A 244,252-nucleotide genomic window follows, 5' to 3' on the forward strand; every position below is an offset into this window, starting at 1 on the left:
CGAAGCAATGATGAATAAAGCGGATTAAAACTTCTGCAATCAGCTGATGCGAAATGCATTGCAGTGGGTCTATGTGAATGGCTCGGTTTCATCAACTGAGTTGATAATTTAAATTTGCCATCGTAAGAGCTTCTAAAGCTACAGACTAGAAGCTTTAGAAAATCTTAACGGTGACTAATTTACTTTGTCAACTCAGTTAATAAGACCAAATCATCTTGTAATACCCCTCTCCCCCCGTAAAATGTTCCGGGAGGGCATTGGAAACTTGTCGATCAAGTCGCGGAACACACTTTCAAGCTCCAAGGTAATCTTAGAGAGATGGAAAGCACTGTAAACTAGAGGAGAGAGTGTTGTAGGAGCGGTATTTTTTTAATAAAGGAAACGCCATGTTTTTGAGTGTAGCGTGTTTCGTATGGAAAGACAAAAGCAGAAACAACACAAGAGGGACATTTTGTAAGAATTTTCCTCTAGTTCAGTAATGTGAATAGCCTTTTACATCGAGTACGAGTATATTTAACAGAATCATATTTAGCTGTAAAATGAAGTTTACATAACAATAATTTGATAATTTCTACCACTCTCTTTTTCAATAATTATTAACCAATGCTTGGGGACATCTATATTCCTACAGAGTACAGAGTTTGCAACATTTCCTGCGCGTCTTCAACCACTTCCTTGATCCTAGACAAATTACGGATCAGGCCGTTTACTCTCATGTAAATAGTTATATTAATTTTCATTCCAGTTGATAAATATCTGTTGATAACTCAAGTGTTTCGTCTCATATCGCTCGCACAATTATTTTCACCAAAGAAGTTCACATCGTTCCAACTGTGGAGAACGTTCTTGCGAATTCACGCATGGAATCAATTAAGAGTTCATCTCCAGTCCCTCCTCTGACGAGTTTGGCATGATCACTGCCCTGAGTTAACGGTATGAAGAACTGGTAAAATCTTCCACTAGTTCATTGTATTGACCACGAATCAGCCGGCGTTATCTTGCGGAACTTCCAAGAAGAAACCTAAGAAAAACACACAACAGAAAACTCATTAAACCTCTACACCTTAACACTAGTATACATATTCTCCCTTCTGTTCCCTATACATTTCTTTACGTGATCGTAAATTCCTCTTTCAATTTCAACGCCCTGCCAAGCAAACGGGTATTGAGAATTTTGATCCAAACTTCTCAGGAGAAGTTAAACAAGACGATTTTAAGAGGCACACTTCTCAGATGAATTAAAACACAAAGAACATCTCTCAAGCATAATAATTATACTGATGATCAATAAACATTTTGCTTTCCAATTATGTCGTTACCATTCATTTCTGCATTTTACGGCTTCCTTCCGGACCAATCTCTTCTTATCATCGACTGAATCAGCAAGCGCTTTACATACTTTGGTTTTGTACGGGTAGACCTGCCAGAAGAGAACGGATTATTAATCAAAATTGTTAAAACATGACTTATGGAAAGCACAACATAGAAGGCTGAATGATAAGTAAAAATACAAAAATGTAAATGCAAGATTACCACGTGGTGAGGTAAAGTTGTCAAAACTCCAAGACACTTGAGAGCTTCCATTCTAACTTTCTGTTAACAAAAAAAAACAAAGCAATACATTTCGTTTCAGTTTTTTCCAACATAAGAAAACCATCGTCAAAAGCTCAAATCAATAAAACGATGCTACGCTCCTTCACATAAAATAGTTGTCGCAGAGATCATCAAAATTTTCGACAATTGTTTTCCTCTGTTATGAGTGTCTCCAAAAAGTGAGGTTGCTATATCCTGAGAAACCATTCCTATTAAATCGGCCGAAAATACTTTCCTCTCGTAACAACATAATTACTAGTGGATGCGAAATACAAAAACTGGCAACAAGCTTATTTTGGGGGCGGGAACAAAGTGGGCATCTTTCTCACTTGGGTAGCCTATCAGATGACAGGATTCACTTCATCCTGCCCGCACGAGAAGTCAGCCACAAAACCTTTTTCAACAACACATTAAAAGACAAAAGATGCCGTATCGCCGAGTATCACTGCCACAGTGACCTCCCATCTTTCTTGCCATCGAACCAAAAATGCTACAAACGAGAGAAGAACATCGCAATTACCATTGAGAGTTGAAACTTTGTCAAACCCAGAAGCATGGGAACCAGTGAAGTCACTTGACGACTGATAATTTCTGGCGCATCCAAAACTAGTGAGTACATAGTCTGCAAAGTGGACAGCTTTAAACTCTGTTCATCGCAAGACAAGGACTGAACCAATAGCGGCATCAACTGCAGCGAGCAAAAAAAAAAGAAAAAGTAACGTAAACCATAGTAATTCTCAAGTACAACACCACAGAAAAGCTACTTTTTTAAAGTGCTCGGTTGAGTGTCTTAAGACCAAAACCAAAGTAATCACAACAGCCAATCAGAACAAAGGAAAATATCAAACGGAGCCAATAAGAAATCAAAGTAAAAACACGGAAATTCCCTAAAGTGCGGGAAAACGCGGGCAATCAGGAGTGGTGATTACGAGTGGTTTTAGTTTTGAATCTTATTGGTCTAGAAAGTGGCGCGAGTTTTATGGGCCAATCACAGAGAGGAGTAAAACAAAACCAAAGCAATGTCGGATTACTTTCGACATTCGATTGAAAATGACTCCAAATGTAAAGCTCAACAAATAAGACTTGTTACTCACGTTCGGCACCTCACTGAGCAAAACCTGTTTTGGTATCCACTGTAACAGATGAGACAAGGCACAGAGGTAATGGTGCTTGAATTCTACACAAATAAAACAAAAACAAGGAGAGAAGGAAAAGTGCATCTTGAAATATGTTATGGAAAGAACAAATTTAACTTTCTTTTCCTTTTCAATCTTTAATTCCAAATCACCGACCCTAACCGACAGGACTTACAACTCCTCTCACTCCTTTAAGCCTTTGCTGCCTTAATCTTATATCGATGGCGAAATGATGCTAAACCCAAAGAAAAAGCCGAACGAAAGTCGAAATGAATCGGAGAGTGATGAAAGACGTCGCTGAACAACAGTGCTATTTTAGATAAGAGAAATTTGATCAGCACTTACATGTTAAAAAATATTAGTTTACATGCATTGACATCTTCATTAATCACTCTTTTAGAAGTCTCCTCAGCGTCCACATTCAGTTGAGTACTTCTTAAGATTTATATCTCCAATCTCACCTGGCTTTGCAGAGTGAAATCCTCCTATCAACTTGGGAGACGTCTCCATAAAAAGCCGTTGACGATACATCATCTGTTGACCGCGAAAACAAACAGGTTGATCATTAGGCATAGGAAATCCCAAAATTCTCCCAATGAATTTTCATAGACAGAGCTACTTCTTATTCCGAGGTCAAGAATATCCTCCTATTACCTTGCACTATTTTCCTTTCGTCGTGTAATCTCTACACAGAGGCCAATAAAATTATAAGGTGGACTTTCTTTTTCACCAAGGTGATCTCACTACTCTTGAAAAATGTACAAAGGAGGCAAGGGCCAAGCCCTCCAATGTGATTGGCTGTGGTATAATACATTTCCGAAATATTTGGAGCATCCAAGTTTGCACGGTCGATAATGTGGTTGCGGAAATATTGTTGTGCATTGTTAGACATTTGTGTACCTTGAAGTTTAGGGGAATTTCACACAAAATAAATAACACACTAAACTGATTACTCAATTTCTCTTGGAATTGAGTGAAATAAAAGTTCATGCCTAACCTAAAGAGTATTTTGTTTGACCATACATAAGTCAGATGCTTACCCTGTAATTCACGTGCATTTTAATGTTCATAACCTCTTCATAGTCCGCCATGATGATGTAAAAACCATCTCCTGCTGCACGTCCGACATTTTTATCGACCAATAGGCTCAAAATCTGCCGAAAAACAAAGGTATGAATGGGAAATTAAACAAGTTTAGTCATGAAAGCTAGCCTCTGACTCTTAAACAAAGGCGAAAAGATTTCTTTCGAGATAACATGAAAAAAGGCAACATATAGTGGTAAATTAAAACGAGATGCAAAGACGTTTTTAATATCAAAAATACTCAACTAACCTTATCAATAAATAAAGGCGCCAATGGATGCGACCGAATGACTAAGGCTTTTGTCAACTGCAAAGAAGAATCTCCATTAACAAAAACAGAATCAGATGGCACCATATAGTTATTTTACAAGCTCGGTTTCAGTAGTCATGAGTTTGGCTAAACTGACTGTGTTTATGGGCTTAAGTAATATCACAAAATAGGCTCAAATAAACTTTAGGAAAAAAATAACAGGACAAACATATATAAATTGAAATTTAGCAGTGCCACATCCATTACATAGCTCTTTGATTACTGTTTTCTTGGGTTGAATTGGAATTTGGAGCGCTGGTTTCATTCTTCAGGATTGATCATAATTTAATTCTCTCATCAATCTTTAAACACCATCGGCAAACAGGTCATGCTAATGACAAGCAAGAAAATAGTACCCTAAGGGACATTGTTTGACTGTATCAAGAATCTCTCAGCAGTAACCAACAAAGAGACATATAGACATCCGCGGAAAGACTGAAGTTAGAATAAAGATCTTACGAGCGAAGAATTGAAACCTATTTGATGACCAAAAAAATAAGATGGTTTGTTTTTCCTCTTGTGAGACCTCCAGCTACCTTGACCGTTAAAATCTGGAAATTTGTCTCTAACTCTCCTTAATGACAGGGAAATCTGTAATTTGCATCCCTCCAATAACTTTCTGCAGTAATTTTGACATATGAATACCCAATCCGTATTTATGTTTAATCACTTATTTAAGTTGTATTTACATAAAACATTATCACATCATACCCAGAGCCAAGTTATGGTGGCTCGTTTCAGTGAACCCTCTTTTTCACTGACTTGCCATATCTTGCTCACCAATCCATTTACTACCGAGGTTAATTCATCACCTGAAGTTCGTTAACAAAAGTAGATAACTACAATGAGTAGGGACTGGGGGTGGTGCAGTTACAGGGAAGGGTGGGCGGAAAGGGGGAGTTCATTGAACAAAAGCACCTCCCGCAGAGGTATTTTGTTGAAATTGCGGTTTATTGTTTGAATCAGATACCTCCTGCATTTAGTTACAATTGGATTAATGGCTAATTCAGTATAATAACTCATTACCCAGCTACTAGAATCCACAATGAAAGGGAAAAGAGAGAGAATTAAATTGTGGTAGAGGGGCTAACGAAGGACTGACGAAGGGCTGACGAAGGGCTGACGAAGGGCTGACGAAGGGCTGACGAAGGGCTGACGAAGGGCTGACGAAGGGCTGACGAAGGGATGACGAAGGGATGACGAAGGTATGACGAAGGGCTGACGAAGGGATGACGAAGGGAAGACGAAGGGATGATGAAGGTATGACGAAGGGCTGACGAAGGGCTGACGAAGGGATGACGAAGGGATGACGAAGGGATGACGAAGGTATGACGAAGGGATGACGAAGGGATGACGAAGGGAAGACGAAGGGCTAACGCTCGAGACGTCAGCTTAAAAACTCTATACGGTGGCCAATTTATATCATCAACCCAGTTAATAAAACAAATTAACATAGGATAGATAATGAATAGTAAACAATAAATGTCGTGTATCCCAGAGCTCACTATATCATTGGTGGAGAATCAAGCAATTGCAATTTTGCGTATTAGTCGCCTAAAAAGAGTAAGACCTGGCTGTAAAAAGTACACTCCACTGATTCTATCCTTCATTCGCTTGTTTGGGCGTTCATGTTTAGTTCAATCATCCTATCATTCCTTTTTTCGCCTCCTTTTCTTCTTCCGTTGTTTAATTTTATAATTTTCCTTTGTTTCTTTCCTGTGTACAATCTGTTAGTCACACGTTTGTTTGATCTCTAGCTAGTTCGCTCATCCACAAAAGGCAGCAATAAGGAATCTTTTGAGAAGGCTTAATCGGCCTCCAAACAATAACGAACATGAAACAGATTGATTGTTCATCACCGTGGTAAGTATTCATAACATAACCAAACTCACTGTACCTTCAGGCAACTTGTTAATAATCCCGGCAAGGCACTGAGCCCCACTCTCTGCACTTCTGCTATAATCACAATGGCATGCTATTTGCTGAAGCCTGGGAATGAGTTCTGAATGTCGTGGGACGGTAACCTGATAATATAAACAAAAACTTTTGTGCTACCATCAATACACTTACGAGAGCTGATTCAAAACTAGTGCACGGTTAAGTAAAGAGCTCGGGTTGGTTGTTATGGCATTAACCAGCATTCTAGCTCTTTAAAATTTCCGTAAGACTAAATCCAAAATAATCATAAAAGCCAATCAAAATGAAGGGAAGAATCCAAGGAGCCAATGAAAACGCAAAAGCCAACGCCCGTAAACAGCCCTAAGTAACAAGGACATGATTGGTTTTAATAATACTAATGACAATACCTCCTTAATAATAACAAATAATAATAGTTAATAATAACAATAAGAAAAAAATAGCAAAAATAACATTAGTAGTAGCGATAATCAACAACTACTCACCAAAGTGGAGGTGAATAGTGGTGTATATTTACCGAGCTGCAAAGCGGCTGTTTTAGTATATACCACACAGATACCAAAAATTTAGTTTATTTATCTCAATATACCGGAAAGTGGTGTCGGAAGTTTAGGTCTTAACGCGCGGTTTTGTCTCTTTGGCTGCTCGGAGGTGAACAGTACTTGCTATTCACTTCCGAACTGGCCAATCGGCGCGCACGAAAAGTACTTTTCACTTGTTTGGTATATAATAATTACAATTAAAGTAATAAAGATAATAATAATCGGAAACACTTAAGAGAGACTAAACACTTCAGTTATTGAACTGTTATCATTGTGGACCGTGTTAGCTAGGAGGATGGGGTGAATAATGCTGGCCCAGATTACATACAACACTGAATTGAAATTGAATGAATTGAAATTTGCGTTGCACAAGACTGCGATAGAGTGATGTAAAGCTAACCAACCTCCCGTCTTGCAGAGCATAAGGTGGCTGTTAGCAGTGATACAAGTTGAGTTTGTTCCCATGGTGATGTGGACTGAAAATAAATAAATAAAAAAATTAAATTATATATATATATATATATAACTTATATATATAAATGTAGCCTACGCAGATTGCTTTCCACATAATTAATGTACAAATCTCATGTTTACATATTGATAACATGAACGAAATGTTTACCTCAAATTGCAAACATTTTTTATCAACTGTTTCTTGGAGAAAGGAGGAGTTTCCATCCAGATATATTCCAACAAAATCTTCGAGAAGATTACGTGCCGCTCTGTGAAAAATAAACAAATTAAGAAGACTAAAACGCAGAACAAGATGATGTCAATAACAACATCAACAACAATAACAAATGATAGAGGCAAAATTGAAAATACTAGACAATCTAAATCAGCTCTATTGAGCCCTTCTGTGTGAGGGAAAAGTTTGTATAAATAAATTACTTTTTTCATGCACATCGCATCAATGGAGGAGTTTTTAATTCAAATTTTAAAGCGCAATACTTCACAACTCTTGATAACTGGAGAGCAAAAAAATTCATTCAGTTTCTTTGATTTGGGTTCATACATCATTACTTCTATTTCAAATGATGCGCACCAAAAACCGCAGTTACCAAATCATTTTAATGTAGGTGTGCAAGACTTTGGAACAATTCTCATCTCAAGCATGCGGACTGTAAAATTACAACTATGTAAAACTGAACAAGTTAGGAGTAGTATCTACTCAAAAGGAAGAAAATATAGGAGGCGAGATTTAAATAAAAACCTACTCGATGTCCAAGTTACTGGTCACAGTCCTTAAAATGGCAGCAATGGTGTCTAAAACATCCTTTGAAATGGCTCTCTCCTTAGAATCTGCAAGCCAAACAACAGATAAATGTTAGAGAGTACCATGTAAAACACACACTATTGAAAATTACTGATGTCAACCAGCTGAATCACAGAAAATGTAAGTGTGATTAACTTAAGGCTTTCTATTCCCAACTGCAACAAAAAAAGTGTGGAAATTTAAGGATGAGAAACAGGCTTAAGCAACAGTATTTCATTAACCCAATTTTTATAAAATTGGGCATGAAGTGTCTCAGTCCTGTGTAAAAAATCTGAGGGAAATTAAAAAGGTTTCCAAAGGCAAAGAATTCCAGGAAATATAATTCGTAATGGTTTACATGTTTTCAAACCCATGAGTAGGATAGGTCTATGCGCTCTTATAATCCCAGCTAGAGGAGGATTTGTTTAGAATTGAAAATCAGCATCAACAATTACCACTCAAAGCTGATTTGAGAACAATCTTCATGATATCAGGAACAAGAGATTGTTTGAAGTATGCAGCTGAAGTGATTCCCTTCTGAATTGATCCTGATAAATTAAACAATAATTATTATCAAACAGACTACATACAAACATCTTCAAAATACCAAACCAATCATATCCATTTACGGTCAGATGGAGTTGAAAATATTTGTTAATGCAACAGATCAAATAAAATAATTTTTTTTGCAACGACCACAACATCCTTATACCTTTAACTCCCGGATCAAATTTGCCATTCTCCTTACTGTCAACCATACAATTCTTATAATGTTATAGTTTAGAGAATTTAGTATTGGACCAAGCAATTATCCCCAAAGTGATATTTTTCTTTATTCTCATAACTCACCTAGTTGATATTATATTGATATGGGAAGGAGAAATTCTGACTTGATCACTCATGGGAGTTAAAGGGTTAATTGGTAGTTCAAAAGCAATCCATGATAATACAGCCCTCAGATACTCCATGATTGATCAAAGAGACTTACACCTCTTTTTCAGCCAATCAGATGCAAAACTAAAACCAAAAGCAGCTCACATTCTCTCACTTATGGTCACTCACATTATCTCACTTAACCCTTTACACCCTAACATCAGTATGCATATTCTCTATACTATTCTCTATACATATCCTAAGGTGCTGACAAGGAGAATTTGTTTAACAATCAGGAGTCTCTTTAGTTGGTGACCATTTCCTTAATTCTCAAGACCTTAACGTGCAATTCAGGGGTGATATTGTGAGAAGAAATTAGATTCTAGTCTCTCTTAGGGGTTAGAGGGTTAAAGCATTTTGGTTTTTTTTATCTTTTTTGATCTCTCATGCTCCTTGTGAACTGGTTGGCTGTGATGTTCCTTTGGTTTTACAACAAAAAAATGAAATATGTCCTTGTTCTACATGTGCTAGCCTTGACGCTCCCACAGAGACATTTTACATTTTTTTGGAAGATCTTCCATGTTTCTATATTGATATCATGAAATAATTTTCTTTAATTTCTATGTGTACTCAGGGAGACAATCAAAGATTAAAGGAAAAGACAATAAATATCAGGCAAAAAGTAGGAAATGGGTAAGATGGCAGCCCCTGAAAGTGGACGACTAGTTTTGAGCTCTCGTTTTGTGCCACTTTTGAGTCCTGTACAAATAACTAAACAAAACCATAACAAAGTAAAAAAATACATACCTTCTACCATATTCAAAATACACTGAAAGACTGCACAAACTTGGGACTGAAAGTCTTTGTGAGAATTCATTTCTGAAGAAAGTTTAAAGTTCTCTTAAAATAAGCTTATAAAACATAAATCCATACACAGAAACAATAGCAAGAGTGACACTGATGGCACTGATTCACAAAATATAATACTATTGAAGCTTGAAGTTTTTGATTCAAGCTTCAAACAATGCTCTTAGGAAAGACTACCTGTGACTACAATGTCATCTCCTTTAGGAGGAGTTAAGAGAAGATACACAAGGAAATTTGTGGGATTGAAGAGAACATTTTAAGGTGACTGACACCATGAAATAATCGTATGTAAGGAAAAACTACCACCAAAAAGGAATAAATTCACCAAAAATCTACAACCTCAACAATAGTTGAGGTAGGTGAGGGTAGACACAGATTCTCAATTACACACTCGAAAAATGTAGGCCACATTTTGAAAATGAGTAAATTGTGACACAGATTTTAAAAAAAGGTAGTGTAGGATGGTTCAAGAACACCTGCCCCTTAAGCTAAAAAGTTGTTCAGTCACAAATAAGGTGGGAAGTAGATTGTGACAGATGAGAAACAGACAGTATCAAGTGACAAGCCCTGATTAGGCAGTGAAGATGATTCCACAAAAATGGACCTCAGAGAGAGCTTGTTTTGTAACAGATAAAGTCTCAATCAATTCAAAGCTTCGACATCCTCACCCAGGTGACCCTGGGCATTTGACCATTGTCTATTCCTTGGGTGTGGGAAATTTGACACAAAAGGCCTTCCCAGAGCTGAGGAATTTGAACTGGAAGTATTAATTTCTTCAAGTGGAATAGAAGTGCTGTTTTCTTCAATATGGAAGAATAAATTTAATACATTTGTTCTTTGGAAGGGGTATCTCACCATTTAATTCAGCAATTGGGTACAGCATTTGAATGCAATTTAGGCCAAGAGGGACAGGAATTTGAATGAACCAATCTTCAAAAGCTCAAATGCCTGATGGGTTTGTGAAGGAAGAGGGGGGGGGAGATGTTCAAGCAAAAAATTGATTGATGCATTAGGCCAAAGCAAGGGCACCAAGTCTGATTTAATCAATGTGGCATGCAGGTAAAATATCTTTTTCCAGACACTCACCATTACACAAGCACTGCACATGTTCAATAAGCTGTGGGATTACTTCATGAATGATTGACTCATTCATGCACAAAGCACCCAGAGTATTAAGGACACACTGGTGACTGACAGGGGTGGTCAGGGGTTGATTGTTGTCAATATCCATAGCTGACCCTTCCTCTAACAAAGAATAATAAGCATTTGTTTGAAAGGATGCATGAAAAATGTGGTAACTGACATCTGATAGACTTCTAGATCCTCCAAATTCCAAATTACTTGACTTCCCACATGAAACAGGGGATAGTAGTTGTGGTAACCAAAGCCTCTGATAAACTGATAAACGCACTTCTTCATTTGACTAAAAATTCCACCCCTAAAAAGCAGTAAATCTGTGCTTTTCACAGTCTCTCTTAAAATCCTAAGGTAGCTATAGGTGATAAGTTTTCTCTGTTATGTAACAGTAGCTGTCATTAAGGTAATTACTCCACCCTTCCTTTTGCAGACATGTCCACAATAACTTTGGGATTAATTGCAGTTTCTGTCAATAACAAAATTTAGTTTTGGAACATTACCTGTTTTAAGATGCTTCTCTAGCAGGGGTAGCACAGTGGAAATGATGATGGCAGGATAATTCCTGGATAACTGTGACAATGCAGCAGAGCTAATATGGCTGAAAACAATAGAGAAAGATATTTCTACAGTTCATAAAACCAAATGAATAATTGGAAGGCAGGAGGTAAGGCATTTTTAAATGCTCTTCATAATCACAGCCCATACTTGGTGGCTTTGCTTAACCCAAAGTAAAAATGAACCTTGGAACTCAGTGGTTGAGGATTGTAGTGATGCTCTTAGGTTCAATTCCTTTAGGGGACTCAATTTTTCTTTCTTTGTCTTATGCTCATGAAAAAAATGAATAACACTTTTTTTATAAAATGAATTTACAATCAACCGAAAAATTTTTAGGGCTACATAACTCATTGCCTCAATTTCATATACTTCTTTCGTAAAGGTGGGTATGCTTATTGATATTTTTATGGGCACATTGATAATTATTGGATGTCAATTTTGCACATTTCATGAGGGCCAGGAAAGGCTATTTTCATGCATGTAAAAGAATAACAATAAAGCCCTCCAATTGTAAAAGAGGAAATGCTGCAAATCACTGGATTATCATATATTTTGGAGAAAAAAAAAATACCTCAGAGAAGCTTCCTTGCTCCCAAGTACTATGGATGTAACATGCTCAACAAGCAACTGCACCTGTCAGATGTAAAGAAATTATTCACAGATTAAACCTTAAAGGCTGAGACTATCAGGGTCTCTCCATTTTAAAATTGCTGTTTGCAATCCATTCACAATATTCTCCACCATCCCAAGTCATTTCTCTCATATTCTTCCCTTTTGGTGTTTCATTCTCCATGGCAACAATTCTTTCAAGGTTCTATTTTAATTAAGTGGATACTGTCAGTCTTGTGGACAATACATTATTGGTGAATTGGGCAAGAATCACAATAAATGGCTCAGGTCTAAAATGCTGAGTAAATGCATTTAGTGAAAGAGGCATGGTTTGAACAAGCAATTTATCATCCATCATATTATGAATATGTTTTTTTGTGAGAAGTATGCATAAAGCATTTTCTGTTTAACTCAACTCTTTTATATGTAATAAACATTATATATGAGGAAGTAGGAAAGAACCATTGATTAGTTTGATGGTTGTATCCTCTAGTGTTTTGTCCTGAACTTGCCTCTTTTTCTGTCAAAAGTCCTGCTAATTCAACAAGAACCATGAAACACTCCACTGTTACACTACATAAGGTGGAGCTCCAGTTTGCCAGGAAAGAAAATAATGTAGTAGACACTGCCTCCTTGTATTTGATCAATGGGCTGTCTGGAAATTAAAAAAATGAATCAGATATCGTCTCTCAATGTTCATGGATTTTAAACAGTTCCAAAACATTACTGCCATACTTTTGCCAATTCAAAAATATCAATTCCCCTCACTAGTCGTTTCTTTTGCAGGAGTTACACAAGATATTCCTTTGGGGAGCATTTGTGATAATGACTGCACATATGACTATTTCACAAGCTAAAAAAGATTCCTTAAAAGCATGATTTAATAAATTTCCATTTGTCAAAACAGCTGTACATAGTATATGAAAACTTAAGAGAAAAACTAGATGTTAAATATTATACCAGAGACAAATTTATCACATGAGTTCTTTAAATTACCTCTCTCACATCATTCAAAGACACCACATCATTGTTGTGGTTCAGATTATAATAATGAACTACTGTAGACTGTTATAATCTGAGTTGTCTTTATCGTATCACAATAGCCAATGCCAGACAAAGGGAATTGCATATTAAACAATTAGTTTTAAAAAGTTTTAAAACAAGAAAATAAATGGATGACAACCTAATTTTAATCAATGTGATGACCTTGCTAGAACAAAATCCCATCAAATGCAACAAAATTATTACCATCATTTTTAACAGTCTCCTATTCATATCTCACACTTACCAGCAGGATGTCTGTGAAAGGTTTTGGCAGCTCTAAGAAGATTTGTAATTATGTGAATAATATTCTTTTTATGAGATACCTAAAATTAGAAAATAAAAACAGTAAAAAAGAACATTTAGTATTCACATTTGGGAAGAACAATAAGCAACACTAATAATAACAAAAAACATATTATAGTAATTTGAAATGTAATTTAGGCCCCCACAAAAGGAAGTTGAACTAATTTTGTGCATTCTCTCCATTTATCTTGGTAATTCACCAAATTATTCATACAAGGGAAGATCCAAATCATTCAAATTTGAAATGACTTTTAAATCAAATCTTTTTAAACTACAACAAACACATTCTCAAAGACTGGACCTGTAAAAAACCCCAAATACCTAGCCTTGGAAAATTTATACATTTGACCATACTATTAATATTTAGTTAACTGTGAACAGCCCTTTTAATGCAGTTTCATGACCCCATTTTCAGGACACCTAACAAAGATGCCTCAGGCCAAGTCAAGCTTAATCATTCACTGCTAAAGACAGAATACATAAACATGGACTACTGTAAATTCCACTTCACTTACCTCAATGTCCTGTGCGAGTTGTTCCAGCAACAGAGGAAAGGTCCAGTCAATAATTCTGTGGCAAGCAGGCTCTGAAAAAGAATATAAAATGAATATGTCAAATTTACTTCTGGTCAAAGCAGTTTTAGTGTAACACTTCTAAATTCTCCCTACAATTTGAGAGAAAAATTTTCTTTGATCCCAATTGATCCAGATTTTATTTCTGGCAAAAAATGCAAACTTTTTTTGACCCAAATTCAACTTTCTGCCATTACCAGAGTATGTTCTTGTCAGGTTGCATAGGATTGATAGAGGAGGTGACAACAAGGACTTGCCATTTTTATTGTTCAAAGTTTGGACCAAGCTATACCTTATTGTGCAGAATAGCAATGTACCTCAACACATATCAGAATATTGTGTTCTTGTTCATAATTATTGTATTTTCAGCAACAATTTTTCCATTTACATTGTGCCTTCAATTTGTGAAGAGCTAAAAAAATTAACACACACCTAATGTTAAATAACATGAGTCCTCATTGGTGCAAATTGATTAACAAGGCTTATTCAGTCACGTGTGTAGCAGTCTAAATCCAAGTTGATTTTATCATATAAATCTGAGTTAAGACCAAGATATCTATGACTGTACACTGTACAATGTCTGTAACATCCTAAACTCATTAGAGATTCTATTGGAAGTTTTTTCCTTCCTTCTTAAGTCAACCCTTTCATTCCAAAATCAGATTGACAATTCACCTCTCTAGCTACTACACATTTCCTTGTAAATTGGTTGTGAGAATTTGGTGTTTGTTCAGTCAAGGTAGTAACTTGATGAGTTTGAGTATTCTCACTACCAGTTTGCTGCATGACGTAGGAATACTGTAGGGAGAAGTTACATGGTAATCAATTCTGGTAGTTAAAGGGTTAAATACCTGTTGCTAGAGCCACAGCCTGTAAAATTCTTCCACACTGTCTCATCAGCTTAACGTCACTACCAGTCAGATGACCACAATCTGAGATGAAAATTGTAATTCAATTCACGATTTCTTTCTTTCTTAAAGAAGCTCTCTTGAAAGCCCCTTTCAACAACATTGTCACCTCTTTCAGTGTCTTGATACCCCTCATTTTGATTTGTTAAATTTCAATTGTGCTTTAATTCCCCGAAGTGTATACCATAAAGGTTTGATTTCATGGCAGTCAGTGGTAAGTTATCTAATTTCCTCAACCTTATATTCTAGGGCTAAAAATTTAAGTTCCTTTTAACCCTCAGGCACTTTATAAATACCATATGAAACTTTTAAAAACGTTTTGCAGGTTTGTATTAACTGAACTGAAAAAAAAAAAAAAAAGTTTACAAGTAACACCTGGGAATTCCAAACAAGAGCATCCTCAAGTTCTTCTTATTCACAAGAAGGCCAGATATGAATTTTTTTTTGCAAGAAAATACTAACCACAAACAAGCATTGTGAAGCAAGATTTTCACTAGATTTATTTCCAACAATATGTTTTCAATTTTTTTTCACACTTATTTTTTTGATGTTTGTAATTTTCTAACACCTCTTTTTGTACATTTGAAATTCTTTTATACATCATTTTTAAGTAATACAGTCTGTCAACTTAAGTGCTATACATTAAAACAATCATCGACCTTTGAGATTAACAAATGTCAACTATCATAACTGCCCTATAGTTTATCATTTATGACACTCTGAGTATCTTACTGTTAAGTTACTGTAATATTTTTCTTTGGGAGACTTACCCTTGTGAATAATTTCTAGAAACTCATCATATTTCTCCTTAGTATTTTCCTGCAGAAAAGCCTTGAATTAATAATCAAAGTAACAAACCAAGACAATATGCAATAAAAGTGATGCACTGTAAGTGATTTTATCATACAGTTCCAAATTTCAATTTGTTGTAATTTCTACAAGTAATGAAGAAAGAATTCAAAAGATTAAAATGTCTTTTAGGAAAAAAAAATGACTTACATCCATAGATCCACAGAGGTTTTTAACAATGCTTGTCACTGCAGCCAGAGCAGCATCCTACAATGTTATTGAGATACCAAAAACATTACTAAAGGAGTGAATAATGTAACTGACAGAGTGCATAATGTAAATGGTGCAAGATTATAAAGAAGTTGAAGAAGTTATCATAATGGTCAGTCCTTCTCAATTTTCATGTCACTGTGTCAGTCTCTGGTTCCAACAGTGAAAGTCCTTAAATAATACTTACTGCTTGATTTTACACCAAGGCCCTCATTTGGTCAAAAAACAAGCTGAATATGTGCAAGCAGATTATATGAAAGATGTAAAGAGTCATAAACCCTTTGACCCCTAAGAGACACTAGCATCTAATTTCTCCATACAATATCACCCCTGAATTGTACATGAAGGTCATTAGAATAGAGGATATGATCAGCAACTAAATAAGCTCTTGATTGTTGAACAAATTCTCCTTATCAGCTCCTTAGGAGATGTATAGAGAACAGTATGGGGAATATGCATACTGATGCTAGGGTGTAAAGGGTTAACACATTACAACAAAACTGATAAACAATATTTTCATCCCAGGTCTGTACAGTAATAACATCAATACATACATGGTATGTTTAAACTTACCTCTAACACAGGATTTCCCACATGGAAAACCTGGTTAGCAAAAAAAGAAGACATTAAATTTTAACTAATTGTCCAAAATGTATCCATTGAAAAGACATATCTAAAAAACTTACTGCACTTTTAATACTTGTCCAAAGAGGCTCCAAGTGCTCAACCAAATAATTGCTATGATACTCTTCCAAGCAAGATGACTATGAGATTGAAAAAAAATAATGAGTTAATGGTTTAGACATTCATTGAACCCTTTAACCCCTAAGAGTGACTCCACATCTAATTTCTCCCTATAGTGTAACTCCCAGATCAAACATTAAGGTCATGAGAATAAAGAAAACGATCAACAACTAAAAAAGCTCTTAATTGTTAGTCAAACTCTCTTATCAGTTCCTTGGGAAATGTATACAGAACACTATGGAGAATATACATTCGGATGTTAGGCTGTTCAGGGTTAAAAAACATAACCGATTTACACCACAAAATACAAATCAAAATGAGTACAGTGAGATTATTTCAGGTTGTGTGACAGAATGAGAGACTTACCAGGGTCAATAGGGAGTCAATCTTAGCATCAGTGATATCAGATGATAGCTTCTCCATAAGAAGTGGAAAGCAGAACTATTGCACAATTGAGATATAAATTATTTCACCTTTTGTACTTCTTACTACTGTCAGTACACCAGACAAGTTGTAATAAACTTGATACAGGTTTAGAAGACGTGAAACATCAATTGCAGCATTTAAGTAGTTCTGCAGTAGTTTGTATATATCAAATGTTGCCTTAATTGACCTAAATCATATCAGAGTCCGAGGCTACTCTCCATTTGTTAGAACTGAGAGGCTGAACCATCCAACTTCTGTCCAATCTGACCCTGTCGATGTGTAGAGCCTACCAGTTCAATTCTTTGAACAAGTTTGGATATCAAAAATGATTTTATAGCACACGTAACCCTAAGTCATTTGACGAGACACTATTCCATCATACCCTGTTGGCCACTTGTTTCCAGATGAGCACATCATTACCTGCTGAATTCACTGTCAAATTATTATATACAACTAACTGAAATGTTCAAATAACATTAACTCACCGGGGCAAACTGATTTGTAGCAGCAAGACACTTACGCAAACTCATCACCAAATCATCTTTTTTGATTCCATATGGATCATCTGAAGGCTGAGAAGATTATATGTAAAGTGTTATTTGCTGTCCTCTTTACCCACTACAGCCAAAATTGGTGCTTAATTAATACTTCTTGTGAATAAAAGAGTGACTTTTACAATAACAAGAAAGTTTATCATTGACTGGTTTGAGAAACTCTGAACAAAATTTTTTTACAACCTCAGTATGAGCTGTACCTTAACTAAAAACATATGAATTGAATTTTCAATACATTATACAACTTTTTGCTTTGGACAATAGTTTAGCTTTCTTTTGAGCTTTGAAACATATTAGTTATAATGAAAACTTGATGCCATATCCATTGATTTCATCCAGTTTACCACAAGAAATCTCCAAACAATTGAATCCAAACAGCCAAAGAACCAAAACTGTAATGTACAGTACAGCATGCATTTAGTTTGAAAAAGATGGGAATGTATGGTGATGATCTTTTTTACCTCAAGTTCTCTTCATCTTATAGTTTGCCAACAGTTAAAGTTAAGTATGTGTGCTGTGTGTCAGAGTATGCTGTCTTGTCCAAAGCAAAAAAGGCACAGGTTTACCATGTTTATGTCCAGGAAATTTGGATCAAGATCAAATAGATGTACTTACTGGAGTGAAATCAATTGGGAAATAACAAGATGTCACTTCAAACAGATCCTCAGCAAATAAATCTGAAATTATTCACACAATATCAGAACACCATGTTGAATCTGCAATTACGGTATATCATTTCAGTTATGTTATTATGTATAAAAATTATGAAATAAGAAGATTGCATATCATAAAGTTGCAACTTATTATTAGCCACTGAAAATATATTTCAAAGTTGGCCACTGATTGGTTGAGATGAGTACTATTCTTCATCTGCCATCTATCATTACTGTGAAATTAAGGGCTGGACCCAATTAAGGGCTGGCAAAAGCAAATTCTGCACTCAAGCCTAGTGGCCCACCCATCCAGAGCTTATACCAGCATCCGAGTAGCATGAAGTGACTAGGAGTATCACTACTCCCCTCTCCCCCCTGGATGGGATGCTGATCTATCCCAAGGGTACCCCCACAGCATTTTACCAGACTTCCCAGACAGTTTGCCAATTACAGCTGGACATTCCAAGAATTCCTAAAAAGGACTTATCCCCAGAAGTTTTTACACAATCTAGACAAGTCTTCAGTGATCTAAACACAACATATCAGACCATTTTCAGAAGTTCAAGAAGGTTCTTATAAAGTTAGAAAGAAAGGGACACAGATAAATCATTTCGAAATAAATTTAGCCACTTTTTTTCAGGCAAGCATCACAGGAAAAGGGAGGTTTCCAACACAACCAGCTCAGCCAAATTTGTATGACAAGGGTAATAAACCAATCACTAAGAACCATACAGTGATATTTACCTATTGAAAAGTTGCTGATGATGACTCTGACCAGCTCAAAGACCAGGAGTAAATTTTTTGGGTCCTGTGACGAATTGAAATAAATTTCATATTGTACAAGAAATTTGATGAGTTTAATACTACAAGTGATATAATTATAAATGTTACAGCTTATAGCTAAGTCTTCTTGCTTCCCTGTTTTTTCAATTTATATAATTTGTAAAATATACTGAAAATAAACTTATCCTAGAAAGCTTACCAATAAATTGAAAAACAGAAAAAAAAAAAGGAATTTACCTTGGAAAGTAACCACATCATTGTAAATATAAATGAAACCAAAACTTGTTTAAAGTAAATTCCAAAGTAAATTATTTTGATCAATCCACCTTGAAACATCTTGTCTTGTTGCTTATCAGAAAGTTTTCCAACATTTCACTCAAAGTGGTTCTTCATGTTATGTGCCCTATTACTTAAAGTAACTTCAATGATAACTTAAAATCTATTATGAGGCATATTCAAATGAACCATTTTCTTTCAACGTCTTCCTTCTAAACTCTGCAGAGAAGATAAGGGACTTGGCTTTACCTAAAGATAAGAACCTGTGAAGTTTTCCTTAGATTTTTCCCTATTATTTTTGCTGGCTTTATCACTCATATGACTTCTTCAATTTCTTTGTTCTAAGGTAGTCATGAATGCAACAGGTTCTTAACCCTTTAACTCCCAGACCAAATTTGTAATTCTTCTGACAGTCAATCATACAATTCTTATAATGTTGGTTCAGAGAATTGAGTATTGGATCAACTAATTATCGCCAAATTGATATTTTTCTTTATTCTCATCACTTATCTGTTTGATATTCGATTGATATTGTAAGGAGAAATTCTGTCTTGGTCACTCATGGGAGTTAAAGGGTTAAGCCCAACTAACACAGAATGAAAACTTCTCTACTGACCTTTTCTCCATCCATAGCTTGGATGAAACCAAACACAAAATCATTTCCAATACTTTTTAGAGCTGTGATTAGGGAAACAGTGAACAATGTGAGTTTAATGCAAGTTGGATCAAAAAAACAACAACATCAACTTCATCAGCCAAACTGTTAACTCCAAATACAGTAAAGTATCACTGTAAGAAAGTTTATGTCCATAATTCATCACACATTGTGTAAAATATGGAACAGTGGGAATCCATGTTATGGAAAAGTCAGTTTTGATTAGTTGTCTTTTATCATTTACTTAATACTGGTTGTTTGTAATAAAAAAGGGAGTTGTTGGAATAACAATTCTGAACACTACATTACTAGTTACATTCTATTGGAGCAGGGACTTAAACTTCAGGATACAAAGCTTACCTTGAAGATGTTTATTTAACACAACTGCGAACAGATTGAATGCAGTCAGTCTTCCTTCCTTTAGAAGAGACTGGAAATTAAAGCAGATTTTGGTTCAATTTCTCACAGAAAATGCCCATGAAAAATGGTATTAAGCCACAAACATGCAGGGTTACCATTATGAAAATGGTAAGTGCAAAACCTGCAGACCACCAGACCATTCTGCATTGGCTAATTTCTGAATTGTGATCAAAGACAGAAAATACAAATTTCTGAACTGATTCTTACATCAGTGGCTTGAAAAAAAAGTCCTTCATTTATGTCCAAGAATGCTAGAAATCAAAACTCAGGGAGTTTCAAATTCCAAGTTTTTTTGGGGGAAGTCTGGGGTAAGCTATACAAGTGCGTGTTGGGAAGCAATATGCCATGCTTGGTTCACAAGTATAATTCAATTCAGCTGCCTACTCAGTACAGGTCATACAACCCTGAACATGTAAGCCCTAAAGGGCTGCATACCTAGTGATGCATATGAAATATGTCACAATAATATTAAATGGCTTCAAGTGATAAATTTAGTGAGATTTCCTAGACTAAGAGGTACAGGTATTTTGACAATTTTTGTCACAGGGGTATCTTCAGAAGCATTGTTCATTTCAAATTCAATCAATCTTGCCCCTCTTTAGATGAGGAACACAAACTGACATGAAATAAATTGTCATCTAAATTGATGCCAGAAAAAGATTCTAAAATCTTCCAGTATAGCTTCCTTAAATTTTTTAATGGACATCAAAAGGGCAGCAAGTGACAATGAACCTAACTACCATGTTATCAATCCATGCCTTAAATGTATTCAAAACCTCACCTGGACATGGACTTCTTTGAACAATGTCTGAATAAGTTTTAAACACTCTGCATCAGTAACATCTTGATTAGTGATCTAAATCAAGAAAATGAAGCAATTGCTATTAGGCACATTTCATAAATAACTATCTAAAGATGGTCCATCCATAGAGTGAAGAATTCACAGCCAATAATATTGCTACCAAAGTGCTGATTGAAAAAAGAAAGTGGGAGGGGAGGGGGGGAGGCAAAAAAACTTTGCCACTCTAAAAGCACTGAAAACTCTGAGAGCCTGCTAGCTAGGTTACAAAGACACTGAGTAGACAACAAAAATGGAACTTCTCTGCATAAAAGTGAGACTTTTCAAGCAGAAAGTAATAAAAAAAAAGTTAATTGCCTGAAAACAACGAGAGCTAAAATCATATAAAATGTATGGCATGCAGTAAAAAAATTCATATCCAGATCTCATGAGGGAAAGAGTTTATGTAATTATACCACATCAACAGGCCAAGCCCGGCAAAATCATAGAGAATTTCTGATCAGTTTGTTGGGAAAGGTATATGAACTTATTGGGTTGTGAGATTTACGAGGAACATATTTCATCAACAGAGTCCACATACCAGAGCAAGAATACCAAACAGGGCATGAGGGATGATGGTATAGTGATCCTTGAGTCGATCACACAGAAATTCACAAAACAATGTCACTGAAAAAATAGACAAAGAAGGAAATTTCATTAACTCATGAGACTCATTGTCAGATAGTATTGCTGAATGTAATGCAGGTGGCAATGCTGGCCTGTGGCAAGATGGTCCCTGAATTCTCTCATGCCTCAAGAATTAAGTTTTTACAGTGCTCTATTTAATGTCAGTTCTTATCACTAGTGTTCCCCCCCCCCCCAACCTTTTACCAAGGTGTGATTCCTCCTCCCTTTGGCTAAATATTTTTGATTTTCAAACTGAGATCCTTCATGCAACAGTGTCTGATGGGAGGATGGTAGTGCTCTCAGTGAACATGGCCACATGCTATTCCCATAGACTGTATAGGCACCTCTGTCACTCTCATCTATTTTCCTTGAATTTTTATGACAGGTGGAGCAAGAAAATCTGATCTGAGTTTAGATTGTAAACCATTTCTATATTCAAGCTTAATTTCAATTCATAATTTCTATATTTGCTGTCAGAGGACTTACCTCTGATTGCAATCCCTTCTCATCCCAAACAGAAAGAGTAAGCTCTACTTCTAAACCACCCAGCTCTCCCTTGAAAGCACATATAGCTTAATGAATACAAAGTTCACTTTTCTCTTGGGTACAGTTAATGAGAGAACTTTACATTGTTCGGAAAAGTCTGGCCAGACCAGGGCCCAGTTGAATAAAGGGTGGATAACACTATCCAATGGATGAATCGCTAACCAGCAGATAAGTGATAGCAGAACATATAGCATCATCCACTGGATACAGATTAATCTGACGGACAGCATTAACCAACCTTCAAACAACCCCAACCAGAACATCAATCATTATATACATACAGTATCACTACAACTACTGTATATTAATAGAGCAAAATCAACACTAGTAAAAGGCAACTTTATGCAAAGAGCCAACAAAAAGCTCATATGTTAAAGACTAAATTGTAACAACCTTCTTTTTCTTTAAACCGAAACCCAACAAGGCGATGCAAGACTTCAGACAACAACCGCACACCATGACATCTCTTATCCACCTCAGTACTGGTCAACTGTGGCCTGTACATATATAGACAAATACATGTAAATTAAAACTGTTACAAAATTATTAGTTGTGTTTGGTTATCAGCAGCCTGGTTTGAGCAATAATTGGAGTGTGTATGCATCATGCTTGTGATTGGACAGTGTAAAATCTTGTTTTCATTCAAGTGTAGGCCTCTTGCATGTTGTGTAACTAAACAGTACACATCATTTTCACATGCTGTGACACAGACTTTTGGGTTCATCATGTGTTTATGCAAAACTTAACTGTTAAAAGTCACCAGTTATGTTTTATGATTACATTACACAAATGCCTATTTCCGATATTAAATGAAGTCATTCTTTTGATTCATTGAAGACAGGACTTTATGTCGCCCAATTTTGTATGTGATCGAATGCGATCACCACCTCGCGCGCAGTTGCCTGGTCATGTATGATTGCACTCAACCCAGTTCTGTAACCATTATGAATAATACTGGTAAGTGGTTGAGTGCCTTGAAATTAAATTGACTCTACCAGGCCATATTAATATTGAAAATAACACATGTCAATCCTCGAATACTTTCGAATTCTGCGCGCCTTAAAAAATCGAATTTTCCTCGGGCACACTTGCGCAAGATGACGGCATCGTGATAAGCGTTCTTTAAAAACTGAGAAACAAGGGATCCTTCACATTCTGAGTTTTTTATTTCAAAAATTCACGATCTGGCAAAAGTTGCTGTATCTTGGTATGGCAGATTACATAACCTCGAAAAATAATTAAGGTTAACAGCTTACTAACCCTAGTTTTTCCACAAAAGTAACAAGATCGAGGTTTCCGGAGCGTACATCTGCAAGAAATATATTTAGATTATCAAAAATAATGGAAAGCAAGACATGCGCACTAAAATTTCCTTACCTTTCACGATCCTTGAGAGTTGTTGTTCAACATTTGCTTCCAACATGTTTTCACTACCTGCGTCCGCCATGTTGGAAAATCGCCATGTGACAAAATGCGAAACGACTGGGTCGATTACAGGTATGCAACACATCCAGACATGTGAGTCCGCGAAAGGGGCTAGGAAAGTTAGGTATGGAAGTAATCTATACTAGCAGGAACAATATTAGTTTCATACGCCATCAGGTATCACCTTTGTCATATGGAAAAGGTTTATTTTAAAAATTCAGTGGGTTATAGTCCACAAATGGTTTACCGAAGCGCAAAATAATTTGAAAGACGTCTCTAAGATTCATTGACCACCTGAGATCTTTCAAGGCCACAGAATAATTCAAGGCATGGATAGCTGGCTTACATATTTGAGATTTAACTATGCTACTAGTGCGCATTTATTACATTTTACCTCTTCCTAAAGGCTCTCCATCCCATTTAATATGAAAAAAAACCTTTTCAACTCCTTATGGCAAAGATTTTAAATAGCCCCCACCTCAACTATAAGTAAGAACACAGTAAAATTAAAGTGTTTGTATCAAATCCCTTTATTTTGAAGTATACAACTACTAAATTTACAAAATTATCTCTGTGCGTATAAGCTCTAAAGAGCAAACCACTTCATCTGTAAAATCATAGTTCAAGTCAATTGAGGAAATCGTCGGAAGACGTATTGGCCGTATTGAGCTTGGATGGCATTGAAACACAGGTTGGCATGAGGAGTAGTTGCTCCACATGTGTTTACCAGCCAACCAGTAAAAGCTGCATAATTCTGTTGCAGTAGATGGTATTGTACAAACAACTGATTTGCGTTGTAGATCCCTACGTTATTTAAACGCTGTTCATAAGCGAAACTAATTCCTGGGATGTTTCCTACGGGCATTCCGCCCGCAAAGTATTGACTCGCGATCATCATCATTTTTCTGAAAAAAAGACAAGCGGGAAATAAGTATCTTATTCTACAAAAGGATCACTAATTTCCATTACATACATCTTTTCAATATTCGTGAAATTTGGCGTGTGCTTTATCCGCAATTGTTAACGAAAATGAAGATACAGAATGAAAATGAACAATGTTCAACCACGCCACCTCACACAGCGCGTGAGCTGCTTTTAAAAAATGATTACAATTTTGTCGTTGAATGATTTTCTAATTTAACGCGCTTTTGTATCAATTAGTTCTTTAAGATCGATGCTCACCAAGAATCCTAACAAACTCGTCAAAACTCTGACCAAGGGCTAACGTTGGAAACATCAGCTTCATAAACTTTTTACGGTGGCCAATTTACATTATCAACTCAGTTGATGAAACAAAGTTATCGTACCGAAGCAGAACCACAGTTATTTTTAAGAAACTTACCGTTCTTCTATTTTTGAGTTTTTAAAGTTTCTTCTGTGCCTCGCTATTCAGTTTCTCTCTTCGTCTGTGCCTTTATTTCTGTGAATAAAAAAAAAATAAAAAAGTCTTCTGAATTGACCCAAGGCGCAAATATCTATCTACTACCGGACACGTTATCTAAATAGCTGGCTTCCAAATTCCGGGTTGCGATAATTTTCATGGCATGCAAAAACATGTCTATCGTTTAGCTCGCCGCGAAAATAATGAACTTGTTTAATGTCAGATATGAATATCATTCCTGCAGGCTATGAAAAGTACCTTCGAAGCCAGGGTTCAAGTGCATAGGAATATTAATCGACTTAAAAACGGTTCTTAAACGTCACTATTTATTGCGCAAAAATTTGTCGACGGTCATTGGTGCCACAGTGTAAATTATCCATCTTCAAGTTGATAAAATAAACGTTACGAGGAAAACTCCCAGAGGATACCGTCCTAATAATGCAGACTCAGAATTAAGCGCTCACTTAAACGATATGTTTTTGTTCTTTGTTACTTCGCAGTAAACAAGGCAGATAATAGTACACCGTTAAATGATTTTCGGCGACAAATCGATCAATATTCCATTGCTTAAATATTTTCATGATATTTGTGCAAATAGATATTAGATCTTCCTATAGATCTCAAATTAGAATCAGTCATACGCGTGTATAGTTTCTCTTTTCATATAAAAGTGTGTAAATGAGCACTTTAAAAGCGATTTCAGTGAACAACAGAACATACATACCTTAAAAAGACCCAAAGAATTCCAGCTGAGATTGTCGAGGTTCGTCGAGCAAACTAGCTCTCAGACTGTTCTGTCTGTTTCTTATCTCCCTTAGTTGCAGAAAAATGAAAAGAAATGAATGATTTAAACTGACTTACCCTCATTTTCTTTCTTACGAACGTTCTTAGATATCGACGCGACAATGACGGACCTAAAGATGTTAGCCACTTTATACAAGAAATGAGTCTCTTCCCATCCTTGGGAAACCAGAGCTAAACTGGCATGACTTCTGATTCCACGAGTTTAGCTTTGCAGACGATCGCTAATTACATCGGTCTGTTTCCGTTTTGATTTTTGAGTTGTATAGGGAATAATAGTTTTCTGATTCCTAAAAATTCCAAAAGTGGATGGGCTGATAAGATAACTGATTCTGCTGACTGCATTATCTGCACGAAAAGATGTGCGGAATAACTTTTGATTCATTCTGAAAGCAAGACTAGGAATGTAGAAGTGTCTTCCAAACTTGATTCCTCGTCTCCATCGCAGAAAAATGCAGAAAAAGGCAGATTTAATCAGATGTAATTGGCGAATAATTTGGCGCCATGATAGCAGTCTTTTCTAAGGGAAAGAAATATGTTCCCACCTGGAAAAGTAGTCACGACGGTAAGTTTTTTCCTTTCTTTTTCTCGTAAATATCACAATATCCACCCTGAGGGATCAAATTAGTAAAGCTCAAACTGACATAAAATTTAGTGTTTTCTCTAGATCGTTCCCGATAATCTCTCAAAGTTTACTCTCAGACTCGAATTTGCTTCTTGGATCCCGTCATGATAAACATGCTCTGACGCAAAACACGTCATCGTAATTTCCGGGAAATTTCCCATACCAGAATCTTGTTCCCATGCACAGTGTGCCACTGAACTTTCTAGTTGTGAGTGAAAAAGAATATCTAGCTACCAACGAACACGTCATCTAAATGGCTAGCTTCCAATTTCGGGTTGCGGTAATTTTCATGGCATGCAAAAACCTTGTCTAGCGTTCAACTCGCAGCGAAATTATTGAGCTTGTTTAATGTCAGATATCAATATCATTCCTGCAGGCTATGCAAAGTACCTGGGAAGCCACGATTCGAGTGCATAAGAATATTAATCGACTTAAAAACGGTTGAACGACCTTAAACGTCACTATCTATTGCGCGAAAATTTTTCAACGGTCATTAGTAAGCCATAGTGAAAATCATCCATCTTCAAGTTGATAAAATAAACGTTACGAGGGAAACTCTCAGAGGATACCGTCCTAATAAGTCAGACTCAGAATTAAGCGCTTACCTAAACGATATTTTTTTGTTCGTCGTTACTTTGCAGTAAACAAGGCAGATAATAGTTAGGTATACAGGCGCTCTCTCAATAATCTGAATTATTCAACGCTGGTGATTCAATTTATACGTTTCTTGAGTCAAAACCCACTAACTTCCCGAGGAACAAAAACTTGCACTTTGGACTCGCACGTGATCAGGTAATGCGAGTTGAAACCACGGCAAATCGGGTCAAGAAAACATTTTTTGTGCAAAAACTGAAGAAGAAAATCAGCAACTTTTGCCCCTGAATCAAAAACTCGAAATCTACTGTCTAGGCAAGCGATAACACCATGAAAACGTAGAGGGACTTTTGCAAAGATCATAGTTTGAACGAAACGTTAGTCCAAGTTGTAAGGTGACACCTGCATATAATTTGGTCTATTTCTGACTTGAAAACACCCGGCCCCAGGTGAAAGAATGAGTTTTGTTTCCACTCCATCACGAATTTTCCCTTCAGCGTGAGGGTCTCAGGGAAACAACACTCATTCGTCCTCTGCTGGAATACTCGCTCTCCCACAACAATAACCGTGCGCGTGATTCACTGTAGACCTTGTTATACTTCTTAATAATTCGAGCCACTTCTAAAGAAAAGGTCCTCATTAAACTCCTCTGGTTAGCTTATTAACCTCGGAGACCAAGTAACAGAGGTAAAAATGAATGATATGGAAATTCCAGTGCTTTTACATTTGAATATTACCTTTGATGGAAAAAGAGGTGCTTATGGCCCTCTAACATATGTACTCGACATTTCCATCCATAAACGAGCCACAAAGCAGCTATACACTCGCTTTTGCGAGAGATAAGACGATAACTCTGACTCCATCCATCCAGTTGCTTTTCTATCACCTATTAATTTCATGTTGATTAAATAAAATCCTGTGCGCGAAATAATAAACAATTACCTTAGTCTGGTTCTAAATAGGAACGTGTTCCGTTTCTCCTGTGCACAACTCGGTGCTTTCAAAAATAATCTCACCGACGAAGCTGGCTCGTCCAAAATGTTTGAAATTTTCCGCAGGCTGTGACTGAGGATTACTTTACTCTAAAATCAACTGATTCTGACGTACTGAATTTGAAAATAACACAACATTTAGCGAGTGTTAAATGCTGAATTTAGCCGAAGAAAAAATTTAGGTGCGGGCATCTGGATCAAAGTTGAGTTCGTATGGAGGTCCGTCTGTTCTTGAACAATCACTGAACTATAGACTCAACTCGTTGCCATTACCATCGTAAATAACACTAGCTATAGTCTGTGTCAGTCTTATATGTACTGGCCACTAGCAGTTTCGAAAATAAAAGGCGCTTTGCACGGATCACGTATCTGTTATTAAACAAGTAAAATTCTTTTCAGCATACATAACGTACGCATTCTTGGGAGGAAGACAGGTACCTTTTTAGGCAGACTCAGCTGAGGAGATTTGCAATAGACTCCCTGCTTGATCATTAAAGGATGAGTCACTTATTCAGGGATGTTTACATCACTAGTTTTATTCTCAAGGTAGAGCTAACACCGTCGACATTACGAACTCAATGTAAATAGTATGAAGGCGTTGCAATTACAGATCTACAGATTATTCTAATTGTCAGGCCAAGTGATTTTGGTACCATTCGATCAAGGCGTTGAAACACGCTTGGCAATGGCCCCCATTCGCTCCGAAGCGTTTCAGCCAGGAGGTGAACGCTGCGAGATCTTTATCGAGGTAAAGAAACATGCCAAGAATGTGATATGCTCGGGTAATTCCTGCGCCCTTCAGGTTTGTTTCAATAACAGGACCTATTCCCGGGAGCTTGGAAGGCGGTTTTTGTCCTATGGGTTGTTTGACAAAGTCAAGGTGCACCTTTGAAGGAGTGCTCATTGTTCCTAGAGAAAAGAAAAACAATGATGTTAAATGATTTTCCACTACAAATCGATTAAAATCTCCATTGCTTAAATATTTTCATGATACTTGTGCAAATAGATATTAGATCTTCCTAGAGATCTCAAGCTAGAATCAGTCAAATGCGTGTATAATTTCTCTTTGCTTATGGACGTGTGTAAATGGGCACTTTAAAAGCGATTTCAGTGAACAACAGAACATACATACCTTAAAAAGACCCAAAGAATTCCAGCTGAGATTGTCAAGGTTCGTCAAGCAAACTAGCTCTCAGGCTGTTCTGTCTGTTTCTTATCTCCCTTATTTGCGGAAAAATGAAAAGAAATGAATGATTTAAACTGACGTACGCCCATTTTCTTTCTTACGAACGTAAATTTCTCGTATATTTCGATATTGACGCGACAATGGCAGACTTAAAGATGTTAGCCACTTTATTCAAGAAGTGCGTCTCTTCCCGTCTTTGAGAAACCAGAGCTAAACATGCTAAACAAAAAAGGATTTAGCTAAATCCACGCGTAAGTACTAAAACAAGGAACGACCTAAAACCACCTAAAACCACCTACAACCATCTACAACCACCTCAAAAATTTCAAAAACCACCTACAACCACCTCGAATTTTTTGTAACTTGTTAGTTCATTTTGTAAATTTCTTTGAGTCTTTTGCTGAGGGAATATAAAATAATTAGCATAGCAATTACTAGCGAGTTAAACTAATGTGCGAGCATGCGAGCCGGAGCCGTTTTTTGCGAGCCTCGAGCCTCTTCTTGCGAGCCACAGTTTTTTTCAATATCTTTCCATTTTCTCTCCTGTCTTTATTAAGACAGTCTTTGGCTCCTCTCTAGAAAGCATTTGAAGATGAAAATCTGAAAGAATTTTAAATAAAGAAACTGTAGCATGGAAAGTGCTTTGTACCCCATTCACGCATTGATGCGCTCATTTACAACCTGAGAGGATTTATTGCGGCCGGAGCTTCAGCGTAGGCTGCAGCAATTTTTTTCAGCACCTGAGAATTTTCGGTACACTGGATCGATGATTCGGTTGAAGCAACGGCCTTCTAGAAATATCCATATTGCGACCCAGTCATCGGACTGCTCCTGGGAAAACCAGGAATTCAACCACTTCGCGACCTCCTTCTATCAATATCCAATCAGCATTTGTCTCAAAATAGACGAAACTCACATTCGGCCCGCTGTGTTGTTTCTGGAAAGAGATCTTAACAGGTACGTTTAGCAGCCTTTTCGATGTCTTTGGTCGTTTTTACCGATCTGTCATGATTACCTGTAGTCGAGGAAGCAATTTATGAAGGTCATGAAGCCTTCAGCGAGCATTTAGGAGCCCCACAGTGCGCATTTAGGTCAATTTCATTTTCGCTTTTCAGTCGATTGTATTCGGTCCAAACAAATACAACAAATATCGATGACACTCTCAGGGAGATCGCACGCATTTACAAGTTCTAACCTATTACCGAGCCTAACGAGTTTCCAAAGGTGGCATCTTTGCATTTTTGGTGATGCAATTTTGGGTAGTCCAAACTAAACTGTTAGAATTAATAAGTACTAAAAAGCGTTTGACAAAACCGTTAATTGCTGTGTTGCGGAGAATAAATAAAGTTGTGACTGTTTCTAATTGTCATTTCAACGGTCACACATGGAAATAACGGTAGCACTTCGCTTCTCAATGAAAACTCACCGTAACATGGCCAAAAGATCACTCATTGACTTAAGAATGTTTTCTTGCGGGATCAAAACAAGTAATCCAAAGTGGGCAAGATAGCCCCATACTGCCAGCCAGGTAGTCAATCAGAAAACACGATTTCAGGTTTCGCTACCTCTTACCTGCTCAAGGAGTGAGCAGTGCGTTATAACAAAAACCGTGAACTGTCCATCCTTTACAGCGACAGTAAAGAACTGGATTAGCACAGAAAGAAAAGCCATCTCCACCCAAAGAACCAGCCTAACTTGAACTTTATTTACTTAAGTGTAACATGTAGCTGCATACAGTTAACCTAACCTGAACGTTGTATTATAATATGAAACTTCAAATACAACTAAAACTGTGAACTCAATTGTTTAAACTGTGTTAAACCTAGACGTGAAGGAATAATTGGACACACCTCTCGCTGTGCACAAATTCCTGAATTCACTGTCATTCACCCTTGGTCTGTAATAACTAAACAAAACGCACAATAGAGTCAAAAATGATTGCTCGCAAACTACTCAGGCAAGATGATTTTATATCTTATTTTGAATCCCCAATTTGGGCGAGTGAATGTTGTGAAACAGACGCTTCGCAAGTCAGAATTTTTATGCTTTGTAGCACATGTGGGCCGGTCCTTAGTCGAGGCTTTTATCAAAAACGTCTAGGCAGCTGGCGGAAACTAATAAATACTTATTTTAACGAAAATGGTCCCCTTTTTATCGTGCAATAGCTGTGTAATACATTCATGTCACATATCTTCATCGCCGAGAGGTTCGTTGACAACTTAAACTTGGACGATACGAGTTAAAACATGTCGCTCAACAAAAACAACTGTTTCGTTCTACTTTCAGAATTCAGTGTGAGGTTGCATTGACTCAATTGTTAGCACCATAGAGAATGCTCTTTCAATGTTTTCATGAGTCGCTCCTCGACCGGCAAGTGCGTTTCTGGCTGGTTTTAAGTTTGAAAACCTTGGCACTTCGGAGAAGCACGGAGCGTCGACACAGAATCTATACGATCGCTGAACACAAAGTTCCTTGTTGCGTGGAACGTAAAGAGCATCAACCGCCAACAGAGTATCACCAGTATCAAAGGACACTTTCTTACACCCTGCACACTGTGGTTTGGGGCCGGCGGATCGATTCAACCGCTCCAGACGCCACACTTGTGGGTGATTACTCCGCGGGTCATTCCTAATCACAGAAAAAGGAAACAACCTCATTGAATGCTTTCAAACTAACATTAATTAGCATAAAATATCATCTAAATTTGAACTGTGAATTAAGTGATACCCAAATAATACAAAGTAATAAGGCAAAAATTAACTTAAGAGGTTCCTTGTTATATGGGCAACATCTCCATAAAAAATTGGTTGGAAGATAACAAATCTGAGATGTGTTACACATATCTAGTGAACATGCACCACCAGTATTTTCAAGAGTAAACAATTCAGAAGTGAAATGCCCAAATTTACTAATCCCTCTTGAAGTCTACAGCGCAACCATTGGAACTATAGTTCTTTGTTTGAAGTGAAGCCGGAAACTGTCATTTTATATCATTCCACCCATTCTCGAGCATAATTTGTTTGTTTTGTGAATTTTCAGCATGTAACAAGTAGAACCACATCTAAAAAACATACAAAACATGTAAGATAATGTACAGGTCGATATATATTCAACTATCGTTTTAAAATTAAAAGATTTTATTTGATTTAGTTCGGACGCACACTGCGTCATATCTGTCATCGGCTGATAATTTAGGTCGTTGCGTTCTAACATTCCATTGAAGATTATTTTCTCTGTCGCTCAAAAATCATGTTTGATCATAATATATGTTGCTTTTCATTCACAAATATACATTTACAGGTTTGTCTCAAGGCAAAAAACAAGGATTCGTACGCGAAAAGTAAAAGTAAATGTTTCAACATCACACAACACCAAGAATGTTTACAGATTACTTACCTCGATTCTTCGCTAGGATTTTCCAGTTTTCAATCTAATTCGGATTCCTCACCACTAGAGATACCACCATGCTCACTTCCATCGTCAAAAATCACCTCTAAAGCCTTAGCTACGCTGTATCTCTAGCGTTTCGCATCGGACGCCATTATCGCAGACTGAAATCGTACGCAAATAATTTTCGGATCGGGCTCCCGAGGTCACGTTTGATAGTTCGGAGCTAAAACTCGCCATGTGATTGGCTTAGAATGTTTACATGCTACAGCCGAAATTTCAGAGCGATCGGATGTAATCCGAGCATTTGCACGATCGGCCCAGGGCCTGACCACTAAGACTTGATAAAGCTCAAACTGGTATACAATTTAATGTTTTTTCTAGATCGTTCCCGATAATCTCTCACAGTTTACTATCAGATATCTAGAGTCGACAACAAACTAGAGGAAACTATAGCTCCATCCTACTGCTCCCAGAATGAATGCAATAAACACGATGCCTCATATGAAATGTGTGTGCATTGAAACTTTGGATGCCTGTTGTTTGAGGCACAAATATCAAGAGAAGCTTCTTTGAGATTTAGTTTGGTACGAGGATAGTCTATGCTCTTAGTGAATTTTCAACAGAGCAAGTCCGCCAACGAGATTTGAAAGACTAGTACATGTACTTGTCGAACGAATCGTGTTAGTCCTGGGAGAAAAAGTATGTGCGTCGTATGTCGCCACTGAGACTTGGATTTCGGCTTCACTCGAATTCACAAGTCGTATTCAGGAACAAGCATTACTTGCATGGTCAAAATACAGCAAGATGAATAGAAAACGTTCTTCTCCAGATCCATAATATAACAATACGTGAACAGATACGAGAGAACACGACGCCAAAACACAAAATAAGGGGATAACCTTACCTGTGTTCCTTGTGAATTGTACACATACCAAGAACAATAGATAGTGAAACGAGAATGAAAAGCACGGAATTAAATTCTGACCCATACAACGCCTAGCAACTGTCAAATCGTAACACCTCCAACATATCATGTTCGAGTTTCTTAGGCACTGCTTACACGGACGCGGTTTCATTTGTAACCGCATCGGTTTTGATGCGGTTGCGCTTTTCGTTTAAACGGCGCCGGTCATGTTCGTTATCAGAACCAGGTCGTTCTGAAAACGCTTTCAAAAGTGGAACGTTTTCAAAACGATACGGTTTCATTGGTCGTGTAAACGGCGATTTAGAATTTGCGCGGCTCGAATTGAATCATTTGTCCTTACCTTAATTAAGACAGCAGAAAACACATTTCGCTGATAATTTCCCTATCAGTTTCCAAAGCTACTCACCTGCAATTTGATTCTCTAAAGGATTTTAAGGAGTTGATAGTTTAGGGCCGCCTATGGTCAGTCTAGTTGTGAGGTTTCTGCCAGTCTCACCGATGTAGGAGGCGTGGCAGTCGGAGCAACTGATCTTATATACTGCTCCTTGTCTGTTCCTCGGTTCGCCTTTGTCTTTGATGTTAGTCAGTAACTGACGTAGTGTGGTAATAGGTTTGTGAGCGACGCGGATATTTAATGGTTGTAGGATGCGCGAGATCTTTTCAGATATGCCCTTTATGTATGGTATAGTTGCTGTGGTCGTAGGAGTTGCGTTGTCGTTAGCTTCAGTAGTAGTAGTAGGTCTGTGAGAGTTATGTTGGATGAAGTCTTCGTTGTAGTTCTTTAAAAAAACACGGTTAAGTTACTTGTTCTCGTCGGATAAACTGTCTGTCGTATTGCATACTAGTTGCGCTCGTCGGGTAAGAGTCTTGATAGTAGTGGCTTTGTGTGATGTCGGGTTGTAGGATGAGTCGTCCAGTAATCTGTCGGTATGTGTCGGTTTCCTGTAAACTGTTGTCCGTAGTGAGTTGTCGTCACGGCTTACCGGGCAGTCTAGGAAAGGTAGTTTACCATTTTCTTCGACCTCTCTAGTAAACTGTACGTCAGTGTTTTGTTCGTTAAGGTGGTGGTGGAATGCGTCGATTTCGTCGTCTCGCACGGCGGTGAAAGTATCATCAACGTAGCGTAACCAAAGTGGTATCGTCTGTCGGCAAGTCGAAAGGGCGCTTTCCTCGATGTTCTGCATCACAATTTCTGCTATTAGCACCACACCGAAAAATTTGGTTTCGTATTTTCAAAAAAACTGAAAATTTTGTAACAACGAATTTTTTGTTTTCGTAATAGCGTTCGCACTTAAGACGCGCCAATTATTTGTGTAACCACAAATGTCAGTCAATCGAAATAGTTACCGAGATTTCGTGACAGTGCTTTTCCTTTTAAGTCGTTTCCGGTCAAAGACTGATCGCAAAGCAAAATACCCCCGCGATATGTTTTAATGGCCCTTCTTTGCTGTTTGCTTGCCATACAAAACCTGATTGTGGTCAGTCAACAATTAATTCTGGTTTTGTTGGGAAGGATTCGGCTTTTACGGATTTTGGAGACGTTAACTCAGCTGCTCAACAGACGTCGACGCCGCCGTCGTTTTCACCCGTATTGGACATTTCCTCGACCTGTAGAATCCTGGTTTGAAATCCGCATGCACCAGCATAACTTCCCTGAAGCCTTTTTCCGTAGGTATTTGAAAACGGGGAGAGTCATTGGACAACTTACTAACACTCTTAAGAGGCTACGTTCAGAGAGAAAACACTCGTACATAATACCATTTAGCCTGGTATGAATAACGAAATATGGTGACCAGTTGAAGGGTATCTGTTAAGGAACAATAGATTTTCTCGCCCGACAAAAAATTGTAGGCCTCTAAAGCTAGTTGACGGTATCTCTGAAGTTTGGTGGCACTTGCGAAAATTTTGGTGGGTCAAACAAATCGTTCGCATTGAAAACGGTTTCGCGTTGACAGATTTTTTTTGTAAAACAAACAAAATTTCGCGTAGTGCGAACTGGCGCTAACATAACATTTAGCGAGTGTTAAATGCTGAATTTTACCGAAGAGGAGAAATTTTAGCGCAGGCATCTGGATCGAAGTTAAGTTCGTATCGAGGTCCTTCTGTTCTGAACACTCACTGAATTATAGACTCAACTTGCTGCTATTACCATTGTAAATAACACTAGCTATAGTCTGTGTCAGTCCAATATCTACTGGCCACTTGCAGTTTTCGAAAATAAAAGGCGCTTTGCTCGGATTACGTATCTGATTTTAAACAAGTAAAATGCTTTCAGCATACATAACGTTCGCTTTCTTGGGAGGAAGACAGGTACCTTTTAGGCGGACTCAGCTTAATGGATTTGTCGTAGACTCCTTGCTAGACTATCAAAGGATGAATCGTGAATTTAGAGGTGTTTACATCACTAGTTTTATTCTCAAGAGAGAGCGAACACCGTTTACAGTACAAACTCAATGTAAATAGTACAAAGGCGTTGTAACTACAGATCTAGTAAAGAATAGTTCTAATCGTCAGTCCAAGTGGTTTTTGCTCCAATCGTCCAAGGCGTCGAAACATGCTTTGCATTGGCCATCATTCGCTCCGAAGCCTCCCAGCCACTTGTAGAACTTTTCGCGATCTTTATTTAAGACAAGAAACTGGCCAAAAACCTGATATACTCGGGTAATTCCAGCATCATTCAGCTTTTTCCCAGTAACAGAACCTATTCCCGGTAGCTCGGTAACCAGTTTTTGTCCAATGGCGCTCTTGACAAAATCGGTATGCTGCTTTGAAGGACTGCTCATTATTCCTAGAGTAAAGAAAAACAGCAGAATGATGTTAAATGATTTTCGGCAACAAATCTATTAATATTTCCATTGCTTAAATCTTTTCATGATATTTGTGCAACTTCTCGTGCGCTCAGTGGTTGATAATGATAGGAAATTTGTCAAAACGAAACGAAAAACTTCCTGATTAGTCTCGAGCCCTACGAAATTTCAGTGAAATATTACATGAGGCGTAACCGAGTGTGTTACTGGTGTTCTTACCACGTTTTTACGTCTTCTGTAATCTATAACTGAACAGAAAACAACAACATGAATTTTTAAATGGTGACGTTATCTAAACCTCAGTCTTCCCGTAGATCAAGTAAGAATCAGTCAAATGCGTGTATAATTTCTGTTTATATATGGAAGTGTTTTTTTAAAAAGCGATTTCAGTGAACAACAGAACATACATACCTTAAAAAGACCTAAGAAATTCCAGTTGAGATTGTTGGGTTCGTCAAGCAAACTAGCTCTCAGGCTGTGCTGTCTGTTTCTTATCTCCCTTATTTGCTGAAAAATGAAACGAAATGAATGATTTAAACGGACGTACCTTCCTTTTCTTTCTTAAGAATATCTAGATATTGACGCGACAACGGCAGACCTAAAGATGTTAGCCACTTTATACAAGAAATGAGTCTCTTCCCGTCCTTGGGAAACCAGAGCTAAACATGCTAAACAAAGAAAGATTCAATTCAAATCACGTCTTTACTGGCATGACTTCTGATTCCACGAGTTTAGCTTTGCAGACGATTTCTAATTTGCATTGGTCTGTTTCAGTTTTCGGATTTTTGAGTTTGTAAAACAGGATTAGAGATTTGAAAGGCTAGTACTCGTACTCGTCGAACGAATCGTGCTGGTCCTTTAAACTTTGAATGCTGTTGTTTGAGGTAAAAATATTAATAGAAACTTGTTTGAGATTTACTTTGGTTTTGAAAGTTTATGCTCTCAGTGAATTTTCAATAGAGCAAGTCAGCCAACGAGACTTAAAAGACTATTACTTGTCGAACGAATCGTCTTAGTCCTTTGTACGTAAAAGTATGTACGTAGTTAGATGCCACTGAACTAGGATTTCGGCTTCACTCTTATTCACAAGTCGTATTCAGGAAGGAGCATTACTTGCATGGTCAAAATACAGCGAGATGAATAAAAAACGTACTTCTCCAGATCCATAATATAACAATGCGTGATCAGATATGAGAGAACACAACGCCAAAACGCAAAATAAGAAGCTGAACTTACAGGTGTTCCTTATTAACGGTACACGTACCAAGAACAAGAGAAAGTTAAACGAGCACGAAGTTAAGTTCAAATGACCCATACAACACCTAGTAACCGTCAAATTGTAACACCCCCAACATGTCATGTCCGAGTATCTTAGAATTTTCTCGGCTTGAATTATTGAATCATTTGTCCGTACCTAATTTAAGACAGCAGTAAACACATTTCGCTGATAATTCCCTATCAGTTTCCAAAGTTACTCACCTGCAATTTGATTCCCTAAAGGCTTTTTAGGAGTTGATAATTTCGATTAATCATTTCACAAACCGAATTTCTCAGAAATACGGGAAGTTCACGACACAATCTAACGGCAGAAGAGACTTCATTAAGTCATGAATAGACTCCTATTGTTGTCTATTGTTTCAAAAGTTGATGACTTTCAGAAGATGATAAAAAAAAAATGAAAAGAAATGAATTATTTAAACGGACGTACCCTCATTTTCTTTCTTAAGAACGTAAATTTCTCGTATATTTAGATATTGCCGCGACAATGGCAGACCTAAAGATGTTAGCTACTTTATACAAAAAAGCAGTCTCTTCCCGTCCTTGAGAAACCAGAGCTAAACATGCTAAACAAAGAAAGCTTCAGCTCAAATCACGCCCTTACTGGCATGACTTCTTATTCCTCGAGTTTAGCTTTGCAGACGATTTCTAATTTTCATTGGTCTGTTTCGGTGTTCGGATTTTTGAGTTTGTAAAACAGGAAATAGTTGTATAGGGAATGATTGTTTTCTGATTCCTAGAAACTCCAAAAGTAAATGGGGCAATAAGGTAGTCGATTCTTCTGACTGCATTATCTGTACGAAAATACGTGCCGTAATAACGTTATATTTATTCTGAAAGCAGGACTAGGAATGTGTAAGTGCCTTCCAAACTTGATTCCTTGTCTCCATCGCTTAAGAATGTAGAAAAAGGCGGATTTAATCAGGTATAATTGGCGAATAATTTGGCGCCATGATAGCAGTCTATTCTAAGCGAAAGAAATATGTTCTTACCTTGAAAAGGGTCACGACGGTAAGTTTTTTCCTTTCTTTTTCTCGTAAATATCACAGTATCCACTCGGAGGGTTAAAATTAATTAAGCTCCAACTAATATACAATTTATAATTTTCTTTAGGTCGTTTCCGATAATCTCTCAAAGTTAAATACACTATATTTTGAGTCGACAACAAACGAGAGGAAATTATGGTTTAATCGTAATGCTCTCAGAACGAATGAAATAAACACAATGCCTCGTATGAAAAGTGTGTGCATTGAAACTTTGAATGCCTGTTGTTTGAGGCACAAATATTAAGAGACGCTTGTTCGAGATTCATTTTGGTGTGAGGAAAGTTTATGCTCTTAGTGAATTTTTAAAAGAGCAAGTCAGCCAACGCCGGATTTGAAAGACTAGTACATGTACTTCTGGAACGAATCGTGCTGGTCCTTTACATTTTGAATGCTGTTGTTTGAGGCACAAATATTGAGAGAACAGCTTGTTTGAGATTTACTTTGGTACGAGGAAAGTTTATGCTTTTTGTGAATTTTTAACAGAGCAAGTCAGCCAACGAGATTTGAAAGACTATTACTTGTCGAACGAATCGTCTTAGTCCTTTGCGCGTAAAAGTATGTACGTAGTTAGACGCCACTGAGACTAGGATTTCGGCTTCGCTCTTATTCACAAGTCGTATTCAGGAAGGAGCATTACTTGCATGGTCAAAATACAGCGAGATGAAAAGAAAAGGTACTTCTCCAGATCCATAATATAACAATACGTGATCAGATGTGAGAGAACACAACGCTAAAACGCCAAATAAGAAACTGAACTTACCTGTGTTCCTTGTTAACGGTACACGTACCAAGAACAAGAAAAAGTTGAACGAGCGCGGAATTAAGTTCTAATGACCCATACAACGCCTAGCAACCGCCAAATTGTAACACCCCCCAATATGTCATGTTCGAGTATCTTAGAATCTGCGCGGCTTGAATTATTGCATAATTTGTCCATACTTTAATTCAGACAGCAGAAAACACATTTCGCTGATAATTCCCTATCAGTTTCCTAAGCTGCTCACCTGCAATTTGATTCTCTAAAGGCTTTTTAGGAGTTGATAGTTTTGATTAATCATTTCACAAACCGATTTTCTCAGAAACACGGGAAGTTCACGACACAATCTAACGGCAGAAGAGACTTTGCGTGCCCATTAAGTCATTAATAGACTCCTGTTGTTTTCTTTTGTTTTAGAAGTCGATGGCTTTCAGAAGATGATGAAAAATGAAAAGAAATGAATGATTTAAACGGACGTACCCTCATTTTCTTTCTTAAGAACGTAAATTTCTCGTATATTTAGATATTGACGCGACAATGGCAGACCTAAAGATGTTATCCACTCCATACAAAAAAGCACTCTCTTCCCGTCCTTGAGAAACCAGAGCTAAACACGCTAAACAAAGAAAGATTCAGCTCGAATCACGTCTTTACTGGCATGACTTCTGTTTCCACGAGTTTAGCTTTGCAGACGATTTCTTAATTTGCATAGTCTGTTTCAGTGTTCGGATTTTTGAGTTTGTAAAACAGGAAATAGTTGTATAGGGAACAATTGTGTTCTGATTCCTAAAAATTCTAAAAGTAGATGGGCCAATAAGGTAGTCGATTCTTCTGACTGCATTATCTCTACGAAAATACGTGCCGTATTCAGTAACGTTTGATTCACTCTGAAAGCAGGACTAGGAATGTGTAAGTGCCTTCCAAACTTGATTCCTTGTCTCCATCGCTTAAGAATGTAGAAAAAGGCGGATTTAATCAGGTATAATTGGCGAATAATTTGGCGCCATGATAGCAGCCTATTCTAAGCAAAAGAAATATGTCCTTACCTTGAAAAGGGTCACGACGGTATGTTTTTTCCTTTCTTTTTCTCGTAAATATCACAGTATCCACCCGGAGGGTTAAAATTAATTAAGCTCCAACTAATATACAATTTAGAATTTTCTTTAGGTCGTTCCCGATAATCTCTCAAGTTTAATACACGATATCTTGAGTCGACAACAAACAAGAGGAAATTATAGTTTGATCGTAATGCTCCCAGAACGAATGAAATAAACACAATGCCTCATATGAAAAGTGTGTGCATTTACACTTTGAATGCCTGTTGTTTGAGGCACAAATATTGAGAGAAGCTTGTTTGAGATTTACTTTGGTGCGAGGAAAGCTTATGCACTTATTGAATTTTTTACCGAGCAAGTCAGCCAACGAGATTTGGAAAGACTAATACTTGTCGAACGAATCGCGCTAGTCCTTTAAACTTTCGATGCTGTTGTTTTAGGCCCAAATATTAATAAAAGCTTGTTTGAAATTTACTTTGGTACGAGGAAAGTTTATGCTCTCAGTGAATTTTCAAAAGAGCAAGTCAGCCAACGAGATTTGAAATACTAGTACTTGTCGGACGAATCGTGTTAGTCCTTTAAACTTTCGATGCTGCTGTTTGAGATTTACTTTGGAACGAGGAAAGTTTATGCTTTTAGTGAATTTTCGGCAGAGCAAATCAGCCAACGAGATTTGAAAGACTAGTACTTGTCGAACGAATCGTGCCAGTCTTTTAAACTTTCGATGCTATTGTTTGAGGCACAAATATTGAGAGAACGGCTTGTTCCAGATTTACTTTGGTACGAGGAAAGATTATGCTCTTAGTAAATTTTTTAAATAGCAAGTCAGCAAACAAGATTTGACGACTAGTTCTTCTCGAACGAATCGTGTTAGTCCTTTGGGTGTAAAAGTATGTGCGTCGTATGACGCCACCGAGACTAGGATTTCGGCTTCGTTCTTATTTACAAGTCGTATTCAGGAAGGAGCATTACTTGCAGGGTCAAAATACAGCGAGATGAAAAGAAAACGTACTTATACAGATCCATAGTATAACAATACGCCAAAACACAAAATGAGAAGCTTAACTTACCTGTGTTCCTAGTTAACTGTACCAAGAACAAGAGAAAGTTGATCTAGCACGGAATTAAGTTCTAATGACCGTTACAACGCCTAGCAACCGTCAAATTGTAACACCCCCCAACATGTCATGTTCAAGTATCTTAGAATTTACGCGGCTTGAATTATTAAATCATTTGTCCGTACCTTAATTAAGACAGTAGAAAACACATTTCGCTGATAATTCCTTATCAGTTTCCAAAGCTATTCACCTACAATTTGATTCTCTAACGGCCTTTTAGGAGTTGATAGTTGTGATTGATCATTTCACAAACCGAATTTCTCAGAAATACAGGACTAAGTTTACAACATAATCTAACGGTAGAAGAGACTTTGCGTGCTCATTAAATCACTTATAGACTGCTATTGTTTTCTATTGTTTCAGAAGTTGAAGGCTTTCAGAAGATGCATGATTTGTTTTAGCTAATTAAGAGTGGGAGACGCATCCTTTAGTTATGTTACACATCACACGATGAAGTTTTTTTCTCTGGTTATGATTAAATTATTTTTTTCTAATGTAACCGTATCTGTAAACAGAAAAAATCGGAAATCACATCCAGGATCCCGTTACGATAATCAAGCACTGATGCAAAACACGCCATCTAAATTTCCGGTAAATGTTTCCATACCAGATTCCAAGAATCTTGTTCCCATAAACAGTATGCCATAGAACTTTCTAGTCGGATGGAAAAGAAATATTTGTCCACTAACAAACGAGTTATTAGCATGGCTTGCTTCCAGTTTCCGTTTGTGATGATTTTCAAGGCATGCAAGAGGTGTCTATCGTGTAGAATTGGTAGAACTATACTTTGACAATATTTTAAAACCAGCCATTATTTATTGCAGGGGGGGGGGGGGGAAGAGAGGGGGTGGTCGGGGGTCGGCGGATTTTGAGGGGTAAGATGGTCTTTCATGGGAAACGGAGCGGGATCAGTCGTTACCAACGGAATAGAAGAGCACTATTGAAAATTAACTGCCAGTTAACTGCCAATGAGGGAGGTCAAAAGAATATTACAGAGCCTTGTGGGTTACTGGGTAAATTTTAATCGTGACACAACCAAAAACCTCTGACAGCCCTTCCCCCTCCCTCTCTGTAACTAATAATGACAGGCCCCCAACATTCCAATATCCGTATAGCAAACTTGTCAAACATCAGATATCGTTATCCTTTTTACCGCTATGCAGACTACTTGGTTGGTGAGTCAGACCAAGTTAGGGAGGTGCATAGGAATGTTAATCGAATTAGAAACAATCAAATAACCCTAAACGCCAACATGCATTGCTCAGATGTTATGTCCTCTTTCTTTATGCTCTTACACCAACAGGGTGGAGTTACCAAATACGAGGGGACTGGGCTAGAACAGGTACGGAACGCCTTCAAGTACAGTATGGGTCTTCGGTTTTTCTTTCGATATTTATCAGGAAAAAATTTGGAAACATTGAGAAGCAAGGAATCCATAATAATCTGTCTATTTGCTTATTTTTGTCGAAAAAGAATGATTAGCGTCGTTATTGTAAGGCAAAATGTTTCTAAACTTAGCCCAAAAAATTGCATAACCTTGAGACACAGAGTAAACTCATGGGAAAAGCTTTCTGACCCTAGTACTAAGTTACCGGAGCGCACATCTGTAAGAATTATACTTGGACCATTCAAAGGAAAGGAAGAAAGAAAGAAGCGTCAAAACTTTCTCACCTTTGACGGATCTAGAAATGTGCTGCTCCACATTTGCCTCTGAAAAATGTCTCATCGTGTACGTCCGCCATTTCGGAAAATCGCCTTGTGACAAAGAAAGAGGGATTGGGCCGATTACAGGTCCGTAACGCGTCCAGAAAAATGTAGACCTTCAAAGGGGCAAGCGTAATCTCTACATGTGATAAGGATTTGTTCGAGTGCCTCGCCGGGTTTAGTCCATACTATTGGGATGATAATGGATTATGGTACTCACACGGACTAACATTTTTATTGGGTACAATTTCTTGCTCAAATTTGAGTAGCGCAGAACGCTTTCTCTGTTGTAACTAAGGTTTTCAAAAACCTCCCTGCTCGACACGAATGAGTACGTGGTAAATTGCATCAGACGTTTTATTTTCAAGACTACAACCAGCTACATTTATACCTCCATATAAATGCAATTAGATTTGACACACTCTCAGGTCAGATCTAGTGAAGTGAAATATGCATGTGCAAAGTTTATAAACGTTATCCAATTTAGGAATGCTTTGCTCCATTCTGACATGGCGCTGTAACAATCATTACGCTGTTTGCTGTTGGCTGAAAATTGAAAATGTCATTTTGGAAAAACTTCACGGTCTGTAAGGCTAGTTATATAAATAAATAATCATTCCAAATGCAATTTCAGTGAGCAAAAGGAATATACACACCTTAAGTGAATACCAACGAGGCGGGACGAAATTTCCAGCTGAGTTTGTCAGGGTTAGAAAACCCTGTTCCGTTTGTCTCATACGGCGTCTCCCTACTAACGAAGAACAGAAATTAATAAATGATTTACTACAGTGATTAGGTCTTATTCGGTTCGATTGTAGAACGGCAGTTCGTACCTCGTACGGAGAGCTTCGCTTTCTGAATGTACCTTGTAAAGAAAACTTTGCCTATCGACCATCTTCGCGGATAACATTTCAACAGACGCATAAACGCATAATGCGATGAATCAACGCGTCGCACGATGAATCATCGCGTCGCACTGCAATCGTACGGTTAATCAACCTGTAATTACAGTCAAATTTAGCTTCCCTACTCCCTTAGATGAATAAAAGCAATTGATTTTGCAATTTGGTGCCATAGATGCTTCCTATCCTATTCCTATCTAATGCCAGGTCATTTTAACCACTTTGAAAACAAGAACAATAAAAGGACATTCTAAATAACCAGAGCAAATTATGTACAGTAGAGTCTTTTTCCTTTGGGAGGCCATTTGTGCCAAAAATATGAATCACTAGGGATAAAACTGAATCGTTGGAGCTGGATATGAATCACTAGCTAAGAAACTCAGTAGTTGGTAATAGATATCAATCACCAGTGATAAAACTCAATCATTAACGCTAGCAGCAAATGAAAGTTTGAAATTAATTCAGTCTGTACTACCATTAAAATATGATTCGAAAGTTTCAACAGAGTGGGAGTTTTTCATGATCAAAATATATCCGATGGAATGTTATTGATCATGCTGGAACACAGCAATGAATCAATATTCTTCTCAGTAATGCTACAAACAAATGTCTGTGGGACCACCGCCTAAATAATTCAAAATATTAGAAGTTAAACTTACCTAAATAAGATGCCTCTGTTCCTTTTTTTTGACGCTATGAGTGAGAGGAAGTAGATGGTTGTAAGTTGTAAGATGATCCTCTACAATGCCAGACAACCAACTGCTACTAATCAGTATTACATCCATCTAGGTCAAGAGGTCGAAGATTCTCGGAAATCCGCGGAGTGGCAAAGCCGAACACCCTAAGCAGTAGATCCCATGACTCTTGAGAAACAAACAGGAACAACATGGCGGAAATTTAAAGCGCGAACCTGTGCTCGATAGTAATCCTTGAGAAATTGTCACACTCATCTGACGTTGTCATATTTACCTTTCAAAAGAGGCCGATCGCGAAGATTTCGTATTCAAGGAAAGAAGATTTTTTGTTCAAGACACTCGAAGTTTTTTTTTAAAGTTTAAAAAAATGCAAGAAATTTTATTTTTTCCAAAGCACAAGATCGTTCTCCTCATGTGCATGCGAATATTCTCTTGACATATATAAACAGAACGAAGCCAGTTTAAAAAAGAATCAGATATTCAGTATGACTGTCTAAATCATCATCAAGACGATCCAGGAGCACGTTGTGACCTCATTTTTCTGGTCTGTACTGTAAGTTATGGAACCTCCCTGTACATTGGTTTGGCCATAAATGTGGGTGGAAAAGTATTGGTCAGTAACTAAGAGTACAGACCTCAAACTTGGTTAGTAAGAGATATTCAATACTTGGAAGGAGATGAAATAAGTTCACAGGCACCATGCTCTTTGCTTTTATGATCTGCAAAGCTGACACTAAGGCTGAGATAATTGATGTTAATTTTTGCCGTTGTTTGACTGTTTTTAGGATGCTGAGAAAGCCATGAGGGAAATGTAAGGTATTTTTGTGATCTTGAATCACTCTTGAAATGTTTTTCTCTTAGTTTTTTCTCTATGAAAGGAATGTACAAAACTGGAGATGCAAAGTTCTCTTCTGCTGTTATAAATAATATCCAGAATTGATTTTTTAATGATTAATTCATAAACACACGATGAATCTGTGCTTTGTGATGACTTTATTTCTGTCAAAATTTCCCTGCAGAGATTAGGAAAACCTGTGTGGTTTAATTTAGATCAGCAGTCAAAAGGCAGAAACATACGAACTAACTGGGTGCCAGGAAAGCAATGGTACCAGGTGAGGGTATGGACTTGTTTATTAGTTTGTCTGTTGGACATGATCCCCAACTAAAGGAGCTGTTAATTTTTAAGCAAATTCTTTTTGTCAGCGCTTTAGGAAATGTTTATAGAACAGTAGAGAATATGCATTAGGGTGAACAGGGGTAAACTGAAAACTCAGTGTTTGAAAACTAAGCCAGAAATTTTTTCCAATCATTTAGATCAGTTCCCCCTTTAAGATTGACTAATTTAGACCAGATGCTAAAGTTCTCTGCCTGTTTTACCTCTAGTACTGATAAACATGTAACTTATCTTCATCGTACCATACTACACTGAAGGGGATGGGAATGGGAATGGGTTAGAACTGTAACCTGTCAACCAGAGGATGTGTTATTAATACAACACAAATTCTCCAATCTAATTAATAACAAAATTTATATCAGCTACACGGGACAATTAGACGCATTTTGATGTGCGCTTTTCTTGAATACAAAATCTTCGTGATCGGCCTTCTTTTAAGGTAAATGTGACAACTTCAGATGAGTGTGACAATTTCTTAAGGTTTCCTAACGAGCGAAGGTTTGCGCTTTCAAATTACCGCCATGTTGTTTCTGTTTGTTCCTCAGGAGTCATGGGATTTACTGCTTCGGGTGTTCGGCTTCGCCATCTCGCGGATTTCCGAGAATCTTCGACCTCTCGAGCTAGGTGGATCCAATACAGATTAGTAGCAGTTAGGTGTCGGGCATTGTAGAGGATAATCTGATTGAAAGAGCGTGCTCTTACAGCTTACAACCATCTACTTACTCATAACGCCGAAAAAAAAAGGAACAAAGGCATCCTGTTTAAGTAAGTTCAACTTCTCATATTTTGGATTATTTAGGCGGCGGTCTCACAGATATTTGCTCATAACATTACTGAGAAGAATATTGATTCATTGATGTGTTCCACCATGATCGATAACATTCCATCGGATGTATTTGATCTTGGAAAAGGAATATAACGTAACGCAATCCAGGGTAGCACTGACGATTGACCATTTTAGAACGGCAACTAAATTGAATTCAAACAGTTCGATTTGCTGCTAGCGCCAACGATTGCTTTTCATCGCTGCCGATTGATATCTATCACCAACTAATGAGTTCTATAGCTAGCGATTCATATCCAGCTCCAACGATTCAATTTATCACTAGTGATTCATATTTTTGGCACAAATGGCTTCCCAAAGGAAAAAGACTTAATTGTAGATCATTTACTCTGTTTATTTGGAATGTCCTTTATCGTAGTGGTTAAAATGACCTAGTGAAGTCATATTGCGCTCGAAAGGAACAAATTGGGTACACATTTCGACAGAAAAAAAATTGTTGTTTAGCTAGAAAGCATCTATGGCTCCAAATTGCAAAATCAGTTGTTTTAATTCATTAAAGGGAACAGGGAAGTTAAATCTGACTGTAAATACAGTTTGATTAACCGCACCATTGCAGTGCGACGCGACCTTGTTGATTCAATGATTCTTCATATCGTATTACGCGTCACGCATCTGTTGAAACCTTGTCCGCGACGATGGTCGATAGGCAAAGCTTTCTTTACAAGGCACGTTCAGAAAGCGAAGCTCTCCGTAATAGGTACGAAATACTGTGCTACAATCGAACCTAATTGGAACTTAGTATTACGACCACTGAACAAGACCTAATCACTGCAATAAATCATTTTAATAATCTTCGTTCTTCGTCAGAAGGGAGACGCTCTAAGAGACAAACGGAACAGGGAGCTCCTTTCTAACCTTGAAAAAGTCAGCTGGGAATTTCTTTCCGCCTTCTTGGTATTCATTTGAGGTGTATATATATTGTAAATCCTTATGCCCTGAAATTGTATTTGAAATGATTATTTATTTACATAGCTAACCTTACAGATCGTGAAGTTTTTCCAAAATGACATGAAAATGAGTTAAATTGTCAATCCGTACTTCAATGATTATTCTGGAAAGATTGTAGCACAGCACACCCAGATTAGTTATGTGGTTCGACATAATTTGCGCTCAGTTTACCAGCTTCAACTCTTAGCCTGTCAGTGGGCTTTCATTAACTGCCGCACGATCAGCGAAGCTGGTGTGATTCCGAGCGTCAAGCAAAGCTTCCGTGTGAGAGGTCTGTGAGGGGTCTGGCACTAAAAAGAAAAGGAAGAACGTGCAGGAACGCTATTGTTTTGTGAATAAGGCGCGGTCACCCACAAACACAGCATTATGATGGTGGAAAATGACAGGCTGATAGAAATGGAGAATGATGATCGATTCATTGAACATGTAACCAGAATCGTCCATTTATTTCTTTTGTTTTGTGTTTTGCGTCAATGCTTGATTATCGTAACGGGTTGCTAGGCGTTGTAGGGGTCTTTAGACATTACTTGAAGAGCATGCTTGTCCAACTGACTGCCATTTGCTTTGTCTTGTTCATGGTACAAGTAAAGAAATGGAAAATGGTAATCGATTTATTGCATATGTAAGGAGAATCGTCTGTTTATATTTTTGTTTTCCAAGAACCATGAGCTCGACCTCAAAGAAGCACGTTAACTTTGTGAGTGAACCTATGAAAAAAGTACGAAGATCCCCAGAATAGACAGCGTAATTAGTGGCAATATGAAAAGGGAAGGAATTGCTTACGCATATGAAGTGTTTGGGAAGTTCTTGGTTTTGAGTGAGTGGCTTAAACAATTTACAGCCAACAGTAAACATCGTAATGATTGTTAAAACGCCATGTAAGAATGGAACAAAAAATATTTTGAATAATGTTTATAAACTTCGCACAGATTTAATTTCATTAGATCTGACCTGAAAGCGTGTCAAAACTCACTACATTTACATGAAGGTATAAATGTAGCTGGTTGTAGTCTTGAAAATAAAACGTCTGATGGTTTTCACTAAGTACTAATTCGTGTCGAGCAGGGAGGTTTTTGGAAACCTCAGTTACAGCAGAGAAAGCGCTCTGTTCTACTCAAGTTTGATTAAGAACTTGTGTCCAATAAAATTTAGTCCGTTTGAGTACCAGAAACCATTATTACTTCCAATGGTATGGACTAAAGCCAGTGAGGCAGTCGAATAAATTCCTATCACATGTAGAGATATCACTTGCCCCTTTGGCGGTCTGCACTTTTCTGAACGCGTTACAGACCTGTAACGCGACCAGAAAAATGGAAATATTGATTGATTTGTCGTCGTAAATCGTTTAACATCATTCGGCTGGTTTTTTTTCTCTAGGAATAATGAGCGGTTCTTCAAGGCAGCACATTGATTTTGTCAACAGCCCCATGAAACAAAAACGGGTTTCCCAGCTCCCGGGAATAGGTTTTGTTCTTGGGGGAAAGCTGATTGACGCAGGAATTACCAGAGCATATCACGTTTTTGGCAAGTTTCTTGTCTTAGATAAAGATCGCATAGCGTTTTACGAGTGGCTGAGAGGCTTTGGAGCGGATGATGGCCAATGCACAGCATGTTTCAATGCCTTGGACGAATGGTGCAAAAGATACTTGGACTGACGATTAGAATTATTTGTAGATCTCCAGTGGTTGCAACGCCTTTATACTATTTACATTGAGTTTGTAATGTCAACAGTGTCAACGGTGTTAGCTCTATCTTTAGAATAACACTTGTAATGTAAACACCTCTGAATTAACGATTCATCCTTTGATAGTCGAGCAGGGAGTCTACGACAAATCCATTCAGTTGAGTCTGTTGAAAAGGTACTTGTCTTATTGCAGGACAGAAAGTCCCTTCCAAGAATGCGAACATTATGTATGCTGAAAAGCATTTACTTGTTTAATATCAGATATGTAATCCGTGCAAGGTGCCTTTTATTTTCGAAAACTGCGAGTGGCCAGTACATATTGGACTGACACAGACTATAGCTAGTGTCATTTACAATGGTAATAGCAGCAAATTGAGTCTATAATTCAGTGGGTGTTCAGAACAGAAAGACCTCGATACGAACTTAACTTCGATATAGATGATTGCGCTTAAGGTTCTTCTCTTCAGTAAAATTCAGCATTTAACACTCACTAAATGTTGTGTTATTTTCAAATTCAGCACGTTACAATCAGTTGATTTTAAAGCAACGCAATCCTCAGTCGCAGCCTACGGAAAATTTCAAACATTTTGGACGTGCCAGCTCTGTCGGTGAGATTATTTTTGAATGCGCCGAATTGTGCACAGGAGAAACAAAACACGTTCGTATTTAGAACCAGACTAAGTTTACTGATTATCATTATTTCGCGCACAGGATTTCATTTAATTCATGGAACATTAATAGGTGATAGAAAGCAACTGCCTGGATGGTGCAGAAAGGAATTCTCTTAAAGGGTTTATATTTTGTCAGAGTGACCGTCTCATCTCTTGCAAAAGTGAATGTATACCTGCTTTGTGACTCGTTTATGGATGAAAATATTGAGTACCTATGTTAGAGGGCCATAAACTTCTCTTTTTCCAACAAAGATAATACTCAAATGTAAAAGCACTGGAATTTCCGTATTATTTTTACCTCTGTTACTTGGTCTCCGAAGTTAGTAAGCTGACTAGAGGAGTTTAATGAGAACCTTTTCTTAAGAAGTGGCTCGGATTATGACGAATACGTCTTCCGAAAATTTCCGGAATTGACTTGAACTAAGATTTTACAGCTGAAGCGGCATGCGCTCTAAAGCTTCCACGCACAGAGATTATATTTTTCATTTTAACTTTATCTATTACTTCTTTTATATTTTACATCGTATCTGGATCAGTCAATGTATCAAGACAGCTTGTGGATTGAAAACGAAATAATCCAGCTTCAGGTTTGTGAACGCCAGGACTTAAAGTTGTGAAACATGAAATGCATTGGTATCCATTTTGTAGAGGCTTTGGTTCAGGCTTAGAGAGATTAAGTACCACAATAACGTCATGTAATGAGCGATTATGAACTTTCTACTCGTTGAACGCTCTTCGATCGGTAATAACAGCATTTCAGAACCATTTACACTGAGATGATCATGTAAATGCAGTGGTAGTATCCTTCAAAATAAGAGGTTTTACACAAACACTTTCAATCTACTGTGTTCTCGCTTATACTTGAGATGGGGCTATTTAGAATGTTTGCTATGAGGAGGTGGAAAAGTCTTTTTTAGTTCAAATGGGATGGAGAGTCTTTTGGAAGAGTTCAAACATGATAAATGCAGACTAGCTCTTAAGTAAAATCTCAATTATGTTAGCCAGCTGTCCATTCACTGAATTGCCCCGTGGTTTGAAAGATCTCAGGTGGGCATTAAAACTTAGAGACGTCCTCCAAATTATGTTTCTCACCGGTAAACCATTTGTAGACTGTGAACCACTGAGTTTTCAAAATAAACCTTTTCCACACGACAAAGGTGATACTTGATAGCCTACGAAACTAATATTGCTTCCGCTGGCATAGATTACTCTCTAACTCTCTTGCCCCTTCGCGGACTAGAAGACAATGTTCTGCGAGACATTTTTCAGGTGTAACAAAGAAATATGTTGCTTTGAACTCGACACACTGTAACATGTGACCTGTATCGCATATAAGGATACGTTTTGAGGATCGCTAGACTTGGGCATTTAGAATGTAACTAAGTGCTCATCAAGTTCCATCTACTAGACATTTCAATTGGGAGCTTAGCCGGGCTAGAAAAGTACTTTGATTCAGCCAAAAACTTTGCACTTTGCAAAGTTTGCATTTGTCATATTTATATGAGAGTTCCACAATAACAACCTCCTCACTTTCCGCACACCTGTGAAGGAACTGTTGGATGTCATTTGTACATTCACATGCGCACTACTTTGCAAAACGTCTCTTTTATTTCTTCTTTTCCTGGTCGCTGGAGGCGGCAGCGCATATATCCCTACATTCATACTTCGTCATTTTCCCCCAGAGCTTTCTGTTCTTTTCACATGACTACAAATACTAAACTGTTACACTACAAAAAGCACGACCAGCGAGAGAGAGAGATCCACATTCGACAAATGTACACAACTTTGTGACATGGAACACAGTTACTGCTATTTACGCAGCTAAGCCCAGCCCTGAACACCTTTTGTATGTTGAAAAAGTTCATTTTCAAATATTGCGGGGTTAAATTCTACAAAGAGCCACCAAATCGTAAGTGATATCGCTTTCATGGCATGAAAAAATATTGTTTATACGTTTAAAAAGGCGTCAGAGGTAGAATCCAAATCCAACAAAGGGAACGCAATAAATACAAAATATACTTTTTAAACTGTACAAAGTATACATGTATGGTTATCAGCTTTATAGTTAAAATGCTCTACGCACTACTGCCCTACTTTTTCAACACAAAAGGGTTCAATGCTACACAAGGATTCGCTTTTTTTATAGCCTGGATATTTTTTTTGGTTTTGTTTTCATCTGATGCGAGACGAGAGAATTTTGTGTTCAAAAACTTCGTTGCATATTTTTCTCTCAATAAATTGTTCCTCTTTCGTCTAGAGGATTCGTCTATTGTCAACTCTGTCGACGGTTTCTAAGTTAAATGATTTCTTTGCTCTTATACAGTGGTTTCTTGTAGTATCACTACTGTGTTGGGTAGCCTGCAGCCTGCTGCATGACGTAAGAAGTTGGATTGGCAGGGGAGGGAGCTCCTTGGTGATGAGGCCCAATCATACCCATCATCTGCTGATTCTGAGTGGGAGGCTGTTGACCAGCTGAAGACGCTGGCGACATTTGAGCTGAAGAAGAGCAAAGGAGGAAAGTGACTAAAGGGAAAGCGGTTGAATTTGATCAAAAGACCTTAAATGGTCGTGTTAGCGCCTAAAATGAGATGAGCTTGGAAATCAAGTCTGCTGGCTACGATCATGATCAATCCTATGCAAATATTAATTAACCCTGGTCTAAGATTAGCGATAGACTACAAGCATTCCCATTTCCTACATAATACATCACGCAAGTCAACAGAAGTCTTCCAAAAATATTCCGGCCCACTGTGAACTCTGGGAAGCCCGCACTCCTCGCTTGTATGGGTTCAGGTGGCGCCGGGATAAAACATTTTGTTTTTGGCCGATTTCCATTGATTTGCGCCAAGGCTTACTTCGGCAAATAGGGAATACTTAGAGACAAGTCATTTAGTCAGTAAAATGTGACGCCAGTGGAAACGGCGACCAACTGCATAACAGAGAGGAACACAAGGGGGAGGAGAGGTGTTACTCTGATTGCAAAACCGGAAACAACCTGAAAGCCTGAATTTGGGTGGGCTTAAGCTAGGAATATCCCTTTTCACCACGTAACCACAATTTGTGACGACAATAGGTGGCGAAGATAAATCGAAGTTCGCATTTGATCACGAGTCAGATGGGTGCGAGGAAGAAACCTTATAGCGTACGCATATTTAGACGAGTGCCTAACAACTTTTCTTAACAAGTGCACAATAAATAAGGTTATAGAAAACTCGTGTTTAAACAAACCAAATTCTTAGTTGGACAACCTAAAAACTCCACAGTAGCCACAGACATGATTTTCGAAAGGCTCATCTTTTCACAACTGACAATATCTCACCAGGATACCCCGGCATTGCTGCTTGCACAACTTGCATTGGTTGGTTTCTGTGAAAAGAGAAACAGAACATCACTAATTCGTCGCAATAGAAAATTAAAACCAACGAGGCAAGTTCTCTAATATGTAGAGATAAAATTGCAAGCCATCTAAATAGTATTTTGAAAGCGACTGACAACCGACAACCAGAGTATATAAACAAGCATGTTAGGTTCAATAAATACAGTAGTAATATCTTTCGAGAATATATTCAAAGCCCAAACATCAAGAGGCGACTGGACAGTGATACTTCTGGACTTACCCAAAGGGCTGCTGTGGATAGTAAACATACTGAGCTGCCGCTGCTGCTGCTGGGTACTGAACATACCCAGCCTGAGCCGGAGACTGCTGCTGCATGGGTTGTTGATTGTAAACTTGCTGATAATATTGTTGATAATACTGATGAGAAGAAAGATTACACATATCATCAGGCCAACCTGACTTAGTACATGGATCAAATGAGATACATAACTTTACCATGTAAACCATACACATGGGCGGAATTTAAAAAGTAATTCTGTGCAACAGCAGGGCATCAAAGCATGCAGTTAGTCCTTTCACTACCCAGATAATTTATTCTCCTGTATTTTAAAGAAGTGTTGAACTGCAAAGATGAAAATCCGTCTGAAATCATTCAGGCCCGACGTAATGACGAAAAAAGACAAAGATCTTCACACCTATAGATGGCTTCCAAGTTAGGGATAAAGGGAACTGCTAAGGTCGAGCGTTTTAATTCCCTAACTAACGAACGTAAACTTATCATAATACCTGCTGCCATTGCTGCATTGCTGATTGAGCGTTGTTCATATCTGTCTGTTCCTTTCCCCAAGAACACTGTGAAGAATAATTATACGTACAACTCAACCACAATACTTAACTGATGTCATTATTTCGCTTATCGAGTACAACTGAGTTTTCGTCAGTTCAAGAATGACCATAATCAAAAAGAATACGTCAACAAAAACGTTGCCTTGATGGAACATGTAACTCTCATAAGCAGTATTTAAATAAATGAGGGATAATCATTTGGGAGAATTGACTGTCAGGCCACCTTCATACATGTAAAAGTAATTTGCTCCTGAACATAATATGGGAAATTTAAATTTCGAAAAAGGTTATCAGGGAAATCTTGAGATAGGTGCCAAATATGTGTTCATTTTACCTAGAATTAAAGTAATCTTAGTGGTAAACTTACTTTCAATAAATTATCTCCTAGCACAGTTCTCTGTGATTTGTAAATGGCATCTAATGCTTGGTCATGTGTGTAAAATCTGTCGAATGAAGTTGGAAAGTAAAGTTAGCAGGTGGAATTAGGTGCATATTTACGATGAAACCTTCGCCAACAGTCAGAGTATTTGTACCAATTAACTTAGTCCCCTTTCCACATGGCGACGCCCTCTAAAGTGCGTCTCAACCGCAAAAATAACATCTTAACAATGACCCTCTAATAACTGGCTGACGAACGGTAATTAACAAGATTCCTTTGCTTTTATTTTTGTTTTGAGCTAAAAAACTGCACGGTTAGTGTACATGTATGTGCATGGTTCAATACTCAAGTCCAACTCACTTGATAAATCCATAAAATTTCTCTGGAAATATTTTGATGTCATAGATCTGTCCAAAGTGTGAGAAGTTCTGACGAAGTGTATCATCTGAAAAAAAGGCAAATAAGTTACAGTCTACTTCATCTCAGAAAGAATTAATTCTGTAATCTTCATCTGAACACATTTTACTTTATATCAAAATCACATTGTTGTTTGAAAATATTTTTTTGAATAACAGTCAGGGCTGGTTTCAACTTTTTCCAAACAGCACCATAAACAGATTTTAGGAAGAAAAAAACAGTCAAACAAAACAACACAATGTAAGACACAACAACACAACATTCAAGCAAGAAAGAATTGTTTGCCTTTTGGGGTGGGGAGGGGGAGGCCTTCAAAAGCTCCCTCTGACTTGTACACTCAGGCTTACTCAACAAAAATATAAATGTGGTTTTCTGAGTTAAACTTATATGCAGGGATAACAAAAGTCCCATCTATTGTCCAAGGTAATAAATCTCCCCCACCACCCCCCTTCCCCTCCTGGGCAAAACACTCAACAACTTTATTTGATTAGTGGGTAAAACCCAAGAAAAGGAATACTTTAATCCTAACCCAGAGTACCAGTTAAAAGTCTATCCTAGTTTGACTATAGATGCTGAAAGCTAGTCAGGGAAACAATAGAGTACTTGAAAGAAAAATTTGTCGCATATGCACATGACAGTACAGAGTCAATATTGCAATACCACAATAGAGAAATAAATGTAGTTACCAGTGCAACCCGGTGGAAGATTACCAACGTACACGGTGGAGTTATATGGAGAGGCCTGACGTGATATTTCTTCCAATGACAGTTGCTTTGTTGCTGAAAAGAAACAATACAAGCAAATAAATATTCAAGCATGTGCACCTGAAGTTGAACAGTACTGAGAGAATAAATATTGAAAAGAAGCATTTGACATCTTTACCCATTACTCAAAATATTTTTTCTATTTCTCCAGATTTTTTCCCCAATTCTCCCATGCAGCTGATATAAATTTTGTTATTAATTATATTAATTACAATGGAGTTGTATCAATAACACATCTTCTGATTGATAAGTTACAGTTGCATATTCCCATTCCCTTCAGTGTAGTGTGGTATGATAAAGGAAAGTTATATGTTTACCAGGAGTAAACCAGGAAGGGAACTTTTGCATCTGGTATACATTGGTCAATCTTGAAAGGGGGAACTGATCTAAATGATTTGGAAAAAAGCATTTCAACACTGATCATCACAAATCTCTGGTTTAGTTTTCAAACACTGAGTTTTCAGTTTACCCCTGTTCACCCTAATGCATATTCTCTACTGTTCTATAAACATTTCCTAAAGCGCTGACAAAAAGAATTTGCTTAAAAATTAACAGCTCCTTTAGTTGGTGATCATGTCCAACAGACAAACAAATAAACAAGTCCATACCCTCACCTGGTACCATTGCTTTCCTAGCAGCCCAGTTAGTTCGTATGTTTCTGCCTTTTAACTGCTGACCTAAATTAAACCACACAGGTTTTCCTAATCTCAGCAGGGAAATTTTGACAGAAATAAAGTCATCACAAAGTACAGATTCATTGTGTGTTTATGAATTAATCATTAAAAAATCAATTCTGGACATTACTTATAACAGCAGAAGAGGACTTTGTATCTCCAGTTTTGTACATTCCTTTCACAGAGAAAAAAACTAAGAGAAAAACATTGCAAAAGTGATTCAAGATCACAAAAATACCTTTCATTTCCCTCATGGCTTTTTCAGCATCCTAAAAATTGTCAAACAACAGCAAAAATTAACATCAACTATCTCAGCTTTGCAGACCATAAAAGCAAAGAGCATGGTGCCTATGAACTTATTTCATCTCCTTCCAAGTGTTGAATACCTCTTGCTAACCAAGTTTGAGGTCTGTACTCTAAGTTACTGACCAATACTTTTCCACCCACATTTATGGCCAAAGCAATGTACACAGGCCAAAAAGCAAATGGAAAAGGGAGGTTCCATAACTTACAGTACAGACCAGATGTTTATTTCATCTCTACATTCAGATAGAGGGGGAAGATTCACTTCAAATAAACTTTTGAATTTAGCTGGCCATACAGTGAAATATGACTTACTAAACTGACCAATCATAGCACACATACTAATTGAGAAATATAACAAAAATATAGAGACAGAGCATGAAATTAACTTTTCACTTCTGGCCTGTGGGTTGACAGCAAGTCAGATTTATATAGCTTAAGTTATTTTTCATGATAAAAAATGTCAGCTTTAAGTTATCATGATACTGACAAGTCATTCCCAAGAACTCACAGCAGAAACTTAAAACTGGAAGAGACTACAAAAAGAAGCATGTCACTTAGAGCAGCAATCCTTGTTCTTAATTTTCTTTTTCTATTCAATTTGTACTTTCCTATGCTATTTAAAAAAGAACAGATCACGATGAACTAAAGTTAAGTAGTATTTTTCATTTGGCTCAAGAGCACACATGAGATCACACATGGTGTTCATACATGTTAACAATTTTTAACCCTTCTGCTCCCAACATATGATTGTTGATTCTCCCCTTTGGCTGTTTTGCATTTCCTTGTAACTTGATTACCAGAATTTGGTTTTAGATCAAGAGAACAACTTCTGCCTAATAACTTTGAGTATTCTCATTACATGTTAATCAATTCTGAGAATTAAAGGGTTAAGTGAGGGGAGAAGTAGGTGACCAAGTTGCAATTCATTTTAATTCTGATTAAGTATTGTGAATTTTCTAATCCATGACTACTATTGCTAAAAACAAATGGAGTGCATTGCCTCTAACAGTTTCTTACATACCTCCTTTTTGACAAATGATACAAAACCATATCCCTTGGACTTTCCAGAAGTAGTATCTTTTACAACACGACAATCCCTGAATGAAAGTAATACAGCAGTTTTTATACTAACTCAGCATTTTCAAGGATTACTTTTTCTTACAAAAACTGGATACAAAAGAAGCAAACAATCTTCAGAATTACATTTCCCTAAATGATAATGATTAAAGAAAATAATTATGCTAACAGCATGACCTAAAAAGAGTGAGGATTATCTTATGTTAAATGTAAAACTTTCTGTTGCAACAACCTTGGTTATAACCATAGCACAGGCAACCCTTAATTCAAGGCAAACATTAAAATCATAATTGAAAGCTTTGCCTTCAGAGCAATTTCCAAAACAGTCCTCTTACAATCTACAACAAATATGTAACTGTACGTAGCGAGAAACTATTTTGTCTCCTTGGTTAACTCTGACTAATCTACTGATTAAGATGATAAAAAGAAGAAAAAACAAGCAAGGAAATGGCATACATCGCCTGGGCGGGATGCAATTAGTGCACATTCATCTGTATTCAAGCAAATAAGGAAGGAAGTGTTACAACAAGTACTACACTAAGCATGGTATATAATATCACAAATATGAAACATGTTCAATGCATCACAAATTGGACTATTGGTAAACTGAAGGGTAATATTCAGCTTATAAAATCAGCTTAACAAATAGATTCCATGTTGCTGTGCATCTGCCTAGAAAGGATCACAGATGATTCCAAAATGTGTTCAGAACAAAAAAATGTCTAACAAGGTGCAGCAAAGTGTGTTGCCGATGTTTTCACCACATTTTGGCTTCTTTTGTGCACTATTGCTAACCACACCCACAGTAACATGGAATCTATCTGTTAAATATAATAGAGAAGAAAAAAATTGCCAAAGTAATGTCATCTTTGTGTCTGTCCTCCAATAGATCATGAGTATAAACCAATCAAAATGTGTGCAATGATACAAAAACTTTGCAGTGATCTGCAGTCTATGGACCATGATTTTTAACACCATGATGGTTTGCCCACCATAATTCAGCCACTTTCAAGTACCCGGGGAGATTTAAAACACTAGTGACATCTAACTATGTGCTACATGTAACACTCCATGAGTAGGCCTTCACATAGGTATGTAAACACAGATTTATCAAGTCGAACACACAACAGAGTCAAGTTAAGGGGGGCAAATCATACTTTATAAGCCCAAATCCATAGCCTTCATTTAAATCAGCTGCACGATACATTTAAAAAATGCAACTTGGAAGGAATTTTGCAGAATACTATACAATCAGTTTAAGATAATTTTATAGCACAATCTGTAATAAAAAGCGAATGGTAAATAAAAGCAATCCAGATGGAAACACCTCTCACTAACTGAGTTTGAAGTCTGCACCAAAAGTTATGGACCAATTTTTTCTGATTGGGATTATGGCCCAAGCACAAAGTGTGCCAGCCATGAATCCAAGCAGAAAATAAGAAGGTTCATAACTTACAGTACAGACCAAAAAAAAAAGGTTTGTAAGATATCTGTTACTTCTCTGGGTTCAATTAGAGGGGGGAGAATAAAATGCAAACAAAAATTCTTGAATTTAGCAGGCTGTACATTGTAATATGACCCACTAAATTGACCATTAATAGCACATGTACTAATTGAGAGATCTCTTTTCCCACTGAACTGTACAGAACTACTTAATGGAAGGATCATAACTCACCACCTCCAATCTTCAGTGACATGCACAACTGAACACATTGAATTTGAATACTTGGATTGCATGAGGTAGGTAATAATTCAGTGAGACTTTCAAAGCCAATTTCTTTATTTTCCACCCTTGTTCTTAGTGGCCAATTTTTTTAGGTGTGTGTGCCTACTTCCTGTTTTCCAGTTATAGTGTAAAGGAACTGAATTGGCTTTTTTTTCCAGAAAACTTTCTCTTTCATATTAATTCCAAAATGTTTATTCTCAGGAGAGTTTTGTACTTGAAATAGTTAGATAGCCAAAACTTATCATAATTATAGTATTAAAAAAAAATTGAAAAGATAAAAAAAGCAACCTAACTTCAACCACTCCCATTCTCAGCTTTGCATTGGTAATCACTGCAAACCAAAGACTTTGTCATTTCTGAGCTTGAAGTGTAATTGAAGAATTTGGTGTAAATGATTGCAGTGGCAATGCATGCAAAATACAGAACATGCAAAAGCCACTTGGAGTTTATGTTCTCTTCATATGAATAAATGTTTCACCACTCAGTGTACTCTCCCAAGTGGATAAGCCACTGGTCCATTACACTTAACCTAATAATAAACCCTTTAACCCCTAAGAGTGATTGGCAGTATCACTTTTGAATCAAACACTAAGGTCATGAGAATGAAGGAAATGATAACCAATTTAGGAAGCTCCTGATTTTCAGGCAAATTCTCATTGTTGGTGCCATAGAAAATGTAGAGGAGTGCAGATAATATCAATACCAATGTTAGGGGGTAAAGGGTTGAGTGACACACAATACTCCTAGTTTGTTACCTGGCAAAAAGAAAAGTTTAACAGCCATTCTTTTTAGCAATAATATTAAGGACAGCAATGCACCCTTCTGTATACATTATCTAAAAAGTTTTTTTTTTTACTTGAAATACTTTAGTAAAGCAGACTGAAGAAAAATCATAGAGTAAAAGAGTTTCTTAGTTGCTAGTTTGTTTGTTTCCTCTTGTTGAACTTTTAGGAAGGTAAACTATTTGATCTCTGTTTTGACCAAAGATGGTGTAATTATTAATGTTATGGAACAGCTCTAATCTTCAGCATCCATATGGTTTAGTCCTTGAGGAATAGGTATTAAAACCAAAAACCAAGTACATTTTTCAGACTTTTCTTCTTGTGACACTTTGCATATAGAAGTGGACAAGTATGGACAATTCAAAATTGATGGTTACTGAGTAGATCAGTGACTGAGAAAAAAAAACTAATGGGGTTTTGTGCTATCAATTTTGTTTGGTTCATCATTCTCCATGTATACAATGCAGTATAAGCAAACAGGTGTGAAGTACGCTTGATGCATCTCTCCTCAACATTGACTGGATTATTTCTTTGAAGATGGCATAAAATCAGAGGTATCAAAATGTATTAGCCAACCAGATCTAATTGGTTCATGTAAATTTTCACACAGTCAACATTTCAAAATATAGAGGATGCTGAAGATTAACACTGATGTTTCACCAATTGCATACAGTTCAATTGTAACACTTATGTGATATATGTAGGAAATAATAATTAAAAAGAACCCAGATACTTACGATACTTGTCCAAAAGCAGAGAAAGCCTTATAAAGACCCTCATTCTCAATCTCTGGGTCAAGGTCACCCACAAATATGTGATAATGATCTGAAATGATAACACAAAACCAAACAATGATTAATAATTCTAGCTGAGACACAACAGATTTATTGAAAAAAAGCCTGTCAAATGGTTATCTGGTTTCCACTGTCATGGTGGCTGGCATGGTAGCTGAGCTCCTTTATAAAAGTTGAAAACTAAATGGCTTTGGAAAAGTGTAATATTCTAGTTTTTAATGATTCTGCACTTTAATTAGTTTATAGTCTGAGGTATTTGTCTATCCAGAAAGCTTCCAGCTTCTATAAACACTCAATATACATCAGAATTCTGAATAAAAAGAAATCTATGAGTTCTGAGATTTAGCAACAAATTTCTTGCTCAATAAAGGCGAAGGTAATGTACAATGGAGGCGATAAACTCTTAGGGACAAAAATTGGCAGTTAAGACCGCATATGGCTACTGATATAGCACAACTTTTAGAGCATTGAAAAGAACCAGAGGTTGTATGATAATGCTATAAGGTAGCATTTTCTAATTCCATTGCGATTCCATCATTCCATTGAATGGTGTCACCCTATTGAACTGAACATATCATATTTCAGACCTTGCTCACTTTGCAAATTTAGCAGCTCTTGTGAGCATTTGTTGCTGGTTGAAATGGTAAAATCATCTCTATTCAAATAAATAACATTTTTCTTCAGAGTTTCCACAATGTGTAGACCAAACCTATTTAGATATTTCTGCAAGGAAATTTTTTTTTCAATAACATGCTGGAGAAGCCATTGCAAAATTATTGTCACGGTTAGAACTGAAAAAAATATATCTTTACATCTACTGGGAACAATTTGTTGTTTCAAATGGTAAAATGCTCTCTCTTTTAAGAAAAAAATTATTCTATAAATTTTCATGATGCCCCAATCACTCCTTTTAAGACATTTTTGCAAAGTAAACCTTTCTCTTTTCACACACCCTTCTGAAATGATTGTGAGATGTTTATTTTCTTCTATAGTACACTAAGAGATGAACAATAAGATCAGATTCAAAGAAATTGTCACTAAGCATTGAACAACCAAAGATGTTCCAAAACAAACCAAAGCCAAGAGTGAGGGATAAAAAGTGAGGGATAAAAAACTCTGCAGAACTCATTGTGGACAAAGAAGTAATTGGTATTTTTTTGCTACCCTCACTCACTCCACAGGACAACAATATGGCTTTGCCTCCATAGGAGGCAGGAGCCATAAAAAGATAACAACCATTTTTTTTTGTTCTAGAAAGGTCAGAGAGATACATGTATATTTAGGTTGTTTAAGCACAGAGCTGTCATTCAGTTGTGACAGCATTCCCTCCCTGTCAAACTTGACTGGCTTTGAAAGAAAAAAATTGCTCAATCAAGTGGAGGTTGAATTCATGTTGTCAGAACCAATCTGTCAAACACATTGATGATTTGACAAAGATTGCTTGTGGATTAATTGGGAAAATGGGTTAACACCATACTAATAATATAATTGAAAATACCCTTACATAATAGACCAGGAACAAGAGCTGGCTCTCCACAAAAATCTAGGCAATTTTGCAGGAGAAAATATCCAAGAAAACTTCAAGTGGAAGTGGTTAATATTAATGAGGTCACCAATAAATTACTTCAAACCAATGATTCTGGAAGTCCTTAAATCAACCATGAATCCAAGCCTCTTAATATTACAGTAAACATGAGCAGTTCTCATAGGAAATCTGCAAAATCACGTTTAGGCATTTCAATGCTTGACCCCTATAGTTCTTGAATACCAAGCTTATAATCCAAAGCAGAACTTTTCAAAACACAGAGAGAGTGTGAGTGTATACGAGATAAAAATAGCAAAGGAGGAGTCTGATTTCTTTGTTGTAAATCAATGAAATAAGCCATACAAATCTCATCACAAATAAAAGGAGATGAGTCTGCAAATTAAGTGTTCAATGATGAAGAAAAATTATGTACTCACTACTTGTGTCTTTCCTCATGCCTCCAGTGTTATTAGTCGCCCAGTTCACCTTAATATTCTGGGCAGGACATGCAAGGGAAGAAGAAAGAAACAATGAACATCATCCATTATTAATCACTAATTGATCTTCTTATTATAGCACTCCTCTGGCTACTGGTGTTCACTCCATTATGCAGGTGGCCAACAGTGAAGCTTGCACAAGAATCCTAAAAGAGTCTCTGACCACAACGCAGTTACAATTTAATCATCCCAGTGTACTTGACTTACAGCAAATTAGTGGTATACTGATTCTACTATGTGATCACCTTAAATACTAATTTTACAAGCATAAAACCAACATCCAGTTTTCAAACACAGGTGATTTATCTGCTTCATCTACAGATGTTTTCCATTGCAGGGAATGCAGTATTTATTAATTCTACTCCTTAGACATGACAGATCTGCCATTTGGAGGGAACCCATTGGTCCAAAGTGAAAATAATTATATTCAAACCTGTCAGGCTTAAAACCACTGGAATATAAATAAGTCTCTGAAATTAAAACCCCATGGGTCTCTTCTGTAACATCTCTTTAAGTCCACAAACAACTCCCACTATTCAGAGCTCACCTGTCCTCTTTATGCAAACAATAGACCTGTACTAAGCTCACTACAACTTTCAAACAAGAAATGGGAACTAGAAAACTAATAAAAGTATCTCGCTTCTACACAACTCTTGATATGTTTTGAATTAAACCAAACTAATTTTTAAACACATCTGGGTGTAAACATGCCCATTGTACTAAAAATACTTTCACAACTTGGGAAAAAACATCTCCAGCTACAGATCAAAACTTGGATTGGTTTCACCAATAACATTAACAATTGGATTCAAGAAAGTTAATTTGCTTAATCCATACAACTACCTTTTTTCCAAAACAAGACTGAATCAATCTAGTTAACATGTTTTGCTTTATTTTTTTCATTTAAATAATCCATTCATGGCTTGCCCCTTCGTTAACAAAGCTTGTTTAAGCCAGCAGGTGTAGTGAAACCTCTCTGAGCATCAATATCCAAAAAGGTAGGAATCTATTCATTAAATTCAAGATATTTTCAGCCAGAGTGACTACAATAGAATAATTGGCAGTCAAGGAACAATAAAAATTCAAGAATACAGGATCTGATGATGAGGATAGAGAACAAACTGTTTCTCAGTCAAACAACTACCAGTACCTGGTAACCCCCTTGGTTAGGACTTTAGGTGGTAATTTGCATGTGGCTACTTTTCTTTCTATATGACACCAAAAAAACCCTTACAGAATAACCTGATGTTGCTTATGAATCTCAATTTTTTGTTTAATTTAAAAAAATCAGTTTGATACCTGTGACTGACTCAACTAGGAACTGAATATCATCTTTGAATAGTTCACAAATTTTCCGGAATAAAACCATCACAGTGAAAACACTACCTTAAATGTGACAATCACTGTCACATTAGTGACAGAAGTACATTTGGATGAGAAGGTTAAGGAAAAATTGTTCTTATACAATTTTGTTTCCCTAAGAACTCCCTAAAAAGTAAACCTTCAGCCACTTGAAGGTGAAAAAGATAGGTGTAAAAAAAAGGTTTTGAAAATTTGTCATCAGAGTTATTTCAATTTAATTTGCTACATCACAAAAATGAATTCAACTAGAACACAAGTTAGTATTCTCAGTCACAGCAATAACGGTAGTTCACTAAGTAGATCTTAGAAAAAAATGAACCTGCTTGTCAAATCCCAATGGCATTATTTAACAAGGAATTTCCCCTTGAGTGCTGAGCCTAAAAAAATTTTTAAAATTCCAAAAAAAAGCACATGTATCTATACTGACAACAGCATCAATTCTGGAAACCTTCCCTAGGAAGCAAGTTTCCATCCTTGAAAATAACACTGATCATCCCACCTAGAAAATGATTTTGCTACCACAAAACAAAAAGAAAATAACTCTAAAACCAAGCATGAAATTCTGTATGTAGACAATTACATTATCAACACAATTCCTTTCTAGACAACTAGGTATCACATGCAAAGAACTATGTGAATGCATTTAATCACTGTGAAAGTTCCCAATTTCACATACATGTAGTAAACCTCATCTATGATGCAATGTAGATATACTACTTTGTTTTGACTAGAAAGTAACTTGGATCACAAGGTGCTATTGATCTAGGGCTAATCAAAATAAACTATAGTGCATTCTAGAAGAAAAAAAGTTCAAGGTCATTTGGAAAAAAACCATGGTTACTGTTTTTATGCATAACAATCCTACAATCATTCTAATTTGGAACAACTTAATTGGAGGAATGCACAGAATAGCATTGACAATCATTTCAACATATCCTCTTTAGAAAAAAAAGTTCCAATTTAGTCTTTATGAAATTAGGAATGTTTTTCTAAAAGTAAATGAAGCATCAACATCTAAAAATCAAAATAAACTATAGTACATTTTAGAAGAAAAAAAGTTCAGTCATTTGGAAAAAAATCCATGGTTACTGTTTTTATGCATAACCCTCCTATGGTTGTTCTAATCAAGAACAACTTAATTGGAGGAATGCACAGAATATCATTGACAATCATTTCAACATATCCTCTTTGAAAAAAAAAAAGGTTTCAATTTAATCTTTATGAAATTAGGAATGTTTTTCTTCAAGTAAATGAAGCATCAACATCTAAAAACATTGATCAAATCACACAGCCTAGATAATTAACTTGCCAACCACTGATTTGTCAGAAACAAAACAAATGCTTCAACCCCATAAATCTGTGTAAGCTACTGCATCTCATTTGTATTGATAAAAATGAATGATTGCTAGTATTTCATTAGATCCAGGATACCTGCCAGCTTAGTATGTGTAGTCAATGCCCTGACCTCTAGATAAAAAGGTCCCAATTAAATCCTAGCCCTGCTATTGTGTTTTGTTTTTTGACAAGACACCTTGTATCTATAGTGCCTCTCTCCACCCAAAAGTACAAATAGGTATTAAAAAAAAAACTCTCAAAGCCATTTGGAAAATACTCGCAGGTTACTAGACAATGGACTGGCATCTCAACCAAAGGTAGAAGCAAAACTCCTTGTCATTTCAAGAGAATGTACCCCCAGATTAGCATTGGCAGTAAGGGGGTGGTCTAGTGGACAATAATTAACCTAACCAGTATTTCATTATTTCTGAGCACAGTTAGAGAGAGACAGAATCTGCATCAGTTTGAGGATGTAGGATCAAAGAAATATTCAGAGCTTATTTGCAGGTTAAAACGCTTCTCATTTGATACTGAAATCTGTTATAGATCTTTGCATTGAGTTTAGTTTTAGAGCTGGTAGGTTAATCAGATTACAAGCCACAAGGCTTGTCCACATGTTCTTCATCCCAGTCTCAAGTACATGAAGGAACTTGAGTGCTCTGACTCCCCTTCCCCCCCTCCTACTCTCCTGCCCCCCCTCCCATTAGGATTCCAGTCTGTCACAGGGTTACCTCAACATTTCCTCTAGATTTTCTAACAATTTTCTGTTACCAAGAGGAGAGAAGTACTGTAAGAGTTGAGTGTCTTGCCCAAGAATACAACACAATGACCCAGCCAAGGCTCATACCAGGATATCTCAATGCAGAGCCCCTTGCACTGATAACTGCAAGAAGATGATTAGTACTTATTTCATGTGCATGCACATGTATGTCTACTATTTGGATGGTGTACCACTTACCTTGTCATAAACAGTCCTATTATTCATGGCACAAAGGGCATATTCTGCATCTTTCCTTTTTTCAAATTCCACAAAACAGTATGGGTCTGTTGATGAGCTCTAAAGTATAACAAAGGTGAGACTGGTTAGATTCTCTTTTGAAATGATTTGTTCCTGAGACTTAAGAGAAAATAGCTATTAAGATTAGTCACTACTGATGAACTGATGACAGTTATTGGCTTGCCAGAAGGAAGAAAAAAGAGTGTTGTCATTATGTGAAGTTTGATCATGCAAAAAAAGCTACTTTCTTTTAGATGAAAAATACAAATTTGTGAATGCAAGAGATATATTAGGAAGCTCCAATCACCATCTGCTGATTTCACAGGATAAAAAAAAGCTTGCTATTTGAAAAAGGGGCTACTTTAGATGGCTATAAGAAGTTGAACAAAGCTAGGAACTTAAATGCAAATATTTTAGCTTGTTTTTTATCCATGTGTGACAAAAAAAATCTCAGAGTAGATGAATACTCTTTAGGAGCAATCAACTGGCTTAGTAAAGAAACTACTTAATAACAGCAATAAAAGCCACAAAAGGTAACCAGCAATAGAGAAGCAGAGAAATTAGAGATTGTATTAAAGAGAATGCAATGTCCTCACAGAGCCAATAAAGCACTGTCTATTCTTCTCATTAATTTTCTAAACATATTGACTTGATTGTTATATTGATCCTTGTGAAATATTTAGCATCTTTACTTGTTCTCCTTCCCAAGCCTTTGAACCTTTAAGATGAAGTACAGCAGGCAGAGAGAAATTTGAAAGATGGCCCTTTGTATAGCTGCTATTCATAAGTTTAGTTTAACACCTACATGTAGCTCAAATTCAATGGATTTGAAACTCAAAGTGGGAGATTATCTTTTAATTTACAAATAGTCTTTTATCCTTTGACCCTTAGGAGTGACTAGCATGTAACTTCTCCTTACAATATCATCCCTGAATCACATATTAAGTTCATGAGAACAAACAAAATAATCACCAACTAAAGAAGCACTTAAAGCTTTGTGCTTCAAACTCAAGAGATACATGTGGTCTTATCAACCTGAATCTTTTATTTCTACAGTGTAAATATCACTGTAAATCAAGGAATATTTTATGATGTTACTGGTGATGTACAGTAGTGTGTACATAACATCACAAAGTTTCAAGTCAAAATTTTCTTGTTGTACTAGTGCTAGAAACATGAGACTAGAATTTTTTTCTGACAAAACATTTAAGTTAATCATTAAATCTTAATCATAAAATCTAGAAAAGAAAGGGTGGGAATAGAAAAGGAAAATTAAACAAATCTCATAACGACAGTGAAAAGATTTAGATTCAATCCTGAAATGAAAAAAGAGAGAGATCAAACTTCAGACTCCACTGTCATATTGTAGAATAACCCAATAACAAGTCACAGTAAATAACAAAAATTTACTCAGATATCTACATTGTCCTTAAAAATACAGAACTCATCAAATCATCTTTGAAGTTGTCCAGAAGGAAGGAACTTAAAACTATTTTAAAAACAGCTTGAGAATATCCATAAAGCAAGCCTTTTAGCAAAGGATTCAAAGGTTCTTGGAATTTTGATGACTGGACAAATGAGTGAGAAAGTTTGCTTTCACAGTGGGAGAATCTCTTAGCATCTAACCACACAATGACTTTGTCACGGCACTGTAGTTTTCCTAACTTTGCTAACCTGTATGATGTTACGTAATACCCAAGTTAAGATATCTCATCATTTTAAATCATTTGACAAATACAAACCTGGTATTAAGTCTATTAAAAATCAAGCTAAAGCACCAGGCATTTTGCAGATGAGAAAAAATAAAGCGAATTATAGTTGACTTGAATCCCAGAAAATGGCTTTTCCATTAACTGGTAATCGTTTCACATTCTAAAGATGCCAACTAGAGTTACTTCCTCATAAGTTCTAGAGTGTTCATCAGAACTATATGCATATCTGAGCTAAAAAGTAAAATGAAACCTCCCAGAGTATGTAGTTCCATAGTACTGTACTCAATCTTTCTAAAAAAGTTGTACTTGGAGCAAGTTCTAAAGTTCTTTTCTTGGTCCAGTTCTGGGTGTAAAGTCCTAGAATTATGTTTTGGTGTCACAAGACCACAACACATCTTTTTCCATCATACATTTTGGCATTTGCAGTTTCCTTTGGAGTGAATAGTTACATCTTTGAAATAGGATAATTTTTCAAATCGGCACGAAAACACAGTAACTTCGTAAAAAGTTCTTTTCTGAATGAAATTTTCCCGCTGACAGAAAAATTTAACACCGGAAGTATGGAGGAAGAGACCTACATGCATTTCGGTGTAATGAAGACCTCGTCGAATAAAAAAAGAATTAATTCGTCTCCGTCTCAGAAAATGGTCATCAATTAAAATAAGAAAGCTCTTATTAACTAATTTTGTCAAAAGGCAATTCATCAAGGTTTTCATACCACCAATTAAGACATCTACATGGCAAAGAAAATTAACGTTCACGGAAACTAGCGCGTAGGTGTGCTTACAATTTCAACAACTACTGACAACGTCACGATATGATTCAAAGTGAAAGAAAAGGGAGAAACATCTCCAAACTAGTCAAATACGTCTAATGGTGATGTAGACAAGTACAGGCACCCTTCTACAAACGAACAAGTGGTAAATTTGCAAATAAAATAGGCTTTAATCGTATACGATCGACAAAGCCGGCCGGCACTTCTTACAAGTAAAACATAATTGAAAGAACATACAACAAATAATACCCACCGCGTTAATCATCTTGCATCTAACGACCTTTCCACATTTAGAGAAAATATCTTTAACAAACTGTTCGGTGCAGCGACGATCCAAGTTCCCCACGTAGCTAGAGTGATTAACGAAAAATGTGTTAGCGTACGACAGGGTGCAACTTCCTGAACTAGGAAACCAAAGATCTACGATACTATGTCAGCTTTTTCACTTACAGGCTGGTTTTCTTGTCGTCGATGTCGTCCTTGAAACAGAAAATTCATTCGTTAGTGGGAAGAATAGGGAAAAATCGCGCGAACTTTCTTTTTTTCACTTACCATTGTGGCTATATCAAAAGATGGAGTATATACGAAGAAAGTTCAAGGGAAGCCACTATTGCGCGCGCATTAATTTATGTGACGTCATAAAGTTGTCGCACGGAGCTCTGGGAAATTCGAGGTCTTGGAGTGGAGGGCATGGGGAGAGATACTGCCAGTACAAGGCCAAGACTGAACTTTTTTTTCCCTGCCTTTCAGCTGTTTGAACGGGAAGATGAAAATATCGACATCTGCTGTGAACATGATGTGTTGATGGTTTTGATGTACTCAACGAATCAAAGAATAGAAAACGATAGTGGAAATAGCTTAAACTGTTGGCGCTTGCCATAACATTCCAGAACAAGAGAGGGCCCATCCTCTCTTGTTCTAGTATGTTAACTACCATCCAACCAAGAGATGTAATTGCATGCAGCCTTTAACCCTTTACACCCTAATATCAGTATCTATATTCTCCATGTTTTTTTTATACATTTTCCTAAGGTGTTGCAAGTAAGAATTTCTTAAACAATCAACAACTTAGTTAGTTGCTGATCATTCCATTCTCCATGACAAATTCACTCGCAAAGGCTCTCTACATGAATACAGATCAATAACCTCCGTGGAGAAAAAGAAAGAAAAGAGTCCAACGTTAAAACCATTCAATGATTGCCCAGAAATGCTCCTAATTTATCTTTGTGCCTCATTTGTTCTTTCCCTTACATAAAGAATCTGATACAGTTTTGAAAATGTCCTGAATGACCAAAACTGACTAAAACTAAAACTTCGTGAGTCTTAGCGAAGTCGACCGTGCGCATTTACCCCTTCGTTATACCCATGTCCATCTCTCTGGTAAATTCTTTTTGAAGGAAGACGGAGTGTACACGGCTTATAATTTGATGAATTGAACCAGAAATAAATAATTCCATTCCTGGGGACATGTTTCTTGTGTATCATGACTTATTTTACATATTGACTGTTATTATGTTAAAAGTTGATGCAGAGTCAGTTTTGATTAATCCAGAGGAGACAGGCGACACGAAAACCTCCATTCCACCTTGGACTAGATCACTCTATCTGCCATACCCATACGGTTCTTTGATTGTCTCCGCTGTACAAATCCATAAACTGCCACACCGTTGTTTTAATTCAGAGATGAGAAAAAGATCCTTTGCGAATTAATGGGACTTTGCCGAATTATCTAAATGAACACTTAATTTTAAATAATAAGCGGCACTCCCGCAACACTAGATATTCAAGCACTAATGCTGTTTGTCCTAAATATAAAAGAGAAACAGAAGGAGGACGCTCTTTCGCTGTTTCGGCAACAAGACTGTGGAACAGTACACCAATTGAAATTAGGAAACTAAATTCTGTAGCATGTTTTAAAAAGAACATGTTTGCCAAGATTTTTAAGGAACAACAATTTTTGCATCATTTCATAATTTAATAATTTATTTTTATCTTATAATCGAATCCTGTCATATTTTATATTTTAACTGTATTTATATATATTTTAGCTTACAGTATTTTAGATTGTAAATAGTTGTGAGGGCCACAAGTTTATTAGCCTTTGGCTATTAAGTGCCACCCTCTTTAAATAAAGGCTTTATTATTATTATTATTTATTATCCTTTTTTGAGCCACTGGGTTGAGGTCCACCAGAGATCCCAATCCAAAGTTTCTCTGACCGTTTCCACAATAATACAGTAATGGCAACTGTCTGATACCAATAGCAGTTGATTCCTTTAAGATTCCCATCTCCATTCCAATGAAAGTTTGTTTGTCAAGTCCTGATTAGTGTTGGAACAGAGGATCATATTTCTATCATCATGGTTCAAATTCTTTCATATTTTTGGCAATTGTAGAGAGTTGAATATTTGCGGTTCCCTCATAAATAGTGCCTGCAGAGAAAACAGAAATAGTTAGAGATTGTACCTGTAATTATTTCAAGTTAAGAGGAAAATAGAGAGCACAAAGAGAGCCTTTTCGTAGCTTGTGAAGAAGCTCTCTCGCGGAGAAAGCCCCAGTCTCCTAAGAGACTACAGAACTGTAAACCAGTAAACATCAGAAGCCGCAAATAAACTTGTGACTTTTTCTTGAAATACAACCTATCTGTGAATTTATCAAATAAAAAAAAAACGTATCGCCGCTAACAGCATAAAAAAAAAAACTCGACAATATGATATGAAACGAAATTTCACGCTGAGCACGCGCGAGCGAGGAGTCATTTGTAGGTCTCACTCGCGTCCTCGCAAAACATCTCAACCCTGAACACGCAAAAGAATCCCATTCTTAAGAATCATAAAGCATAACCGATAACAAACCACGTCAGTTATCACCGGCATTTTCAGTCAAACTCAATTATCATATAAAACCGAGTAGATTCCAAGATTGCATAAGGTTGCAATATTTCATTGCTCCCGATCGGATTTCATTCTGAGTGGCCGGATTGCAGAACTTTGATTCTAGCATTTCTGATGATTACGAGACTCGCCTAAAACAAGTGCTGCTAAAATAAACCAATAAAATAAACTTTGATTTCATTTCTCACAATGTGAGAAATGAAATCAAAGCGAACGAGAAAAATATTAAAAAAATGACAGATGTCTGTAAAGAGTTCAGCACAAACACGTATTTGTTTCCAACCTGTTACACATACGAGCATGACGGGGTCAAATTCCTTGATCGAAACGATTCCTCATTGGTCCTGACGCCGGGAAAGGTTAGTACAACAAACTGCAAATTCACTCATAAGAGATTTTAATAATGATCTAGACTTCACTGTCTCGTGTTAGATTACGAGAAAGAGCACACCTCTACACTTCATCGTTTCTGAAAGGGAATACAACATGGATATCAAAACCTTGCTCCATAATCTTCGTGAAGGAGTTTCTTGTTCAATTTGTTCCAACATATTCACCGATCCAAAACAGCTACCATGTTTGCACAGTTTCTGCCTAAATTGCTTGAAACAGTGGCAAAGAACAAGCCATGGCCAAGACACAATCAGATGCCCAAACTGTCAAGCTCTTAGCAGAGTCCCTGAAACTGATGATCTGAAAGATCTTCCAACCAGTTTCTACCTCAACGGTATGATCGATATGTTGGCCATCAAGGAATGCAAAACCAACCAAGTTCGATGCGGAAACTGCGACGAGAGAAGATCCGAGACCTCTTATTGTTTTCAATGTTACGCGTTTTGGTGCAATGAGTGCATACTCGCGCACGACATCATCCGAGGAAATAGAGATCACCGTGTTCTGGCGCTGGAAGACTTTCAAGACGAGGACTATCAAGAGGTATTGCAACGACCTGAATGGTGCCCTAAACAAGGACATAAAGGAGAAGAACTAAAATACTTTTGCAAAAACTGTGAAACAGCAGTTTGCCAAGCTTGTGTTATAGTAGACCACGCAGGTCACTCCATGACACTGATTGAAGAAGAAGCAGAAAAACAGAGGACTCAGATGAGAGCTTTGATTGAAACTCAGACACAAAAGTTGCAAGCTAAAATGAACGAGGTTCAAATTCTTGATGACGAATTCGCCCAACTTAAACAACGAAGTGAAGAGGCTAAGAGAGAAGTTCAAGTATTCGTGGATAACTTAATTGCTGTCATCGAAGCCAAAAAACGTAACCTATTTAAAGAGTTGGAAATCCAAACAAACAGGTCAAAAGAAAACTTAACGAAGCGTAAGGCTTCCATTGAAAAGCAAATGACGATCATACGATCATCTCTTGTCAAAGCTGATAAACTGTTAACACGAAGTTCAAACAGCGAAGTCGTTCAACTGAAGAGATCATTAGCAACGATCTGTGAGAATATTGATCGAGCCGAGCCAATTGTCTGTGACCACGAAAATACACCACTTCGTTTAGTATTCGAGAACAACCAAAAGATGTTGGACACAATCAACAACGAAGAAATTGGTTTTCTGGAAGAACCGAACCGAACAAAACCAAGTCGATGTGTCGTTGAAGGAAGAGGACTTAAGTTAGGTATAGCTGGACGCCAGGCTCACTTTCTACTGACCACAAACAACTCGAGAGGAGAGCGGTGCTATAATGCGCGTGACCATGTAACTGTAGAGATTAAGGATAAACAAGGACGAGAATGCGCGTCGGAAGTACACCTTGATCCTGATCAAGATGGAACATACAAGATTGGTTATTTTCCCCAAGTTCCGGGCAGATATGAAGTGACAATAATGGCAAACGGGGAACATGTTCATGGTAGCCCTTTTGCTGTACAGGTACAACCATTTAAGGTTCAACCTGTTTTATCTTTTGGAAAACACGGCTCGTCCGCTGGAATGTTTGTTCTTCCATGGGGTGTGGCAGTGAATACCAAGGACGAGATAGCAGTCACAGATTTTGATTGCAACAGAGTCCAAATATTTAACAGTGATGGAACTTATTTGCGATCCTTTGGCCGGTTTGGCACAAACAAGGGAGAATTTCTTAGACCAACGGGTATAGCTTTCAGCAAAAATGGATGCATCTTCGTAGCAGACAACAACAACAATAGAATACAAACTTTTACTGAAATGGGCGAGTTTGTGGGAAGCTTTGGTGGAAAAGGAAGCATGGACAATCAGCTCTCTGATCCTTGCGGTTTGTCTGTAGACAGTGATGGCAACATCATTGTTGCTGATACGGGTAACAAATTGATTAAGATCTTTGCTCCTGATGGCACGTTCCTAAGGAAATTTGGAGAACAAGGCTCTCTTTCCTATCCTATCCACTGCGTTGAGTGCGATAACAATTTCGTAGTTTCAGACATGAATGATAATTGCCTCAAAGTTTTCGACAGGAAAGGAAACTTTAAGTACAAGTTTGGACAGCTTTTCCAACCTAGATGTTTGTCCTTGACAACGGCAGGCCACCTAGTAGTTTGCGACACAGGTAATCATATGGTAATATTAATCATATTGATTAAGATCTTTGCTCCTGATGGCACGTTCCTAAGGAAATTTGGAGAACAAGGCTCTCTTTCCTATCCTATCCACTGCGTTGAGTGCGATAACAATTTCGTAGTTTCAGACATGAATGATAATTGCCTCAAAGTTTTCGACAGGAAAGGAAACTTTAAGTACAAGTTTGGACAGCTTTTCCAACCTAGATGTTTGTCCTTGACAACGGCAGGCCACCTAGTAGTTTGCGACACAGGTAATCATATGGTAAAAGTATTTGAGCTAAATGGAACATTTGTCGGGGATTTTGGCACAAAAGGCAACAATTTAGGAGAATTTGATGTTCCATGGTCCGCAGCAGTTTTAAACAATGGCCGAATTGTAGTGTTGGACCGAGGTAATTCAAACATTCAGATATTTAAGTGACAACAAAACTCCAAGAGTTAACTAATGACATTTCACTGAGAAACTACATTTGGAACAAGATTTCATTAAATATAGAGCTGCAAAGGCAAACAATCTTTTCATTACCCACAACGTGTAAAAATGAATGTATAAAACAGGTAAATTCACCTGAATGCAATAACGTTGTCATAGACTAAAGTTGAAACGAAAAAACGAAAAAGGAAAAAACCAAAAAGGAATTATTTAGCATAAAAAACTACCCGCCGGTTATATGCCCGCTAGCCGAATTATTTTCATAGAATTCCCACGGAAAAAAATAATTCAAACGTCTTGACAGTATTACATGTTGTTTTAAGCTATCAGCTATTTCAAGCTATCTCAAAAATTAAAAAAAAACAAACAAAAATAAAATATTTGCTAATGCTGTATGCTTACGCGTTATGCTAATAAGTTTGAAGTTGGCTTTTTCATGTTTTCCTTTTTGTTTTTTTCTATGACAACGCCTACTTACCGCAGTGAGGTAAACCTCAAGAAAACCTGGGACAAGAAAACCTGGGAACATCTATTTTAGAATCGTGTAAACACTAAGCTTGACCGAAAAAATTTCTCCAACTTATGATCAAAACAAAAGAAACCAGTTCAGTTATCCTTTTAATACTTGTACTTTGCCTTAAATTGGTTTTAGTATTACCAGTACTTGTTTTGGTACAAAAAAATTCAATTTCCAAGAAACTTGACAAGACACAAAGTTAATAATGCACTCCCAAGACTGTAAGTAGAGGATGATCATTTACAGGAGACTAAATCAAACCAAATAGGTGTTTAACTAGCCAATAGCACTGTGTTCCATAGAATGCTTAGGAAAATATGAAATATTTTAAAATTCATAAACTATGCATCACATGGACAACAGACAAAGTGGTTGGGGGCTAGGAACTTTACTTCATGTTAAATTTTGGAAAAAAAAGTTTAACACTATCACTCCCAAGAATGATCAAGACAGAATTTCTTCTTACAATATCAATACAGTATCAAGCAGATAAGTGATGAGAATAAGAAAGAATATTAATTAGGGGATTATTATATGAGAATATTGATAGAAGAATAATAGTTGATCCAATACTAAATTCTCCAAACCAATTTCATAAGAATTGTATGGCAGAGAGAAAGGAGAATTACCAATGAGATCTTGAGATTGAAAAGGTAAAAAACTAGATATGCATATAAAAATTTATTTTACTCAAAATTTATTGAAGGCTCATCAGTAAGCTAAAAGCCGTGAGAACTCTCATGTAAATATTTTCAGTGAAATTGCAGTACAATGTGCTGTATGAGTCATCAAGGATTGAAAATTGCATGCAAGGAAATTCTATAGTGCAAGTTTTTTTACAGTGAAGATTAATTTTGCTTGTGCTTCTGGGCACAAGAGTTTAGTTTCTGACTCATTGTATTCACCTGCCATGCATGTTTTGTGCTGTGTATTAGCACATAGCTTATTAAAGTTTATAGTCTAGCAGAAGAATGTTTTCCTTGTGTCGCAACAGTTAAAACAACATTGGAGAGTGTTTGTGTACAAAAAGTGTTCATTTCTTTGAAGCATCTCAGTGGGCTGGAATCTTACATCCTTGAATCTGGTTGGCTAATTACCGACTCATAACCTGTCCAACTTTTTAAAAAAATATATGGTCCAGATTTTCTTTTCCGTGCCCTTCACAACAAAGTGAAAAAAGCAAACCAGCGGGAGAAATGTAGACTAAGTTGTTTATTAGTCTTGGGTGGTCCATACAGGGAAAAAAATGTGCTCCTCAGGTCTTTAGTATGGCTCTTGGCCTTTGATTTCAATCTCCATGCAAGTTATTCACACATTTCACTCAGACTCAATTATAGTCCTTAACCCCTTAACTCCCATGAGTGACCAAGACCAAATTTCCCCTTACTATATCAATACATTATCCAGCAGACAAGTGATGAGAATAAAGAAAAACATTAATTAGGGGATTATAAGTTGATCCAATACCAAATTCTCCAAACTAACATTACAAGAACTATATGGCAGACACTTAAAGGAGAATTACTAATGAGATCTTGGGAGTTAAAAGGTATTATTAAACGAGTTGGATCGTGGGCCAAAAGGAAAAGATAGTTGTCCTGGGTCTGTTTCTCTTTGAACTGAACAGACCTGGACACTACGATCTTGGGAAGACAGGTGAATAAAAACATGTAACAACTTGACTCATGATCAACATGTTCCTTAGGTTCAAGCTTCAAGGAAACGCCATGAATTGTACAAAAGTAGAGGGTTGAGGTTTGCTAAGAGTGCATAGAGCTCTAGGCCAAAATATTAATGAAGACAAGAGTTTGCCCTCTCTCCTGTCTTTGTCCAGCCCCCTTTGCTCCAAGCTGTAGTCATAAGCATAAAAGTTTAAATAACAAATTCTCTGCTAGTTTTGGCAAGTACTCTGCTTTCTGTTGAGGTGTGCCATATTTCCAAAACAGTGTGACAATTAAAGTATTTTGCACATCACACATAACACTGACTGCAGGATCAATCTTGGCCAGTTCTTCAACCACAAGACTGCTACCTGGATACAAAGGAGGATGAGTTTGTTTCTCCATAATCAGCATCCACTTCTATCCCCATTAACTAGAAAGCAAATGAAGATAGCAACAAGAGAGAGGAGGAAATCATGAATCTGAACTTGATGAACCAGATTATGTAAGATCTATCTAGATCAATTGTGTCAAGAATGTCTGGCTTATTACTGATGGGCTGTTTGAATGCTAGTTAACTAAACAATTAGCTTGTTGACTTTGCCTTAGGTAGAAGAAAAAGTAGCATAGCTTTCATATAAAAAAAATCTGTTTAACCTGTTGTAGAGTTGAAATGACTGACTTTCTCTCTGTCTGTCAGCCATGTCTGGCTGACTGACTGACTAATTAATTGGCTAGCTGGATGATTGATTGAGCAAATCAATTGCTCTGACAAAGGGCTAATGCTTGAAACATCAGCTTTGAAACTCTTTACGGAGGCCAATTTACATTATTAACTCGGTTGATAAACCAAATTATCTTGACTAACTGAAGACTGACCAATCATTTGCCTGACCAGCTGATATAATCAGATAGCCATGCACAGTCGGGTTAAAACTACAGCTAACACATTAAATAATTAATTTTAAAATTTGAACCCTTCCATTTAACAATACTACATTTCAACTCACTTCTTGTTCAAACATGCCCCTGATGACTGATTGATCCATTTCTGAATTAACTCTGATACTAGTGGGCGTATCTTTTCCATAGCAAACCTAGCAACTGGAAAAGCAAAAGCACAGTTTTACTGACAAGAGAAAGAAATGCAAGAAAAATGACTTTCACCAAATTCAAAGATTGGGAAAATTTCAGTATCTCAGACCCATTAAAACATTGCCTTGTAATGGAAGAATGTACATTCGATCACTGTTAATTCATTTGCTTGTGCAATTTTTTCTTGAGTGTAGAGAATCATCCACAAGTGGTTTGGTATTGTTTTTGTTTGATATTCAGTCAATCAGTTAAATTCAGTGCCTCCTCTTCAATGAATAGAATGTAAAATGAGGCTCATCACAATTTAATTATTCAAGGTTTTTTTAACCCACTTGAAACTAACCACATACATTTAGTTTGAATTCTGATTGGTTCCATGTGACACTAAATTTTGTTCTGATTAGTGTTGCAATTATCTCATGGTTTTTTTTTCATACTCATAATCACGGGAGCTTTAGCTTGGGATGAATAAAACATTACCTGTTTCTTTCAACATTTCCTCCTCTTTGGAGAGCATTGTAAAAGGTCCAGTTACAAATGACTTGGGAGATGTTTTCGTCCAAATGAGGTGCTGTTGTCCTTGAACATCGGCCAAACATACTTTTACATGGTAAGTGCATTCTGCTAACAGCAGAAATACCAACCTCTGGAGATCAAGATCTGGAGATCAAATCTGGAGACCTTTTTTTTGGACCAGCACCCCCTTCCCCCGACCGAATTCGCCAATGCAACCTCCCCCTACCAAATTAATTGATGATGATTGATGCCTTGTACTGGCTGTAAAACTCAAGCTACGTTGATTAGTCGCGATTAGTTATTTTCGATCCGTCAGGCAGCAACTTACTTCTGATAAGTCAACTTACTTCTGATAAGTCAACTTACAAAAAAATCAGGGTAATTTAGTAATATCACCATAGTTGACATTACTTAATTACCCTGTAATACTCTCCCAACGATGCAGCACCAGTTTCTTCAGAAACCTACCCCTGTTACCAAAAACCATCCTGTAAGTATTCAGGTAGAAATGCTTCGAGCGATTAAACTACGTCTGGGCATCCATAGGCCCTCATGATTATAAGCGCTGCAGAACGTGCATTTCTCAACCCGCGGGAAGATTTGATGCAAGTCTAGGAGAGGCTTGCCAGGGTTAGTATCGACCTCTTCCAGACCTCTCGTCGGCTCGCGTTGCTAAAAGGTTTATACCTTTTCGCGGGCGAAGAAACGCTTGTGCTGAAACACTTTTAAAAAGTGCCTGCTTGCCACCACATTCGTATTTGTTAAGTGGGGAAAGATCTATTTGCAGTAACACTGAGTTCATCTAGGAAAAAAACGGACACTATTCCATTGAGTCAATAAGATTTGGTTCCATCAAACTCCTGACGTGTTTCCAGTTCTGTCTTCTTACGTCGGGCAGCCAACAATGACGGTTTGGCAGGGCCAGGTTTCATTCCTTCTAACCTTCTCCCTCTGGCCCGTCTCCGAAATATTCCCAAAAAACGTTGTAACTGGCGAAAAAAGGATTTTGTACGAGATTTCGTGATCCGGCTCCAAAAAGTGTTGAACTCTCTATCTCACTCAAGAAAAAAGAATGTGGAAGTTCTGGGAATATTTTCGTTTCTCCGGCTCTTTTATGTCGACTAGGAATGAATCAGGTCAAATCTTATATCAACACTCCCCTTAAGTCTCTCGGATTCTTTGACATCAAAGGCTTGTCTAAAACTTTTTTCCGTGAAAGTTTGAGTATTTAAAGAATTTCTGTGTTCTTTTAGTCGATGTTTGCTGGAAAACACAGAAACGTGCATAAATTATGGGATCAAACCGAATGATTGAGAAGATTTTAAGTGCTTTCCCAAAATCCCAAAGTAGTTAGAGCGTGGTCGCTTAACCTAGAAGACATCCTAAGAGACGACTAGAGCCGAGCTAGTGATTTTACAACAACGAATTGGGAGAGGGGAAAATAGTGAAAATTGCGATAAAAAATTAGATCATATATACAGTTTACCCCTTTGAAAGAAAATAGAATGAGAAACCTGCGTATTTCCCTTTCTGCTTAACATGTTTCATTCTCCAAAAAAAAAATGGCTCCTAAGGTCTCTCTACTTAAATATACATCGATAATCTCCCAGGAGTATATAAAAAAGAAAGACAGGAGTCCAGCATTAAAACTGTTCTATGATTACCCAAAAATGCTCTTAATTCATCTTTGTGCCTCATTCGTTCTTTTCCTTGCATAAAGAATCTTATACAGTTTTGAAAATTTCTTGAAGAACCAGATAAAACTAAAATTCGACTGTTAATATGTTAACAGTTGATGCAGAGTCAGCTTTGACTAATCCAGAGGAGACAGGCGACACGAAAACCTCCATCCCGCCTTGGACTAGATCACTCTATCTGCCATACCCATACAGTTCTTTGATTGTCTCCGCTGTACAAATCCATAACCTGCCACACCGTTGTTTTAATTTAGAGATGAGAAAAAGATCCTTTTTTGAGCCACTGGGTTGAGGACCACCAGAGATCCCAATCCAAAGTTTCTCTGACCGTTTCCACAATAATACAGTAATGACAACTGTCTGATAACAATAGCAGTTGATTCCTTTAAGATTCCCATCTCCATTCCACTGAAAGCTTTTTTGTCAAGTCCTGGTTATTGCTGGAACAGAGGATCATATTTCTATCATCATGGTTCAAATTCTTTCATATTTTTGGCAATTGTAGAGAGTTGAATATTTGCGGTTCCCTCATAAATAGTGCCTGCAGAGAAAACAGAAATAGTTAGAGATTGTACCTGTAATTATTTCAAGTTAAGACGAAAATAGAGAGCACAAAGAGAGCCTTTTCGTAGCAAATAAACTTGGGACTTTTTCTTCAAAGACAACCTATAAGTGAATTTATCAAAGCAAAAGAAAACGTAATCGCCGCTAACAGCAAAAAAAAAAAAAAAAAAAAAAAACTTAACAAGGTGACATGAAACGAAATTTCACGCTGAGCACGCGCGAGCGAGTCATTTGTAGGTCTCACTCGCGTCCTCGCAAAACATCTCAACCCTGAACACGCAAAAGAATCCCATTCTTAAGAATCATAAAGCATAACCGATAACAAACCACAACAGTTATCAACGAAATTTCCAGTTAAACACAATTATCATATAAAACCGAGCAGATTCCAAGATTGTATCAGGTCACAAGATTCCATTGCTCCCGGTTGGGTTTCATTTGGAGTGGTCGGATTGCAGACTCGGCTTTGATTCTAACATTTCTGATGATTGCGAAGCTCGCCCAAAGCAAGTGCTGCTAAAATAAGTCACAGCAATGTGAGAAGTGAAATCAAAAGCGAACGAGAAAAAAAATTTAAAAAATGACCGATGTCTGTAAAGAGTTCAGCACAAACACATATTTGTTTCCGACCTGATAAACATCCGAGCATGCCGGGGTCAAATTCTTCAATCGGAACGATTCCTCATTGGTCCTGACGCCGGGAAAGGTTAGTTCAACAAACTGCTAGTTCATAAGAAATTTTCTAGATGATCTAGACTTCACTGTCTCGTGTTAGATTACGAGAAAGAGTACACCTGTACACTTCATCGTTTCTGAACGGGAATACAACATGGATATCAAAACCTTGCTCCATAATCTCCGTGAAGAAGTTTCTTGTTCAGTTTGTTCCAACATATTCACCGATCCAAAACAGCTACCATGTTTGCACAGTTTCTGCCTAAATTGCTTGAAACAGTGGCACAGAACAAGCCATGGCCGAGACACAATCATATGCCCAAACTGTCAAGCACTCAGCAGAATCCCTGAAACTGGTGATCTGAAAGATCTTCCAACCAGTTTCTACCTTAACGGTATGATCGATGTGTTGGCCATCAAGGAATGCAGAACCAACCAAGTGCGATGCGGAAACTGCGACAAGAAAAGCTCCGAGACCTCTTATTGTTTTCAATGTTACGCGTTTTGGTGCAATGAGTGCATACTCGCGCATAAAATCATCCGAAAAAATAGAGGTCATCGTGTTCTAGCGCTCAAAGACTTTCAAGACGAGGACTATGAAGCGGTATTGAAACGACCTTCATGGTGCCCTAAACAAGGACATAAAGGTGAAGAACTAAAATACTTCTGCAAAAACTGTGAAACGGCAGTTTGCAAAGCTTGTGTCGTAGTAAACCATGGAGGTCACTCAATGAAACTGATTGAAGAAGAAGCAGAAAAACAGAGGACTCAGATGAGAGCTTTGATTGAAACTCAGACACAAAAGTTGCAAGCTAAAATGAACGAGGTTCAAATTCTTGATGACGAATTCGCCCAACTTAAACAACGAAGTGAACAAGCTAAGAAAGAAGTTCAAGCATTCGTGGATAACTTGATTGCTGTCATCGAAGCCAAAAAACGTAACCTATTTGAAGAGTTGAAAATCCAAACAAACAGGTCAAAAGAAAACTTAGCGCAGCGTAAGGCTGCCATTGAAAAGCAAATGACGATCATACGATTATCTCTTGTCAAAGCTGATAAACTGTTAACACGAAGTTCAAACAGCGAAGTCGTTCAACTAAAGAGATCATTAGCAACGATCTGCGAGGATATTGATCGAGCCGAGCTAATTGTCTGTAACCACGAAAATACACCACTTCGTTTAGTATTCGAGAAGAATCAAAAGATGTTGGACACAATCAACAACGAAGAAATTGGTTTTCTGGAAGAACCGAACCGAACAAAACCAAGTCGATGTGTCGTCGAAGGCAGAGGACTTGAGTCAGGAATAGCCGGACGTGAGGCGCACTTTCTACTGACCACAAACAACTCGAGAGGAGAGCGGTGCTATAATGCGCATGACCATGTAACGGTGGAGATTAAGGATAAACAAGGACGAGAATGCGCGTCGGAAGTACACCTTGATCCTGATCAAGATGGAACATACAAGATTGGTTATTTTCCCCAAGTTCCGGGCAGATATGAAGTGACAATAATGGCAAACGGGGAACATGTTCATGGTAGCCCTTTTGCTGTACAGGTACAACCATTTAAGGTTCAACCTGTTTTATCTTTTGGAAAACACGGCTCGTCCGCTGGAATGTTTGTACTTCCTTGGGGTGTGGCAGTTAATACTAAGGACGAGATAGCAGTCACAGATTTTGATTGCAATAGAGTCCAAATATTTAACAGTGATGGAACTTATTTGCGATCCTTTGGCCGGTTTGGCACAAACAAGGGAGAATTTAAGAAACCAACGGGCATAGCTTTCAGCGAAAATGGATGCATTTTCGTAGCAGACAACAACAACAGTAGAATACAAACTTTTACTGAAATGGGCGAGTTTGTGGGAAGCTTTGGTGAAAAAGGAAGCATGGACAATCAGTTCTCTGATCCTTGTGGTTTGTCTGTAGACAGTGATGGCAACATCATTGTTGCTGATGCAGGTAACAAACTGATTAAGATCTTTACTCCTGATGGCACGTTCCTGATGAAAATTGGAGAACAAGGCTCTTTTTCCTATCCTATCCACTGCGTTGAGTGCGATAACAATTTCGTAGTTTCGGACATGAATGATAATTGCCTCAAAGTTTTCGACAGGAAAGGAAACTTCAAGTATCAGTTTGGACAGCTTCGCACACCTAGATGCTTGTCATTAACAACGTCAGGCCACCTAATAGTTTGCGACTCAGATAATCATATTATAAAAGTATTTGAGCTAAATGGGACATTTGTCGGGGATTTTGGTTCAAAAGGCAACAATTTAGGAGAATTTGAAGTTCCATGGTCCGCAGCAGTTTTAAACAATGGCCGAATTGTAGTGTTTGACCGAGGTAATTCAAACATTCAGATATTTGATTGACAACAAAACTCTCCAGGAGTTAACTAATGACATTTTCACTGAGAAACAAAATTTGGAATAAGATTTTATTAAATATAGAGCTACAGAGGCAAACAATCTTTTCATTATCCACAACGTGTAAAAATGTATGTACAAAACAGATTAATACTCCTGAGTTCAATAACGTTATCATAGACTAAAACTGAAACGAAAAAACGAAAAAGGAAAAAAACCAAATGGGAATTATTTAGCATATGAAACTACCCGCCGGCTGTATGCCCGTTAGCCGAATTATTTTCATAGAATTTCTACTGATAAAATTAATTTAATCTTCTTGAGAGTATTACTTGTTCTTTTTAAATTTCAAGTTATTCCAAAAATTAATAAATAAAAACAACGATAAAATATATGCTAACGCTGTATGCTTATGCTTCATGTTAACTTCGAAGTTGGCTTTTCCATGGTTTTCTTTTTTTATGACAACGTTTACTTAACGCAATGAGGTAAACAGTCAAGAGAACCTGGGAACACTTAGATTGATCAAAACAAAAGAAACCAGTTCAGTCATCCTTTTAATACTTGTACTTTGCCCTAAATTGGTTTAAGTATTACTTGATTTGGGAGAAAATAAAATTCAATTTCCCTGCAGATGAACAAAAATCGAAACTGATCCAAGAACTTAACCTGGCACAAAGCCAATGATGCGCTCACAAGACTGTTAATAGAGGATGATCATTTGCAGGAGACTGAATCAAACCAAATAAATGTTTTACTAGCCGCTAGCAGTGTGTTCTGTAGATTGCTTGGGAAAATATAAAATATTTTAAAATTCATAGACTGCACATCTCATAGACAACAGAAAAAGTAGTCAAGGGCTAGGAATTTTACTTCACATTAAATTGGAAAAAAAAACAAATTGAACCCTATCACTTCCATGAGTGACCAAGAAAGAGTTTCTCCTTACAATATCAATACAATATCAAGCAGACAAGTGATGAGAATAAAGAAAAATACTAATTAGTTAATCCAATACCAAATTCTCCAAACTAACATCACAAGAACTATATGGCAGACAGTAAGGAGAATTACTAATAAGATTTTGGGAGTTAAAGGGTTAAAAAAGATATTAGTAAATGAGTTGGATCATAGGCCAAAAGGAAAAGACCATTGCCCTGGGTCTGAACTGAACAGACCTGGACACTATGATCATGGAAGGAAGACAGGTGAATAAAAACATGCAACAACTTGACTTATAATCCACGTGATCTGCGCATGTTCTGAAGTTTCAAGCTTCAAGGAAACACCATGAATTGTACAGAAATAGAGGATTAAGGTTGCCAAGAATGCATAGAGCTCCAGGCCAACTGAAAACAAGAGTTTGCCCTCTCTCCTGTCTTTGTCCAGCCCCCTTTGCCCCAAGCTTTGAATTCAGACATAAAAACTGCACCAACCTATTTTACAATCACGGTAGAATTTCTCCACAGGATACTGTTTGGAATAACCCACTCCTCCCATCAGTTCAATACACTTTGAAGTTGTCAAGGTGGCCACCTGATTATAAACAAATAATGCATATTCTTTCTCTTTTCTATCTTGCTGACTGTAAAGTAAACACACACAGGAGGGTGCAGATACAATTTAGATGAATATTAATCTCATTAGTATTTTCAATGTAGATAACAATTTTGAGAGGTGTAGACTAAGTACAAGCAGTTTAAATATTAGTCCTTTCTTAGATTGTGCAATTTGATCAGCATGCAAGTCATAAGACTTCCATAGAGCCAATGGCTAAGCCCCATGCTGATGAGCTTTAATTGCCAAATTACTAATAATACTGCTTTGTTTTCTCATGACCTTGAACTGACCACAACTGCCTCCTCTATATGTACAAAAGGGTAGAATCAGTACAGTCAGTCTCATTCAACAAAATCCTTGTCATCCTCAATCCTTTGCATCCTGACTGTTCAGAGCAAATTTTTATTACCTGTCCAACTGTCTTCTTTACTCTTAAATCTTTGTGAAGCTTTGAGACAAAGAAAATAAAGTTTTGAGAATAAACAGTACCTCTCCTGCAAAGTACTTTGACATGGCAGCTTCTCGAAGGAAGGGAAGCCCTGCCTCCTTTCTCCGTGCTGCATTATACACCAACAACCGAGCAGCCTCAATCTGTGTAAGCATGTGTGCAGCCTGGTGATTGACAGCCTAAAGAAGCAATCAAAACAAGAATCAAATTTGTTTAGGTCAAGGCTAACCTTAACACTAACCACAGTACAAGTAGAACTACAAGTAGCACTAATATTAATAGTGATACTGTATGAGTAGAAAAATTGATGATGAGAAGTTTAACCTGAAATGCTTTAACAATTATACAAATAAGAGAGAGTAGTATCTGAAAACACCCTTACTATATCATCAAAAAGTGTTAATCTGAAGGTTCACCTCCTCTTTAATTTCTGTTTTCTTTCTCCCTGACTGAAAAACATACCCTCTACCTTCTGAGTTATTGCAGCTCTCATTGATTTTCTATGCATCTTCAAAAGTACATTCATAAAAAAATGAATCAAGCTTGAGAAGAAGCATTACATGCTTCTGGCTAGAACCAGTGTCAACATTGGGTTATGTCAACACCTTTCGTGAATTCTGCTCTCTATGCAAAGGAGTTAGCCTAATGGGGTTACTGTAATTTTGTAGCTGTGTCTCCAATGTGTGGCTGACTGGTTAACAGTTCCTCTTACCTGGAAGTCCCAGATCTTCTGGCCAAATTGTTTTCTTTCGTGTAAGTAAGGAACTGTACAATTTAGACAGCCCTGAGCAAGTCCAACCATCTGAGAATACAGGGGTGCAATGATTATTAGTTTACTCTACTTATATCTTGAGGCGAATTCATTCTTAGGCAACTCAGGAGATGAGGTGAGTTGTAGTGGATTATGGCAAATAAAATGAGAATTTTATTTGAAAGCACACCTCTTGTATCTTGCACATTACTCTGATCAATTTCTATAATTTGCGAAGGTGCCAATCACTCACCTGAGCTCCTATCCCTATGCGTCCTTCATTTAGACACTCAATTGCATACTTATAGCCGTGACCAACCTGACCAAGGACTGCACTAGCAGGGACCTACACAAAAATCGACAAAAAGAGTCAATGGATAGATAAACCACCAGTTAAAATAGTGTGCTGAGAGGGGTGGTAACCTAATACATTGACTGCATGTGCAAAGATAAACATGTAACACTTTTATCACAAAATTAAGCCAACAAAAAAATTCTCACCTTCACATTGTCAAAGTGCACAGGACATGTTGATGATGCCCTAATTCCAAGCTATGGTTGAAAAAAAAGAAAAACTCAAAAAAGTTTGTAAAAATTTTCCAAGGTATCATATGACTGTTTGACTTGTTATTTCACCCCCGATTCATGCACCTAGGAAAATTTTCTGATATCACTGTCCATTAAAATAATTTGACAATTCACAAGTAGTACTTCAAACTATCAACCAACAGACTAAGCTAACAAACTTTACCATCTCATACCTTATCTTCCTTTTTCCCAAGTGAAAGACCATCTGTTTCTTTTGGGACTACAAATGTTGTTATTCCTTTGTATCCCTGATTAACAACAAAACAGAAGATGCATAGAAACACTGGGTGAGAACAAGTTTTTAAATAAAGTCCTGGTTGTTCAAAGGGCAGATAATACTTTCTGACTGATAACTTTATAAGAGTTGTATAGCAGGCAGTAAGGAAGATTGCTAAAGAGATTGCTGAAGTGAAATTCTTAAATTCGTAAATTTTTCAAAGACAAAAAAATTGCACAAGCCCCTAGGACAAGTGCGATTTGTAGTCTTTGAAAACTTCAAAAGTGCTTATTCACACCAAATTGCATGAGAAATTGTGTTGTTACTTTTTAATAATCTGCATGAAAAAAGCATCACAGAAAGTAAAGACCAAAAAAAATTGGCAGTGTGCTATTTTTAATTTGCTCTTGTGCTACAACTTTTCACTCTTGTTACATGAAAAATTTACTAACTTTCAGCCCACCAGACATGTGAAATTTTTTTCATGTATATTTTTAACAAAGAAACTCTGACACTGACTACACTGGGGGCAACAACAGAGTCACACGAGTTTTATCATTGTTTACCTTTTCTGGTGCAACATTAGCAAAGACAAGAAATACTCCAGCATGTTCAGCATTTGTGATCCACATTTTAGAGCCATTTATCACATAGAAGTCTCCTTGCTTTTCAGCTTTTGTATCAAGAGCAAATGCATCACTTCCTGAGCCAACTTCAGAGAGACAAAAACTTCCAACCTTAGAAAAATAAATATGTTCATGTGTTACTTCAACAAGTCCTTCTATACTTTTTTAACTGACATACTGGATTTCTACCTTGAATTTTAATATCTCTAATTTGTAGCCATCCTCCTTACTACTAGCTCACAAAAACCTTGATAGAAGTTAATGACAAATACAACTTTTAATTCAATCTTTGTAATAATTACATTTGTATTTCAAGGAAACACTACTACATCCCCATTACACATAACAGCCTTTCCAGAAGTTGATCAATTTTCATAATAATTTTCAACAATACATGGAAAAAGAAAATCATATTAAGTTTCCCAAGCTTCCAATTTTCTGGAATCTGAAATCAGATCTTGATTGACGCTGAATCATGTTCCCAACCCCAAATTCCCTCTCCTTTCCCTCTTCCCCATTCCCCTCCCCCCATACCCCACCTCCATACCAACAAAAAAAATCCCTAATCAGCCATTTCATCCCAGTCCCCCTTTAAAAAAATAAAAGTAACAAAATTATTTAAATGATGTGCACATGAATCAAAAATAAGAAAAAATAATACAAAGACAACCATCCTTGAAAAGAAATTGTCATTATTGCAATACACTTATAAAAAAAGAAGCATCAGCTTAAATACCATATTCTCTGCCAGTTTTGGCAAGTACTCTGCTCTCTGTTGAGGTGTGCCATATTTCCTAAACAGTGTGACAATTAAAGTATTTTGCACATCACACATAACACTGACTGCAGGATCAATCTTGGCCAGTTCTTCAACCACAAGACAGGATACAAAGAAGGATGAGTTTGTTCCTCCATAATCAGCATCCACTTCTATCCCCATTAACTAGAAAGCAAATGAAGATAGCAACAAGAGAGGAGGATATCATGAATCTGAACTTGATGAACCAGATTATGTAAGATCTATCTAGATCAATTGTGTCAAGAATGTCTAGCTTAATACTGATGGGCTGTTTGAATGTTAATTAACTAAACAACTAGCTTGTTGACTTTGTCTTAAGTAGAAGGAAAAGTAGCATAGCTATCATATAAAAAAAATCTGTTTAACCTGTTGTAGAGTTGAAATGACTGACTTTCTCTCTGTCTGTCAACCATGTCTGGCTGACTGACTAATTAATTGGCTAGCTGGTTGATTAATTGAGCAAATCTAATGCTTGAAACATCAGCTTTGAAACTCTTTATGATGGCCAATTTACATCGCCAACTCAGTTGATAAACCAAATTATCTTGACTAACTGAAGACTGACCAATTATTTGCTTGACCAGCTGACAGACCAGAAGAATGGAAAAAGATACACAGATAGCCATGCACACTGCTTAAAAACTATAACTAATGCAAATAATATATTTTAAAACTTGACAACCCTTCCATTGAATAACACTACATTTCAACTTACTCCTTGTTCAAACATGCCCGAGACAACTGATGGATCCATTTCTGAATTCTGATCCATTTCTAATACCAGTGGCTGTATCTTCTCCATAGCAAACCTAGCAACTGGAAAACCAAAAGCATAGTTTTACTGACCGACAGAAAGAAATCCAAGCCTTGGTATTGAAGAGTATACATTTGATCACTGCTAATTCATTTGCTTGTGCAATTATTTCTTGAGTGTAAAAAATCATCCACAAGTGGTTTAGTACTGTTTTTCTGAGATATTCAGTCAATCACTGAAATATGGCTCCTCTTCTTCAATGAATAAAATGTAAGATGAGAACATATCACAATTTAATCATTCAAGTTTTTTTAAAGCCACTCGAAACCAGCCACATACATTTAGTTTGAGTTCTGACTGGTTCCATGTGACACTGAATTTTGTTCAGACTGGTGTTGCAATTATCTCAGGTTTTTTTTTTTCAAACTTTTAATCAACAGGAGTTTTAGCTTAGAATGAATAAAAAATATTACCTGTTTCTTTCATCATTTCCTCCTCTTCAGAGAGCATTGTCAAAGGTCCAGTTACAAATGACTTGGAGATATTTTCTTCCAAATGAGGTGCTGCTGTGCTTGAACATCGGCCAAACATACTTGTGGATGGTAAGTGCATTCTGTTAACAGCACTCTGTAGAAACTGCTTCATAACTGATGGTAACATCTATCATTGATCCATTTAATAACATAAAATTTTTAATAGTTTCTATATCATATATGTATGCAATAGTTAACTTTGTTGCCAACGTGATAGATAGCGAAAATTGAGTAGGCATTCATCAAGATAATAGAAATTCTCGTCATTAACACAAACAGACATGCAAATTAGAAAGAAAAAAATCTTAATGTGATTACTATAGTATTTTATTAAGTAGTTTTTTGTGGCACATTGTTGGTTGTGTCAGAGGAAAACAAGACAATCAAACAATCTTCAATTCCCGATGAGATTTACTTCACACTTACAGAAAGTGAACCATCGTCCATTCTGATTTTTACCTTTTGTTACAAGGATTATGGTTTCACGTAATGCTAGACTAGTAGCTTATTATGATCAATTTCAAAGCAGAGTGACCATCATGATACACTTTCTTGCAATGGCATCGTTCTAGAAAAACATTCACCGCTCCCCCACCCGCCTCCAACACTCCCTCAGATGCTAGCTATTGCATAAGCCAATCAGACCTCGAAGTGAACTGAAAGTTCACCAGTAAAAATACGTCAGCAATAACATGCAAAAATGTCAACATAATGATCGAAACCGTACAAAATCTTCGGAATTGGAGTTTTAAGAAGCGAACTCATCCCGGCCCAAGAACTTAGCGGTGTATTTGATCACTTCGAACAACTGTCAAACGGGAGCGATTCCAGAATCGCTCTACTCACAGAAACCAAGGATATTAAGTCTATACCATCCATTGATTCCTTCATTGAATGAGACATTCATTTTTCTTTCCTATCAGATTTAACCCCCACACTGTCTATGAAAGTAGCGTCACTACCACAATAAAGAGTGAAAAAAGAAAAGAACTAACAAACCTTGCCCAGCGCCATGTTGTTGCGTAAGGAACAAAGTAGGACCGAGGTTGTGCGTAAGGAACAGAGGAAGACTATCACTGGAGCAAAGACAGAAATTAAGTTTCATGTAAGCTTTAATGAATTGTCTCGCTCGCGTAGGATCCTTCAGTTTTACCGCGTAACACAAAAATTTTACTTAGTTTTTACGCCGTGTTACCTTTTTACAGACTTTTTATTTCGAACACGACAGAATTGAGGACACATCTATGGTATAAAATTGTGTTTTGAGAAAATACATGTACCAGCGAACGAGAGATTTTCGTAACGCGGCGCTCCTGAGACACTCATGATTCCGATATCCCGGATGACAAGCTTTCCAATAAGTCTTGCGTTTTAAAGATTCATTCTCATACAAATTTTACAATTTTTGTTCTTCTAAATTCTTCCAACATCTCGCTCGTATTACTAAACCGGTAAGAGGATAGAACTGCTGTATATTGTCAAGAGAAAATAATAGGACTGTTCTACTCTCGCCGCCATTTCACCAATGTTTAGTAATATACACTGTGCGAACATCATATCGAGGTTAACCTATTGCGGACTTCGCAGAAACAAACATATTTCAGTTCCTTGAGAGACTGGACGTGTCTATAAATAAATTGGGTGAAATTGACACCCTAAGAGCTAAACAAGAAGCCCTTATTTTCTTGTGATATTTTGTACAAAATCTAAAATAAAAAGTATCTGCGTTCAAAATGTCGGAAAAAAGCAGTTGGATATGTTGATTCACAGGCCTTGAGTATCTCGTAATCTTCGACACTTTTAAATAACTATACCTCGGCCTTACCGTCCGCCCATCACTTACACCGGAATGGGTCAAAAAGAAAGTGTGCCAGCCGAAAAAGATTAAGTTTTTGTCTCGATTAATTTACTATTGAAACAGGTAACAGTGCATTGGGTCCTTAAAAGACTGCGCAGCTAGTTTAAAATAAGAGATTGAGGCAAATTTGAATTTCAGTTAAAATTAATTCACGTTACTCTCTTCTATTATTTACTCTGCCAAGAGTCTGGTAAATGATACAATGTTTGTACAAATTCAATAAAACCTGGTGTGCTCGTGAAATGTGTTATTATTTAACAGATTTTTGATATTTGAAAAACAAAACATAAACTTGCTTATTCTAATTCCAAAATGGCAGTTCTATTTTAGGACACTCGCCTTACAAAATAAAACTCTTTCCGCGAATATTTTTTGAGCGTAAATTCGACGGTAACCATTTTGGTAGAAGACTGTTGTTCGCTGCTAGATCTCTGTCGGACTCTGTGGTGAAATGACGCAGAGATTTTACACCAGATTGATGAAAACTAGTCATACTTCTTCTCAGCAACGGGCGGTCTGAATGAGTATTTGAAGCAAAAGCGCATTCTACAAAACGAGCGTTCAATGACTTGCTCCGAATACGAGGGAGTTCTTCATTGCTTTGAAATCCAAACTGGTCTGAATTTCCCTTTACTGCACGAGTAACTACAAACGCAGAACCTTCCGGTTGTGATGTTGACCTACAATTTTCAGCGAATACGTCAATGCTCTCTAAACTTCTGACTTCGGAACTTGTTTCCACTGTTGCAGCTCTCTGTCGAAACTTTCGAGCACTCTGACTTTGCCATTTGTGCTCAAAATTGCTGTCTTTTACTTCAGACAAGCTGTTCGAGTGGTAGCTATGTTTTGTTTGCTTTTTAAGGGCTTCCCATCTCCTTAGCACGGTGTCCTGTTCTTTTTCTTTCCTTGACAACCACACTTTTCTTTACCGCTCAAGGTCTTTGACCTGTTTAATATAACTTTGCCCCAAATTTAAATTCGAGGCGTATAAGTTTCCGATGGTCCATGTCGATCGAAGAATGAAGGCTTCATGATGTGCATCCAGACACGGAGAGCGAAATCTCTGACAGTCGCTTTCAAGGCGGTATTTGCTTGAATCCACCTGTTTTTCTGCGTCTTCGGACATTCTCCAGAAGAAATGTCTGTCGTAAATTCGTCCAGCTTTTTCTTTGTTTAGTTTTTGTATTCCAGTGTTTATCCTCCTAAGAAAAAAATTCGTGTTTTGCCGACCAAGTTTGTATCAGTTTTTGTCATAAAAATAAATATTATGTGTGGGATCTACATACACCACCTCAGCCAGCAGTGAAATTAATTTTAAATTCACCACTAACACCAACGATATCTTCAACTTGCCAACGCTGGAGAGAAATCACTTATAATTTCTAGCACCGTTTCAGTGCTAATGAAATTTTCAGCACCTTTCCTATGGTTTTCCCCGCAAAGTTCTTTTGCATGTCTTTTTTTTTTTATCAAGTCGAAAATATATGTTTACATATTACAGCCGGCGAAATCCTTTGTAAGGGACCTACTTAAGCGACACTCTTATTAGCAGAAGATTGTATTCAATGTTCAGACTGGTTTCCTATTAACGTCTATTGAGTTTACCATTGCTTGACAACAAATTGACAGAATATTTAATTCAAAGTGAGTTCTGCTTCCCGAGTACCATACGTAGCTTAAATTTTGTTTTCATGATTAAAAAAAAGGGCCGCTTTAAATGAGATTTTAACACACTAGCGTTAATACACTTGCTTTTAATTCGATATTAACGCCCTTTTTAGCTTTTCAGTCGCCAGAGGAAAACGAATTAGTTTAAATCTTTGTATCAAAGACAAAGACATGTTTTCAGGATGTACCATAAAAGCACACGCCGATTTAGTATTTGGAAGTGTTTCAACTGAGAAACGTTTGAGCGTGTCCTTTAGTAGCATGTCGTAATGATGTGGGATATTGATCAAATGAAGCCTTTAAGTGCTACTGTGGTTCTTTCTTTATTCACTCCGAGCTTTCGCCGTTCTACGGCATCATCAGGGAGGTGATGATGCCGTAGAACGGCGAAAGCTCGGAGTGAATAAAGAAAGAACCACAGTTGCACTTAAAGGCTTCATTTGATCAATATCCCACATCAACTGAGAAAGTTCGATAAATTTATTCTTCCGCCGTTTTACAGTTTGGCTTAACCAACTAATGTACGTAGATTGTTGAGGATGTGTTAGCAATTTGTTTGAACAAATCAAAAATGGGTTGAAAGGGTTGAGTTATTAATCTAAAACTTAAAATGTCTCGTGTTTTCCTTATTATTAAAGATAAAGCTCAGCTATATTAGGTCATTCCCAAAAAGAAAAGCGAAGGATGCGTAGATACGCTGAGTTTTTTTAAATCAACCCTTGTCAGTTGTTTTACAAGTCTCTTTGACTTTGGTTTACACTGACAAAATGCAAATGAGGAAGAGCGCGTGACAGCGCGGATATTCCAACTAATTAGAATCGGAAAGCTGCGCGGGAAAAAAACACACACGTTGCTGAGGTCAGTCAGATTATGATTGGTTGATGAGGAGAGTAAATTCGCGGCATTTTTTTGCATGGGTATGGTAAAACCTCTAATGCAAAATTTAAGGCACTAACCTTCCTTTTCAGATTGGTTAGAGAAACAAAATACACTTCAGTAGCGAGAGTCGTACCGAGAGAGTAAATTGACAAAAAATTCAACGAGAACTTTGAAATTCGTGAGATAGAGTGGTGCTAACCTTTTGAAGCAAGAATATAAATAAATAAACCTCTCTGTAAAGAGGAAGTATCGTAGCCTCACTTTTCTTCATTTAACATTCAAAGTAGAGAGTAGCAAAGTTTGAGTCAAGTTTTGCCCACTCAATCTCTACCTATTGAGCAGGAAAACATGAATTAGGGGTTTCAAAAACCTTTTCCAGAAGCGGTGAAAGGCGAAACCGAAACACGAGGGCCAACGCGTAAGCTAATCAGTCAGCGGTAGGAAGTCTTACAGGTGGCGCTAGACTGACGGAAAGCGGCTTTTAATGAAAACCCTGATTATGAAGCAATTTCACATCTAAATCGAGTGCTGAAAGCGATTCGCCAAGATTGCATTTCTTTGGTAATGCTTCTCTTCGATTGGTCTAGAACACTCGTGTCATTCTGTAAACCAATCAGATGCGAAACCAAACCCAGTTACGACTCAGTGGCTCAGGATTTTCCGTTTTTGTGGCGATGTCGTGTAATCATTTCAAGTTCTTGTTACTTTTTTGTGATAGTTTCCTTGATTTTGATTGGCCGATGCGATCAGTTCAGTTTTATTTCACGACGCTGCATCGAACAGTGCTACAAAACATCCAGAAAAGTTACAGTGGTGTAACACGAATTGAAAATATTTCATACAAAATTCTTCTAACTGAAATAGTTCATAGTTCACAAACCTAAATCTAAAATCAAATTCATAACTATCTGTTCACCGTTAAATTGTCCTTATTTTCAACTTCGGCTTCCTTTTCCTCGCAATTTTCACAATGGCTCGACAATTCATCAATCGAAGTGCTTTTTGAGGTAAATCTAGACAGGCACTTGTCAAGTCGCTTTAAAAACGTGTCTACTTCCGCTTTTGTCATCCCAATCGCCGCGGCTGCGGTAAGATATGCACAGCGGTAGTTTTTGGCGTGCGCACCCCATCCAGTGAAAACGTACCCGTTGATCTCTTTAGTGCTTCCGGGAGGAACCACCCTGGAGGGTGAAAAAACAACCAAAAAAAACATGAAAATAAATAAATAAATAAAAATTTCATTGAGTGCTTTCAAAAGTTTCGGTGTAATATATTTTCTCTCAATGAGGACTTATTTCCCGTCTGCATTTTGGAGAAGGGCTTGCAAGTGTGGTTAGCAAGACATCCTCAGGATGGGCACTTCTACCATGTATAAAGGGGTTACATTTCTAAAAAACCTGTGGTGATGCGTCGGTGCGGAGTATTACAAGATCACTTGGCTTTATCAACTGAGTTGATGATGATAATTGGCCACCGCAAAGAGATTCTAAAGCTGGCGTTTTAAGCGTTAGCACATCTTGATAAGAACAAAATGAATATCCTACCTTGCTCCAGATACGCATCTTGTAAAAAGCATGGAGCCAAGTTGAGTAACTCCGGCTGCGTTCAATTCCAGAGCCTTCGTAACTCTTTCCAGGGAAATGGCTTGAATAGCGGAAAGAGAATAGCAGTAGGTAATTGCGTTCACGAAAGAAAAAGCGGAAGTTAAGTTTTGTTTCGACATCTATGGCGTGGGGGACAGGGTGAGCGAGTGTTAAAAGGAGTTTAACATTTATCCTTACCAAGAGATATGGGGTTGCCTTTGGTGACAAGAAGTCGTTCTCCATGTGATTCCGCTACCTTTGATAAGCCTTCAGATAAGTAATTGTACACTTCCTGAAAAATCATAACGAATTCGACATTGAGTTACAAATTAAGTAACCAGGTCACAGTAGTTTGAAGGGTGGATAGCGCTAGCCACTGGACAAATCTCTATCCGGTGGATTGCGAAGTATGCTTTGTTAACACTTATCTGTTGGACAGCCTCATTGGCTCTTTGAACAACTTGGCCCTAGACTGCAGAGTTTACACTAGTCTTCGCTCTGTTATTGACCAAAAAACTCTTTCCACACCCTCAACCAATTTTAAAACAATGCACATCTGAAAACAGGTCTTAAATTGGTTGTCCACGTTTGACCGTGCTTCAGGCAGCTTGCTTGATTTTAATTTGTGACAAGGTGCACTATGTTCACTTTTTCCGTACAGTCATCAAAGTGTCAAGTTGATAGATGACGAGATTATGAAAATTGCTCACTGATTGATGTTGACTAGATCTTAGCCAGAATCACTCGGCCAAAATGCCAGGAAGTATATGAAAATTTGGCATCAACGTCAGTATCTGAGCAACTGCGCACCTACCCCTCCCCTAACCGAATATTAACCCTGACTTGTTGTCAATTGACTGTTGTTGGGTTAGGGGAGGGGTAAGCGCGTAGTTGTTCAGATACTGACGTCGATCGAAAAGTTTCTTTTGAGAATGACAACTTGAACTGTAGCTCTTGGGAGTAAAAGTGTTAAGCTATCAAATCACTTGTCTGATTTGCAGTCATAAGAGACAAAAGCATACACACCTTTCTTTGTCGAAGTAACTGCTGATATCCAACCGACCCAAGAGACAGCAGAGTAATAAATAGGTCTATAGACGGAGTAGCTGATGCCCGCCCTGAAATAAAAGAGCAAAAATTAACCATTTAACCCCTGATTGGATAACGTGGAAGGCGTGCTCTCACTGGCTACACAAACTCCAAACATCCTCGACTATTCACCTCCCACCTACTCACGCGGGAATTGCGTATTAAGGAAATGATTGTAAATTTGAAAAGCTCTTGATTTTGATCTAAATTCTCCATGTCAGTGCCATAGACTAACATCTGTTAATATACACTAAAACAGTGGATAGCGTTGAAGGCGTGTTCTCATTGGCTACTTAAATTCCGAATATCCTTCGCTGTTCACCTCCGCGCAACTCGCATGGGATTTGCGCATTAACCCTTTACACCCTAACATGAGTATCCATATTCTCTATACCCTTCTCTATACAATTCCCTCGGTGCTGACAAGGAGAATTCGTTTAACAATCAAGAAATTACATGCTGGTCACTTGTAGGGATTAAAGGGCTAAGGAAATGATTGCAAACTTGAAAAGATCTTGATTTTGATCTAAATTCTCCTTGTCACTGCCATACGAATATATAAACAACAGTATGGAGAATATGTATGTTGATTCTAGGGTGTAAAGGAGTAAGGCCAGGTTTGATGATCATCTTAGAAACAACCTTACCAGGGTATGTTTTACTGACTGCATCAATGAAGTTCTCATCAAATCCTGCCACAATGGCTCCACCAACAGGAACTAGAAAGTTCTTATCTGTACTTTGAATAAAGGCATCAACTCGGCCAATCCTTGCTGCCTGTAAGAGGAGCAAAAACAAAACTTCACTGAAACTGTTTGCCTTCCTCATATATCAGTTGTTGGATAAATACAGAGTGAAAACTGTTTCTAAAAAACAGTCATTCCTACTGCCCTTGAAAACAGACTTCACCTCTCTGTAAACAGCCCAAGGTGCCACTAAGTTGTTATATTATCAGTGATGATGACCATATTGGAGGGAGAATCAAAATTAAATTAATTTTCAAGTTTTAGAGTTACTAACATCTTGATCTCTTTAACTGCCAAGATCTTATTGTCAGTCTCCCCTATAGCTGCTACACATTTCCTTGTAAATCAGTGACAAGAATTTGGTGTTGGATCAAAACAACAACTTCTACTTGATAAGTTTGAGTATTCTCATTACCTGTTTGCTGGATAAGTTAAGAATATCATAAGGAGAAGATAAAAGTTAATCAATTCTAGGAGTTAGAGGATTAATTGAAGCTGCTAAAACAAAGAGACCAAGGAAGCAAATGTGCCAAAAAATCATCTTCTTAACTGTTAGCTACCCTTATTCCCACTGTGAGCTAAGAGATGGTTGCTATGCCCCTGCTTAAAACTTATCAAAAACCTTCTACCCCTCTATTACCCCTCTACAAGCTGTTGAAGAGGAATTTACCTGCTGAATAAGATGCATGCACTTTGACGACTGCACTCCATATGCATTATTCACAATGTGAGGCACATTCTGTTCCTTGCACAGCTTTGCAACTTCTTCCAATCTGCAAAAAGTCATTTTCAGCTAATTAAATGGTTGAAACAAAGAAAGACCTACTCAGAGTTTTAAAACTTCATCAACTGCATTGGGTAGGTGCTGTAAAGTTACCACAGCTAGAGAGGTGGGCAGTCACTTTGGCAACCAAGCCACAGCCTACCCACAAGCACCTGAAAACACAATATTGACAAACTGATACGTGGACTGAATATCATTTTGTAACCCAGAGAGATGGGAGAGTAAGGAGCAAACAAAGCAAACAAAGCATGCAAAGTGGAGCAAAAGGACACGGTAATACTCCTGTGCCCAGCATATTGCATATTGCATAGATTAAACAGTGCCCATATCTTAGTTGTACTCTGACACTTCAACTGCCCATTGAGAATTATTGGAATTTTGTGTAGCCCTATGTACATTTTTATTGAAAGACATTGGACAAATATCCATGTATAAGGACCAAATGCAAAAGCATAAACAGGGCCAGGAAAAAGCTCTTTAGCCTTAAGAGGTGCTAGTCAAAGAAGAAAGGAAGATAAAGAAAGGAGTAATGGTCATGTGATATAAATTAAATCTGTTTTGACTGAGTTTTTCTTGGAATGGATGGGAAACATTTGGCTCTCTGTCATAACACTGACCTTGCTACACTCTAACTGTATGTCAGCACTTTGAACCAAATATTTTCCTACCTAGCCCTCCCACTCAGTTAATAAGAAACTTATAATATGTCTTGCTTTGAAGTAATTTGCAGTTAGTATGATTTTAAACTGGTTTGATTTACATCTCCTTTGTTGAAGGACTATCACTAGCAATGTATCTGGAAAAAGAAACATCAATTCAAACAAGTTTACAATCACTTAAAATTGAAACTCATTCAAACTTAATTGAAGGATAAATGTCAGTATATAAGTGACTGTGCACTAACCCCTCCCCAACTCAACAACATTCAACTGATAACAAGTTAAGGTTAATGTTGGTTTTAGGGAGGGGTAGGGCTGCAGTTGCTCAGATACTGACATTGATCCTCTTTAACATTTGTCCAAAGGTTGATGTCACCTAAAACATCATGATTTTACATCATGTTACCATTCTTGATGTCACACAAACCTGTCTGGGATCCTTGGAGCAAAACAGCTAGTTGTGGTGAAAACACAGAGCACATTTTCTGTTCCTAGATCTTTAATTTGCTTTTCCACTGCTGCAAGATCTGTTCGCAGTTCATCTCCTTCCAAAACATTCTCCACAATAACTGGTTCAAACCCTAACATAAGACATGAAAATCTAATTGTTACCTTCCCTACCACATTTTTATATTTCAATGAAAATGATCCAGCAGTTTAGTCTTAAGGTAGAAATCTGCATACCAGACTGACTCAAATATCTCCTTGAATGTACCCCAATCTCAGTTTTACTATTCCACCATTACACCATCTTACCATTATTATGGCTTCAAATCACACAAAATATGCCATGCTATTACACTGTAGAACAAGACAAAAATGCAGATGGAAAGTGGAGCAAGGAAAAGGCAGCAATGAACGATCCTAACACAGTTTTGTTCCACCTTTCATGCTTGACTTTTAAAGCAACACACTTTTTTGTGGATCAGATTTTTCTTGTGAGTCCTATAAAAACACTTAAATGGCTTCACTTGCGTTGTTTTTCATCTTCTGCACACAGTTTATATGATTGATATGATGCTAAGATAAGGTCACAGAATGTATTTTGAAAACTAGAAGCCAAAATACTCAACAATGAAATAATAGTGGAATGAGAAATACCTTGTTCAATGGTTTAACATATAATACAAACAGACATTTGCTCATTGCCATATAAAATATTTAATTCAAGACCACATGAGCTGATAAGAGGAACACCAAAGTTACCTGCAGTAAGGATGCACTTAAAACAAGACTTCTGGTCAATTCGTGGCCAAATTACAAACTTGGCACCAGGTCGCTGTTGTTTCAATGTTAGCAATGTCATTACCATGCTCATCCCTGTTGCCACTGGTAACACCAGACAAGCTTTTGCTGACCTAACACCTTTAAAAGACAGTACAGTAAGATATCAATTCTGCTTTTTAACAAGAGCAAGTAACATAAAAAAATTACCAACGGATCAAAATTGAAGACTGATGAAATCTGTTTTCCTTGTTGTTTACTTGTATCATAACTATTGAGTAAAGAAATAAATTATTGATGTCATCATCAGTCAGCCAGAAGTTTTTAAAAAATAATATATAAAAAAAGGAACTATTCAAAATATGCTGAGTCCTTTGACCCTTATGGTTGACTAGGATCTAATTTCTCCTTACAATATCATCCCTGAATCACTCATTATGATCACAAAAATAGAGGAAATAGTCACCAACTAAAGAAGCTTTTGATTCTTAAACAAATTCTTCTTGTCAACACTATAGGAAATGTGTAACAAAACAGTATGGAGAACTTGCATACCCATGTTAGTACATAAAGGGTTAATAACCTTTGAGGTTGAATGCAGCTCCCCCCCTTCCTTTTCAAGAAAAGGAGGAAAATTGTAAGTGATAATAAAACAAACTGTAATGCCCAGAGATGTTAACATTAGACCTCCTCTTCACCTGGAAAAACCTTTCTAAACATTTGTTAACAAATAAATGCCATTGGGAATATTTGGCCAAGTTCAGCTTCAAGCCTTAGTGAAATTCAAGTTACACTGTTTACATTGTCACTTAAATTCACAGGACTATTGAAATTAATTGGATTTCAAAAGTGCTTACATATTGAACCTGAATGAAGTAATTGTCATTCAGACACTAACCTGCTAGTTTGATAACATCCAGAGCCATGCAGTTGGTGAGTTTCATTAGAAGAGAAGAACCAGCAGCCTTGGGCTGGACAGCTGCTATGTCACCTGACCTGCCAATACCATGGCTTAGCCTGGGAATCAAAATAACAAAATAGAAGTTTAACCCTTTAACTCCTAGGAGTGACCAAGAGAGAATTTCTCCTTTACAATAACAACACAACATCAAGCAGATGAGAATAACGATCATAAATATCAACTGGGGGATTATTACTGATGTAACATAAAAAGAATTGTTTGGCAGATAGCAATGAGGATTTTTAAGGAGATCTTATGAGTGCAAGAGTTGGAGAAATTGCATTCTATCCAAGTGGAGTAACAATACTTCTAATCATATCTTACTAGAGGTAATGGTAACAGCTCTTAGTAGTAGCTATACAAGTCAATCTGGTATGCAGACTTTAACAATTTCACCATTATGTCTTAAAGTTTAGGTTTTGGTGATTTCCAATCAATGACAAATATTGTAAATGTGGTATAAGCTAGCCTGCCCCAACTCAGTGATTCCAGAAAAGTTTTCAGTTTGAACTGCTTTCTAAAAAGCCATTTCACAACAATTTAGACAACCTACATTTACCCTTTAACCCCTATGAGTGACTAACATCTAATTTCTCCTTACAACATCACCCCTGAATCAAACATAAAGGTCATGAGAATAAAGGAAATGATCATCAACCAAAGAAGCTCTTGATTTTTGAACAAATTCTCCTTGTCAGAACCCTTGGAAATGTCTGGGGAGTGTGGAGAATATACATACTGATGTTAGGAAGTAAAGGGTTAAGATATTAGTTACCTAAAATGTCTTCTTGACACTAAGGATGAAATTACTCTTCCTTCCCTCTCTCCTGCACCAACATTTCCTGAAAAAAAGCAAACTGATTAATACTGAAGATAATACCACAATTTTTTAAAAGAATAAATCTAATTTTTCTTTTGGATGAAAATCAAGCAAAGAAATGATCATTGTGGGTGGACTGCAATTTAATCCTTCAACTCTAGTAATTTTAACAATTCATATGATGTTAGTTTGGAGAATTTGGAATTGAATCAACCAATAATTCCCTAATTAATATTTTTCTTTATTCTCAATACTTGTCTGCTTGATATCGTACTTATGTGTAAGGAGAAATTCTGTCTCGGTCACTAGTGGGACTTAAGGTTAAGCAATTGCAGAAAAGAAGCCTGAAAAATTTCAAGTTTTGATGGGATTTGAACCCAGGCCTCCCAGATACTAGTTGGGTTTTATTACCATCCAAGCAGCAAAGCCGCAGGGAGCAAGGCAAATTTTAGAGGTTTCGTCTATCCCTTAAATCTTTAACTCCCAGAAGTGATTAAAAGAAAACTTCTCCCTCTAATATTCTTACAATATCCACCAAACAGGTAATGAGAGTACTCAAACTTATCTGGTTGAAATTTTTAATACCAAATTCTCATTACTAATTTACCAGGAAATGTCTAGCAGCTAGAGGGGAGAGTTAACAAATAGATCTTGGAAGTTAAAGGAATCTGATGGGTGTCACTACCAACTGAGCTATGAAGCTGAAGATAAGAATAAAAGATTTGTGTCCTCTTGAACCAATTGTGGCCAACACTTGAAGGGCTTGACAGCCATGAAGAAACCAGAAAAAAAAAAGACAAGTTGCCTGTCCCAGATTGAAATTGTTGCCTGGTGAACTGTTATCAGATAAAAATTTTACCTGGGAAGTTGTTACTGTCCATAATTGATAGTTCCTGCAACAGAAGTTCAATGCTAGTGTCATCCCAGCCCTCTGATGGCCATTTTCTCTGAATGAAAAAATAATAGAAATAAAATTTAAAAAAAAAGCTTCAATAAGAGAATTTAACACTTGTGTGAGGGAAGTAAACTTTATTTTACAGGGTGATCCAGTCAGCCACTAAGCTGGTATCCATAGGGGCCTTGGATAAATGTATTTCTGATTTCTGTTCATGGGGATACACTTGGATTTAGATTCTAAATGTAAACCCTTTTAACACCCTTGACTGACCAAAAGAGAACTTTTTATGACATCAATACAATATCAAGTACACAAGTGATGAGAATAAGGAAAAATACTAATCATAGGATTTTTAGTTGATCCAATACTAAATTCTTCCAACTAATATCATAAGATTGTATAGCAGACAGCAGGATGAATTACAAATTAGATCTTGGTATTGAAAGGGTTAAAATGACCTAACCCCTCTGAGCTTAACATATAGAATTTCCTCATTTTTTAATAAACGGGATGGCCACCAGTAACCTGTTGACATAGAGATGCACATACATGTATTTACATGCAACTGACAAGTGCTCCTGGTGACCTGTACACTTGACTGGTAAAATGTGTACTGCATTTTGTTAACCACATAACTTCAGTCTGTTATGCTGTGGTCTGTGTGATTGGTTATGATAATGAAAAAAAATAGCCTAAAAAGGGAGGTTGGTAAGAGAGTAAGAAAGAGGTCGGTAGTTATTGAATTATATAACTTGGCAAGCTTGATCAGATCATCTCGCACTTCCTTAAGATGGAATAACAGTTCTTGAAACAGTGTCATCCATATACCCAACACTTAACAGATACATTCTATGTTACTGAGTGTCTGTGTAGTAATAGATCACAGATGATGTCAAAATGTGATAAGATCATCACAAAAAAGTGGTATGGAAGCAAATTTGTTGCCAAAATGGTGACGTCATCTATGGCGTCTGTCTACCTATCGATCATAAGTAAGAACCAATCAAGATGTGTGTATGGTTCAGCTTATCATATGAAAAGTATGGATCATGAACAAATGTTTCCAAACCGGAAGCTTTTTCCTATTGATCCGCCTGAATCCTCCCCCTCTCCTCGCCAACCTTGACAAATTTTTTGGAAAGATAATCATGAAACACTATGTTTTCACTTCCTTCAGTAAGCCAGCAGCTTCGGAAGGCATTGTCTTGCAACATTTTATTACAGTCAATACCATGATCTATTGAACAAATTCTGTCTTGCAATAGCAACGACTATTTACGGGTCACTAAATGGCAGCCAGCAGTCGAATAAACAATTGCCTAGTCTGGCAGTTTCATTTTAAGAAAGACATCACACCCTTTTACACTACTTACGTGCTCCAGGAAAATTCTGATTTGATTTTCCCGACTTTTTCTTGCATTCTGAGCTTGCTGTACGTACGAAACTGGGATAATATTGCCACACGCTTCAAAACTACCCGAAAACATGGTTCTTTCGCTTAAACCTCTCTAACAAGGTTGAGAAATTATTGAGAGTTACTAGTTTGAACATAGCAAGCGCGTCTAAATATTAATATTTTCTTATGTTTGTTACATTTTTTCTGACTCAAACACTAGAAAATCAACGATAAATCTTAAAAAATGAACTTATGTGGCAAAAACTATAACAATTATGATAAAATGTTTCATTTTTGTTGTAAATATTGACTTGATGGGAGTCATTTTCTCCTTACCTTTACTTGGAGAAGAATTAGTTATGATGCGAGGGAAATGGATCAGTGAAATATCAACAGAAATTATATAAAAAATGTCTTGTTTACAAGCGGGATCGGTTCTCTCTGCAACGGTAGAACAAGCCTTAGAGAACTGTCTTCTTGTCAGTGTTAAACACAGATCAAAAGTATTCAGAGGAGTGCTTTTTGACGAAAAGAACGCCGTTGTCTGGAGGTGGGTTCACCTTGATTTCCTCAGTGATGATAAATGATAAATTGTGAAAAATTATTTCTTTGAGATCCTTTATGCAATGATCCTCCCAGTTGAAAAGTTAAATGAATTACCGATTCACTGGCTTTAATTTTTTCTGAAGTTTGTGTTTTTTCTGCTCACTATTAATAAAGAACGTCCCTCGAAGAACAAGCTACAAATGTTGAACCAGAGAAGAAAACTTTAGGAAGTAGTAGTGCTATCGGTGATGGTGCCTCGAGATGGTCAACACGACAAGCCAGCCTGTTTTACAAGCGACACAACAACAGATCTTTTTCCAGCAGAAGGATTCCCAGTTTATTTAGCGAGGTGAAAGTCCTTACAGATGCAGATTTGATCAAGGAAAGTCGAGAGAGTTCTAAAAACATGGTGGACAAGATGGAAAGTTCAACTAAAAGACCATCTGCCTCTGGTTATCAGAAAAGCAAGCAAGGACAGATCACGAAAGCGAAGGAAAATTCAAGAAGAAAAACTAATCTTTCGAGCCAGATAAATGTTAGGAATTCTAAATGTGAAGCTAACTTGAAACGGAAGTCTTCAAATCAAGACAGCTGTAGCAGATCAAGGAAAAGGAGACCAGACAGTGTGAAGGTTGTAGGGAAGGGTGTCCAGAAACAAACCCAAACAAAGAAACCCAAGGCTGATTTCAAAGATCCACTAAAAACTGAAGTAAAAATGGAAAGCAAGTGGTCTCTTGGATCAAAGAATTTAGCAGCAAAGGGTGTTTCCTCAACACAGTTTAAATTACTCTTGACTAACTCATGTTCTGTTCCTGTTGTACCAGTTGAAGTTATGTCAAGCAGTGGACAGCGACAACTTGGGGCTGTTCTGTCATTTAATAAACTTGATCCACCTTTATGTACAGTGACAAAAAGAATGACTTCCAGCAATGACAAAGAATTGTTGACTTCTTTGACTGATGATCAGAATGTTCATGACAATGTTGACAAAACAGATCAAAATCAATCAAAACAGTCAGATGCAGAGGTGAATCCAACAAGCAGAAGAATTGAAAACAGCAATGAAATTGCAACTAGATCTGAGGGGACTGTTGAAGGAGAAGAAACATGTGTCTCTAACATTTTGCATGATCAGTATGTGAGGTTGTCGCCTTCACAGGAACAAGACATAGAAAGACAGGACAGTAATAAGATTACCCAGACTGAGGAAGTTGTAGAGGCTTTGGATGATTTTGATGGGGAAAGAAACAACAATGAGAGTGTGGCAAGTGAAGAACAACAGAATATTGGGACACAAGAGGCACAGCTTGTAAATGTTCCTCTTAAAAGATCAGCAAGAATAAGTGAACGCAGGGAATATATTTTGCACTCTCAACCAAAGAGTGCAAAACTTGGACACAAAAAATCATCTGTGGAATCTAATGTTTTGGAAGAAGTCGAATCAGTTTTTGGTCAAGATAATGCTGTTTTGAAATCATCAGGCTCCCTTATTTCAAACCAACCCACTGAAGGATCAACTCCCACAAATCAAAACTCTCATAAGCAAAAGAATAGTGCTTCATCCACTAAATACACTCAGAGAATGACCTGGAAACTTCAGCCCCAAATGACACCGGCAGATAACATAAACCCTGTGTCTGTTGGCGACATCGTGTGGGGTAAGGTCCATGGTCATCCATGGTGGCCTGGAAGGGTGTTGGCAATCAGTGGAATTCGGAATGAAGAAAGCAACAACCCTTGGGACAGGGATGCACATGTATCATGGTTTGGGTCCAATACCAGCTCTATTATGCACATTCACAGTCTTCAGTTATTCCTGCCCAACTTTGCCAAACGACACAAAAAGCAGAAGAAAGGGTATTACAGAGTAGCTGTTCGACAGGCACAGGAAGCCTTGATGGCTCTAAATGGCACTGATTGATACCAGCTGCAAATATCCTGGATATCAGAAATACAAACAATGAAAACAGCATAGCACTCTCTAACCCTTCATACCCTAACATCAGTATCTATGTTTTTCTCTTTTCGTTTCCTTTGGTACTGACAAGAGGAATTTGTTTACCAATCATAGCTCCTTAGATTGGGGATCATTTCCTTTATTCTCATGATCTCAATGAATGATTTAGCAGTATTGAAATAAGGAGAAATTTGATGCTGGTTACTTTTTGGGTCTAAGGGGTTGGATGTACTTTAATAAACAGTAAGTTACAGCACTGAAGGAAATTATTGGTTAACCCAACTACAAGAAGGCTGTACAATCATGTGATTGGCCTTGACTTTTTGCCACTCTGGAACATACCAAGGCAGAATTGGTTCAAGGCTATTTTTGCTTTATTGTTCTTCAGGAAGGGGTAAGTGAAAGAACTGCATGCATAAATATCATGTCATGCTAAATATTTCAAATTTAATCTCCTTATAGGCTTAAGTTATTTAATTTTTTTGGCATGTGACCTAAATTCTGTTAAAAAAACATCTTGAAAACAAGATAAAAATTAAGTCCTACCCTTGTTTAATTTTAAAAAGCTGACATTTCAAACTTTATGACAGCATTAGATGAGTGAGCTGAATTAAAACCTTGCCTATTGTTCCACAAGAGCAGTTCAACATATGTTTTTAAATACATGATAGGACTCTCAAAGAAGTAAAACAGTTGCACTATATAATAAAACACACAATGTGAAGTTTTCTGAATAATAGCATGGTTATATGTTGCCTAAAAGTAAATCAGTTCATGTCAAGGCACCAAAGTAATCTTTGTTGAGAGAAATTAGTCAAATTTGGTATTCATGTGACACCACTGTGAGTTAGCACAACTGCTAGATGAATGATTTTACCATAAAACAACTATATAAGGAATACCGTGAGGTGAGGTAAACTTCCACTGTAGTACTGTGTCAGTGAGGGATATTACATGATAATTTGGTTCCATCAACTGAGTTGATAAATAAATGCTCCATTGGGAGCCCATTAGCCGGAGCTTCCGTCTTCCATACTTACCCTCTGAGTCAACCCTGTTCCATATCTTTTTATTTTTAGAAGCATCTCCCACAGGGTTTTTTGAGGGTGTTTACTTAATAGCCAATCATAAGAGAGCTGTGGTCCTCTATTGTTTTCATCACATGCAGGCTGCATGAAAGCATTTCAATTATGTGCACGTCAGCGTGTTTTTGCAGGAAATTAAAGAACTCCCCACATATCTCAGTTCTAAAAATAAAAAGATAGGGGACAGGGTTGACTCAAGGGTACAATTGGTATGGAGGCTCCAGGTAATGGGCTCCTGCCTCAATAAAGAGTTTCTAAAGCTGGCATTCAGCTTTGAAGAAGGGCTGACACTTGAAATATCAGCTTTTGAAACTCTTTATTGGGGCCAATTTACATTGACAATTCAGTTAGTAAAGCCACATTTTCTTGAAGGAATATTCATACAAGTTGTTTGACCTCTACTGAGGGCAATGCTAGGAAATTAGAGTAATGTGGTGCTTTATAAAAAGAAATACTGTTAGTATTTTTTGGAAAAAAAAATTCTTCACATCCTAAGAGTTTGCCAATTGTAGAGGGAACACAGCAACTAATTACAATCAAATTCCATTTCCACGAAGTTGGTGATTTAAGCTGAGAAAGTGAGAAATCTTGACTTTTTTCAAAGGTTTCTGTGAGAAAGAAGTGATTGATAAGTAATAGTGGTGAATCATTTATGATGAACATCAAAATTGTGCAGACACAAACTGACCAACCAAGAAATTATCTGTAAAAGGTAAAGAATTTAATGTAACTATGGGATGACTTATGAGGAGCCAGAATTTACATTTAATTGTTAACTAAGTGGTTGGATAACAGTGAGTCTGGGTAAATTGTAATATTTAGATGAAGTCTCTCCTTTAGAGTTTAACGGGAAAATTAAGTTATTTGTTAAACATTTGTATTATTGCATAATTTGCAAAAATTTGTGTCAGAAAGCAATAAGTTAAATTATGTTATTTAAAGAATAATTTTCGTTAAAATTGTTAGTTATTGTTTATGCTAGCACATATTAGAGAGTTTTTTGGGCTAGTTAGATGGCCATGTTAGGAAGCCTAAGGCTTTTGAATAATATTAAATAACTTGAGGTTTCTAAATTAAGAGAAAAATGTAACTGTTTTGTAGGATGTATATTTTGTAGATAACAAAGAATCCTTGAAAGAGAAATAAATATAAATATCATAACTCTTTGAGTTTTGGTTTATTGTTCTCAGAAAGTTATCTTATTTGTGCAAGACAGCAACTGTGCAAACTGGGTGAGAACATGAAATGTTTTGAAGCTCAATATCTGTAGTTGAAGGGAGCTTTGAGCAAGTTTTGCCAGAGTACTTATCTGTAGATTTCCAATGAATTTGAATGTTGATGCAAATTATCATCGATATATTGAGTGAAGTCTCAGTTTACCCTTTACACCTCAACCTCAGCATACATATTCTCCATAATGTTCTATATACATTTCCTAAGGTGCCGACAAGGAGAATTTGTTTAACAATCAAGAGTTTCTTCAGTTGGTGATCATTTCTTCCATTCTCCTGACCTTAACATGTGAGTTAGGCTGATATTGTAAAGAGATATTAGATGCTAGTCACTCTTGGGGCTCAAAGGGTTGAAAGTTTCAAAATGCTTTTGACCAAATAACTGATTTCACCAGTACAGTGACTTTTTTCAAACACATTTCTGTTTTGCATACTATCAAACTTTGGAGCAAACAGTTGTTTTTAAAAGTTCCAATGTTAGACTACCAATTAAAACCTGATACATGTATGTATCATGTAAAATGACAACAATGACAGAAGACTAGTGAAGTCTTCATTAGGATGTCAAGTCAATTGTGGATGATTGCTGGTTATTTTATTGCAATTTTCTTGCTGTCTTGAGTTTGCCTTTTTTTTTAGTTTAGTTTGATTGCCCTGCATTTTTGTATATGATCTACAAATTAATTGCAGCACACCTATCTGAAATTTTTAACAAAAATGTATGCATTGGTTCTTAATGTGTTGGGCAGAATCAAAGATATTTTTATCAATTTTCACCAGACCACAAAATCAAGAAAAAAAAAGCAAAAAAAAATCAAAATTTAAAGAAATGAAAATAATAAAAAAAAACACCAATGTCAAAAGGAGTTTTTGTGACCAAAATTGAACATCAAAATGGATGTTATACAAAATCTTGGGCCTACAGAGAAGAATAATTTCTGATGATTTGCTCAGTAGCAGCAAAACTGTCCACAAAATGATCTTCAGTCATTCCATACTTTAAATACTGATGAACATAAGCTCGAGAAGTAAACATGTTCCAGGCTTTCTGGACAACAGAGTTTAAGGGTACTACAGGAGTTTGACTGTTTGTAAGTAATGTCGCAGATTTTTCATAATGGTTGAAAGGCCTATGGTGGCACCACACTGTATTGGCCCAAGTCTGTGGTACCCAGCTTGCATGAAGCCTTGTATCATTAAAAGAAGACAGATCTGCCTTGTGAACATCCACTCCTCGCAAAACCAAAAGGTTGGCAATAGATTTGTTCAATCTATTCCTCAATCTTGGCAGTTGTCCAGGTCTTTGGTGAAAATCTGCACCATCTGGGTTTGACGGCACAGGCAACTTGACTTCCCAGTCAATGCCTGCAGGGGAGATTTATAAAGTGCGATATTTAAAGAAAATGCCGGGAACATTAACAGTGGTGTCTCCCCTGACCTTTTTTTCTCTAACTTTTTGTTTAACCTTCATTTAAAGGTATTCATCATCATGGATCTAAGGAGGGAAATGTTTACCCTAGTGACTGAAGTGATAGATGACATATTTTAGCAGGTGACACCAGCTTACTCAACTCTACAAAAAAAATTCCAAGTGTAACTATCAGGAGTTAAACTTCTGATTTCCAAGTTCTTGAAATAGTCATCAGAAGGTTATAGATTTTCAACTAATTTTAGTTGTGATACGGTAGCGCTAAGAATACCTTTTTCTTCTAAGTAAGCTTATTTCATCCACGGAAAAACATTGTCTTCCCAATTTCATCTTTTGCATTAAAATAATTATGTACATATATCTTCAGCTCACTGAGACACACTGCCATCAAAAATGCATGTTGAGAAAGATGTTTTCTCTGTCTTGTTGTGGGCTTTGAACAAAGAAAATAGAAAAAAAAAATCTTCTCCTTTGTCAGTGCTGAGCTCAAAATTTACTCTCTAGCTCACTTTAGATCATCTGTAGCTCAGAAGTAGAGCATTAGAACATGGCAGAAAGTCTGGGGTTTGATTTCTCTTGGGGACTCAGAATATTTTCATAGTCCTATGCTCATAAAAAGACCTAAAAAACATCTTCATCAACTTTACCAAGCTCACAATTTAATATATTTCTCATTTGATATACACGTTGTAGGTTAAAATGATTTCAGTCTACATGTAAATTCATTCCCATCATAATTTGTTTGAGAATCAAGACAACTTATTTAAAGACTAGTAAAAAATAATTTTGACCAAAAGTCATTTCAAACTACAACATACATGTCAAGTGTTTGTTTGTTTGTTTGTTTTTACAACTACAGAACAACAAATATAACACAGATTTAATTCCATACCTTCCTCCATGCTAGCATCAGCTATCAGCATCTGTCGTAGGTGCTTTAGGAGTCCAGGCCACGTGTAAGTGCTGTAAGCTAAAGAGTTTTCAGCCATTTGTGGAATGTTCTTCAAAGTCATCAACTTATATTCTGGATGTGGACAAACTTGCTCAATCAGATCACCAAGTAGATTTCTGACTGAGACAGCTCTTTTGTAAAAAACAGGTTCTTGGTTGGGAGAAAACAGTTTTACTGGCTGAAGGACACTGGCAAGTTTATGAGAAATCACTCTGTTGATATCCTTGAAAGATATATGTTTTAAATTCATCAACCTGGAGCATATACTCTGTAATTTATCATTTTCCAGGATAATTATTCCATCCGAGCACTTATACAAGTGAGATAAAGTTAAGATAGCATTGTAGTTTTGAACAATCACCTCACCCGTACCATAAGGCCAAACAACTTGATTCAATATGAACGAATGGGGATACTCTTCACGAAGACAACCTGTAACATATGCCCCTACACCTGAGCCTGTTCCACCGGCCAAGCTGAGAAAAATAAAAAATCCACCGAATCTGTCGCACTTTTCCACCTCTTTCTGCACCATTTCAAGCACAGTGTCTGAGGACTTTGGTCCATGCTCCAGGAATCCATGGGCCCAGTTGTTCCCAGATCCACGTTTTTGACAAAATTGCTGTCCCAAAGGATATGTCCACTTTCCCGAGTTCTTAGCCTCTAGAAGGGTTTGAGATATCGCTTTCGATTCCATATCGATCATAACAGCCCGTGCATTGGCTGCTCCTGTTCTGTCTCGTGAAAAGAATCTTTCCAGTACTTCTTCCTCGTATTCGTGGTTGACTTTATGATCGACAATTTTCGAAATAAACTGGGGATTTAGTTTTGATGCATCATCTATTAACGTGTTAAATAGTTCTCCGCCTATCTGATTGCCACATTGCCCTAGCTGCAGCGAAACAACGGACATTTTGAACGTTCACCAAGTTGTCGGATACTTATCCACCATGTTGGATCTTTGAGTTGCGGGAGCCTGGGTACCTCTAAGAGATGGCCTCTCGGACGCATACATTATGTAATCATGACAAACGACAAAGGTGTAATGACAGAGCCCAGATTGCGCGCGCACATCTTCACTTCAAATGAGGAAACGCTAACAAATTTGCGTCATCTGCTCAGGACTATTACGTCACAATTGATAAAACCATCTTTTACTTCCAGATTATCGCGATAGTGTCGAACAGATTTACTGTAACTGATTGTTCATTACGAGCAAGAAAACCAGGAAAGTGTCTGAATAAGGAGACTTGTTTCACTTGCATCTCAGGCAAGCGTGGGCAACACAATTTCTTCCATTACTTCATTCCAGGAGTTAAAGTGCAAGACAAAGTCCGTTGATGTTCATGCTTCATCAAAATCAACGTTAAATCTGTTTATAGAAGGGTATGGAGTGCCCGCACTGTTGTTCAGTAAGAATAGTTACTTGTCAGTGTTTTGGGGTCTTAGCCACATATCAGTGGCTTGCCAACGAGTGATCTTTCTTCACTTCCTCTGATTGGTGTGGTGAGCTGCAGGCAAAGTGTGGACCGATGGTATGTAAATAACGACGTCGACCCGATTGGTTACCTGCATATTCTAGTCAGCCTCGCTATCAGGGCCATTTCCGCCCTGACATTAGAGAGGGAATGTACTGTTGGTACAAAGACGAACGAATTTAATTAACTTAGACAGAAAAAAAGTGTTCTTCACGACCACGGCATTCCCGAAAAGGTAACTCGGTGCGATCTAATCACTAAAGTAAGGAAAAAAAGAAAGAAAGAAAGAAAGAAAGAAAGAAAGAAAAACGGTTTTTTGTGGTTTCACATTACTCAGTCACCTTTGAGGAGAGAGGGTCATCAGAACTTAAAATTTGTGTCTGCCTATTTATTCCATAGTTGCACTTTAAATCATTTGCTTATTTATACTAAAAATAAAAGTTAAGTTGGGGAAATTTTGCTGATGTAAACCCATCAAGTCCTAAGGGGCTAGTGTCTATTAGAGAGAAAGCCTCATTATAGCAGGGATGTGGATAAACACAATAATGGAGTTTTTGTTTACGGGAAGTGCTTCTTTTTCAAAGGGGAAGGGGGTGTTTCAAAGAGGCTTTGGGCTCAAGACGGGGACATGACAAGGAGGGGAATTTCAGAGAGATATTGGCAGGTGGTTTATTAGAGTGAGGTGTTCGCCAGCAAAGACCTCCTGGTACAGCTCAGCCGATGTGGGCTTTGATGCAGACAGCATGCGTAACGAATCAAAGTTCTTAATAACAAAACAAGAGAAGCAGAATAATGAGTTTACTGCAGCAAAAACTATATACATTTGGTAATTTATAAAGCAACCTAACTGAAAATATTTTTGTACACTCGTTTTCTTGAAATTCTTGCATATTCAAATGTAGAAATTCCAATGGTTCATTTAAAGCTTGATTTGAATGTAGCCTAAATACAGTATGCATTAATCTTGGAGACTGGACCATGTTAAAAACAGCAAAACGTAATTTTGAACATAGACCCATCTGAATAATCATTATTAGAGTAAATACTATGTTCAAATATGGAAAATAAACTAAACCTTTGGCTGAAATGTCCTTATTATTGAATTGCGGCTTGCAAATTAGTCCTATTTGAAGTCATATTGATTTGGGATAGATATGGGTTACGAGCTTGTCTGAAACTGAAGACCATTTGGTAAGAGTCATACCTTTTCCATATTCCCAAAACTTACAACTCAAATTTCAAAGGTGTTGTTACTTAGTATGAATTGAAACTAATTATTAAACATGCTTCCCACATTAGCATACTGTAATGGTATCAAATGGTTGCCTAGGATTATTAGCAGGAAAAAAGGACAAAAATATTTTGTGAACATTTAGTGTGCCATACAAGATAACACTTCTTAACACAGCCAAAGCAGAAGCACTTCATTTCAGTAATCGAAGAGACACTCTGATATCAAACAGATTTTAAGATAATGGCTGGTGCCTCTGTCACTTGAATTTGTCATAAGATGACTGCAGTAAAATTAAGTATATAAACAATATATGTGCAACTAGCATCTTACATGATCATTAGCCAATTTATTTCATTTCACATTTATAAAATGTGATAAAGCTACATTCAAAATGTGGAAACCATTTAGTCTATAACACTTGCTGTGATTATACACAAGAATTCCCAAAAGGTATGTGGTCACAGTGAAAAGAATATCTGCAAGTTATCAAGTGCAAACTGTTACATGAAGTTCCCCTCACAATTAAAAAAAAAAAATTCAACACTCACATAGAACCAAAGCCAACTCTTTTGTACTATCTCTGTTTTCCTTAGTTTTCTGAAGTATCATAATAGTTAATTTTGAAAATCAATACAGAGGACAAAAAGGCTGTGAACTGGACCTCTTCATAAGAAGGGTGTATGGCTGAGCTTCATGGTCAGAATCTGAGAAGCAAGGTTTCAGTACAAACAGCTGAGTTTGATGATTTGAAAACTGCAAATTCCAGAATATAGGTCTATCATTTCATACTGCTTCACTTGCGTTTGCCACAATTTTTCCTCTGTAAAGGAGAGACTAGACAAGTCTTAACATCTCAATGACTTTGCTAACTGCTTTCCCTAGAGATCCTCCTCACAAACCAAGAAATTTATGGCAAGGATTAAAACTTGTGGCCAATATGGCAGTTGATCTAAAATACATATGTCAACACAGAACATCCGTGTCACACAAAGGCATAGCTAGTATCTTAAGTATCTAGTTCTAACCCAAAATCCTTATCATTTGGTTTTGTTTAGTTTCCTGTAGCGATCTAACCAATCATCAATCAGTTGGTTGACAAGTGCAGGTCTTGGTGTCAGCTTCTGCTTTGCCACTAGGACCCCACCTTCTGTCACACAACAGTCTAGCCACTCATGCAACAGGCGCTCTTCACTACCCCTCTGAAAGTGTAAAGACAAGGATTACATGATATATTTTAATAAGCTTAACCCTTAGATCCAGAGGATAGACTAATATCTAATTTCTCCTTACAATATCAACCTTGAATCACACATAAAGGTCACAAGAATAAAGGAAATGATCACCAACTTAGGAAGATATTGATTATTGGACAAATTCCTCTCGCCAGCAGCTTAGGAAAGGTATGGAGAGCAGTATGGAGAATTTGGATACAGTTGTTAGGTTGTAAAGGGTCAAAAACCCCAGTAAACAATCATCATCTTTGCTGCAATTACAACAGAAAATGCTCTACTGTGATACTCTCTTCATGCTTTAAAAAACTGGGATAAGCTAAAACAGCAAAGTAGGTAAATCTTTTAGAAGGGCTTGATCCAGATGAAGCATCTAAAAAATCCTTGTAATGAGGAAATACCAACCTCCTCTGCAGACAAAAAGTGAACAGGTAGTAATTTGCCCTCATAGTCAACCAGAGGTAAATAGGTCACATGAACACTGTCTATACTATCCACATTGGCTCCTGCACCAAGTTCATTAGAGTTATCAGTTTCCATTGCCACCAAAGCAGAGAAATGTCCCCTTGTATAGCCTAATACTAATGGATTCTTCCAACAGAAAGTCTGTTCCCATAAAACAGGTAGATAGACTCCTAAAACAAACAATAGAGGTAACATCCTTTAAAAAATGACAAAAATACTAAGGGATAATATATCCAAAGATATCTGGCGAGCAATTTTCAAAGTAATATTCAAAAATTAAAGGTTTTGTCAATAACAATCATTGTTAATCCACTGAAAAGAACCATCATAAGCACATTTTCCTTTTATCATATGTTGACTATGCTGCGCAATTTTGAAAGATTTTACTGAAAATGGACATTATCAAAGGACAGACAGTAAGATGCAATCAAACCTTTGACTCCTAAGAGTTACTAACATCTAATTCATCCTTACAATATCAACCCAATATCAAACAATAAGGTCATGAGAATAAAGGAAAGGATAAGCAAATAAGGAAGTTCTTGATTGTTAAAAAAAAGTCTCCTTGCCATTACCTTAGGAAATGTTTAGAAAATAGTAGGTATTACAGTGTATGCATGCTGATGTTGGGTTGTATTGGGTTAAGGCATGATAAACCAAGTGAAAAGTACCTTGAAACCTAGCAAGCCCAAGCACCTCTCCTCTGAAACTCTTGACATATTTCACACCATAAATGATTACAGGTCGGCGTAGAATGTGTGCCAGAGCGAATACATGTGACTGCTCTAAGGAAGTTCCAGGCTGACCAGCAAGACTAAGAATGGAGGCCCAGTCCTGTTCCCATTGATCTTCATCTAGAGAATATTGAAGAGTTTCTGCTTGCATAGATTCCCACTCCTTGTACCTACTGAAAAACCTGGAAGAAAAAACACCACCCAAGAAATTTCAAAATCAGTGGAACTTCTCCCTTGAGACAGTCTTCATCAAACACCTCCATTCAATAAACAAAAAAACTGCATCCATGTTTATCCAAATGACAGCTACCAGTAAGACCCTGAAGCTGGCCAAAATCACAGGATAGTCTGCAATCTTTAGCTGGCTACCTTCACCTCATTTTAATAAAATTTCTAAAGAAAAATAATATTACACAACTATCTGAGAAATTTGCACAGCATCCATTTCCAAGTTTTGAGATGAAATTGACCATAATTTACAGGTAATGGGTTTCAATGAGTGAATGGATTAAAAGTTTGAATGAAAAGGTGTTAAAACTTTGCCCAAAATTATGACATCTCCCTTACCTTGAGCCTCCTTCTGTTAAGCTGTCATAAAGTGCTCGTCTTAGAGTATTATCTCTGTCAAAGACACCATATGAAGCTTGAAGAACAGAGTCTAGAAGGCAGTCACCAGCAGAACGATTCCATAAGGGGTAGATCCTACTTCCTAACTGTTCAGTAATCTCTTCACTCCAGTTGATAACAGGAGATTCCATCTCTAGAACTGAAGGGGAAATGGACCAAATATTGAGAAGAAGAGACAAATTGGATAACTTTTGGATTGAAATATAACCAAACTGAACATTGGATGGAGAGAGCAAAGTCCTTGTGTTCTTGGGCAAGACTCTCCCACACAGTTTGATCAGTGAATAACAGCAAACAATCAGCATCACTTATCACATTATAATGAAAATTAATAACATCAGCTTCAATTAAAATGCTGAAGAACACAATTTCTTATTCAAAACATTCATAATGGAAGGATACCAAGTACTGTGGATAAATTTAAGAATGGTTGGCAGTACCAATAATACCAGGAGAAATCTGATATCAGTTCTGATAACCATAAGATGACTTTTCATCTTACCTCTTTGAACTTCCCTATCTAAGATGTCATCAAACACTTGCCTCTGTACTCTTCCTGGAAAGTCTTGAACCTCTGAAACAAGTTAATATTGTGATATAATCTACAATGATGTGAAAACCCAAAAACAAAGCAAAACCTCCTTGATTTTTTGGCATTGGCAATAATGATGACAAGTTATGAAAATATTCAAACTTATCAGGTAGAAGCTGTTATCTTGATCTAAAAGCAAATTCTTGTTACTGATTTGCAAGGAATTGTGTGGCAGTTAGAAGGGAGATTAAACAATCAGATCTTGAGAGTTGAAGGGTTAATTTTATAATTATGGAAACCACAGAAAATAAAGATAAAGAGGAAGGATGCAAGTCACCAGAGGTTAAATCTTTGGGGTTGAATGCCTGAAAGCTATTGTCTTAGAGAGGTTCATAGGTTGCCATGTTTTCTTTTTGAACAAAAATTCTTCTTCTGTGTGAAAAGCTTTAATTTTAACCCATCATCTCCCTTGATCTGATTGTTAATTCTCCTTTCCAGCTAATAGATATCTCATACTAAATTAGGTGGGATCGTTTGGTTCTTTTCAAGATGCACATCCTCAGGCTACCAGGTCTTCTTATTTTCATGTATTAAAATTGTAAAGAAAAGTTGGATATGTTATAGAAAATGTTGTTACTTGTGGTTTTGTACATAAAAGAATCATTTCATTGTTTGTCTCACAATGTACATGAATTTTACTGATTGTAATGTTTTGACTGCTATATTACTAATCTTTATCAGGTGACAGGGTAGAGATTTTACATGTTGCTATTTATAACACTAGAGATATTCATCATGTCTGAGAGTTGAAGAGTTAAAAAGCTGATAGTCCAGTTTACAAGATGTTCAAAACTACAATAATTTTGGTTAAAATTCTCACCTGCTGGTAGAACAAATGTAACCTGATCAGTGAAGAAGTAACAACGCCAATCTCCTTTACGTTGCCTCATGGTGTGACCCATCTGTTTCCTAATGTCTGCAGCAAGTTCAGGGCATGCAATGCAGGGGACACGTCTTAAATGATGGCTTGTCACTTCTGGAGTGAGCAAAATTGTCATGAGCTCCTCTCTTTTAAATTTAAAGGCCAAATGTACTAATGTGTGCCCCACTTCAAACACTCCAGGTCGGTTTAGCACCAGACAATCTTCTCTTGTCAATTGTCTGGAAAGATCGTTACCCGAGTTTAAATAGCTCTCCACAGAAGCCGTATCACCTTCAACAACGCCTATACAAGCACTCAACCACAGCCAGTCAGAGTCCTTTAAACAATTTCGGATTTGGAGAACTTCTTCATTATCATTAACATCATCCGAGGCTGGAATATCATAAATTATCGTTTCGCCAATCTGACTGCTTGGCTGGATTTCTAAAGTGGCTTCACTGACAGATGAAGTAGGCGATCTCTTTTTCGACGTGGATGGTCTTTTTGGGTTATTGTCTAGCAGCGTGTTCTTTGCAACTTCTTCTTGTTTTATTTTGGCCGGTTTCAAACACTTGCAAAGGACGCACTTCGTAGTTTTTGGCCAGTTCTCGTACGTACACTGCGGACAAGTCCACTTGTGAATTTTCAACAGCGCGCGGTTTTTGTCATTGTTGATTGTTTTGGAGTCTAACCTACCATTGTTACCAACAGAACGAGGTGACTTCGGAGACACACTTTTCGACGAAGCATCCCTGTTTCCATTTCCAGACTCTGTGTACCTTCCGTTCTTGCCTGATTTTTGTTTTGAAGCTCGGCACATCACGCAGTGAAGGGACCTAGGCCAATTTTCGTACGTACAACAAGCACAGGTCCATTTTGAGTTGTCTTCTGTCTGTTCGGTTAGTCGTGGTGACAAGCTTTTGTTGTCGCTCGACGAGCAAATTATCGGGTCAGTTGAGATTATCCTATCGCTGCTAGCAGCCTCGTAAATATCCTCTGATACATTTGTTGTTCTGCTTGCTTCTTGCGTGATAACTCGAGGCGGTCTTGGTGCACGGCACAAAGTGCATTTAACAGAACAGGGCCAATTAAAGTACGTGCAATACTTGCACGCCCATTTTAAGCTTTCTTCTTTCTTTGGCATGATGAAAATAATCTAATAAGGAAGTGAAAATTCGTCCAAATCGAGGAGAATGTCTCAACCGCTCACAATCTACCGAATGCCGTCTTATCCAAACAGCAATTTTCTTTACAGACCCGTGAAGCTTTATCGAGTTCGCTTGACTTCTTCGAGCTCTAGAGCCTTCCACAGCGACAGCTCCGGCTAATCGTGATTTTCTTAAAGTTTTAGGTTTCATGAAGATGATTTTCTTTCTCCTTTGATGATGTTACATGACGTTTGCATTGAAAATCCGGGAAAAATTTCCTTGCATTTAATATCACAGCTGTCGCCATGATGTTTTGAAAACTGAAAGCCTCGTGTTGTGACGTCAACAAACATCTGGCATCCTGGTACCCAGGTTCCACTGGATAGATTACGCTCGATGCAGTTCAAAGTTTGCTTTAATCTTCGTTTCGTAACCCCTAAATGTTCAGATAAACTAAATCTTCACAAAGTAATTATCGGTGGGAATGAAAAAGCTAAGAATTGCTCTATTCCTTCCTCGAACGAAAATAAAAGGGAAAAAGGGAAGAGAACACTTACTCTTCCTCATTAGGTTTTGCTGACACATCACAAATGATGTAACTCAGAACTTTGATAACTTTTCTTTTTCTTTTTTCTCATTGGAGCCACCAGTAGCTATTCAATGAAGAAAAATATTACCCTTAGTAGCTTTTGAGCTTTCGCTCAAAAGTGTGTTTTTGCATTTTTGTCGTACTGCGTAATAGGGCGTGTCGTATGTCTCGAAAACTAGAATATTCTACGTAGAAATTTGGATAGAAAATAAAATTACAAAAAATACATTATAACTAGGGTTAGATATCTGCTAAATTTTCAAGAAGGAAAGTTGAGATCGTTGAGGATCACTTTGATTGGACTCGATCTCCTTCTGTGGGACTTGTTTCCAATCCCCACAGATCCTTGCGTTGTGGCTAAACTAAATCTGAAGACAAAGCTTTGAAGGGGGAAGAAAGAAAGCCAGGTAAACTATTTCGTGGGCAACTTGAAAACACAAAGAAGGAGAGTGTTGTATCCCCCGCTAGCTTGATAGCTCAGTATGTTTGAGCAATACACTGGTATCAAAGGAAGATGAAATCGAATTTATTCCAGGCTCAATGCTTTCTCGCGCTTTCAAATTACACCTACCCTGTTACGTTGCCTGGCAACTAGTTTTAGGCGCAAACCAAAGAATACTGCGCTTCTTTCATTCAGTTGAATTTTATTAGGTCTAGTTTGCCAATTTAAGTAAAAATTTAAGTTCGGGCTACTAAAATAATTCGAAATAGGTGAAGAAATGGCAAGCCTTAGCCGCGTCCGACAAGATCAAACGTCTGCAAGCCAACTCCGCAAACTGCAGCGACTAGGAGGCCATCCCTGCAAATCAAAAGAACAAAAATTAAAGTAACATAAGGTGGAATTTTGTCGCTATCTACGAACATAAAGGGGCCATTCAAAATGATCTCAATTACGGGAAAGCGGGAGGAGGAGGGAGGTGTTTGAAAAACGATCTTGTCCACAATGCGTTTTTCTCGTAGAATATGAAAAAAACTTTGAGGACGAAGTTAGGTACAAACTCTGACCGAGATTGCAAAGGTTAGTTCTATCCTTAGCAACTCAGAAGAGGTCGTTATTAGAAAATGTCGTGCTTCCCTTCCATTTCCCACCATTCCCCGTCATTTCTTTCCATTTCCTTCCATTCCCTGCTCGTTGGACCTAGTTCGAAATTTAGATTTGAGAGAGTTGTTGTGTAGCTTCCATCAGGAATTGTTGCTTTTTTTTTCACTTTGAGAAAGTTATTTTTGGGGTTCCTGTTGATATGTTCTCGAATTCGATGTTTCTATTGTTGTCACAATCTAAAGCGTTTTATTTGCTTGAAATTTTTAGCTTGTTCATCAGCGCAAGGTTCACATCTGTAAGTGTTGTCTAACTATGGAGTTTATCTCTAACATTCAAGCCTTTGGTGGGTGGTGGAAGAAAACCCAAGGGGTAGGGGATGGGGGTCAACTTACTGCAATTCTCTGAGAAAAGTCCATGGAGCAGGACTCCAATTAAAGATAACGAGAAGATAAGGATTTCCGAGGATAAAAATCATGGCGTAAATTTCCAGAAAAATTAAAGATTAGGACAAATCCAATCTAAATATTCACGTATTGCAGTCAAGAGTACCTTTCGCCCCAGACTTCCAAGTCCTGGACATCGGCAACGTCCATGATTTCGGAGGTGCGCTGACGGAAAACTGAAGAACCCTTAAAAAAAATCGAAAAGACTACTTATTACTGGAAGAATTTCACCAGTCGTGTGAACTTCAACAACCAACCCAAATTCGAGCTGAAACAAGCCTTTACAATTTTCTGTGTCCAAAAGGACCAAAACCGCACGGATAAATTCCTGGATCGGACACGGCCATTAAAACGCGAGTTCCCTGGATACTTGCTACTTGCGAAAGGAAAACGCAAGAGTAAGAACTTTGGTTCAACCTTAAACAAACCTGCGCCGAAACTTAAGTATTATCCACATGCGACATACTTAAGAGAAACCGAGAGCAGTACTCAATAGACAGGTCATTCGTCCGCTGAGTGGAAGGCGTTTATTGTTCCGATTTCTTCGGTTTGAAGAAACAGCTCAAGGAGAGTGCCTTGTCCTGATTGATCCTTTTTAAACTGAGCTAAAAAAGATAAAGCTTACAGCGCATGCCAAGTCGGCGCACGAGCAAGATTACTCAGCTAAGTTACTACATACCTGCCCTGAATCTACGATCTCCCACAGAACGATTCTCTGATCTACAGATGACGAGATCGCAAATCCATCCTTCAAAGCCTTAACACCTAACAAAGGAACAAAGAACAAAGAACAAAGAAACATCGAAAGTTACTTGAAAAGCAATATCTACTAGGGAAAAAATCGATGCTCGCTACGAAACTCCATCAACCCTTTACATCCCAGCGTCATTATGCATATTCTCCATACCGCCGCCTGGTTAGCTCAATTGGGAGAGCGCCGGACTGCTGTGCGGGAGGTCGAGAGTTCAATACCGGCCGGACCAACACTCAGGGTCTTAAAATTAACTGAGAAGAATATGCTTCCTTTCTCAACATCAAGAAATGGTTAGATATTCTAGTCTTCTCGGATAGGGACGAATAAATGGAGGTCCCGTCTCCTGCAGGGTTAGGGGTAGGAGACGTTAATTTCCCACGCACGAGATTACTGTGTGATGGATGTCCTCCCCTGGGGTGGGATGGGGGGGAAAAGGTGAGGTCGTTACATGGACTAAAGCGGCTGCCAGAGGCGCCTGATTATGCTGACGTCCGATCTCAACCTTAGTAAAAATTGTAAGCGCATTGAGATTCTTAAATGCGTATTAAAGAACGTTCATTATTATTATTATTATTATTATTATTATTACTGTTCTCTACAAATTTCTCATACAAGGCGCTGAGAATTTGTTTTACAATCAAGAGCTACTTTCGTTAGTGACCACTTCCTTTATTCCTATGACCTGAATGTGTAATTCTGAATGATATTGTGAGGAGAAATTAGATGCTAGTCACTCTTAGGAGTTAAAGAGATAAAAATTTGGCTTTTGTTCGTAAAGTTATTTGATAACCTAGGCTAGTTGACAGAGCGTCATACACTTTTGCAATATCGTTTTTAGCAAATCAGTCCATTCAATTCTTCTTCAATCCCAGCCGATTCCGCCCATATTCATTCTGTGCGTTTCTTTTTTTGAAAACGGGAAGTGTTTCATTTTAATCTTTTATTGCGTGGATCATGATGGTTAGTCATCCTCGAATACTTAATCTACACGACGACGTTCGTCAAGAACCTCACCCGAAGGAAAGGATCTAAAAATAAATTCAAGTGATCTACTGTCAACCTCATTGCCAAGGTCTCTCTTTTCTTTTCTCGAGGTAGAAGAGAGAGGACCCTGAAAACGAGGTTGAGCCACTGTTACCTGTCACTGATGACGTATGAGCGGACGGTTCAGACACTTCACGGGTCACGTGAACCTTGGTGACGTCATTCTTGTTTTGCTTCAAGTTGAACTCTGCAGCGTAGAGTGCAGCATCATCCCCACCACTGACCAGTAAGTACTGTCCTGAAACTAAAATGGGTGCAACATTCACATAAAAGTTGGTGCGTCACGGTTTGAGAACCTTACAGATTGCTGAAGGCAAAAAAAATTTACGTTCGTCATATGCTTTTAGTCTTGATCTTCTCCTGCCTCAGCTATCTTGTTCCATCTTGGTGTATTATTGCCACTTACGCGTTCTTCCATCTTACTAGGCTAATATTTTGTAGTCTCTTTCGAGGTAATTTTGCAAGGCGCATTATGACTCAGAATGCAGATATTGAAACACCCTTATATCAAAAATTTCACAAATAAGATTACTTTACTGCCGATGAGGTGAAATCTCTTCGATTTTCCCATACAAGTTGCTTAACAATACCCATGACGAAAATTTAGCGAGACATTTTCTCAAATGGCCGCGTTGTTTCTGATTGGCTTATAACTGTGACAAAAATCGCCTCCGATGGGTTCTTACAAAGACCAATTTATTCAAGGTTGCCCACGCGATCCTTTCTCTCATCTTACCGTCATTTTTCACGAGCGAGATTGCATTTACACCGGATTGGTGCGCGTGAAACACGTGGGTAGGAAGACCGAGGAAGACTGACGCGAGAGGAAGACACGAGAAGTCACTTTGGCCCACTAGTGTGGCATTCAACTCTTCACCATTTTGATCAGTTACACTAATTTGACCAGGTATCTCACTTCCGATAGAAATGAGATCATTTGAGATAGCTTCCTTTAAAACCTCTTGTACAAAGTTGACTGGATCTTGGTTCTGTGCTGAAGGACCAGTGTCAACGATTACGTTTGTTTCTTCAGTCTGCTGTTTGTCAGCAACTGTCACGCTTTCAGATACGTTACAATCAGTCACGCAATCCTCCAGTACTCCTTCTTTCCAACAGCCGCGTGATGAAACGTTAATGTCCGTCGTCACACAACTTTCTGAGTTCAAAGCAGCCATTCTAGGTTGGGATGTATCATTCTTTTCTACAGAGACATGCCCGTCTAAAACCTGCTTTTCACCTTCATTATTATCGACAGTTTCTCGTTTGTTTTCCACTAATGAGTCCCCTGCAGGGAGTGTTTCCTTTTCTGAATTCATTGTATTTGTCATTATAGAGTCCTCCACACTCGTCGAGTCACAATGCTCCCTAATGTGGTTACATAACAATGAGGTGATGTCCCAACAAGAAATTTTTCCAGCTGTGTCTCCCACAAACATCATAACCAGAGGACTACCGCTCGTACAAAAATCAACCACGTGACTGATTGTCAGCACACAGCGTTTCAGGTAAAGGGACTGAGCCAGAAGTGAAAACCTGTTTCGTCGCTCATCAAAGCTAAAAATTCTGAAGGGAAAAGAGGTCAGTGTTTAAAGTCACTAAAAAATTATAAGAAGGAAGCAAAATCACTTTTCAACATACTTAATTGTAACCACATTTATCATTTTCCTTCTATCAAAATAAGAGGGTGCGGTTTAGGCGAGTTTTGCCCCTGCTTTTTAATGAAGGTCGATTTTGCAGTGAGTTAAACAAGGCATCTTTTTAATCTCTAACAAATCAAGTCTTTACAAAGTTAAAAAACAAACATCAGATAGGAAACAAAAAGACAACAAACAAAACATTCAGCGAAAGAATTGACACAGCCCGGGCTGTAAACCAAAGATTCATTGAGGGAAGTGAGTTATCAGAAAAGGTGAATGAGTTAACCTATGCAGCTTCATTCTCTCTGCTATCATTTTGGGTCTTTACGTGCCAATTATGAGGCCAATAACGCGTTATATCAGCGAATAATACATCGGGTTAAACTTCAAACAAGGAAAAAAAAGACGTAAATGATATTCTCATTGCAAAGAGTCCAGTTACTAAAATAATACGCTGAACTCTTCTTATTTTAGGAGGAAATAGAGCGGAAAAGGGATCACACGCACCTGACAAACCCATCTGAGCACGCTGCCAAGACAAAAGACAACGACTGACAGCTGTCCTTCAAATTAGCAGCACTCAATGACGTCAAAGACATAAACCTAATCTCTGAAAAGGACTGAGAATCGTGTTTCCTTCGTCTCCGCCGGTGATTACTTAAGCGAAACGAACATTCTCCGAGAAAAACCATAGGTGAAGACGTCATCTTATCCCCCTGGCGATTGTCATTGATGCGTGACAGATCCACACGCCAGCATTTGAGTGAGGCACGTCCCCCGCCAGAAAAGAGAAGATAACAAGTCTTATCATTTGTAGGGTGACCGTTTATCTGTTCCTTTGGCTGTATGTTTGGCCTTGGGGATTTAGTGGCGCACAAGGCACGGACACTAGATATATGGCCATGGGCAGTGAAAATTGACGAGGTCATACCAGTGGAACGGTCAGCTGAGGGAAAGAGAGTTAAGGAAACAATCTATGAAAGAGAGTATCCAAAAATATCAAAGTTTCGTCACTCCCAATTACATTGAAATGAGGCAGATAACGTCCAATTTTTCGACATTTTCTGACACCGTGAGAGTCTCCGTTGACATCTTCAAAAAGGCAAACCTATTTGTTCGAAACGTCAGTTTCTTTAGAAACTTGCCCCTTTATAATCTAATGAAATTCGATTAAAAGTGAGAGAACTGTCACTGGGAGAAGTTTATTAAAAACTCTAGAAATTTTATTATTCAGGCTTCATGAATCTAAGTATGTAATGACAGTAATGTAACTATTCTCTCACTGCCATAATGGTGTTTCTATTGTATGTGATACGTATCTATTGGTGAGCTAAAGAGGACAAACTTACAAAATCAATACTTTTTTTCGATGTGCCTCAATTTCAGTAGAAGATACTTTTTAACCCTATAGAAAAATTGGGTAAAATATGCTTGACCTCAATTAGTGTTACTACTACAGAACTTTTTTATAAGTTAAGTCCTTCTCTTTCCTCTAAATGGCCCTAAAAGAACTACTCTAACTGTTAAAAAACTGGATACAAATCATCAGCTGGATGTTGGTATCTTCGCTCCCTGTTACAAATACGTCGCTGATATCACCTGAAAAAGAAGCAAGTAAGTAAAACAGTTTAAGAAACACCTTCAACCCCTTATCCCATTACAACCTAACATCAGTATGCATATTCTCCATACTGTTTTCCTTACATTTCCTTCGGCACTGACAAGGAGAAATTGTTTAACAATCAAGAGCTTCTTAAGTTGATGATCATTTATTTTATTCTCATGACCTTAATGTGTGATTTGAGGGTGATGTGGTAGGAGAAATTACATGCTAATCATTGTTAGGGGTCAAAGGGTTAAAAAGAACTAATCATTTAACTTTGATAAACCTTCCAGTGCTGTTTGGTTTGCAATAAACACTAAAATAAGCACCACCCCCTGTCTAAGGCTTTAAGAATTTTGGAAGCTACCCCCTCCTATCCAAAGCATCACGTTTATACCCCTGTCTTCTAAGCCAACCTACTCCCTTTCTTTGTAAACAAAAGCTTCAATACATATTTGGTTTGGAACAGTTTTGTAGGTTTTTCAACCCTATACATAACGTTTATCATAGATGTGGAAGCTCCCCCCCCCCCCTCCCCCTCCACATTGACTGAGCCCTCTATCTGAAAGACATGGAAATAAATAAGCCATGCCCCTATCCCCTCAGGCTAATTGGAGCAACTACAGTGTTTGAGCCTGCTCTAAGATGGAGTCTGACCTTGGCAATTTTTCCAATTCCTGTAAACTGTAAGAAACTGGAACACGACTGGGTTCAAATTCACCACCACACCCCCCCTTTTTTTCTCTAGTTGCCTACCTTGTTGCCCCACAATTGAATCTACATGGCAAATACATGTTACTTCTCGTCCATGAAAACCTGACTGTGAATTAAGAAAAAAGTGATCTTATGAATAAAGATTGACTGCATAAAGAGGTAAATTCTCTCAAAAATTCACGTGGTAAACCTGTGGAAATTAGCAGGGAACTTATGCAATTAGGTCGGCAACGCCAAGGAGGAGGTAGATAAAAAAAATGAATTTATATTTTCAGCTAGAATTTAGAATGTGTTCACTGTCTTTTTTATCAATTGCGCCATCCCTTAACTTCAATATAGCGTATGTGGGCAGCGTTGAGTTCCAAATGGAAACTTACATAATTTACGCACAGGGTTTCCATTTTTAGACCACCTGACTTGGTGATTGGTGATTTCGCCTAATGGTTTTGGATGGGACGGCTAAAAAAATGGATAAAGTTTCAAAACGCATGTGCTGAGCAATTATTCTGCCCAGTAGATTTTTTCATTTTGCCACGTCTTCATTGCCTTTGCCGTTGTGGTTTGCTAAGGTCTCTAATATCAGCACATGTAAGGGTATGTATCAAAATCAAAACGTAGACTTATAACATGTTTCACTACCAGTAAAAATTATGTACTTAGCCAAGTTGATTACCTTCAACATCGCCTTTTTCAGCTCACACGGGAAGGTCATCTTATGTGTGTAAATAGTGGAGTCTTTGATAAACGCCAGCACTCCTCCACAAACAGATGAATCCTGGTAATAAATTTAAATGCCATATATCCGCCAATCATGTCCACCACAATTACTTCAAATTTGTGAGAAAATAGAGGGAGTTAATTAAAGAGTTATTCGTATTTTCCTAGATCACGACTACATGAGATGTTTCCTTTTTATTTGCAGCATTTCCACAGAAAAAATACTACACAAGCCGAGTGTCATATTCTAGCTGATCCTTATATTTTTTAACAGAGCTACAACTATTACAAAAAAATTTTTTGTTAGCATATACCACAAAGGTCGGTGAAAGTGGTGCATATTTACCAAGCGGTGAAGCAGCTTGGTAAATATCTACCATTTTCACCTCCACTTTGGTGAATAATTGTTAATTATTCTGAAGAAAGTATGGTATCGGTTTTCAAGGCAAAACCAACACTATAAATCAATAGTTGTCTGAGCTCTCATCCACTAAAAAAAGGGAAGGGGGAAAGAGGAGGTAATTATTTAAATGGGGGGGGAGAGAATGATTTTAACTTCTGAGTGCTTATTTGTGACGAGCAGGTTAGTCAAGGATTTCCAAAATGTAAAAAAAAAATATTATAATTGACATTAATTAAAAGTAAGAGAAAGTTTGTGACTACTTTTAAACCATCACTGTTATCGATAAATCTCAAAATCCTTTAGTGCATGTGTGTGAGTGATTTCTTGAACAAGTAATTAAGTATGTACCGACTGTTGAAGGACTAGGTCCCAGACTCTGTGTGCTCCACCACACATTACTCTCCACAAGAGCTCATTGTGCTGTACACTCCATAATACAAAATATGCCTGTGTGGTGAGATACAACAAAATCACATAAGAATTGAAAGTATTTTAATTTGCTATCCCGCTTGGGCAAATAAAATGTGTGGCAAAAAAAACACTTGTGTCTTACAGCATGGAAGCCTACAATGAGAAGATCTCCATTGTCCACGAATAGCAGTCGCTCCACCCAGTCTAGGCCTTTGTAGACCTAAAGAGTAGGTTAGCATCAATTTTTTTGTAATGAAATAAATTCCATTTGACTAGCAGATAGAAGTCAAGCCAAAGACATGATCCTTGGAAGCCATTGCCTACCAGCTAGCATCTGAGAGGCAATGGCTTCCAATTTGGTTAAAGCCTGAATTTCTTCAGGCTTTTTTGCTGCAAATGTTTAAATTTCTCTCTACTTACAAGGACCATTTCTTTGCTTGCTTAGGTTGTTGATACCAATATGCAAATTGGCCAGACTTAACATTGATAAAATAAACTTCTAATGGGTAAACCTACATGAACTCAAACTAAATTCCATTTACTTTAACTTTCATCAAATATTTACACTCATTTTACCTGACTGTGAATACATAAAAATGTGAACTGCAGATCATGCAATGAATATGAGAGCAATCTTTGCAGTAATGAAAACTATTGAACACCAAGCAGTAGTGAATTTAAAGAATTAGAAGACCTGTACTGTGGTCAAATCAAAGCCTCAATTGAAATGGCATGATACTAGATTAAGAATGACAAAGAAAAAGATAGAGAATGACAATTCTAGCTAATAAAGACAATACATTGCAAAAAACAGTCTGTTCAGGTCAAAGTTAAAAGTCAAGTCAGTGTCAAGGGGAAGGTGAGGTAAAAGGTTTTTAAGTCACTGTTAAGTAAGTCATCTGAAAATATCACCACTCTCATAGAACAATGTGCTATCTCTGTCACTACCAAGATCTAAATATAAATCCTCTGCAGTGTCTGTGATACATTTCTAATAATTCTATCCCCAAGAATGTGGTGTTAAATTAAAAGCAGCCCACTGTTGATTGTTTTCTTTGCTCTTCTTACCTTCCTGCTTTAAGATGTGCTGATAATGTAAAGAGGAAACTCTTTGTTGGTCATCACCACTAACCTACCACAGTTTGTCTGTTTCCTTAACATCTATTGACCCTTTAACTCCCTCAGGTGATTAAAATGTACCTTCTTCCAAAAATATCCATACATTATCCAGCAAACAGGTAAAGAGAATACTCTAACTTATCAGGTAGAAGTTGTTATCCTGATCTAACACCAAATTCTTGAAACAAATTTACAAGGAATGTCTAGCAACTAGAGAGGAGAATTAGCTATAAGATAATGGAATATAAATCATAAATACCTTTTTGGTATCTATAACCTCCAGAGTATTGTTTTGTATCCTAAGCTGCCTGTACACTCCGTCTCTTCCAGCTGAGTACATTGTGTTATTATAGAGGCACAAGTGACTTACTCCAGCTTTACCATGAAGCAGAGGAAGGGAATGTGCTGGGTCAATACACTGAAAGATTCAAATATTGATATATTCAAACAACTTTGTTCAGTACAGAGTGAAGAGTTCCATTTCTCTGTTTCATTTTTATCAGAATTTATAAGAGTACTCTTTACTTAAACCATTGCACTCAAAAAACACAAACAAACAAATAAACAAAAACTGAACTCTACATCTCCTGACTGATAACCATAACTTTTGTTGAAGGCTGCACAACTGGTTTCTGGATTCTCTCCTCTTTCCACCTCCCTGGAGTGCCCAGGAGGGTAAGAAGAGGAGAGACCCTGGACACAAGGTTTTAGCAGCTGTTTTTTAAGTTCATAGCAAAGAGTTCTTTTCTTTCTACCAGAATTGGTACAAGTACTCTTAACTTATACCATTGTACTCAAAAACTTAACAAACAAAAAAAACTAAACTTCTGGTCTCCTTACTGATAACCACACATTTTGTTGTAGGCTGTCCAACTGGTTCCCAGTATTTCCTTTCATCCCACCAACCTGGGGTACTCAGGAGGGTAAGAAGAGGAGAGACACAGGAAACAAGGTTTTTTACAGCTGTTACCAGGAGTTTGATATTATATCAAGAAAAAAAACAAGGTTGATAATTTGGTAACTGTCTGTTTGACAGTGCATTGGAGCTGTGAAATATTGAGCAACCGCAAGGTCGATGTGGCTGGATATTGACCATCTTTTTTCTGGCACTATCACAGCTGAGATGCTTTTACTGTTGAACAAATTCTCCTTTTCAGTACCAAAGGAAATGTATAGAGAAGAGTAAAAAAATATGAGTACTGATGTTAGAGAGTAAAAAGTTAATATTGCTATGGAATAAGCAAAGATTCACTATTAATCTTAAATCTGTAGACTACAACATAGACAACTTGCCTTTTCAGCTGACAAATCACCAGTGCTAGCATCAAACAGATGCAATGACCCTTTTCTATCCCCACAGACTATCAGAGCAGATTTGTTGGTCACTGTTTCTTTATTAGATATTTGGAAAATTTCAATAGCTGATGCCCAACGTTGCTTGGATGGCGGAAGAGTGAAGATGCACAAAGGAGTCACATTAATTGTAGTGGTTTCTCCTTTTGTGCAAATGATATTCCACCATGTGATTTGTCCATCTGGCCCACAAGAAAAGAGATGCTGAGGAGAATGCTGCTGGCTCCAAAGCAGATTGTGAACTTTACCTGAGTAGGCCTGTAGTTCAACACTGGGGTGATTGAAATCTGTTAAAAGAATTCAGAAAACTTAACCCTTTGACTCCCACAATCAAGTTATTAATTCTAAACATTGTCTGTCATACATTCCAAAATACTCTTGGGTATTTTCATAATTGTATTGGAAATACAATACTTATTAGTATATTCTTTAACATCCTAGGCTATTTAGTTCTATTCCTTAAACAGAAGGACTTTGATTCATGTTTGGTTTCCTCTATCGACTGTGAATTATACTTCTAGCCCCTTCCTTTATATGCACATGTAAATATACAGATTAGAAGAGGAAGGGTCTTTGGCCCCAGAAATCCAAAGTAAATGGGGTTTCTAATGGGTTTGGAAACTAAGGCAAGGGGATGATAGTGGCTCAAAAAATTCAGCCATCCATTAGGGGATGTGGACTTTTTGCAAAAATATTTCAGCTAAAAAATCATTATCAAATAATAACAAAATCCTTCCATGACATGAAGGAAGAAAGTATAATTATGTTGCCTCTGTTGTTTTACAGTTAATACAATCTTGGTTTCAATCAACAGCCTCATTGGTTCCAACTCACTTGCATCTTGCAGTTTGATTTTCCCTCTCAAATTTCCAAAAGCAACCATCTTGTGACAGGGAGACAAAGCCACAACACTGTATGAGGAATACTCTGCATCTTTGAGAAGCAGCCTCCATTGATCCTTATGATTTGTGTCATCAGTGTTTGAACTTAGTGACAAGACATTGTGGTCTCCAGGAGAACTCTTGTTTTTCATCCAGCTGTACTTATACAGACACCTGGTTAGAAGAGGAAGTTTATTGATAGTTTAATTAATATTACTATTTTTAGTATATAATTTTTGCAGTTCTAGGTATGTTTTTACAAGTTGGGGGCAGCGTTCTAGTTCCTGCAGATGTACGCCTTCTGTCTTTGAGGCTGGTACAGTTCAATTATGACAGAATGCATAAATAAAAGATTTGGACTGATTAAAGTGACACCTTTAAAATCTCAAGATCTTGGAATCTGATATCTGAATAGTAAGGTATCTTAATTCCTAATTGATACCTTCTCTATATATTTTGCTGGTCCTGAAGAATGTTGCAAACAAATTTAACTCCTGTTTCTAATTTTCGTAATATTAAAATTTCTGTCTGTTTGACTTTTGTAAGTTCCCTTTTAAAAGGAAAAATGTCTTTACAATGAGCTCTCCAAGAAGCAAAAGAGTTGATAAAAAAATGAAGAACATTGAAAGAGGCAGGAAAATAAGATTGAAGCTATTCATTTGTTATAAATTACATCAATTACTTCTCTTATATGAACAATTCTCTCAATAGAAAACTTCGTAATTACAAGCACTTTCTTAAAAACAATTTGCTGTGACTGTTCAGTAAAAAGAGCTAGTTGACAGAATACAGCTACTTACCCTTCATTTGTCATGATCAACAAGTTAAACTGGTCCAACAAGCTCACAAATCTTGGATAATCCTCCTTTTTGGTTTTCCTTGTGTTCATTTGATTGTTAGCTGTAGTTTCTATGGAGGGTAGACGAGCTTCTCTCAAAATGGCATTGCTGTTATGATCAGGACTTGATAATGGCCACAGCCTGATACTTCCATCTCCACCACCTGTGGCTATGAGATTTTCATTTTGGTTGACAGCAAGACTCCAGATGTTGCGACCTGCGGAAGATGGTACATGGCTCATTACAACAGGCTACAGTTGACAGAAGTGAATGTAAAAACATAGAAAAATAGATTCTATGTTGTCAAGTGTCTGTTCCATAGAAGATCACTGAAAACATCAAAATGTGGTATAAACAAAAAAGTGGCACAGGAAGCCCAGCTGAGTGTAACACTGCTGTTCTTACCACAAATTTAGGTCTTCTGTGATCTATCACTGAACAGGCTCATGAAAAGATGGAATCTATTTTAATTAATAAGGTAAAAAAGAAAACTTTTGTTTATGATGATGTCATTTATAGATCTGTCCTCCAACAAATCATAAGTAAGAATGATTCAAAATGTGTACATAATTCAGCTTATCAAGACATATAACAACCAATTGTGTATCATAACACCATTATAAAGGAAGTAAAAAAAACCAAGCAGAACAAATGTAAATATAAAAATGGGCTGGTGAAAAAGCAACTTGTGCAATAAGCCTAAAGAACAAAACAGAGGATCAAGTGGGAAATTGGTTTTAGTTTTTCAGTCATACAATTTGTTGATAAGATGGTCGTATTATAAGTATCAACCTGGATTACTTTAATTTATCACTCAAACTAGAATCACCATGAAAAAAAATAATTTTCTGAGGAGCTTTCCTTCAGTTTATGAAAGGCACATGTACATAACATTGAATTTAAAAAATACTTGAGAAACTAAAAATTATTGGATAATCAATTTGGCTTGCTCTTAGCCAGTTAGGCTACATATCATTTGTCACCTCAAATTAAAAATAATTTGCCGTTCAGTCTCTGTAAATACTTGTACTTATGCATTTTCAAAAAATATTTTCTTGAAAAAAAAAAATATTCAAGTTTAAATTAACCAATTAAAAACATTTTGGGACAAAGGATAAGTTTTTGGTTAAATGAAGAATTGGTTTGAGTCTTACATCATAGAACCTGTGAAAAAAAAAGTGCATCAGTTTGAAAAAAAATTTACTCCATCGGTTGCTAAAGTATGAAAAACCATCCTCATTGTTGGTAATAACCTATTGACCCTTAAGAGTGACTAGCATCTAATTTCTCACCCCTGAATCCAATATTAAGGTCAGGAGAAAAAAAAGTAAATGATCACCAACTAAAGACGCTTTGGATTGTAACACAAATTCTCCTCTATACATCTTAAGAAATGTATAGAGAACAGTATAGAGAATATGCATGCTGATGTTAAGGTGTAAAGGATTAAGTAGCCTGATACCTGTATGACCTTTATAGGACTTCACAATGCTTCCATCATAGCTCCACACATTGCATACCAAGTCCTCTCCAATACTAACAAAACACATCTTCAACAATATTGCATTCCAGACTCGTGCAGAATGCCCATAAACAACAAGCAAAGGTTCCACAGAGCCATTTGATTCAAGTGTTGATAAGTTTGTTATTTTCCATAGTCGTATGCTCCTGTCATCCGAAACAGAACTCAAAAGTGTTCCTTGTTTGTTAAAGTTTATGGCAAAAATAACTCCAGAGTGACCTGTAAGCCTCTGCAGAATCAGTGTTCGGTTATTTCTGTCTTTCTTTCCTTGCACTCTCCAAAGAAGGACTTGATTAAAAACTGTGCCAGATGCAATGATCAAATTTTCTAAATCAGATCCAAAGAAACATGCAGAATATCTTTACCAAAAGAAAGTTACGGGAAATAACTAAAGAGTATCAAAATCAACCACAGAATAAACTCAAGGAAAGAACAACATAAAGTCCTTATATCTTTTGAGTTTCACTAATTACTTCATTGAGGCATAAGAAAAAAGTTGTCTGTTCATGAACTAACTTGGTAATTCCCAATCTTCTTTTTTTTTCTTTTTTTAAATTTTTTTCATTATTTTTTTAAAAAATTTTTTTCTATATATTACACTTAAATATGTACTTACACTATACTTACTTCTTACACGATGCTTATACTACATTAACTTGCACTACTTACAATTATACATATATTACAATACAATTACACTAGTCAAATTGAATTACAGTTGATCTATTTACATTATTGTTTGCATGTTAATTGTTCGAGTCACTAATAGGAATTTTGTTTGTTAATTACACTACATAGGGTATTAATTTTCTAGAATTTAATAGATTATTAAATAAATAGGTACCAAAAAGAAACAAATCAAAATACCTAATCTTCTGCTCATTGAAAGTTATTTTCAGATTGTTTAAAGTATCTTTCACAAACAAGGGAAGGTATTTCTTTAAAGGAAACAAATTGGTAGAAAAGGCTTAATTACTTGAGTCCTGCTAAAACTATTTTATGGCCTTATAGGTCTGTATAAAGGATACAGTATACATGGCTCTTCACATTGGGCAACCAATTGTTTAACATCATTTTTCCAATCCCAGCACCATACAGCATTGTGTGCAGTTGCAATAGCCACTAGTTTTGGTACCTTATCCTGGTACAGCCAGTGAGCATCCCAGATCAGATCAGGAAAAGCTACAATATCTGATTCAGCCTCAACTCTGAAGACAAAAGAATACCTAACATGTTTGTCAGTGGCATGAGAAATTGTAAAGAAAAACAAAGAGAGATCCTTCTTTTCTAAAGAATGGATCAGGCTCCCTGACCCTAAGGTTGCCTTGCACTTGACCCAACCTGCTAAAAGAAAACCAAATCAGCCAAAAGCCACCTGAGGCTGATTTGGTCAGTAGGGTAAAAAAAGCAAACAAGCAGAAAAAAAAGTTCTAAACCATTCTAGGAAGGCCAGCATGGGAAAAAAACTGTGCCCTAATAGTACTCAAGACCAAGTTTCCAGAACTAGCATGAATGTTCTTGCCAAAATTCTCAGAATTTAATCATAGAGAAATGAAAACTATAAGAAGTAAATTGTGAATGTGTTCAGTATTTCACTCTTACCTTACACTTGAATTGGAGGGATTCTCTTGTAATTTGATAACCCTTATGACCTTTTGTCCAAATATAAGCACCAAGTTACCAAAGGTCTTTTCACCTAAACAAGGGAAACCAATGTGATTGGACATATACAAGAGTTTGGAATTATTTATAATAGAGTTTTAGATCCACATTTGTTTCTGAATATGTGGAGTCGCATGACCAGACTCCAGTGGTCACTTTCGCCATTTGCCATCCACATTTGATCTTTAGGCAAGGCAGTTTCAGGTAGTTGAAGTCTCTCTGCCCTTTTTTCTCCCTGTTTAAAAGTTATCATGTATGTCCTATAAATATAAGTGAGGTGAGGTCTTTTCTTTACAACAAATCCCTTTGAAATGCTAGAAAATCAATCTTTTCACCACATTTTGTGTTTGAAATGAAGGACCTTCATCATGTGTGTAATTCAAGATGGCAGCACATATGTTGATTTTTCTTTTCAGGTGAAAGTTGATATTGATCTAAAAACCTGAAAGTCTCAAAAATCTCACTTCTAATCACAAACTGCTGACCTTGGTTTGACATTTGCAGTGAACACAGGAAACATGGATCTCCAATGTTCTCACCCACAATTCTTTATTTTTTCACTTACAGTACAACATAGAAAATTACAATTATAGAAACTCTACGAACAATTCATTACTTGACTAAACCATTTCACCCCTAATTGTGATCAGCACTTAATTTCTCCTTACAGTAATACTGCTGAATCATTCAATAAGATCATGAGAATAAAGGAAAGGATCTTCAACCAAAGAAGTAATGATTTTTGAACAAATTCTCCATGTTAGCACTAAAGTAAAATTTTTCAAGCACTTTCCATGGTATGATGCTATTGTTTCGAACATAATGAGATTTTTCCTATCTGACCAACAAATTTCATAGATTCTCATTATTTTGAGAACATCCTGAATAAACTAGAGTCGAACCCTATAAATTAACAACCTAAATGTACAATGTACCTCTTATTCCATGTATCCTTGAGCCTTGCAATAGACATTTTTCAATTAATAAAACTCCCTTTGCTGCAGAATACACACCAAGCAATGGTCCATTTCCTAAAGAAAGTAAAATCAGCATTTTTTTCAAAATGACTGACAAATTACATACTCTTTAATTAAATATTTTGGAATACTTTTACTTTGATAGAGTTCTCTACTATTAATTAGTTCAATTTTTAATTTTCCAATTTCATTCCAGGTCATCTCAAAGTATTAGCCTTGAATGCTGTTGGGTAATTATGTGATTTTTTTCTTTTTCATTGTGGCAAACAGAATGTGAGAATGTGCTCAGATGAATATCTGCTAATTCACAATTATTTTCCCAAGTGGAGGTGAATAGTGGTGGATATTTATTGAGCCTCATGGCACACAGGTGAATAATTGTTTTAGTACAATTTTATATCACACAGAAACCAAAAACTGTCAATATACCAAATATTGTCCGAAATTTAACTCTAAATGCCCTCACTTGTCTCACTGACTGCCTGAAGGTGAATGGTTCTTGCTAAACGCCTCCAAACCAGCAAATCAGCATGAGAGAAAAGTACTATTCACCTGTATGTATGGTATATACTAATTTACAATATTTTGCTTGTCATATTTATCCCTCCCCCTTAAGGGCATACAACAGGGTATCTACACTGAGGCCTTTAAAACTTTTTCTATGGTGTGTTGATTTGTGGAAGTAAATCAACTGTACAAAATCAGACAGATCTGAAGCTTGGGCAAAATATTACTTATCTCCTCTAATAAATAAACAATGTCTGGGAATCCTTCGTCTTCAATATAAAATTTGCCCCAAGGAATTGTGAATTTTCCTCTGCATTTGCATTTAAGTTCTCTTTGTTGGTATTTTTCCCCTCTCCAGTTACCTAACTTTGGAGGATTTGATCTCTTTTCTGATGTGTTTAGTAGGCAGTCATGCCTCCCTCCAAAGCCGTGAGAGGATCTTTTCAAACTGGATCGCAGAAAACTCCGATAGAGACAATCATCGGGTGAAAATTAAGCTATCGTTTGATTAAGATCAACAGAAGTGGACAAATGAATTATTCCTCACCTGAAAGAACCAAGTCAGAACCAACAAACTCTAAACTCGTGACCGGGGAAGTCAAATACTTCTTTTCCCACGTCCAGTTGCTAGCTATTGCCATCATTAGACGTCAATTTAAAAGGAAAAAATATTCCACCCTTCTATCCATTTATAAATCGTATCGGAATTCAACTCGTCGTTGTTTTTGAATTGGACACCGAAAAAACTTCAAGTCCAGGAGAGCCGCCATTTTGGATTCTATTTCGTCCCCAGGTTGTGACTGTCTCCTTCGGCTCAGTTTAGGGCCCGGGGACCTGCGTGACATGTGTTTTCGATAATTTTTACTCCTTCGAAAAATTTAAACAAAAGATCCTAAAACACTTTCTCAGTGTGCATTTAGAACTGTGGCTACTCTATCTTCCTTAAATCATATCATCACTTAGTTTCCCCTCCTGGCTACGGATAAAATTATTAATTCGTTCACTTTACCACTGCGATTGAACCCGTTGTAAGGAGCCGTCAAGGCCATTGCATAGAAAGGGCCTTTTACGCAATCTGAACTTGTACCCAAGGCTTTATTTTATTACAAAACTTTTCATTTCCATGGTGCGTTATAAAAAAATTTACAATGTGCGCGCACTGAGCCCTTAGTTGACAAGAAATCCTTTTTCTGTTTTTTTATATTATCATCATTATTATCATCATTATTATCATCATTACCTCATTTTATTTTTCTTTAGAGGTAGAGACCGTAATCATTCAGTCAGAAAGTTAAAAACTTCTTTACAGTTTTTCTCAACTTTACACACATGTATTATATTCTAACCCCGTCCCTTGTGGCTCTCTCCTCATTTTCTCCATCAAAGTGATTGGTCATGAAGCTGGATAGTAAGCTGTAAGCCGCTTGTCGAGGCTCCCGAACTACCCGGTGGCCTGGGTACAAAGATACAATGTAAACAAACTATGTCTGCATTCTGTCCAAAATACGATACGTGACGCATTTATACACCATGGCGGCTTTAGGAAATCTCAGGTTGACTAGGCCGAGCAGCATAACTGTATTGGTAAGGTAAGGCTTAAATGAAAACAACCGAGAAGAACAAAATGTTCAAGGAGTGAAAGCGTAATTTTTGACGCGCTTAGCTATGGTTCGCCTGATGTATTTTGCTTCGAATGATTCATATGAATTCTTGACGATACGAATATCAATATCGTGACAGAGTAATGGCAAATCAAGTGCCATGTAATGTGCGCGTTTTGACTCGCCTCTCGCATGCATTACTTAACCACGCGTGATTGTTGCGTGACGCGCATTCCTTAAGTCACGCTTTATGTGGTTTGAGTCAAGCACAGTCTTCTAATAGTCTTGTGCTTCTTAAGTTCTCTAGTCGTATCACAGGATCTGTTTCGTCAGTAATCAACGGGCAAACAATTAATCTTCATTATCCGAAAGAAAAAGTTGCCTCATTTCTAGTGGAGGTGTTAATTGTTGCTTTGATCTGCGCAAACAAAGCGCAGCTCTACAGATTTTTCGCGTTAGTAGCTCACACTTCCAATCATATGAGCCGAAGACAAACATGGATAAGCTTCTGTCAATCTTGGAAAACGGCTCCTTACACTTCACTTACACAACAGTCGCTGCAGCTGTAATTTTAACTTTGATCATCTCCAGGTTTTTCTCACGAAGGAGGTCGGTCGACTTAGATCAGAAATATGTTCTAATTACTGGCTGCGACTCTGGCTTCGGTCGTGAAACAGCCATTCGACTGGACAAGATGGGAGCGTGTGTGTTGGCGACTTGCCTGACTGAGGAAGGAGAGCAGAGTCTAAAGTCCGCGACCAGTGACAAACTAAAAACATTCCAGTTGGATGTGACAAGTTCAGAGCAGATCAAAGATCTTTACGAAGAGATTCAGAGACTCCTGCCCTCCGACCAAGGTAATATTGATTAAGACCTTATTGTATTACTCAGAGTGTAGGCATGCAATACGTGCAAACAAACCACACGTTCAAAGAGGTAAAAATGATCGGCAAAGCAGAGCTTACCGTTCCTTTTTAAAGTTCGTTTTGAACCAATCTTTAGATTAGAATCTATAGAGTTCACGCTGTTAATAGAAATAAACTATATACAAACAACCTCTCCCTTGGTAAGCCTCTACAAAGAAAACATATTAATTCAAGGACGAAACATTGGTCGCTACGGAACAAAATATTTCTTTGAACCTTTGCTTCTCTTACCTACATATTCACTTCCTCTAGTTTCGAGAGTGCCCCCCCCCCTCCAATTTGAGGGGGGTGGAGCTTCCACTGGTAAGTTTAAAATATGGACTGCGGACTACGGACTACGAACTACGGACTACGTACTACGGACTACGGTCAACGGAGTAAGGAGTACGGAGTACGGACTACGGACTACGGACTACGGACTACGGACTACGGACTACGGACTACGGACTACGGACTACGGACTACGGACTACGGACTACGGACTACGGACTACGGACTACGGATTACGGACTGCGGACTACGTACTTCGGACTTCGGATTACGGGCTACCATTTGAATATATACCTGAAATGTATCGCACTACTCATTAAATTCAAAACATGCTTGCGAAAAGGGGTCTAGAAAACAGAGACATTGCTAAGCAAAGGAAATGTGCCGAGCACTTGACTTCTTTCTTTCCACTATTCCTCAATTTACATTGTAGTCCGTGCTTATTATTTCCTGTCCGCAGTTCGTAGTCCGCGTTTCATACCTCAGTCCAAGTTTTATACCCAGTCAGTATTGCATAGTCCGAGGTCTGCTGTGCTTACTTTGTGCTAACCAGGGATTCCGCCCCTACCCAACTTGTTTCTCGTTTTGGCCGGACACGTCTAACGAAGGAACACTTTTCCGAGTGCGGAGGTTGCACTCTAAAATAAGGTTCCAATGTATTACGCAAACCAATATGTTGATGAAAATACAATTGGTCACTCGTTTGATGGAATTATTTAGTTTTCCTTTTCTGTTGCGTGATTACCAAATAGGTATATGGGGATTGGTAAACAACGCTGGGATCGCCATTACTGGACCAATAGAATGGATGCCTTTACAAAAATCAAAACGCATTGCTAATGTTAATTTGTGGGGATTGATTGACGTGACTAAAACCTTTCTGCCGCTTGTCAAGAAGACCCGGGGCCGAGTGGTGAACATGTCAAGTATGTTGGGTGAGTCATTGCATCTCTTTCTGTGCTCAAACAAAATCAGACTTATTTCACCATCTTTTAAATGCTATTGAGATCTAGATGGTGTTATCCCATACTGTTTTAGGCATTGTGTACATGCATTTGGCGGCGAAGGTCCCGTTTTTTTTTAAGCCGCTACATCAGCCTTCATTATAAGCGCTGTAACACGAGCGTGGCTTCGCTCGCGAAAAAATATGCGTCCTTGAGCAACGCAAATCGGTGAAAGGTCTGCAAGGGGTTCCAGCACTGATAAGGAAGGAGAAGCACGCGTCCAGCAGCGCTAAAATAATTAGGAACTGCTCGGAGACTACCGCCACATCAGCTAGGCTAAAATTATTAGTATCTTTGATAGTAAATGCGGGAATTTGATGTCACTCAAATTAAGTAACAGTTTTAAGGTAAGCTAAATAATTCATCAGAAAAAAATTTAAAATTTAACGTCGACCAGGTAGTGCTGCCTTGGTATCGCTTTTGTTTAACTTTTCCGAGCCAAACGTAAGACGTAAGATGTCCACACAAATAGAGTGGAAGGATAACGCTTCTCATACCAATAACGTCGAGGAAACCATGCTTGTCTGGTCAACATGCACCTCGCCAATAATTTAAAAACTTGCTTTGACAATGGAACCGTAAACAGAAGAGTTTTAAGTCCCTAGGCAAAGCACTCCTCGTTTTTCACGAGTCCGTCGCGCGAGTCAAAAAAGACATTGATATTGACACACTGCGTGAAAGTCTGAGAGTTGGTCGCCCAAATAGTAGTTTTTTGTTGTTGTTGTTTTTGCCTTCTCTAGTTGTTTAAATTTCAGTTCATTAATTTAAAATACAGTGTATGGCCGAAAACTTATCTTTCCGCTGATAATTTGCTGATAGGCCCTAGGTCTAAGTAACTTTTGCCCTCTCCTTCTGGCCTGCGCGGCTGGCGCGGCTGGCGTGGCTGGCGCACCAAGATGGGAGAGTAGAGGGTGCTCTATTGTTATCTTAGATCTGAGATCTCGCTCGAATTGTCTTATTTTGCGCTGTCCCCCCACCCACCCCCCCCCCTTCCCACCTCCTTTGTACCTCGACGGTTATGCGAAATACAACTGACTTAACATGAACGTACTGACTAAATTTCAGGTCGTGTAGCGTTGCCTAATGTTTCCAGCTACTGTATAACAAAGTATGGAGTGCAGGCATTCTCCGATGCCTTGAGGCGAGAAATGAGCCCGTGGGGAATACTGGTCAGTATCATAGAACCCGGTTTGTTCAAGACAGCCTTGGCGCACATCGAGCGCAACACTCAAGCGGCGCAGGAATTGTGGGACGACCTCAGTCCTGAGTTAAAGGAGGAATATGGGGAGAGAAAACTCACTCAACGTAAGAAGTTATTTTCAGAAGTTTAAAAGAAAGATACAGAGATAGATTAAGAAAGACGGTAAATTTTAAGCGCGATCGTCAAATAAAGTCACATTTTTGGATAGAAGACAAACGTGTCTCATCCACATGGGTACGACGATTTGGTGTTTGATCAAAATGACAAATTCTACCTGATGAGTTTGAGTATTCTCAATATCCCCTTGCTGGAGAATGTCTGGATATTATAGGGAGAGGTTACATGTTAATCATTTATGAGAACAAAAGAATATATACTGTGTATATTCTCCTGCTGGGATTCAAAGGCTTAATCTAGTCATACACGATGTTTTCGGCCTTGTTGATCCTTGCAGTGACTCAGCGTGCCCACGAATGCTCTTTGGCTCAAACCATCCGAGCGCGCAATCATCATTAAGTCCGAGACTCAAATCGGCGTAGGGCGAGGTTACCGAGGTTTTTTGTTCCCAGTTCTTGACAAATACATGTAAACCTGTGTTTTTTTTCCTCATCAAAAAGGACACCTTTTGATGGTGTATATATATATATATATATATCTAGAAAACAAGATCTATTGAAAAAACCGACTAAATTGCTGCCCTTTCAAGGGGCAGTGTTTTTTCAGCTATGTACATGACCATGGCTTAATATTTTTACCCACCTTTAATGTTTTAGCCTGCAGAACTGACGTGATTATTATGCATTTCCAGGCTAACGGAGGCAAGCACGGAGTGGGAATCATGCGCGAGGGGACTGGGGAGGAGCGCAAAAACTCATGTTCTCCCGCACCGCCCCTCATGCATGACTTGCACTTCGCCCTCGCCTCGCACTTTCTTCGCGCTTGCATCCGTTCGCCTGAAATTGCAAAAAGGGCTATTATATTTAAACCATAATTTATGTCTTTCTTTCTCTTTTCACAGTCAAAAAGGGAATTAGTAAATTTTCCGAGAATGCCAGCCCTGATACATACAAAGTTGTGGACGCTGTGATCGATGCTTTGACTTCTCAGCGACCTAATACTCGTTACGCTGTGGGTCTGGATGCAAAAGTATCAATCTTTATTTCCTTCATGCCCACTTTCATTGGTGACAGCTTTTTCCGAGGACGTCGGTGATATGCCTTGGTTACCACGGAGCATCTGCTTTTATGAGATCTCAGTAAGATGCGTTTTAAATATCTGCCGTCTCCTATCAAAATCATGACTTTTGCGTACATGGTCTTACACAGCAACACTAATCGTGTTCACCTGTATCACTGCATATTCCAACACAGCGGTCAAACGTCTGCGCATGTGCTAACATTGTGAAGACTAGGTGGCACTTAGGGGAGCTTTCAGGCTATCAGAACCGAGTTTTCTCACACGAACTACAAACAAGCCAGTAAGTCACAGTGTTTTAGAAGTGTATAACTCTTTTGGTAAAGCCCAAAACAGAATGTCAAATCGACAGGACACCCGTAATCAATAACCTTTATGTTCGAGGTCTCGAGTTTCCCTCCCTGTCGCTTATTATGCGAGACAGTGGTTGTTTCTTATATTTTCCTTTGAAATTTTGCGCGAAAAAGTGGCGCGCGGTTGGCCAAAATTGATCCCCTCACGCACACCCTACGTTTGACTGCTGCGGTGTAAGGAATGTTGGGTAACCCATAGGATACCAATTTCAAAATACCCACTCACTTTGTTTCTATAGCAACACAACATATTTACCAACATAGTAACAAGCAAAGGACTCTTCCAATAATGTGATATTCGTTATATTCTTCAATTAAAGATGGTCATGTTATCAATACCAACATGCTAAACTGTAACTTAGGTAATGACTATAGGTCCGCAATAAAAAGAAAGCTATTCTTCATGGAAGTAATTTTTACCCAAGCAAGACAAAAACAACATTTTCCAGGTTCTACCATTTAAGTGAAGAGTGCTTTTCGCGCGCGCTAAACGGCTCGCCATAACACCTCAAGCAGCCCGCGAGAAACTAAGAAATTCCCATTTCGCCATAGATCCCGCAGAGGAAATTTTTCTCAGTAAACATTTAGGCTTCACCCAAGAATTCAAAAGTGGCAACAAAGTTTAGTCGAGCAATATTTAATGAAAAGTTTTCCCATCTTTGCCACCTCAATTTTTGGGCGAAATATCCCAATAGAATGTCTTGTTTATAAAAACGAGGGAGCTAGTTACGATGTAAACAAAGAAAAATGTAATTTTATTGCAACATGGTTTCAACAAGAAGACAGATATCACAACAATTTAAGAAATGACAACAGAGTAATTAGATGAATGCGTCAGAAAGTTTGGTATGTCCGCAGGAAAGCGTGACGCAATCTCTACGAAAATAAATCTCTCACCGCAACTCGAGTAGCACGTAATCGCGCCCATGAATTGCGAGAGATTTTTACGTTTCCGTGGATTTAACAGAAAAAATTTCATTTTCGGTGTGCTTGTTATTCATCTTGTGACACGAAAACAATTACTCACTTTCCTTCCATACTCTTTCCTTTTTAAAGTTCTGCGCACCGATAGTGTTATCACGTGATTTGAACTGATACCAGGGTTACCGTTTGTCTCCGATTAATATTGGATTTGAAGTCAACCACGAAGATAAAAGATAGTTTTAACGGTTTGTTTTATTTGAAATCGATGGTAATCCTTGCATGTTCTGAGATAAGGATGTTCTGACCGGCGAAGCAATATTGCTCGGAATGTTAAATATATTGTGAAGCTGTACCTTTTCGAAAGCCAAGAACAATACTTAGTGCATCTCATGAGAGATACATTCTGCACATTAAAAGAAATTGACTTTTCAGTTAGAATATTGGTGCATTCGTTGAGAATGATGAAAAATTCTCAGACTTGAGATTAAAGAAATTTATCGCAGGCAGTAAGGAGAATTGCGATTGAAATCTGGAAGAGTTAAAAAAAGCCTCTCAGTTGTGTATGTCATGGTCGATTCTATACTGCCTCCTGATTTAAAAAGCAAGCAGGTATCATATATTTAACCCTCCAACTCCCATGAGTGACCAAGAATTTCTCCTTACAATATCAATACAATATCAATCAGACAAGTAATGAGAAAAAAGAAAAATATCAATTGGAGATTATTACTTGATCCAATACCAAATTTTCCAAACTGACATTATAAGAATTGTGGAGTGAAAGGGTTAAAGAGTTAGCTAAATTTTTTTACTTTCAAATTCCATCATTGTCTGCCAACGGATGCACCCCGTGACCCTATTAGTTTTCTTACCCTACTAATTGTGGGCAGCCAAGTTGGGTGGTAACTATTGTTAGCCAGTCTTTAAAACTTGCGCAACCGAATCAAAAATCGAATCAATGACGTGTGTCAAGGCAGAATTGTAGCTGTAAGGATTCCCAACTATTTCTCGCCATCTGTCCAAGTTGCGTAGTGCTAAGTGTACAAATTCTCACTTGAAACCTTTTGTGAAGCCAGATTCAAATGAATCGTCAGTGTCCAGGCATAATTTTGTTTTTGGCGAAAACAATTCATAATTACATAGAAAGGAAAGTTCAGTTCCCACGCAGTTCACTTGGAAAGACAAAATTCATAATTTCATGGTAGGGATAGTTCGGTTTCGACGCCGTTCAGTTGAAAAGATTAGCGTTCAAGAGAAGGAACGATTGTACGGACAAAGTTCTTGAAGCAGAGCCAATTCCTGAAATTCCACGAATACAAGGGACAACCTGAAACAAGTCATGATATTACAGAGGCTTGTTGACAAGCCTATTCGTGACGCACATTATATATAGTGTAGGTTGTCAAGTTTTGAGATTATCTCCCACGATTCGTATTCCGTGAGCATAGCAGTGAAGTGGACCTACTGCGCAGAGTTTGAAAATAAGTGGTCTCCTGAATAATTTCGCTCATTTCAAGAATTTCGAACATGTTGTTCACAATCGTTTTGGCAATAGTAACTTTTGTTTCAATTTACCTTATTCTTCCCATTTTTTCGAGAAAGCGGAACACGAACACCTTAAATATAAAAGACAAACATGTTCTGATAACTGGCTGTGATTCTGGGTTCGGTCGAGAAATAGCTCTGAAACTGGACAAGATGGGAGCTTGTGTGTTGGCGACTTGTTTGACGAAAGAAGGAGCGCAGAATTTGAGATCTGTGGCGAGTGAAAAACTGAAAACTTTTCAGATGGATGTTACCGACCCTCAGCAAATTAAGCAAGTGTTTTGTAAAGTGAACCAACTCCTGGAAGACAGTTCAGGTAGGAGCAAAAAAAATTTCTTATTCAGGATAACTAAGAATTTGCATGATGCAAAAATGTTGTGTGACAGCGAACTAAAATAAGACGCTTCAGTTTTATTTCTCTTTTATTTCAGTACATTCTACGTTAATGAGTGCCTGGAGCTTTTTAGTGAAATTGTAATTTTACGTGGAACAATCGGCAAAAATCAATTCAGATCAATATCAGTTGATCCATCAATTCTATAAGTTTTCTTTTCGCAATCGTCACCGAAGAATTTTCACTTGCGCGCGAATTCAGTTGTGATTGTGCAATCTCTCACGGTACAAAAGCTTACGACATTTGGAAAGCTTAGATGACTCTACCTGCTTCCTCTTATGTTAAGTTATCTTCATGTGGCCGACCACCGAATTTCCTCTTTCAAAATATCAGTTTTATAAGTGTGTAGACACGGAAATGTCGCAAATCATTAGATGGAAAAAATTGAACGAGAAGTTTCTTGTCCATTAGCTACATATTTTCCAAAAACGACAAACCAGTAGTCTTGACTTTTAGTTCACAGGCAAACATCATTTCTGTGCGTGTAGAGACACGGAAATGTCGCAACAGACAGACAAAACTGAACAGGAAGTTTCTTGTTCATTAGTCAGGTATTTTCCCACAAACGAACTGCTTCCACGTTCACCGGCAAACATTAATTCTGTAAGTGCAGAGACCTGAAAATGTCGCAGTAGATAGAACCAACAGAACAATAAAATATCTAGCTTGTTCTTTAGCCAGAGATTCTCCCATAGAGGACATGCTGGTATTCGTACTTTTCTCCGTAATCGCTTTTGTTCAAGTTTGATTGTTGAAAGATTACACTCAGAGCAAAACAGTTTATTGATCTAAATTTTTGGATGTGGTCAATTAATGCTTCGAGGGCACGGGAAGGCTTTCCTATTGGAAGGTCTTGCATAAGCTTGTTATCTACACTTCCGCACATGCCAGGTTGCCTAATCGTATTCTCTTAACCAAAAGAGGGATTACACGCCTATGCACATTCAGGCTATGCTCTCAGCTCTGACGAGTAAAGAGCCTTTTTCTAACGTCTCTTCGTATAAGCTCGGCAGGGGTAGCCCAATTAGCGAAGTATGTCGAAGTGAGACGAAGTGTGTCTTCGTTTCATATAAGAAATTTAATCCAGATTCAACGCGGAAATGTTTAGCCCGATCACCATTCATTTGGCAATCTCAGCTCGGCTTTGGTTCATCCTCGTTCGATTCAATTCGGTTCAAGGTGACCCAGGCACCCCTTTTAATTTTCGTCCTGTCAAACGTACCAGCTAGGATAATAAAGGGAAAATTTTCTACCTAGTTACCGAGTTCTTGGTCGAAAAAAACCAAGATAACTATTCTTTAGCCTGTTCCTCAGCTCTCAGTCAAAGAGAAAAAGTAAGTGCGTGGATATTGTGTTCGCGAAAAAATCATGGCGCGAAAAAAATGCTGCAGCTTTCCCATGACAACGTATTGCAACCGCATCGTCCACTTGCTTGTCATCTTTGCGCGCTTTTTCGCTCTTTTCCGCACAACGAGAGCCTAGCACAGGCTACCAACCTTCTCCTGATAAGAACACGCAGTTGTAACCATCTGTCTGTTGTATGATGTTGAGTCAAAATTGATCCTAGAATTTGTTACATATACCAAGATCATGTGAGTTTTCTTTGATAAAAACATGCAGTATATCAACACTCAGGTACCAGGGTCAGCTACCATCAAAAACGTGATTTACTCAAACACGTCAATTTTTCTTTTAAACGCTTTCTGATTAAAATCTTGCATTTATTCCCTCCTCCTCCGATATTAAGATGAAAACTAGCTACGGAATTCGTTGAAATGCTCTCGTGTAAGAGGCTTAAAAGATTTTTTGAAAATATTCATCAAAGTCTATTTAAAACGCGGGAGAAAGACATCACAAAAAAATGACTCGATTTGAAAAGTGTTGTTTCGTGGTAGTCGAGACTTCTTAAAATATATCTGAGTAACCTAGAAAATTTGAAAAAAATCCTCATTCCATCATAGAAGTAATGAATTGAAATCCGAGGCTGTAGAATTTTACAAATTTCTTTAGCATCCGGTTTTACGCGAGCATTCAAATCCTATTAGTTACGGTTAATGTTTAAGTCATATTTTGGACAAATCAGAGCCAACAGTTATATCGAAACAGCACCGCTGGGGTCGATCGTAGTCAGGACAATCGAACAGCTGCTACGAATCACGGTTTTAGCGCCGATTTGTACCACCATGTGGTTTGTAATTGCGGGAACTGCAATATTTATTGCCTTTTTGTGGTTTTCACGTAAGAAACGCGAATCAGTTCTGAATGTAAATCAAAAGTATGTCATGTTAACCGGTTGTGATACTGGCCTTGGTCGACAAACAGCCGTTCGACTGCACGAGATGGGAGCGTTTGTCTTGGCGACTTTTCTGACGAAAGAGGGAGAACAGAGTTTGAAGGCGGTAATCAGCGACAGGCTTAAAACTTACCAATTGGATGTGACCAATTCGGAGCAAATCAGAGAATTATTTTACGAAGTGAAGCAAGTTATCGGTAAATCAGGTAAATACGTACTCTCCATTAGCTTTAGATGACCTTCCATTATCCGATAGCATGTAAGTGGTCTGCTTTATTGACTTTCGTGTTATTTTTATTGTCATTGACTAATTGCACAATGACAGTTCTGTCACTGATTTAGATGTGATATGTTTCAAATTAGGTTGAAGCCAGATTTTTCTGAAACAAATCAGACGCACAAACGCCTGCTACTCAATTCTGGCATTTCGCCTTCAAAAGCGAGAACTGTGAAGCCTTTTTTTCGCTTCCTTACACGTGTCTTCATTAATTTGCGTTGACCCATTTCCCTCCTATACGCCTACAGTTTGTCTACAAAAATTATCATTTGAAAGAGATATCTCAGTTCAACTCAAACTTGTCAACACGTAATGAGTTTAGACCGTTTGGCCGTTTGGCGACGCATACTAATGATTCAATCAGCAGGGCTTACATATCGCTTTCGCCTTTCCTTCTACGTAGAGCGAGGTGGAAGAGATGGGGGCGGGGATTCGAAGTAAACGTCCAACCACACCGGGAGTTGTTTAAGTGGGATTTCTCGGAAAAAGGTCACCCCACGGTGGAATTAAAATATACTACGTTTTTTATGAATTCCTCACTTTAAATCCGTTTCGTAGTCGAGCCTCTCCATTGCTGACACCGAAGGGAATCTTCATAGAGGTCATGAGCAAAGTACTGCAACTAGAATTTGCATTTGTTTATCATCTATTTCATATTGTTTTGTATTCATCAAGTATGAACTCAACTAAGGCAGTCGTTTCGTTGGCTTTTGCCAGCGCCTTGGTACTTTTGTTTGAGAGTTTTGGTTACCGGATCTGGTTACGCCACAAATTGTAATTTCATTTCTGTTTCATGTAGTTTCGTTGTCATTCTTGTCTTGTCTTGTTGTTGTCATATTTGAACTCAGATATTTGTGCTAATTATTTATTTTTCAGTCGAATCACGTTTACATGTTTACACGTGTAAATATTTACACATCTTTACATCAGTCTATCTTGGGGTTATTAAACGTGCTTTCAAGTTTGGCGTAAGCCTGTAGTATTTAGCGACAGCAAAGGCTCTTCCAATATCTCGCTGAGACAAAGGCTTAATACTGTGTGTTTTATTCCAGGTCTGTGGGGACTGGTAAACAATGCTGGAATCCTAACTGTTGGACCTGTCGAGTGGATACCGCTTGACGCCTACAAGAAAGTTGCGGATGTCAATTTATGGGGCCTGATCGATGTGACTAAAACATTCTTACCATTGGTAAAAAAAGCGAAGGGACGGATCGTCATCGTTAGCAGCATAGCAGGTAACATGATAGTCAACTCTACGGGTATGGGCGAGGGTATAAGGGCGGAAAAGAAATTCCTCATGTTTTTCAGGGCTTCAAAGCGCATTCGATTGAGTGACACAAGCAAGAACTGAAGAATAAAAGGGTCGTTGAAAAGGTACAGTAAACGTCAAAAAATGGCTGTATACTGTAACCCACGATCAAGCATTCGTTTTTCGTAGGAAGAGTGGGAGCCGAGAGAGTAACAGCCCAAAAGAAAAGAAAGCTTGATCACAGGTTATACTGGCGACTGAAGTCCACGAAAACGCCAGTGACCAAACCGAGAGTGCTTTCAGTTTTTCATCTGATTGGTTGAGGGGATTGTCCGAAGTTCTGGACTAGTCCGAAGCAAAAATAAGACCATCACGGATTAATTGCGACACAGTTGGAAATTACCCCAAAACATGTTTCAAAATGTTAACACATATTTTCTTGGTGTGAACATCTGTCGTACGACTGTCGATAGAATACAAAGTTTAGCTCACGTTTATGTTATAAGGTCTATAAGGTACAGGTGTACCTTATACATCTGCCCTTGGTAACTTTCCAGGCTACACAACAGTAACCGTGGAATTACCGGATGTCAAATGTCATTCCTAATTGAGTTATGTGAACGTTAATCCCAAATCACGACAGTATTATGTAAAGCAGCTTAAATGACGAAATAGCGAGAATCTGCACATATAGTACATAAATGTAATCCGTTTACACACGCAATGCGGAAGAGCTTTTGACACTTTTTGAGACCGCACGAGCTGTGTCGCGCTCTCAGTTTAAGGAGACGAGGTAAAAACGGCAAGCGAGTGGCTGCGGTTATCGGGGAAACGGCTAAGTTCTATTTTCTTCGCGTCACCGCTTAGTTTGTGGGCGCCCAATTTCTCGTTAGCCTCCCCTGATTGAGATAAAATGGAACTAAATTTGGCCCAAAATTAACCCTAACTTGTCATAAATTGACTGTTGTTGGGCTAGGGGAGGGGTAGGTGGGGAGTTGCCCAGATACTGATATTGATCCCAAAAATTAAACGAATATTCCCTCACAGCAAGTCCATGATTTATTTTAGCAGTAGATTGCCTCTTGAACGTCAAGTCATTGCGTCCTGTTGAATGATAACTGAACTTGAGTATTACTGAAATGTTCTTAGCATTTGAACAAGTTTTATTCAGCCAACTCTCTCTTTTTGCCTCTCAAGGTGTTGTTTCACCTCAAGCATTCTCACCGTACTGCATATCCAAATATGGCGTGGAGGCGTTTGCAGATGCATTGAGACGCGAGATGCGCCCTTTTGATGTCCAGGTCAGCGTAATAGAGCCGGGTGCCACACGCACTCCGATTGTAAACGATGAGTTGTTGAGTGCTCGCCTAAAACAATTTTGGGACAATCTAACGGAGGAGAAACAAAGGGAATACGGAAAACAATATCTTGAGAACGGTAAGTATGGATATCCTAGTTGCGGTTGGAAAAGATTTGGGTAACTTGACCTGGAGCGATCTAGCTAGCGAGAGAGAACTCTCTCGCCTCTACCCTCATAATTTTCAGTTAAGATGACCATTCATTGCTTAATCCCAAATTGAACTCAACCTGGTGCGGGTAAGCCTCGGTGAATGGTGGCTTATGGCTTTCGCTTTTCCGTGACATGATCGAAGCAAGGAAACCCATTTATGGTTAATGATTGATAGAATATCTCAATGGAATGTAGTGCAAACTGTGCTATTAAATACAGATATTGTAATTTACCTTTAATCCTGCAATTTACCGGTTTATTTTTATGATTTCAGTGACGAATGGTTTTCGTGATTGGTGCAAATCCGCATCTGAGCAAGTGAGTCACGTCATCGACGGCATTGTGTCTCCTCTGACGTCACAGAGTCCGAAGAAGCGTTACGTTATTGGCCAGGATGCATGGAAGCTGAAATTTCTTTCCTACTTGCCTGAGTCACTTCAAGATTTTGTCCTGAGAGAATTTCCGTTCAAGGCGGTGGTTCCATCTGACCGAGACATGTTTGAAAACTCTTATATGAATGGTTCAGCCCATTGAAGAATTCCATTGAAGAAATAATTTATTCCACGGCCCTAGAGACCATTCAATATCTATCACCCTAGGGATGGTCGGAGGATTCTTTTTGCGGGGAGGATAGCATGGTTTTGAGGAGGGACAGAGGGGGGATAAGTCGTCGCCAACAGAGTATTGTAACAAGGGGACTATAGAAAATTGACTGCTAATGAGGAGGGGGGGGGGGTGTCATGCGAATATTACAGAGCCTTCTGGGAGATCAGGTAGATATCATCGTGACACAACCAAAATCCACCGACCACCCCTCTCCCCCCTCCCCCCCCCCTCATGCGATTAATAATTAGAAGTTCCCTTTCTTAATGTTTTCAAAAGAATTGTCCACCGAATCCTTTTTTTGTGACCGGAGGTATAACTTAGATAAAAAATTGTTTTTTACGGTTATTTATACATTGTAAAGCTGTTATGTAGTCGTACAACATTCTGTGAGTGACTCCGTAGTGTATACAATTTATTCAATTTTCAGCTATCATGAGTTGATTTGAAGTAAATATTGTTTTTAAGATAAGCCATCCCACTTTATAGGAATTGAGTAAAAAAAAAAAAAAAAAAACTCAGGAAGTGTTTTTCTATCATGAAGAATTCGCTTGAGTTTTTAGGAAAGAAAACTTGTTGCAGTGAGAAAATTAAATAATCTTCATTTCCTTAAGGAGCCTGCATTTGAACGCTTTCCCTTCAGTTAGGTTTGACAATCAAGTCATGCGAATACTTAACTTCGATCAGTCTTAGGATCAGTCTCTCCAATAATTTAATTTTCAAACTATGAACCGAGAACTTGAATAACCTAATAATTAATTACTTTAATCATGTTTGTATCATATCTTAATTTCCCAAGTCATCTTTTACTGGAACCTGTGTTGAGCATTTATATCAATAAATTATCTATGAAAATTCAGGTGGTTGAGTAATTGTTTTTCTAGCGGAGGTGGGGGATGCGCTGTGATTACTTTGAAATTTTCTCCTAGACACACCCTGCTATTAAGAAAATGGGAGACGTACTCTTGCTAATCGAGAAAGTTGGAGGGGTGACCCCCACACCCTTCTCGAGCAGGCAGCGTGAGTGGTGTTCAGAACGGCATAATTTCTCCCTTAGCTTTTCCCTCCTCTCTACCCTCGTGCATTAGCCGTGAAAACTACCCTCCCCCCTTGAAAACACCCTTGTATCCAGGATCATCAAATGGCGTCGATAATGACAACGTTGTGTCTTGTGGTAATGAGCGTGGCAGCTACCTACTACATCTTGAAATGGGTTTTCCTGTATCTTGGCGGAGATGAGGGGGAAATCGGAGGAAGAGCGAACAAAAACGTTCTAATAACGGGATGCGGGTCAGGATTCGGGAAAGAGATCGCGCTGCGATTAGATCAGCTGGGATTTCGTGTGATTGCAACTTGCAGAACTAAAGCTGGGGAGGAATCGGTCAGGGCCATTTGCAGTGACAGGGTGAAGACGTACTGCATGGATGTTACGAATGTCAGGCAAGTTCACGAGGTCTTTGAAAGCATCAAGAACGAGATTCCAGCTAATAAAGGTAATTCGATAGATCTATAAGTTGAAGATAAGAATTTCAATTACGTTGCTTTGTTTCTTGTTAGGCCATTAAAACCCAAATCTCGTCTCTTCATTACATTTAATATATCGAAATTCCTCCGCAGAGAACAGACTCATGATTTACTGTTAAAGTATCATTTTCCTCGTACTCTAAGAGCCGGAAATCAATCGAACTAGTCAATCATACTTATTTTTAAAGTGATGAGAAGAGCCGAGGGGGCAACAGAAATGTTTTGAATATGCAGGCATCGCCGTTCAAACCTTGTCTGGTAAAATTGCTGTCTGTGCAGGCAGGGGTGAGAACTCAACTCTTGTTTTGATCAGTTCCGTGAATTAATTTCCGAATGGTGTTTGACGATAATGAACGAAAAGCTAAATCAAACTTACACTTTGTGCGACGATATCTAGTGATTTAATAAGCAGTCACTGATTTCCGTATTTCTCCTGCTTTATTTTAATTAGTTACAACTTTTCATTTTCAGTACTCGAACGCCATTATCGGCGAGGTTAAGTCAGGGAACTAGTTTTGTTCTCGATCAGCTGAGTTTCTCATGCGATAAAATAATAATTAAGGGCGGCATAATGTTGAATAACCAGTTTCATCGAAGGTCAAAACTATGGCAGACCCGCTTGCATGTAATGTACATAGATTTGAATAACAAATCTTCTGTCACGAAATCTTTTTAATGAAAGATTAGATTTGAATTTTAATGTAAAAATCATACACTGTGACTAAAAATGCTCGGCAGCCGGGCACGTTCTCAAATAGACTAATTATAAATGCTCGACAGTCAGAAAGTTTCGCTGAATGTCCACCTAAAGGTTCTTTCGAACTTCTCAAAAGTATCATGTCTTTGTTTAGAAATGTCAAGTGATTCAAAAATAGTGGACTAATTCTTCTACCGGGTACGGTCTCGAATGGACTAAATGCCTTGCAGTAAGAAATTTTTACCAACGTGCCACTGAAAGGTTCCTTGAAAATTTAAAGATGATCAGATTTTGGTATAGAAATGTCAAGCGATTCCAAAAATTAATTTGGTTCAATTTAAGTGGACAATTTCTCTAAGCTTGAGCATACTAAAATATATGTAATTACGATAATTTATTCCAGTTTTGCTTTTCAAGAGTGATTGAAGACGAATGACAGTAGATTGGTTTTCTGAACAACGGGAACAAGTCTCCATTTCACTTTTTTTAACCAGAAATTGGGTCGCCAACGATCCGAAAAATGAATAAATAGGTAGAGTTTACTAATACAACATAAAATAGATGAACAACAACATTTTGTTGATTGACTTTAGGTAACTCTATATTTTGTATAAATTAATGCATTCGAAAAACAGATTCCCATACGGCTTTTCTTTTTCAAAAAGTTGAAACTGGGTGACTTTGATCGGGCAGGCACTAATTTAATTTTAAAGTTACAAACAATACCTCTCGGACCCGAAACATTTGCACGTGTTACGCTCTGTCGCTGACTGCAGGATCTCGCGAGACAACGAAAAAGACATGAAAATGCTAAGAGATCGCCATCTGATGTTTTCCTCTTATCCCCGAGAAACGTCTGTGGATGCATTACGTACTGTAACCTGCGGAACAAGCGTAACTTTTTTCCGAGCTCCTTCCCTCGTGCGTGACCCCCGCATCGCGCTGGTCTCGTGCTTGCTTCCGCCTTACAAAGACGCAAACAAAGTCACGCCTGTTGAGCAGGCTATGCGTATTGCTGTTTCACTGTCGTAGATCGGTTCGCTTTACGTGAATGTCTATAGGTTTAGACTTTTTATTTACCGAATGAGGCTAAGCTACCTAGAAGGCGCAGCGTCAAAATGGTTGACAGCTAGTAGTGTTATCATGGGCCTCAACAGAAAAATCTATGTTATGATTTGTTGGAGAATAATACACCGTAATAGTGCTGCAACGTAACTCATGTCATACTGGTGTGTCTGTTGACCTCCACAGGATTGTGGGGACTGGTAAACAACGCTGGAAAACTGACGGTGGGCATGATCGAGTGGCAGCCACTAGAAAGTCTTAAAGAGATTGCTGATGTAAATCTTTGGGGAATGATATGCGTCACGAAAACTTTTCTACCGCTTATCAAAAGGGCTCGCGGACGCGTAATCAACGTGGGAAGTATATTGGGTGAGTCTCAAGTGACTCTATGTAAACTTAAACCTTATAATTACACTTGTCCAAATCATGACAAAAAAATAAATAGATTCATATTTACATTCGGAGTACCGTCACACTGACTTAGCGAGCTCTTTCTCCGAAATTACGGAAGGATGATTATCAGTCAAAGATAATGGCTGCGGGAAAGCTTTCAAAAATTAAAAGCAAATAGATAACGTAAAAGATTGTTTAGTATGAGATGCATATAGTAATGTTGGTCCCTTGACATTAGTCAAGAAAGGGGCTAAAATATGGCTGAAAGAAATTGGTCCTCTGTTTCCTCTCTTGTTCGAGTGCCCACTTATTTGAAGGTTGCATTGAATAAAAGAAACATAAGTTTCCTAGATCTAATGCGGTTGTGTCTTATAAGTTAACTTAAAACGGTGACAACCATTAGACGCAGAAACATCATACGATTTGCTTCCCTGTTCCTACAATGAAACGTTTTAGAAGGCGTGGCGCATTAATCTATAATTTTAGTGCAAATGATAGGTTCAAGTGTGAACTGCATCTGAGGTCAGAAGTTGGCATAATACCTAAATTCAGCTTAATGATTTCCTGCGGTTAAAAAAGCGAGCCCGCGACTGCAGTATTTTTGTGCGCAATGCACAACATGTCTCTGGTTTAACGATCTCTGTTTTTTTATCTCACAGGTCGAATTACTCTTCCTTATATGGCTGCCTATTCTATCTCCAAATATGGCGTGGAAGCCTTCTCTGATGCTCTAAGGCGCGAAATGCGCCCCTGGGGGGTAAATGTGAGTATCATTGAAGCTGGAGCTCACAAAACCAAATTAGTCAGTGGGGATGTGCTGGTTAATCAGTGGCAGTCTTTGTGGGACGGGCTAAATGAAGAATTGAAAGAAGAATACGGCCAGGAAGGACTACAGAAAGGTAAGATGCCGTGTTACGAAAAAAACTGTTCTGGCTCTTCCGCAACAAAGTGCAATGTATCTTTCTATACCTGGTGCACTCCATTCTTTGCTTTATTTTCTGAACTTTCCTTTTCTTCTTTTGCAGGTCTGATATCTTTAAAGTCATTGGACTCTGTAGCCTCGCCGCGCACACACAAAGTAGTCAACAGTGTCGTCCACGCCCTTACGTCACGAAATCCACAGACACGTTATGTCATTGGCTTAGATGCCAAGGCCTTGGTGTGGTTATCCATGTTACCGGCTGGTATAACTGACTTCCTATTCAGGATCATGGCACTTTCGCCGGAACCAAGATTAAAGAAAAACAATAGGAACGAGGTTGCAACTTGAGATCCTTTCCTGTGATAGGAAGTAAATCAGAAGTTCTGGATCAGGATCAGAAAACCAACAAAAGCGTCACGGTGGTTTTTATTGCAAGTTGGAGCAGCATCGTCTGTAGTGGTATTCGATTAGGCTCATTTGTGGTTGTTGTGACTTGCAGGTCAAATCGAGCTCGTTGCGAAAATGTTGGGATAATCAGAGATTTTCTAGTCTCCGCCGATGCAGATATAGAATTGGAACAATTTTCTACCACAGAAAGCAGCACAGCAGACAGCAATCGAAGACTGAATCAAGTCAAAGATAGACAAACTACAAATCTTAAAGACATTGCCTATCCATAAACATGTGAGATGTTGAAGGAGAACATGTAATAGAGGATTTACATGCCTGTAACAGCGTAGTTATCTGGAAAATTAGGTAAATTAGATCCTTCTCAAAATATTTAGTATCAACCTTCCCTTCTTTCAAAATATATGTAATGGCATCGGCACGTTTACTTACAAGAGAGGCGTACTGAAACTGAAAGAATGATTCAAGAAACGAATGAATGAACAAACGAACGAATGAATTAATAAACATTTATTTATGTATTCAGTAACGTTAAATAAAAGATCGATGAATAGATTTCTTAATTAAAAATGAACGAACAAATAAACTTTCCTGACAACAAGGTAGATTACATTCAGAACTGACCAGGCTATTTCTAGAACCCAGCTCTCTCTCTCCGTCTCTATTTCAAAGATATTCTTGACTCGACAGGGAGTGCCATGAACCTCGCAAGTTTTGTTACCTTTCTTCCTTCATGGCTTATTGTGATTATTATTGGAATAGTAACTTTCTATTCTGTAACATATCTGTTGCCGAAGTCGAAGATTGATTTAACTGGGAAATGTGTCTTGATTACTGGTTGTGATCAGGGCTTCGGTCGTGAAACAGCTATTCGACTGGACAAGATGGGAGCTTGCGTGATTGCAACTTGTTTAACGAAAGAAGGAGAACAGAGTTTGAGATCAGTTACGAGCGAGAGATTGAAAACTTTCCAGATGGATGTAACAAGCTCTGAGCAGATTAGAGATGTGTACAGCGAAGTCAAGAAAGAAATTTCTACTGGTAATAATATACTGTATTTCCCTGCTTGACGTTTAACTTGGTACGATTTCTAAGACATGAGTCAGATAAGGCCGAATTATTTTAAGGGTAATTTCCGCTTTTTTAGCTGCAGAAAAGGTTTTTTGTCGAGTGTTTCTTTTCTCAAATAGCGTTGCGTGATGATAGTGGATGTCACGCGACGCGTCACCTTTGGTAACTATTGCGTGATGCTTGTAGCCGGTCCACATTGGTACAAACGGCAACTGGCTGGCGGCCTTTTTAGTAATTCAACCATAATTCAAATTGTAGCGGTTATGCAGGCAAACTAGTAAATCCAGTATTTACTCCTAATAAAACAGTTTTACTTAAAATGATTACATTATTCAGAAATTTATTTTACCTTATAAATATTAAGAACCTTTTCAGAGAAGACTCCCTCAGGTGTTTTTAGGAAAACCTTGCTTGATCACACTTGCATGCTTCACGGAAAAGGAACTTGTTTCTAGGAGGAAGGTGTTGTATTATGATTGCATAACAAAATTACCTTGGCCTGACCTGTGGGATGTGGTTCAGAGTTGAGAGCTTTGAGATCATAACCTCAGCCAATTGAATGTTAATGACAAACCCTTCCTTAAAAGTCACTTAAAACGGAGAAAATTAGGACTTATCTCAGAGATACAGTTTGATCTGATTAGCCAAATTGAATGGCTTTGCGTACAGAAGGTGGGCACATACTATACCACTGGTTACTGGTTTTGAACAATTTTAAGAGCAGCATACATTTTGATCTGATTTTTCAAAGATATGCCCAAGAACTGACAATGTGTGGTTGTTGGGTCTGTAATGGAGGTTGATCCTCATATTTGAGAGAGATCTCATTTTTTTCCTTAGCTGGATTGTGGGGACTGGTGAATAATGCAGGAATTCTCTCTCTCTGTCCCATTGAGTGGACACCCATGGAAGTCTTCAAACGCTCAGCAGATGTTAACCTGTGGGGTATGATTGATGTTACTAAGACCTTTTTGCCTCTGGTAAAGAAGACTTCTGGACGAGTGGTAAACTTATCAAGCATGGCAGGTGAGGGATAACAGATATATAGTAAGATTCACTACTCCATTAAAAGCAGTATCATGTAGTGGATTGGTAGAAATTTTGGATTGTGGATTGCAGAATTGAGGTCAAGGATAACAAGTGGTTAAAGAGAAAAAAATTTGCACAAAACAATAAATAAAATGATTGTGAGGTTCACACTTAAATGATCATGTGTGGAGGGGACAAACAAATTGGGCATGTCTCTTAATGAATTGCTAAATCAAAGCCTTACTTGGCACAAATTCACTGAGGGAAATTACTTTGCAAGAATTTGAAAAAAGACAGAGTAGATATCATCAGTGACTGTTTAAGCACCAATAGATGAACAGCTTGTACTGTAACAGACAAAAATATTTTGCATAAAAAAAATTAAAACAAACAAAAAAACAGACATCTGACACTTATTCTTGATATGTTGAAGCCTAAACATAGTTCCTTTTGCTTGCATGTGGATGAATCAGTAGAAGAACTAATAGTAAATTTGACCTAGTTTTCAAGGTTACTTCCATAACTCACTCCTAACTGGGCTATTTGGAATTGTCAACTATGTTGATAATGTAAATTGGCCACTGTAAAAAGTTTCAAAGTTGATGTTTCAAGCATTAGACCTTTGTCATTTGCTCTGAGGAAGGGCTAATGCTCAAAATGTCAGCTTTGAAACTCTTCAAAGCCAAGAGGCCAAGTTACATTATCAACTCAGTTGATAATACTCAATAACCCTGTTATACTCTCCCACTGATGCAGCACCACATTTTCTTAAGATTTCTTTTCTTACCCCCTTTATTCATTGCTCCTAATTGTGTTAGTTTTATGCTTTGTTAATTTTTTTAAATTGCATACCAACAGGACTTATTTCTTGCAATTTTTTTGGCTCATATTCTGTAAGCAAATATGGTGTGGAGGCATTTTCAGATGCTCTGAGGCGTGAAATGCTTCCTTGGGGAATCAAAGTCTGCATTTTAGAGCCAGGATCATTTTCGACCAACATTTGTGCCCCAGATATGTTTGAGCGGCAGTTGAGGGAGGGGTGGAACAAACTGACTGATGAACTAAAGGATGAATATGGAGAGGAATACCTTGACAGAAGTATGAACATTTATACATTTCATACATCCATATCATACATTTTAACAGGAAATCAGAGAAAAAAATAGTGTAAAGCAAAGATGTTAATCTCAACTCAAAAAATCTTCAGGCCTTATTTCCACTACTGCCTAAGTAGTGCACATTACTGCAAGGATCACTTTCATTCACGTCTTTATCTGCAGTTCAAATATATGACTTTCATATATTCTTAACCGTTTATTTCATCACTTCACGGGTTTATTTAGAACCAACATCATGACCAGCTCCCAGTTGGCTTGTTAGCTCAGTTGGTAGAGCGCTGCACCAGTATCGCAGAGGTCATGGGTTCAAATCCCGTACAGGCCTGAATTTTTTTCAGGCCTTATTTTCACTACTGCCTAAGTAGTGCACATTACTGCAAGGATCACTTTCATTTAAGTCTTGTATGTCTTTGCCTGTGATTATGCAAGCTGAATCTTTTTTTCTCTCTTCACCTGACAAAATTAGTGACTGAAAATAATGTGCTGATCACTTTTGTAGCTTAACTTAAACCTGGGTTTTTTGCAGGTATTGAAATTATGAGAGATGGAATATATCGTACGTCAAACATTAGCCAAGTTGTTGATACGATAGTGGAAGCCCTAACATCAAGTTCACCATCTGATCGTTATTTGGTTGGAATAGATGCAAAGTTTCTTCTTGTGTGGTTAGCACGGCTGCCAGCATCTATTGCTGACTTCATTCTCCATCTAGCTTTTAATCCACCTAAACAGCAAGCTGCATTATCTTAGAAAAAGCAAGAAGAGATTCACAAGCATCAGTCACAAGTCATTACTTGAATTACCACTGCGTAATTGGATGGTAATTTTGCTACATGTAAACTGTGTTTTAATTCAGTGAAAGGAAAATATAGCCATGCTACAAAAAATGGTCAAGTTAAACTAAAACTTATGACAAGACAACTTTGTTGCCTTTTCCCAAACAAGGTATTAATTCAGCTGTAAGCAGACCACAATAAAGGAGCAATCAAGACAGAGCTTTAAATTGCACTCAGCTAGCATAAGTCTCTTATGTCATCAGTTACTCAGGAAGGGGAAGCATGAATTGCATAAAGGTATAGAGTTCATGGAAAGAAACAGCCTATTTTTTTGCATAGTTTTGTTACAGTGTAAGCAACAAGTGTCAGTAACTCAATGTAATGTACAATAATGCAAAAAGTATCACAGAAAGTCAAGTAACTCCCAAGATCTCATTAGTAATTCTCCTTACTGTCTGCTAGATGATTCTCATTATGTAAGTTTGGAGAATTTGGTATCAAATCAATTAGTAATACCATAATTGATATTTTCTTTATTCTCATCACTTGTCTGCATGATATTGTGTAGATATAGTTGGGAGAAAGTCTGTCTTGGTCACTCACAGGAGTTAAAGGGTTAAGCAAGGGTAAGTTGTCTTGTAGGAGGACCTCTTCATTTGATTCTTGAACTAACTTCAATAGGTTATTGCTTTAAATGCTTCACTGCTTAAATTCATGATACTAGAAATGCTTTCATGTACATGCCCAGAACACATTTTCACATTAGAAATACATTGATTTAGTTTTATTTACAGTTCAAAAATGTTTCTTAGCTGAATTGCTTCTCTACTGTTCACAACTGACAAAACTCATCAAAAAGGGACTTCATGATTTAAAATATATTACATATTAATAAAAAATCAAACCTGGGTTACAGAGGTGGGAGGCAAGTGCTTTTACCTCTGTTCCATCGCACCTCCTGTTCTAAGCTGACCTTTTACAGTATATAATATTATTACAAACTAACCACTAAAAATTTGATTTTACATGATTTTTGAAAGTTCAGGAAGGTGTAAATGAAGCTCTCAGCCACAGACTAAAATAAAATATGCTACTGTAGTTCTTCTAAGTAGGCAGGCTCTTGTCAATCAAAGCCCTGCCAATCACTGTGATCCTCCTCCTCATCTTTTGCATGGTGTATGCAGTGTATACCCTCCTTCAGCATTGGAGTTCCTTTATGAGATCCAAGAACCCTCGCATGAAGTACAATAACAAATTCTTCCCCAGCTTCATTTTTTAGCACAAATTTGTCCCTAAGAAGACCTTCTTTGTGTGCATCAAGCTCCAGTGTGACCTCGTGACATTTGTCATCTCCTAAAGATTTAACAATAACAAAATTTTTTTAACCCTTTTTGCATCCTAAGAACCTTGATTTTCCAGACTCATGGGACTAGGCTTAATAGTTTGCACAATTGAGAATCTGAATAATCAAAATTATTAAATTTCCAACTCTGAATGTTCTGATTGATTCTCTCAGTTCTGGCTATCAACTCATATTCTTATATGGAAGTGCATTGTGACAACTGTTGCTGAGCTGAAAAAAGCTCTAAATATCCAAACCTTTAGGATTTAATGAAATTTAATAAAACACTCATTCTATTTGTGCCTTGTTGGCTATATACCATCTCCTATCCAACATACATTCAAAGAATAATCTTAAGTATGAATATAAATGCTCGTAGGTAATGGTACCAGAGAAGCAAGTCCGGATAATCATAAAACTTGGATAAGCAAGGTTTGACTGTATCCATATTCTCAATACTCTTCTTACATTTCCTTTGGTACTGACAAGGAGAATTTGTCTAACAATCAAAGCTTCTTAGGTTGGTGATTATTTTCCCTATTCTCATGACCTTTAGGAATGATTTGACACTATTACTATTAGGAGAAATTGAATGCTGGTCATTCTTGAGGTTGGAAAGATTAAATTGTAACTAACCCGTCATGCTGCTTTGTTTCAGTAGTGACAAGATGAAATTAGTCATGCAATAAAACTGGAAAAAAATGTTTCAAAAATAATAATCAGAACAAACTTACCTGGACTGTTCACATTGCCTACTGCTATGAAAGGTGTATTGATTATAGGTGTCAGCGAGGTAGACTTGGGTGAAATTGGAAGGTTTAATTGTATCTGATACTTGTGTTTGTGTTGGAGGAAGCCTAAGTGAACATTGGCTATCGAGTCTCCTTTCATCTGTATTTGAATTTCTGTGTTGGCACTGATATCCTCTGGAAAGTGTACATGATGGCCTGCCAAAACATAAAACTTTTAGTAAGAGTAAAAGCTATAATTCAGTAGAGGATCAGTCCCAGAGACACAACGGTGGGACAAACTGTAAGGAGAGATTGCTTTGTGTGACATTCAACAAGTAATTTAATCTTTAAAAGACAACACACTATTTCCTTTATAGCAAATTGTACAAATCAAGTATTTTTTAATTTGTGTACATCTAACAATTGGTGTAAGTATCAGTGTCATGTATCAGAAGAAGTCACAGAACAATTTGCTGCAAAGGCAGGTGGCAGTTAGCTGTTGGTGAGTTGTGATCTTTCCCAGTTTATAATTTGCATCTGACAAGAGAACAATCACGAATGCAAGCTATGATTGAAGCTTGGTCAAGTATTCCTCAGAAATAATAAAATTTGAAATTATTATAACTGTAAATGCTGAACAGAAATAATTTCTTGGTTCAAAACCAGCAATTCATTTGAGTTTTGAACTACAAATGTCATCCATATTTGTTTCAATAATCAGTTCTTCAGTTGAGGAGTTGAAAATTTTGTATCAGTCTTGAAGGCTGACATAATGAAATTTGATCTCCTTCATTTGAAATTATAATTTTAAATAAACATCCATTTAAATTTTCACTGGTTAAATCAATGAGCAAGTTAATGAAATGTATACCTGGAGAGTGCATCATTACAACTAAAAATGACGTCAATCTACCTCTCCTCCAAAGATATGCTATAATGAATTTGTTGAAAGAAACCAAAAGTAGGTCTTTTTCTTTTCCACCAGTTTAATTTATACATTCCTCAGCAGTCTTGATGTATTTAATAAATTATATCTCATCCAAACGTTATGATTAAAATATGTTATGGATGAAAGCTGACATGAGTTTTAATTAGAATGCAGCAGTAATTTCACTAAATGCCTGATATCATATAATAAGCTGATTTTTGCATACGTTTTATTGCTTCTTACTTATCACCTATTAGAGGACAGACGCATAGGTGACATTATCACAGACAACTTTTTGCTTCTTCATCATGCAAAACAAGTAGATTCCAAATTGCAGTCTGCCTTGTGTGCCACGTTTTTGTTCTCACCACATTTTTACATCATCTGTGATCTATTGTTGAAGAAACGCACGGCAACGTGCAACATTTTTGTTAATTTTATGTCAATGTGGGTGGTGTTTGCGTGAGCAAGATGCGTGTCTGGTCAAATTTGGACTACTCATGTATAACTAATGACAATATTGGTCTTAAGAGAGCTCTAGACGCAGGTGCGGGTTTTCGAAACATATTAAAAACGTCACGATAAAATGATACATCTATATGGTGCCATTTATCTGTAAAAGTTACATTCCATAAGGATCGATGTAGGAGAGTTTTCAGAGCCTTCTTGTGTCAAAAATTTGCCCAGATGACACAGTAGGGAACTTGTGATAGTTCCGTTAGCCGTGGTCAAACGTTAACAAGCGTTTAGAAAGAAGACCCTCACAATAGGATTTGAACGATCTTAAACGGAAAGAACAGAACCATTTTCCTCAACTTTTATTCATTACAGACACCAGCTGCAGGATATGGCTGACAATACTTAAGTATAAACTACATGTCGAAGTCCTTTACAGCCACTTACAAATGCTAATAACAAATCTATCAGCTTACCATCTTCACTGTCGTTTTCTTCATGTAATGTGCCATGATGGTTTGCTGCCATTTCTTGCTAATTGCAATAACTTTTAATTTAGACCATTAACGAACGATGTGATTCAAGATGTGCGTGGGAATAATGATTGACCGATATTTACAGTAATCACTCTCTCTTCGGTAGGGTAGGGCAGGGAAGATAGATTATTGTATCCTCTAATATCACCCCTATGGTCAGATATTGGGATTATTAATCCCATTTCAAGTACGCATGCATCAAAAATCATCTACTTTAGAGTGATTTTTATCTATATTCAGATAAGAAGCTCTTAACTAGAACGGAAGTCTGGAACATATCTACCTCAGCCCTCCCTAGTTACATCTGCTCTGTTTCCCTTCGATGCCTGGTTACTAAGTTTGTTGGAGAAACTTTGAAGTTGTGTAGTTTCAGGAATCATATGATGGAAATTGGGCAATAGTCTTCCAAAAGCGCTCTGTTACATATTTAAAAGGCGTTAAGTGATTTATTAGCACGACTGTAATACAGTAACGCCAAAACAAGGACAATATGCAACACGATGAGGTCGGTTGTAGGCTTATGATGAAAACACACGTGCTTCGTGATCACTTTGAAACTCTATTTGATAAGAAGATTTGTGAATGATCGCCGGTGTACTCCTGTTGTTTAAAACGTTTTTCGTAAATTTTATGAGCTAGCCTGTTGTTGAAGTATTGTTTCTTTTTTAATAGGTGATTTGGCAAGTCATTAATCACGGGTTCTGTTCATTTAAAGTAAAGTAAGTCTATCATTATTATCACGTATTTGTCTGTAATAGAAGTTTAAATTGGCGAAGGATCGCACATACTGGCTATTGCTATAATCTTATAGCATCGAATCATTGTGATAAACTTCAAAGGCATAACTACTGTTCTAATTTTCATTGCAAATTAGAGCGGGTGACAAAGTTGCTTTTGTTGTTTTGCAGAACTACGACTCAGAAATTTTGTAGAAATGAGAATAATGTTACAGGGCTGTGCAGCAAACAGGCTTGCCCATTGGCAAACAGCCGATATGCTACAGTTAGAGAGAAGGATGGTAAGTGAGTAAAATCGACACTAAAGCTGAGCTTAAAGCAGATGTCTCTCAATGGAAAAATTACTTTCATTTGCTTTATGACTGAAGCACAGAGAACGAAATACCATTGTTGCAACACCAGGGTTGTAATCAATACCCAGTAACAAAGCTTGGCTATGTTGTAGTCAAAGAATATCGCAAATTATTACATACTAAAACAGGCTCTGATTAAGGCTCTGATTGGCTACTCATACTCTGAATATCCTTTTCTATTCACCTCAGAGCAATGCACACAGGATTTGAGCCCAAATATATTGTAATTGTGGCAAGAATAATTGGGTTAGAATCATCTTTTTGAACTTTATCATCTCACTGTTTTGTTATATACTAAGACAACTATTGGTGGATATTTACCTTACCACAAATATCCACCATTAGCTACTTCCACTTCAGTGAATAGTTGTTAATTAGTATAAATCCAGTAGTTTTCTATCACAGATGCTGCAATCTAATTGGCCATGCCACTAGCTGTATAGATAGGGAAGAAAGTGGGTAGGCTAACAGTGTGTGGTTGTAGAAAATATAAAAGAATTAAACAGCAGCTTGTCTAGTTGTTAAATTTTGAACAACAAGAAGATCCATACTAAAACAATTTAATTATTCTCTCTTGATTTCTTTGTATGATAGTTATTACTTTGGGCTTTGCCCTCATCAACCATCACAGAATAGAAATCTAAAGTTTGTTTTCTAATTGTTAAATGCTAATATCAGGAATTAACCCCAAAGTTATGCGGTGTGATCTGTTTTGTGAACATTAATCCGTGGTTAAAAGCCATTTGGCAAGGATAAGTATTTCTTTTGTTGCTCTTTTAATAGACTCCTTAACTCCAAGACACCTAAGATCTGATGGGTAATTCTCCAATCAAGCTGTTACCTATTTATTTCAATGTCAGTTAAGAGAATCTGGTTTTACATCAAAATCATAAGCTTTGGCTAGGATGTTTATCTATTCTACTCAGATTGCTTCTTTTCTGGATGATTAACCCTTTAACCCCCTTAAGTGACTAAGACAGAATTTCTCCTAACAATATTAATACAATATCAACCAGACAAGTGATGAGAATGAAGAAAACTAACAGTTTAGGGATAATTAGTTGATTCAATACTAAATTCTCTGAACTAACATTATAAGAAGTGTATGGTTGACAGTAAGGAGAATTACTAATTTGGTCTGGGAGTTAAAGGGTTAAGATATATTGTGAACAAGGAGAAAATTATGAGAATTAGGTTTTTGTTTCTCTCTTTCATTTTTTTAATTCTCTGCTTATTTTTTATTTTTTTAATTGCACATGTTCTTAACTGCAAATTGTTTTTCTACTGTTTATAGGTGTTTGTTATCTTTATATGAAAACAATAGAGAGAGCCCATTCTCCTGCCAAGATGTGGGAAAAAGTGAAACTCTCCAAGAACTATGAGAAAGCATTGGAACAAATAGACAAAAACCTAATATACTGGCCAAACTTTATTATACACAAATGCAAGCAGAGATACACCAAAATTGTACAGGTAATCAATCCTGAAGAAGTAAATAAGTGACATTAAACCCCTAACCTTTGTTAAATTTATTTTATTTTGAATTAAGAACAGTTTCTACATTTACATTCTTCATGAATAGCTTTGTGTCATGGTTCAACCTGAATGACCAGCATTATGTCATGACACAACTGTCATTATCACCACCATGAACAATTCCTTTTTTTATAACAATTTTATTATAGAAGGTTTTAATTTGTTTTTGTTGTTTTTTGGTTATATCTGATAAGTACATGTAGTATTGATGATAGTTTTAATTATAGTTGGGAGAATTTCAATTTGTTTATTCACAGAAGTTTAGTACATTCCAACTCAAACTATAATTTATAAAGTGAAGTACCTACTCATTTGAATAAATATATATATGACTTTCATATATTCTTAACCATTTATTCATCACTTCACGGGTTTATTTAGAACCAACTTCATAACCTGCTCCCAATTGGCTTGTTAGCTCAGTTGGTAGAGCGCTGCACTGGTATCGCAGAGGTCATGGGTTCAAATCCCGTACAGGCCTGAATTTTTTTTCAGGCCTTATTTTCACTACTGCCTATTAAGTAGTGCACATTACTGCGAGGATCACTTTCATTCACGTCGTTATCCGCAGTTCAAATATATGACTTTCATATATTCTTAACCATTTATAGAAAGTTATGTTACATAGAATTTATTACTATTAGTGATAAACATATCATTTGATTCCTTTCCCAGTATTTGATAAGAATGCGGAAACTTAGACTCAAAACAAGGTAAGGAAAGTACAGTTTCCCAGTTGTTATTAAAAGTTTTCAGTACTGAGTATTTAACTCTGTGAGAGTGAAGAAAAGATGATGATTCTTACTGATTTAACAATCATTATTTTTGTATTTCCAGTAAAAAGCTGGTGACAATCAACAAGAAAGTTGAAAGAAGAGAAAAAACAAGGGAGGTAAGTGCAGTATCCTGTGATGCAGGGCTTGGAAATTAGTGATTTTGCACAACTAGTGTTGATAGCAGTTAGCTTTTTATTGACAAAATGCCACTGGAATTATCATTTGGCGGTTCTGTTGGCAATTATAGCTCAACAATCATTGTGATGCATTATTTTTGTAATGGAATCCTTCCCCATGGGTTTCATTGTGAAGAAGAAAAGAGAGATGAGACACAAGGTTTTTGATTGTAATAAGATAAGTGAAGATGGAAAAAATCAGCAGTGAAATAATGCCATGTAACAGCTTACATTGTAAAGCATGGGACAACCATGTGGGAGGTTGAGGGTTCAAGCCCCAGGCTGGACTAACACTCAGGGTCTTGAAATAACTGAGGAGAATGTGTTGCTTTTGCTCTTTTCTATGACAACAGCAAATGATTATACATTTTAGTCTTCTCAAAAAAAAGGGAAATAAACTGAACACTAACGCCATATCCTACATCTTTTCTGTACTGGTTAGCAGGGGGCATTAAAGAACCCACATGCTTTTCACAAAGAGTTGGGTATATAGCTCTGGTTGTTGTTGTATAGCCTTGTCGTTGTTTACACAGGCCCCTGTTTAAACCAGCTTAAAGGTGAACTGGGCCAGCCTTTCTTAATATCACAAATAAACTCACAATTAAATAAACACATTCTTAGAGATGGGAACAGTCTGATGGTATGGTTTATGGTGGGGGGACCAAAAGTAGTAAAAAAAGACTGAGTTCACAAAGATTACCACTCTGCTCCTTCCTTAAAAAAATTAGGAAACTTGGGTTTTTTTTTAGTCTCCTAACAATTGTTACAAAACTGTTTTATTTCAGCATAAGGCTTTGGTTGCTGCACAGCTCGAAAATGCTATAGAGAAAGAATTACTTGAAAGATTAAAGAAAGGAACAGTAAGTAATGGTTTACTCAGACACAAATAAAATGAACATGATTATTTTCATCATTTTAGTTTGTATTTTTACTGGGAGCATTACATTGTAAAGTGCAGATAAACCAAATAAAATACAATAAATTGACTATGTTTTCCTGTAGTTTTACTTTTTTTTGAACAAAGATATTTCAATCTAAGTTTTGCTTTGCATTTTAAAAACTTGTGGTAGTTGGGACAATATTTCAATTGAGGGTAATTTGTCTTGGTTATTCCATGAACCTGCTGACATCATTGATCTGATATCTACATGTATGTGATAGTTAAGTGACAGTAAGTTAAATGAATACATGTAGGTTAAAAAAATGGATATGAAATACAGTCTGAAAAGTTCTTAATTAAATATTTTTTGGTGCTTGATTATTTTGTTGGCAGTATGGAGATATTTACAATATCCCAAGCACTGCATTTGACAATGCCTTAGACAAAGAAGAGATAGAGGATGAAGAGGAGGAAGAACTTGAAGAAGAAGATGAGGAGGAAGAGGTATTGTATAAGAACAATTAATCTTAGCATTTGAGTGTCTTTTTGATTGACTGAATCGGTAGTTTTTGACCTGGACAACTAAAACTCGTACAAGCATTTGCATGGACTGGGTAAAAGACTAAGCAATTTTCTCATGAATGTATTGATACATTTTCAAAGTTTTTCTATGCTTTAAATGAAAAACAAAATTTTTAAACAGGAGGAAGAGCCTGAGTTTGTGGCTGAAGATGAGGTTGATGTCAGTGATCTAAGTGATATTGAGGTATGATTTTTGTTTCTCTTTTAATTGTTACCTTTTTATCTATTTGTCTTTCACATGTAATAGTGATCAATATGCAACTTTCCCTGAATTTGAAAACATTGTCAAGCACATAGGCAAGGAGAGTAAAGACAACCAGCGTTTTGAGAGAAAGCTAGAATCTCCAAACTAACACGAATTAAAAATGTATGGTGGCCAGTATTAGGACATGAAAAACACATTACAGAAAGTCAAAATGGATGAAATTTTGGCGGCATGTGCCATTTGTAATTTGTACTTGTGTCACAACTTTGCCCTTGTGTTACAACTGTGCACTTGTTCAGATGTGCATAATTTTTCCTTGTCCATTATTATTGGAATGATTGGCTCAATAGCAACCCTGAGATTTTTGGGGAAGATATGAAATGCATTGGGGAAGGGGAGCTTTGAAATGGTTAAACTGTCAGGAGATGCTGTCTTGGTAGCCAACCTTTTCATTTTATTAATTATTTCAGGATTTCCAAGTTGAAGAAGGTGAACAGGAAACAGAGAGTGAAGTTGAGGAAGAAGAGATTGAAAAACCCCCTACAAGACGTGCAGGATGTAAAGCAAGAGTAGAGATTGAATATGAAGAGGAAAGAGAACCTAAAAGAGCTAAATTAAAAGCTTAATTTGTACAGGACTTCAATTCAGATAACTTATTTTTAATAGGATCTCATCAAAGGGATGTCAGACAATACACATTCTTGATTTATATTAAAAAAGAAAGTGATTTGTAACCCTTGTGGTACCCCATCTTTGTGGTGAGTTTGTGAGAGGTAATAAGTTCTAATAAAAGCTGCATAATCTCAATTTTGCTGTGTGCTGTCACTCACCATTTTTCCCCATCCACTCTCTCTTTCTTCTCTCCACTCCCACCATTTTTCACTCCCCTCTACTCTCTTTTCCCACTTCAACCCCCACCAGTTTTTCATCTCCCTCCCCCCTCTCTCTCTCTTTCTCTCTCTCCCACCATTTTCACTCCCCCTTACTCTCTCTTTTCCCACCCCCACCCCACCAGTTTTCACCTCCCTCCCACTCTCTCTCTCTCCCCCCACTCCCACCATTCTTCACTCCCCTCCCACTTTCTCTTTCCCCACCCCCACTAGTTCTCACTTTCCTCCCACTCTCTCTCCTTCCCCCACCCCTATCATACCCTCCAAATTGCCAGTATACTTTAGCTTATGGGTTAAATGATCTTTGTACTGAAGTCAGTGCTGAGTTGTTCAAAGCTGGGTTTAAATAGTGTTTAAATTAGTGTGAAATCTGATCTCAGATCTGAAACCTTTAAAAGAAAATTCAGTAATTCGTTTTGGATACAATTTGATGCTTAGATGCTCTATGAAAAAAAAGGGAAAACTATCCCTGCTGATAAATGCTTTTGAATAAAGGAATAACAAAACCTAGATTAAAACTTAACTATGGGTTAGCACTGATCAGCCTCCCAACAACTTTAGCCTGCTCTTTAGAATTTCAATTCAAAATGGTGCTGTTAGTTTGGTAAATACCTATGTAGAACAGGAAAAAAGCTTAAATTTGGGACATGGTTGCATTATACAAAGAAATTTGTACACAAGAATGTTTTATTACATCGGCTTGATTTTCATACATATTAAATTATCACAATAAGCAGTTTTTCTTTATCTATGACTACCTAGTTGAGGGAGAAAACACTCTACACAGAACTACTGTATTCACATTACATCAGAATTTAGGAAAATAAAACTGTACATACAACTGTTCCATTTTGTAGAACTGCATGTACATAATAAGCATATTTGACATCTTTTGATTGATGTGATAATTGTTTAGACTGCAGTTTTTTTGCAGAAGGTTGAAGATGCTTGCAATGGTCACAGTTAATTGGCCACACAATTCGCATGTTTCAAATTATTAATTCAAACTGATCAAAACAGCAGATATGATCTATTATAGACATGTCCAAAGAAACATATTTTGCCTAGGTGATAAGAAAGCTGTTAGTTGTGTACATTATTACAAATTAGTAGAACTACTAACAAAATTTGAACCCCAATGGATGAGTACATCTAGGTAATCTGTACAAGGAGTACTTTTGTATTGCAAATGCTTGATGATACAGTTTTTGCCCGCCTATTGTGGGACTCACAAAATTGTCAATGCCCCAAATATTTCAGCACTCCTTCTCTTAATAATATTCTAGCATTTCACTACAATTCCTTGTTTTCACAGTTTTTTTAGTTTCATAACCACACCCTTTCTACCCTGACTAGCTAGGAAATCAAACAAGGTGTCTTGTGTCAAAACCATATCTTAACACTATCCAATCAAAAATATATACCAAATCATTGTGTTGTTCCACGATATACTCAAGACCTTCCCTCTAAGGTGTTTTTCAGTTATGGTACCCACAACCCTTTCAATAGTTTTAAAATAAAAAATTTTTAATTTTACCAAATTACAAAAATCAGCCAAATATTCACATCCATTAAAAGCTGTATAAACTTATCTATAGCAGTAATCATAAGATAATTGTCAAACTAAGATCAACCACCCAAGAACAGCCTTACACAACAACAATATCAATAACATGGGGTCAGGAAGAACTCAAAGTTAAGACAGGTACAAAAACCCTGACAACTAAGTTGTAACTGGTACTTCTGCTTCCAATTGGTGGAGAGGATCATGCAATTGCAAAGTTATCTGAACAAATCATCACAAAATTACTCTCAAGTTATGCTGAAGTGGAGACTGCTTTAGAAAAACAGGGGTAAACATTACTGAAATTCAAGACCAAAGTGTAGTTTGATTGCCACTCTACCCACCTAGCCATAAGTTGTTGTAAAGTATTGACATTTTAACCATTCCTTAAAAACTAATCATTCTGCAATTTATTGACAAGATTTATTTACTACTTGTTTCTATGTTTGCATTAATAAAAGCCTGAGGGTTATAAAGGTCTCAAACTTTTTGCTTAATAACTTGGCAATAAGATGAGCCCTATTCGAAATCAAATTTCAAATTTCTTGGCACTTTCCTTACTCCAAAGCATGAGAGGTGATGTAACATTTGCGCATCATAGACAGACCCCTATTTGTACGTTATCATGCTCATCCAATTCACCAAAAGCATCATTCATATTTGAGGTTTATTGATATATCACTTAAAAAAAAGAGAAAAAAAAAGATGTCACAAAAATGTTCAATTATATATTTTTTGATATCACCAATTCATCAATGTACTAGGAAAAAGGAAAACATGATCTTAATGCACAGGTACTTCTCACACACTGTGCAATAGTAAGTGTTTAACAATTGTTTGAGCTTTTACCCAATAAGAACACATGAAAATTGAACTTAAAAAGTAATCTATGTTTAGGTGAAAGAGAATTAAGTTGCAGAACATAGCTCGCAGCAACCTTAGTGTGCCAACAATATTTTAAGCACATCAAATGTCATTTAAAAAAAAGCAAAAGACTTTGTCTAGTTGCTCTTAGAATCTGAGCCTTTTTCATGATATTTTACATGATGCAGAAGAATACATCTATTAATTACAAATTTTTATCAGATCACATTGCCAAGCACAATTAGCAAAAGTGACATTTCAATTAAATTCACTTCAGAGCTCTGTTTTCTCTATGCTAAGTGTAAAACAGCTTTCCATATTTTTTTCTTGGAAAAGGAGAACATTAAAAACTAACTAATGGTGTAAGACTTCTTTTTAGTCGTCTTTTTTAGTTACAAAATTCTTTGAAACACTTCGTCTTCCTCCATATTTGAAAAATAAGATGGTAAACTTCCAAAAAGTTAGGTTTATGCTAAAGTTAATTCATTTAATCCTTCACACCCTAACATCAGTATGCACATTCGCCACACTTTTCTCCAAACAAATCCTATAATAGTGACCCTTGACCTATTATGTTTGATTCTGCAGTGATTTTTTTGGGAGGAATTGGATGCTATTCACTTAGAGGATTAGAGGGTTAAGGGTTTTAGAAACACAAAAGTTAAGAGTTCATTCTTACAGCACAGTGATTAACAAACCAACCAAGCCTATAGAGAAGAGCTAAAAATAATCAGGGTTGCATTGTGTTAATGAGAACTCAACCAAAGTCAAGAAATGATGAAGCTGTATGCTTTGAGACACAGCAGTGACATCAGAGACACATCAAAGGCGTGTAACAACAATAATAAACACTGATATAAGGAGCAATCAGTGGGTGAAGAATCTAAATTATAGTTATAGTAATCAATCAACTGTACAAAACTTTATTGCCTGAAAACTGTACTAGTTTTTACAAGGCAAAAAGGGATTTATCTACTATTTTACAACAGATTTGCTGGTTTACAAATGCCGTCAGATTAACAATCAAAATCTCCCACATATCATTAAGGATATCCATTAGAGAAACCGAGAGAATTTCGCTTCTGGTCATTATATTGAACAAGTTTTGAGCCACACTGCACAACAGAAGCATGTCATGAATGATACAAGTAACAGTCTTCGAACATAAAAAGGGCAGGATCACTGGCAAAAAATTCCTTTCTCACAGTGATAAAAAGATTTTTCAAAAGTTGATAAGAATCCATTTTCCCATGGCATCACTACCAATTTCCCAGACAACTGGATTGTGCACCCTCTAATACCCTACTTTGTTAAACTTCTTGCGTGTGAGCCTTTGTGTCAAGCAACTTCTCTGTACATCAAAATGACTACTTATTGATTGCATGCTATTAGTTACAGAGGTAAATTTAAAATAATATTTTTATAACTTTTTTATTTTGTACAAACAGGTTTGTTTTTAAATTTACTATTAAAGGCCATCATCCTGCAAGTAAGAAAAGAAAAACAATTAAAGGAGTTGTCCTAATACTGGCAAATTATGATAACAAATCCTACCATTGAAAAAAAAAACCAACCAGACAAACAAACAAACAAAACAAAAGAATTGTGATAAGTTATATTTTTTATTTCAAATGCTCTTTGCTAAAAAAAAACTGGGAGAACATACAGTTGGTTAACCATGCAATTTCTTGCTAAAACTACAGGTAAGGAAATAATAATTTCTGCTGTTTCAATTTTGGAGATCGACAAGTAAACCATAAAGAAGACTTTTACGAACTGTGTCATATACATTAACCATGTCATATGGCAATTATGCAACACCCATGTCAACCTGAACATCCATATAATTCAGCAAAAATACTTGTCAATTTTTTTCTTTTTGGAGAACTACAGTATATAATTGCACTTGCTATAAATCTTGTAAAACTAGCAAAAGATTGAGATACACACTAACCGAGCCTGAACAACAAGCCACTCCTCTTTTCTTGGGAGGTTCTGGTGGTGCATCTCCTACAAGATCGGGTGACGGCACACCATTAACCTCAAATAAATTCAGTTCTTTATAGCACTCCATCTCGATCATCTGCAGAAGGAATTTAGACAGGTTTTTTATAATTAGGAATGGACCTATTTCAAAAATTAACCCCATCAGGTCTATTCAGACAACTGTTCTTCGATTATCACAGTCACCTAAAGTGAGGGACAACTACTTAAAATTCGATTAAAAGAATCCACGTTGTCATGCATCTGTTCAGTAATGGATCACTGATGCTGTCAAAAGGTGGCAAGAACAAAAAAGGAGCACAGCTGAGTGTATCTCTGATGCTTGTACCACATTTTGACATCTTCTGTGATCCATTGCTGTACAGACCAACCACAACATGGAATCTATTTGTTTTCTATAGTAAAAAAGCAAAATGTTGCTCATGGTGATCTCACCTATGTGTCTGTCACCCCATAGATCTTGCATAAGAACCAATTTAAATGAGTGCAGGGTTCAGCTTATCATATGATAATAAAAGACAAGCACTGAGTGTGTGCATGAACTATCTCACAAAGAACAAGAAGAAAAAGCCATGGGCACCTATCATGATGGGGTTAAAAGCTGAACTACAGAGTAAGGAGGCAAATGTGCTCACCATCAAAACCACAACACAAAGGAACAAAAGTTTGACAGAAGTACCTCAGATTGCCAAGGAATTGAAACTGATCCACTTGAAAATTTCCTATAAAATTCCTCATCACTTTCATCCAAACGAACGCCCTTCACAGAAGAGAACTGTTCAATGTCTAGGACATCTTTGCAGTAGACTGCTCTAGGCTAGAAATGTTCAAAAAGCAAAAGGTTAACTGATGACAGAGAGTTGTTTTCAAAAATATTGTTTGCTATGAAAAGATTACCTAAAGTGAGATCTTGTTCATTTGTAACCAGTGTGAAAATAAGAAATACATTGGTCCCCCATCAAGAGGTTACACAAGGGAATAAATTTTTTTTGTTGTTGTGAAAAAAATCTTAGTAGTAAGTAAATCAAGCAGTGGTCTGAAAAAGTTAGAGAAAGCCATTTTGACCCATCAGTCATCAACTTTTTCCTTATTTTATTTCACTTTAATCATTTCTTCTCTTCATTCATTCCTCTTTTTTTTTTTTGGTTTTTTTTGCACATGCATGTCCCTATAGGCCTCTTAAGTCTCTGGTAGGGGGATAACAGGAAACATTTAACCCTTTAATTCCCATGAGTGACCAAGACAGAATTTCTCCTTACAATATCAACACAATATCAACCAGATAAATGATGAGAGTAAAGAAAAATATCAATTTGGGGATAATTAGTTGATCCAATACTAAATCCTCTGAACTAACATTATAAGAATTGCATGGTTGGGAGTAAGGAGAATTACAAATTTGATCTGGGAGTTAAAGGGTTAACCTGCAAATTCAATTACATTGACTCGTTCTTGTGAGAATGAATAGGTCTCCCTTCTCTCAGATTAGTGATTTAAAACAAGGATGGCCAGGATCGGCATTAGCTGATACTTATACCCACAGAATTACAGATTTGGTGGGAACAGCCAGGAAAATTATTTGGGGGAGCCACAATGTCAAAGTCAAAACAATTCTTCATGCTAAGAAAACCAATGGAAATTTCATATTAAGGATAACACCAATTTTTTTCAATGTAATGCACAGATTAAAATCAGCTGCTTAGTGATGCCATGGGTGGTCAAAGCTAGATAAGAATAATATTTAATGACTTTCCAAACTTACATCAGGTACAAAAGGAGGTTTGAAGATTCCAGCTTCCAGCTGGGGCCAGTTAATATTTCTAAAGAAAATATGTTTCTTTATTTCTTCTCCACTTGAATCACCACAACCTAATCTGTTAATTACTTCTTTCTGAAGTGCCTAGAAAAAAAGCAAATAATGCATCAAAGGAAAGCAACATAACAGCAAAATGAAGTTCTAAGCTGTGTAACTAATAACTCCAACTGATAAGGCTGAGCCATGCCGTCCAAATATTTTCCAAGAAAAAATAATTCTGTTCCAGTCAGTTTCTTTTACATCATGTCTTCAGAGTGTGAAATGAACAATTTTGCTTCTAATAAAAAAACCCATTTTTCTGTCATTTACTGTAAAGGCTTTAACCAACACCCTCGGCAGTAGCCTTGATATACTGTAATATTAACATGATAGTATAGGTATCCAACGAAAGCTGAAATATCACATGCTAACCATAAGTTGAGGACAGTTTGAATGTGTAATATTATAATAAATAATGTACTACACAGCTTTCAAAATCCAGTAAGCGAGAAAATTGAATTCACGTCTCAAGGCCAACCAAGATGGAAGAAAAACATTTTAAGTAGGACAAAAATAAATCATATTAGATGAAAAAGTTCATCTTTGTTTTCATCTCAGCTAAAGCAATGATACTAGCAGGTGAGTTGCAATTTAAGCAATTGCAGAAAAGATGCCTGAAAAAATTGCCAAACAAAAAGGTTCCCCAAATTTCCAACCTTTGCTAAAAATATTTTTTTGTACTCCCTATGGTAACCAAAATGTTTGTGGCATGGAGCAGTGTTAGAAACTGTTTAGTCCATTTGGTCCTCTCAGCAACCTACCAGGTTACCCTCTGATAATAATTTTCAAAAATCCTGTGATTCACATTGCATACTTATGGGCAGGAAGGGGCTTTGTGACTGTTGTGTCATGTGCTGACAGAAGTTATGTTCCCTAATGCAATTCATTACAGTCCTCTAACATTCAAGATGTTACCTGACTACATATTAGTCTTGCTGATGAACTGAACTTTTCTGTGTACACCTCTTCGTCCTCTTTAACTCTCCGTTCCACTTCATCCCTCTTCACCTTCTCTTTTCTTGCTCTGAATGGAGACTACAACAACACAACAACATAAAATGAAACTTACCACTGTAACTTTACATGGTACTGGATCTGCCCGGCTCATGAAAAATTCTCCTGATTAAGAAGTGGAGCCCATCAAGCAGGTCTTGGTTTACTCACCTTTCCTTGAATCATCTCATAGATAAGACACCCTAGACCCCACCAGTCTGGGGAAAATGTGTAGCGTTCATTTTTTACAACTTCTGGAGCTGCAGCACAAAAAGGAAAAAAAAATTATCCAAGCATGTTTGTTTTGAAATCAGTTGCGAGAGAATGAAAGAAGCTTTCTTTGAGTTACATTCAACTGCTATCTGGCTGTTACATGTTAGCTTCCAATAAAAAGTGAAACTTGAAATGATTGCAACTCATTTGCACTTTCCTACATTTGATATCAGTTCAAAGTGTTTGATCTCAGAAATCTCTTGCTTCTTTTGATGTCAACCTTTGTTCTGATTGAATGCCGTTACTACACTCTTACACATCTCTAAATCCAAAAGACCTCCAAATAACAATAACATTTTTTGATCAAATTCCCCACCCTTCTTTATGCACCATTCATGTTATGTTGAGTATGAGAATTTCCTCTTCACTAAAAATTAATCTTAGTTGATAGTTTTATTTTTTCACACCACTTGTCTGCTTGACAGTAGGTTGATGTTTTATCAAGAAAAAAACTTATTGGCTCACTCCAAATAGTAAATAGGCTAATTAACCCTTCAACTCCCAAGATCTCATTATTAACTCTCCTTACTGTCTGCTATACAGTTCTTGTGATATTAGATTGGAGAATTTAGGATTGGATCAATTTATAATCCCCTAATTGATATTCTTTATTCTCATCACTTGTTTGCTTGATATTGTCTTGATATTGTAAGGAGAAATTCTGTCTTGATCACTCATGGGAGTTAAAGGTTTAATTACAAAGTGACTTATGCTTAGTAACAACAAAGGAGCAAACTTACCCATATAGCCTATTGTTCCAACTCTCCCTCGTATTGTCTCTCCATTTTTAATTTGAACAGCTAAACCAAGATCTGAGATTCTGACATGACCATAATCATCTAAAAGCAGATTTTCTGGTTTCATATCTCTGTAACCAAGACCAATAAGAGGTACATCATTCAATAATTCTGCTGTAATGATAAAACTGCAGACAATGTTCGATTCTATTTTCTTTTTAATCATTCTACATTGAACTTGTATATCTGATCTTTGAGCGCATTTGAGACTGACAGCTGAGTAAGGGGTTATAAAGGCTTGAAGCCTTTATGAAAAAAGTCATATTACTTCTACTGGTAATTCTCTTCAAGTTGGTTGCATTCCAGGAATATCAAAGAAGCTTAATAGATTCCCTAGACTACCTACACTACAGGTCTGTACCAAATTATATTTCCGTAGTTGATGGCTAAAGGAGTCTTTAGGACTTCTCAGTGCTGCCTTTCTGTTTTAAATGTCCATACCCTTTGAAAAACACCCAAACACCTATAGATAGAATACTGCATTTTAAAAAAATACACTACATTTTTTTATAATTACATACCTGTATACTATTCTCTTTGAATGTAAATGAATTAATCCTAGCATTACTTCTGCAGCATAAAATACAGCTCTTTCTTCTTCAAATCCAGGATTACCCATGTTATGGACATGAAACTTTAGATCTCCACCATTCATTAGTGTTAAAACCATACAAAGCGCGTCTTTGGTTTCATAAGCATATGCTAGACTGACCTTCAAAAAGAACAAAGTTTTAAAAGAAAAGAATTAAAATTGTGGCTACAATCATTCCAATTCCTGCAAATACATGCAGATAAGCTGCACCTTTTCCCCACAATTTTTTTTAACAAATTAGGGTTGTGTGGCTTTTTTACATCTGAAAAATGTGCCACAAATCAGCAAAAATTAACACTATTCATTAAAAATTCTTTATGATGTATCAAATGCCTGGTTACTAAGCTAAGGATGCCTGAATGGTCGAACCAAGGATTTCCTGTTGTTTTGAGCAAAATTCTTTTAAAAAATCTGACTGGAAAGAAAGAAACACTGGTTGAATAGTATCAGAGTAAGATCAACCATAAGTCTTTGTTGGTACATGTACATACGATTTCCATACTACCACAGCTAAAATTATTGGTAAGAACTGCTTACAGCATTCTCAGTAAGTCAGTGAGTTTATGCAGAACTGTACATGTTTTGTGAAGCAACCAATAACTTTCTTAACACTCTTGTTAATAGTGATTTCTTTTTTAAAATTTGAGCTGCCATACTCCAGGAGTGGCTTATCTGCAGGTGCTTATTGTACAACTTAAGGTTTTCATTTCTCACAGCATTTCATAAAACAATAAAAATCATGGTTTTATAATTCTTATCATACCATCTGTTCTATGAATGTACTTTTTTCTTTATAAGATACAGGGTAAGTAGAAAGAGGATTATAAGCATGTGGGGGGAGGGGAAAAACATCTATAACAACTCACAAAAATAATTTCAATCATTTTCAGATGGTTAGAGAAGGTTTATGATTAACAACAGATTAATTTTCTATACTGACGGAGAAAAGGAAGCAAAAGATGGCTACAATTAGTTTTAGATTTATTCAACATCGCCAACTTTTAATTTTATAGGTATTAGTACTCACCACAAATCTGCTGTCAATTTTTTCTAAGAGCTGCTTCTCATTTAATGCCATTGCTTCTCCTTTCCTTCTTTTTATCCGTTTCTTTTCTAGTTTCTTCATTGCATACATTTTCCCACTGATTTTGCTTTGACATGCACAGACCTACAATGGAGACAACTAGCATTAACTTCTAAATATCAAGGCCTGGTAAAGATATTGATAGTAGTAATAGGATTATATCACCCCTTTTTCTTTGCAGAGGTAGTGGAAATTTTCCCTAACACCATTTAAAAGGACTGAGGTAGAACTTAAAAGTAATTCCTGGGAAAATGCTGAGAATTTAGAAGACAAAAATTGTCTTTGTTCAAAGGCAATTTTCTTACTGCTACACTTCAAATGTCCAGAGTCCATCAGTTTGTGGCCATATAGCTCCCACTCTAAATAATTTTAAAAAACTAAATTCCATTTACCTCTCCAAAACCGCCTTTCCCTAACACTCTGTAATGGCGGAATGTCTTCTTTGTAACAGGTTGTCTGTTGATAAACAAAATAGCCCAGTTTAAGAACATGTAGAAACACACTTACTTCTTAATATTAAAAGGTTTGAACCCAGAAGTAACAGTTAATTGAATGTGTAGCCTGATTCTTGGGCGGTATGAATAGTCTTCAGATGAACTACTGTCAGTATCAGTGATGATATTTTGACAATTTTAGCTTAAGTCATTATCAGAGTCAAGTGAGAAGTTGTTTGTTGGCCACATGTTACAGGTAGGGTTAGTGACTCCAGCTTCAACATCATCACTGGCTATAAAGTAAGTTTCAAAAGTCAGCCATGACTTTAAGAATCTCATTATTGACAAGAGACTCTGCTCTATTTATGGCTTACAGTACTAGCCACTCTCAGTGAATGACTTTGGAAGCTGGGTTACTCGACTTGAAACACACTCCTCTCACAGACTAGCACTGGCACCAAACAAATACTTTCCTTATTCATAACCTTAACATAACAAACAAACCAAGCAGAATGACTTAGCTTTGCTGATGGATGAAAACTGAAAAATCACAAGTGGCTTAAATTAGTCATAATTGTTTCAACAATCAATAGCTTATCTGATACCCATGGGTGATCATTCTCCTTATTCCCATGACCTTAATGTTTGATTCAAGAGTGATACTGTAAGGTGAAACTACATTTCAGTCACTCTCAGGGGTTCAAGGTTTAAGCAAGTTACCTTTCAAGCCACTTCCACTGAAGATACCGTGCAAAGTACATAGTATGCTGGTAATCCTCAAAAGGCTTTTCCCCTAAGAAATCCTTGACTTCCCTGAAAGAAAAAAAAAGAGTTTATGAACAGTGTTGATTAGGTCTATGAGAAGCATAATTGTCTAGCACTCTCCAATAATATTTATGTCATTCTGTTTCCACAAGCATCTTATGCACTTATTGATACTTGTGAAAGGCCAGAAAACTTCTGAATGCCATGGCAATTAATAGACTGTTTGAGTTGATTATCAGGGCCATCACTACTTTTTGAAGTACTTGGAAAATGAAATGAATTGCCATGGAAAGGAAGTAGAAATCCAATATTCTTTCTATGACACAGTGAGCCTACCCTTTTCTTGGCAGACACTTTCAAGCTGCTAGAAACATGGACAGTAAGAGAATGTGTACAAAACTAACATCTCTTATCCAAGAAATATGACAGTGTTCAATAAAGCATATTTTCAGTCAAAACCTCAGGAATTTCAAAATCACTCCTTAAGTGAATAAGAATTTTGGCTGATGATTGGTTTATTTTTTAATTCACAATTTTCCTATTTGACATATTTTTGCTATACTTGCTAAATCCTGTATCAAACTAGCTAAGGCTCAGACTCTTGGCAGCCAGTAGAGATCCCCCATTTCCATGTGCAATTTGAGAGTGATGTTATAAGGAGAAATGAGATGCTATTCACTCTCAGGAATCAAAGAGCTTAATAAATCATTTGACTTTCTTACAAACACCAATAAAATTGTTACATGTATTATGACTTTATCCTTTAACTCCTAAGATCTCATTAGTAATTCTCCTTACTGTCTGCCATATAGTTCTACGTGATGTTTGTTTGGAGAATTTGGTATTGGATCAACTTATATTCCCTTAATTTATATTTTTCTTCATTCTCATCTCTTGTCTGCTTGATATTGTATTGATATTGTTAGGAGAAATTCTGTCTTGGTCACTCATGGGAGTTAAAGGGTTAACAAATTGGAGTAAAGTTTTATACTCTTTTAATGCAACTCTTAGGTATGGCTTTCGAAACCAGAAATATGCCTCTTTACAAGAAACAATTACACACAATCACTGGCAACACTTAAGTCAAGTAATTATTATTACTATTATTATCATTATTATTATCATTATTATCACTGTACTTGTACATGTGATTCATGATAGGAAAACAAGAAGTGAAGCTTTCAACAAGCTTTGCCACAATCAATAGCTCCACACAACAACACATGTCAACCACTTCTCTTTTACATCTGTGCTAATAAAAGCTTTATAGCACAACTTGTCAGTAATACCTCACAGCATCTCTAAAGAACTCCATAGAGAATTCTTCATCAGTAGATTTGGCCACTATGCTTCTTGTTTTTTCTGCTGTGTCATCCATGATACCAGCCACTCTTGGTTGCTATTACAAACAAACAAAAAAAGAATGCAATGAGATGCAAGAAACAAACATCTTGGTACTAAGCTGAGATTTGAAGATGTGCATCGCTGTAAATAACAATGACATATTATGATCCATTTTTACTGTTCACCTCTTGAACAGGATACCTTAAAGGTCCAGAATTTTTTTTTTTATAATGTGCAAATGTAAATGGTGCACAGTCCTATTAGCAGTGATACTGAAAATATTTCATAACCTCCTTGTCAATGGTCCATTTGAACATGCTTGTCAGAATCAGATACACACAAGGTGGAGGTATCACAATCACAAATAAGTTTCTGTCTTGAACACTTTTCCCCTCCTCCTCCCTGGAGGGTATAAGTTTGATAGATAGAATAAACAGAGATTTTTGGGCAGCTGAAATTTCCCATTCTCAGATGTTTTAGAATTTCTGAAAAACAAGGATGTGTATGGGGCTGTGTCAAGAATGATTACCAATATTTAAAGAGATCTGATTAGCAAAAAAACATTTCTTCCAAATCTTTTTATTCATAAAAGTGATTCATATGCGATGAATAAAAATGTTTGGTTTTAGTAATCTAATTTATTAGAGACAGAAAAATTTTCAAGACATCCATCACTGATTTTCCATATAAAGATGTGAGGAAATTGGGTTAAGATAAGGCTCTGATAGCTCACGCTATGTGGGACAAAGTTAATGTATGTCAGTAACTAATAATATTTGTTTATACTTTGAGCTAATTTTTCTTTATAGCTCTAAACAGTGACCAAAAACCTTCCCATTTATATTTTCTAGTTGACCACTAGAAGGGTACTTTACATATAATTTGTTTTGAATTCAAAACAACTATAGTATCAAAATTAATAAAATTTCTTGAAGCATGACAATAACAAATTTTGCTTTTAGTATCCCACACACCAAAAGATAAACACAGCACAAAAATTCAAAGAGTAAAGCGCCTATAATAATATCAAGAACAGTTTCATGAAGTAATTTTTCTTTACCTTGCATGTCACTGCGCAAGAAATGTACAATGTATTTAAGAAACACTTTACAAATTTGTAGCAAAATAACTTCAAATCAATTCATTGCACAATTTCATCTTCTGAATGTAATTAAATCTAAAAAAAAAACCCAACAATTATATATATGGCAGCACTACAAATGTTAGGAGAATTTCTTTTCTTTTGCCATACTATGGAGAACATTCTCTAAAAGACTACAGTTTCCTACAAATAAATTGGTGTATATTTTCCAGTCTAAACATTTAATTATTGATACAGGTCTTTTGATGGTTCTTGCAACAAATTAGAGGTATAACCATTTATCTGTTTAACTGCACTACCCTGAGTTCATGCAAAAGCTAACAAGGAAAAGGCAGCTGCAATCGTAAAGCAAGACTCGCAATGCGTACATAGACAGTGTCAAAAAATATTCAGGCAATGTGTTGTGCTAACATGCTTAAATTAGCTGGATCTTTGAAACACCAAATTTTTTTTAAGTGAGAGAGGGGTTGGTAAGTTTCAACCAATTCGTGTTACAGACGATACACCAAGTTTCTAAAAAAAAAAACACTGGCAATAAGCAGATCCCTTGATCTCTCAATGATAAGAGCGTAATAAAATTCACACCAAAAACAGTGTCTGCGGAAAAACAGTTCAGAGCCGGTTTCTAGCATTACAATTTCTGTTGGGTTTACAAGATCTACAATAGTTGGTGATCAATATCAAGAGCACATAAAAGATAGCAAATCTTCCATTAAAGAAGAGTAAACAGTAGAAATTTGCAACGATAAATTACAGGTAGATGCGCTAAGACAAGATCTACAACTCGCTTTCGGCCAACTACAGTTATTTTGGTTAGATATTTCCTGCGATTTAAGAGCTCTACGAACACAGTTGGGTGTAGAGAAATTAAATAAAATATGAAAGGCTTGTAGTAGATTGGGGAGCTGTCAAGCCACTAGGGTTTCAATATTTATAAATTAAATCATCATGGATTGTATATACATCGTATTTCGGGCAAGAGAGATCATGCAGAGACACTGACGAATAATCAATCGTGATGCTATCTGGTTCGACACGAAACAACACAACAGGGTGAAATGTGATTTCAGTGTGACCTTAAATTATAAATGATTCTCTTCATTAACGTGCAAGAAGTGCTGTAAGTCAACTTGGAATTCTAATCATTTACTTTTACCCTAATTTTAATAGGTAATTCAATTCGCAGATCACAGAAGCAATAGAATTTTATCGAGGGCCATCGAGAATAAACCAGACGGTCATGATATACGTAAAGAACTTTAAAATTATTGCCGTGATTCCAACCAACAGAACCGTTAACGATCTAAATTATCTGCAATGAGCGACAAATTCCGCCCGAATAAATAAAAGAGAAGAACATGTCCTTAGTAACCCAAGTTCGCTGCTTACCGAATCCTCGGGAAGATGTCTTGCTACCAGTTGACGAGCCAACTCGGGCTTTTTCGCTGCTTCTGCTTTATCGAATACGTCCTAATTTGAGAACAAGACAAAAAACAATGATTCGTTTATCAAAGCTTCCGCAGCATAATTGAGAGCGTCCGCGAATTACGCAAGACTGTCCATGCAATTGCAAAGCGAGGTACCAACAAACATGCGAGATTTTCTGCTTACCACTTCATCGAGGAAGTCGATGGCTTGCTGAAGTGGAGCATCGCCAGCGCAAAATAACCGAAAGAGTTCTCTCCCAATGGGTTCCTTCTCACAAATTCTGTCATACGTGAGAACAACTGTAGGGAGGAAACGCACGAATAGTCTACCTTACTGAATTTACGAGCCATTTTAACCTAGAATATGATCAGGCGAACAGCTCATAACGAAAACCTGCATTCTACCGTCAGAAGAACTCAACATGAAAGCTTACCATCGTTCTTAATAGCTGCAGATATAGTATGATGCGGAAATTTCAGTAGTTCTTTCCATTTTTTACTTCTGCCTTTAGTTTTACCTGCAACACGGAGAAACACGTTCAAAATATTAGAATAGAGTCCTGTGTGACACTTCAGTTCGAATGCACGAACTCGACGAGCAGAAAAGTGTTCGAAACATTTGCGAGCTTTCATCCACCGCAAGGTGACCTATTAACTGCAAAATTCGAGGTTATACTCACTTTCTCTGGCTTTTAAATAAACGGTGTTAGCTACAATATTCTCTAGTTCCATAACTCGGACCAAATCATGGGAAATAAAATGGATAGTAGGAAACCACCCACAGTAATATGGCTGTCATGAACCGAAACACAAACGAGGCTTCTGATTGGTGGATTTGTTATAGATATATATATTTTTTTATCAAGTCTGTGCCTTCCCTCAAGTTAAAGAAGTATCCCTGCTGGATATAATGAAGGAAAATAATAATTACAGTGACGGATTTCATTCAATATTTTGCCTCTTCGCGTGCCTGCCTTCTGTACCCTGCAGAGTAATTTGAAATCGAGTGTTTGGGCCGAGCTGTTTAAGATGTTTATCGAGAGCAGGTTCGCTCCAGTACACCACCCTTGACAACTCTACACAGTAATGACGTCATTATCAAAATAACCGGCTCACTCTATAGATGGAATAGATCCACTGTTTCCTCACTGAAATGATGCGAGATTAACGATGTAAATTTTAAGAGGAAAAAAATAGAATAAAACGATTACACTTATCTGACATTTAATGAAATTGCAGGAAACGAATTGTTAGGGAAACGGCTTTCAATCTAATCTGCAGAAGGAATTTTTAAAGTGAAAAAGCTTTTATATATTAGTCCCGGCATCAATTTTCCGAAAATTGAATTTTAGCAGTAAATACTTTTACTTTCTTGTCTGAGCAAATTTTCTTGATTTAATTTTTCTGATGAATTTTAGAAAAATTGCTGATGAATATCTAGTTCCTTTTGTAATTATTTGCTCGTCTGAAAGTCTCATTAGTAGTCTGAATATTGCTTTTGTCTGTTTAAAAATTAGACAATACTGAACACAAGGGTGACCTCTGAAACAATTAGAACTAAGGTGCAGGTAAAAGTGGTTTTTAAGGAATATCACATCGACGCACAGTCCGTAAATTAGCGTTGAAGGGACTACTATTAATTCCGTTAAATTTATTCTTTTTTTTTCATTTTTTTTTCGAAGAGCGTCGGCAGAACTAAGAAAGCGGAAATCAGGATAAAATAAAAGCGTACAAAGGGGCACTTTCTTTAGGAAGTAAAGGGATTCATTAAAATATTTAAGCAAGTGAGAATCATGTAAAACAAATAACCGAGATTATCCTGTTTTATTTCCTTATTCAGTCTGACTGAATTAAAAAAAAAAAGGAAAAAATATAGGAAACGAGATGACCGAGAGCGGAATAATCAAGCTATCCTGGCACTTTAGGAAACCTCACTAGGTTTGTCATGCTAGTTTCTCACGCGCGTTTGACTGACACCCCGGCTCACACGCACTGCCTAAATTAGGCGTAAGACGATTTCAATAGACTTTAATAAATGAATTAGGAATCAGGAATGATTATCACCATTTTTGTTAAGTACTGCAGAGACGGCACAACACAATTGCCCAATCATTACTACACTGAACGAGTTGAGAAATTTCTAGCGGAGCGGCAGGTCACCATGGCATCTCCGCTTTAATTTAGTTTCATCTGCCCGTAACCCGAACGGGTTTTAACGGGCGGTGGAACCCTTTCATGTGAAAAGGAAATGACTAAGACGAAAAATCAAAGAGGTATCGATTCATCAAATAATTAAAAAAGACTGTAACGGAACCGTTTTTAGCCACCCCAGGTGACGGAACAAATGCAGAATGATCGCTACAGTGCCTGTGAATATTCTCAAGCAAATTATGTGAAATATTATGGTGACCATCAGTCTTTATACTATTTCAAACTCTGCTAGGGACGAATGATTCCCCTCTCTTCCCCCTGAAAATCAGGTGATTCCCCAAAATCCACCCCCCGAGGTGATAAAGAATGACAGGTCTCTCAGGGATCCTAATAATCTCCTACCTAACTCCTATCGTTTAACCATAACTGACACCGCTTGGCCGTGGAAGATCTGGGTACGAGACTACTGTTGGTGTTTAACTGAATGTTACAGTTTTCTATATTTTGAGAATCTTCAAGGAGGAGCAACCATCAACCAGTCATAATACATTTTTTAAAAACTTACCTTACAGACTCAAAGATCAGGCATGATTCGAAGGATTAATTACAGGGTGTCTGCTGTATCGATTTATCTAATTTTAATTTCTTGCCGAGAACTTAGCTCCGTTCACTAAGTTTACTGAACTACAGGTAAGAAACAATCAGTAGTCGTTTGTCTAATTATTTAATCTCTTGGCTCACTTTGAAGTATTCACTCTGTACAACAGATGTGCAAGAATGACCCTTTTCACATGAAAAAGGACGCTTGATTTTCATGGATTTTATGCTAGTTCATTAGATAATGTGATTGGTTGCTGCTAGGTGATAATTAGAAAGAGTCCATCAATTCCTGTAGCTAAAGTTCATTGTCTCTTGATAGTCAGATATATTTTAAACACCTGTCACTGGGTAGTAGATACACTGCTGTCACGCAACATGAAGTCTCCTACGTTCTTCTATAGTCAACATCTCTTTTTCTTATTAACGTCTTCCATTTCACTTTTTTTTTAAATGATAATAATATAAATGATAATAATGGTAATAGTGATAATAATAGAGTAGTATAATGACATTAATAACAATAATAATAATAATGATGATGATGATGATAGAAACAACGATGATGAAGATAATAGTTATAAATTCTCCTAGCAGGGGTTTATACAGCACAGCGTTCATAGCATAAATATTTTTTGAATTTGTCAATAAATACCTTGGCGTAATCACATTACTTATCTCCAAGAAGAAAAAAAGAAGATGAAAACTCACCAAAAAAAATTGCCATTCAACGAAGATGTCGTGATATATCCAAATTTGGTTCTTTATTGCAACCCGTTAGCATTTCAACATAAGTAGTGACTGTTGTTTTAAGTTCCTGAAATGATAAGACTGGGAACAAGCAATAATATCCTTTGCACCCGTCGGTTAGTCTAGTCACGCATCGAACTCTGCATTATCAGCCTCGAGAAAGACATTAAACAACAAGGCTGTCCTCGTTCTGTTCATCAGTCCTAAACCTTCAAGTTCAGACCTTGTTTACAATACAGTTAAATAATGTTGATCAAGCAGCATTCCTCCTGGTTTGGCCAATAGAGTTTATTACAAATTGGACCGAACAGCCCACTGTCTCCTTCACAGCTTTACGTCGGTATGTTACGCAACGCTTATTCCATTCCCCCACCTAACCTCGAAGAGAGTGAAGCGTTGCGTGACAGCCGTTGAGGAAAAAGGAGCTTCTTATGGTGTCACGATCCGTCAATAGTTTCTACAAAGCACAATGTATAGTCTATATAGAAAATCTTTGAAAAGGGTTCAACGTTCAAATACTTTGCTTTATTTGACCGTACTTGGGAATGCCATGGTAATCTAAGAAGTTTGACGTGGTCACATTTGATAGTGCTTACCAATAATCGCTATATAAGTGTGCGTGATATGCGTCTCCGGCCATGTGATAAAATGCTAAAAAATGGAAGTATTGTGCTTGTGGCACACGCTGCATATAGACCGTGCAGTATAGGAAAGACGTCATAATTTTCTTCCAGAAAATCGGCACGATGCATCTATGTTGGATTCAGTATGAAAACAGGAATATGATGCCAAACGTTGGAAAAGAATTTTAGATTAGCTAGTTGGTAGCTATTATATGAGAAAAATTCTCCGTGATTTATAAGTTTTGAAAATCTTTCCCCAACCATCAAAAAAAAAAAAAATTTGGTTTCCTATGATCAGTTGATAATTACGAACAATTATGATTACCTCTCGTCACATTTTAATTAAGTTTTATAAATTTTTTTTGGTGGTAAAAAAAATTGAGGTGGTCGGAAACGCATGATATTTTTATGAAAACTTGTCGAATAGTATCGTGATGTCTGCCCAATGTTGTTTTTTTTTTTTTGCGAGAATGAGTTACAAAGGTGGACATCAAGTCTCGTTCTCAATAAAATGATCCAAAGTGCAAAGATATATGTAAAGAAATACCTGCTTTCCTTTCGGAGGCCGAGGCTCTTTGCTAAGACGTTGCCTCTTCTGTTTCCGTCGCTCTTTCGGGCAATGTTGCGATGTTCCCTATCTACCGTGTGAAAAGGTGAAATCTCTGAAGAGCCTTTCTTTCCTTGACCTTCACGCCAACTGTCGTTCAAAGGATTTTCACCACAGCACCGTTAAGAGGAACCCTAAGCTTCAACATTTGCTCTTCACTTTTCGAGTCTCTAAGAGTTATTTGAACTACGTCGCTGAATTCGAAAGATGCATTCTGTAAAGCAGAAGTTTCAATGTTCAAAGACTAACTGATTTGAATGCCGCAAAAGTCACACATCATTCTAAACCAAAATGGTTAAAATGGCTTCGTAATACGAATCAAATTTAGCCAGCGGATTCTATTTTAATAGGAACAATGACGGACCCTTTTTCCAATTAAGCACATTCATTGATTTAAATCTTTTGTTTTTCATTTGCCTTAGGCCGTGATTTTTTGCTGTGCCAAAAGAAAGGAAAACTGTCCATTTCACTTTGAAAATCACGAACATTTATTTTTAAAAGTTTTTTTTTTTAGCTTAAGGAGACGTTTAATTACAGTTAGTAGTTCGCCACCACCTTCAAAATAGTATTTTTTCACTCAAGCTGTAAAAATTGCACACGATAAATTGCTTTTAATCACAGTTTTATGTCACCTTAGACCGTAGCCAATCATGTTGAATCAGCGCTGCTTATCTCATTAGTTCTTCAATTGCTTATTTACCGAGGTAAATAACGGCGATTTATTGCAGCAAAGAAAAGCGTAGGTTTCGTACATATTTATTTCACTCATGTTGCAAACCTTTGTAGCGTTTTTTTTTTCTCATCGTAAAATCTCACTGATAAGACGTAAAAAGATCCATTCCCCTCATCCAAATACGCGAAATAAAGAGCAGACTTAAGGCTAGTTCCTCCCAGCATGGGAAGAGATTGTGCTGCTGGATTCCTTGACCTAATAGCCTTGTTGTGGAGTATTCAAATAATGTAAGTGCAATTATATTTCATTTCAATATTTTTTTCCAAGATATTCGACGTCAAGTCGAATGAAGACCGTTACATTTTGGTTTAATTAATTTAGCAAGTCTAATGTTGCCCAGACCTCCCTGGACCTTGAGTATTATTATTCCCAGCTAAATCCGTAGTGCGTATTTGAAGAAAAATCAAGCAAGCCCAGGCGCCGTATGACGCCTGGGAATGAAGGTGCGCAGCGAGAAAACGCCCCATTGTAAGCCTTACACATTGCCTAAGACCAGGGTTCGTACCTAACACACTGAGATTTTGAAATCATTTCCAATTCTACGAAAAAAGATTTGGTTATTTATTTAATTATTAGTCCTCTCAATTTCAACATTCTGCATTGTTTTGAATTGATTGATTTGGCGAATTGGCGAATTGTATACCCCTATCCATCCCTACTCCAAAGACCACGAATAGCCTGCAGCGCAAACGTATTTTTGGCGAGGCGACGCTTAGTATTTCTTCGCAAATAACTGATTTGGCTGCCATCGTGAATTTTAAACCAGAGGCCGAGAAAGAAATTTCTATTAGAGAGGTGGTCGCACGATTGCGAGTCCTCGTTGCTCGCTAAGTACGAGAAAGTTTAGTTGTCTTGATCTTAGAAGAAAACGACTGATAGAGATGGAACACTAGTGTGAGTTAGTTCATAATACACAACGTCTTCATAATTGTCGTTGGCTTCATTATTAAGGGGTGTTGTTCTATCAAGATTAAGGAAAAGTTGGTGTCCAAGAGAAAATAATAGTTCCATTATTTCTCTTGTTTGTGTCTTGTAAATATGTCACTTGAGATTGTATATTCCACAATAACAATAACAACATTGCGTGCACTGTCTATTCTAGTCCCATCTCGCCCAGACAGCACATCCTTGCGAGCACCTTGTCTGAATTCTCAGAATTTTGTCTACAGGTCCGACATCAAGTACGAAAAACTTCCGTTCCCGATCAAGAAAACCTTTTTAGCGGGATTTTTTTGCAGTTGTACCCCCTTACTGCCTGTTATTGAATGCCTTTGGGAGTGTGGAAATGATTGGAGAGCCTCAAATACGCCATTCAAGGTTTAGTTTTGGTCAAGTTTTCTTAACTTGTGCCAATGAAAGTTTTGATAGCCCTGCAAAGTATACGGGGTTATTGTTTTATCTCGATAACTAGATTCGCCGCGTCAAAGGCTAGCACATATGTTTTAGAACCGTTTTAACGAAAACATTGATTATTTTTATCCATATAAAATTTAGCTGTTAAGATCTACCAATAAAAACTTACCAACAAGATCTGATACTTTTGGGTCTACAAATCCTTTTTAGGCTATTGTCTCTCATGAGCAAAGAAAAAAAAAGCCCTCCTTTCAGAACCGAAAAATTGCTGCCTTTTATGCGAGCATCTTTTCCATCAAAACTCCAAGAAAGAAATTCGGAAAGAAGGTATAATTCCCCCCTTCCCATCTGTTATACATTCTACGACAACAACACAACAACACTCTTAGCCTTCGTGTGGCTGTATAACGTTTCTACTTGTGGGGGAGGGTATGGCTACATATACATAAAGACTACAACAATTTTTCTTTTTTTATTCTTAAGATAAAAGTTACAGTTTTTTTTTATCCCGTAGATAGCTAATGACAATCTAAAATGGCTGGACTCGAAAATTACTGCACATTGATATAACTTATGACATTGAAAATTCTGAAAAAAAAAATGGAATAAGGCGAAACGGGATGAACATAGCTTTGTTGTGGGAACGATTTTAAATATACAGAGGTTCTTATCGGCTTACAGGCGTATCATTAAAGCATGGAAGCTGGGGTGGTGGGTCGTATGCCTGAGTACTAAGGATATGTACCAAGAGATTCCTGATAACTTTCCCTACCCTACGCCAGACCGTTCCTTGCCTACGCTGCAAACCGTAACCGTGGCGTGTCCGTTATGGTCAACTTTTATGATATATTATTACATATGCCGATAATCAAAACATGCCCTTCTTCTATAAAAATGAAGATGATCTTTAATCAGGACTACTTAACGGAGCGCGATCAGATGAAACGTCAGTGCTGAAAAGGGATTTTAACATACTTACACTTATCATTTGCACCAGCTACCATTTATATAGCAGAATACTGCCAATACCCGTAATGTATCATATAAATGATCGTATTGTCAATGTGGACGAGAGACGCTAACCTAGGAAGTGAAAAGGCAGATGGACAGAGGAGTATCTGAAATTTTCTCATCCCGCCACTCTCCTTCGTAATTTCTATTTTTTTTCCTATGATGGTCTCGTATCTCACCCGACTCCGATCCCTCTCTTAGGTAATCTGAAATTCGAAGGTTTGGAGAATTGTTTGGTGACGGTGGTCTCTTCTTCTCGTATGAAAGCCTGCTGAGCGGAAATGAGCTCAAATTAGCTCCAGAATCTAGGAGAAAACAAACACGTAAACAGGGCGCACAAGCAGTCTTTGTATTGTCTCTGATAATGAAGAGAGAGTTAAACGAGGATATTGTTCTTACTAGAAATTTTCATTCATGGTTTATACAATCATTTGAAGATTAGTTCTTGAGAGAACACCTAACGTGTAACCCAAAATGCTCTACATAGTCACGGGTTCATCACGTACGAGGCGATTTTGAGTTCTCATCGCAAGAATGTCAGAAAGACGATACTCCGTGACGGGCCAGAGGTATCACCAGTATCACACTGTGCCAGTCATTTTCACGGGTGTTTGGTCCAAACGGCTGGCAATCTTCTTCGGCAAGTTGACGCTCAGTTTCTGAATCGTACAGAAAAACGCTTTAAATGGTTATCCCAAGATGCATATAAATGCCTTTCCTAATATTGATAGGAGATACAGGCAACCAACGTTGCGCTGCCCGTCGAGCAAGAAAGGGCAAAGGACAAATGTGGGATACACACAGATAACGCCAGTTTGGAATTTCAAGGTACACGATGATAACAGTTCGAACAAGTAACAACCGATTCATTAAATTTTAGTTATTTTTTTGTTTTTGCAAGGACATCAGAATCACATGGATTACTGATTGCTCCCTACTAAGAAGGGATTCTTGGTTGAGGGACAGCATAGACGACAAATTTGCTTTAAACAAGAGATTTTCCATTGCAAAAATCATGAACTCTCTGGGGAGCTGTTTCTGTTTTAAAAAACTCAGAACATTAATCGCGTTAGATTAATCCTTTGCTTTTGTGTTTTATTTGGTGTCAAAAATTACGTTCTATCTCAAAACTTCAAAGAAATTTTCTTGGGCGTGTTTTAATTTCGGTGTGAATTCTTTCTTCGTACAAAACACAAGGACCCGTGTTTAAATCATAGAGGCAAAGAACTGCTACCCAAAATACTATTCACAATAAAGTCGACATCACAGAATGTTTTACACACAATAGTTCAGTATCCTTCGAACTGTTCAGCAATCGCTCTGTGTCCTCACACTTCAAAATCAACACCAATATCCAGAAAGCTCATTTATCTGCTCTGTTTGACTATACTTTGTTATGCCGTTCAATAATCTTACAAAGCGCACACACTCACAACAAAAGATTTGTGATTAATCTTTATTTGATGTTTTTTTCCTTACCCCAATAAGATATGTATGAATAATTTATGATACTAAGTTATGCATTTTCTATTGTTATCCCCCTCATGCATGAAGCGCTGTATCTTATCCTCAGGGCAACATGTTTTGACATGGTGATGGCCGCGGTTGAATGCAACGTCCTCTATAGAATGCCATACTGACCTCAAAAAGTCAAAATCTGAACCCTTTAAGCTAGCCAAATGCTTCGGGTTGCCGTAAGCATTATCTTGATTAATTGTGCCACACAATGTAAGGAGGACCATTGAAAAGAGCGACCCTTATGTCGTTCTTACTTTCCAAGGTTTGTACTTCTCCGTACTGATTTTTGAGTTGGTGTATTAACAGTGCCCGTGGTTTATTTTTTCAACCATTGTTTGCCTTGAGTGAGTTGGAGCGAATTGCGCTTTTGTAAGATTGTTGTTAACATTGCATTATGACAGCATTTTAACAAGAAGTTTAAGCCAATTCTTTGGTTAAGTTTCAGGGGTAAAGAAAAAGACATGAAGTGATTAAAGATGAGCTGAACCCAGTGGAAACGAGGAGTAGCAACTGGTTACTTTTGACTGACCTAAGGACGGGAGAACCGCTAAATGTGTTATTAAATGGCCGACACGAATTTTTAACTGTGGACTAAAATAAATTTAGAGCGCAATTGTGTCATTATTAAATTTTGTTTTAATTTATATTGTTTCTTTTGTGTTTACACAGAACATTTTGAATGGGATTTAGGCACTCAGCCACTTTCATGTAGAGTGAACATTTGCGACATCGTTCAAGTCCAAGGATTGGGGAACCTAGCCATCGGACGTACAAATCGGTTAGTGTTTATTATTAATATTATCCTGGCGTTATTTCCTGGTGATATTTTCTTACAGAGTTTTCTATTTCCTTGTAAGAAATTTTATAACTCTATTTTATATCGCGTCGAATCACATATTTTAGTTTTCTAACCTGATATTTTTCTGCCTTTGCGGTTAACCTGAGCTTTGTAGTCAATTTTTATCAGCCCTATCTTTTAAAGTTATGACAGGAAGTTTACCAACTTCTTTATTTCTACTACGGCATATATTACTTATCCCAGTCAACCATTTTGATTGAGATCAAGACTTCGTATTAACTAGTTAAAATTGAGGCGATTTTTAATATCACAGGAAGTTCCGAGAACAAACGGAGTCTGATACTCAGAATTTTCACGAGTTAAAATCATATGTGTTAACATCGTTTTTCACGATTTTGAAGTTTCGCCTATTTATCACTTGGATCTCGTTGTTTTTCTTTTATTTTGCCGAAATAATCGAGCTTCAAGGCTATCTCTACCACAAGAAACCTAGAAATCAGCGAAGCAGTCTATCACTGTTTCTATTTATAGAAGATCGTTTCGCGGAAAAACCCGCGGTTTGGAGGGAGTATTGCGTGAACTTTTAAGTCGATCGAATTATCATTTTCGTTGGATCAGTGCCATGGCTTACATAGACTTTGTAATGAGTCTTCAGGAGTTTTATTGATGGCATGCTGTTCGGTAGTCTTTGGTTTAAAAACAGCGAAGCGTTAGTCGCAATTTCTATCTGCGAGCATTCGCCGCGATCGAGACAAGGTGTAAATCGAATAAAAATATCGAATACATTTATAAGTTTCGTGTCGAACATAAGCCTTTCGAAGTTTTAAAAATATGTCACGGGATTGAGGTAATTTGGACACGATTTACGGTATTTCGCGTCGGTACAAAGAAATTAAATCTTTATGATTTATTTTTCGATGCACTGTAGACTTAATCAGTCGCTTTAGTTTTTTGCCTTCTTTCTTTTTTATCTCCCAGGTGATTGGCGTTTTCGCTTTCCGTCATATGTAGAGACAATTAGCATATTTTAAAGTTTTGTTTATTCTCGTCAATCAATTTTTTTTCTGTTGTGTATAATTTTAAAAACTATCGCAGCAGCTGTGATATTTTTTAATAACTTTCGGTAGGAAAAAATTTTCGATGCAACATTTATACGTTTTCAGTTAATCTTGATTGCTATTTTTAAGAATCACGTTACGCGCGGTTCCCACGATTAAACCGCCCTCATATTGACGATATTGTTCGGCTCATAATTTATTCAAACCTACTTTTCATAGTGGGAATTTTTTTCGTAAGGTTAATTACGCAGAAAGAGAACTTTGATAAAGTTTTCCATGTAATACCACTGATAAATTCTAGCAGAAAAAAAGGAAGGAGAATTTTGTGAATTCTTGCGTTTTAAGTCTGAATGAAATAAACCTGAAATGTGAATAATCTGTTTGCATAAACTATGACGGAGAGCTGTCAGAAATAATTATTGAGATCAAACATCTCTCAATTTGTCATTAATGGCTAAACCTGACAGGGTGCTCGGAAAAATTTTGGAATTAATATTTAATCAGATTTGTCATTTATATTTGATTTTTTTTTCACTTTCGTAAGGATAAGGGTCCTTTAGTAAGGTACAAAACCACCTAAAACTGTCTGGCAGCAATTGCTATTTATACTATTCTCACTGAGATAAATTTTTAGCATGTGCTTTTTTTTCTTATCTAAAAGAGCATTATTTGATATGACCTATTGATATGAATAACCTTTATAGAAGGCATATGTTTTGGATAAAAATTCACTTCTGAAATCTGAATTAAGAAATTTGTGAGTTCCTTGGGCATTATATACATGTCCACTTCAAATTTCAAAATTATTTATGGTTGAAATAGAAGAATTTTCACCCATGTGTTATGATAAATAATACTCTATTGTAAGAAGGTTAACCTCTAAGTAGCCCATAATTAAGGTTTCTCAAGGGTATCAGGTGGCACCCACACTGGAATGGCTTAATAGTTAACCCTTAAACTCCCAGGAGTGACCAAGACAGAATTTCCCCTAACAAAATCTATACAATATCAAGCAGACAAGTAATGAGAACAAAGAAAAATATCAGTTAGGAGATTGAGTTGATCCAATATCAAATTCTCCAAACTAACATCACAAGAACAGTATGGCAAACAGTTAGGGTTAAGCAATTATCAGGACTGTTGATTAAGGGGGAATAATAGAATAATTATGTAAGTCCTTGGCCTATTCCAAACATGTTGCTTCTACTAAGATTAATTTGAGCTGGTAGTAGCATAAACACTGCAGTGGTTTTGAATTGTCAAATTAATTAATGGGAATGTTATGAAGTTTGGCCAATATCAATTCCCTTTGCAAAAATGAATTTCTAGAGCCTTGTTCTACTACTGTGCTGAAGTCAAATTTAATTCTTGAATGTCGATCAGCACAGCAATAACATGTAAGGTGTGGAACAGGACAAAGACATCTTCCCTCTCAATATTCCCCTAAGTGTGCAAATGCTGACTAGCGGTTCCCTTGATTTTATTAACAATCACATAATGGTAAAGTAAACAACAATGAAATTTCCAAATACTAATGTGAAAAACTCATCAGGCAGAATTATGGGGCAAGGGAATCCATTCTGTATAGAGCTCTGAGCCTAATGGAAATACCTTTTTTCAAGAACAAAGAAGGAGATATTTTATTTGATCTCAAAAGTTTGATTCAAAGGGTTCTTAAAAATTTAACTTAACTGTGTACTTGTATATTGAAGGGAAAGTGGTAGTTCTTGGGTGTGACTAGCTTCTTCTAAATCTGGTTAAGTTTCTAGTTTGATTTCAAGGTTAAGGTAATTTTTTTATCGGTCATGACCTCTCTTTAAACAACTTATTTTATGTAAGGCTTCTTGGCACAGCCACCGTCCCCCTGAAAGACCTTGTCAAGGACAGTAGCCATACCATGCAGGCTGATGTCAATCTGCTAGATGGTAGTAACAGGATGACACAGGTGAGTGTTTGTTTTGCATTATAAGCACTTTGTTAAGAACTTGTAATGAGGTCTTGGGGAGGGGGAGGGGGTGATATCTCAAGAGGCAAGAGATTGGGACTGGAAAGGGAAGAGAAAAGTTCAGTCAGATCTATCAGCAATAAAAATAATTGTTTCAAAGCTAAATCATTATTACCAATCAATATAGACTTGTTCAGCAGGATAAACATATAATTATTTTATGGGAGGTAACCAATTTAATACTCACTTGTATCATTTCTTTGATTCTTTTGGCATTTTTTTCAAGAGATGGTAAATCAAAAAATATATGTACTATTGTACTATCTCTGTACATTTTCTTGGAAGATCTATATCTGGAAAGTCAAGGCTGTCAGCAGTTGCAATCAGTTGATATTAATTATCAGTCATTTATTTAATGCAATTTCCCCTCTCTTAGGTGAGGTTTTTAAAACATTTTTTGATCACTGAAATAAGCTCTCCTCTTCCTCCCTCATCTATTGTGCACAGCTCAATCCTAAAACTTGCTCCTCTATCTTTATTCTTAAGTAATAATCTCCAAATGTAATTGCTTTTACATCATGGTGACTGTATTCTTGAGACATGTTGTACAGAAAATTTGATTAATAAACAGATGTAGTTTACCAATTTTGTGGGTGGAATTAATTTTTTCTCTTTCTTATTTATGCAGGCAAAGTTGTCTCTGCGTTTGGAGTATATTCCTCCCAAACCAGCCAAGGGGGTTGAAGGAGACATCATACCAACAGACGAAACAGATCTGGGTACAGAGCAAGGTGATGAATTTGGATTGGAAGAAGAAGGCATGGATGATGTGGAAGGAGGGGGTGCTGAGGGTGTGAATGATGCAGTCAGGTAATTATGAACTCAACCCTTTAACTCCCATGAGTGACCAAGACAGAATTTCTCCTTACGATATCCATACAATATCAAGCGGACAAGTGATGAGAATAAAGAAAAATATTAATTAGGGGATTGTAAGTTGATACAATACCAAATTCTCTAAACTAATATCATAAGAACTATATGGCAGACAGTAAGGTGAATTTTTTAGTTTTAAGTCAGGCTTGTAACTCGTGACAGTGTGCTTTACTGAAAGCTTGGAGATAGAATTTTAAGAGGCAAGGCAGTTGTTACAGACATTAACTGAACCTGCATAGCACAATCCTTGGCTCCTGAAGTCTTCACAGCAATTTATTATCAGCATGTAATTTGAGAATTTCAACACAATCTCAGCGCAACAGTCGTACTAAAGAGAATCTAAATAGTAGAGAAACAGCTGCAGACTTCTTTCTTTATTGTGAAAGCATCAAATTCAGGAAATTTGATGGAAGGACTTGTTTAGCTATATGATGTAGGTGACTGAACATGTCACTTGTAGCTTCTACTTTTTTCATGCTTGCATCTTATTTCAGTATTTATTGTTATTTACAAATAATTATTTATAGTACTTCCTTACATTTCACAGGAAAAAGCGTAGAAGGAGAAGAACTGCCAGGCACAAGTTGTCCAACAAACCTCAAGACTTTCAGGTAAGAATTATCACATTCAGGTTTCCACCAAATGGTTACATTAGTCAGTGGTAATGTTTTATCAATAGTGGTCCAATATACCAGAAAATTAGGTTGGTCTCTGTGTAATAAAGAATTGAGTGCTGATTAACATTCAAAATAATTTGATGTATGAGAAATTTTTGAAGCTATAGGAAACATATCTATTTCTTGAGGAATATTTCTCAAGGATATACTCTAGACAAATAAAATAAGAGAAGATGTACACTGTAGGTTAAAACATTAAATTAAATTAGAGCATTGATTTTTCCATGTACATTGGGTATGTAAGTACAAATGCCATCAGAACCATTCTAGTTTAATATTCAGTCTGGATTGCTTACTGAGATGTTCTGCTGATAGAGGAGTGTATTTGATGGCAGTTGCATCTGGAGGAAAAGTAAGATTTAACACATATGTCAAACTGTTTCAGGTTCGTGTACGAATCATGGAGGGTCGCCAGCTGTCTGGCTCCAACATAAGTCCTGTTGTCAGAGTTCTAGTTGCGAACCATACTCGCCAGACAAAGTCAAACATTCAACAAACAAGCCCTTCTATGATGAGGTGAGCTTTACTGCTTTTCTCAGATTCATTTATCTCTAGTATTACAAGCTGTTTAGAATAAGCTGACATATAGGTACTTAGTGTTTCAAGTTTTTTGTTTCATAATGTTGTCAATAAAACTTGGAACATGAATGTTTACAGCTTCCTTTTACACTTTGTATCCTAATGTAAGGAACAAGAATTGAATGATCAATTTTGACTTGTCATAATACAAAACTTCCTAGTGCTTCACAATTGTATTTAATTTAAATTAAGTCAATTTATTCTCTTATGTTTTCTTTCAGACATTTTTCTTCAATTTTCAAATGTCACCATTGGAATTATTTGATGAAATAATCAGCTTTGAGGTGAGCAATTTACAAAAGGTTGGAAAATAAGATATAACTGCAGAGCTGTCATATCCAAGTATCAGTGATTGAAGAATAATTAAAATGGGAGACAGCCTTTTTTGATGTCAATTTTTTCATGTAATTGTAACTTCAACAGGTTTTTAATTCAAGAAAACTGAGAGCCAATGCCATGATTGGTTACTTTAAGGTAGGCTGAGTCTTCACTTCTAGATCAATAAAGAACAGTATGATGCACCTACTATGTACATGTACAGTTGATCATGTCTTCTGATCATCTTGAATATAGTACTCCAAAAGACTGATATCGGTGACTGTAAAATATGCAGATTAACTGCTGTATTTTTGAAAATGAGACTCCCATAATTCTTGCACAGTTGTGTTCCACATGAGGGTTCTGAATTTAAAAACTAGATTGGTTCAATACAGAAACTTAATTTTAATTTTTATTAGCTGCATGGCAGTTAAATGTGAATAAGTGCTATTCTGAGTTTAAACAGTTTTTTCCAAGGAAAATTTGCACTTTTTCATATGATTGAAATTAGGCAGTAGGAAAGGAGAGAAATGAATTAGAATTTAATTTCCATTTTCAAGAAGGTAATGAAAAAATATTTGTAAACCATGAATGCACTAAATTTTCTTTCTCTTCTTTAGAGTGACATTGGTTTTTTCTACGATGAGCCGTGTAAGTACCTATCTTGATAAAAATAATTTTATCATTGTGATAATTACAATTATTCTTATCATACAAGTGTTGATTAAATACGAAATAGTATATCTGATAATGAAATGTCTTAAAATCAAAACCATAGCCAATCAGAAAAAATTAGATATGAAATGGTAAATAGCTAATGAGGTGCATAGTGCCAAGGTGGCACAAATGGTATAATTGTTTAAAAAAATTTCATGTAATCCTGGATGTCTGGATATCACACAGAGGCTTTCAGAGTAAAAACTAACAAACTGCCTAAATTGTTGGTGACTAAGTCCCAATTGGTTTTAGTTTTTCATTTTAGCATAAGGGGATGCAAGATTTCTTGACCACTCCCAGAGTGCAGTGAAGCAAACCAATACAATCCAGGATTTCTTTCAAAGGTCAACTGAAATTGCAAAGTTGAAATTGCTCAATGGTAAAGTTTTTAACATTGTTGGAAATGTACCCCCCTATTTTCATAATTAGGGAATCCCTCTTTTTAACTTACTTAACAGACAGGGGAAGTGTGGTTTGTAATAAAATTGCTTTTGTCATTAATTCTTCACTATTCTTGTTTTCACAGCCCATGCTGTTGTACGGAAATGGGTTCTACTCACTGATCCTGATGACAAGATGGCTGGGGTTAAGGTAAGAAAAGAAAGCTGTGGACACATGTAAAAGGCTATTTTGAATACAAAGCAAACTTTTGCTCTTCAGCTTCTTAGGAAATTGTTATTTGTTTCAGCAAGCAGGTAAATTTTTCTTACATCTATTTTAATTATTGTTATCTATAGGAGTAGATAAAGGTACAATGTAGATAAACAAACTTAATGAGTATTAGAAGTCTGACATTTTGAGTGTTAGATGTAGATTGGAGGAAAAGAGTTAACCATCTTAAGGTTTGGTACACAAGGACCAAGTTGCAGTGACTGTGCATGACTTGCTGTATTCTTTATAATATAGATCAGAATACAAACTCATTCCATGTCACAGGACCTGCCTGTAGTTCATGGAAATCAAATGTAGGACTGTGTAATGAAACATGGATTGAAAAATTATAATAGTCATGACACTGGTAGTGATTAACAACATATGCTAATGTATTGGTCAATACACACAGTATGGAATGTATGAACATCTATTAATCAAATGAAAATTTTCTTACTTGTTTATACTTGTTTATCTGTATTCTACTGAGGAGATTCAGATGTTGTTAAAGGAAAATAGAATTCAAGTAATTTGACTTCTTACAATACACGGCAGTGCTTCAAAGTAATTTGTTTGTAAGAATTCTGCAGAAGTTTTTAAGTTGTGCTTATATCAGCAAATAGTTAAAGATAGCAATACAGATACGTAAAAGTATATATCAATTGATATTAAGGCATAATTACACAAAGTTAGAAAAATACCAATAATTGAAGTGGGCAGGGTTGGAGATTTTGCACATTGTTGGCTTCTGCTTTGAGAAACTAAAAAAGATTTGAGTTCTTTATCTTATTTTTATTTCAACATCTAATATTTAGATATATCTTGATTGCATGCATTATATAACATACATCATTCACTGAATGAAACATGTACAAATAAGTATGGTTTCTAAAATTGTTGTGTACTAGTGTTGATTTATATGTCAATGTATTGAAGGCAAGGGTACTCATAATAATGATTCTCACGAGGTTGAAGGGGAATTTTTGACTTTCCAGATTGTGAGTTATTTAGTGTGCAAAGTATCAAGCTTACTCACTTTAAGGATGTAATGATTGTCAAGTGGGACAAACTGCCACGCAGATTCAATTCTTTAATCAAACAATGTGGCAAATAATCAAGATGATGAATACTTTTTAGAATTTACTGAAAAGAAACGACATGCACCATTTATCAGAAGTGCTTACAAGTGCAAATGAACAGAGTATGCTGTAGGAAAATGGTGTATTTTATAACTGGCCTACAGCTTTCATATGTTAAATATTGCTTTCCATGTATCAGGTGTTTTACTGTAAGGTGGTATCAGTGAGTTTTAATGCTTGCACTTATTATGTAAGTGACTACTTAAAATGTCAGGATGAAGATGAGGATGATGAGCAGCCTGACACAGGAAAATCACGTGGGGCATCTGGACGGAGAAGTGGTGGAATTCCAGCAGTAAATATCCTGCTATTTGTGTTTATGACAGCATGATACAGCACAATTTCCTTTTACCTTCTTTTCAATTTATTTTTTTCATTAAGTCATCTGCGACAAACTATGTGAATAAGATGTTTTTTAATGATCTTGTTTACAAATTTTTGAAACTTAAATTATTATTGTGGGGACTTTTTTAATTAAATTAAAAAAAGTGATAAAACATATTTTGTACTTGAGACAAAAATGAAGGCTAAAATGTTATTCTGAAGGCAACTAGTGTCAATTTTAAACTAGAAGGCCTATTGACTTTTAGAAATTGAAATTAATTTTAACTGTTGAATTGAAATAACAGGCATCCATTATATTGAGGAATTCTTTGTGCTTCAGAAATTTTAAAATTTGTGTGCCATGATTTTCATCAAATTTACCAAAGGAAGGTAAAAATATTTTCATTGATATACACAAAGGTTTCAAAGGAGGAGAAGTTTTTTTGGAAAGTGCAGTTAAAATACTACATGAAATAGTTAAATGAAATAGGGTGAATGTTCTACTCAATGTTAATTGTTATGGAAATCCAAAGTAAGATAAATTTTTGATCTGAAAAATTGCAGTGAATATAAATATCAATGACATGTATGGAATGCCCTAAAAATGAAAAGCGAGAGTATATTGTCTAGATAAAATACATTTGATCATTTTAATGTGCATCTTATCATTACTAATAGCTGTTACAACAATTTTTGCAAAAGTTTTGTGGGTAAGTGATCATTGATAGAAAATAAGAAATAATATAATGATAATGATAAATGGATTGGTTTAAACTTGCAATTATTCAACCAAATATTAATTGATGAACTCACTGGCACACCTGGCTAGATAGACATTTTGATGTAGACTGTAATGATTAATTTAACCTTTGTAAATGGTTTAATTGAGCATTGATTTAGACCTGGTTTCCTAAATAGGAGATGATCTTATTAGTTTGGAACTTCCTCAAAAAGAATCATGAATTATTTTAGGTGAATGTTAAAATTTTCAGTTGTGTTTATTGACACTCACAGTTAAAATGAGATGTAATGGTTAATGTTCATGTTAACATTTATTTCTTGTGTTCAGAATGTAAAGAGAGATTAAGAAGATTTTCAATTTGAAGTAGTTTGTAATTGTGACCTTTCTGAACTGAATTTACTCATAACAATTATACTTTTTTGTTAAAAGACATGTTTCATCATAAATGCATTTTTTAAAAATTCTATATTAATGATTCATCATTAGTTTCATATAATTGTATTTGAGTTTAACTAAATTCATTGATTATATGTACTGAAGGTATTAATTTCAATAGAATAATGATGGTTAAGTACTGGTTGATTTATGATTGTTATAATAAAAAGCAGAGGTATTAAACTTGAATATAATTTTGTTAGAATTTAATACCAAAATTATAACATGCACATACCTAAAGGGAAATTATTACGATGCATTCTTCTGTTATTTGTTGATTTTGTTCCATAAAGAAACTTGCATATTACCTTAATTTTGATTTGTCAGAAACCTATTGTTTACTGCACCTTTAAACCCAAAGAAAATTGAAACGTTTAAAGTTTTCTTTATAATAAAAAGTAATAGACTGCTGCACTTTGTGTCAGATTACTAGTGTTAAAACCCACTTAGGATGTTGGGAGAACTTGAGAAAAGGGTGGGTTATCGTGGTGGTGAACTGATGGAAGTTGCGGCTGGTTTCTTTTGTAAACTGGTATTTCTAATGTATAGTTTTTATAGGTTAAATGCTAGGAATTTTCATAAACAAAATAATGGTTCAAATAGGTTTAAAATAGTTTAAAGTGTGGTCTGTTGAGGTGAAATACATGATGTTAAATTTCTATAATACTAAATATTAAATCCCTTTAGTAGTTGATAATTATGATAACTTTGATGTTACCATCTCATATTTTACTCTCTTTAAGGCTTGCTCATTTAATGCCCCCCTGTCTTTTCTCTTTGCTTTGTTTATTCTTTGATCATCATTATTTAATTCCTATTAATTCTTTTCATTCATTCCCACCAGGGTTATCTCAAAGTAACTGTCATGGTTTTGGGGCCTGGTGATGAAGCTCCGGTAAGCACTATTTTATACTTAATTCCTCAAATGCAATCGTATGTTATAGAGTAAATAGACACTATATCACTAGCAAGAAATCATTTGTAGATCTCATTGGTGATTTTCCTTTCTATCTGTCATACAATTCTTCTGATGTTAGTTTGGAGAATCTGGCTTTGGATCAACTTATAATTTTCTCATAATATTTTCATTACTGGTATAACTTTTTTACTTGATATTCTGATGATAGTGTAAGAAATAGAAATTGCATCTTGGTCACTCTTGAAAGTTAATGGGTTAAACAAAAAGTTGTATTTTTTCTTTCTTGCAGTCTTCCTCTAAAGGTGCAACAGAGAATGACACAGATGATATTGAATCGTGAGTAATTGTAGTGCTGTTAATTAAGTTGTTATTATTTGTGGAAAATTTGTGTTTTGCAATCCATTTTTTATGCAGAATATAAACCACGTTTTGTTTGTCTTACCTAGGAACTCTTACCCTAAGAATTCCAAGACTGAAACTGTTCCAAATTACTGCAAAATAAATTGTGAATGCATGTCTCCTTTAGGAACTTGTTGCAGCCCTCTGGTGTGATGTTACGACCAGCTGTCTTCTCCCTGAAAGTATACAGAGCTGAAGACATTCCTCAAAGTAAGTAACTGCTTCATGAATATTGTTAATGATTTGTTGCTGGACTATATATATTGTCACAAGATAGAGAAATATAATTAAATATTTGTTTACTTTTTTGTCATCAATCTAATGCAAGGAACCCTGAAAAAGTGCCAGCATTTCATTGTCAGTTTGAGATAAATGTGATTGTCTTTATTGCACTTGCATTTATATGAAATCTGGTAAATGATAGGTGGTAAATTTTCTGACTGATTTTCCATCAATTAATCATATTTTTACTGTTGATGTGAAATCTTCCTCTTATGCTATTAATTTTACTGCAGGGCTCATTTTATATCCTAGCCATTTATATTTTGGTGACATTTTGAGGCAGCTTAGAACTAAGAATTTGCAGGGGTTTTACCCATGTCACATAAGATATTCCAGGAAGGTTTTGACAGGGTCGTAGGCTTGCACTTTAGCTCAATTTGCTTTGTTGGGCCTTAGCTTAGTTGTCATTGGTGATCTCCTTGCAGCTTAGAAGTACGCTGTTTGCCTTTGTTGCAACCTTTGCAGCATCTTCCTTTTAATATTTTTGACCAATTGTTTTGATTTAAAGATTGGATGGCTACTTGCAAAAACTAAAGCCACATAAAGAGGAAAATGCCTTCAGAACTCTAAAACAAGCTTCTGAGTTGTCATTGGAATAAAATTGTTATGTTATCTTTTGCAGTGGATTCTGGATTCTTTGAAGGTGTAAAGAGAGTTCTTCATGTTGGCGAGGTAAAATGTAGATTCTTTGATTCTAATATATATCACCATTGAATAGTTATGACAAAAAGCTCTTGGAGGGGTAGGATCTTATAAACTGCTACAAAGGATATGGAGAGCAAAAGATGTCAAAATAAATTCACTTAACTTGTGCAAATGAGGTAAAAAGTAAGTCTGTGCATGGTTCACAAGGCGCTGAACCTTATCTGGATTTTCTGGGTAGGTCCAGTATGGGTCACCTCCCAGTATTAGTTAGGTTTCATTGACAGTGAGACAGAATGCAGGTTCCACTTCTTAATTGAGAAAACTCACTGTGAGAGTTACGTTTCTTGCACAAGAACACAACACAATGACCTGGCTAGGTTAAAGATGGGATCCCTGAACCAACAGTCCAGCTTGCTAACTGTTAGGCCACTGTATCTCCTACTCGTACTTATGGGAAAAGGGTTTAATCACATTAATACAGGGGTGCAAAATTTTTCAAGTCGTGGAAGTGTGAGTAGTGCTCAAGGGATTTAGTAGCTACATGTAGTTTGGCTGACAAACTGAACTTGGCCAATGCTCTATCAGGGTATCAAGTATAATAAATATTGGTTTATGTCCGTTATCCCTGTGTAGATGCTTAAGTGTTTGGTCTGTTAGCCCATTGGTCCATCTCTCTGTTCTTCTTAGCTGAAGGTCAACACTTTCTTATGCCCTTTGCTATCAATTAACACTACATTTCTTCAGTTGTAACTCTAATAAAGTATTAAATCAGTTGCACATTGTTGTTTGTTTTTGCCTTATTTAGGAACAGAAAGAATTGGTTGATCCCTACCTTGTCTTCAATTTTGCTGGAAGGAAGGTGAACTTTAGTTCTTGTTCAATCCAGGCTTGAACATGAAGTAATGTCAGTATGATTTATTAATGCCAATTTCTTTCTGAACAGTCAAAGACAAGAGTACATTACAATTCAGATCATCCAGAGTTCAACACAGAACTCAATGTACAATTCAAGGTGAGTTGTGTAAAACGTTAAATATTTTATTATTTACTTTTATGCATGCAGTTTTATTTCATTCCCATGATGATTTTGGTATATTGACCATGTGGATTTATTGCTTTTTTATCGCAGTTCCCCTCAATGTGTGAGAGACTAAAACTTCAGATATTTGATTGGTAAGGCTCCACAAAGACTCAGTGCGATAAATCATCTTTCCCTCCCAATTGAAATTTAAATGGTCCAAATTTATGCCTTGAGAACGTTTGATTCCGAATTTTCACTTTATGAAACTTCTCTTGTTAAATCATAATTTACATGATTTCAACTGTAATTTTTAATTAAAATATATGTTCCATGCAGGGATCGATTGACAGCAGATGATTGTATTGGAACAGCTTATTTGCCAATTTCCGCTATTTCTGGACAAGGCGATGATGGTATAGTTACTGATTTCCTTTTTTTTTTTTTTACATTTTGTGATAATGAGTACAACTTTGTTCTTGTCAGGAATGCTGTTCCTTGAAATTCAATTAGAACTTCCTAAGTGTTTTTGGAGTTGAAAAAATAAATTACCAGCTGGTGTTTGAATCTCAGCGGGAAACGTGATTTTTCTTCCGAAAACTGCATGTCACACAAGGCTTCGTCATTTTGGAAACACTTTTCTTTAATGATTCTTTCTTATTGAGAAACAGTGACTCACAAAAGTAGAAAGAGGTAAAGAACTGATAATACTCCCTGGCTGGAATCAACCTGATACAGTTGTTTGATTATGAAAGCAAAAAAATCAAGTTTCATTTAGCTAGGACCAACCGTTGAACCCTTTTGGATAAAAGCCGTGTTTAGGATACTGCTATGTTTGTATGAGCGTGTGACTTGAATTGTTACTTCTGTTGAGGAGTACTCAAGCCTTGGTACAATTCTGTACGGCTGCAGGTTTTCTCCCTTTGTTTGGTCCTTGTTACATTAATTTCTATGGCTCGACAAGAGAGTACTCCGACTTGCCTGATGAATACGATGACTTGAATCTTGGAATTGTAAGTGTTTAATACATGTATAGTTCAGACCTGAAAAAAAGTTTGGTTTTGCCCACCATCTCTGGTTTGTGTACGTCTCATGTAATGACCAAAGTAGTGGAATATTCCATTAAGATGCTTTCTGAATTAAAAATCTGTGCAAAAATCCCACAACTGAGTTAAATATACAATGTTGTGGCCCGGCATGTTCTTGTTGACTCTTTGTACTCTTTCATAGGGTAAAAGCATCCTTGCGCCAATGTTTTTTTTCTAAAGTTATTCCTCTTGTCCCACCAGAGGAAATTTGAAACTTTCGATGTTTCACTTACAATACGATATCCTTCAGAACTAAGCAAATTATAGGAAGATTTACTTTTTAGTCGTGTTTTGTGGCATATCTCTATTTACATGTTCGTTTTTTTTTATTATCCTATTTCAGGGTGAAGGAGTTGCTTACAGAGGAAGGGTGTTAGTGGAGCTGGAAACCAAACTGGGACCGTCATCAAAGGAGGTTGCCGAAGACCTGCAAAGTCATGAGATCATCCGAGTACAGGTACTTCAGAAATTAAACCTTTGGAGAAGTAATTTTTCGTTTTCGTATGATTTCTTACAAAGTGTTTCGATGACCGCCAATGAGAAATTGCCCTCTCATACTTACTTCACTCTTGCCAATACAGTAGAACTCCGCCAACTAAAACTCTGTTAACTCGCTGCTAACTCAAATTAAATCAGATTTCCGGTAGAGGGTATTACAAGATGATTTGGTTTAATCAACTGAGTTGATATTGTAAACTTGCCACCGTAAAGATTTCCTAACGCTGACGTTTCGCCTTGACGAAGGGCTAACACTCGAAAAGCCAGCGTTGAAATTCTTTCGGTGGCCAATTTACATCATCATTTAAGTTGATCATTAAAACCAAACTTTCTTGTAACTCGAACACCTTGACTCGAGCTAGTTTTGAACACTAGGAAAGACATATCACAGCGTTTGTCGTTTTTTGCTTTTGATCCTTTAACCCCCTAGAGTGACTAGCACCTAATTTCTCCTTAAAAAAATTACCCTTGAATTTCATATTAAGGTCACGAGATTAAAGGAAATGATCACCAACTAAGGAAGTTCTTGATTGTTAAACAAGTTCCCCAAGTCAGCACCTTAGGAAATGTAGAGAGAACAGTATGGAGAATATGCACACTGATGTTGGGTTGTAAGGGGTTAATATTGTTTACTTATTTATTTTGTTGTGGTCTTCAGCCGTACTTACGCAGGCGTAAGTTTAAGTTGTTTGCCTGCTTCCTGGAGGCAACGATGATAGCATCCACAGACGGACCATTGGAGTTTGAAGTTAGCATAGGTTGGTCGAGAAATCTTTTTTAGACGAAGGATGCAGTAAAACTCTCCATTCTTCTTTTAGGCCTTACACTAGAAGTAGTTTTGTGGTATTCACACCACTTTGCAATTTTTAAATTGAGTTTCATTGGATCGGTGGTTTGCTTTACCTCTCTTTAGAGTGCTATTCGATTGAGAACCGTAAAACCAAAGTATCACAACGACCAATCACAAGGAAGGAAAATACCTTTAAGAGCCAATGAGAACTCAAAGTTAAACCAACCGAACTGTCTAAAGCGCGGGAAAACGCGAGCGGCCAAGTCGTGATTGGTTTTAATTTTGCATCTAGTTGGTGGGGAGAGTGGTGCGAGTCTTCCGGACTAAAAATTTTGCGCTGTTTCTCGACCAATCAGTTTCAAGACCGAAACCAATGGCGACTAGGTCCCTCTCGTTTTCCCGCGCTTCAGGCAGTTTTCTTGTGAGTTCTTATTGGCTCTTTGTGATGCTTCCCTTTGCTTTTATTGGATGTTGCGTTTACTTGGTGACACAAGACTCGATCTAAATGCGCGCTATTAAAACGTGATTACTGTTTTTTGTTAGGAAATTATGGCAACAAGCTTGATCAGTCAGTTCCTCCATCGTCTTCCACTACTCCACCCACCAACGCTGTTTACGATGGCTGCTACTACTATTACCTTCCATGGGGAGACACCAAACCTTGTGTGTGCGTGGATAGTCACTGGGAAGATATTTCCTTCAGACTGGACAACTTGAATATCTTAACTAGAATGTGTGAGCGATTGGTGAGTCAAGGCCATAAATATCGATACAGATATATACTAGGTGATAAGTTATGGCTTTATTGACCTTTGAAACCACAGGTGGACCATGAGATAATTGAAATTTTTATAGAAAATCCGAAATATTTGACGGCTACGATTAAAAGTTTCGACGCATCTTGGTCTGAAAATGTCAGTGAAGTTAAATGAAACGTTTATGCAGTGACTAGAGTTTTTCTTTTTTGCCTCGGCGGGCCTTAAAAAACGCTTCCACTGAAAAACTCATGACCGTTGGCTCATTGGAAATAGGACATTAGTTTGATATTGTGCTTTTATTAAGGACTCGCCTCTCTTGCTTTTCCTCTCTTGTAAATTTGATATGAGTATCGGCAAACTTTCAAGGTAACTGGACGAACTGTGTAAATGGTGTAACATCGGATGTGATGGTACTTATAGTATTCAGCGCCTTAGGAAATCATCTGCCTAAGCGGTGTGAACCTGTTGTGAATCTTTCCCTTATATGGTGGAATGGCCTAAAAGACCCAATAATGGTTTGACGTTTGTTTTTGTCGTTGTAACAGGAAACGAACATGGAGAAAGTTCAGCTTAGTCTGGAAGCAAATGCGCCAACAGCCGAAACAGCCTCACTTTTGATAGCTTTGTTAGATCAGCTGATCAATGATTGCAGGTACACAGGGCATTCCATTTTAAGTACAGCAGCGTACAGATCTGAACGATCTGTGGTCATGAATAAGAAACTTTAACCGTCCAATTTGAAAGAAGTTACCAAACACTGAGACACTACATAATATATTTAACTATCTAAGAGAAGCGTACGCGAAACTTCGTCTTGTAACGTCAGCTTTAGAAACTGTTTACGGTGGCAAATTTACATCATCATTTTGATCCCCTTTATCTTAAGAAAGCACATCAAAGTCAGCTCATGAGAGTTTTATCGAAAAAAAGAATTTCCTAACGGCTAGGTCTGCTAACTGTGTAATATGCAGCGAAATATATTGATTTATAGTGTGGATGATTTGGTTGAGGAATGTAATTCAAGTTCTCAAAGCTAATTCTGAACAACTGTTGTCAGTTAACTGTAGAGAAAAATCAACTTTGGGACTTGAGTTTCGAGAGTGTATTTACCATTACGTGACGCGTGAAAGTAGGGGGGTTTTACTAGTCTCCCTAGTTTGTTTAAATACTTTTTCAACTTGTAAACCCGTTTGATTTTATCTTGATATCCAGGCTGCACGGCCACTTCAGACACCTGTTCAATTTTCTACTCCTTGGGAAAGTAAAAACAGGAAATGATAATTTTATTATTGTCTGTAGGAGACCACTACCTAAGATTGACAGTTCCACTCCTGGTGTCAACGAGTTAGACCTTAAGATTCAAGACACAAGAATTTTGGAGAAGGTTTGTTCATGTTACTTTACTTATTTCAGGTAGAGAAACAAGTGTATGTGAAACCTATAAAACCATCTACAATGAGTGGCAAGAGTATTTGGCATGCCTCCCCTTAGTTGGTGGACAATCCTCCACTCAACATAGTAAACAGAGGTCTTGTAATTCATTTCAAATAAGTTACTCAACAGTCCTATCTTTCTCCCCAGACAATGTTGCTTTAGGTTGGTGATCATTTGGTTAACACCAAGCAACATTGAAATGGGGTAGAGGAAGAGATAGATGAAAGTTGTAGAAAAAAATTTAAAAAGTTGTAAAGCGTGCCAAGATATTTGCCACTCATTGTAGGTATACATTGAAATTTTGTGCGTTGTGCAGACAGGAGTGTGTCATTGGCCAAACTTGCACGACTTTCATGGGTTAATTACTTCGTCCTTTCGGAATATTTTATGAATTTTAAACAGTTACGTTAACTTTATGCCAAAATCTGTGTTATCTTTCCTTTGGAAACTTGTCTCGCTCTCAACGCCTCGCTATTTTAGACAATTGGTAATTAAACTTAATGTTTGAGGTTCAAACGAAATCGTTGCCATCTCGTAGGAGTTTTAAACCCGTGGCGGTGTTGCTGATCATGTCTGTTACTCAGTGTCAACTCTTTATCTCCCGAGAGTGACTGATCAAATATTAACGTCACAAAAATAATGGAAATGATCAATATCTGAAGGGAAAAAAAAAAAAAAAATATCTGAAGGATCTTTTGATTGTTAAGCAAATTCTCCTTGTCAGTACCATAAGATATGTACAGAGAAAAGTAAGGAGAATCTGTATGCTGATGTTAGGGTGTAAATGGTTACGCTCAACCTCTGGTTTGTTACAGCTGGCCATCATGGAGGAGGCAACCAAGCTACGTGAAAGTGCGACGGATGTTGCTGAAGCCATGGCAGAAATTGAGGGTTACATGCAGAGATTGAAAGATATTTCTGTTGAGGTGTGTCCTCGTGAATTGTATGGTTTGAGTCACTGGGTTGCATTTGGTATAAGTTATACAATACTTGGTTGTTGACGCATCTTTGTGGTTGTTTTTCCTTTAGCCCCAGAACAGCATGCCGGATGTGGTAATATGGCTAATCAGTGGTACCAAGCGAATTGCTTCGTTCCGTATCCCAGCTTATGAGGTGTTGTTCTCACCTCAGTTTGATGCCTGTGGTCAGAACTGTGGCAAGGTCCTCAATATGTTCATGAAGGTTAGATATGGTATCATCATCAGTTCTTTAGATGCTAAGTAGCACATAGGGCGTCAACTGGATTCCTCTGTTTCCTGGTGTTCTGCAAGTCGCGTTGCTTGCTCCTAGCTGAGGTCTTAAACTTTCTCAGACTTTTCGTAGAAGAGAAAATAATCCAGGAGTGCATTGGTGAAGCTCAACTTCGCTCTGTTGTCGCTCCAGAAAACTTATGCCACTCTCTCAACCAATCAGATGTAAAACTGAAACAAATCACGATTTGGTCACCCGCGTTTTCCCGCACTTTAGGCAATTGCCTTGCTTTGACTTTGAGTTTTGAGTTTTCATTGGCTCTAAAAGATATTTTCCTTCAGTTTAAGTTTTGGTTTAACGACACTCAACCGAAAAGCGCCCCGTACAGAATAATACAAACTTTCATTGAAGTTAAAAAGCAGTAACTTGTATTAATGAAGTCAAGGGTTGAGTCAAATATTTGATCTTATGGAGATGAACTGTCTTTGTTTTATGGTAAGATTAATTACTTCATACTTCGTGCTGTAACTGTTTTCGATGCTTTCGCTGTCTGATTAGTACCCAGGAAAGAAACAAATGAACCTTGAAGACTTTCCAGAAGTCCCTGCCCATGTTCGAATGATAGTCTGGTTGGGGCTCGAGAAACATCAGGAGGATTGGACCAACAGGGAACAGACAGAGGGAGACTTCTGCGTCTACGCAGAGACGGTAGGAGCCTTTCACTTTCACCATGTCTTGACTTTTGTATTACTTTGCAATTGAGCTGATCCACATTTCTCTAAAATGGCGACTAAAACTAAAACTTTCCCTAAAGAAGAGATACCTCTTATTAACCGAGTTCGAGGTCTGTACTTTAAATTATAGACCCAATTTTTTCCGCTCAGATATATGGCCCAAGCGCGCAGGCCATAAATCCGAACTGAAAAACAGTGGGGACCGAGAAAACGAGTTTAGTAAGATTTTTATTATATCTCTGGGTTTAAATAAAGGGGTAATATTTCAATACAAACAAACTTTTGAGTTTAGCGGGCCTTATAGTGAAATACGGCTTGCTAAATCGACCCATCATAGTGCTCATACTGACTGAGAGATATAATATGATCTTTTTGCACGTCGGTTCTCGGTCCGATTAGCGCGCACTGAGTATTCATAACCATATACATATTTTTTACATCTATATTCGAGAAGAGTCGTTTTAGACGTTTGTTCTTACCATTACCTGATGCTCTGAATGTGGAATCGTGGTTTGAAAAAGTGTCACTTTGTAGGGCAAGGTTGACAGTACCAAACAGTGTGAAGTGATTTGTTACATATGTAATAAATATTTGTTCCATTGTATCCTCTTCTCATTTAGTATGAGAATCAAATGAATGTTCTTGGTACTTGGACCTCCAAGGGACTTCCTCGGCCGTCTTGGTCAAACGCACGGGGAGATGTAATTATTTTCATCATTGCTTCAAATCTTACTAGAAATTTATTTTAGATGTTGCTTCGTTCGTAATGAATTTAGCGTAATTAGCCTGTTATCGGAAAATTCATCAGCCCTTTGAAGATTTAATGTAGATTAGGTAGTTAACTGAAATTTGGAAAAGAGATTTCTCGGTTTATTTACTTTTTACATGACTCCGTTGAAATGTCATGGCTAACTGAATATTTCAAGTAATGACTGTTGAGTAAAATGCCCTAACTTACCGATTTACTTTTATCAGGGAGATTAAGGCAGTTGTGTGTTGGAGTCTTAGCAGGTATATGAGTGCAGTATCTCAGGATATGCAGATATGTAGGTAGAAGAGAGGTGACGATGGTCTGCCGTACAGAAGGTGACTGTAGGGGATTGGTACTTTATATGTGTAAAGAAGCTTCAGATTTCATATGGAGTCATTTAGTTAGAAAGTTACTTAAAACGGTAATCGATAACTACACATTAAAAAGTTTGAGGAGGTCCTATTTTTAAATCAGTTAACTACATTGCATATTTTAGTTAGCTCTGATAATGAAATTGGTCGTGGAAAAGAGTTAAGGCCTGCAGACTGTTGGTGTTTATACTCTACAGAAATGCTCTGAAAATCTGATCAACTGTTCCTCCCGATAACAATTTAATTCGGTTTATTTCAGTTAAGATTGTATCAGGAGTATTTTGTCACTCCTCCCGGCTGGCGCTTTGAAGGAGACTGGTTCGTGAACCCAGAGCTAAGGTAAAGATTTACGCTAAACGAGATGCGAAATGATTAAAAAGATTCAGGCCTCGTTCACACCAAAACGTTTAAATTTGAAAAAGTAAAACGTAGTTATCAAATTTATCCGGTGTACGAGGTGTAAGTGTTCATCGAGGTAAAAATATGCCTTTGAGCAGGCCCTAATCAAAAGCGCTTCGGCATGAGTGTTTCTTCGCCCGCGGGAAAGTCTAAGGCCTTAAGCTCACGCCTCAAGCATTTAACCCAAGATGTGATTTTTCATTCTTCCCTTTAGCTGCTATACATTCCCTATTACAGTATTTGTAAGGATTTGCTGTTAGATTAAGATAACAACTTATGCCTGATAAGTCTGAGTATTCTCATCACCTGTTTGCTGAATGATGTATGGATACGGTAGAGAGAAGTTTCATGCTAATCACCTCCAGGATTTAAAGGGTTAAGCCGGCGAGAGGTCTGAAAGGGGTCTCGTACTGATAATGAGAGCAAGACTCCCGGTAACCCTCTCCCCAATTCGTCTCCAGTCTTTTCGCGAAAGGAGAAACGCGTATCCTACAGCGCTTATTATAAGGGCCTGTGGGAAAAATCCATTTACGAAAAAATAAGGTTCAAGTCAAAAGTCCGTAGAAAATAAGTATTAGAGTTTTTAAATGAACCACAACGTTTGGTTAAAATAAAAACTCCAAAACTTCCTAAAATTCTAAACAAAGGAGTAAAAAAATTCGCGAACGAAAGCTCAAAAACAACTAACAATACTCCGTAAAAGCAAACAACATAAGTACGCGAAAAATGTCCACGTCAGAGATTGGTTAATTTGTAAAATCACATGCGCCGTGCGTGAATACGAAAAGAATTCGCGAACGAAAGCTCAAAAACAACTAACAATACTCCGTTAAAGCAAACAACAAAAGTACGCGAAAAATGTCCACGTCAGTCTTACAATGTCAAGGTTAGAGTTCTTTTAAGAGATTGGCTAATTTGTAAAATCACATGCGCCGTGCGTGAATACGAAAAGAATTCGCGAACGAAAGCTCAAAAACAACTAACAATACTCCGTAAAAGCAAACAACAAAAGTACGCGAAGAATGTCCACGTCAGTCTTACAATGTCAAGGTTAGAGTTCTTTTAAGAGATTGGCTAATTTATAAAATGAAATTGAAATTGAAATTTAAAGACCAAGGGGATTTTCTACAGCCAGCTCGCACGCCGAGCTAAAATGTGCACTCTAGGAGACATGCGCGCTATCTCTCGTGCACGTACCTAATATACAGACAATCTCTTGATTGTTAAAGATGTCATAACTTGACATTCACCATGAATGTCTCCTGAAGTTTGATTTTAGTTCTACTTCCTCATAGTCTTTGTTTTAAAATTAATAGCATGACTTATGACCGAGACAGTGGTCACAAGAGCTTTCTAGAAGATGTGTTTGAAAACGAGTCTCGTCTCCCTGGTGGCAGCTGGGGACCTTCCTCTGTGCCCTGGACGGATGTGGTAAGTGTTCTGTTGCAACCTGAACCTTCGGTGGCGTGTCCAGGGGGATGGTCCGAGAGGTTCTCTCCCTCCCCTCTCATCTGAAGGTCTTGCAACGACATGATCGCATGCTTCGACTCATTATGTAGTGTTTAGAATATACTATTCTTGAAGTATATCTCAGCCTATTTAGGATCTAATTGGAAAAAAAAAAACTGTTTATGAATCCAAGTTTGGTTCTCCCATCTTCCCCACCTATGAAAAAGTCCTCAATAATCCCCCAACCGCGAGCATATAAATTTTAAAGTGTTATTGCGTTACTCGCTGACCAAATTGCAACAACGATGTTCCGTTGTTTTTGGTGTATGCGTAAAAGGTGAATTTCACGATCACCTTTCAAAGCCGTACCTTGGGGCGTCAAGCAATGAAGTAATGCTGAGGAAGATTGCATGCAATGTCAGTCCTAAGAGAGCACTTACGTCTCTTAAGAGAGTTTTGAAGCACATGTCGAGCATTGAAAACTTTGACGCCTTTGATTCGTTCCCCTCTTTTTATTTACGAAGTACAAGTTCTCAATTGCTATTTACAAGAAGATTTCTTTCGTAGCGTGGTGATGCTGTGACAGCCAGGGATGAGTTAGTGTGTCCAGAAGAATGGGAGTGGACCTCAGATTGGACAGTCGACTTAAACCGAGCCGTGGATGAAGATGGTAATTCACGGTTTTACGTTCTTAGCAAAACCAAAGCCAGGTTTTAGCTTATACACTTTGGCTTTGCTCTTTCAATTATCTTTTGATAGGTTTTGAGTACACTGTGGAAGCCACATTTGGTGGTTATGGACCCGTGGAGAAGACGTACCACTTGTGTCGGCGAAGAAGATGGGTCAGAAATAGAGTGTTAGTGACAGATGCTAAAATGGAACAAGAACAGGTGATAGGATGACTTTAAACTTGAAGACAGGTTATCGCCCAGACCATTCATGGCTAGTGCAAACGAAACAATGACCTCATAGTTGCTGGTTGTTAGGCATCGATATACTGTGTGGTTAATGTAGTGTTATATACAGACAGAAACCTAGTTTGATTGCTTCTCTTTTGTCAATGTAGATCCGAGCTGAACAGCTCGCTAAGGAAGGGTGGGAGTATTCACCAGTGTTCAACATGAAGTTTCATGCCAAGGAGCGTAAAATGGATCTGGTGCGGAGAAGAAGATGGCATAGAAAAATGGTGCAAGAGGATCCCAGTGCCCCCGCGGTCTTCCATATTGATGTCGGCGATGGTGATGATGTAAGAGTCTGTGTTTTTTATATTATGGCCTACTTAGCTGTTGCCTTTTCCCTGGATAGAGTGAGTTTTAATGTAAATTGGCGTTGATGGTGTAACTGTCTTTTCTGTCACACAAGGCGCAGTCAGAAGTAGTGTGTGACATAGGCTACCACTTAGTCACTTCCTCACTGCTCGTGTTCGAGTCACCTCACTCGATGAGATGTAAGATGGGCACTGCTTGTTTGGTACCTGTTCAGTCGCATTTAGTAACACTAATAAGGCTATTAAATAAATTACCTTTCTGGTAAGTCACGTTCTGAACAAAATTCAGTTTTTGAGGACTAGATATTCTCAGACACAGAGGAGAAAATTTTGTGTGGATCGCTGAGAGGTCGCCGTTGTAGAAAGATTCCCGCCCCTAAAGGGAGTGGTTTCCTATGCGACAAGGCTGTTTTCCTATTCAGTATTATCGTGGCCTCAGCTACATCCTAAAGTGAATTTTATTTCTTGCCCACAGGATAAGGAACAAGAGACGATGATGAATGCGCCAAGAATGTTCATAACATTTGACAGTAAGGAAATTGGTTCTTGTTTGCAATTCGTAGAGTTTCCTCGGTAGAAAATCAGAAAATGTTTTAAGAAATTTGATATTTGACCCTGATACTAGACTATCAGCATTAGGCAACAGAGAAGATTTCTTTTTTTCAGGTTAAAACGTTCGTTGTAGCTTCGATGACTACTTAAGTTAACGTATGTCCTCCGATGCACAAAACACATTAAAATTACAAGTGTGACATGATAGAAGTTCTTGACTTGTTGACATCCCGTAATTTACAAGGAATAAGGTGGATGAGTCTTGAAAAAGATAAACTATTCTCTTTGCCGAAAGTCGTTGTTGGCCATGGACCAGGTGACTTTTGGGACGTCATGGTGATATTTAATTGCCTTTCTCGTCAACTGAGGATGAGGTGTTTATAAGGGATTAACCCAGCCGTTAATCTCATTTGTAGAGCCGCACAAGTACCAGCTGAGGGCCTACCTTTACCAAGCGCGTGATCTATTGGCATCAGATGCCGATGGCTTCTCAGGTAAAATGCACTCATGTTGGTTTGTTACTTGGTACATGTATCTATCAGCCTCGTGATTGGTGGAACAGGAGATCCCTACGGCTTGACACCATTCAAGTCTTATCGCCGTTGCATGCATTTTTATCTGTGCTAAGTCAATTTGCAGACCAGTTGACTTTCCTTCACCTATCAACTTCAAACTATTTCGCACTTAAGTCCTGTCTACTCTTCTGTCATGAAGGTCTTCCTGCTTCCTGCTTCTTCAATTTTTTCGTCCACTTTCTTTTGGCTTTGTCCGTTTTTAACGCGTGTCTGAGATATCAGTTGACAGATGATTAATTCCTGACTCCGAAAAAGCAAAATACATTTGGACTCGTGTTGGGACTAAAAGAAACTGGCTCGTGTAACTGCATTTTCAGATGAATGGCTAAGCAGTTGCGTCTAACTCCCTAACCTCGCCCAAGAATCAGCCTGTGTTTCTCTATCTTTCATTTTAGTAGCTACTGCGTCGTGATGCAATGTGAACTCTTTTTTTTCGTTACGATATATTTTTCAGACCCTTATGCACGAATTGCATTTGGTACCCAAAGCCAAGTGACAGAAATCCTTACACGGACAATTTGTCCTACGTGGGATCAAACGCTGATATTTGAAAATGTTCAGATTTATGGCAGTATCGACAAAGTTGCAAATAACCCACCGGAAGTCATCATCGAGCTGTTTGACAAGGACCCAGTGGTGAGTTGGTTATTTGGAAACAAATGCAACCTAAGTTTACTTTCGACACAAGCAAAGTAACGAGGAAGGTTAGCCCTATTCTGATGCAGGGGACCTTCCACGATACGTAGACATTTTGCTGTGGTCAATTTAGCCGGAACTTTTTTGATAAGAGTTTTCAGTAGACTTGACAGCCTGTAATTTTCTTTAGTCATCGAATGCGCCTAAAAGCAGAAAAAATTGATTATAGAGGCGGAGAAAATAAGATCGATGACTTAGTTTTGAGTTTTTCGGTTTCTTCTTGAAGGGTCAAGACGAGTTTATGGGTCGATGTGTGATTAAACCACTGGTGAAGATGAATGGACAAGGGCCCCCAGCACCAAGACTGTTGTGGTATGATGTCACACGATGCGGAGAGGAAGCTGGCGAGATTCTGGCTGCCTTTGAGCTGTTTTTGGTGCGTGAAACTAAAAGCTACCTCTTTTTTCTCTTTTGTGTGTGGTGTGCTACTTTGTGTTAATCATTTTCTATCCTTACGAAAGGTTAAGGAAACACATGATCAAAATCAGTTCTCATACTATGAGCGCCTTTTATCCGTCACAAAAAGAATGCAAGAGCACTTTATGAACAACCTAAATGAACACTGACAAACGGTGCTTATCGAAGATATGGAAGTCGACAAAAACGTCACTGTCCAGTTTAGTGTATGGCTCAATGTCGAGGGCACAACATGCACATTGGCCAAATATGAGGGTTGGTTGGGCGGGCACGCCTTCCCTTTGTTTTGCTTGTAACAAAAGTTTGGGTCACATTACTGAGTTTAATATCAGTTGTCTTGACTCAAACCCAGCCCCCCGTACCCCACATTTAGCACGTCAGTCCTTTGCCTCTTTCATGAGCTTAGCCGGCTAGAAATCTATTCCTGCTTGGATTATCAGTCGTTGTTTGAAGTTACCCTTTAAGACTGAATTAAAATGTGGCTTGTCCGGAGCTTTGCCTCACTGGTTAGTAACGGAGAGAAGCTTCTCTTTGAGACCTGTCTGTGTTGATTCGAATTAGCTTTGAACACTATTGTGTATCAAAAATATTGGACTAGACCTCGTCTCTTTGTTGAGACATACGGGACCAGTGAGAATGACATTGTTATACACGTGAAACCAATGGAAAGATGATATATTTTCGTCTTCTGATTTCATTTACCCAGGACGAAGGTGCAGATTTACCATTTGCTCCACCGATGAAAGGATCGTTGTTTCTTGTGCCTAATGGAATCAGACCTGTTATGCAGCGTACAGCTATAGAGGTATATCTCAATCGAGAAGCCAGCTTAGACTTTAGCTTATTGTAGCAAAATGTCGTAAATTATTGTCGAACACCAACATCATTGTCATAACACATCCACGATGACTAACATATGAAATACGACAGATGACTATCTTCTAAAATCTCTCCTGATGGACTCAAAATAAAGAAAGATTCGAAAAATATTCGAAAAGTTTTTCTTTCAATGACTCTATCCTTTAAATGCCTGTGAGTATATGAAAATAATGTTTGTGAACTGCGGCTTAAGAAGTGGATATGAAACGATCTTCGCAGTAACGAACACTACTTGAGCAGTAGCGAAAATAGGGCCTTATTTTCACTACTGCTTAAGTAGTGTTCAGTAGTGCGAAGCTCGCTTTCATATCCACTTCATCCTTTGGAGCTCTTCCATTGCGAGACTCCGTGTTATTCGGCCAGCGAAAATTATGGCCAAACCGTTTAGAAGACTTTTTGCGGGTAAATTGCGATTCCTTGCTTTTTCCTTTCCCCACGGACAGTGTTGGGTGCCCGAAATCAAACGCAATTTAAAGATCCCGAGGAGGGTGTAGACAGGAGGTGTGGGGCAAAATCTTAGAGTGTTTGCCTGTGTGAGTGGAAAATGGACAGTACTTTCTCATAATACAAGAGAAAGGTGTGTCCCCAAACTTTTGGCCAGGATTGAAGGTTCACAAGGTTATCTAAGGAGCATTGATTTATTTGATTATTGATTAGTCTGTGCAATATTCGATTCCTTGGCAGGTACTATGCTGGGGCGTACGGAACATGAAGAGGTATCAGCTGGCAAGTGTAGCTTCACCCAGTATCGAGTTTGAGTGCGGTGGACATGTTGTTCATTCAACAGTCATCAAGAACACACAGAAGAATCCCAATTTTGATCAGCCATTGTTCTTCTTCGACGTGGTGAGTGCATTTCTAGTGTGAAGTGTTTTGCTTTACACGAAATAAAAGCAGAAAAGGGCTTCTATAGATTGCAGTTTGCCATGAGACTGGTCTGTGACTTCAAAAAGGTGCACACGAGCTAAAGGCGTGTGTGTCATCGTGTTGCAGAGACGAAACTAAGAAAGTGGATTGAGGAAGATAACAAACTTGCCTCTCAGCGCTAAAATACTCGGGGAGTTGTTCTCGTATTTCTATATAATTTTTTCTCTCTTTTTCTAGTCAACAGCTTCTCCTTAGCTTTTTCATAAATGCCTGTGATTTTGCTAAAATCTGCACAACTGTGCACCATGAGGACGATATTTTATGTTATGACTTCAGCAGTGTGTCTATGCTCTGATACGTCATTGGCGACGTTTTATCAAAGAGCGCGTAGCATCCAACACCTTATATTATACTGAACGGAATCCGTGTGTTGCATATTTTTCACAGCACCTCGTTATTTTTGTGTTCACAGTACCTGCCTAAGGAAGAGTTGTACACCCCACCAATGAATATCAAGGTTCACGACAACCGATCTTTCGGCCGCAAACCTGTCGTAGGGATTCATTCCATGAAGTCCATGAAGAAATTTCGTTGTGAACCCGCCAGTATGGATGAACCTGCAGACCTTCCTATAGGTCAGTTGATAGGTGCCAAGCCGCCATTGCTATACTCTTTCGTTTTGTTACAGTTAATGATAAGGGGGGATATGAGCTCTTAGGATACAGATGATACTGTGAAGGACATGGGTGAATAGAATGTAAATGCCTTGAAAGCTTGTTAACAAAGTCTGGGATTTCTTGTAGAATTCCGGGTTTGATTTTAGTTTCCTATTTAGTTTCCTAAATGAAAATGTAGCGAAGTAAAAAAATGAAGCTGAATGCAGTCAACGCGGTCACCCTTTCTCCCACCACCCCCTCCCCCCCCCCCCCAAATAAATAACAATAACTATTTTAAAGGCTTCTTTCCATGTAAGTAACTTGTTAACTCCCTCGATCTGATTGTTCATTCTCCCCTCTACTTGCTACACATTTCCTTAATGAACGTTAAAAACTTCAACCGGATAAGTTTGAGTATTCTCAATACCCGTTTGCTGGATGATGTATGGATATTGAAAGGAGAAGTTACATGTTAATCACCCCTAGGAGTCAAAGGACTTCAGACAACTTTCAACGACCCAGATTAACAACTTAAGGCATCGAGCTTTAGTTCCTCCAAGGCTCTGAGATTTAGGATTCTTCCTTAACTGTGCTAATGAGAATAAATTGCTCCCAACAGATGAAGAGGTGGACGATGAAAGAGAATGTTAGTAGTTTTATACCCAAGACTTAAATGCACTATGAAATCTAGTGTACTCGTGTGTGCTACTTTGTGGATTTACCATTAGACATGCTAGAGCTGAACTTCGTTAGTTTATTGTCACACTTATTTTTTTAGCGGAGAGTGATTCTGGCAGACATGGCTCGTCTCACATTATGGACATCAAGGAGGAGCAGAAGAAAGGAAGTGTAAGTAAAGTAACTCTTGTTAAAAGCATTTCAAGAGAAGTAAAAGTAAGATTTTTTCACCTTAGAAAGCTTTTCGATCCAAAACCCAAGCAATCACAACAGCCAGGAAAATATCGCAAGGAGCCAATTAGAACTGGAAGTGAAATCACGCGAACTGCCTGAAGCGCGGGAAAAAGCGAGTGACCAAGTCGCTATTGTTCACACTTTTGAATCTGGTTGGTCAAGAAAGTGACGCAAGTTTTCTGGACCAATCCTATATCGAAATAAAGCAAAACCAAAGCAATCCTGGATTACTTTTGATACTGAGTTGAAAATTGCTCTATTGTAGTATAAAAATGAATACAGTCTCTTGTCGGAAAGGACCAGGTTTGGACATGACCTTGAAGAGCCCGATTCGTTATTTAAAAGTGATGGTAGTCTAGAAACACTCCATAGAAATACAGAGTACACATAGTACTTGTTTTAAATCCTTAAACTACTATCAACTATCAAGAAATATTTAAGATTGCCCCTTTTGTTAGGAACAACAAGACGAGGACATCGATTGGTGGTCCAAGTTTTATGCCTCTGTGGGTGATGTTGACAAAGCCGGTGTGTATCTTGAAAAAGGATTTGACAAGATCATGGTAAGATGTCGAGAAGCTGTCAACATTTCATCAAAACTTAAGCAAAATATGAGAAAGAAATCAACCATCGACATAACAGCTCGTCGAAATGCACGACAACAGTGCGTGCACATGGCGCATTCTGTCCAGTTGCACAAGCACTACGCACTAGCTGTCTTACTAAACTGTCCAATTACAAGCAAGACGTGTACACTGTCCTCTTAGTATTTATCGGGCTGGTGATAACCAATCATGTTCGAGAATTTTGTCAGTAATCATTGCTTGAGAAGTATTGTGCTCCTTGGGTTGTTTTATTCTCTTTCCTGTTTTTCGGAGATATCAATCAGACTGAACTGTGTGTGATCTTGTGTTTATTCCAGTTAGTCAAGACTTCTTTATCTCATTAGTGACGTACATAATGAACACTAATTATACGTACATAATTAGCCGTTAATGTACTGATTTCATTACACCCTCCCGGGCCAGCCATAAAATGCCGATCATAGATATTTACACTATCAAAAAGTAATAGTATTTAAAGTTCATTAAGTTTAGAGAGTTCATTTATTTTTATTGCAGCTCGTTGAGCAGCAGCTCGTTGAGCAGCAGCTCGTTGAGCAGCAGCTCGTTGTGTTCGTTTTTTGCCTGTCGATCTAATTTCTTTATGGTTCTTGAATTTCTCTTCAGAGCCTTGTAGGTTATCTTCCTCGGCTAACACTTCAAGAGGGTAAAGTTTCTCGATAGGTCTTGAGATCAGGTTTCCTCTTGCTGTTCTTAGGGTGACAGAGCGCACCAACCCATCCTTCCCCTGATGTAGTTGAATGATGACTCCGAGTTTCCATTGATTTCGCGGTGTTTCGTCATGTATCAGAACAACCTTTCCTCGAGTCACTGGTTCCCCCGATATGTTTTTGTTTTTCTGCGATGAATGTTGTTCCCTGAGACCGGTTAAGTATTCCCTTTGCCATTGTTTCCAGAAAGCTTGCATTATTTTCTGGTGGTACTTCGCTCGTCTAGTTAGATCTTTAGCCGAATCTTGAGGGATGTAGTCGGAGTCTTCTTCTGTATCTGGCAGTGTCAGAAGCCTGTGTCCACAGAAGAAATGGGATGGGGTAAGGGGTGGACCGTCGTTGATGTCTGTATATGCATAAGTAAGTGGCCGACTGTTAAGTGTAGCTTCGATCTCTGTAAGTATGGTCTGTAATTCGATAGAATTCAGCGACGTGTTTCCAATCATTTTCTTCAGCCTTCTTTTGACTAGTCCGATTAGTCGCTCATAAAAGCCACCCCACGCTGTTTTGCTGTTTTGTGGGTCTTCTTGTTTTTCATTTCTCTTGCTTGAATCTCGATTAGGCTCGCTTGGTTCACAGATCGACGTATGGTGTTTTAGCCCGCAATTTAGACATCTTCCTTTTGAGCGACATTGATACCTTGTGTGGCCTGATCGGAGGCAGTTAAGGCATTTATTTTTCTGCGCCAATATGGTCTTTCCCTCTTTTGTTGATTTTACTTTTGAGCAATTGGTGTGACGGTGTTTACCGTCGCAATATATGCATGGTTTTAGCTCAAATCTCCCATTCGTATCGGAGCCTTTTGGTGGCTTGTGTATTTGGCGCGGTTGAGTGTTTGCGAGTAAGGCGCCAACTGTGGGTACGAGCACGTCGTCGACGACTGAGCTTGTGTCGTTTTCTTGCGTAAGTTGACTCTTTTCCCTTGTTTCTATTTCATGACAAAGCGCTGCTCGTAAATCATTTAGGGAGCAATCTGCCTGAGAATTTGTTCTGAATATCGTACAACGTAATTGTTCCGGTAACTTCTTTAGCAGAATTGTAATTAACAGACTTCCATATGAATCTGTCTGGACTCCCAGCTTTTCTAACGCGCGAATGTTGCTCTCGCAGCTATCGTAAAATTTTCGTAGTTGCTGCAACATCAGTTGAGGGCGCGCTGATTTTTGAAAGCGATTCCATATGCGCGTTGATTAGAATTTGTTTCCTTCCAAAACGTTCTTTTAGCATTTCAATGGCTTTTTCATAGTTTTGTGATGTCATTGGCAAGCCTGAAATCGCGCGCGCTGCGTTGCAAGTTATCAGTCCTTTCAAATAGTTCATTTTGTCAATGTTGTTCAGTTCGTGATTGTTGTGTACCGCGTTACTATAACTATCCCAAAACGTTAGCCATTCGAGTGGGTTGCCGTCAAATGGTTGGATATGCAGTTTTGGAAGGTTGATGTGGACTCGAGTTGCTGGTTTAGTTTGGAACGTACTCACCGGCTGGTACTCGTCGGTCACAAATTCTTTAATTTTCAGGATCCAGTAATGGATGCCGTCTTGGAATGTTAATGCGTGATCTGCCTCTTCACTAGTCTCTTCGTCCTTTGCTAGGGCGCTCAAGATCGCGGAATCCATGGCTTTTATTTCGTCCAATCGTCTTGAAAGTCACTCTGCAATTGCTTTCAGTTCTGTGATGTTTGTAGCATCGGTATCAGTCAGAAGTCGCTCCGCGCGTTTGATGTCTTGGTTACAGTGTCCTTTGTATGCCCCTCTGACTGCCTTGTGGTGTTTCAGTTCTTCCTTGGACATTTTTACAAGGGTCTCGGCACCAGTTTCGGAGATATCAATCAGACTGAACTGTGTGTGATCTTGTGTTTATTCCAGTTAGTCAAGACTTCTTTATTTCATTAGTGACGTACATAATGAACACTAATTATACGTACATAATTAGCCGTTAATGTACTGATTTCATTACACTATTTGAGGAAAATTGTGGTTAGAGCCCTTCGAATGCTTTATCGATTGTTTTTCTCTAGGTCTACGATACAGAGCTGGAGAAGGTTGAAGTATTCAACGGCTTCCAGGACTTTGTAGAAACATTTTTCATCCACCGAGGAAAAGTGAAGTCCAAAGCTGAAGAGGAGGAGACAATTGTAGGGGAATTTAAGGTAAAAGTTGAGCCTTACGAATCGTGAGGTGCACAATGGTTTCACATAAGAAGGAAATGTAGCCTTAAAGAGGGCCAGTATTTTCTGTTGATACAAAAATGAATTATTATTAGTCAAAAAGGATCAATAAGTTACCGCATAGTCAAGTGATGTCCATTGAAGAAGTCCGTTGGCTCGTGACTGTTATAAATCGTAGAGGGATTTTGGATGTTTTTGCCGTTAGGTGGTATGTAGTGACAAGAAGCCTCGGTTCCATTGACACCAACGATATTACTTTAGAGATATCTTGATCGGAACTACCCCCTCCCCCCCCCCACCCCCCCCCACCCCCCCCATCCCTTCTATTTCCTTCCATTTAGTGAGAGAACCCCATTTCGCCTCTTTTCCGAGCTTAGCCGTCTAGAAAACCATAACTTGCGTGGAAATGTCAGTCGTTTTAACAAGTTACCTATTTTAGACTTGATTGAAATGTAGCTTCTCTGGGACTTTCTTCAGCAGGGTAGTGAGGGGGAAAAGGCGCTCTTTCGAGACCTAACGATGATTCGAATGAGATTTGCACACTATTGTGTGTAAAAAATATTGGACCAGACTCGAAATTTTGGTCGAGATAATTAGGACAACTGAGAGTGATATTCGGTGATATTGCTCCATACAGCTACACTTACCTTGTGTCCGAACAGAATCAGTAAAACATTCGTTTTTAGCAATGGCTATATAATTTTGAATCTTTATTTTTACCTTTTTGTATACATAGATGCACGCATCTTACAACAGATCTTAAAGAAAAGTGTAATAGAATAGTTTTTGAATAAAATTTGAATCATTGTAAGATTTTGTATGAGCATGGCATCCCTTTTTATTAGTTATATCATATGCGTGAAAGATTTACCCTGCCTTATAATAGTAAATAAAAGTTTACTACTTCTACTTTCCTTTGCTTCAGGGTTCTTTTCGAATTTATCCTCTGCCAAGTGACCCGAACTCTCCTTTACCGCCCAAGATTCTACGAAAACTGCCGCCTAGTCAGCCAGTGGAGTGTATCATCAGAGTATACGTTATACGAGTAAGATAACAGCCTCGATTGGTTTTTTTCCGGCTTAGTTTTTTCCTTGATTAGTTTTTATCCATGGCTTGCGAAACTAGCCCCAATTGTTCTAAGCTGGGTTTAGATAAACCATGGTTAGTGTGAAATTTGATTTCAGATCTGAAAGGTTTAAAAGAAAATTTGAGTGAATCCCATTTTTGTTTGGTACAATTGAATGATTGAGTGCATTAAAAGGAATTGGGAAAATTATCCCATAACGGCTTTTGAACAGAGAAATATAGAAACCTGGATTAAAATTTAACCCTGGGTTGGCGCTAATCCGCCTACGAACAGCTGGGCCCTGATATTTTGCATTGCGTTTTGATGCTACGTCACAGGACCGCATGGGAGTGGAGCTCGCACCTCGCTTTCAATTTATGACAATCGCTCTTTAGGGTCAAACTGGTAACGTGGACTCGGAAAAGTGTGTAATCTTGCGAATGATTGTTTTAGTCGGCGATAGAATACTGATTTGATCAACATGAATCAAGTTGAAGCTGTGAAATCCCTCCTTAGCTTTAACGACTCAAATTGATGAAGTAAACACTCTTACACAATGACAGCCCAATCGACTATTAATTTTGTTTGTTTTATTTGTTTGTTTGGTTTTTTTTGCCAGGCTTTAGACCTTCAGCCTCAAGACACTAGTGGCCTGGCTGATCCCTATCTTGTCGTACATCTGGGAAAGACTAAGGTCTCTGACAAGGATAGCTATGTACCAAACAATCTGAACCCCTTGTTTGGAAAGTAAGTTGGCAAATCTTGGATTATTGTGTGTATTAAATCATCCACCATGTTCGCAGTGTAACAGGCGATCACCGGTAAAACTTACTCCCGGTAGTGTCTTTTTTTTGTTTTTTTTTACCGCCTAAAATCGCCTTGAATTCCTGAAAATTTAACTGGCAGAAGGATTGCTCTACCGGTTTGAAACTTTATTCTGCCTGTCGTGCTTAAACGAAAGGGTAACACTGTACTCGTTCTTCTTGGGTGATAGTTGCTCAAAGGGTGACCCTCTTAGCAACGACGCACCCATTCATGTAAACGGGAGCTAAAAGGGATTTTTAAGATACAAAGAATTGTTATTTTTTTGGATACTGAAATAATCGCTGTAATTTTTATAATAAACACTCGATATATTAAAGTACAGCGCAGGTTTAGTAAGATGTTGAGATATTTGTCAAGAGCGTGGGACAAAGAGAAATCTGTGTATCTTATGAGCATTCGATCGGTTGGCCGTTGTTAAGCATTTCGACCTGAGATACAAAGTACTCGTTAGCCACGTAGCTGGGCCATTTGTATGTTACAAATAGAACGGAATACTACCGGGAATAGCTTTGGCGCAAATGTTCTGTGCATCGACTATTGATTACGATCACGCGTAGCTTTTCTATCCTTCTTGCTCTTTTTAAGTAACTTAAATAGCTTCTAATTTTTATACAAGAGTATTATTTCTATCTCGTTTACTACCAGGATGTTTGAACTGACCGCCACCATTCCCATCATCAAGGACTTACGCATTAGCGTCATGGACTATGACGTTATCGGCCGAGACGATCTGATTGGTGAGACTACAGTGGATTTGGAGAACAGATTCTTGTCTCGTTTCCGTTCCACTTGCGGATTGCCTCAGACGTATTGCACGTGAGTATATAAAGAGCCAAGAGATAAAAATCCTAATGTGCCAGCTGGTTTAGAAGGTGAACCATCAGAAGAGATCCTGACTGCGCATGAGTGGAATATTTAATCATATTTTATCCTGATGTATCATTTATGTGATTTTGTATTGGAATGAACACCTTTGATTCAAACCAGTGGCGTGACTAACGTAAAGTCAGTCAACGACATTGGTCGAAACCAAAGATGCAAAAGAAACGTGGTACTCTTGGTTACCACTTAACAAAAGTATACCTTGCCGACAAAAAAGGCCGGAGAGAAGAATGACTTGTTTGACTTGTTATGTGATTGACAGGTCGGGTCCAAACCAGTGGCGTGACTCTCAGACGCCACGTCAGATCTTAGAGTACTGGTGTGAGCTGAACAGCTTAGGTAAACCTCAGTTCCTTGGGAACACGCAGCTGGTGCTGGACGGAAAGGTTTACAATTTGCAGGAGTTCGGTGAGTTATTCAGAAATTTCTTGTTATAGTAAATGAATTTCTCTTAGAGAGCTTTACAATTTAGTTTCTCGAACACAGAAACGAATTTAACCCGTTTGACTCCTGAGAGTGATTAGCATCTCATTTCTCCTTACATTATCACTCCCGAATCACACCTTAAGGTCATGAGAATAATGGAAATGATCATTAACTGAAGAAGTTTTCGATTTTAAACCAAATTCTCCTTGTCAACACCTGAGGAAATTTATAGAGAACAATGTGGAGAATTTGCAAACTGATGTTGTGGTTTAAAGGGTTCATCACAACGTTATTATCCTCAATATACACATTAAAACAGCCTCGAGCAAAACAAAGTCAAGATTGGACTAATTTGTTGACTGAGGGGCGCGATTTTTAAAAGCTATTCCATTGCCCAACCAGACTTCGAGTCTATACCTGACTAAGCATGCTTTACATTTTACGTCACAAGGATGTTTTTGGCATCAACTTTTTTATGTTGGGGTAATATCTTCTTCATGTCCTGTTTTGTCCAATAGAGGAAGGAATGCTGTTCCATCCCCACTTGGGTCCACCTGACCAGCGCTTGGCATTACACGTGTTAAACTCCATGCCGGTAGTACCTGAACACGTCGAGACCAGAGCATTGTATAACTCACTCCAACCTAACATCGAGCAGGTACAAGTATGTCGCTTTTAACAGGGGGAGGGGAACCTTAGTTGGATAGCTAGAACAGTTGTTAGTGATAAAAGTGAAGTATGTCATTGCATATTGGGTTGTTAGAAGATAGCTGTTGGGCTGCTAGAAACACTGGTAGAAGTTTCAGCACTAACTTCGATACTTCAGCTTGACTTCTTGGTTCGCCCGTTGTCTTCTTCGACTGATCAGCATGTTCACTGTCCCTCTCAGTTCTGGTAAATTGTCGATAAGAGTGAAAATCAGAATTTTGACAGTTTCAAGTCATCATTGTGATTTTGAATAAAAACAGTCCAGTCTTATTATTAAGAGTAAACAATCCCAAAATGCTAAGCAACATTTTGTTAAACTTTTTTAACTCCCGATATGGAATTGTTAATTCTCCCCTCTAGCTGCTGCACCTTTCCTTATAAATTCGTTTCGAGAATTTTGTATTAGATCAAGAGAACAACTTCTACCTGACAAGTGTTAGTGTTCTCACTACCTGCGTGCGGGATAATGCGTTAATCTCCTCTGGAAGTTAAAGGTGTTAACTTGGTTCTTAACTTGGATTTGATTGGTCGACGTGACAAGAAGGCTGGTGCCGAGAGGTAAGTACTGAGGGAAGTGTTATTCTAATTCTTGGCACATTTGTCTTTCAGGGTAAGCTTCAGATGTGGGTTGACATTTTCCCGAAGCATATGGGAATCCCAGGCTCACCTTTTGATGTTAATCCTCGCAAACCTGGAAAGTGAGTGTAGACACACATTGCAACTGTTTTACTTAACCTTCCCGGTACTGCATACCTTACGCATGATGTTTGTATAACTATTTTAGCTTACTTTACCCTGAGCCGGCATTGCTTTCTATGCTACTGTTTATTATAACTGAGTGACTCAAGAGGTTGTATTTTTTAACGTTCGTTTTTCAGCTATGAATTGAGAGTAATTATTTGGAACACAAGTGATGTGATCTTGGACGAAACATCAATAACTGGAGAGAAAATGAGTGATATTTACGTGAAAGGGTACGTACCGAAAAAAAAAAGGAAGAATTGCTTTACCTTTTGACTCCTAAGAGTGACTAGCGCCTAATTTCTCCTTACAATATCACAAATTAAGGTCATGAGAATAGAGGAATTGATCATCAACCGAGGAAAGTCTTGATTGTTAAACAAATTCTCCTTGTCAGTAACTTGGGAAATATATAGAGAACAGTGTGGAGAATCTGCATAATGATGGTAGGGTGTAAAGGAATCATACCTCGAGCCATCGAAGCAATCAGTTAGATTTTATATCAGACCTAAACTGATCGTTTTCCCGCTAAATCTCAAGCTGATTTTAAAGCGATGTGTATTAAACTCGTTTGCACGACTAAGAAATCACTTTCTTGCAGTATCGTGAAAATATGTTTTGTACTTTTCGTTTAATAGATGGATCGCTGGGATTGACGACTCACAGAAAACTGATGTGCATTACAGGTATGTAGACTGTGACCAGCATCTTATTTCTCCTTACAGTACCAACTCTGAATCACCTGTAAAGGTCACGAGAATAAACGAAATGATCGCATATTAAAGAAGGTCTTGATTGTTAAACAAATTCTCTCTGCCAGCACTTTAAAAAATGTATGGAGAACAGTGTGGAGAATATGCACATTGACGTTAGGGTGTAAAGGGTTATGTGTAACTAACTTTGTCGTTGATTTGTCGGGCTTAAGCTTGCGGTAAATTCATTCGGGTTGTTATGAGAGAGGTGGACCTTGTGACAAATTTGAAGAATGAAACGACATTGAAGTGGACGGAGAGGATGGAAATCTTGCCAAAGAATTCTTCCCACTCTTAGTATTTCGCACTGTCCTACATAACTTGATTTGGTGGCTTGCTTTCCAATCCTGTCTCATCTTTCCAGCGCTGTAGTTTCTCTTATAATTGCAATTTTACTGTAGCCGTGAAGGGTTTGAGTTGTCGCGTGTTCAAAATATACCCTTCAAATGAGTAGCCCTGATTTCATTACATGTATAGGAATACCTTGAGATTCGATAAGCAATTGCAGCATTCACAGTTAATCCGTATATGTAATATCTCTATTGTGACATCCTGTATCACTCAGGTCTCTGGACGGCGAAGGAAACTTCAACTGGCGCTTTGTATTCCCATTCATGTTCCTCGCTGCGGAGAAAGTCCTGGTTGTTAGAAAGAAGGTAATACTGGCCTCTTCTTGTCATAAATTCAACAAATAGATTTTATGTGCGTCTGTTCATTTTTTTTCCACATGTGGGCGTCTTCTGTGATCTATTATTAGACGAGCCCACCGCAACATGGAATCTAATTGTTTTCTGTGATTAAAAAAGAGGAAAATGTTGCTGATGGCGTCATCTATGCGTCTGTCCCCTAATAGATCATGAGTCAGAACCAACCAAAATGCGTGTAGAATTCAGCTTATTATAAGAAGCTTACTGCATTCTCCTTGTCTGTTACAACAAAGGTAATGTTCAGACTAAAGGTGCTAATTTAAATGCATTGGTTTGATTATATCTTGATAGGAACACTTTTGGAGTTTAGACGAAACAGAAGAACGTGTCCCTCCGCGCCTAGTCATCCAAATTTGGGACAATGACAAGTTCTCTGCGGATGACTTCTTAGGTGAGTTTTATTTGTGTGTTTTAGGATCCCAGAATCATTTCTGGATTTTGTGTGTCAGGGTTCGTACAGGTCCTGGAAAACCTGAAAAGTCCTGGAATCTTATTTCGACAATTCCAGGACTGGAAAATGATTACAGTTCCTGAAAAGTCTTGCAAATCTGCTCAACCCAAGCAACAAAGTTTTCAGAATTTACGTTATAAGAAATGAATGTAGAGAATTGTATGTAAGTAAGGAGAATTGATTTTGAAATCTTGGGAATGAAAGGGTTTCAGGTTAAAATTGGTGTCCTGGAAAAATTCTGCCAAATATTGACATTGATCTACCTTACCTTGAGCCGTTTGACTGAAAGCACAAGAGTTTCCAGATTGCGATATTACGGATGAGGATAATTTTAACTTTCTTGTTCGTTTTCTTTTTGGAAACTTCACTTGAGATGAGGGCAAGTTTGCGCTGGCTGTTAGCTGTGTTGTTTCACCTTGGTATCTCGTACTTTCAAGGGAAACGAAAGAGTTTGAAATAATAGATGATAAATAACTGACATTAGACGAAGCAGTTAAATTTGAATACGAGATAATGGAGGTCAACCCTGATTTTCGATCAACGAGATATTTCATCCAAACCTTGTGGTTTTCTTTCCAGGTCAGTTAGAGCTGAATCTGAACCGTATGCCCAAGCCAGCCAAGAGTGCCAGGAGGTGTAGTCTGCAGCAGATACCCTCATACGAGGAAGGAAGAGCCAGCAGCAGTGTAGAGACGGTGTCCTTGTTTGAGTCGAAGAGAGTTTACGGTTGGTGGCCTTGTGTGGCTCAGGAGGCAGGCGAAGAGATGCAATTAACGGTAAGGTCAAAAGAGAAAGTCTCCTTTCACTTGACGTACATAGGAGAATGGAAGTACATATCATCAGTTTCTCCCGGTTGGCTTGCAGTACTATGCGTCAGATGCCATCATGGACATAGAGCTGTTTTCAATTGAGTGTCGAAAGTAATGATTGGTCCCAAAAAATCGCGCCACCTTCTCATCCAATCAGATTCAAAACTAATTTGCCTGTTTTTAACTTGAATTCCCACTGGCTGACTTTGATGTCGACCTGCGCTCCAATTGGCTTTCGTGAGTACTGTGGTTTTGGTCTTTCGAAACTGAACTGAAAATTGCTCTATCATAAAGATGAATTTAAATTTTGATGATTTTGTTGGCTTTAAGGTTTGAAATAGTTAAAGAAGAGAAAAGGAGACGGAATTTTTACAAGGAGATATAGGAAAATATTCCATTTGCCATTACAATGGAGGCGTGTTATTCCGTTGTCCTTTGTTATCAAGGAAAAGCGCGGATGAATGTCAATATCGGAGCAACTGCGCATCTACCCTTCTCTTGACTCAAAATTTACCCATATTTTTATCAGTTGACTACTGTTGTTATTGGTCTTTTACTGAGTTTTGCTGATAAAATAGATCTAGCTAATTCACATGCTTAAGTTTTGTAATGAATTGTTTGAGCAACGATAGCTTTTTTATTTTCCTATTTATTGCAGGGTAAAGTAGAAATGGCCTTGGAGTTGTTGACCCACGACGAAGCTGAAGGAAAACCGGCTGGCAAGGGGAGAGATGAACCAAATCAGAACCCGACGTTAGACGAACCTAAGTAAGTAAACGAGCTATTCATGTTGGTGATATGAAGAGCCTGGCAGTGTTGATATTCAGCGAAGAGTTCGTTGCCGAACTTTGAAGGAAAGCATCGACTCAATTTCTAGGTAGTAGCTGAAATTCACGCTGTGTGAATGAACCATCAAGGGAGTAAGTATTTGAATCAGTACGAGTAGTTTTTGTTAAACTGGATTTATGTTCCCTTCGTGTTGTTACAGTCGCCCAGCAACCTCGTTTCGGTGGTTCACATCCCCTCTGAAGACCTTACGGTACATTATATGGAGAAACTACAAATGGATCATTATTGGAGTACTTATCACTCTACTGATCGTGGCCGCCATTGTTATCTTCCTGTATTCCATGCCGGTGAGTACGATGTTTGTTAATAGTTGAGCTGTATGAACGCCTGGATTGGTGAATCAGAGCCAGATATACGGCTCTGGTCAATGCATAGAAATTGAAAACAAGGAGATTCATACAACCCTTCCTCCTCCTCCCCCCATAAAATGTGGCGGTGAAAATGGCGGGAAAACGCGCAGTACGTGTGGTTTTTATGCACATCTGATTGGTTGATTTCGAAAAACGAAATTCCGTAAGAGGCCTTGTGAACCAAAGTGTCTTAACAAATTTTGCGGTGTATTCCGGCACAATGGTCTATAGGATTAAATGGAATGAAATTAAATGAAAACTGTTGATCGGTTCCCAACTAACGTCAGGAAAAAAGAAAAAACATTGATGACCATATGGTACACGTAGTGTACCGAACACTTTAGTATATTAAGGGATTTTAAATTAAGGGTGGCAGATGGTTGCTATGGTAACCCGACATGACCAAAATAAGTGATCGCAATTTGTCGATTAATGAGGATCTTCTTTGGTAGCTCAAAAGAAAAGAAAAATTGTGGTAGTGCCGATTCGTCAGAGAATTGATATTAAAAAAAAAAATACGAAACCACTTTGCGTCAGCTAAACACTTTATCTCCCATGAACGCCCAAGACAGAATTACTCCTAACAATATCAATACAATATCAAGTAGACAAGTGATGAGAATAAAGTAAATATCAGTCGGAGAATATTAGTTGATCCAATACTAAATTCTTCAAAGTAACATCATCAGGATTGTATGACAGGAGGTAAGGAGAATGATTATTAGAACGCGGGAGTGAAAGAGTTTGTAAAATAATTATGATTCTATTTTTACATCGTGTTTCTTTTTTTTTACCTTTTTGATGATCCTCTTTCCTTTTTTTCTTTTCAGGGATACTCAGTGAAGAAGATATTCAACGTTTAAATCGTCCCCTACGACGGAAAACTAACACAGCTCAATACAAAGTCTAATTTGTCGAATTTATACTACTATTACAAAGAATGAAATGTTAATAGGATTAATATATTGGAATGAATCTTCATTATTATGTTAATCAGAAAAAATTAGTGGGAGATGCAATGCAATGACAATTGAATAGCTATTACGTAATTATCAAAAGTTTTGGAAATATGTTTGAACCTTTGTTCAAATTGTTAGTTAGTATAATTATGATTGCATAACTGGTCATATGTTTGTTAACCTAGTTACTCTTATATGCCCTACGTAATGTTTTGACTCCTTTATGCTGGTTGCATAGCTTTCAGTGGAATCACTTAGGTTGAAAAAGGGTGCTTAGGAGTCTTTTCAGAGAATTATTTGATTTTGCTTCATCTCTGTTTGATTTGCTTGTTTTCAATGTGAAGCGACTGTTTCTTTCTTCTCGTGTTCCATGCATTTGCACTATCCAATTGAGGTTTGAGATGTAAATTCGATAATAACGTAGAGTATTCGCCTTTTGCGTAGTTTTGTTTACTCTAGAAATAGCGGGCGAATAGAAATAATGTGTCTAACATTTTGTCGCTGGCGATGAATCCCTTTCTGTATTTGACCAGTAGACAATGGAACATGTAGGAATGAAAGGGAATTTCACATTCAAAAAATAATTTCAAAGTATTGTTGAATGCTGAAACCAGCTGGTTTCTTAGGTAGTGGTCTATTTTGCTCTCCCATGGTTAAATATCCGTCATGCAATCTCCAACTTTTTTACGTGACATCTCTATCAGATGTCACGCATCAAAAATATTTTAGGAGAGCGTGACGCTTAATGTGAGGCCATGTTACAAAATGGGTCAAGTTAGCATGTTAAAAGAGGAAAAAATACTTTGACAGTTTCAAAGGACAAAGTTAATCTTTTAGAACTGCTACTTGTCTAGCAATGTTTAGGTAGTGCGAACGGATAACTCAAGTATAACAGTATTAAACATGAGCTGATATGACATGAATTCTTCCTTGGAAAATTTTGAAATATAGCATTTGACAATGAATCCTTAGGTTAGCCGCGGGAATGAATATATTATTGAGAAAATGTAATTAATCTTTGTGGATACAATTCCTTTTCTCAAGTTAATTTCTTAAGCGCTGTTATTAATTGATACATCCATTCAGGATGGGTGCGACAATTGTTTGCATTTTGTTAAATAATCAATTATTTTTTCATTTGAATATTGCTTAACTAAGAACTATCTGAGGTAGAAGGGTGTTAGCTTGTAGCTTCAATAAATAGGATTTGTGCTCTCGAATCAGAAATTGCTTCAGTGATCTTTCTCAGTTTGTTAGTTTAGCATTCTGAAGGGCGTCGAAAAATTGCCCCCGTCCTTACAAGAAATTTGTCGCTTGCGGTCTTTCAGCAATGAACGTAAACCTAGAGTACGTTTTTGATGGAAAAACTTACCTGAAAATAAGAGCCAATCGGACCAAATGAAAATATCGCAGGGTATCAACGATAATAAAAGCCACTCTGCCCTTATCAGGGAGAAATAACCAATAACACGTCACGCCTTTCATTGGGGTTAAGTTTTACAGTTAAGTCGCGTGGTACATTTCTAAAACCAAGGAAACGGTATGGTGGAGTATAACCAGAGTAACCAAATAAGGCCTCTGTTCAACATTCTATTGCACTTTTCCTAGAGTCAAAGCATTGTGACTCGAGTGTTAGCTGCAGCTTAAAGCCGACACCCCGGTTTGTTCGTCATTTTAGCTATCGCCGCCGATAGACGCTCTGTCGAAGTTACACGTCATTTCACCTAAAGAAATTGTCGTGAAAAAAGATAGCACTAAAAACGGTCAATAAAAATGCTATTAAAAAGCAAGTCAGTAGTAATTTTATCGTTTTTCTTATTGTATACGGCCCAAAAAGCACTTACATCCTTTCTCAGAGTTGTACCGCAAGCGTTCCTTATAAAAATAAATTGATCAAATACAACTGATTTCAAAGTACTTCACCGAGTTACATCTTGCGAAAGTACAACGCATTCGCTTGAATCGATAAAATCGATACATCAGCACTCCCCAGTCATCAAAGATAATGAGTAGGAAACCAGTTAAATATTTCGTGTAGACAGTTCGTTGTCATATTGACGATCGGACAGAATCGTTTTGAAACTAACCGATATGTTATTCGCCCTTTGATCGGTCAGAAATTATCATTTATATTACAGTGAAACTCGTAGCTATTGAATGAAAGCAATAGACCCCACTAAATGTCGTTATACCGGGGTATTAACCCATGCACTTACGATATGAAGCGTAGACTTGAAAACTTTTAAATCACTCGCCTTTGGCTCTTGACCCAAAAACCTTTCTCGTGTTTACCTATTAGAAAGCTCTTCAAATTGAGTGTCTTTCAACTAAGACCAACGTTATCACAATGGCCAAACAGAAGAGAGGAAAATTCCTGTAAGAGCCAATGAGAACTAAAAAAAACCCGATTATTTAGCCTAAATGCGGGAAAACGCGAGCTACCAAGTCGTAATTGGTTTTTGTTTGATTGATTGATTGATTGATTGATTGATCGATTGATTGAGCGACTGATCGGTCGAGAGGGTCTATGGAGCGAGTTTTCTGGACCAATCACAGAGCGAGGAAAACCAAAAAATAACTTTGAAAATTGTTTTATTCTGCGTCAGTTGTTACGCCGGTTCACCGATAGAGCGTGAGGTTCATGCTAAGATAAGCAAATGTTCAAACAATCCTACTTGCATCAGGCGATGTTTTGTAAACAAAAAGAGGAAAATGACCAAGGTGATATAAAAACGACAGGCAGTCGAAAGACTTGATCCACTTCGATTGTTTGATCCGTTCAAATTACACATAACAATTGACGTTTTTCCTTTCTAAAGTAAATATCACAGCAGGTGCATGATTTTTGTGTCTATCGAGCGTAGTATAATTTATAGAATTGATTGATTTCTTTCTGATGGATTATTACGGAAATCTCCTTAGCGTTTAGCAACTGAAATGTTTCAAAATAAGACGAATTAAGGTTTGTGTTTTCCCAACAATTTATGCACGTCAATACCCTTTCAGTCGTGGTCAATAGCTATTATTTATCAAAAGCAGGTGAATGTCCTTGAGTAAATAGTCTTCGCCATCTGTCTGTAAAAAATCATTCAGGCTCTTTTTTTCTTTTCCTACGGTTTTGCCTTAACGATAAACCACATTATTAAAGTTACCTTTGGGGATGAACACACGTGGCCCTGCTCTTTCTTACTATACAGTTGGATACTATAAATTTTACTGCGGAATAGATTTAGAATTACAAA

At 37.4% G+C, this 244,252-nt stretch overlaps 18 protein-coding genes, 2 long non-coding RNA genes and 2 other non-coding genes across 30 annotated transcripts; 11 read left to right on the forward strand and 11 right to left on the reverse strand.

Moving 5' to 3' along the window:
* Positions 1 to 469: 469 nt before the first annotated feature.
* On the reverse strand, positions 470 to 23,741 carry LOC131781696 (MMS19 nucleotide excision repair protein homolog). Its single transcript, XM_066160971.1, has 37 exons — positions 23,663 to 23,741; positions 23,546 to 23,594; positions 22,679 to 22,782; positions 21,654 to 21,739; positions 21,056 to 21,130; positions 20,215 to 20,284; positions 19,816 to 19,877; positions 18,885 to 18,948; positions 18,103 to 18,164; positions 17,419 to 17,505; positions 16,874 to 16,948; positions 16,450 to 16,527; positions 16,337 to 16,366; positions 15,704 to 15,760; positions 15,475 to 15,523; positions 14,648 to 14,728; positions 13,740 to 13,810; positions 13,166 to 13,244; positions 12,390 to 12,532; positions 11,840 to 11,901; positions 11,214 to 11,311; positions 10,663 to 10,821; positions 9,517 to 9,588; positions 8,292 to 8,384; positions 7,799 to 7,883; positions 7,204 to 7,303; positions 6,986 to 7,057; positions 6,020 to 6,146; positions 4,834 to 4,934; positions 4,063 to 4,119; positions 3,770 to 3,883; positions 3,191 to 3,263; positions 2,688 to 2,770; positions 2,114 to 2,281; positions 1,534 to 1,593; positions 1,320 to 1,420; positions 470 to 1,021 (listed from the first exon to the last, which is right to left on the reverse strand). The coding sequence occupies exons 1-37, from the start codon at positions 23,730 to 23,732 to the stop codon at positions 994 to 996; spliced, it is 3,045 nt and encodes a 1,014-aa protein (XP_066017068.1). The 5' UTR covers positions 23,733 to 23,741; the 3' UTR covers positions 470 to 993.
* Positions 23,742 to 24,224: 483 nt separating this feature from the next.
* Positions 24,225 to 33,874, reverse strand: LOC131789310 (uncharacterized). Of its 4 annotated transcripts, XR_010717528.1 has the most exons (6): positions 32,686 to 33,577; positions 31,832 to 31,917; positions 31,140 to 31,195; positions 29,236 to 29,324; positions 25,053 to 29,012; positions 24,225 to 24,615 (listed from the first exon to the last, which is right to left on the reverse strand). It is a non-coding gene; the product is annotated as an uncharacterized lncRNA (long non-coding RNA). The 4 variants fall into 4 exon arrangements; XR_010717526.1 differs by lacking the exons at positions 31,140 to 31,195; positions 31,832 to 31,917; positions 32,686 to 33,577 and adding an exon at positions 33,584 to 33,862 and having other exon boundaries at positions 25,053 to 25,122; positions 25,816 to 29,012; XR_010717527.1 differs by having other exon boundaries at positions 31,140 to 31,917.
* Positions 33,875 to 35,989: 2,115 nt separating this feature from the next.
* Positions 35,990 to 41,676, reverse strand: LOC131781673 (uncharacterized). Of its 2 annotated transcripts, none has more exons than XR_010718783.1 (3): positions 41,618 to 41,676; positions 36,823 to 36,918; positions 35,990 to 36,392 (listed from the first exon to the last, which is right to left on the reverse strand). It is a non-coding gene; the product is annotated as an uncharacterized lncRNA (long non-coding RNA). The 2 variants fall into 2 exon arrangements; XR_009339974.2 differs by lacking the exon at positions 41,618 to 41,676 and adding an exon at positions 39,496 to 39,546.
* A 10,200-nt stretch (positions 41,677 to 51,876) lies between these two features.
* Positions 51,877 to 70,205, reverse strand: LOC131789275 (nucleolysin TIAR-like). Of its 4 annotated transcripts, none has more exons than XM_059106342.2 (17): positions 70,145 to 70,205; positions 70,043 to 70,071; positions 69,846 to 69,942; positions 67,067 to 67,165; positions 63,352 to 63,409; positions 61,333 to 61,420; positions 58,032 to 58,107; positions 56,943 to 56,973; positions 56,645 to 56,707; positions 56,348 to 56,416; positions 55,953 to 56,045; positions 55,210 to 55,294; positions 54,838 to 54,913; positions 54,411 to 54,476; positions 53,905 to 54,041; positions 53,607 to 53,653; positions 51,877 to 52,783 (listed from the first exon to the last, which is right to left on the reverse strand). In XM_059106342.2, the coding sequence occupies exons 1-17, from the start codon at positions 70,145 to 70,147 to the stop codon at positions 52,629 to 52,631; spliced, it is 1,272 nt and encodes a 423-aa protein (XP_058962325.1). In that variant the 5' UTR covers positions 70,148 to 70,205; the 3' UTR covers positions 51,877 to 52,628. The 4 variants fall into 4 exon arrangements, with proteins under 4 accessions (XP_058962325.1, XP_058962324.1, XP_058962327.1 ...); XM_059106341.2 differs by having other exon boundaries at positions 56,639 to 56,707; XM_059106344.2 differs by lacking the exon at positions 56,348 to 56,416.
* Positions 70,206 to 72,931: 2,726 nt separating this feature from the next.
* LOC131789329 (E3 ubiquitin-protein ligase TRIM71-like) lies at positions 72,932 to 76,145 on the forward strand. The gene has a single exon (XM_059106427.2). It carries the CDS (start codon positions 72,973 to 72,975, stop codon positions 75,460 to 75,462), a length of 2,490 nt encoding a protein of 829 aa, XP_058962410.2. The 5' UTR covers positions 72,932 to 72,972; the 3' UTR covers positions 75,463 to 76,145.
* Positions 76,146 to 76,634: 489 nt separating this feature from the next.
* On the reverse strand, positions 76,635 to 92,190 carry LOC131789322 (short/branched chain specific acyl-CoA dehydrogenase, mitochondrial-like). Its single transcript, XM_066167731.1, has 14 exons — positions 92,130 to 92,190; positions 91,849 to 91,925; positions 90,790 to 90,976; positions 90,278 to 90,378; positions 89,500 to 89,706; positions 88,704 to 88,874; positions 88,094 to 88,168; positions 87,834 to 87,884; positions 87,586 to 87,678; positions 87,294 to 87,383; positions 86,623 to 86,760; positions 86,010 to 86,109; positions 78,663 to 81,501; positions 76,635 to 78,085 (listed from the first exon to the last, which is right to left on the reverse strand). Exons 1-13 carry the CDS (start codon positions 92,173 to 92,175, stop codon positions 81,428 to 81,430), a joined length of 1,410 nt encoding a protein of 469 aa, XP_066023828.1. The 5' UTR covers positions 92,176 to 92,190; the 3' UTR covers positions 76,635 to 78,085; positions 78,663 to 81,427.
* Positions 82,229 to 84,950, forward strand: LOC131789321 (E3 ubiquitin-protein ligase TRIM71-like). Its single transcript, XM_066167719.1, has one exon. The coding sequence runs from the start codon at positions 82,354 to 82,356 to the stop codon at positions 84,577 to 84,579; it is 2,226 nt and encodes a 741-aa protein (XP_066023816.1). The 5' UTR covers positions 82,229 to 82,353; the 3' UTR covers positions 84,580 to 84,950.
* Positions 92,191 to 95,736: 3,546 nt separating the features above from the next.
* LOC131789293 (O-phosphoseryl-tRNA(Sec) selenium transferase) lies at positions 95,737 to 105,522 on the reverse strand. Its single transcript, XM_059106370.2, has 12 exons — positions 105,392 to 105,522; positions 103,980 to 104,067; positions 103,076 to 103,142; positions 102,238 to 102,356; positions 101,322 to 101,480; positions 100,543 to 100,696; positions 99,343 to 99,445; positions 98,574 to 98,703; positions 97,864 to 97,955; positions 97,036 to 97,129; positions 96,799 to 96,898; positions 95,737 to 96,435 (listed from the first exon to the last, which is right to left on the reverse strand). Exons 1-12 carry the CDS (start codon positions 105,503 to 105,505, stop codon positions 96,159 to 96,161), a joined length of 1,497 nt encoding a protein of 498 aa, XP_058962353.2. The 5' UTR covers positions 105,506 to 105,522; the 3' UTR covers positions 95,737 to 96,158.
* Positions 105,523 to 105,715: 193 nt separating this feature from the next.
* LOC131789294 (PWWP domain-containing protein 2A-like) lies at positions 105,716 to 110,140 on the forward strand. Its single transcript, XM_059106371.2, has 2 exons — positions 105,716 to 105,964; positions 106,135 to 110,140. The coding sequence occupies exons 1-2, from the start codon at positions 105,825 to 105,827 to the stop codon at positions 107,879 to 107,881; spliced, it is 1,887 nt and encodes a 628-aa protein (XP_058962354.1). The 5' UTR covers positions 105,716 to 105,824; the 3' UTR covers positions 107,882 to 110,140.
* A 58-nt stretch (positions 110,141 to 110,198) lies between these two features.
* LOC131789324 (tubulin delta chain) lies at positions 110,199 to 113,566 on the reverse strand. The gene is made up of 2 exons (XM_059106421.2): positions 112,556 to 113,566; positions 110,199 to 111,599 (listed from the first exon to the last, which is right to left on the reverse strand). Exons 1-2 carry the CDS (start codon positions 113,526 to 113,528, stop codon positions 111,154 to 111,156), a joined length of 1,419 nt encoding a protein of 472 aa, XP_058962404.2. The 5' UTR covers positions 113,529 to 113,566; the 3' UTR covers positions 110,199 to 111,153.
* Positions 113,567 to 114,874: 1,308 nt separating this feature from the next.
* On the reverse strand, positions 114,875 to 121,292 carry LOC131789218 (ubiquitin thioesterase Zranb1-like). The gene is made up of 6 exons (XM_059106297.2): positions 119,795 to 121,292; positions 118,885 to 118,956; positions 118,323 to 118,521; positions 117,693 to 117,937; positions 116,962 to 117,191; positions 114,875 to 116,526 (listed from the first exon to the last, which is right to left on the reverse strand). Exons 1-6 carry the CDS (start codon positions 120,978 to 120,980, stop codon positions 116,365 to 116,367), a joined length of 2,094 nt encoding a protein of 697 aa, XP_058962280.1. The 5' UTR covers positions 120,981 to 121,292; the 3' UTR covers positions 114,875 to 116,364.
* Positions 121,288 to 139,980, reverse strand: LOC131789220 (tRNA (34-2'-O)-methyltransferase regulator WDR6). Its single transcript, XM_059106299.2, has 21 exons — positions 139,749 to 139,980; positions 138,653 to 138,748; positions 137,658 to 137,751; positions 137,084 to 137,263; positions 135,996 to 136,414; positions 134,495 to 134,750; positions 133,648 to 133,868; positions 132,754 to 133,100; positions 131,720 to 131,878; positions 130,484 to 130,561; positions 130,279 to 130,377; positions 129,484 to 129,585; positions 128,853 to 128,916; positions 128,033 to 128,092; positions 127,001 to 127,439; positions 125,593 to 126,419; positions 124,951 to 125,100; positions 123,738 to 123,823; positions 123,165 to 123,244; positions 121,542 to 122,372; positions 121,288 to 121,420 (listed from the first exon to the last, which is right to left on the reverse strand). Exons 1-20 carry the CDS (start codon positions 139,843 to 139,845, stop codon positions 122,303 to 122,305), a joined length of 3,924 nt encoding a protein of 1,307 aa, XP_058962282.2. The 5' UTR covers positions 139,846 to 139,980; the 3' UTR covers positions 121,288 to 121,420; positions 121,542 to 122,302.
* A 1,082-nt stretch (positions 139,981 to 141,062) lies between these two features.
* Positions 141,063 to 146,322, forward strand: LOC131789219 (retinol dehydrogenase 7). The gene is made up of 4 exons (XM_059106298.2): positions 141,063 to 141,659; positions 142,751 to 142,933; positions 144,068 to 144,307; positions 145,222 to 146,322. Exons 1-4 carry the CDS (start codon positions 141,299 to 141,301, stop codon positions 145,413 to 145,415), a joined length of 978 nt encoding a protein of 325 aa, XP_058962281.1. The 5' UTR covers positions 141,063 to 141,298; the 3' UTR covers positions 145,416 to 146,322.
* Positions 146,323 to 147,619: 1,297 nt separating this feature from the next.
* LOC131789325 (short-chain dehydrogenase/reductase family 9C member 7-like) lies at positions 147,620 to 155,038 on the forward strand. 2 transcript variants are annotated; one of them, XM_059106423.2, is made up of 4 exons: positions 147,620 to 148,535; positions 152,236 to 152,418; positions 153,630 to 153,869; positions 154,217 to 155,038. In XM_059106423.2, exons 1-4 carry the CDS (start codon positions 148,202 to 148,204, stop codon positions 154,474 to 154,476), a joined length of 1,017 nt encoding a protein of 338 aa, XP_058962406.1. In that variant the 5' UTR covers positions 147,620 to 148,201; the 3' UTR covers positions 154,477 to 155,038. The 2 variants fall into 2 exon arrangements, with proteins under 2 accessions (XP_058962406.1, XP_058962405.2); XM_059106422.2 differs by lacking the exon at positions 147,620 to 148,535 and adding an exon at positions 150,599 to 151,112.
* A 648-nt stretch (positions 155,039 to 155,686) lies between these two features.
* LOC131789288 (retinol dehydrogenase 16) lies at positions 155,687 to 160,152 on the forward strand. Its single transcript, XM_059106367.2, has 4 exons — positions 155,687 to 156,038; positions 158,018 to 158,200; positions 158,884 to 159,123; positions 159,250 to 160,152. The coding sequence occupies exons 1-4, from the start codon at positions 155,687 to 155,689 to the stop codon at positions 159,492 to 159,494; spliced, it is 1,020 nt and encodes a 339-aa protein (XP_058962350.2). The 3' UTR covers positions 159,495 to 160,152.
* Positions 160,153 to 160,199: 47 nt separating this feature from the next.
* On the forward strand, positions 160,200 to 163,768 carry LOC131789289 (short-chain dehydrogenase/reductase family 9C member 7). The gene is made up of 4 exons (XM_059106368.2): positions 160,200 to 160,595; positions 161,466 to 161,651; positions 162,513 to 162,752; positions 163,299 to 163,768. The coding sequence occupies exons 1-4, from the start codon at positions 160,253 to 160,255 to the stop codon at positions 163,520 to 163,522; spliced, it is 993 nt and encodes a 330-aa protein (XP_058962351.1). The 5' UTR covers positions 160,200 to 160,252; the 3' UTR covers positions 163,523 to 163,768.
* Positions 163,025 to 163,097, forward strand: Trnat-agu (transfer RNA threonine (anticodon AGU)). Its single transcript has one exon. It is a non-coding gene; the product is annotated as a tRNA-Thr (tRNA).
* Positions 163,769 to 164,317: 549 nt separating the features above from the next.
* Positions 164,318 to 167,732, reverse strand: LOC131789290 (adipose-secreted signaling protein-like). The gene is made up of 3 exons (XM_059106369.2): positions 167,482 to 167,732; positions 165,625 to 165,837; positions 164,318 to 164,901 (listed from the first exon to the last, which is right to left on the reverse strand). The coding sequence occupies exons 1-3, from the start codon at positions 167,531 to 167,533 to the stop codon at positions 164,672 to 164,674; spliced, it is 495 nt and encodes a 164-aa protein (XP_058962352.1). The 5' UTR covers positions 167,534 to 167,732; the 3' UTR covers positions 164,318 to 164,671.
* A 136-nt stretch (positions 167,733 to 167,868) lies between these two features.
* On the forward strand, positions 167,869 to 173,584 carry LOC131789296 (protein MAK16 homolog). Its single transcript, XM_059106379.2, has 10 exons — positions 167,869 to 168,046; positions 168,214 to 168,260; positions 168,450 to 168,559; positions 169,926 to 170,104; positions 170,843 to 170,880; positions 171,005 to 171,059; positions 171,905 to 171,979; positions 172,393 to 172,503; positions 172,703 to 172,765; positions 173,257 to 173,584. The coding sequence occupies exons 1-10, from the start codon at positions 168,032 to 168,034 to the stop codon at positions 173,410 to 173,412; spliced, it is 849 nt and encodes a 282-aa protein (XP_058962362.2). The 5' UTR covers positions 167,869 to 168,031; the 3' UTR covers positions 173,413 to 173,584.
* Positions 170,576 to 170,648, forward strand: Trnat-ggu (transfer RNA threonine (anticodon GGU)). Its single transcript has one exon. It is a non-coding gene; the product is annotated as a tRNA-Thr (tRNA).
* A 3,423-nt stretch (positions 173,585 to 177,007) lies between the features above and the next one.
* LOC131789276 (G protein-coupled receptor kinase 5-like) lies at positions 177,008 to 189,592 on the reverse strand. The gene is made up of 16 exons (XM_059106345.1): positions 189,455 to 189,592; positions 189,209 to 189,292; positions 188,959 to 189,074; positions 188,737 to 188,817; positions 186,191 to 186,300; positions 184,857 to 184,949; positions 184,095 to 184,158; positions 183,646 to 183,786; positions 182,548 to 182,738; positions 181,970 to 182,097; positions 181,128 to 181,216; positions 180,879 to 180,998; positions 179,871 to 180,008; positions 178,788 to 178,925; positions 178,059 to 178,187; positions 177,008 to 177,587 (listed from the first exon to the last, which is right to left on the reverse strand). The coding sequence occupies exons 1-16, from the start codon at positions 189,504 to 189,506 to the stop codon at positions 177,573 to 177,575; spliced, it is 1,689 nt and encodes a 562-aa protein (XP_058962328.1). The 5' UTR covers positions 189,507 to 189,592; the 3' UTR covers positions 177,008 to 177,572.
* A 12,226-nt stretch (positions 189,593 to 201,818) lies between these two features.
* On the forward strand, positions 201,819 to 242,237 carry LOC131789274 (myoferlin). Its single transcript, XM_066161447.1, is given in 57 exon segments — positions 201,819 to 201,919; positions 202,608 to 202,789; positions 203,403 to 203,466; positions 203,918 to 204,011; positions 204,014 to 204,048; positions 204,333 to 204,395; positions 204,535 to 204,585; positions 205,050 to 205,080; positions 205,673 to 205,737; positions 207,151 to 207,231; positions 209,282 to 209,332; positions 209,646 to 209,692; positions 209,883 to 209,965; positions 210,660 to 210,709; positions 211,488 to 211,541; positions 211,626 to 211,694; positions 211,812 to 211,855; positions 212,040 to 212,116; positions 212,613 to 212,713; positions 213,132 to 213,245; positions 213,945 to 214,044; positions 214,620 to 214,822; positions 215,380 to 215,486; positions 216,134 to 216,218; positions 217,084 to 217,194; positions 217,298 to 217,450; positions 218,018 to 218,167; positions 218,814 to 218,894; positions 219,575 to 219,654; positions 221,031 to 221,145; positions 221,731 to 221,833; positions 221,923 to 222,053; positions 222,230 to 222,409; positions 222,906 to 222,960; positions 223,399 to 223,476; positions 224,012 to 224,193; positions 224,480 to 224,629; positions 225,377 to 225,475; positions 226,234 to 226,395; positions 226,889 to 227,051; positions 227,851 to 227,921; positions 228,443 to 228,547; positions 231,336 to 231,467; positions 232,411 to 232,530; positions 233,171 to 233,298; positions 234,022 to 234,192; positions 234,521 to 234,666; positions 235,203 to 235,342; positions 236,002 to 236,090; positions 236,271 to 236,366; positions 236,772 to 236,819; positions 237,451 to 237,541; positions 237,884 to 237,983; positions 238,623 to 238,819; positions 239,511 to 239,620; positions 239,841 to 239,988; positions 240,882 to 242,237. Coding segments are annotated over 57 exon segments (5,817 nt in total). The 5' UTR covers positions 201,819 to 201,871; the 3' UTR covers positions 240,915 to 242,237.
* The last annotated feature ends 2,015 nt before the right edge of the window (positions 242,238 to 244,252 follow it).

The sequence above is a fragment of the Pocillopora verrucosa genome, chromosome 1 (genome assembly GCF_036669915.1).
Source record: "Pocillopora verrucosa isolate sample1 chromosome 1, ASM3666991v2, whole genome shotgun sequence".
In the NCBI taxonomy this organism is placed as follows: Eukaryota; Metazoa; Cnidaria; class Anthozoa; order Scleractinia; family Pocilloporidae; genus Pocillopora; species Pocillopora verrucosa.

Bases quoted from the DNA above. Each gene is read 5' to 3' on its own strand.
- LOC131789288 (XM_059106367.2), top strand. From the start codon at position 155,687: ATGGCGTCGATAATGACAACGTTGTGTCTTGTGGTAATGAGCGTGGCA. The intron at 156,039-158,017 runs GTAATTCGATAG...TGACCTCCACAG, and splicing joins CGAGATTCCAGCTAATAAAG to GATTGTGGGGACTGGTAAAC. The intron at 159,124-159,249 runs GTAAGATGCCGT...CTTCTTTTGCAG, and splicing joins CCAGGAAGGACTACAGAAAG to GTCTGATATCTTTAAAGTCA.
- LOC131789289 (XM_059106368.2), top strand. From the start codon at position 160,253: ATGAACCTCGCAAGTTTTGTTACCTTTCTTCCTTCATGGCTTATTGTG. The intron at 160,596-161,465 runs GTAATAATATAC...TTTTTTCCTTAG, and splicing joins CAAGAAAGAAATTTCTACTG to CTGGATTGTGGGGACTGGTG. The intron at 161,652-162,512 runs GTGAGGGATAAC...GCATACCAACAG, and splicing joins AAACTTATCAAGCATGGCAG to GACTTATTTCTTGCAATTTT.
- LOC131789296 (XM_059106379.2), top strand. The intron at 168,261-168,449 runs GTAAGTCTATCA...GTTGTTTTGCAG, and splicing joins TTCTGTTCATTTAAAGTAAA to AACTACGACTCAGAAATTTT. The intron at 171,980-172,392 runs GTAAGTAATGGT...TTTTGTTGGCAG, and splicing joins AAAGATTAAAGAAAGGAACA to TATGGAGATATTTACAATAT.
- LOC131789275 (XM_059106341.2), bottom strand. The intron at 58,108-61,332 runs GTAAGTATCTGG...ACTTTCATTCAG, and splicing joins TCTGCTTTTGGACAAGTATC to GGATTGTCGTGTTGTAAAAG. The intron at 53,654-53,904 runs GTAAGTCCAGAA...CTCTTTTCACAG, and splicing joins TATCCACAGCAGCCCTTTGG to AAACCAACCAATGCAAGTTG.
- LOC131789329 (XM_059106427.2), top strand. From the start codon at position 72,973: ATGGATATCAAAACCTTGCTCCATAATCTTCGTGAAGGAGTTTCTTGT.
- LOC131789293 (XM_059106370.2), bottom strand. From the start codon at position 105,505: ATGTTTTCGGGTAGTTTTGAAGCGTGTGGCAATATTATCCCAGTTTCG. The intron at 99,446-100,542 runs GTTTGTGTGACA...GACTTTTTGCAG, and splicing joins GCTCCAAGGATCCCAGACAG to ATTGGAAGAAGTTGCAAAGC. The intron at 96,436-96,798 runs GTAGGATATTCA...TTCACCCTCCAG, and splicing joins AGATGCGTATCTGGAGCAAG to GGTGGTTCCTCCCGGAAGCA.
- LOC131789219 (XM_059106298.2), top strand. From the start codon at position 141,299: ATGGATAAGCTTCTGTCAATCTTGGAAAACGGCTCCTTACACTTCACT. The intron at 141,660-142,750 runs GTAATATTGATT...ATTACCAAATAG, and splicing joins ACTCCTGCCCTCCGACCAAG to GTATATGGGGATTGGTAAAC. The intron at 142,934-144,067 runs GTGAGTCATTGC...ACTAAATTTCAG, and splicing joins GAACATGTCAAGTATGTTGG to GTCGTGTAGCGTTGCCTAAT.
- LOC131789220 (XM_059106299.2), bottom strand. From the start codon at position 139,845: ATGATGGCAATAGCTAGCAACTGGACGTGGGAAAAGAAGTATTTGACT. The intron at 129,586-130,278 runs GTACATACTTAA...ATTTATTACCAG, and splicing joins ACCTAGTCCTTCAACAGTCG to GATTCATCTGTTTGTGGAGG. The intron at 128,917-129,483 runs GTAATCAACTTG...CTTAATTCACAG, and splicing joins TGAAAAAGGCGATGTTGAAG to TCAGGTTTTCATGGACGAGA.
- LOC131789276 (XM_059106345.1), bottom strand. From the start codon at position 189,506: ATGGAACTAGAGAATATTGTAGCTAACACCGTTTATTTAAAAGCCAGA. The intron at 189,293-189,454 runs GTGAGTATAACC...TCCGTGTTGCAG, and splicing joins TTATTTAAAAGCCAGAGAAA to GTAAAACTAAAGGCAGAAGT. The intron at 180,009-180,878 runs GTAACATCTTGA...CTTTTTTTCTAG, and splicing joins CAAGACTAATATGTAGTCAG to GCACTTCAGAAAGAAGTAAT.
- LOC131789294 (XM_059106371.2), top strand. From the start codon at position 105,825: ATGTCTTGTTTACAAGCGGGATCGGTTCTCTCTGCAACGGTAGAACAA. The intron at 105,965-106,134 runs GTGGGTTCACCT...CTATTAATAAAG, and splicing joins AAGAACGCCGTTGTCTGGAG to AACGTCCCTCGAAGAACAAG.
- LOC131789218 (XM_059106297.2), bottom strand. From the start codon at position 120,980: ATGCCAAAGAAAGAAGAAAGCTTAAAATGGGCGTGCAAGTATTGCACG. The intron at 117,192-117,692 runs GTACTTTTCACT...TGTTTGTTTTAG, and splicing joins TGGGCTTGCTAGGTTTCAAG to GAGTCTATCTACCTGTTTTA. The intron at 116,527-116,961 runs GTTGGTATTTCC...TTACACTTTCAG, and splicing joins ACTTTTTGTCTGCAGAGGAG to AGGGGTAGTGAAGAGCGCCT.
- LOC131789290 (XM_059106369.2), bottom strand. From the start codon at position 167,533: ATGGCAGCAAACCATCATGGCACATTACATGAAGAAAACGACAGTGAA. The intron at 165,838-167,481 runs GTAAGCTGATAG...ATGTTTTGGCAG, and splicing joins AGAAAACGACAGTGAAGATG to GCCATCATGTACACTTTCCA. The intron at 164,902-165,624 runs GTAAGTTTGTTC...TTAAATCTTTAG, and splicing joins AGGCAATGTGAACAGTCCAG to GAGATGACAAATGTCACGAG.
- LOC131789321 (XM_066167719.1), top strand. From the start codon at position 82,354: ATGGATATCAAAACCTTGCTCCATAATCTCCGTGAAGAAGTTTCTTGT.
- LOC131789324 (XM_059106421.2), bottom strand. From the start codon at position 113,528: ATGTCCGTTGTTTCGCTGCAGCTAGGGCAATGTGGCAATCAGATAGGC. The intron at 111,600-112,555 runs GTATGGAATTAA...TCTCCCCTGCAG, and splicing joins TGATGCTAGCATGGAGGAAG to GCATTGACTGGGAAGTCAAG.
- LOC131781696 (XM_066160971.1), bottom strand. From the start codon at position 23,732: ATGGCGGACGCAGGTAGTGAAAACATGTTGGAAGCAAATGTTGAACAA. The intron at 23,595-23,662 runs GTAAGGAAATTT...TATTTCTTGCAG, and splicing joins ACTCTCAAGGATCGTGAAAG to ATGTACGCTCCGGAAACCTC. The intron at 2,282-2,687 runs GTGAGTAACAAG...TGCTCGCTGCAG, and splicing joins TGCTCAGTGAGGTGCCGAAC to TTGATGCCGCTATTGGTTCA.
- LOC131789322 (XM_066167731.1), bottom strand. From the start codon at position 92,175: ATGAGTGTCTCAGGAGCGCCGCGTTACGAAAATCTCTCGTTCGCTG. The intron at 90,977-91,848 runs GTTTGTTAGTTC...GATCAATGATAG, and splicing joins ACAACATGGCGCTGGGCAAG to ATGTTACCATCAGTTATGAA. The intron at 88,875-89,499 runs GTATTTAAGCTG...TATTTTTCTAAG, and splicing joins CAAAACTGGCAGAGAATATG to GTTGGAAGTTTTTGTCTCTC.
- LOC131789325 (XM_059106422.2), top strand. From the start codon at position 150,668: ATGTTTAAGTCATATTTTGGACAAATCAGAGCCAACAGTTATATCGAA. The intron at 151,113-152,235 runs GTAAATACGTAC...GTTTTATTCCAG, and splicing joins GCAAGTTATCGGTAAATCAG to GTCTGTGGGGACTGGTAAAC. The intron at 152,419-153,629 runs GTAACATGATAG...TTGCCTCTCAAG, and splicing joins CATCGTTAGCAGCATAGCAG to GTGTTGTTTCACCTCAAGCA.